Source organism: Ochotona princeps, chromosome 32, assembly GCF_030435755.1.
Source record: "Ochotona princeps isolate mOchPri1 chromosome 32, mOchPri1.hap1, whole genome shotgun sequence".
NCBI lineage: Eukaryota > Metazoa > Chordata > Mammalia > Lagomorpha > Ochotonidae > Ochotona > Ochotona princeps.
In genome coordinates this window covers 5,713,963-5,962,607 of record NC_080863.1, presented here as the reverse complement: position 1 = coordinate 5,962,607, position 248,645 = coordinate 5,713,963, and the positions used below count along the sequence as shown (strand labels likewise).

Genomic DNA, 248,645 nt, shown 5'->3' with positions numbered 1-248,645 from the left:
AAGGCAGATTTTACAGAGAGAGAAGGAAGGACAGAAAGATCTTCTATCTGTTGGTTCATTTTCCTAGAGGCGGAAATGACCAAAGCTAAGCCAATCCAAAGCCAGTTCTGTCCACTGGAATTCTACCACCCAGAACTGTACCAGTCCCCAAGTCTCTCAGGATGATGATTAAAGTAACTTTCTGCATGACTTGCCTGGATTTTGCTTTCTGTCTATCGTTCCTTCCTCCCCCACCCCGGGCTTGTCCAGAGAAGGCTGTTCTTGTGAGAAGTTTGGATACGAAAGCCTAAGTCAGGCCTAGAGATTCCCTCTGTTTCCTAGCTTGCTATAGAATTCTTATTCTATATGCACTCCCCTAATCGCCTTCTTCCAACCTGTCCAGCTAGCTGAACCATGGGGGACTACTATTGGACTGTAGACCTGCAAAGCTGCGAGCCAAAATAAGCCTCCTTGGAGCCAGCACTGTGGCACAGTAAGCTAAATCCACCTGCAATGCCGGTGTCCCCTGTGGGAGCTCTACTTCTGGTCCAAGTCCTTGGACCCCTGTCACCTGAGTGGGAGAACCAGAAGTTCCACTTCTGGCTTTGAACTCTGGCCGCTGCAGTCATTTGGGGAGTGAACCAGCAAATGGAAGATCTTTCTCTCTTTCCTTCTCTCTCTATAAATCTGCCTTTCAAATAAAAATAAATCTTTAAAAAAAATAAGACTCCTCACTTCTTAAGTAGCAGCAAAATCGGATTCATATGATGAAATTTTCCCATTCTGCTGGAACATGATTGTCTACTAGATGGCCAAGGAATTGCCTTTAGAATTGTGTTTTGGGAAAAAAAATGAGGAATAACCACAGGAGGGAGAAGCCAGAGTTTGAGTTAGGAAGAACAAATAACCACAAAAGTGAAAATGCAAACACTTCACAGCGTCACCACAGCCCGTGTTCCCCAGGCAGGACTCTGCGTACAGTAGTTTTCTGTGATTGGATTCTGGGGGTGAGAGAGAAGATAAACAGAATGGGAGGCCTGATCGTACTTGGGAAACCTGCATTCTTTCTCCTCTCAAATCAAACCCAGTTCCCAGAAAAGGATCTGCCCTTGGCCGCTGCCACAGTCCCAGCCAGAGAATGGCCTCCCAGGGGACGTTTGCAAGTCAGCCGCCTTGTTTTGACTGCAAGCCCTCATTCATGGGCGTCTTTTTGTTTGCTCGTGCTCTTTGCTTCCACCATAGCACTTGGCCTCAGGTTGCCTCTCCCAGTCTCTTCATTTGCAGACATCTGTTTTGAACCGCAAAACCTGATTGCTACTGGGCAGAGGAACACTGAGGAACAGCTGTGTCTCCAGCAACTGTCTCCTCTAAGGTGATTTTCCCTCTGCAATCGCTCCTTGTAGTCACTCCTTCACGTGGCCTGTGCGACTAACTGAAGGGACCTGCCTTGCACTCTCCATCCCTCCTCCCCCCCACCCCAGCATGGCTATAGCAGCCCTCTCCCTCCTGGGAAATTGGTTCTGGAGCACTAAGCAAAGCATCTAGCAGGCAGGTGTCTGTATGTTAGAAAATCTAGAGAAAAGCCAGGCGAGAAGTGGGGACTTAAGAAACCTGCCTTTCAAAGAATTTAGAAGTCTTTGACTCTATTGTTTGATGGGGAACACAAGTTCTCTCAGTATCAGTCAGCCCTGCCTCTGTATCCATTCCCAGCCAACGCCCCGCTTCCCTCCAGTTCCTCCTATTGTGTGTCTTCCCCGGGTGTCTCCCAGTACATGCAGTGTTGCTCTGGGGCCAACTCTCCAACACACCTTCAGGGTACCAGAGTGCCTTTCCAAGCTCCCTGCGTGGTCAGCTCAGAAGCACTACTGCCCTGAAATGACCCATCCATCTCCCCATCCTTTTCTGCCTTGTAGTAACCCCAGGCAGCTCTTCCAGCTGAGCTCTGTCCACACCACCAGCCTCTGCTGTGATTGATAAAGAAGATGAGACTATTGAGCAACTGTCCTGGAAGGCCCAGACTGGTCCAGAGGCACTGAACTGGCCTTGCCACTTCAGGCCAAGAGCCTGGAGTGGGTTACTGCTTGTAGCCACATCCCTTTCTGTCCTAATCCTTCCCTTGCTGTGAGCTTGGCTGAGAAGGAACACAGCTGGTGGTCATTATTTTGTCAGCCAGTTCTCTTGATGTGATAGAACACAACTGCTGTAGACAGCCCCTCCTGGAACTGAGAAAGCCCGGGGACCCCACCTTCCAACTCCAGCCATTTCTGGAACTGATATCTCATGTGAGTACCTGACTTCACGTCACTGTCTTTCTTCTGGAACTCACAAACTGGACCAAATTTAAATAAATCTTTCATGCACATTTGAATATTGTTATAAAGAGGGTGTGGTAGACAAGTCTACCCCAGGGCCCCCCAAACCAGAGCACTGTGCATGTATAAGAACGTATACAAAGAGAAGTACTTAGAAACCTTGTTAGACCAACGTGCATATCAATTCCGAATTCTTTAAAATAAGCTGCACTGTCCAATTTCCCTTCCGGAAAGTTCTACTGGTAGATTTTCCTTCTTACCTGCAGCGTGAGGGAATCAGTTCCTAACACTCTCATCAATACTATCTTTGCTAAAGTCACCCCCCCCTTTTTTTTTTTAAATTATCACTTCATTGTAGCGTGTAATCATTTTTATGGAAAAATGTGTTTGTTTATTTTAAAGGCATAATGAAAGAGAGAGAGGTTTCCATCCACTAAGTCACTTGAGTCACTTCTTACATGACTTCAGGGGCTGGGCCAGGCAGACGGTCGGATCTTAGAACTCCAGCTGGTCTCCTGCATAAACGGCACAGGCCCAAGCACTGGGGTCATCTTCCTTTGTTTTCCCAAATGTAAGGAGTTAGATTGGAAGTGGAGCAGCCATGACTTGAACCAGCTGCCGGTACAGGATGCCAGGATTGCTGGCAGTGGCCCTATAAAATTGAATTTTATTGTGTGATCATAACTTAGAGTCATTTTTTTTTATTATTTTAGATTTATTTATTTTATTACAAAGTCAGATATACAGAGAGGAGGACAGATAGAGAGGAAGATCTTCCATCCGATGATTCACTCCCCAAGTGAGCTGCAACAGCCGGTGGGCGCCGATCTGATGCAGGGAACCAGGAACCTCTTCCAGGTCTCCCACGCGGGTGCAGGGTCCCAGTGCTCTGGGCCGTCCTCGACTGCTTTCCCAGGCCACAAGCAGGGAGCTGGATGGGAAGTGGAGCCGCTGGGACTAGATCCGGCGCCCATATGGGATCCCAGGGCGTTCAAGGCGAGGACTTTAGCCGCTAGGCCACGCCGCCAGGCCCTAGAGTCATTTGTTTTTAATGAACAAGATTTTGTCAAAATTTGCTTTTGCTGAAATTACAACATGTAAGACAGACTTCTAGTTAAAGCATGTTTCTTTTTTTAGAAAAAAAAATTACTTATTTATTTGAAAGGCAAAGTTACAGAGAGAGAGAGAGAGAGAGAGAGAGAGAGAGAGAGAGAGAGCTCTTCCTGCTGCTGATTCACTTGCCAAATGGCTGCAACAGCTAGGGTTGGAGCCAGACTAAAGCCAGACTCCAGAAGCTTCTTCTTGGTCTCCTGCATGAGTAACAGGGATCCAAACATCATCTTCTGCTGCTTTCCCAAGCACGTTAGCAGGCAGCTGGACCAGAAGTGGGCAGCTGGGACTTAAGCTGTCACCCTGAAGGGATGACAGAGCTGCAGGCAAGAGTACAATGTGATGCAGCACAGTGCTGGCCCCTAAAACATTTTTCTTGAAAACATAAGAAATCTTCAAGAGATTCACAGAAAACTTGTATTATGACATGGATACATGAATTTCAAAATTTTTTTTCACCAAAGATTTATTTTCTAATTTCGTTTTCTTAAAAATGTTTAGAAGTTCTGTCATATTCAAACTTTTTATAGTACAGAAAAATGTGACAGTTTTAAGGCTTTTATTCAAGAGCAGTGAGCAATCTTGGTGCATTTGAACACAAAGCTTATGAGTCTAGTCTTGTTCGATTTTTTTATGCTCAAATGAAAGTATTTAAAATAACTTATAACTTATAAACTGGTAGTGTATCCGATATTTGCTAATATTTATATTTATCTTGATGGATACATTTAATTTGACTTGTTCATTTGCATTCTGCAACGATCTTTAAGGTCAAAGTTTTGCATGAATTTGGCTTAAGCAGAAATTTAATAGAACAAAGAATTTGCAATGAAAAGTGATAAGTTTCTATGCCACTACTTTGGAACATTTCTGTTTTTGAGAGCTAGCAGTAACTATGTCTCCATGTCTCTATATGATACCTTTCCTTGGCTATTTGTTCATTTATTAGTTTTATACATTCCCAAGTCTGGCACATGGCGTAGTAAGCTAAACCTCCACTTGTAGCACTGGCATCCCATATGGGTGACAGCTGGAGCCCCAAGCACTCCACTTCTGATCCAGCTCTCTGCTAAAGACCCCGGGAAAGTAGCAGAGACCAGTCCAAGTGTCTGGGTACCTACAGCCACATGGGAGACCTGGAAGAAGTTCCTGGCTTTCTGTCGTTGCCATTCTACCTTTCAAATGAAAAATTAAAACAACAACAACAACAACAAACTTTCTTTTCAAATGTGTACATTCCTTATTGCTTTTCTGTGATGACAGTTGGCGCACGCATGTCTTCAGATCCCAGTATGCTCCCAATATTTGGGGACAATTTGTCTCTCTTGGTTACGTATGTTATTCTTACTAAAGTATTTAAGTCTCTTGTATTAGTTGTCTACTGCTGTGTAACTGATTACCCTCAAATAAAATTTAGGCACAACAACAATAAATATTTATTAGCTTATTCAATTTCTTTGAGTCAGGAATTTAGGAGCACATTGCTGGGTGGTCCTGGCTCATTGTCCCTCAAGTGACTGTCCTCAAGCTGTCAGCGGGGGCTGCCATCATCCGAGAGCTTGATGGTAGTTTGAAAATTTTTCCAGGATGACTCACCCACATGGATGGGGGTTCCTGCTCCCTGTTGGCAGGTGGTCTTAGCTCCTGGCTGTGGGGACTTCTCTCTGGGAGAGACAGTAGACTCTGCACACTGAGCCACACTTAGCTAACATTCATCTGGAGTTTTCCTGATGGGCAGTTTGCCTACAGGGATGTAAGTTGGTATGAGGGTAGAGGGCAGAAAACTCCAAATTTCTCCTCATCCTCCCCCACCCTGACACCACTACCATGCACACTCACCAGGCTCCATGAGTGTCCGCACTACCTGGTCCCTTGGCTTGCCTCAGGGTAAGTGACCAAGACAGAACTCTCCAGAAGCTGCGCGCCTGTGAACTGGCTTTGGGACCATACGCCCTTACATCTGCCAAGATCTGGGTGATGTGTCGCCAGCCCTATGTTGTGTGGGAACAGAGTGGAGTGCCAGGGGCCAAGCTTGGCTGCTATGCTTGGGGTTGCTCATCACACCTCTCCGCTTTATCTCACTACATAATGCAAATCGGTAATGCTGAAATGAGCTTCCTTCCTCAATTTGTCGCTCTTCTGTCTGCTGTTACAAACCTTGCCACCACCCGACTGGTACCAGTCATCATTCTATTGCCATTCTATCCTGAAACTATAATCTGTGTCCACACCTTGTCTATATAAGGTAATCCTAGAAAACAGAATCAATAAATAACATATTTTTCAGGGTAAGACATTCTGTAAATGACTATTCCTGCATACCCGAGTAGTGAGTTGTGATATCGCATTGAGTTTTTTTCAGAACAGTGCCCTGAAGTTCTAAGGACTGGGGTTGTTCACATTGCAGTGTGGCTCTGTACTCCTGTTAGATAAGCCTTGGCAGTAGGATACTTCTTGCTGCATGGATGCTCTGTGTCATGCATTTCACACTCTATATGAAAACATCCACCCCATGCTTCCGGAGAAATAGCATGTAAATGGTCATAGTGTTTATACACGAAGTCACGCGTGAAAAATGGGCGAGTTCTGTGTGTCCCCCTTGAATGCTTTGGCCGATTTCTCTGTGTTATGTGAAGTAGTTTCAAATGAAACAGGGAAGAGTGATAATGATAAACCCTGATTTGGTGATAAGGTTGTGTGCTATGGACTCTGTCCCTTTCGCTTGCTGGCAAGTCTCATCCTAGGCTGGAGGAGACGCCCACTCCATCCCTGCTTGCCATTAGGAACCCATGTCTCTTAGGATTTACATCATACCTTCAGTGGTTCTCAGACCGGGCCACCCAGGGTAGTCTCTTAGGACAGTTTTCTTTCTTCATGCGGGTGCTGGGGTCCCCACCCTGTGAGGTGGTGATTTGGTTGATGTGGAGCGTGGCTCCATCCCCTCTTTTTCAAGCCCCCCCCCCCCAGTTAATTGATTCTCATCTTCACTGATGATTATCTTAGGAAGCCCACAGGATGAGGCTGCAGCTCATAGCAGTTACAGATTATGGCAAGGCCTTTGGTCTAGCATGGAGTGCTTTTTGTATGAAAAAAAAAATCCAACAAGGAACTCCTCAGCGCTGAACCCATATGTCACTTCAGGACCAGCTGCACCCTGTAAGTCACATGTAGCCAGGAATTAGGAGAAGGAATTTGTCCCAGAGTAACCTCGCTCCCCTCCATCCCCACCCCACCCGCTGGAATCTTGCCGCCCTAAAGCTGCAGCTAAGTGATCGGAGAACAGAATTTTCTGGATTCAGCCATAGCTGAAGAGTTGAAGTGACAGGAACAGACTTTGCCCACCCCCAACCCGCCCTGGATGGTGCTTTGGGATTTGAATCTAGCTTTTAGGCCTAGGGTCTGCTGCCATTCTGCCTTCCACACGGACACGCAGTAGCTTCCAGAAGCCCTGGGTACTCCTGCGTTTGGGGACAGTTTCAGGCTTTGCTGTGAAGAGAAGAGGAAGGAGGAGGAGGCACTGGGGAGGGGTGTGGGGATGCAGGCCCCGGTGGGCCCCAGGAAGCAGGCTGTGGGGTGCTCAAGTCAGCATTTCAGGGGACCACAAACCAGCTCTCCTGCTCGAGACATCCTTGGCGGGGGGGGATCGTTGCTTTCTATGAACAGTTCTACTCGGTCATTATTGCACACCAATTACCAAACATGTTTTTGCAGTTAAAAAAAAAGAAAAAAGAACCTTTCTGGATATTTCTAAGGACTGGGGAAAGCACACAGATTTCTAGGCTGCCACACCAAATCCTCCCAGGCCTGGGTGCTGCATGCTTTGCCTTAGAAAGTTTCTTCAAGTGGGCATTGGCATTGTGACACAGAGGGTCAAGTTGTTGCTCATAGTACCTGCATCCTTTGGGAGACCTGAAATCGGGCAAGTGGGGCAGAAGGTGCCCTGAGTGTTTGGTCCCTTCCACCAACCTGGGACACCCAGATGGAGCTCCTGGCTCCTTGCCTTGGCCTGACTGGACCCAGCCCCAGTTGTGGTCATTTGGGGAGTGAATCAGCAGATGGAAATTCTTTCCCTCATTCTGCTTTTGAAATAAAATAAATGAAGCTTTAAAAAACCAAAATTTCCTACATTTTGATTTATTTTTATTTGAAAGGTAGTGTTACAGAGAGGCACACACACACAGAGAGAGAGAGAGAGAGAGAGAGAGAGAGAGAGAGAGAGAGAGAAGACTGAACAAGAGAGGGAGACATCTTGTGTCACTACTTCACTCCCCAAGTGGCTGCGATGACCAGCGCTTGGGCTGGCCCAAGTCCAGGAGCCTGGAGCTTCATCTGGGTTTCCCACATGGGTGCAGGGACCAAAGGCCTTGGATCACCCTCCAACTGCTTTCTCAGACCATAATCTGGGATCTGGATTGGAAATAAAGCAATCAGGACATGAACCGGCTCCCAGAAAAAGAAAATTTTTTTCAGCAATAGTCTTAGGAGACACCCATATGCTAACCAGCTACGGAGACTCTGCAATGTGGAAGAAGATGCAAACAACCCAACAGAGTTTCCTGTGCTGTGGGAAAAGCATGAGACCCTGCACCGTCCACAGTCACTGCCTCAGCTGAACTTCCCGTTCCACCAAGTGACCAGAAGCACAGATGTCCACGCACCTGCTCCTGGTGACCCTGCCCCTTAGCTCCCCTCTCCTGGCAATCCCTGCAGCTTCCCAAAGTTGGAAGAGAGGACAATCTTTCCATACCTTTCACAGGGGGCACCTGGTAACACAGGACAGATTAACAAGCAAACAGAAGTTTGTTAACAGGTGGTGTAGACCTCAGGGACACTGAGCATGGCCAAACAATCCCCCTAAACCTTGCAAAAGGAGTTGCTGTAGATCCTAAACTTGGGTCTGCTTGTTCAATAGGCACAAAGTCAGTCGTGGTAGAAGAAAGTAGGTGCTTATTGCATTGAGCTGGATCAGAAGTGGAGCAGCTGCAACTCAAACCGGCATCTATACAGGATGCAAGTGGCACAGGCAGAGCCTTAACCTACTGTGCTACAACGTCAGCCCCTAACTTGGGATCTGGGGGACTCCTACATGAGTTCCAAAAGGTAAATCATATGTGATCTACAGAATGGAGTCCATGCCTTGGGACCCCGCTGCACCAGTGTGGTCTGCTGGGATTGCTCAGGACTCTGACAGCCTCTCCTCTTGGGCCTAGGGGGATGTATCAAGACCCAGAGAGGCGCTGAGTTTGGAGGAAGCGGGCATTCAGAATGCCTGGCTTGTCTATGCTTCAGCTCTCTCCCTGAAGTTTCCGTCCTGGCCTGCCCTTGTATTCACTATTTAAGGAGAGGCCCTTTGCTACCGTTTGCTCTGGGAATCTAACTTCCTGACAGCAGCCCTGGTCCCACAGACCTCAGGGGACAAGGAAGCAGTCTCATATTTTCTTCATATTTTTTTTCCCTGCCCTGAAGACTCCATATTTCCCACGGGCTTCTGCCATCCCATGGCCTCTGGCTGAGAGGCGGGGACTGCCTTGGTCTCCAGTTTTCAGGAGTGACAAGGACCAGTGTGGGGTCCTCCCTCCTCATGGGGGTCAGACACTCTGGACTCTTTCCTTGATTTTTTTTTTTTTTGAAGAAATTGAGTATAAGCGTATTCTGTGGTTCGCCTCAGCCATCTCCAACAGTATATATGGACACAGCATTAAGGGTCTTGCCATAACAGCTGGAGCTGAGCCAATCTGAAGTCAGGAGCCAGGAGCCTCTTCAGGGACTCCCACATGGGTACAGGGTCCCAAGGATTTGGACCATCCTTGACCACTTTCCCAGGCCACAGGCAGTAAGCTGGATGTGAAGTGGAGCAGTTAAGACACGAACCGGTGCCCATATGGGATGATGGCGCTTGAAGGGGGAAGATTAATCCATTAAGCCACTGCACTTGTGGCCAGTTGGGAAGAAATCAAGAGATGGAAGACCCCCCCTCTCATCTCTTCTTCTCTCTCCATAGTTCTGCCTTTCAAATAAAAATTCAAAAACACCTATCTGATAAAATCTATACTTTCTATTGGGCTTTTGCTTTAGTGCATTGATTCGTGCAATCATTGAGCAAATACTTGCCAAGTCCCTGTGCTTCGGTAAATGTGTGTGGCCTTGGGGAGAGGTGGACCATGTGGCTTCTGGTCCAGCAGGAAAGACGATGAGAGGAACAGTGTTGCGAGCAATGAATGGGAGTGCAGCGTGAGCACAAGACAGGCCCTCGTTCAGGGCTCCAGGAGTTGACTTCCTCTGAGAGGACTAAATACTATGCAAAATTGGCATGTGTGAGGAAGAGTAGAGGCTCTGGCATAGCGCTGAAGGCTTGCTGGCATTTGGCCTCCTTTTCCTCAGCTGAATCTTGGCTTCAGTCCTTGAACTCACCTTACACCCCATCTGAGGTCCCTTTACACCCCACCTGAGGTCACCTTACACCTCACATCCCACCTGAAGTCACCTTACACCTTACACTCCATCTGAGGTCCCCTTACACCTTAAACCCCACTGAGGTACCTTACACCCCACTTGAGGTCAGCTCTAGCCTGTTTACCTCCTGCCCAACCCTCAACATCCAGCTCAACCACCTTCAAGCACAGAGTTTCCTGAATGGGGGAAAAATGCTTCTCATTTTCTGTGCTTTCATGGCATTTTGTTTGTACCCTGATTGCCGCACACACGTCTCATTTGATAAGAACATTTTATCACTTTCCTAGACCTTTTTTTCCCCTGGTCTCTTCAATATTGCAGGACTCAGGAAGATCTCAGGGGTATTTTCAAGAGAGCAGGGCAGAGCGGCCTGATACTCCGGATTGGGTCAGAGTGAGAAGCCAAAGGCGGATGCCAGACATGTGGCCAGTGAAGGGACAGATCTTCATCAGGCACTCACAGTTGGTTGAGCCTGGGCAACTGCGTGAAGCAGGGAAGAGAGAGTGATCCTGGCTTGGATGAGGAGTGCAGGGAAGCTGTCTGCCATCATCCAGGCAGCAAGCGGAGAAGCCAGGATATGAGTCCATCGTCAGCTCTGATGACCCCACAGCTTCTCCTCTCTATGCCCTCCTCAAGCCCGGGGGCTCCAGAAGGAGCCAGGGTACTGACAGAAGAAATGCAGCATGCGTGGAAGCCAGCATGGTTCTAGAGCCTCACACCTTCTGTGATGCTTCTAGCGGACAGAAGAGAAACAAATGCTCAAAGTTGAGCCCCAGGTGAGGCAAGACAGGAGCTCTTGGCACGAAAATTAGCGAGGGATCTGTGCTGTGACTCAACAGGCTAATCTTCCACCCTGTGGCACCAGCTGTTCCACTTCTGATCCGGCTCTCTTCTTAGGGCCCGGGAAAGTAGTGGAGGAGGCTCAAGTCCTTGGCTTCAGCTCTGGTTGTTGTGGCCATTTGGGGAGTGAACAAGCATATGCAAGACCTTCTCTCTCTCTGTAAATCTGTCTTTCAAGTAAAAGGACAGGTTCTCGTAGCCTTAAGGCGATCTGGCACCTGGGGAGTGTACTGCATGGTGTGTGCCAGGCCGCCACAGCTAGTACAATGTTAAGTCTGAATAGCACCTGCACATGGAAATGTGCCATGGGGATAAAGGCATTTTAAAAGCTATGATAACTGAGCTCAGGTTTGATTGATTCAGTTAGTTGTTGTATAAGAACATAAGGCTAAATTAAAATTTTGGGGGAAGCAAAGGCAAAAGGCACTTCTGACGTGGGCACATTGGGATCTCTTGGGAGTTCAAGGTGCTTGTCTGCTCCACACAGCCCTGCCAAGGGCATAGCTGCTTTCAGCACACTTGGCTCCTTCTGGTATAAATTGAAGATGCAGAGTTCCTGAGAGCTATCACTGGAAACACCCAGAGTTGCATTTAGAGAGGGGCAGCTCCAAGAGTTTTGCAGAAACCTCTGGAATGGAATCTTCCAGAGTCTGCAGGTTGCAGGGTTTCCCTGATCGCAAGGGAGTATGTGGAAGCGCCTGCGATGGTTGGCTTCATTCCTTCTCTGGCCCGTTGGTTACCACTTAGGAAATCCAGATCACTGCTACTCAAAAAAGAATTTTCCTGGCACTGCTAAGCTCAGCTTGTTTTCCAGTGTTCTATTATTGTAGCAGGTCTTATGTAATTCTGACAATGATGACACCTATTGCTTCTGCAGCAGGTGAGCTCCGGCGCTCTGCCGGATAACGGGTAACATTAACTGTGTTCCTTCTAGTCTGTGGAGCGGTCACGTGGGACAATCGGAGTCCTCTCTTTTGAAATGCCTTCACTCGTACATAACTGGCACCCATACAACGCTCCTCTCTGTATTTTCAGACTCAGCTTGTTGACCTTCTGCCCACCTGCTTATGTATTCACTGCAGCTGTAAACAGCAGCAGAGCTGGGCTGGCGTCATCTGTCTGCACACGTGTCCCATCTTGGGGAGCCAGGGGACACTGTGTATGGCCATCCAGGGGCCAGGGCAGTGGAACTCAGCAGACATCTGTCAAGCTCTAGTGGAACAGCTCTTATGTCTACGCCAGGTCAGGTGTTAAAGATAGCCTGAGAAGTGCTCGCTTTGGCAGTATATACACGAAGATAGCTGGAGAAATGATGGGTCTGGCCCAATGGCTCAATCTTCTCGCAAGCACTGACTCCCACATGAGCACCAGTTCATGTCCAGCTCCTCCACTTCCCATCCAACTTCCTGCTTGAGGCCTGGGAAAGCAGCAGAGGACGACCCGAAGCCTTGGGACCCTGTACGCGCATGGGAGACCTGGAGGAGGCTCCTGACTTCGGATCAGCTCAGCTCTGGCCATTACGGCCATTTGGGGAGTGAACCAACAGATGGAGGATCTTTCTTTCTGTCTCTCCTTCTCTCTGGAAATATTCCTGTTCAATAAAAACATAAATCTTTTAAAAATTAAGAAACACAAAAATGAGCCATTCAGGGGCATTATAGGGCATCTGGATGGAGATAGGGTGTGAGGGGTCTTCAAAAAAATTGTAAAAAATGAGAATATTAGGTAAGTTTACTTTAGTGCAAAAGAATTTGTACACCTATACATCTGAGGGGCTTTCAGAAAAGTTCAAGGATACACTTGTTATGAATAACTTGTACAATGGACATTAAACTATTTTTGCATCAAACAAGCTTATCTGTAATTCCATTTCTGTTAATTTTGAAGTTCTTTTATTAGATTGTGACAAACACTAACAGTGGAATACTTTTGAAATGAGTTACTTAATTTGAAAGGCAGTTGCACAGGGAGAGAGAGGAGAAGAGAGAGGGAGAGAAAGAATGTTCTGTCTGCTGGTTCACTCCCCCAATGGCTGCAGTGGCTACGAGCTAGTGTTATTTTCTCCCAAGGATTCTTAGATCGTCAAGGGAAATACTCCACTTTCTGGGGACCTGCAGCTCTTCCTAAGGCTGTAGCCACGTCTTGGAAAACTCCAAGAGTGAAAAATCTTGGGTCTTAGACATGCAGAAGTCAAAGGCATCTGCCAAATTTGCTTTCTTTTCTTTCCTTTCTTTCTTTCTTTTTTTTTTTTTTTAAGATTTATTTATTCTTATCGGAAAAACAGATTTCCAGAGAGAAGGAGAGATGGAGAAAGATTTTCCATCTGCTGGTTCACTACTCAGATGGCTGCAACAGCCAAAGCTGAGCTGATCTGAAGCCAGGAGCTTCTTCCAGGTCTCCAATGTGGGTGCAGGGTTCCAAGGCGTTAGGCCCTCTGCCACTGCTTTCCCAGGCCACAAGCAGGGAGCTGGATGGGAAGTGTAGCAGCTGGGACATGAACTGGCGCCCATATGGGATCCTGGTGGTTGGAGGATTAACCAGTTGCATTGTTATGCCAAGCCCCGGACTTGTTTGCTACACCTCTTTGCCATTTAGCAGCAACACAGGCATTCTCCCAAGAGTACAATGAACATGCGTATTACGAAGAAATAATGTGTGGATTTCAACATTCATTGGCACCAAAAGAAGTTTCTCCTCATTCTACTTCCCACTTTGTGAAATTCCCTTGTACAGCTTGTCTGTGAACATTCTCGTTGCTCTGCCCCCTTGCCAGTGTTTGATAGGGTGGAGTCTTTTTATAAACTATTTGATGTGGCGAATTACATTGCAGATCCTTTAATGTTTACACATCACTCAATGACATTGTTTCCCTTCGTGTGATGTCCAACTTGAGCTTTTCTAAGTACTTTTCTGCCCAATTCTCTCCTGTCTGCATTAAGCAACCATGAATCCATTTTCCATTTCTGTAGATTTGCCTCTTCTGAGGCTCATATAAACAGAATCACCAACAACAAGGCTCTTTGTGCTTGGCTGTTTTCAATAAACATCCTGGTTTCAAAGTTCACCCCTGTTGTACCACGCAGTAGCACAGGACATATCCCATCATTTCTTACGGCTGAATTATGTCCCCCAAATGGGTGCACCACATTTTGTTTGTTTATATATGGTAAAGAGTTGGGTTGTTTGATCTTTTCTGTATTGTTAACAAACGTCCATGCGCTTTTGTTCGTATGGCTCCATGGTTTCATTTCCGTAAGGTGAAACAGGGTGGCTGACTCTATGACAATGCAGATTCAGTAGTCTGATCTGCTGGCATGCTGTCCCACCACAGCAGCACATGGAAATCCTGAAGCTCTCGATTCTTGTCTCAGCTTGCTATTAACCATATTATCGCGGCCATCCTTGCTCGTGTGGACTGTGATTCTGGTTAGCATGTCCCTGTTCATCAACACCGAGTGTCTTCTCACATGTTAATTGGCCATTTGTGTATGTTTGTTGGAGAAATGTCTGTTCAGAGAATTTGCCTAGTTTAAGACTGAGTGGTCCTGTTATTAGTGAGTGTTAAAAATTCTGTGCATACTCAGGAAGCAAAACCCACTTACATAAATAGCTTTCAGATGTTTTCTCCTGTCTTTGTTGTTGTTGTTGTTTTATTACAGTTTGATAGGCACTGGGGTCTCTCTTCACTTTCGCCTAGTTCCTTCCCCTCCAGTCTTACAATGTATGTCTTTCGTGAATTTTCACAACATCCATATGGTTTGTGGCACTTGAAAGTGAAGGATTAGCCAATTGAGCCAACGGTTGACCCCTGAAGCTCTGTTCTATCAATCTATATGCTTATCCTTTTGTCAACAAGACCATTGCATTGTAGCAAGTTTTGAATTAATTTGTTAATTTATTTCAGGGCTGGAGAGATAGATATAGGCAAACAGATCTCCCACCTGCTGGTTCAGTCACCTCCAAGACCTTCATTGAGCAGGACAGTGCTAGGCTGCAGCTACTTGGGCCATCTCTAATGCCTCCCTCCAGTATGTACATCAGCAGGAAGCTGAAGTCAGATGATGAATTTGGACCTATACCCTGTGACCTGGGATGTAGGCATCCTCATTATTGTGTTAACCACTAGGCCAAATGCTCACTTCTGTAGCAAGGTTTAAAGTTCTCCTACTTTGGTCCTTTTCAAGAGTAGTTTGGTTAATCTAGGTCCCTTGAAACTCCATGTGAGTTTTAGGAGTAGCTTGTCAGTTTCTGCAAAAATGACAGCTGGCATCCTGACAGGCATCACATGAAGTCTGTGCATCCATTTCATCATGTTGCCACTGTAACAACTGTTGGGTTTCCTGTAAAAATAAGATGCTTTTCTATTTGCTGACATCATCTGTATAACTTCTTTCCACAGTGTGTAAGAATTTTCAATATATGCTTTTTAAATTTTTCTAAAAATTTATCTCTAGGCATTTTATTGTTTCAATATGACTAAATGACACTTTTTGCCTGATATCATGTTGATATTGTTCATGTACAAGAGTATGGAAATACACAATTTTTGCAACCTGATGTCACCTTTGCTAAACCCATTTTCTAGCCCTAGTAGTCCTGGGGGTAGGGAGTTTCCTTAGCACTGTCTGAATAGCAGATTGGGATTTCTAGGGCAGAGGTAGCTTCCTTTGCTTCATGCAATCCGGTGCCTTTGGCATCTTTTTCTTGCCTAATTTTGCCCTGGCTAGAATGTCGAGGGCAGCACTGGATGGGAGTGGTGAGAAGTGGATGTTCTTTCTCGTTCCTGATTTCTGGGGCAAAGGACCCCAATCTTTAACCATGAAATATCAAGTTATGTGAGAGGGTTTCTCATCCAGCTCCCTGCTTGTGGCCTGGGGAAGCAGTCAAGGACTGCCCAAGGCCTTGGGACCCTGCACCCACATGGGAGACCTGGTAGGAAGTTCCTGGCTCCTGGCCTTCGGATCGGCACAGTACCGGTCATTGCAGTCACTTGGGGAGTGAATCATTGGATGGAAGATCTTCCTGTCTGCCTCTCCTCCTCTCTGTATATCTGACTTTGTAATAAAAATAAATAAATCTTTAATAAAAATTATTTCACTCTGTGATGTGTCTGTTCGTTTTATTTGAAAGGTAGTGTTACACACAGGTCTCTCTGAAGTAACTGTGTCTCTTTGTGTCTGAGTAGACACTCATCTCTGACATCTTAACTGAATTCCATCAGGCAGCATGGGAGACCTGTGGCCTCTTCCTGGGCTCTCCTCCATCTAGGAGGCACCCAGGAGCCTGATCTTAGCGCTTACTTGGTTATCCAAGGGCTGATCTCACAGCATCACTCAGATCCTCCTGCCAGTCCTTCATTTAACCAGCCAGCTCTCTTGTGACACTCTCTCCCATGAGATTAGCACTTGCTGTGGGAGGAGAAAGTTATTTCTTCTTTGAAAGTCAATGTTAAGCTTTGAAAGTGATGCAGCATCCAAACAAACAAAAAAAAAAGTGGAAATAATAATCTTACCCACTTTCCTGTAGCCCTTGAACCTTTTGTGCCCTGATAAACTGTGTAAAGATGGTCAAAGATAAAGAAAAAAATGGAAAGGAAAAGAAGTGCCTTGCTTCCTTCTTTTCAACTTCTGCTTTCCACTGCTTGCTTGGAATCCAGCCCGACTCACCCGCTCTTTCCTTACAGCTTGCGTTGGGTCATTCTGTTCCTTCTTATTTGCGTTGTGTTTCATTCTTCTTAGAACATTCAGGAAGAATGCTTTGCTGGCTCAGATTATGTCCCTGCTTGCCACCTTCTTGAAAAGTCCAGTTCAATGACTCAAAAAATGTATTTCTAAAACATCCGACAAACCCTGCTTCCAAGGAGCTGCCTGAAGACATCTGTGAAAGAAGAGACCGGGAGAATGGAATGAAAGCCTTCGCTCATTTATACTTCTGCCTGAAATATTACAACCCATTCCTGGCAGCTATTCAGACAGTGCTAAGGAAACTCCCTACCCCCAGGACTACTAGGGCTAGAAAATGGGTTTAGTAAAGATGACATCAGGTTGCAAAAAATTGTGTATTTCCATACACTTGTAATGAGCAATGTCAGCATGGCATTTCTCTGGGGGGTATGTCCTGAAGAAACGTTTCCTTAGATGAGGAAAGCACTGTGTTTCACTTCTGGTTAAGAAGGTACCATCTTACCTTCACAGTTAAGAGATTGGAACCCAGTCAGGGGAATGGGGGGATGTAAAAAAAAAAAAAGTCCTGGGCTCAAGGACTTCCTCTTGCACAGATTATCACTATCTAGGAAGACTAGGATGAGCGGGTGAGGGTCAGAGCTGTGGCTAAGCAAAAAATACCCTTATTGGCAGGTCGTGGTGTGGGCAGAGACCAGATTTGCTGAAAAACCAATCATTGCCAGAAACTGACCCATGAATTCCAGGCAACAGGGTTGCCAACATGATCCGATGGAAAAGGGCAACCTGAAAGAGGGCAACTCGTGTCCCCAGAACTGTAGAACAATAGCCGCCTCACCCACAGCTTGTGCCATTCACAAAAATTGGCTAGAAACAATTGAGCCCATATCATTGAGTAATGATGTGTTTGGGCACACACATGGTCCCACTCATGCATACAAACAATATTTTACCATCGTCTATTATTAGCCAGAATGACAAATCCAGATAGATCAAGTTTTAGTTACGAGAATGGGAAGTGACGGTACCTTCTGGAAAGTTCTCCCCTATCTGATACCTATCCAGCTAACAGTTCATACTCAGCATTTCTACTATCCCTTTTAATTCTCTAAGTCTAATGAAGCTGCCATGTTAAGCTATAGTTGTTAAGATTTTTAGTGAACCTTAACAAGTGATGATTTACATATTTTTAAAAAATTTAAAGGCAGAGAGACAAAGAGAGGGGGAGAGATAGGCAGAGAGACAGAGATAGATTTCCCAATCTCCCAATTACTGCTTTACCCCCCAAATGGCCACAACAGCTAGTGTTGTACCAGACCAAAATCAGGAACCAGGAATTCCACCTGGGTCTTGCATATGGATGGTAAGTGCCCAAGTGCTTGGACTACCATCTGTTGCTTTTCCAAGTGCCTTAGCAGGGAGCTGGATCAGAAGTGGAGCAGGTGTGACAAGCAGAACTGTTCTGAATATACACAGACAAGTAATTTTCTTCCTAAATTGTGTTTGTTGACTGTAGAGTTAAATCTCAGTTCACTTGGAAAAGAGCCCAAAGAAGGAAGAAATGGACCCCATGCCATTAAGGTTTGTGTGCGTGAAACGTTGGTAGGGCAAGTGGGACTGTAACTGACACCGTCTAACTTAAGTGGAGAGCAGGAGATGTAAACAAGGTTCCACTGTTTTATTTCCTTCTTATTCTTTTATGAAGGAAAGCAGCACAGTGTAAGGGAAATTGCTTGGAATATGTGTGCCCGTGCTGTTTCGGTGTTTCTAAATCTAATGTACTGATCAGTTTATGATCAGATTGGGGCTCCTGTTCTGCACGCTCACTTCTTAGATTTGGTCTTTCTAATTTCTGGGGCATCACTAAGAATATCCCCAGGTGACTCCAGACACACCCAGCGAATATTTAGAACCTGCAACTGAAGTCCTCTTTGGTTTTCTTGCTTGCTCAAAGGCAACGATGTGGAACAGACAGAATCTGTTAGCTATGGATCTAGACCCAAGCCGCCACTGAGACATACAGAGGCCCAGTCACTTGGTTGAAGAGACACTTATCCAGTCCAGGCATAAGGCCTTTCCAAAGTCGGCTCTTTCTAGAGAGAGTTTCCATCTGTGTTTATCATGGGGGTGGTTTTCTGCTCAAAGACTCAACAACACTGTCTTTTAAATTTTTTAGAGATTTATTTATTCGAAAGATAAAATTATAGAAATAAGGAGATCTTCTACTTGTTGGTTCACTCTCCAAATGGTCACAACGGCTAGAGCCGGGCCAGTCCAAAGTCAGGAGTCAGGAGTTTTGCGTGGATTTTCCGTGTGGTTGCAGACCTTGGACCCTCCTCTACTGCTTTTGCAGGGACATTAGCAGGGAAACGAATGAAAAAGGAAGCTGTTAGGACTTAAACAGGTACTTGCTTAGGACTTAAACAGGCTTAGCTTGCTACACCAAGGTGCAAACCCTAACACTTCCTCCCATGACAAGATTGAGAACAAATTAGAAGACTTTTTCCATTGAAACTCTGCTTTAGGGATGTACTGCAAGGTTTGACTGGATTCCATTCTCCCAGACCAGAAGTTACTTGTAAAGTGTCAGTGAAAACTACCAAACTTCATTCAGTGGGCACGAGTTGAATACAGGCAAGGTTAGCAGCTTCAGGTATCCCAAAGTGCTGATGAAAACATCATATCAGATTATAATCCAATTCTGAGGATCAAAACATGGTCCAGTGAATAAAACCAAGGCTATGTCTAGAGCATAAGTGATTATCTGACTCTATGTGTATTGAAGAGGACATTACAGATGTCACAAAATCATATATATTATAGTTGAAAAAAGCAAGCAGGAACTCAAAAGTCTACAGCCCCTGACACTTTAACGGGAGTGAAATGTAGGTTGTGAAACCAAACCAACCGATTCTGTGACTCAGATCTTCCTTCCGATGATTCATTCCCCAAGTGACCGCAATGGCTGGAGCTGTGCCGATCCGAAGCCAGGAACCTGGAACCTCTTCCGGGTCTCCCACATGGTTGCAGGGGATCCCAAGGCTTTGGGTTATCCTTTACTGCTTTCCCAGACCACAAACAGGGAACTGGACGGGAAGTGGGGCAGCTGGGATCAGAACCAACGCCCATATGGGATCCCAGTGTGTACAAGGTGAGGATTTTAGCTGCTAGGCCACCGCGCCAGGCCCAGGTAGACATTGTTAAGCTTCTTCAAAGCACAGCTTAAACACTATCGAATTCATCTATTGTATGTGGAAGTGTTCAGCTCAGTCCTAACCACCATCTAATTCCCATCATCATCCAAAGACCTCTCATGTCCATTTGTAGCAGCTGTTCTTCCAACCCTCCGGAGCACGGCCACCCCTCACCCACCTGCCGTCTTTGTGAGTTTGCCTTTCTCGGACATTTCTTACAAATGAAGCCGTATGCCAGGGGGTGTTTGCCTCTGGCTCCTTACCTGTAGCGTTGACTACACACCCGTGTTGTAGCATGCATCGGCGGTCCAGCTTTCTCATCTGCGTATCCTACCCCATCGTATGACGAGGTCATGTTTCATCACCCATTGATGAGCACTTGAGCTGTTTGCTTTGGGGATATGAATATTTGTGTACAAACTCTTGTGGATCTCAGAATCTATGCTTAGAAGTAGACTTCCTGGGTGGGGCCTACAGGTGCTACTCCATGCACATCTTTTCCAAAGACTTTCAAATGGCTTCCCATGTGGCCACCCCATCTTACATTCCCATCAGAAACTTGTGCAGGCTCACCTAGTTGCACATGCCCTACAGATCTTGTCATTACCTGTCTTGTTGATCATATCTAAGGATGGGCAGGAGCAGTAAAAGCTAGCCTGAGGTGTCCTTCCTGTCAAGAGATCCCTGGCTTTAAAGACTCTATACTTAGTGATAAACTTGGGTCATTGGTTCTTGCAACAGTTGCCTCTGGGCTGAATTCTTGGCATGGCATTCAGAAGCAATGCAGGCTTAGCTACACAGAGGGGCTGAATGTTACCCATTCAGTAATTGAAGCTCAGGAAGAGACTTTTTCCCTCCCCTAAACACTCATTTCACAACATAGATGCCACTTGCCCTGAAACACTGGGACCTCAGAAATAGAGACAATTTATGCCAAAATAATGACCACAATATTTTATATTAACCTGATGGTCATTTGTGAGAAAAAAAATACTGTATGCAGGAAGAATTCTGTGTATTTTATTCAGGAAAAACTATTGTTTTCCTCTATGGTCAGCTTGAAGGATAGCCAGGGCTTGGTGCAGTTTTTTACAAACTAAATGCATTTTAAAAGTGCATTGTAATACCTAAAAGCAATATTATCAATGCATGGAGTAGTTACCCAGTCAGTACTTGCTGACTGTCCCTCAGCATAAATTTATTTTTGAAGGGAGGTGGGGAGGCTAAAATCACACAAAATAATGACTTAGTGCTGTAATAAAATGTTGGTAATTTTATTAAAGCAGATTCCATTTCTTCACATCACTGTAAATTTCTTCCTTTTTTCCCCCAAAAAGCCCATTTCACGTCATTTGGAGTATGAGACCGTGGCTGCTAAAAGACATGTACAACGGAAGCACCAAACATCTGTGAATGAAGGTGGCCACGACGACCCTCCCAGTACGTGCACGCTCCCTGCACACATCCACACATATATTTACAGCTAATAAATAAAACACAAAGCCACAGCATCGCAGATATCAATGGCTAAGCCTGGAGGAGCCAGAGTTCCCATGTGCCACAAGGAAAATGCGGTGAATTTTTTGAACTTTATGCATCCATAGTCTAAGAAATTCACCTGGTATCCATAAAGGGGGATGTCAACAACAAACGACATATTATTTTATTTTTAGAGAGAATTCATTCCAAGCCTGATAGAGTCAGCCACAGCATTTGTCCTACACAATCCTATCTCTCCTACTTGGAGCTCAGGTCCCGGCATGGTATGTCCTGTGACTGGTTACCTTCCAAATCATGCTATCAGAGAAGGTTCCCTGTGCGAGCTTGGCTTCAGACCCAAAGAGCATTCCCAGTTGGTTCCCAGCAACAGCCTTTGAGACAGTTGACTTCTTGGCCAGTTTATGTTAACGCAGAGGCCAGCATTATGAAAATACAAGATGTGGCTTAATAAAGAAGGGTCCACTCCCTCTGGACCAGTTGCTCAGTGACCCTGATGGTGCTTCATGGGGCCATCTTGGCGGAGGGCCCTCTGATCTGCACACAGAGGTCTTTAAGCCCTGCTTGTATCTCTGTCCTAGTCACTTGGTCAGCTGTTTACTCAGCAGACACAGTCCCTTGGCTAGAATTTGTAGGCGTTTACAAGCTGCAGCATTTGAACTTGAATTCACGCTTCCTTGCCAAAATCAAAAACAAAGGAGAGACATGCTCAAAGTACAACTAAAGCAGGACTAAGGTTAGTTTAAAATCGCATAGTCACTAGTGGGTTTCAAATCTATGAATGAAAAATAATCTGGGGAATCAGACAATAAAGTTATGGCATCATTTCTCTCTGTACCACTCAAGCAGAGATTAGCCAAGGCTCACAGATGAATTTTCAACACCTACCCAACATTGTGAACATGCCATCTTGAGACAAAGGAAAAAGCAACAGGGGGAGAAAGATCAAGTTATAAGCCACAAAGCCCAGTTTGAATTAATTGATCTAAGTAACTAGTCCCCTTTCCCTTGCAATTTTGTCTCGATGCTGGCTGCCGGCTCAGACAGCCCCCCTCCTCTGACCACAAGCTAATGACAAGGGAACAACCATTCAGCAGTCAGGCACTTTTACTGCTAAGTAAATAGATCTGCCTCACGGCACAGAAAACCATTTCTAAGATTCAGATTTTGCAGAAAGCTTTGAGACAGCTTCAATTCTGAGTCTAGAGCTCCAACTAAGCAGGAGGGTCTCACCGATTCTAGGCTATGACCAATGGTTTTACTATAAAGCCAAACTGGTCTGATCTCTTTTCCAAAACCCCCAGTACGGTGCCTTTGGTTGTCGGAGAATGTACAGTCTGGTCACTCTACGTCTCCTGTGGAATGAGCCACTTTTCTTGGTAGCATTTGAAAAATTATCTCCTAAAACGACTATCAAGGATAGAGCTGGGATTAATATTCAAGAAAAATTCACTTGGATACACCCAGAGTCCTGGGCATCTTTTGTAAAAGTTACTTCATTTACTTCATCCTTCCCCCAGTTCATGCGCTTTTCTTTTGTTTTCTGCAGATTTTCCCAGTTTCTGGAAAAAGAAAAAAAAAAGAAAGACAAGAAGAGTAATTTATGATTTGTTTAATGTTTAACTAACCACTCCTCACCCCTCAACACACAACACACAATATACCATTTTTAAAATGAAAGATTTTTCAAGCAGAAATTTGGGGCAAAGGGTTGTGAGAGACAACCTTAAGGGAGACCCGGGGAATGGCTCAGAGCAAGCAGCTGGCTCCCATGTCTATTGAGCCATGCCCTGGTAAGGAGCATGACTTTCTGAATTTCCGCGGTCTCAGCCTGGGGCTTTCAGAGTTGAGGCGTATCCCTGACTCACAAAATACATGCATTAAGCAAGAAGGCTGCTTCATGGCTTTTTAAGTGACTTGACACTTCTGTAGAGTTAAGAGAGGATGTAAGAAAATCTTTCCAATATTTTTTGAAGATTGATTTTTTTTTGAAAGGCAGAATTGTTGGGAGACAAAGGTGAAGCAACAGATCTTTCATCTGCTGGTTCATCCCGCCCACCCCCACACCGCCACCACCACCAAACGGCCACAACGGTTGGGGCTGGGCCAAGTCCAAACCAGTAGCATCTTCCCTGAGTGATTCGGGGACTCAAGCACCCAGGCCATATTCTGCTGCTTTCCCAGGCACATGAACAGGGAGCTGGATTGAAAGCGGAGCAGCCAGAACTCCATATGGGATTCTGGCATTGTGAGCAGTGAATATGCCCTTTATGCCACAAACATGGGTCCCAAGAATCTTTCATTTGACTGATTGTATTCTTAGAAGAAATAAACTGCAGAAGGTTATCAGTCTGATTCATACTTACCTCCTAGATCAAGTTCAGAGGCACTAATAAAAAAAACAAAGAAAACCCTGCTTGGGGGCCAGATCTGAGGTGCAGCACGTTAAACTACCATCTGCAATGTCTGCATCCGTACAGGAGGAGCAGGATCGGGGTCCTGGCTGCTCCACTTCCAAACCAGTCACCTGCTCACGCACCTGGGGAAGCAGCAGGAGACAGCCCAAGTGCTTGGTCCCTGTCACCCATGCGGGAGACTCAAGGGGTTCCATGTTCCTCTGCTTCAGCCTGGCCCAGCCCTGACCGTTATGCCTTTTGTGGAGTGAATAAAAACATAGAACTCTTTCCCTCTCTCTGTCACTCTGCCTTTCAAATAAATAAACCTTTTCTTAAAAAGCTGCCTCAATTCCTATATCCAGGTGAACAATGCTTTTTTGGGCCTGCTCAGAGAAGTTCTTGGCGCTCAGGGGACTAATAAGATGAGCCATGCATTGTAACCCCTGTAGGCATTCCCTACTTGTGGGAGGGGCCCTGCAAAGTTGGGGTGAAGCTGCAGGTCAGACACACACACGCTCAAGCTACTGGTCTGTGACAGGAGTGCATGAATAAAGCTTCTGTGGGAGTCCCTGTCTGCTCCAACAAAGGAAAACTAGGCAGTAAACCTTCTCCGTTGACAAGTTCCCCTGCAACACGCCATTCCAAGTTCATTCATTGTTAAATGATGTTTCTGGTCTAACGGGTCTCATTTTGTCATTCAAAGTACATTTGTGCCATAATCTGTTTTTTTGCAAAATATTAAAATATCATAGAAATAATACAAAAACAGCATAAATCCAAATGACACCTGGGCTTGCCCCAGGATAATGCAGCCATGCTACTTTCATTTTCTTTTTGTCTATTTTTCCTAATCTATTCACAGCGAACACATATACACTATGTCATCATGTACCCAATACCTCTTGGGTACCTTTGTGCCTAACAGGGACCCACAAAAGCATCTAAGTGATCCCACGGTCAGCCTTGGCTGTGTGTCTTGTGTTGCCGGCTTCCGTAGGAGAGCTCTACTGTTTCTCCACTCTCTATCTGTAGCCCATCAGCACTGGCATCTGGCAGCAGAGCCCCACTGGAGGAGTGAGTGTGCCAGAGCCCAGGCATGCAGCAAGGGACAGGTGACGGGTCACATGCTTGCTCTCCTATTAGCACTGACGTGCTGGAAAGATTCAGTGGACAGCTGCCACAGGGATTAGCCTTGAAGGTCAGGAGGCAAACACCATAGGTTGTTTGGACACAACAAAGAGAGTAGTCCGCTGTGCTCTCTCTCCCTAGGCTTGTCCGTCGCTGCAGGGGTCGGAAATGGCAAGCTTAGCCTGATTCTACAAATCCAGAGGTTGCTGGCCCTGGTGTGTGGCTGCAGCAGGTGCAATGGGGCAGCCTATTCCCCTCGTGCATCCTGGGACTACTGTGTTCTTGGCTCTGCAGGCTGCATTTGTGAAGGTGCAGAAGTGAAGAGCTGAGGCAGGATCAAGAGATGCAAGGAAACCTAAAACTGTACACCCGAGGGGCTGGCGCCTTGGCATAGTACGCTAAGCCTCCACGTGTGGTACCGGCATCCCATGCATGCTGCTTCAAGTCCTGGCTGCTCCATTTCTGATCTAGCTCCCTGCTATGTCCTGGAAAAGAGGCAAAATTTCCAGGTCCTTGGGCTCCTGCACCTGTGTGAGAGACCCAGAGGATGCTCCACACCCCTGGTTTTTAACCAGCCCAGCTTTGGTTGTTGCAGTTATTTGGGGAGTGAACCAGCAGATGGGAGATCTCTCATTCTCTCTCTCTCTCTCTGTAACTCTGCCTTTCCATCACAATAAATCAATCTTTAACTAAAAATGTGCACCTGGGATGCAAGTCAGAGTGCGGAGGAGAAACAAAAGGAAGGAGGATGAATTGCAGGAAGCATCATGGGTCAGTCTAGAAGCATGCATGGGGTGAAGGGTCGCTCAGGAGGCTGCCCCAAATACCTCTCCAAGAGTGGCAGCTGTCTGTTCAACCACCCCTCCTGCAACTCCCGCCCCCACCCAGGCCAGACAGCTCTGCCCATGATGCTCACCAGCCTGACTTTCTGCTCAGAGACTTGTCATGGCATTTCACAAATACCACGGAATCCTTCCCTTTCTGCAGGTGGGGTACCTTCTCCCTGGAGCAGAAAATCACCCTGTGGAAGAGAATGTGTATGTACATGTCACCCGCAGCCACAGAAACAACCCTTCAGGCGGGGCCTTTTACCTCCCGCACTGCCAGCCCGATTAACAGTGTTGAAAGTGCCAACTGCTAGCCCTAGGGCCACTTCAACATCAGAGGGCGACTTGAGGGCCCCAGCTGGTGTTCAGCAAGTGAGCTTAGCTCACTAATCTGCACAGGCATACAGACAGCAGAGTAGCCTGAAATACAAGGCTTTCCCTGAGAGCTGATACAAAGTCAAATTGAATGCCTGTGAACATCTGTAAAAGAAAATTAGGGACTCATCCCTCAGCTGACCTGGCTAAAAGAAGTTCCTGCCTAGCCTTTCCACCTGCAATATATTTTGAAGGGGTGGTAGAGGTTATAAAAGCAAATGACTGAGGGACTAGTGACACAATATAGTAGGCTCAGCTTCTGCTTGCAATGCCAACTGATGGTTGCCACAGGGGCCAGAAGAGGGCGGAGTTTGCTTCCAGCCAACCCGGAACAGATGGCGGACTTATCCACAGGTGCAGCTCTTCTGAGGCTGCTTCCCCTTCCCCTAACCTCCTCCTTTAAACAGGCCCTTCCCCGTCTCTTCCATGCTCTTCCTCCTCTGCAGCCCATTCCTTCATGTCTGTCTGTCTGCTGCATGGGGAAGGGAAGCCCGTGACCGTGGCGCCCTCAGATAAAGGCGTCTAAATTCTTTTTATATATTTGGCTGAGTTATTTTTTCCCTGGTGGCCGGCGAATCTAACACCAACATCCTACATGGGCACTGATTCACGCCTTGCCTGCTTCGTGTGGGAAACCTGAAAGAAGCTGCAGGCTCTCAGATTCAGACAAGCTAAGCTCCAGCCGTTGCAGCCATTTGGGGAACGAACCAGTGGACAGAATGTCCTCTCTCTCTCTCTCTGCAAATCTGCCTTCCAAGTTAAATAAATCTTGAAAAAAATAATAAATAAAAGCAAATAATTGGAGTCAACCTCCCAAATCAGACCACCAGTTTTTGAGTCCCGGAGACTCCGTTTCTAATCTAGCTCCCTGCTAATGTGCATGAAAAACAGTGAAAGATAGCTCAGGTGTTTGGCTCCCTGCTGCTCTCACAGGGGGACTTAGGGGGCTTCTGGCTTCAGCCTGGCTTAGTGTTGGCCACTGTAGCCACTTGGGGATCAAACCAGTTGATTCTCTCTCCTTCTTCTTCTTCTTCTTCTTCTCTCTCTCTTCCTTTCTCTCTGTCATTCTGCCTTTCAAATAAACGAATACTTAAAAAAAAAAAGAGCTCTAGATATGATTATCTAGGTCATGGATGTAATGCTGTGGGCGAGACTTGGCTAAGGTTTTGCCTAAATGTGGAAGGGACCTAAACTGCTCTATCTCCAGGAACTAGCTGAGGCTAATGCGGAAAAACGGTGGCCTTACTTTTTCTGAGTCTCTCCTGCTTTGACTCTGATCTTCCCGACGATGAAGCCAGGGCTGCTCCACCAGTCGGACCAGCTGAAGTAGGAATCACTGTTCCATTTCAGCTTCAGCATCAGCAGCTCGCCGATGTCCACCTCTGTGTAGATGAGGAAGGAGTATGTCTTATTGGTGGACACTTCAGGCCTGGAAAACAAGTTAACAGATTTAGTTAGTTCCTGGAAATCAGCCAGAGATTTTTCCCCCACCCTGTTTTGTCTTCCCAACATCTAAACAGCTTTATTGTTTGGGGGTAATCTTGGCTTGAAAAGGTGAGGAAAAATGGTCAACCTTATGCAAGATGGAGGCCAATGGCAAAGGATATCTTAAAGAACAGCCACACCCCTTTAATCTATCTCTACATTTATCAAAGAACATGAGCTATTTCAAGCAATTTTTAAGAGTGAAAACATCCTTGCACCCGTCCTTCTCAGACATTTTGTTTCATGTACTCTTTTTCAGTTTGTTGGATCTCTAAACATGTTTTGACTTAGTCACAGGGTATATCCAAGTCTGTTTTTTTCTTTCTCTCTCCCTGTGTTAGCGTCTACTCTACCATGCCTTACCTGCCATTCTATTGTAGTTTTGTTGTTTGTTCTTGGCTTGCTAAGCCACAATTCACTTAACCATGATTTCATGCTGGGTTCTTGGTCTTTAACAGACCAATCTCATGAATGTGACATACACAGCTCTTTAAAGTTCTATTGATTGCTTCTTTAGAATGAATACTACAAGAGGTGACGACTTCCCAGGTAATCAACATTCCATGGCTATGGAAATATTGGCCCATGGTATATATTACCTGTGGGTTCTGTCAGTCAGTTACCTGAGCTGTCACCTGCTCGGGCTCAGCATTAACGGAGAGCTGGAGTCAGAAACAAAAGCCAGGCATCAACCCCCAGCACTCCACCAGGGGGGATGTAGACATTCTAACCAGCACTTTAACCACTAGGCCAAATGCCCACGCCAGCCTGGGGATGTTTTGAAGTTTTTCACTGATTAATTATAGAAGGATATCAGGAAGCTGGCTGAATGTCATATGTCACAGCTTTTACTATGTTCATCTTCTCGACGTCTTTACATCTACAGAACAATTTCCTGTTACTATGACTCATTTTCCTTAATTTCAAATCATTCAGGGAGTGATTTAAGTGTTAAGGAAAGGAAGAAAATCTGGCTAGTTAATGAAAATAAAATAACCACCTGCTCGGGAGATTTTCTTTCCCAATGCAAGGTAGAACAAGGACTCAACTTTCAGACCTCTTTAATAAACCACAAGAGCCTGTTGTCTGGGTTTCCAGGCCCGTTCTATTCCTCACATTCACAATGACAGCAGGTGAACCATGGTCAACTGGCCCACAGCAGACAAGCTCCTGGGGGTACTCACAGCATGAAGGGGATGTTCTCACTCTCAGCCACAGTGCCATACAGAGAGATTTCGAAGGCCTGGTTGGTCTGTGTGCCACTTTCCGTCCCGGAAAAATGGATCTTGACTTGGTAATGGAAGACTGTAGGGGAGGAAGGCAGGGCGAGGGCTCATCAGTGTCTGTACGAACCCCATAGCCCTCAGGGAAGCTAACAGCAAAGAGGCCCATGCCACACTCTCTACCTAGCTCAGAGAGAGCTCAACCACATACAGTGCTCAACCGCAACATTCAGACTTTGGTTCTACTCCCTTTCAGAAAAATGTGCTTGGAATATGCCCAGTGGTCCTAGAAAGCTGGGGTCCTAGGGAGATTAAAGGTCAAAGGTCATGAACAACACCTTGCCTTGGCAACAACATCTGGTACCCTAGCATCCAGCTTTGCCCATCCTCTGTTCCTTGACCGCAAGATCCTTCCTGCATTTCCTGCTTATTTGCCCGTCATCCAGCTCAGGGAAGGTGTGCAGTGAGTCCCCTAAAAAGATGATGCCCCTGAGCCTTTGGTAAGGTTAAGCCCACTCTGCAAAACCAGCCCCTGGAATTTCTGCATGAGGCACAGGCTCTGCCTGCTGGAATTTCTGCATCTCCTTTCTGATCTTCCTCCATCTCTACCAACCACCCTGACCAAACGGGACTGGGGAGAGAAGCTAAGAGATAAGGCAAGCAGGAGGACTGAAACACAGACATGGAAGGGAAAAGGGGGCCAAGGCAGACCTCAGGAGGCAGCCGTCGTTAATTGAATTCCTTGCCATCCACATGGAACACTTGGATTGAGGTCCTGTCTGCCAGGCTTTGGCCTGGCTCAGTCCTGCCCATTGAAAACATTTGAGGAGCAAACCAGTGCATGGGAGCTAGTTCCTCTCTCTCAAATAAATAATATTCAAACCTGGCAGGCACAGTGGCACAGCAGGCTAATGCCTGTGGGACTGGCATCCCCCATGGGTATTCATTTGAGTCCCGGATGCTCCACTTCTAATGCAGCTCCTCATTCTATGACCTGGGAAGGCAGTGGAGAATGCCCAAGGACTTGGGTCTCTGAACCGCAATGTGAAACCTGGAACGAGAAGCTCCTGGTTCCCCAGCTTTGAATTGGTCCAGCTCTGGCTATTACAGATGTTTTGGGAAGTGAACCAACAGATGGGCCTTCTCTCTCTGTGTCTCTTCTTCTCTGCAACTCTGACTTTTAGGTAAAAATAAATGAATAATATTCTTTTAAAAAATAGTAATGTTGATATTTTTTGAGAAGTCAGGGAAACTGAGGGTTCCCCTCTTACTTTCTTAAGAGGACCCTTGAAGGTCAGGGGCTTGGCCCTCTTTGCACCAAACGCACCTACACAGATTCCGAGGGACCACATGACTACAGTAGACGTGTTTTTGCTTGCAAAGTTGTTCTTCTTTAGCAGCGTTATGACAAACCAGGAATGCCATTGCTTGTGATACCAGCATCCCCTATCATTCCTTTACTGCCATATTCCCTGAGCTGCACAGAAGCTGGTCTGCCTCAAACTAGCCTTTCTGGACCACATTAAGAAGCCGAAACAGAAGGTACATATTTCAAGCTCAATGAGCTGTGGGGCCTCGCCTCTGAATAACTCATCTCCGCCATGGGTCTGTGACAATAGTCACAAGCCATATAGGAATGAATGTGTATGATCTTGTTCTATTAAGACTGCATTCTCAGGTGGTAGGCTGGTTTTGACCCAAAGACCATGCCATGATGAGCACAGACTGATAGGCTCAAATTAGTTCTGAGTTTTGTGCTAACGGGCTGGCTCTCACTCATGGTCCCACACACAAAGGAAGATCAGTAGCAAGTACAGGGTCTCCCTGGGCTCAAGACATCAGGAAAACGGACAAGGGCAGCCTTCTCCCTATCACAACAATGACACAAGTGAGGGCTCAGGGTTTGCCATCTCCACTCCCATGGCCAGATGACAGCATGCAACAGAGGAGGCATGACGAAAGCAGGGTCACCACTCTTCCTTCTGGGCAGCAGAGGCCAGCCTACCTTTGTAGGGCATCTGGGAGCGCGTTTTCAGGTACATCTTGCTGCTTCTTTTGGCTCTGACCTTGTTAATCTCGTAGCCCATGTTGTTGCAGCGATTCTTTCTGCAGCTCAGGCAGAGCCCCTTGTCAAAGGCCTCCTTGGAATTACACCGGTAAGCTTTGCTGGGGTTCTCCTCATTCAGCAGCGAGTCGATGAAGAGGTGAATGGAACGTTCGTGGGAGCATTTCACCAGCTGGTCTACATCTGGGGAGAGACACATGGAATATTACAGCCCTGTGGATGGGGGAAATCCACCAAGGGTGTCTAAGGCAGAAACTTCCCCTTGTGCGTGGGGGGTCCTAAGATGAAGGTGTGTGGTGTGACAATTAAGTGGCCCTATGACTTTGCTCTATGCCTTTGCTGCAGGAGGCATGCCTACCTCCAAGACTGCCAAAAGTGCAAGCTCACAGGGGCCTTCTGATTCCTCTCCTGCTGTTTCTTCTTGAGTACGTTCATTAAGCCACAGAAGGGATTTCCCAAGTAGAGGCTCATCTCCCCAGTTTATTATCTCCTTCTCTTCTGTGGAAGGTGTTTGGGTTGTGTGTGGGAAGTATCAGTACTTCTAGATGCTTCTAGAAGCCACATCACAGTGGGTATTCACAGAGTTAGGTGAATAGTAGAACTCTTCTCTGTACAGGGGAGAGGAGGAGCTGTGCTATACAAATATTGTTTGTATCCAATGAACCATAGAAGCAAAGAATCATGTCATAAGACAGATCTTCTGACATAAACTTTTATGATCACTGGAAATAGTCACATTATGGGGTAAGTTCTAGAAAGGGTTACAAAAATATTGAGTGGATTAATGATTTCCAAGTCACAATGTCCACAAGGGATGCAAAGGACCCCCCCAAAATAGGGGCTGAATTTAACATTCATTAAGATGACTACTAAAACTTAAGTTACAAATATTATGAATATTCTTTAACATTCATATTAAGCTAGAGGCAACTGATTTTTTTTTTCTTCTAAAACTTCGAAAAATTGGATCACAGGGGAGTCATGATTTGGGTCTGACTTGCCTGTCTCTTATAAAAACTCAGTTCCCCCATCCCCCCAAAATGGACTTGTCTTATCCTTTAATTTTCATGAAATTCAAAATCACCCCATTGGCTTTGCCACTGCATTTGAGCATGGCCCTGGGTGGTCAGATAACATTTGCTGCTGCTATATCAAGGTCAGTGAGATTTTCCATTCTTGGTCTCTCCTTCCTATTTCCTGGAGCCTGCAATTCAGTATTCAACCTATCCCGCCATGGGGTCAACTCAAGATACAAGGCTTGTCTATCTGCTTCCAAGTGCTGAACTGGGCAGTATTCTCCAGAAACACACAGTCTGGGCAATCTAGGATGGAAATGGAACAACCCCAAACAGAAATCCTTTAGGAGCATCAGGTACCGGCCCAGTGAGCTTCAGAACAGACCCCCCCACCATCTGTTATTCACTTCTAAATTCTGTTTACCTCCAAGGCCACGCTCTGCGATCACACGGATGGCCTCCCCAATGTTACAGCCGGGCTGAAAAGTGCCTCCGTTGGGGTAGATGTCAACGTGTCCCACCGGCTTCTGGATCCCAATGCTGCGCCCAGGGGACCCTCTGGTAAACGTGTGTAGGACATCCACAAAATCCGCGTCGTCTGGGGACAGGCGGCTCGGGGCTTCTGCGTATTCGAAGTTAGGTCCTGCAGGATCTAGGCCTTGACAAGGACAAAAGCAATCATAGATTGTTTCTTTCTCACATCCGTACTAATGTTCGTCTCTGCCTGTGTCATGATCATTCTCTGTGGTTCAACCTTGGAACATTCTGGAAGCCTCTTTGGTTTCAATGAGTTCTAGGGGACACTGGACCTTTCTCCTGAGACAGCCAGGAGAGCTGATTTGGCTCATTCTTCATGGCCCTTGAACTGACCAGCTGAAACGGTTTTCCTCAGGATGGCTCAAGTTCCTTCTGAAAGTTCTGAATATGACAAGACGCCCTCACTAAACATGGTTGGGTCATCTCTCTGGCCAATCCATCTATTACAACAGACCTGGATGGCTGTATTTTTTCCCAGTGGGCCCTGGAGTTGGTCCTTGCCCTCTTGGCTTAGTACCATCGAGGAAGCCTTCGTATGCGATCTTGTTCCTGATTTTTCCATGAGCTAAGAAGGAGGTGGGCAGAGTCCCTCACCACGGGCCATGGAGCCAACCTGGCGCTGAATCTTTTTCCGAACCAGGGCCCTCCCGACTCTTGTGAGGAGACAAAGGAAACTGCTGACTTACCAGTAATCCTATTGACCTTCTTATTGGTCAGACTTCCTGCGATGCCAGCAGCATGGGCTCCCAAGCTATAGCCCAAGAGGTGGACATTGTCCACGGGGTAATTTAATTCCTCCTTTGGAAGAGAGGGGAAAAAAGGAGTTTCTTCTAGTTGACAAAGATTAAGACATAAATGAATGAAAGCAGTAGAAGTACTGTTTCCATTATCTAGGCAATGCTGACAAATAATTCCATTTATTTTAGTTCTGTGCGACAAAAGAAATACGTTTCTGGTGTAGAGATGTTCTCTTTTTCAACAATACGTTTAGCTCAGAAAGTGTTTCAAGCCATCAGAAACTATTTATACCTATGTGTGCAGTGTGTGCATAAATGATTATGTATATGTATGTGACACATGTGTGCAACTGTGGGTCTCTGTGGATATCAAGTGTGTACACAGCCCTATGGACTTGTACAAAGAGATTGGAACTCAATCCCCAGTTCACACCTCTAATTACGCTGCCTCCCTTGACACTTTCATGTCAGCAGAGACTGACTTATCACTAGACAACCGGACACTGGAAAGAGAGTGGAATGTTACCAAGAAACCTCCAAAAGCCCAAGGAAAAATAGAAGCAAGTGACCAGTTTATGTTGGTGCAGACAAATGTTTTTTGAAGTCCATGTGTAATTTTTCCATCACACACATCTGTCAGGCCATTTTTATGCCTGGATTTCAAAAACCATGTCACACCAGAGCAAACTTAGTTTTTCATTCCATCTCAGCCAAGCTACTCACTATGAAAACAGGCAGGGCAGGGCAGCACAACATGTTGGACTCGGAATCTTAACAATTCTTAGTAAAAATGCTGTTTGGAACTCAAACCTAAGGCCAAGCTTCTTCTGAAGATAAGAATTACCCAAGGCCCTGTCCACAGCTAAATGCAGAGGAACAAGGCCAGCTGTGTGTCCAGCCCGTGGGGCAAGGCCTCTGATTGGGACACCACAGGCTCTCCTGCCCAGGCTTACCTCCATCCAGTTGATGAACCTGGCCACATCCTTTCCCACCAGCTTGGTGTAGCCTGCGGACACTGGGTAGTGCTGCTGGGCCCGGTTCAGCCAGTCCACCACGATGACATTGGAGTCTGGCTCTCTCTTGTAAAGCGCAGCCACAAGTTTTGGCACCCAGCTCTCATACATCCCTGTTACCTGGGAGGGTCAAGAAAACATTCTTATAATACCCACCTGCAGCTGGCACGATTCACCTACATTAAGTGGAGGCAGGGAAGCAGGGAAATCTGCAAGGAAGCCCATTGCACAAGCAAAAAAAAAAAAAAAAAAAAAAAAAAAAAAAAAAAAAAAAAACCAGCCCTCAGAGAGAGAGACTTGTGCCTGTCCCTAGAAGTGTCAAAGAAGAGGTGTGCATTGAGTTTGAGAATGGCAGGTTTCATTTTGATGTATTTCTTTGAAGAACAGAGATACAGGGAGAGAGAGAGGAGAGACAGATATAACATCCATCCAGAGATTCACTCCCCAATAGCCAAAGCTGAGCTGGTCTGAAGCCACGAATCAGCAGCTTCCCTGAGGTTTCTACTATGTAGCAGTGGCCTAAGCACTTGGGTCATTCTTCACTGCCCTCCCAGGCCATTGGCAGAGAGCTGGAGTGGAAGTGGAGCAGCCAGGACTTGAACTCATGTCCATTTGGGATGCCAGCATCACAGGCAGATGGTTTTTCCCAGTAACCCACAACACTAGCCCGGGGAACGTTTGAGATATTCGAGCATGTTCTTTTATGAGATCACAATGCATCTCATTACCGAGAGGTAGGATTCAGAAGATCCTGAAGGTCCTTTTTACCTCTTACATCTTTACTTGGCATCATTCCAATTCTCAGACTCCTTTCAGAGATAAAATGCCAAGGGACACTTGTTCCCAGCATGGGAACAGTTCTGTGATACAGCAAGTTAAGCCAACCTCTGGGACACCTGCATCCCCTCCTGGGGTGCCAGTGCAAGTCCCAGTTCCTCTGCTTCCACTCTGGATTCCTGCTAACTGCACCCCAGGAGGCAGTAGGCAATGGCTCAAGTACTCAAGCTCTTGCCAACCACTACAGTAGCCATGGATTGAGTTCAGGCTCCTGGCTTCAGCCTGGCCCCAGTCCCAGCTTTTAACTGGAAGAAAGATAAGGTATAAAAGTGATATTGGGAGCCCATCTTGATGGCTCAATTGGCTAATCCTCCCTTTGCAAGCATCAGGATCCCATAGCAGTGTTGGTTCATGTCCTACCTACTCTACTTTCTATCCAGGTCCCTACTTAGAGCCTAGGCGAGCAGCAGAGGGTGGCTCAAATCCTTGGGCACTATACCTATGTGGGAGACTCAAAAAGAGGCTCCTGGTTCCTAGATTTGGATTGGCTCAGCTCCAGCCATTGCAGCCATTTGAGGAGTGAACAAATGCATGGAAGATTCTCTGTCTCTTCTCTCTGTAAATCTGCCTTTCCAATTAAAAATAAATTATATAGATAAATACATGTATATCTATCTATCTATCTATCTATCTATCTATCTATCTATCTATCTACAGATATTTAAAGAAGTGAAGCTGACCTCTTAACAATTTTCTTAAACCTTTTTCAAGCACATCTCAGAGAGGCATCTCCTAGTCTGGGAGCCAAGTTGGTCTTGCAGGGAAACCCTCCCTCACGTAAAGGCTATGAATTGAGCAGAGGGCGGGGGGCCTCCTCCTTGCATCTCCTGCTCCTCACCTTCATGGGTCCCATTTGTAGGGCCCCCGTTGGCAAGCTGTCCTGTCAGAGTTCCCTGGTCAGGCAGGCACAGAGGGTAATTCACCCCGCTGACACCCACTGGGCTGATGCCTGCACTGATTTCATAACAACTCATTGAATCCCTCCACCTCCGATACGGCATCGAGCACAGATATAAGGAACCTCAAACAAAGAAGGTAGAGAATCTACGTGCCACCCTGCTCAGCGCAAAGGTCTTCACATTTACATTCTTTGCCCGAGGTTCTCTTCACCAGCACTAATGTAAACACATCTCTACTTTTCAGACAGGCAGCTGAATCACGGAGCAGACTTCCCATGCTGCAGGCACCCAGAGCCTTGGATCTGGGCTTTCTAGAGTGTTGAAGGCCATGTTCTGTGTGCATCCAAAAGGCAGCCTCTAAGAGCACCAAAGGGGCCGGTGCCATGAGGTGCACAGGCTAATCAACCCCAGCGTCATCGCTGACCCAATGGATGCCTGTTCAGGACCCGGCTGCTCCATTTCCCATCCAACTCCCTGCTGAGGTTCCTGGGAACGCAGTAGAAGAAGGTCCAAGTTCTTGGGCCCTTGTAGTCACTTGGGAGACCCAGAGGAAGCTCCTGGTTCCTGGCTTAGCACTGGCTCAGCTCTGGCCATTGTGACCATCTGGGGAGTGAATCCGCAGATGGAAGATAAGTATACAATTAGGAAATGTTGGAAGTGGAGCCCAGCCTGTTTGTCTTACAGATTAGGAAACTGAGACAGGTCAAGAGACAAGGGATTTGCTACATCACCAAGCTGGAGAATAGCAAAATCTACAGGGGACTCCCACCCAACCTCTTCACTGGGCAGTTGGTGCCCTGGGTCACCCTTTATAGGAAGGGACCTCGAAGGACATGCTTTATGAATCCACTGGGTCCCACCCAGTATCCTGCCTCATTATGGAGCAGAACCTCCTTCTCCACCTCCAAGGGATGATGGTTCAAGGACACCACCCACACTCAGCACTCGGATGAAGGCTGGCCATGTTCACGGGGAGCACTCATGGACCTGAGCAGATAGATGATTCCATGCCCAGCCAGACTGCCCTCAGTCAAGTCCAAAGCAAAGCCATCAGAGAGTAATTGGAAGTACAGGTTGTGGCCCACACATGCGTCCTACAAGCCCCTTGTTCCCTGTATAGCCCCTCTCACCGTCCAACCGTGGATCACCATGAAGGTCTTGCTGCTACGGTTGAAGTGGCAATTAGCCACAGACTCTACCACTCCAGGAACGAGGTGGCAGTTGTCCTCGACTGTGTCTTCGGGAGTCCGCAGGGCAAATTTACTTTCAATGTCTACAAAATCTCGTCCTCCTGTAGGAAAAAGGGGGAAAATGGGACAGGATATTACCTGGGGGGTTATCTACTTTTTTATGCTGGATTGCTATGTGCTTAGGTACACAGGCAGCCGCCACCAAGGCTGGTCCTGCATATTTTGAGAAGAAACAAAGGAGAATTGCAACAGAGCCTACAGTGGTGAGCAGAGATGACCCGAGCGATATGGGCCTCGAGCGTATCTTCCAGTCTCCACGCATCTTTGCCTCCATCATCAGCAGGGACGTCAGTGACTTCAAGGAAGTGAACTGATTATTGAGGGGTTCCTTTCATCACTGCATGGCCCTTGTGTTGTGTGGCTGTACTTGGAAGACGTTCAAGGGCACCTCAAAGTGTGTAGGGGGAGATGGAATTAAAAGGCAAGCTTATTTTGGTGCCAAATATTTTTTGAATCCATGAACAGCTCTTTTCATGCTACGAATTTTTCAGATATACAGATTTCATTGATTTTTTTTTAACATCCTAAAAACTATCTCTCGATTTTATTTGCCACCTTCTTCAAGTCTCTGAGGACAACGGGAGGAGGGCTTTTGCACAACCTCAAAAGGGGCTTGGTTGAGAGAGGTGGTTTTCTTCGGAATTGCTTAATTTTTAAAATGACAACAAGAAGGAGAGCTGGAAGTATGAGGTAGTTTTATGTGGAATTGTTTCTCACCCTCATAGCAAGATTCACCAGTCTGGATTCTTTCTTTCTTTCTTTCTTTCTTTCTTTCTTTCTTTCTTTCTTTCTTTCTTTCTTTCTTTCTTTCTTTCTTTCTTTCTTTCCTTCTTTCTCTCTTTTTCTTTGTGCTTTCCTTCCTTCCTTTCTCTTTCAGATTTATTTATCTATTTCAAAGGCAGAGTTATAGAGAGAAAGGGAGAGACAGAAGTGAGGGTAAAAGAGAGAGAGAGAGCTATCTGTTAGTTCACTCCCCAGATGGCTACAAACCTGGCTGAAGCCAGGAGCCTGTAGCTCCATCACGGTCTCCCACACAAGCACTCCCAGTGCTTAGATTATCCACCACTGCTCTTTCCCTGGCCATTGGCAGGAGGCTGACCCCAACCCCAAATTTATATCCCTTTTAAGTCTTTATAATCTTCCACACAAAGACAAAACTCACCATCCATAGCAAAACTGCTACAGGAAGACGTCATTTCAGTTCTCTAGAGTTAGCTCCAAGTTACAGAAGGGGAGAAGGAAAAACTAGCTTTTGAAATTATGCACAAGAGATTTCAATGTTGTTGAATCTTAATAGGGGCTGTACAGATATCACAGGGAATAGTTAAAATGTCATCTGAAGCCAAATTAGTCTCTTTTCAAAGAGCAAAGCACAACAGAGAGAAGTTATACTAGTCAAACTTATCTAATTCCTTATCAAGTACAAAAAAAGTACAGAAGATTCTACCAACTTACTGAGATGTAATCACTTATAGAGTCTGGGTTGTGCTTTACAGAACTTTTAGGCTATAACATAAACGGAGTAGCTAGGAATGTTTCTTAATCTAGACTTCCTTCCTTTTTCTCCATTCTAACCACGAACACGTCTCATTTTAAATCAGCACAGCAAAGGTTGGGCCAAGAATCTAATAAGAACAACAGAGTAACTGAAAGCACAGGCATTGGCAAGAAGCTTAAAATAACCAGGCAAGGACTGGCTGATATATATTTTTTTCAGAACTATTTTCCAGGATTTTTAATACAATAGTGTGACTATTTAGTATGTGATTTATTATATGTAACGATCTCTCTCTCTCTCTCTCTCTCTCTCTCTCTCTCACACACACACACACACATACATGGACACATTTATCATCTCCACTACCTAAAATGTAGAAGACGATTTCTTCATGGTTATATGAAGGTACCTTAAAAGTTGATACAAAGGGCATTTTATGAAAGAACAATTAAGAGGGGATTTCCAAATGTTTTGCGCCAAAATAAACTTTGAATTTTATTTTCCCTGAAGTTGTTGATGTACTGGGAAGAAGTGAGTTGTATTGCACTAGACCATTTGTCCAATCGGGGTTGGTGCTGAACCCCGAATCTCCGATGCTCTTCTGATTTGCACACAAATCAAACTGCAGTGATTCCATCCACCTGCCAAAAACACGCAGGTTCCCTCTCGTCTTCCTTGGAAACACAGGTTCCCTTCCTCTTTCCTGACTAGAACACCCTCCAGCAGCTTTATCAGTCCTCTGAGGCTGAAAGGAATGGTGCGTGCTTTCTGTGTCATTCTCCTTTCAACTGTCCAACAAGTTCCTCGTTAGTGCTTTACAAACTGTAAAATGAGGTTAGCTTCCCCCTGCCCCAAATAGCAATCCAGCTATTCTCGCACATGCGGCTCGTTGCCATTCTTCTTTCTGAATTGGACAAAGAGAGAGTAACACAGGCAGTGAGAAAGAGTGTGTGCTCCCATCTTTGAGTCCTCTTTCCCAATGCCAGCAGTGGTCAGCGCTGTGCCAGGCAAGGCCAAAAACTAGCAAGGCAATCGGGTCTCCTACACCAAAATGACAAGGACCCAAGCATTGGCGCCATTCCCCATTGCCTCCAGGGTCTTCACTGATGGAAAACTGGAGTTAAGAGAGGAGCCAAGCAACCAACCCAGTCACTCTGAGATACTGCATCTCAACCCCTACAAATCTCATGTATAGCACAATACATTCCCCGCATTCTCCTCCCACTCTCCTCTCATTTCTTTGATCTCCCTAGTTTTCATGATAGCATACTTTCTTCTTTTTTAAAACTATTTTTAATGATACAGTTCCATAGACTCAGGGATTTCTTCTTCCCCATTTCTCCTCTCCCTACTGATTTCCCCCATATTATTACGATATGGTCACAAGTCCACCCATCTGCTAAACAATAGTATACTTCCATTTCTTTTCATGGTCACAGGCTTAACACTCCATATGCTGAACATGGCAACACCTGGCAAGCAGAAAACAATACTGAAATGATTGAGAATGTTCCTTGAGACTACGAAGACTGGTTTTGTACATTTCCTGGAAAAAAAAAAACTTCAACCTGTAAATCTTGGGTCCGGCTTTCTGCCCTCTTGGCTCATTGAGAACTTGCATTTCCTCCAACACACATTTCTGCTGGGTCCATGGTGTTTAAATAATCTCGATGGGAACTTTATACATTTTCAAGCCAATCATTATTTTGAGACTTGAATTGCACTATTGAAGGAAGGGATTCTGAATCTTGAGTGTGTCAGGAAAACAGTCCCCCTGTGTGCCATGCGGTGTTCTCAGAAACTGTCCTGGTCTGGCATTATCTATCTGATAGGTGATGGATCAATGTTTCCTTCTGTTTGTGTTCTGGGAGGAATTTGCACACTGCCTGTGCTTGCCCTACTCCAAGGGTGTGTCAGCATCCCAAAGAACGTGTTTCCCCAACTCGCCATCATCCCTTAGGCACCTGGCTTGGACACGCAGAGACAGGATGAAAAACCAACTCAAGCACGGGTAGGGGAAGATGTTTGGCTGCCCCCCACCCCTGCAGAACAAACAAACTCTGGAATTGCCACTGGGAGGCAGATGAGTTGATCTGTTGTGACTGCTGTGACTAAGGATATTACTGTTTTCTATACATGGAAATGATCATGGCCATATGTATCTGCCCAATGTTGTTTAATATCCACAGTTCCCTTAGAAATTAAACCTGTCTTAGAGTAGGAAAGAAAGGAGGAAGGGAGGGAGGCAAGAAGGAGAGAAGTGGATCTCCCCCATAGGGCCTCCATCCTTTGTGCACCTTCCCAACTGGGCCTCATCAGCTACATCCTTAGGGATTCAGGGAAGATACGGGGGGTACCAGGTAGGTGAAAGTTAATACATTCCATGATTATGTAATCTTTGTTCTTACAGCCCTACATAGAGAGCTAAAAATCTGAGGGAGGCAGCAAAGATTGGGAATTTCTGCTAATATGGTAAATTTGCAGAGATGAAATTGGGTTGAGAAATCTGTGCTCTTATAGAAAAAGGCCTCAAGAAGCCCTGAACTTGTCACCTAACATCCACATCAACTGCCCCCCCCGATATCAACTGTGCCCCCGGTATCAGGCCTGACACCCACACAACTGAAGAGTTTAAAAATAAACAAATTCGGAAATGTGTGTGAAAATGGCCCCATTGAGTCCAGAGTCATATTGTGAGGGACTGGACCACAGCTGGGTGTCTGGTGTTAGCGTGTCAGTTCAAGTTCTGGCTGCCTGCTAGTGTTCCTGGGAGGGGAGCAGAGAATGGCTCAAGTGTGTGCGCCCCTGATGCCTGTTTGGGGGATTAGGATGGAGTTCTTGGCCCCTTGATTTCAGCCTGTCCTGAATCTGTGGGGAGTGGTCCAGTGGACAGGAAATACCTCTCTCACTCCATCTCTCCTTCTTTCCTTCTGTTTAAATTGCCCTGTTGAAGCAGACAGTCAGATGTGAACAATATAAACTATCATGATTCAAAAGGATCCCATGGATTGGTTGGTTGATGAAAACTTTCGATACAATGTCATCATCCCATAAGTATATTTAAACCAAGATTTTGTGAAAGTTGCAGCGCAACATTCTCATCCCATTCATCTGCAACCGCGTTCTCCCAGTTGGTGGGGGTGACAATAGAAGCATGAGGATGAAGGTCGGTGGTACTTTGCTAAAAGTTGTTTCATTTGGGTGACAGCTGGGTGACAACCAGGACTTAGTTCCTGGGTGCTAACTCTCATCACATGTAACCGCAAGCCAACTGTTTCCATAAGTGCATTATAGACCTCAAGGAAGTTCTTTGTTCAATAGAGGTTCTGAGAAGCTCCCAATTCAGATCCACCCACACGTACGCTTCACCATGCCTCCACAGGAGTTTGACTTCTCACACTTAGGTAAGATTTCTATTAAATGGATCTGTGAAGCTCAAAAATCTATGCCAAACAGCACTGCTCTTACTTGTCTCCATGGAAAAAGAAGCATCATCTAAGAAAAACACACTGATAAATACGCACCCAGAAGGTGTGCGGCTCAGCTGAGCTGAGTGTGACCACACCCTAATCTACTGCCTGTGAGCACTCAATGTCCAGGTGGACATTGGAACAAACAGTTACAAGAAGAGCAAGAAGAAGCGGCTGGCACAAATTTAATAAGTTCATGTTCTGTGTCACTTTAAAAACACAAATTTCACTCTTTCCTTCCGAATAGGTATCTTGGTCTCCCATGAACTTTGTTTGCTGAGTGCTCAAAGCACACAGTGCTCACAAGCCAATATCTTAACACGGCACCACACAGCAAAGTGAACTGCCTAGTCAATTTGAATTCTTACTCTCTAAACGGCATTCTATCACACTATGCCAGCAGCCACCCACAGAGCCTTCAACTTTGGCAGAAAGAGAAACAGTAGTTTACTCCCAGGTTAAAAAAAAAATGCCTGTGGTAATAAAAAGTATTTAGTTCATTGTGATGACAAATGTTTTGTGAGTACAACCATCTGGAAATTTTACACTAGTGATGTTTATTGGTACTGTTGCCATGAAAGTTGGAAAATGCATTATGTGCAAATTCAAATAGCAACTCTATCCAGACCAGTAAAAGCAGGGCCACCTGGGTGGAGGTGACAGGGAGACAGGTGGCAATCAGCTAAGGAACAAGTAGAAAAAAATGCTGCACGTTTCAGATTTCTTTCTCAAACAATCTGATACAACAGAAAAAGGAAACCGTGGAGTCCAATTTCTATTCCATTGTAAAGCAAGTACAAAGGGCTGAGCTAAAAATAGACCCCTTAAAAGTGATCATTTCTCCATTGTGCCTCTTGCCTGGGACCCGACTCCCATCTTTCAATACAGCCGTCAATCACTCCTTGGCAGCTCTTCTGGTGATGCCTTCTGGGTTGCTCTCATCACCCATTATGCCTTAGACATTAACCTTGGAAATCATGGTAGCCAGACAGGACTGCAGCCCCCCACCTGAACCCCCGCCAATAGCCCCCTCTCCCAGATCAGTCAGTTTCTTGATTGAGGCCAGAGACAGGTGTTGTGGTGGCTTCAAGAACCAAGGGCCTCTGGGTGGTTCCTCTCGTCCTCTTTCATTCTTAGACATGGAGTAGTGGGCAGAGGCTCAGACAGAGTCCAGGGGGAAGCCTACCGCTCAGGCTCACCCTGAAGTTGTTGGGTTCCTGGCTGATCTTGTCTGGAGGAGAAGGGCCAAAGTTTTCTGGGAGAAGGGTGGATGTGAACAGTGGGTAGAGTCAGTAGGGGGAGGAACTGAGATGGAGTCACCACAAACGGAGATAGAAATGATGCTCTGATACATGTGTTGGATCCAATATATCAACTGATCCTTTAAATGTCCCTTTCAGGGCAGGTGCCTTGACTAAGCTCCTGCCTGCACCACCAGCATCCCATCCGGACATATGTGGGAAACCAAGCTGCTCCACGTCCCATCCAGCTCCCTGCTTATGTTCTGGGAAAGCAGCAGAGGATGGTCCAAGTTCTTGGGCCCTGCACCCACATGAGAGACTTGGAAGAAGCTCTTGGCTCCTGGCTTCAGGTGGGCTCAGCTCTGGCCATTGCAGCCATTTGGGGGAGTGAATTGGTGAGGGAAAAATCTCTTTCTCTCCTTCTCTAAGTCTACCTTTCAAATAAAAAAAGTATAAATCTTTAAAAGAAAATTCAAAAACATGATGACACGTTTATGGAAGTGAAACAATCTGTGTCCCCCACTTCCCACCATGAGAACTTGGAACTGTCCACAGCCATCTCCCCTGGCCTCTGCTGGCAGCGGACACACCACTCCGGATGTATACGCACTTCCTACCTGACTCTCCTGCCGCCACTGCCAACCGACCTGGTGGAGAAGATACAGGAGCTCCACAGAACTGGTCTTTCACAACCAAGGGCCCAGATCAAACTCACAGCCTTCCCTGTACAAGCAAAGCCCGGGGCTGCCTCTTCCTGGAATCGCAGCGGGAAGCACACTCATGTCACCTCATCTACTATGCGCCTCCTTCTTCCGCAACTCCCTTCATAACGTGCCCTGCCGTGGGAGCGCATCAGCCCCAGCTCACGGTTTGAGCGCGGTCTTTCTCCCTGCCACCCTCCCTCTTCTTTCTTTGCAGTCAAGAAAGTCGCACCTGTCCCTGACGCCTTAACTCCATCCGGCTCACCGGTGGTTACCTGGCAGCTCACCGGACGCTGCAGTTCTGCCCGCCACCGTTTCTCAGACAGATGGTGGAGGCTGGGCGTCCGGTCCTGGCAACTCCCCCACCGCACCCATCCCACCCCCAGGCCCTATAGGTCTGGGACCAGTTCTCTGGCGACTCAGCTCCTTCGCTGAGTTCTCTGCGCACCAAAAACCGAGTGAGCACCAGGAGCGTGGGAGCCCAAACGCCGCTTCCGCAAAGAGTACTGGAGGGGTGTGGGTCGCAGCATCCCCCGCCACCCCCACTCCGAGGCGCCGCGGAGGGGTTGTACCCGCACCCACATCCATAGTCGGGATCCCCTATGCAGCCACAGGTCGAGACAGCGCCAACCCTATCCTGGGCCACTTGTGCCCGCGCTTCCAGCCCCATACCAGAGGCGGGGAATGAACCACAACCCCGGGGCCAAGCCCGGGGTCACCTTGGTCCGCGTGCCTGTCATTCCAGCTCTTCCACTCCCCTGCAGCAAGGAAGCTTCTGCAGGTCTCTGGCCGCAGGACCATTCATCGCCGCTGGTCTCTAAAAGTCACCGTCCCGGCAGCGCGCCGGTGCTCAGCCAGAGTGGAAGCGACAGCGCGGGAACCCGGGAGAGGAGGAAAAAGGGGAGAAAAAAAGCGGGAACTGGGAGGTGCCTCAGCCAGCTCGCAGGGAGATTTCCCAGGCCCGTACTTCCAGGACCCTGCTGCGGGGAGCCCCCGGGAGCGCATCCATAGCCCCCTGGCAACTCCAGGCTTTCCCACCTCGGAGCGCGTGGAGGCGGCCACCCGCCGCACCTGCAGGTGGAAGGAAGTTTGCGCGCCCAACTTACGGTCACTGGCGGAGGCGGGAAAAATGAGGAGCCACAAGCCCAGGGCCACCAGGAGCGAAGTTTGGCTCTTCATGTCGCGGGGGAGGGATGGATGGAAGCGCGGAGCCGGAGGCGGGAGAGCAGCGTCGCAGTCGCGGGCAGCGCACCGGCCGTTCTCTCTTTAAAGGGAAGGGGAGGGCGGCTGGCAGGGGCAGGTTTTAGAGGGGGAGGAGGAGGAGGAGAAATAGGGTCTGACGCTGCTTCGGGGATTGGAAATATGCAAATAAGCCTCATCAGCTATTGGCTCTAAAATCACAAGTTGGGCGGGAGCGGGGGAGGGGGGCTCTAAACGCGCTGGCAGAGTTTGAGCAGGCAGGAGCATCAGTCCTGCCAGAGAAAAGAGGGGCAAAGGGCAGAAGGGAAGACACGCCTGTCCCTGCCGAGTCCCGTGGGCCACTCGCAGGGCGCTGCTCTTCTGTACTTCCCTGCTCCGTGGAAGCGCCCGCGGAGGAACGCATCCCTCGCTCCCCCGACATCCCCGCCACCGCAAACGACCAGTTTTCCAAGGAGTGGAGCTATCACTGTTCAGTGCACCCCTGCTGGTGGGTACCACCCTCCTTGGACGCTCTACCCCTAGCTCCTCAAGCCGGTGAGGCAGAGCCCGGCCACAGGGCTCAGTGGCTGCTCTTGGCAGGAGCTATGCTAACTCTGCCCTGGAGATCTTGGATTCACTGCCGTGTGGCTGGGGAGACCACAACACTTCTAAGGAGTTTCTCATTGTGGCCTCGGGAAATTAGACTCTAACCAAGGCACCAAGGAGGGTAAGGATGTCACTTTATCTTCCTAGGCAGGCCAAATACCTCCAGAGGAACTGGAGCCATGATGAGGACAAAACTTTATGTAAAATAAAGTTATAGAGGGACAAAATGAAGGTTAGCAGATGCCTGGGCTGGGCGGGGAGAGGCAAGGCTTGGGAAAGGGGAGTGTGGAAAATAGAATATAATGGAAATTGCATTATGGTGGCTTTGGCACAGCTGCAAATGCACTGAGATCCCTTGAATCTGTGCACTTTACAATGGGTGACCACAGGGCTGTTGAGATACACAGCACGAAGCAAAAAAAAAAAAATCAAACCGTATTGGCTCCCATGCCTTTCTGACAAAATGCTCAGCATAGGTTCAGATACGTTTTAGATGTCGAGGCTGTAGGTGAGGCCAGCAGGGGTGAGAACTCAATGCACTCCACCTGTGGGCAGAGAAGCTGGTGGATAAAATCAAAAACTTCACTCTCAGGATGAGTCTGAGAATCTTTTATAGTCCCTTTTGATTCTTCCCGCTGTCGTCACAGAGAGAGACGTCACACACAGAGATGGAAAACCCATGCATTTAAACTAGGCACACCTTGCAAGTTTCGATAACACCCCAAGAGCTCCAAGTTTGCTGTTCTGTGAGTCCCACGTGATGTTGGTGCACCCCATGCTACAACACAAAATGTTGCCTTGTGCTGAGATCCTTAGTAAGCGCTCCACTGCGCATTTTCACACTCTGCCCTATAAAATATGCAGAGAATGTGTCTGAGTGCCAGGAACCGCCACACCACCCCCTCCCCAATCCCCCATCCCAGAAGCTTGCAAGGGGCAGATCCTCACATGCAGCCGCTGATTAAACTGTGATAGGACAGTCATCTGCAAACTATCCAACCCAATATCGGAAAGCAGCATGCGATGAACACAGGTTGCCCTGGATACGCCCCTGCCTGGTTGCCACACAGTCACAGAAAGGCCTCCTGTCTTACACAGGCCCCTGGCAAGCTCTTTTTTTGCATTCGTGTCATCTGAGAAGACGGGCAAACCAAGGTGCGCGTCTGAGCCTTGCAGAAAGCTGCAAGGAGGTTTAACATCATCGCTGAAGGGAAGATGGGCGCCTACAACAGGAACAGATTAGCAAAGCGCCTCTGAGAGTTGGAGCACCCCTTCCGGTTGTTGTTCGCAGTACTATCACGCTGCATGTCCCTCGGGGCTGCGGAGATTTCCAGGAAGCAGCACAGCCTCATGGAATAGAGAGGCCAGCTCCCTTCTCTTGGGGCCAAGCAGTGGGCAGGGGGTGTGGCAGCCGCACACTCTCCTGATTGGCTGCGAGGCCAGGGTCAGGTGCCCTGGGTTCTCAGGCGGGGACTCACGTGCGGGAGCTCCAGGTCAGGACAGTATGACTGCATTAGGAAAGCAAAGGGCCTGTTCCAAACTCTCGCAAGGTTATTCGGCCACGGAGAACTTGAGGCTCAGCTTTTTCCAAAACAGATACTTGACTTGCAGCGGACTCAACAGGCTCCAGCTTAAAATAAGCTAGACATTGAACAAGCAGAGGACACAGGCTCTGGGTAGGACGCTGCGGTTTTAAAGAAACAAATAAGGGGCTGTTTTTCAGTGCATGTTTAATGAATCAACCAGAAATGGCCACTGCAAAATTACATTATCTACCGGGAACCTCAAAAAGTTTGAGTAAAATGAAATTAAGATAATTAAGAGTATCTCTTGAATTCCATGCCTACTGGTCCTTTGCACATTCATTTGAAATGTGAATTACAGGAAAATCATGCATGGATTTCAAATTTTTTTACACCAGAACAGGCATGTATTTAATTTCATTTTCTACACAACACTTTGGAAATGCCTTCATCTCTGTTTACTCTGTTTTCTGGCTATCTATTTTAATCAAGAGCCTGCTGTTTGCGCCTACTCAGGGTCTTTCACCCTTGACTGCATGCACTTGTTGCAAAAGCAGCTTAAACAGAATAATGTTTCCACTGTACAGATGCAGGAACAGGAAACTTAGAAAAAATGTACTTAATGTAAAAAAAAGGTGAATGTATATCAAATTTACAAAGTCATGAACGGGGATAATGCATACATATATATAATCTGTTGACATTGCAGGGAAAAACCAAGCTGAGACAATTACTAAGAAATGGGCTGTGGGTTATTCCACTGCTGCCCTGTATTCACCAGGGAGCTAGAGGGACACGGGTGTCCTAACTGAGATGGAGAGGCGTTGGGAGGGTGAGGAGGAGGCTGAGGACAGCCCCTTGGCTTTGGGGGCCCAGGCTGGGGCTGTCAACCCAAGCTGGTGCTGAGAAGAGAGGCTGGTCTCAGGGACCCCTTCTTTTACCAATTCCCCAATAACGCTGTGTTGAAGAAACTCCAAATAACATTTATTAGGAAGATTCAACTAAGATTTGAATTTCTTTGGCAAAGTTGGTTACTAGGGAAATTGAAAGTCCTATGAAGGTGCCGGTTTGATGGCTTAACTGGATAATCCTCCACCTCCAAGCACTGGCATCCTATATGGATACCAGTTCGTGTCCCGACTGCTCCACTTGCCACCAGCTCCTTGATTGTAGCTTGGGAAAGCAGCAGAGGAGAGTCCAAAGCTGTGGGACCCTTCACCAGGATTCAAGTAAGGGATCTTCGCTACTTTATTTGCTTGGGAGATGGGGAGGCATGGGGTGTGGGGATAATTGGATCCAATTAGGAAAGCGTGTGTTAAATAATCCTAAACGTTCTAAGAATTTTTCGTTTTCTCGCGTGATGGCTAGCTTTTCCCTTCCAACGCTAAGAGGAAAAACAAGCAAAAGAAATGAGAAAATGAGGCATCCTGTTTTAACAGCGTTGTCAAGAACCAGTTGAAACGATCATTTGGAAAGCAGGTGCGTTTTCAAAAAGCCAGCGCACACTCATGATGCCTGAGGACGGGGCTGTGGTGGAGAGAAGGCTGGAGCCCAGCAGCTGGAGGCTGTCACAGGGCGCCACGAAGCCGTGGGGGCAACTTTCCTAGAAGTCAGCTGGTAAACCCCAAACAGAATACCCCACCACTACACCACTGGGTTAACCACCCATGTTCACTCCTCAGCAGTATTTCCCCTTTCACAAAACACTAAGCAACACTTTAAGATGTTAAGATTTAAGACTTTATGATGAATGACTTGAACATTTAAGACAGTGCAGGCTGTGGGTGGCTGGTTTCACATTTCCAGATCAACTTCAGAGGGCACCTTTTTCAAAAGCCCTGGGCTGGCCACGAGCTTAGCCCGACTCAGCGGAGGATGTGTCGGAGGCGCCCCCTGCTGACTTTATGATGATACTGTCACGCCGGACACACACACACACACACACACACACACACACACACACACACACACACAAAACTATTACGCACAAGTAACACTCTGAACTTTCTTGTTCTATTCATCAGATCACAAAAAGAAGACACCATTGTTCCCATGACTTCTCCCCAGGGCATCTGACACAGCCTTGGTCGACAGATGTGAAGAATAGAATTAAATCAGGACTCGTTATTCAAGACCTTCACTGGATTTGTGAGTTGTCAAACGGCAACCACAAACATCGCCATGCACAAACACACCTGATCCTAACCCAACCTGGAGAGGCCAAATTCAGCTTTAAAAAAAAATGGAGACCCATTGGAATGGAGCTTCTTGCTGGCTTCCATATTTCTTTTCCTTCTAATTAACTGACTAAATAAAGTACTCCATGGTGGTCATAAAATAAAAAGTCACAAACAGTGCCAAAGTGTGTGCGCTCACATACAGGTTTATCTCTGATCCCAGACTTCTCATGGCTGAGTTTGCACAAGCCTCTTGTTCCCTTCCCTTCCAGAAAGCTCGACACACATCCAAGCTTGAAACATGTTGGCAAGCACATGTATGTGTATTCACCCACAGGCGTACCACGAATTGTTTTACAATAAAGTCAGTACTGTTCTGCAACTCACTTTCTTTTTTAAAAAACAGTAGCTTTATATTTTAAAATATTAATTTATTCATTTGAAAAGCAGAGTTACAGTGAGAAAGGGAGAGAGAGGATCTTCCTTCTCCTGGCTCACTCCCCAAAGTGGTCACAACAGATGGAGCTAGATCATTCCAACACCAGGAGCCAGGAGCTTCTTCAGGGTCTCTCACATGGGTACAGGAGCCCAAGAGATTTTTAAAAAGTATCTATTTATTATTGGAAAGCCAGAGGAGGAGAGACAGAGGAAGATCTTCCGTCCAATGACCCACTTCCCAGATGGCCCAAGTGGCCAAAGCTGAGCCAATTCAGAGCAGGGAGCCAGGAGCCTCCTCCGGGTCTCCCACGCGGGTGTAGGGTCCCAAGGCTTTGGGCTGTCCTCGACTGCTTTCCCAGGCCACAAGCAGGGAGCTGGATGGGAAGTGGAGCCGCAGGGACATGAACAGATGCTCATAAGCCATCTTGGCACATGCTAGGTGAGGACTTTTAGCTACTAGGCTGCTGTGCCAGGCCCTGCTTGCTATTTTCTTAAATATGTATGTAGAAGTCTAATTTCTGAGTTGTAAAATAACCCATTTTATGTGTAAGTCTTTGAGGCATTGCTAGACTTTTAGTGCCTTTCTCTGTGACGTTTGTTAGATGTCCGTGGAAGAATGTATTGTCACTTCCTTGCATCTCAAAGTAGCAATTCTTTCTCTTTTCTTATTTTCTGTATTTGGAAGGCAGTTGCAGATAAAGGAGGAGAGACGGGGGAGAGAGCAAGAGAGAGACTCTCCCATCTACTGGTTCACTCTCCAAACGGCTTCAACAACCGGGCCTGGGACTGGGTCTCCACATGGGTGCCGGGACCCAAGAACTCGCACCATCTTTCACCGATAACCCAGGCACATGAGCAGGGAGAGCTGGATTGGGAGCGGCACAGCCAGGACTAGAACCCTCGTCCACATGGGATGCCAGCATCTCAGGCAGAGGCTTAACGTGCTCCACCGCAGTGCTGGCCCAACATTTATTTCTTGATGATAGGATTTACAATTTGATGTTATTTACTGTCTGTCAGCTGCATAAAGTTGTGACATCCTCAAACCTGGAGATTTACTCTCTGTTTCTCCCCAGACATGGAACTGGGTAGCCGGGTAGGTATTCAAACACCTGTGAAGGAACACCTGGATAGGGAGGTGAAAGACAGAAGGTATCCAACGGATCTTCAAATGGATTTTGGTGTTTGTTTATTTGTTTGTTTTTGGCAAAACAGCTAACTCAAAGAGTAGTAGTTCAAACCCTTGGATATGTTAGTGACGTCACATGAGTGAAACTGGAGTCTCATGAAAGTCAGAACCAATCTAGAGGGTCCAGATCTGTGTTTATTGTTTTAAATGTGAGTGGACTGGACCCGGCGCAGTAGCCTACTGCCTAAAGTTCTCGCCTTGCACACACTGGGATTCCATATGGGCACTGGTTCATGTCCCTGCAACTTCGCTTCCCTTCCAGCTCCCTGCTTGTGGCCTGGGAAAGCAGCTGAAGACAGCCCAAAGCCTTGGAACCCTGCACCCACATTGGAGACCCAGATGACGCTCCTGGCTTCTGGTTTTGGATCAGCACAGCTCTGGCCGTTGCAGCCACTTGGGGAGTGAATCCTCAGATGGAAGATCTTCCTCTCTGTATATCTGACTTTCCAATAAAAATAAATCTTAAAAAAAAAAGAACTAACACGATAAAAACTATGAGTGGATATCAAATAACATTTTTCACTCATATTATGTGAATTAGATGTGTTACAGTTGTTTGGAGAATTCTACCAGGGGCTTTTTTTCCCCCCCTTGGATGCTTTCCTGGAAACTTGACATTTTCTTAGGAAATGTTTTTGAAATGTTTGTCATCTTAGATATTGTTTTGCCAAAAAATGAGATTTCCGTGTTGTCTAGAACCAATTCCAATATCTTCCACTCAATATGTGTAAGTAATCGAACAGTAATGCAATATGTCACATGAATGAGCTTTACAGGCATCATGACTGCCCTCTTAGGAGAATTAACACGCAAGGAGAGCTTTGGGGCATGTATTAACCATCACATCTCCATCCAGCACGTGGAGTTTGGAGTGACCCCAAAATGTAACCAGAAGGTCACTGGGTTGACTTATTACTTAATAGTAATGTAAGAGGGACAGAAAGCTGCCAGAACTTTGACCACTGGTGGCCTTGAACCTAGTTTTCTTTTTCCTGCTGGACTGGATAAGAGACGATAGCCTGCCATCAGCTCCATCCTGCCCGCACGAACAAATATGTTCCATCTTACCTGGGAGATCTGGTGCGGCTGCAGTAAAGGAAGCTCCAGGAAAAGCAACTTCACTGACATTGGACGGAGGGAATGGATACTAGTGGACAGGTCTGCAGGGAAGGGCAGGAGACCACAGAAGCTGGAGTTCTTGGTGCACTCCTGGTTGCCCAGGCACTGGTGCCACATACTACTGTGATGTCAATAGTCTCAGAAACCCCGAGACGGAATGTTCTGTTCATTCCATCATTGTAAACCCTTACCTGAAAGCTGACTAGCAAATCTTTGGGGATTTTGCAAGCATACCTTTGTAGCTAGAAATAACTCACTGTGAGGGAGGACTTCAGAAAGTCCATGGAAAATGACTATTATGAAACAACCAGTCATGGATTTCAAAAGTTTTCTGCACTGAAATATAACTTCTCGGGCCCGGTGGCATGGCCTAGCGGCTAAAGTCCTCGCCTTGAACGCCCCGGGATCCCATTTGGGCGCCGGTTCTAATCCCGGCAGCTCCACTTCCCATCCAGCTCCCTGCTTGTGGCCTGGGAAAACAGTCGAGGATTTGGGACACTGCACCCGCGTGGGAGACCTGGAAGAGGTTCCCGGTTCCCAGCTTTGGATCAGCACAGAACTGGCTGTTGCGCTCACTTGGGGAATGAATCATCGGATGAAAGATCTTCCTCTCTGTCTCTCCTCCTCTCTGTATATCTGACTTTGTAATAAAAATAAATACATCTTAAAAAAAAAAACTTTTCTTTGTTCCATTGTTGGCTTTGTTTTTTTTGTTTGTTTGTTTTTGTTTTGTTTTGTTTTCCCATGAGCTTTCTGGAGTACCCTTGTTTTTTTGCACCATGGAAAATCAGCAAACAGTACAGACTGCCTCTGACAGCCCTGTTATGATCTGGCAGGCAGAGTGAGCTGGCGCCTCCACGGTGTTCTCTCTGCCTTGCAGGGTCTACAGGAAATTGGTCTTTCGTGGATGCCTAACTGTGGCTACTCCAGACCATGCTAAGGAAAGACCTAGGATTTGCCTGTGACCATGTGCTTCCTGCTGAAGATGTGAAAGTATCTCTGGCTGACTTATAACACTGATTGCAATGCACATGCTCTGTAAGTAGAAGTTGCTCTGTGTTGCTTCAGAGCGACAACAGAAATGATCTGCGCGCGTTCAGTTCCAAAGCAATTAATCTTTTGACATTTTCAATCTGTGGTTTGGCAGAACCCGCAGACACAGAACCCAAGGGATGGATGGGAAGAGCTAACCTCACGCTCCCTATTCCTCTGCAGAGAGCAAGCAGCCGCATGCTACCCCTGAGGGAACCAGAGCTCCCAGAAGCATAGCCACTTGTGCAAACTCACCCACTGAGGGAGTGTTCATGCTGAGCTGGTGAACAGCTGGCTCTGTTTTGGGTTCTAACTGGCCCTGTGCACTCATAACTTGCAAATCCCAGCCCTCCCCACCTCCAGGTGCACTGTCCTCTCCAGGTGCCTTCTTTGCGGGATCTACTGTGTGAGATGCACCTGCCCAAGGTCACAGCTGTGTTCTCCTGACACTCAGGTCTCCTGGTTGTGCTTGCCCTGTTCCGCTAATTATTATACCACAGCAGGTTGCAAAGGGATTGGCCAGGCACTTGGCCTTGAAACCCAGGAAAGCAGGCGCTCTCCTTCAGAGAGCTAGCTTGGAATAACGCGAAGAGAAGGAAGCCAGCAGTCCAGCCCCTGTGTGGGGTTTCGTTCGTTCACCTGCTCCCACTGTATGACCAGCTCCGCATTCCCGTCCTCCTAGCCCTTCTCCTCTACATTTGCACAAGCCGGACTGTGTGTGGAGTGTTAGGAGATTTGGACATGATAGAGTTGCTGCCACGCACACATGCCCCAACACCAGGCAGTGTTTGGATCCCGTTTTTATCTCAGCCAACTCTACCTCACCCCAACCCCCTACCCTGGAGAGCTGAGGGCTGCGTTGTAGATGCAGAATAACTGGGCTGGCTTCGTTCCTTGGGTCACCGAGTGTCCCAGAGGATTCATGTGACCAAGATTAAAAAAAAAAAAAAAAAAAGCTGCGGTTATATAACAATCTCTCTGACACAACTTTATCATCACACATTTAATTCTGCGTCATTCAACACGTCATAGTCCGAGTAGAGACTCCAGGGGCCATTACGACAGGAAGCAAAGCCAGGGACCCACAGCAAACTCACATCCTTGCTGCTTGGTGTTCACATCTCAACTAGACCTGCCCTGTCCGTTAGGTAAAGAGATGAGGCCTTTTGCTCTCTTCCCTTCCAGACTGCTAGGCCTGGGTAAGGAACGAAGCCTTAACCTCTTTACATCCATGCCTCTTGATGTCTGACCTGGTCACACTGAATCCACGGATGCTGTTCTTGAACCTCGGGCGGGGGGCAGCGTTGAAGCCACCAATAAGTTGACCTAAGTGTGAACCAGCTCGGAAAGTTTGGTGCCTGTTCAGGCCTGGCTTAGCGTTGCAGGCCTTGTGACTAGGGACTCAGTCTTTCCATCCACCTCAGTCTGCTTGCAACCAACCACTCTGGACTCATTGATTCTGTACGGCTTCTTTGCAGGGTCAAGTCTGCAGGTGGATGGGGTGGCCGTCAGCAAGTCTCACCATGCACCTGAGGGTCCTAGGAATCTCCAGGGTCATCTCCTTGACCTAAGGGACCATTCCCATTGGTACTTAGGTGAGGAAGTGGGAACAAGTGTCCAAATGAGATAGACTACTCGAGCTCAGAGTTTTGCAAAGTCTCCAGACAGTGTATGTTAATACTCAGGATTGCAGAATACCATGCAGAAAGGTGTATTGTAAGGTTAATTGACCCTCAGCCTCCCGCTGGCATTATACTCACATGCGGTTAAGTGTGTCCTCTCAAGTCTTGCCAGACAAGGCAAATCATGGACAAATCAACTTCCCATGTGGGCATATTTTACAACATCTCATATTCTCTCCTTTTTCACGCAGGGACTTGTTGATGGTCGGAGCCCATCTCGTGTGACTGTCACTCCGGCGTCTTGAAGCAGAGTTGGATGAGGCAATCTGTTCTTTCTGGTTCACCTTTCTGCCACTAATTGAGCAACGGTAAGAAAGTGTTCTCTACTATTTCTCCGGTTTGGCAGTGACATGCGTTCTATGGAGCAACATCTTTCTATTTTAAAATGGGTCTTTCTCTTACTCAACCTGTGTGAACTGCTGTCCGCCTGCCCAGGCTGTCCAGACAGAAGAGGGCTGGAAGGAGGTTTTCACAACAGCCTCAAGTCTTCCAACTCTATGAGGATCTGGAAGGCAGGGACCTTTCCAGGCTCTTGTCAGATAAACATCTCATGTCCAGCATCTGATCATTAACTCTAGGGATGGTGTCAGGTTTGCCCTCAGATCTGGCCCCAGCCATCACGCCTGTCTCAGGCTGCTGATGGAAAACAAAAGCCAAACTATGCAGTGGCTTAAGGTCATGCATCCGGTGGGACAGGGTTACCAAGCCCCTCCCTGGCCATCCCACAGCCACCACTGCCTGCCTTGCTATCCACCGGAAGGGATTTCCACTCCACCTCCAGGCCAGTGGGTCCCTGTTTAAGAATGAGCCCAATCATTCCCTATTCTGGGAGTTTCGGCCCTCTGCAGTACTGATCATGAACAATCTGTTCTCATAGAAACTCCAGAAGCCATCAGAGACCATTGTGGTAGACCAAGGCGTGAGTTGGGCATTTGAAATATATGCAAGAAAATTGGAAATTACGAGGGACATAGCAGGCTGAGCTTCTGCCTGTTCTGCTGGCAGCCCATGTGCATGCTGGCTTGAGTCCCGGCTGCTCCACTTTGACCCAGCTCCCCGCTTATAGCCTGGGAAAGCAGCAGAGGATGGCTCCAGTCTTCGAGCCCCTGCACCCACATGAGAGACCCAGATGAAACTCCTGGCTCCTGGCTTTGGATCAGCCTAGCAATCATTTGGGGAGTGAACCAGCATGGTGAAGATCTTGCTTTCTCTCTCAACATCTCTCTGTGGAACTCTGATTTTCAAGTCAAATAAATGTGTCTTTCCTTTAAAAATGGGAATTGGAGCCAGCATGTCAACTCAACTAGCTAATCTTCTACCATCAAGTGCAGGCTTGGTGGTGGTTCATGTCCCAGCTGCTCCACTTCCCATCCAGCTCTCTGCTTGTGGCCTGGGAAAGCAGCGGAGGACGGCCCAAAGCCTTGGAACCCTGCACCTGCATGGGCGACGCAGAGAAAGCTCCTGGCTCCTGATCTCTGAGGGGCTCAGTTCCAGCCACTGCAGCCATTCGAGGAGTGAACCAGTGGGTAAAACACCTCTCTCTATTGTTCCTTCTCTCTGTAAAATCTGCCTTTCCAATGAAAATAAATGCATTTTAGTACATAAATAAACAAATAGAATTATACTTTTTGCTCTGGACAGTGTCTCACAACAGGTGGATTTCCTTCATGCCAGTTTAGATCCCTTTGACTCACAAGAACTTTCCACGGCGATCAAGCAAAGGAGCTGTAAAGCATCTTGAGCCATGCAGACATGCTAGCTGTCACATCCTCTCTCATTTCTGCACCTGACTGATCACAAGGACTGAATCCACCAACTGCTTTAACACACAGTTACCCCGGCCTTTCCCTTGGTTGCAATGGACATTGAGCTCATACAATAATGTCCTCAGGTTCAGAAGCTAGCAGGGGATGCACCTTGTCCCCTACACAAATAGTCCAATCTGTTGTTGGGGTGTGTGTGTGTGTGTGTGTGTGTGTGAGAGAGAGAGAGAGAGAGAGAGAGAGAGAGAGAGAATTTGTTACGGCCTGGGAGTTGGATAGCAGAGTTTCTTAAAACAAAGTTCTGAGCAACAGTACACGTGCTCAGAGTGAGGGCTAAAGTGCCAAACCCACCAATCCTTGTGCAAGGTACTTAGCTAATATTCAATTTCTTTTTCCAGTTTAAGGTAACTTAAACTTAACTTCCAGGACTTTTTGCTTATATCACAAAGAGCAAGCCAGAGCTGTGAGTTACTCGGGGTCATGTGTCATGTGCAACCCATTTCTCTATTATTAATAAGAGTCCATCTCTGCCCCCCCCCCCCGCAGCACCCTGGGTTGGCGAAGGCAGATGCGTGTTCAGCAGTAGGTCCACGCCTGCAGGGCATGCAGGGAAAAGAGGAGGCCTTCCCTGGCACGGAGTCAGGAGCCGGGGCAGAGCATGACTCTTCTGCCAGCTAGCTGGGCCACGTTGGCGGTTTCTGATAGCCATCTCACTTGGTGGATATTATTTCTGGGAAAACTGGTGAAGAGGTACATTCAAAGAAGTCAGAAAGCAAGGAAGAAGAGAGCATGCCAGCACTGTCCTCATTCCCACAGAATGGCCAGGGGTGCTTACTGGGGAATTTACTCTCCAAGAGGCAGGAAAGAAGCTCCCAGCCCAGGCTGCCTGGGAGCTCGGGTGTTCCTGGTTTCTAGGAGGTCTAACCAGCAGCTGCTTGTTGCTGGTGGAAGGCATGCGCCTGGATTTTGCACGGGGGTTGTATTGCTGGTGTAGCCTCAGAAGGAAGCTCTGAGGTCATGACCACCGACGGGTAAAAAAGATGCAACCTTAAAAGCCATGGGCCCGCTTGGATCTCAGGGGCTCCTGCTGCCCAGTAGGCCTGCAGGATTCATTTCCTTGGATGCCAGGAACTGCTACTTGGCAGCTCTGAGCCCAGGGCCTGAAATTTTTCTCCAGAGGAAGGCTTCTAACATGTCCACACAGATCACAGGGTGGTTTGCAATGCAGAGTGTCACTTGGTCAGATGCACCTGACACTGCTTTCTTTTTTAAGACTTTATTTTTGAGAGGCAGAGAGAGAGAGAGAGAGAGAGAGGGAGAGAGAGGGAGAGAGAGAGAGAGAGAGAGAGAGAGAGAGAGAGAGAGAGATTGCTTATACTCATCAGATGCCCAGCATGACTTGAACTGGGGAGTCGCCAGTTCCCTCCAGAACAGTAAGCTGGGAATTCAATCCTGGTCCACCACAAGGGTGTCAGGAATGTAGTCACTTGAGCCATGACCAGGCCTTCCAAGACCTGAATGATAAAAGGCTGGAGACGGAGGCTGGGGTCTGATACAGAACCCAGGCACTCTGGGGCTGGTGTATCAACTCAGGAGGTTAAGCTGCTGTCTGTGATGTACTGCTCCAACTCCACTTCATCTCCAGATCCCTGCTCATGCACCTGCTGCCCATGTGGGAACCTGGATGAAGTTCCTTGGCTTCTGGCTTTGGCCTGATGCATCCCTGGCTATTGTGGCCATCTAGGGAACGATCCAGAAAAAGGAAGATCTCCACGTATATGTATCTGTCCACTACATAGCTCTACTTTTCAAACAAATAAATATTTTTAAAATATTGTTTATTGGAAATGTGGATTTTACAGAGAGGAGAAACAAAGAGAAAGATCTTCCATCCACAGGTTCATGCCCCAAATAGCCAGAGCTGAGCAAGAACCAGGAACCTCTTCTAGATCTCCCACGCAGTTGCAGGGTCCCAAGGCTTTGGGTCGTCCTAGACTGCTTTCCCAGGCCACAAGCAGGGAGCTGGATGAGAAACAGTGCAGCTGAGACAGGAACTGGCGCCCAGTACTTGGAGGTAGAGGATTAGCCAAAATGAGCCATTGCACTATAGCCCCTCAAATAGTTAAATCTTAAAAGAAAAGGGGGGGAGGACTCTGGCACTCTGTTGCAGAATAGGAACTCCTTAACTGGGGTCTAAACCCCTAGTCCACACAGCTGTCCTTCCTGCCAAGGGTGTCACCGTCATTCAGCCATGCTCACGGACACGTGCCTCCTCCTTGCCCGTCCTGCTCTCTCTCTCCACGCCTCCTTGACTTTCCCTCCCCCCACTGCCGATTCCTTTTTGCTTTTCCTGCTTGTTTTTACTTCTTCTTTTGATCTATTCTGATGGACTTGAGAGTCTTTCTCCTACCCGGAAGGATTCCTATCTTTGATGACATAAAAAGGCTTATCCAGAAAACAGAATTTACTGAGCAGGATTAATCTTCCAAATGGCTTTCAATCTCCAAATTCAATCTTTTGTTCCTTTTTGGAGAAGTTTTTTTGTTTTGTTTTGTTTCCAAAACCAAATGCCCTGCCAGCAAAGGCTTCCCCCACTAGTATTTGAAGTCAATGAAATTCCAAAGATTCTGTTTCAACACTGGTGGTGTTCGTTCTTTCCAGAGACCTTCCAAATAGGGCACGTCGTGTAAACTGACCTCAGGGAAGAGACATCTCAGGGAAGCCTTGGTTTACAAACCCGAGGATGATAAGCTGCTGCTATTCCCAAGACAATCTATCGCTGTTTAAGGAGCAGTTCTGTTGAAAGCTGGCTCAGAGAACTCTGATGAGGCTGTCTGTGTTTGCTGTTGGCTAAATTTCCCAGCAGGAGAAGATGTGCTGGGGACAACCAGGACTGATCTGGGGTCAACAATCAAACCATCAAACCAGTGTGTTTTAAAATGCCCTTCTTTCTTCCAACCAAACTCCCTACCTCTGGCCAGCAGTGGGGAAACTTTGATCTGCTGTGAGCCGTTGGGATATTTATAACGTCATCACAGACCATACACAGTCATCAACCTAAAGATTAGGCTTCTAAAGGGGGCCAGCATTGTGCCATAGCAGGAAAAGCCATTGCAATACCAGCATCCCATGTGGTTGCTGGCTTGTGTCCCAGCTGTCCCACTTCCAATCCAGCTCCCTGCTAATGACCTGGGAAAGCAGCAGAGGATGGACCTAGGCCTTGCAACGCTCCCGTCCACATGCGAGATCCAGCTAAAGCTCCTGGCTGTTGGTGTTTAGCCTGGGCCATGCCTACATTCTGGGGAGTAAAGCAGCAATTCTCTCTCTCTTTCTGACTTTCAAATAAATAAAGCTTTGAAAATGTTTTTAAACGTTAGCCTGTTATATAGTCCAACCTGCAGTTGCCTTGGCAGGCCAGACCAAATCACTTCAAGGGTCTTACTGCTCTTAATCTTGAAGGTTCCCATCCCTGCACCGAAGCCAAACAAAGCTTCCTCCTGTCAGGTACTTGCTGATTGCTCAGCTGCAGAGGCCGGCAGGGTCAAGTGAAGGGAGTTTGTTTCTGGAACCAGACAGGCCTGGATTTCTCACCAACTTCTGCCATGTCTGCATATTCTTGAGTTTTTTTCTGAAACTGTGTGAGCCCCAGTTTCTGTCTATAAAATGGGGGCAATGAATCTCTCAGGTTCGTGAAGTGAGATAACAACAGATCCTGTAGACTAGAGGAGAGCGTAAAATACCAAGTTGCCTCGTAAAATTAGATCAAAAGGCAAGGAATTGTGAGGTTGTTTTAGGTTCCAGATGGCTTTACTATTCTTAAAGAAGCTTGAACAATTGTTTGATTTAGGAAATGCTACACGAATCACTGTAATCAAGAATTTGCAAAAAGCAAGCAGGTGGCAGGATTGGGGCTACTCTGTCTGAGAAGACAGTGCCACCTGCTGGTAAGCAGGAGATACTATTCTTCGTTTTCTTTCAAAGGAGTGTTTTGGTTAAACACGTTTTTTATCCCACTCTTCTAAACCTTTTTAAAATTTTTTAATTTATTTTTATTGGAAAGTCAGATATACAGAGAGGAGAAGAGACAGAGAAGAAAATCTTCCACCCATTGATTAACTCCCCAAGCGGCCTCATCAGCTGCTGCTGAGCCAATCCGAAGCTGGGAGCCAGGAACCTCTTTCAGATTTCCCACACGAGTGCAGGGTCCCAAGTATGGAGCTGGATGGGAAGCAGGGCTTCCATCCCATACATTGCGCCCACATGGGATCCTAGCATATGCAAAGCAAGGACTTTTAGCTGCTAGGCTACCACACCAGGCCCTCTTTTAAACATTTTAATTAATGCAATTGAAATACAGATGTGGAGAGACTGACATCTTGCAGCCACTGCTTCACTCCTCAGCTGCCCACCGCACAGAGCTGCTGAGCCAAAGACCCTCAAACCAGATCAGCCACGTGGGTGGCAGAAACCTCTCCACTGTCACACAATCATGTCTGTTTCCTGTGGTTTGCATTAGCAGGGAGCTGGAACTGGAAGAGGAGCTGGGTCTCGAACCCAGGAATGCCAAATGTGGTGCTGGCATCTACTTCTCACGGTGCCAAACACCTACCCATAACTGGAAGTTTTCAACACACACAGAGCGACGTGCTTTTAGAATCAAGATCAATTAAGCGGCACGTAGCTCTGCAGCGCTGTCTGCTCCTCCCACCCTTCCGTTCCTGGTTGCCAGGGTTTGCTCTTCTACCTGATTCTCCTTGTAATTACACTGGTCATGGGGTTAGGCTGCTGTTTTCCAGCTGTCGCTGTGCAGCACAGCTGTGGGTTTCATGGGACTGTTTAGTGTCCCTTCTCCCCTGCGCCGCCTACAGCACAACAGAGGCATCTCACTTCTTCATGTCGGCTCCCATCACGTTGGGATTCATCTTATGATTTCTGACATGGCCGGGATTGCTGCTACTCCCTCCCATAGAATTTCTTACTGTCACGATCTTTTTCTCGGCTCTTTTCTCCCTGGGTGGTCCTTCTGCTTTTATTTCCAGAATTTTCTTTTTGAAAAAAAAAAAGATTTATTTATGTTTACTGGAAAGGTAATTTCAAGAGAAGGAGAGACAGAGAGATCTTCCATTCACTGGTTCACTCCCCAAGTGGCTGCAACAGCAGGAGCTGAGCCTAACCAAAGCCAGGAGCCAGGAGCTTTTTCTGGGTCTCCCATGCGGGTGCAAGGTCCCAAGGTTTTAAGACATCCTTCACTGCTTTCTTAGGCTACCAGCAGGGAGCCGGATGGGAAGTGGAGCAGGTAGGACATGAACCGCTGCCCACGTGGGATCCCAGTGCATGCAAAGTGAGAAAGTCTTGGTCTGTGCATTCCTGTTGACAGAATCTGCAACTGTATCCCTTTCTCAGCTCAGCCAGTTCCTCCCAGCTCCTGCGTGCATCAGAGCTAAGGTGTCCAGGAAAACTGTCCCCTGCTCTGCCTTCACCTATGTTCTGGAATTCTCTCTCCCAGTTCTATTTCCATGTGCCTCTATTTTTAGATCTACCCTTTAGAAAAAGGAGAGAGATTCATTTGTGTGAAGGACACAATCAAAGAGAGAGAGAGAGAGTGAATCTTACACCTACTGGTTCACTTCCCAAATGCCAACAGTCAGGCTGAAGCCAGGAGCCAAGAACTCTAACCAGGCCTGCCACAGGGTGCACCCACGTGGGAGACCCAGAAGACACTCTGGGTTCCTGGCTTCGGTTTGGCTCAGCTCTAGCTGTTGTGGCTACTTGGGGAGTTAATCAATGGACGAAAGATCTTCCTCTCTGTATATCTGAGTTTCCAATAAAAATAAAATCTTTAACAAAAAGGAGAGAGAGAGTGGGCTAGTGGAAAGGTCTCTGGGATCACAGGCCTGTGACTTACACCAGTAAATTGGTTTTAAGATACTCATGCAGGGAGCTGATTTAGAAACGGTTTCTCTGACTATAATGCAGAATATCTGAACCCTTCGGTGCCTTCAGCCTGGAATGATACCTAGAGACCATCGTGGCTTGATACCCGCTTGACATCACGAACAGCAAACTTGGCAGTAGATGGACCTGAGTCAGGTGTTCTGGTGTTCAGACTTCCCGAACGTAAACACTCACCCTGTGTCAGACAGGTGACACTTGCCACGGCCTGGCTGATGGGAAACTCAAGCCGGGGATCCTGGGAGGCGCACGGCAAGGTAGGGACTGCTCTCAGGAAAATCCCTCACTCGTTTCAATGGAGTTGGAATTTTTCCTTTGCTGTGTGCTTGGAAAAAGAAAAAAAGAAGCTAAAGAGAGAGAGTGAAGGGAAGGAGGAAGCGAGGAGAGAAAGAAGGAAGGAGAGAAAGCAAGAAACACCCAAGAATCACACATTTGAAAACTTCAAATGTTAATGATGGCAGCTTTATTTACAAAACAGATTCTTTTCACTTTACAAAAAATTACAAGGAAAGAAAAAAAATAATAATAACTCTTAAAAATAGAGAGAGCTTCTCAGACTCCTGGGATCTCCTAGGAAGGCGGCGGGGAGTTGGAACCTGGAGGCCTTGCATTTGTTGGGAGTGGTTTAACTGCTGGTCCCTGGCCGCCCAGCGTCTCTGTCGCTCACTGCCCTGCCCGGCGCGCTGAGCTCGGTGCTGGGCGGCCTGAGCTCGGTGCTGGGTGGCCTGAGCCCGGTGCTGGGCGGCCAGGAGGCCCCTCTCTGGCTCAGGACAGGCTCTGCAGCAGCAAGATCTTCTCGTTGACACAGAACCTGTGCAGCACCACCATGAGGTTCTCCCCACAGCGCGACACCTGGCGCTCCATGGCCAGCCGGAAGTCCTCCTTGACGCCCTTGGTGATGCCGCGGGTGACCGTGTGGTGCCTGTGGTCGGTGACAGGGAAGAGAGATGGAGAGTTGGGGATGCGGACAGTGACTTAGCACGGGCACCCCTGGGCGGCGAAACTGTATACCAGTCATGCCTGTCTCCATCTAAGTAGCGACGAGCAAAACATTGAAAAATATATATATATATATGCACGAAGGAAACGCTTTCCCCTCTTGACCGAGACTTGACTCGCGGCCATCTCCCCGCTTCCCACTCAGGAGGACCTCACGCAAGAGTCATCACTGCCCCACTCCGGGCAAGGGCTCGGCCAACCACCACCTGCTCTGCTTCTGAACTCCCGAGGCTCTGGGGCTGGGTTGGCCTCCTGCTGACCAGTCACTGGGAGGGCAGGGAGTGTCCAGCAGTCCACGCTGCTCCCCACCCGCTCCCCGACACGCTCAGGCCCAGCCTGACCAGCAGGGGGCAGCAGCAAGGTGGACAGAGGGAGCCCGCCTGACCCCGCCTTGCTGCTGTCACCCTACACACTCAGAAGGGCTTGGGTCTCCAGGCTAGGGCCCCTCCCGGGGACTCTGCACCAAAGCACCTTGTGGTGCCCTGCAGGATTCTCACCTTGACTCCCATGAGCAGGTACAGCTGCGGTCCTAACCTGCGTCCTGGCAGGGGGCATGGGACAGGCTCAGTGAGCAGGCGGGATGAGTGAAGGGTTGGGGGGAAAGGGGACTCTGTGCCTTGAGGACCACAAAACCAAGACAAGGAGAGGGCTGGCCTGGCAGAAACCCAGTGGGCTCAGGGAAAAGGCTGGTAGGACGTGGATTTCTGCCATTGACACCCACCTGCCTGTCTTTCGACAAGCTAGCCAGGATTCAGTTGCATTCAACTGCTGAGGAATGGCCACAGAATGCTCTGTAAAGCCCGTGTGGGTGGGCATCTAAGACCCAGCCCGAGGGGAGGACCCCGGAATAGCCAGGCCAGGCCGGCGCAGGGCCCTCCGCCATGCCCATGCGGGCTGCCTGAGGACCCAAGGAACCCTCCGCACAGCTCTCACGATGTCGCTGTCTGGGCAGTGAGGGCAGTGTTGAGCGAGGGGCGAACACTGTGGCGTGGGTCAGGGGTCATCTACGCTCCTGCCTGCAGCCCACCCTCTGACCACCAGGTGAGAAACCTCGCCCCTTTGCACCTACTAACCACTCCCTCAGGTGCATGGAGTCCGGCTGCCCATGCCTGTCCTGCGCAGGTGCAGGCAGACAGTAGCACAGCCCAACTCCATTTCTGCTAGAGGCCCCATCTTCCAAGAAGTGTGGATGGAGGCGACACTGACGGCCCGAGACCACGGTCCCCACAAGACCCAAGCGTGTGGAGGGCGTGCCGCGAGGGTCACTTAGCAGGGCCTTTCTTGGAACCATGTTCTGTCGTTTGGCTGCAGTCAGCTTACAGCTTCCGGACAAGGCAGATGACCAGGTAAAGAACACGCTGGCATCCGAACCCGCCTTGTCCGCTGTGGTCAGTGCACAGAGGTTAGGGCTGAATAATAATAATAATAATGATAATACCAGCACCGCTGGCAGGCAAAAAGTCTGTCCCTGTCTAGGGAAATCCACAAAACAGAAATTGTTTTCTAGAAACGTCACTTAGGATAAATGTAAGCATTCCACAACGTTTGTGACCAAAGGCCTGGTAAATTACAAAACCAGGAGTCATGGCCTTGCCCCAGTCTACCCTGCACTGGCTCTGGGACCAGTCAAGAGCGTTCTCATCTTTTTTTTTTTTTCCTTCTCCTAGATCCATAATGATTTTTAAATTCGACATGAACACACTGGCAACTTATGGAGAAACAATAAAAAATGTTAACGATATTACAACCAGATGGCTTGCCAAGGAATGCAGAACTAAATCAATACATAAAAAAGAAGGAAAGCATGAAAAAGAAAAAAAAAAGAAAAAGGAAAAACGGCACTGAGGAACGGAGCGGAGAGCCATGGGCGGTCACACGGTGGACAGGAGAGCACAGTATGGGCCGGTGTTCCCACGTGGTACCTGTCAGCAGTCTGTATGCTGGGCAGCAGCACAGGGAAGGAGTCCTGCTGCAGTAACCCCACGGGAGGGCTCGCAGGCCTTTAAGAAACAGCAGACAGCAGCATTCAAACATCCGCACCGATGCCCCCGGCACTGCCTCGCGACCCTCAGAGCCAACTCAGCCCCCCAGGCCTCCCGGGGCCAGGCTGGCCGCCAGCGCCACCACACCCCGTGTGGGGCTGCTGGCTCCTGCACTCGGGGCTCAGCCCACCTGCTTCTCGGTCCAAGAATAGAAAGAGCAGCCAGGGGAGGAAGAGGAGGATGAAACGCAGTCGGATGGCAGTGGGGGGGGGGGGGGGGAGAGGAATCAAGGCTCTCAGGCAGGGGGCCGAGTTCAAATCCAGCCTTCTCTACCTGCCACAGAAACGAGGCTGGGACCGGACAGGACCATTTCCCACAGCACTGCAGCCCCAACCTGGACAGCCCCTCCAGGAGGCCTGGGGTGGGAGTCCAGCACTGGTTTTCATTAAGGAGACACTGAGGCCGGGAAGAGACTGGGGAGACAACAGTCTGGAAGGCACGGCCTACAGTCCTGCCTAAAGCGACCAAGACAGCACAAACAGCAGCACTCAACGTTTCTGGAGCAAGCACCCAGCCCCGGACGTGCGCCATGGCCAAACGGCTTGGTCCTCCTCTGGGTTGGGCACCCAGTGCCCCGGATGTGCATGTACTGCATCTGCTAGCATCCGCCATGTCACAACCGGGACGGCCTTAGCACCTTAACCCCGGAGAGGGGAGCCTGCACAGGGCTACAGTGCTCTCAAGATCCCCGCCACCCAGCTGCAGGGACCACACCCACGGGTCTGCAGTGGCTTCGCTGAACCCAAAGGGAACAGAAAAATGGACGGTTTGATTCCAGATTCCAGTGAGAGCTCTCTGTCTCCAAGACACTTTGCTTCTATTGTTGTGGTCTACTGAGGCGTGATGGCAAATATAGGCTTCAAACTTGCACGGCTGGGTAAATCCCTACGGTCCTTGTTCATGCTTCCGACCCATGCTAACAGGAAGTGAGAAGTTGAGGGTGAAGTCAGTCGAGGTGGGAAGGATCCCTCGGGAGCCTCAGAATGGGAGGGGTTTCCTTATGCAAATGATCCCAAGTCCAGTGGGACCAGCACAGGGGTCCAATACTCCCTCACTGCGGGAAGTCACGGGCCCCCTGGCTTGCCTGCATGGGCACAAGTCAGGACTAGGGAATGAAGGCAGGCTCCTGCGTCGGAGGTGGGGGGCAGATGTGGTCCTTGAAGCCACACTCCGCGGCACAGGCATCTGGCACCAGCCTCACTGATGGGAACTCACTCAAGGCCAGTTTCAATCAGCAGAAGGAGGGGTCACCTGGATGCCCAGCCACTGTGCCAAATCTAGTTTTGAGTTGAGCAGCTACTCTGCCCATGGTTTTGAGAGTCACCATAGAGACTAGAAGAGGAGAGGGTTGAGTTGCGGTTGTCTAAGAAACGTGACACATACAAGGTCTCATGGTTTTGCCAAGGGGCATTTTGTTGGCTTGTTTTCAAGTGTGTAGACTGCTAGCATGTCCAAGACAAAGGGGGAGGGCAGAGCAGAGGATCACTTAGACTCCTCGCTCTTCGGCGTGGGTGCCACAGGGCCCTACTTTCACGTTAGGACAGTAGAGGACTAGACTGTTGGGCGCCAAGCGAATCCACGAGGCTGCAGAAACCCAGGGGGAACAGCCCCGACTCCTGCACCCCACGCTCCTGACACCACAACAAGACGGAACAAGAGGCCGAGTCCAGCCCTCGATTCCCGAGGTCGGGAAGGAGGGAACACAGGAAAACGGTTCTGGCCTTGGCCATTTCATTTTTCCACAAGGGGCCCGGTCCCTGGCAGTAGCCCTCACACTGACAGACACATTGAGAATGCAGGAAGCAGAGGGAGGAAGTGTTAGAATAAACCACACTTGGCACTTAACAGCAGGGGGGGGGACGGGGGGGCGTCACCCAAACTACATTGCGGACTCAAGGGGGAGAAGCAAGATCCATGAGCTATTTAAAAATCATCAATGGTCACTAGCGTGGTCTCCTTGGCAACGCCCCATGGGCACGGGGGTGGGAGGGTGGCCTGGGCTGCACAGCCCCCAGTGTTCTCGGGGCAGCTGGCTTGTGCAAATGAGGACTGCCCAGGAGGGCTTCAGGCCTGGCTTCCACACAAGCTCTGCGGCTTCTCCGGCCGAGTCTTCCCAAGCAGGGCTAGCCTTAAGGAGAAGCGCTCTGTGGCAGCATCCCTTCCAGAGAACCATGTCTCTACGTAGGAAACTTGTCAAGTGACAAAGCCTCTGAGGGGCCCCACGAGCCCCACCGTGAGCGGTGCTCTGCAGAAAGGTGGGGTTGTAAAAGCCGAACTGTCCCAGAGATGCCCAGAATCAAGCTGAGGCTCCAAAACACGGGCCAGGCTTGGGCCACTTTCTCTTAAGCTTTCGGAAAACCGCACAGGCATTTCCAAGTAACTCCCCAACCCCCCGCCCTGCCCCGCCCTGCCACCCCCAACTTCTCAACAAAGATCAGGGGCTCACTTGATCAGCATTCCTTGGTTGGGCAGCAATTCCAGATGGATTTTCCCACCTTCCTGAGTCCTTAAGTAGGCAAACTCCTCCAGCATGTCAATATCTGTAGGCAGGGTTCAGGTACAGCACGTGTGAAACCAGGTGACCCCAAAGGGACTCTGGGACCCCGCATTGGCCCGCCCAGCCCCATCCCTGCCCACAAGGCAGAGGCTGCTTTCGAACCCAGCTCTCCAGGATTCCCAGGCCACTGCCTTGCCAGGACAGCTCTGAGCACTGGCTCTCCTGGCTGGAGGCCGTGGGGACGACACGCTTTCATGTGGATGACAATAAAACAAATGGCACGTGGCCATAAGGGCTAAAGGTTTCTAGTGCAGGGGAGGAACGTTTTGTGTTATAGAATATGACACTCAGGGCAGACGCTGTGACATGGCAAGTTAAGCCACAGCACATGATGTGAGCATCATATGGGAACCAGTTCATGTCCCGGCTGTTCCACCTCCAGCCCAGTTCCCTGTTACTGCGCTTGGGAAAGCAGCGGAGGATGGCCCAAGTGCTTGAACCACTACCAACCATGAAGGAGATCCAAATGGAACTTCCAGACCCCAGCTGCTGGCTGCCTGACCCAAATCTATTGTGGACATTTGAGCAGACAAGCAGAGAGAGCTCTCTGTGTAATTCTGCCTTTCAAATATAGGAAATTCCCAGCAGCAAAGTACTGCCTTCTTCAGAGCTGGAGTCTAGACATTTTTAGATGCTTCTAGAAGTTTCTGTGAATACCGCAAGCTTTATGCAATGCTGACTTACACATTTCTCTGCTGAAAAACTTCAATCAGATTCTAGAACAGTATCTGCCATTCCCCGCCCCCCAAAGGTTTCAAGCCCTAGTACACCATGGAACTAGGACATCCTATGGAACTCCACAGTAATGTTTCGGTAAGATAAGCAATGGAAGAAACACACTCCAACGAGTGCCTGACCTGAAGTTCATACAAGGTCCTTCCTTAATGAACAGCAAGAGCGATGACTGCATGGGGCAATGGCTTTGGGGAGTGCTCCCCAGGAGTGTGACAGCAGGGGGCACGGTGCTCCAGCGGCCCAGGGGACAGCCAGTGTCCCCCAAGAGGTAGGCTTGCTGGATGAAGGCTCAACCAGCCACTTAGGACCGGCCAGGGACCCTGCGGGCAGGGACCAACGGCACAGCACAGTGTAGGGTTAAGCCACCTGCGATGCCAGCAGCCCACGCCAGAGCATCAGCTCGTATCCCAACTACTATGTTTGTGATCCAGCCCTCTGTTAACACACCTGGGAAAGCTGCAAAGGATGGCTCAAGGGCCTGGGAGATCTGGATAGAGACCCGGCCCTTGCAGCTCTCTGAGGAGTGAACCAGTGAGGATCCTACCACTTCTTTTTAAAAGATGTATTTGCTCATGTGAAGACAGGATGATGAGGGGAGGGGAGGCGCGATCCTCCCTGGCTCACTCCGCCGACACCTGCAACACCCGGAGCTGGCGGAGGCGGAAGCAGCCAGGCTCTCCAGCAGGGCCTCCCAAGTGGGCAGCAGGGATCTGGATACTTAGGCCAGTCTCTCCCACTGCCTTCCCAGGCACATTAGCAGGAAGTGGGATTAGACGTGGAGGCGGAATCCAAGCCCAGGCACTCCGAAATGGGATGCAGGCATTCGAGGCAGTGGTTTAACCCCACAATGCCTGGTCCACAGCCACAATTTTTAACCACCCCCCAAAACCGTTAAAAACCATTCCAATGAGTGTTTCTATTCAGAAGGGGTCGTGCCTTCGTGTGCATGCGCCAGGGAAAGGATACTGGTGACGTAGTTGAAGAAGTTCTCGTACTGGAAGTTGCCCTGCTGGCAGATCTTGCTGACGGCCTTCAGGAAGAGGCTCTCGCCCCGCGGCCACTCCTGCTGCAGCAGCACCACCACGTGGCCCAGCGCCATGTCGTCCCTGCTGTCCGTGAACGCTCGAAGCTGGGAGACCCGGGGTGGGAGGGCGGGGAATGAGCAGAGGTCAAGCTCCTCCCTGGGGGATGGTGCTCCTCCCTGGGGGATGGTGCTCCTCCCCGGGGGATGGTGCTCCTCCCCGGGGGACGGTGCTCCTCCCCGGGGGATGGTGCTCCTCCCTGAGGGATGGTGCTCCTCCCCGGGGGACGGTGCTCCTCCCCGGGGGATGGTGCTCCTCCTTGGTAGCCAACAAGCTTTGATGACTACGTGAATTTGTAATGCATGGAACACTGCCATGACCAAGTTATTTGCATATGTGTCCCTCTGTGATTTGTAACTAACTTCCTGCTCCTCTTTGCCATGCAATGTTATTAAGTAAATACCTCTCTATTGATTCCCAGCCACTGTGCCTGTCCCATGCGACACTAACCTAGTACTAACCCGCTGGTACCGAGCTCCCGACTCCAAGCAACTTTGGCTCAGCGGCACAAGTACTTTGTAGTTAAACTCTTCTCAGGCTAGTCAACCTGGGCTTACCTTAAAGCAGGCCAGCATCAAGTGCAGGCAGTACGGCATAATGGCCTTGCTGGTACAGGGCACGAGCTTCAGATCCGAACCTAACAAGAGTCCACAGGGCCGCATTAATGCTCATGCGCGTTGCTATCAAGGAAAGCAGCATAGAAAACAAAGGGTTTGGGGCCAGCGCTGTGGCATACAAGCCAAGGCCTGTCACTCCGGTAGCCCGTACGGGTGCTGGTTCGTGTCCTGGGCACTCCACTTCCAATCCAGCTCCCTGCTAATGGCCTCGGAAGAACATCGGAAGGTGGCTCAAGTGCTTGGAACCCTGACACCTGTGTGGGAGACCCAGGAGGAGTTCCAGGCTCTCGGGTTCTACCTGGCCCAGCCTCAGCTATTGTGGCCATCTGGGAAGTACGTCAGTACATGGAAGACCTCCTTTCTTCCTCTCTCTCTCTCCATCTGTAATTCTGCCTTTCAAATAAACACACAACTAGCCAAGTCATCCTCTTTACGGTGGATACTTTAGAGTTCCCAAGTCTTCACTGGAGAAGCCATCGTTGTGGCACAGTGCATTAAGCTCCCATCTGTGATGCTGGCATCCCATAACAGAGGTGCAAGCTACATCTAGGTGAGCCAGGCGGGTGGCAGCCCATGAGCCACCTGCTCCACTGCTGTTCCCTGCCAGCAGGCATTAGCGGAGTGTTGGACTGCACACGGAGCAGCCAGTGCATCAACTGTAACATGGGATGCAGGTGTCCCGACGGGCAGCTTAGCTTGCTGTGCCACAACATCCACTCCTAAGAATTTTTTTTCCCCTAAGTATTGAATTCTGTCTGGATCTAACAAGATCAGCCATGACTTGTCTCTCTGATTCAGCCGACGACATTGGTTTTCAATGGCGAAAGCATCTCTACTTTTCTGCACTACTAACCTCACTTCCTGCTGTATTCGATTTGCAAACACCGCGAGTGCTTGACACCTGTGTTCACGAAGCATGCTGGTCTTTGCTGCTCTGTTTTTGGTAATGCTCTTAGTCAATTCTGCTCTCAGGTTACCGTACTGGCTTTAAGGAGGGCCTGGAATGCCGCCTCTACTTCCTGAGCGTCCGTAGGAATGGCGCTTTCTTGTCTCTGACAACAGCCAGGACAGGGCCAGGCCACAGTCCGGATTCAGGGGCTTCTCCCTGCTCTCCCGGGTGGGCGCAGGGGGAGGGATACTTGGGCCATCCTCTGCTGCCTTCCCAGGAACGTTAGCAGGGAGCTGGACCAGAGTGGAACTGCCGGGATTAGAACTGGTGCCTGTACAGGATGCCAGCGTCACGGGCAGAGGTTCAACCCACTATACCACACAGAAACGTCCGGGAAGGTTTTTGACAAATGTTACTGCTCTGCTAGCTAAAATGACAAGCAGGTTTTCTAGTCAGATTTGATATGTTGTTGTCCTTACTGCCATTGAGTCTTCACAGACGTTCTGCTGCTGTAGCCTGGCTTCAGTGACCTCTGTGGTGACGTGACCTTTCTCATTCCTCGGAGTATGGCAGTTTCATATATATATACATATGTATGTGTGTGCGTGTGTCTTTATTCATTTTTTGCATTTTGTTTTCTGCTTCATTCGATCTGTTCTTACCTGCCTTCTACCTTCCTCCAGGCTTCACTTGCTGGTTCCTGCCTACTTTCACAGCGGGAACTTGGCTCAGTTACCAGTCCCAGGTGGATATGCTGAGTTCTAAGGCACTGTCTGTTGAGCTTCTTCCTTCTAGAACTGACCAAGACTGGGAAGAGTTCTCTGCCACTCTGCTTCAACGACCACACATTCAGGGAGGGCAGCAGGCTGGGGAGGAGGGTGAGCCATCAGAAGCAAGGGCACTGTGGGCAGGGTTCACACTTGTCATGGGAGTTGTGGGCGCCCGGTCCCCGCCCTGGGCCTGCCAGCCGCCACCGTGAGGGACGATGAAGCAGCCACCACGCCTCACCTTTCCTGAACTTGGCCTTGGCCTTGGAGGGCTCTTCCTGTGGCTTGCCTGAGTCCTGGGCGGGCAGCACCATGTGGCACATCAGGTCCAGCACCTTCTCACACGTCAGCTGCAGGAGAGAGCAGGGCAGGGTGCCGCGCTCGAGCTTCCGGAGCTGCGACCCGACCACTGGGACGCTGGAATGCCTGCGCCATGCAGAACCGCTGGGGCCCCGCCTCAGTGACAACCTCTCCACGTCTCGTTCCTGACCCCTCCGCAGTGAACACAGAGGCCCAGGAAGAGGGAATCTACCTGCTACACCTGTGAGGAGATGAGACCTCCTTCTGGGTTATTATGGCAACATGCAGCGATTCATTAATTGCCAAGGTGTCTGGGCACAGCACGGCTGTGAACATGAAGCCACTCCCTGCCACATACAGATCATCTGCTAACTCCTGAGCAGAGAACCGACAAAGGGGATACACGGCAAGCGATGGGGCCTTCCGACGGGAGCGCCACTTCAACCCACGTTGAAACTGGTGACACTCACACTCAGGCTGGGCCAGCGGGGAAGCCGCCTTCACCTGGGTCCTAACAGGGGGAGGGGAGAAGCTGAAACGAGGGGAGAAGGGGATGGCATGGGGCGGGACCATTTTCACTGAAGTAAAGCACTCCCTGTTGTATGGCCCTGGCAGCCCGCTGTGGCAGGTGCACTGGGAGAGGGTCCCCACCCACAGCGGGAGGAGCTCACGCTCTCCAGAGGAAACCGGTCAGTTCTTCACATACACGCTCCTGCAGCACCCTCTCGGGGGTCCTCACCATGCAGTGTTGGAGACGTAGAGAGGCCACCCTAAGTCCCCCTGTCCTGCTTAACTCTGGCCTCTTCCTTCTACACGCAGCAGAGCCGGTTACACATTAAGCGGATCCCACGTAAGAAAAGTGTTAAAAAAAAAATCGTCCTCCCACACAAGGAAAGCCAAAGCAGGAAGGTTGCAGGGCACTGAGGCGCTGACTTCACACAAATGAATGAAGAGAACTGGAACGAAGCACCCACAATTCCACCAGCCGACTGAATGATCAGTCCAGGTGGAAGATGAAACTGAAGCCATCATGGGCTGAATGAAAACCCACCACACTAGAACCCGGGCGATGCCCCCCTTCCCCAGAGGCCCCAGGCGGGCTGCACTTACCCTGCATTCCCCCAGCGCAAAGTGGCAGGTGGCCAGCTGGATGAGGGCTCTCTGGTGCTCCAAGGTGCCCTGGCCCGCCACCTGCGGCTGCGGAAGCGATCCCTGGAGAGCCGCCAAGTGGTGCAGGCTGGCGATGGCCTTTTTATACTGACCCTTGGAAGGAACAACCGGGAGAGAGAAAAGTGGAAAGCCTCTGGGACTAAACAGACCGGGCCAGCCCCCACGGCAAGCAAGACCCCTGTCTCAACAAGTGACGGGGGCAGACGGAGACTCGGGCACCGACTCAAACGGGCTGACTCTATAGGTTTCTCTGCAGACTCTCTGAAGACTCAACAAAATCCCACAGGCCTGCTGTCGAGGCACACTCCCAAGGAAATGTCTTCCTACTAACACAGCTGCCCTTGCTGACGGCTGGAAGCAGCGACCCTCGCCAGCGAGCCGTCTGCGACAGCGATGGGCTCAGGACCCCACCAGAGCAGGCTGCTGGGGAGAGAAGCCTTCACCATCCACAGAGACAGAAGGGCCGCACCGGGCAGAGGGGCGCGCTGCACACTGCACAGGGCAGTCCGAGGTGGACCGGCCCGGTTCGCCACTGCGGCCCCTTCGGAGGGGAGAGCAGGGCAGGTGCGGCAGCCGGCTGGACCCGAGACTCGCGCTGCTCTACCTGGTAGATGATCATGTCCGTCAGGAAGATCCTCAGCCACAGCCAGGTGTCCGTCTTCCAGGCCAAGCAGATTCGTGTAAATTCTGGGGATTCAAAAGCGAATGTATCAAGAGATGTCACACACAGAAACAAAACGGGACGGAGGAACGCAGCAAGGGAGAGCGGAGAGGCAAGGGACCGAGGCATCCTCAAAATCTGATGTCTGCAACTGTGTTCTGCAGCGTCCGCTATGGTCAAGTGAGTGGCACCTGCTGTGATGCGCATCGAGCACACACCACATGCAAGACTTGTTCAACGTGTTTCTGAGTCACTTTGTTTTTTTTGTTAAACCCCTACAAAGGATCCCATTTGGGTTTTGCCCAGTTATAATAACATACACACAACGACCCTAAAAAGTTTCACTTATTTTTAAAAATGTCAATTCATGACCAAAGGAAAAAAAAATTCCCTCCAAGAAAGCCACGTGAGTGTTTACAATTGTCAATGTCGTAAGGAGATACACAAAGATGCTGTCATTAGAAGGGATCACGGGGCACCTGCCCCGGGGCTTGGCCCGGCCTGTGACAGGGACCAGGGCAGCAGTGTTCACGGGCACCCAGACCGCAACACCACACTGGCCAGCAAGGACCTGGCCATTTCTAAGCAAGGCTGCAATGACAGCTCACGTACGACGCAGGTAAAACCCCACCCTGGCTTCGTGCCTACACTCAGAGGAAAACAGGCTCTCTGCAGCTATCGGATTGGGCGTTTTCCAGGCCACGGAGCTGGTGTAGACAAAACAACAGTCCCTTTAATATTCTTGTCTGCAAGTGCTGGGAGACAACAAGTCGTGAAACAAATGAACCAACTTTCCAGCAGATGGGTGATTCTCTTTTTTTCTTCCCTCTCCCTCCGTTACACCATTAAATAAATTAAAATTAAAAAAAAAATCAAACTACACCAATGTGACATGCACATTCCTACCTTTGTCCAGAAATTCCAGGGAATAGAGCAGCTCCCAGCTCTCCCTGGCCAACTTGAAGCTCTCCAGCGCTTCTGCCGAGTTGGCGAGTTCTGCTTTGTTGACCACAATGTGACGATTCCTGCCTTTGGTGGAACATTCTTCGTCATCTGAACTCTGCGGGAACAGTGGACAGGTCATCGTTACCTCCAAGTTGCGAAACAGTCGGACGCCGGGGCATCCGGCTATTTCTGCCGCCCGTTCTGGCCACACAGAGTGCAGAGAGTAGGGGACTACATGACTCATCGGAAGGTTCGCTTTAGCTTAGAAAAGTCATCTAAACCTTTCGTCTTTACAAACTCACTCAATTCTTCCTCTTACAATTATGGTTGGTTGGTTTTCCTGAATCTGAGTTCTCACACTGGCTTCCGGACGGAGTAACAGCAGTGCCAAGGAGCCACACGGGCACCCGCGAGGCTGCAAACGCCTACCATGTGGTTATTCACAAGAAACACCTGCTACCACGCCACCGACCAGGGCCGCTGCCACTTCTACTGCACCTTGGTTCTCCACTAAAGATTCGACTTCAAAACAAAATAAAACAAACAAAAAATAAGATTCCCGTCTATGCAAAGTCTAGGAATCAGTGTTCCCAGACCACCTGCCCGCACAGCAGAGCTGGGAGACGAGCGGACATCTTCTGACCTGCTGCATCGCTGTGCCAACAATCCCCTCTCGACAAAACCCAGTTTCCTGTGCCTACTGAGAAACCTGCCCAGACTGCTCCTGCCCATCTCGCTGGGCTGCCTGGGTCCCAAACACCTCGGGGGCTCTGCATCCTGAAGCCGCCAGCAGCACAGCACAGCACCCGGCTCCAGACGACCAGTGGGGTTCTCATTTGCCTTTCTGCTGAATTGAACAGGGCCATTTATTTGCAAGGTGTAGGAAAACCTTATCCTGGAGTGTCCCAGGCCCATCAGTACCAACCTTTGGTGCTGTCCTGTGTCCTATGGGATGCCCAGTAACAGCCTGGCCTCCCCTGACCAGCCGTCTGCAAGAACTACCAGAAGTCCCGTGCGGGGCAGAGTCCCTGCCTGCCGAGAACTACTTACGTGCACAACCCTCACTGTGCATGATATAAATGCCTGGACTTTGTGAAATGCCACATTCTGCAAAGACACGCGTCTAGCATGCTATGAGCATCTCATCTATCGGTCGCCACACCCGGAAGGCTCACCATGGTTTTTTCTCTTCCCTCAGCCAGCTTCCTCTTCTTGTGCACGTGTTTGGTACGGTCCATTTCCACGTCGCCGTACACGTTGGAGACGTCTTCGAGCAGAACCAGCGGAACCTGGCTGGAGGCGTTGGGACCTACGGACAAGGAGTAAGGGAAGACACAGGGAGCAAGAAGCAAGGCTCAACCCCAACAGAAAGCTGAGCGACTGCCACGTGGAAAAGGGAGGGTGTTAAAATCATGCTGTGTGTGCCCTCGGGGATGTGAGGGGCACACACACGCATCACAGGAGTAACAGAGGTCCTCTGGGGGTGGCCCTCGAGTGGAAGCTCCCTCCTCTGATGTAGCTGCAGAAGTGTTTACAACGACCAGGAATTGGTGTTGTTTCGTTTGTTTTTAGGACTCTGTACTTTTCCTGTTACTATGATTTTCCATCATACAGTTTTGTAGGGACAGGGCTGCCCCCTCTCCCTCCTTTTCTTCCCTCCCCATTTCCCCCAATATTATTACAACAACATAGTTCTTAAGCTGCAGTGACAGTTCCAACGTTCTGTTATCTGCGTGTGACATGGCTATGCAGGTACAGGCAACCGAAGAAACATCTAGACTCCAATTGTCAAGGCACAGTTAACGGTTTCATTGGGGGTCCTTCTTTCATCCAGGAATAGGCATGCAGACTGCTGCAAATGGTATTTGGTATTTGTAAAATGCTACAAAGTCGCACCTATGTCATGATGACAAATTCCAAACAAAAATCTAAGTATATGAAAACTCAAAAGGCAGAACCCCGAAGTGAGGGCTGTGTTACACGGAAGGACTGTGTGGGATTTCACACTCGTTTCTGCAAAGCAGAAAAATGCACATCTTACACAAATCAACATATACGCTTTTTTAAGTAAATGTAAATAGTGAAGCAATCTTGTTCAGTTGTAATGTCTTGGTGAAACCTGTAGGAGGACACTGTGGCCGTGGAAGGTCAGCGGGCACAGGATTCCAACTGATTGGAGAATATTTGTATGAGAACACTGAATGGATGCCTTTTGTGTGACTGATTGGACATCATTTGTGTGAGAACAGTTGAGTGGACAGCAGGTGAATGAGAATGCTTAGTGATGGGTTTTGTTCATAAACTCAATACCTCCTCCCTTATCCCATCCTCAGCGTATAAAGTCTGGTGCCACTCCCGGCTTTTGCCCATCAGTCAGAGCCCAGGCCTGTTATTATCTATTATTGGCTCCGTGCACCATCCAAGTCCATCACCGAGGGACAGCGACAGAAACCTATCTCGATGCTTTGGCTTACCTGCTAATTCTTCGAAAATAAAAGTATCCAATGTTCGTATTTCCCTTTCCAGTACCAAGACATCCTCTAACATAGAAAATTCCAGAAAGCAGCAACTAAACCAAGGCAAGTCACCGACTGAAAACGACCAGCCTGTGGTTATCTGGGTACAACAGCAAAAGTTACAGAAAGTCTTTCCTGCCCTCTTGGCCCTGCCCAGGATAACGCAGCGCCCAGGCCTCCTCTGCAGCTGGTACGCACCTTGGAAGAGAGACGGCTGGATGTTGCTGACATACTGGAATGCGTTCTTAAAGAAGACTAGCATGGTGGAATAGACCACCTGGTTTTTGTACTTGGCGTTTGTTTCGTTATCAAAGTTGGTCACGTATCGGCAGAGATCCTTCATTCTGTGCAAAATGTCACCATAGCTCCTGAAGAGAGAAGCCGGGAACCGTCCCTCAGCCAGGACTCACCCCAAACCACCTCGCAGTGCAACCCAGGGCGGGTGCGTGCATGGGCAGGGTGGGCCTCCCCCTGAGAACTGGAGCAGTGCCCTGCCCAGGAGCTCCTCTCTGCTCTGAACTGCCAAGCAGGGATGCCAACTGGGGAGTTTGGACTTTTGGCCATCAGGAATCTTTTGACAAAGTATAACCAACACCCGCTTTTGCTTACTTAAGAGTGTGGGGAAACTTGCCCATGCGGGAATTGTACGGCTTTTCAAAAGCGTTTGTGTTTTTGAAGCGATCCTGAGCTCATGTAATTCTGTGACTTCACAGGCATCATCCAAACAAGCCCTTACCGTCTTCCCTTGTCCATCTGCCACTCGCATCTCACTCCGACCACGTTCAGGATCTTAAACAGCCTCTCCCAGGGGTCCGTGATCTGCGAGGACTTTTCTGTCAGCCCTTCTATGACGTACTTCTGGGAGCTGCGCTTGCTGGGCGACACTAGGTCGGATGTGTCCTGGGTGCCTGAGGGGGAGACAACGGCGGCAGGAAACGGACATTACTACTTCCTGTCCAGTAGAGGACCCGAAAGAGAAAGGAGAGTGTGGAGTCCCAACACATGATGGGCAGGCGCCAGCGATAGACAGCACAGATGACGGCGATCCCCGAGCACCAAAAAAACCCCGCCAGCCTGTGGCACGGAGCCGAAGCAGCCGCGAGAGATGACAGTGAAGAAGCAAACAGTAGTCCAGCGGAAGCTTCTGCAGACCACAAACACAGAAACACAGCAGGTGCCAAGGCCACATTTGGGAGGAGGGTGACCCCCTAATAAAGGAGAGCCTTGGGCAGCCCCCTCGGGACTCCAGCACAGCCCCTGGAGACACCCCTTGCCCGGTGGACACCCCTCCCCCGGTGGGAGAGGAGCAGTGGAGACCTTGACCCTGCACAGGCGTAGGCTCAGGCCTGTGCGTCTCAGCTTGGACAGCAGAAACACACACACACATACACACGCATTTAATAGAAAAAATAGTTTATAGAATACAGATGTGGAAGTGCAATATTTTGGTTCAACTACATATTTGGATTTCATTTCTAAAGTATTTCTATTTTCGGCTAAGTGTTCAGAAAGAATCCCAACAGTTTTTTAAAATTATAACGTTTACAAGGGAAAAATGTTATAGTCAGCTAAGGTTAATTTATTATTGAAGGAAAACAAACAAACACACAAACAAACATAGAACAAGCCTGTTTTATGTGGCTTCAGCGTGTTTACAGGGTGCCAGGAGGGCACAGGAGTTGGCAGCGATGCCAAGGGTCCCATCATTCCCCACGAGCTCCACGATGTCCTACGGGGGGGGTGGAGGGCACCCACCTTCTGTCTTCTATGCCACATCTGTACTTTTTCTGCGATTAAATACCCTTACGACTGCACTATGGTTGCCTGAAGGATGCGATGACAAGCCAACGCGCTGTGCAGCTGTGTACCCCAGGATCTGTATCTACAGGTCATGCCCTTTAGTCTGGGGGGACAGCAGGACACAATGATGTTTGCACAGCGGAAACCATCCCACCCCGCCTTCGCCATGGAGGGCTGTGTGACTGCGTCTGTGGCACTCAAGGACCACAGGCTTTTGAATGATGACACGTAAGCAGCTCAGTGCCCAGATGCAGAGACTTGGCACATAGGCCGTCTGCATGGAGGAGTGGACGTGGCCCCAGAGCAGCCTCCTAAATGCTTTCTCCTGGAAACACTGTCAGGCAGGTGCACACGGCCAGGAGGAGCATCCGCCGCTCGCCGAGGCCTGTCTAAGTGAGGCTGCAGGAGGCGCCCGCTCACCTGAATGCTGGGTTTCTGTCTGAGGAGACCTGGTGACGTAGTTGATATAAAACTCAGCTGCCTTGTTCAAGTATTTATACAATAAATTAGCCGGCAACCGGACATCATGGTTGTTGATTATCAGAGGAAGGACATCACACACTATGGGAGGGAAAAAACAAACAAACAAGAAAAAGCCAATTAGGTCATCCATCCTAGGGGCCAGAGATTAAATTTATTTCAGAGTTCATTTCACATAGTACCAAAGATACATGGGTATGAGGGACTGGGCAGGGCTTCCAACCTGGCAACTAATCAGGATGCCCGAGTTCAAGGCCCAGCTGACACAGACCCCAGGAGCCAGCAGCGGATGGGTCCGTTAGTGGGGGTCCCTTCTACCCACCTGGGTGACCTGGCTTGAGGTCCTAGGGCCCTGGCTTCTGCTTGACCCAGCCTCCACCACTACAGGTACTGGGAGAAGGAACTAGCAGATGGAAGGACTGGTGTATATATATATATTAAATTACATTGGGGAGATGGAATCTCCTAAAGACATTTTACTTTGAAAACTGCCAGGGGGCGCTGTGGGGTGGGGTCAGCCAGGAGACCCCCAGGCTGGTCCTCCATACAGGGAACGGTCTGGTTGGTGCGCTGGGCAGCAGGCTCAATGGTTTGCTATCCTGCCTTGTGCTGAGCTACGCGACCACGCACATCCTTCCAGAGAGCAAGTGCTCCGCAGGCCATGGCGAGGGGTCGTTTACAGCGCCACTGGACTGCTGGCCACAGGACCCGCAGACCAAGCTCTCTTACCAAACAGCTTTCTAAAGCAGTTCACAGGAGACTCCTGCTCTTCAATGGTTTCCGCCTCGAGCAGCGCCTCCCCCAGGCCGACCTAGCACAGGAAAAAAGAAAAGATGACGTCTTTAGGGTTTCCTGAAAAAACGGCACATGTGTGGAATGCATCACATGTTTCTGGCTGTCTTCCAGCTTCCCTGAGAGAAATCCTCTTATTTCAGTGACCAGAGAAGGAAAGAACAGCCTAGGATCACACAGCCGGCAGAGCTCAGCACAGCTGTCTGCTGTACCTCGGGGACTCCCGGGACACGGTCAAAAATGCTGCCAGAAGGTCTCCAGAAATGTTAAGCAAAGCACCAGAACTGGAGTTATCATGGGGCCCTGCACGACAGCTCAATAACTAAATCCTCACTTTGTATACGCTGGCATCCCTTAGAGGCACAGGTCTGTGTCCCGGCCAGTCTGCTTCCCATCCAGCTCCCTGCTTGTAACCTGAGAGGGCAGTCGAGGACGGCCTAAAGCCTTGGGACCTGCACCCACGTGGGAGACCTGGAAGAGGCTCCTGGTTTCAGATCAATTCACTTGGGGAGTGAACCAGCAGACAGAGTTAGAAAACATTTTGCTAAGAGATGTGGACAATCCTCCACTTGCACATGTGTTAAGCGGACACGTTTGTCTCCTGCTGGTTCTTGGGAGCTGGTCACACGGCCTGGGTGTTTAGGCCACTTCTCCAAAGCAGTGGAAAGTCCCTTAGTATGATCCTCCAAGATGCCCAGAAAAGGGAAAAAGAATCGACGCCATCGGACTGTTATTGGCAGTAAAGCCTTGCGCTACAGGAAGACTTTCTGTAGGATACTCGGAAACTGGGCAGGCACAGCTCGCCTGCACCCACCAGCCCTTCTCCAGAGCTGCGAGGAAGGCTGCCGCCATGACTGCCTCTGTGGGCAGATACAGACACTCCGGTTAGATGCAGGGGGCCAGGATGTAGCAAAACAGGCTCTTCCGGATAAATGTCTGGCTTCCAAGATGATGGAAGACTTCTTGGAGCAAACAGATGCCGTGTGCGGCTGGCTGACACAGTTCCCCATGAGGGCCAGACTGGCACAGAACACCTGCACATGAGAGACACATGTCTCTCCAGGTGGGCGGCTGGTCCTCGCCCCCAGACCCACTTGGAGACGTCAGCTTTACAACCACAAGGGAGCCAACCCAACAGCCCCGAAGGACACAGAAGAACCGCAGCCCCTTTCTGGTGTTGAGCCAAAAGCCCTGTGGATCAGCAGGCTGAGCGCGCCCTCTACAGAACCCGCTGAGTCACAGAGCAGCAACACGGCCGAGTCAGCCTTGAGAAGGGGGCTCCACAATGAGGACCACCGTGGAGGCACAGACCTCCACGGCATCTCACCCCCACCTGGAGCTCAGGTGAGTCTACAAGATGATTCTGCAGCTCTGTCTTGTGGGTGGGGCAACAACCGATGCTCGGTTCCTGATGGAGAACACGTGGGCACCCCATGAGTCCCCCCAGTGCAGGGACCATGTCAGTGACCTGGTCATGGCCTGTGAGCAGGGGCGGAGAGAGGAGGGTGTTGCAGCCCCCAGGGTCCCAGAAGTCCCAGGGGCCTCGTTCCAACCCAGGGGTCACACAATGGACTTTTTTTTTTCTTTTTAGTGACCTCGTTTCTTTTGTTATCATCCATACTGAGTTGTAGGAACAGAGAAAACATCTCATTTTCAATGCTGCCTTCTTAGGCAACTGGCTTTACTGCGATGAAACTGTGATGCTGAAAATTAAAGAGAACATTTCATTTTCATATGAAATGTTTATATGTTAAAGAAGAGGCACAGCAAACAGCTCTCACTTAGCTCTGAATGCATCGCTAAATGCAATAAAAAAGGACCACTGTCCACCATGCTCCCAGGGCTCGGCTCACTGCCTCCTCACCCTGACGACACTTCCTAGGAATGTCTGCTTCATGGTCACGGCCCTTCAGCTTGGCTCAGCCTTCGCCAGGGATCCCTGGCTCCCCCGCGTTAGCGCATCGCACACCGCTGCTCCCAGCTGCACACCTTGCTCCTGCAAAGGCCGGCCCCCGGCTTACCCCGTGCTGCACCACGGTCTCAGGGAAGCGCCGCAGCAGCAGCAGGAGCATTTCAGAGCGCTCCAGGGTGTTGAAGCACTGCTCGGTGACCTTCAGTAACATCTCGCACTGGACCCGGCCCGGCAGGGTTTCAAACAAACCTGTGCACGACATGTTAGATCAGTAAATGTCGCAGGAAGAGCGCCAAGGGTTGGGTTTCACCTGCGCCCAGGAAGTCCCTGGGTCTGGAGTTGCAGAACAAACACACACCACCCGGAAGTCCAGCTGGATCGAGAGAGCCAGAAAGGCACCCAGGAGACACATGGCAATGACCTAAATCATCTACTGTCTAGGTCGCTCAGAACTGGAAATCTTTGATCGGCTGAAGCAACCAACACAGAGAAAAACGTGAAAGAATCTATGGATGCTTACTTGCTGCCTTTACCTGCTAAACATGCATGTACTTGCCGGTTCTCACTGGCAACCGCATATCCCTTAGCAAAGCTTCTAAGCAAAGGCTTTTGGGATCAGCGGACATCACTACAGACTTCTAACCAACCCAACAGGGGTGACTTCTCCCGAGAAATACCAATATGCAATTGGGTAGCCCAGAAGCCGTCATTTCTCATACGTTGTTCTAACTCCGTTCTTACTTCTTAAAAACTGGGTTTGCTTATCCTGCAAGTCGTTCCTCAGTGCGGATGTGATGATGCTGATTTCTCTCCACACCACCGGCTGGTCCGGGAAATTCACAAACCTGTTTTTAAAAGGAACGTGTTAAAATAAAATGTCAGCTTCTATTTGAAATCCAAAACAGAAACTAAAGAATATTAGCCAGTGGGGGGAAAAAAAGCAACAACAATTTTCTTTATTCGAAGTGAATGCTAAAATAATGACACAAAAGTGCATTTGTTTAGGAAAATACATATAATAGTTTCCAAGCTATCCATGGGGTACATGCATTCTAACACCACCACGGATATGGATAGAATAGATAAAACTGAACCTTATATAAACCACGCTTCTTTCTGTGTTTATGTACCTATGACAGTTTAAGAAATCAGGCACAGGAAGAGATTAAAAGTAACTCTAATAAAGTCAGACAATTATAATAACAATACACGAGAATACACTTTGGGGTCTCTCCACAGACACCATTCTTGTGACAACATGAGAAGACACAGGCCGGCCATGCACTGCGCCTCTGTCCAGCGTGTCCACTCGGTATACGCTACCTGCCTGGTATTTAATAGCCGTCTTGGCTGTCCGATCAGCGTGACAGCACTGCAGCTCCTGGGTGTGAGTAACCCTCAGAAAGGCACATCACCCAATGCTTGGGAGGTGTGTAGTTCTGCCTTTACCATTTAATATTTTTGGACCATGGGAACAAGTAACTGAAACTGTGGACAGGGAAACCCAGGATGGGTGACTACTAAACTCACAAAAACCCATAGAGGCTTCTAGAAGGGAAAACTCAAGCTACTACTAAGATACAAAAAATGAACCTACAGGGTCCAGCACAGTGGTTCAGTGGCTAAATCCTCGCCTTGCATGTGCCAAGATCCCATATGGGTGCCAGTTCGTGCCCCGGCTGCTCCACTTCCCATCCAGCTCCCTGCTTGTGGCCTGACACAGCAGTAGAGGATGGTGCGAAGCCTTGGGACCCTGCACCTGTGTGGGAAACCTGGAAGATGCTCCTGGTTTAGGACTGACTCAGCTCTGGCCACTGCGACCACTTGAGGAGTGAACCAGTGGATGGAAGATCAACAGAGAAGCAACAGAGGAGAAAAAGAAAAAAAAAAAAAATAGGTGACTCTCTGGGGCCGTCAGGGACTCATACAGTCAGAGTGTTAGGTCTGACCTAACCAAATAGTCAGGTGTGGGCAGGTCAAAGCCAGGAACCAGGAACTCCATCTGGGTCTCCCACATGGGTGGCAGGGCCTAGTGGGCCATCTTCTGCTGTTTGCCCAGGAGCATTAGCAGGCAGTAGGGTTGGAAGAGGAGCAGCCAGGACCCGAAGCAGCACTCTGATAGGGGATGTCGGCATGGCAAGTGGTCTTCTAACAGCCTCTTGGGGAGTGAACCAGCAGATGGAAGATCTTTCTGTCTCTCCTTCTATGAATCTGCCTTTCCAATAAAGATAAATAAACCTTTTTTTAAAAAGTCTACAAATCAAGAATACACTATGCAAAAGAAAAAAAAAGTCATCCAACAGAAAAATCCAACAATCACATTAGCTGGCAATCACGAGCAGCACTTAAAAACAACGGCCAGACTCCATCTCCCCATCACGCCAGCAACAATTAAAACTGCCAACAACAGTGTGGGAAACCCAGCATTCTCAGGTGGACATATTACAAAGAGTCACTTCACAGTGTATCAAAGACTTCAAATGTACTGGAGGGGGGGCGTTACTACCACAGTACTGCATGCTAAACCTCCACCTGCAGCACCGACATCCCATATGGGCACTAGTTCGAGTCCTACCTCCTCCACTTCCGATTCAGCTCCCTGCTTGTGGCCTGAGAAAGTAGTAGAGGATGTTCCGAGCGCTTGTGAGAGACCTGGAAAGAGTTCCTGGCTCCCAGCTTTAGACTAGGGCAGCTCTGGCTGTTAAAGTCACGTGGGGAGTGAACCAAGAAACGGAAGATTCTCTCGCTTGCTCGTTTGTTCCCTCTCCCTCGTCTCTCCTTCTCTCTCTCTCTGTGCCTCTGCTTTTCAAATGTATAAGAAATAAATATTTTTTTTTTTAAAAAAAGAGCAGTTAGAAAAAAGAATGAAGTAGCTCTCTTTACACCAAAATGAAAAGCTGTCCATTAGAGGGACCTCATCTTGTAACCCTCTCCATAATTAAAAAAACAAACAAGCAAACAAAACATGAAACCAAGGACATGCAGATAACAGGTGGGCAGAGGGACATTTGCACAAACGAGTTTGGGAGCGACTTGGGGTTCTCATCTCGAAGCGCAACAATGTTGGCTCTCCCATGATGAATACTTCCAAAGTATCCTCAAAGCCAGCTACGAGGCAGCACTCATCTCTAAGGTCAACTGCAGGGAGGCCCAAGAAGCAGGTGCACCCGAGGCTGCGCCCCTGACTCCCCCTCTCCTGACCCCCAGCGTCACTCACATGTCATAGAGCAGCCTCCCCGCCGTGGCCGTGCGCTCCGCGTTCCGTTCGATCGTGTACATCTCATACTGCAACGGAGAGGCCGAACTTGGTCACCTCCCTGCTCCGCACTGCCCTGCCTGGTGGTCCCTGGCACCACGCTCCCACCCCGCTCCCGGGTGGGCACGGAGGCAGCCCCAGTGACTCCCCTCACCGCCCCACGGGGAGGGGGGCCTGGCTCCCAGCACCCCACACAGGCACACCCCAGCCAGGACCGAGACCCCCACCCCACTTCACCCCGGCTGGCCTCTGCCACCCCAGCGCAGGGACGAGGTCCCGCCACCAAGGCCAGCAGAGCCGCACCACGCGCCCCATGTCCCGTGCAACCCACCCTGGGGCAGGACCACGCTCCCTCCCGGGACTGCAGGCTCGCAGGGCTCGGGCAGCGGAGGGGCCAGACGTCCCCAACAAGCCAGCAGGCGCCACGCCACCGCCTCCCCTCCTCACCTGGATGTTAAAGTCGGCAGGGTAAAGGCTGCGGGCCGTGATCAGCCATGCCTTGGCCGCCCACAGATCGTGCGGCACCAGCTCCCGGGCTCGCTGCACCAGGAACTCGCAGTCCCCCTGAGCCGACATGACCCAGGAGCCGGCCAGCGGCCCAGCCAGCGGCCCCAAAGCGCGCCCCTTCCGGCTCTGGGGTCGCCGCCGCCGCCGCGAGGCCACTGCGCATGTCCGCAGGCGCACGGGCGCCGAGTTCGTTCCTGAGGAGTGCTCGCTCCGGGTTTTCCGAGCAGCCTCGGCCTCCGCACCGTCCGTCCGACCGAGCCCGCTCCTTTCCGCCGCCGCGTGCCCTGCGCGCCTCACCGGGCAACTGAAAAACATGGAGAAGTGGATTCCAACGCTCGCGGGCTCCGGCACCTGTGAGATCCCAGGCGAGTCTGGGAGCATGCGCGGGCAGCCAGGACGTCGCTAGGCGACCTCGCGCGCCAGCCTCCCTCGCGCGCCAGCCTCCCTGTGCCAACAAGCTGGGCTTCAGTCCTCCTGAGGGGGTAACTCAGGCCGTGGCCTCCCGGGGCCTTGGTGAGCAAGGCCGGGCTGCGGAGGAGTGGAGAGGAGAGCAGAGAGCAACGTGAGAGAAAGTGGGAAGCTCCAAGTTTGTCCTATGTTTGGGTTACAGGTAGGTAGGGTGCTCAGGTGTGGCAAGAAAGCATTGCTTGGCCTACAGTTAGTTCTGCTCGTGTGGTTAAGTCTAGGGCTCTGGACTTTAACTCCTGGGCTCAGCTCCTTTGCACAAGGAGCGTGTTTCATTCTACAGGTGCAATCCTTCCTGGGCTCCCTGGCACTCCATAGGTTCAGGGTGACGGGCTGGTCATCAGAAGCACCGCACTGTGATTAGAAGCTTGGAACTTCCAGTCCCTCCATTCTTCAGTCTGACTTAAGTCTGTTTTAGTATCAGTCATACAAACTTGAAGAAACCTCCGCCAAAATGCCTATGATGAACAGAGTTCAGAGAGCTTCCAGTTACTGAGCTCGTCACGTACAGGTAGGGTGTGCACCCTAGCTCCATGGAGCCAGAAATCCTTACACTCAGAATCTTTCAAAGTTTGTTTAATGTACTTCTTCAAATGACTCCTTCAAATGGCTGTCTTGGCCATTTGGGGAGTGAAACAACAGGTGGAAGATCTTTCTGTCTCTCTTTCTCTCTGTAAATCTGCATTTCAAATAAAAATAAACACATCTTCAAAAAAAAAATTAGGCTGGCAGCTATTTGAGCAGGATGGGGTTAAACCATGGACTAGATGGTTGCCTGCTTCTGTGCCTGCTGCGACAGGGTCAGAAACACAAACTCCTTGCATTCAGAAGGAAAAGCTCTTATTACCTGTTCTGGCTCCTGCAAGCCACTTCGGGAACCCTGGCTGCCTGTTACGGGGCTGGGAGTTTGCAGGGCAGCTGCTATGGAAGGCTGGGATGGATTATAAGTAACCGTAATTTCCTGGCTACACCTCAGGGGCTGCAAGCCTTCAAATAGACAGATCCCAGAATTCCAAAAGACTTCCATCAGTCAGGTGGTGCTGTTTCCACGGAGAGGCAGATTGTGGGGGCTTCTGCATCCTCCATCCATCCCTGACACTCCACACTTAGGTGGCCTTCCATTCCAAATTCCCAGTTTCAAGCTCTCATTCAGCATTGATGAGAACCGACGGCAGCTGGCTGTGCAGAAGTGCGAGGGTTGAGAGGCAGATGAATGTTTCATAGCACTTGAAGGGTTTCTTTGCACTGAATTCCAGATTATCAAGGATAAGAGATGTCTGCTCCGGGTGTATAACTAAGATATGGCCCAGAGCACCCCAGAAGAGAAAAAGGGGTCCCAGAAAATCAGAGTATTGAATTGATACAAATAAGAAGATAGCATGCATTTTTTAAAAGATTATTTGTTTGCTTATTTATTTATGTGTTTGAAAAGCAGAATTACAGAGAAGGACAGGGAGAGAGGAAGAGAGATCTGCCAGGGGCGGAATTTCCAGCTACACATGGGCACCAGGTTGAGTTCCAGCTGCTCCACCATCAATCCAGCTCTCTGCTAATGGTCTGGGAAAGCAGAGGAGGTAGGTGAAGTCCTTGGGCCCCTGTACCCACGTGGGAGACCCAGGAGAAGCTCCTGGCTCCCAGGTTTGGATCAGCTCAGCTCTGTCTGTTACGGCCAATTTGGGAAGTGAACCAGCAGGTGGAAGACTTCTCTTGATCTCTCCTGCTCTCTGTATCTCTGATTTTCAAGTAAAATAAACATGTTAAAACAGAAAGAGAAAGAGGAAGAAAGAAAGAAAACCTGTGCTTTAAGCTTGTCATGGAACTTTGCTTCCAGTGAATTCTGCTTGTCATTTCAATAATTCACTGACTTGCACGTAGGTTGGCACTTTATATTTGGTTCTAAGGCATGAAATAGAATAAATGAGACCATCGCAAATAGGAAAGTGGCATTATTATTCAATTTCAGCCATATAGTACCTTGTGATCATTTCAGAATCACTATCATAAATCATCGAAATATCCCATCCATTAAACAGTTCAGCATTCCAGCTTTATTCCCTAGACAGTACCTTTGGCAAAAAAAAATCTATTGCTTGTATTCATTAGAATTGTGCAACAATTAAGTTTCTGGAAATGACCCTTAATATAGGAAAATCAGACAGTGTGGAAGAACACAGGTAAGAACAAGTAAGTCATTCATAATGTCAACGTTCCAAAATGCACATTGTTAGCATTGCAGAATCTTCAGACTTTTCAAAAAATGCATTTTTCAAGATAACAGGAAAGATGACGAGATATGAGTAACATTTCATAAAACAATACATCTGCAGGGCCCAGCCCAGTGGCATAACGGCTAAAGTCCTCCCTTTGAATGCGCCCAGATCCCATATGGGCGCCAGTTCTAATCCCGGCAGCTCCACTTCCCATCCAGCTCCCTGCCTGTGGCCTGGGAAAGCAGTCGAGGACGGCCCAAAGCCTTGAGACCCTGCACCTGTGTGGGAGACCTGGAAGAAGTTCCTGGCTCCTGGCTTTGGATTGCTTAGCGATGACCATGGTGGCCACTCGGCGAGTAAACCAGCATGGAAGATCTTTCTCTCTGTCTCTCCTCTTTGTGTATATCTGCCTTTCCAATAAAAATAAAAATAAATCTTAAAAAAAAAACAACTCATTTGAGGGCCTGGTGCGGTAGCCTAGCTGCTAAAGTCCTGGCCTGAATGCATCCATCCTCCTTCATCTTGCACCCTCTCTTCCCCTGCCCTTGCAGCCCCCTCCTGCCACCGCAACAGGACACATTCCCCAGCCCTCTCTCCCTCCCTCTGCCTCCTCCTGTCCTTACCCTGCTGGAATAAAAGACCCCCTATAGGGAGCTCGCTGTGTCTGGTATTTTGGCAAACTTATCTTCGCTTCACTTAGGTGCTAACAGACTCCGTTGGCGCTTAAGCCCCTTGTAGCTGTAGGTTTCTTCTAGAGAGCAGACCGCCTTTTTGTTATTATGATCTAACAACTTGTCTGTTCCTTGAAGCTTGTGGCATGGACTTTATCTTATGGAATTTCTGGAGAAGTGGCTCAAAAATTCCCCAAACTGAAAGTTATAGTAGCGTTACTGCTAGACTACTTTAGAAATGATTACATACAGCAACAATAAATGAGCTCACAGCATCAAAGTCCTAGACACAGCCTAGCATACAACAAGACCCCCCAAAAGCAATTATTGGATGTGCGGCTGAAAATGTCAGGGTGACTTAGCTTGGGGGAAAATGCATTTATTGGGCAGGAAATATTCTGGACCCATTTTGAAGTCTGACATGGAAGGCTTGAGTCCATGTGCTGATTCCCACCCCCTTTCTTATCCTTGCATTTCTTAGTGACTTTCTGGGAAGTTTTATTATGGAAAATCTCACAGGTACTCAAAGGCAGAGGGAACAGAGACAGCGAATCCCATGTTCTCATCAACACACGTTGTCGATCTCCCAGCCCAACCTTTTCTTTCTTTCCTGAAGCATTTCAAATAGACAAATATCTGGCCATTAAACCCATAAATACTTCAGTAAGTAGGTAAATCTCTTTAGAACCACGTTGACTAATCCTTTCTCAATCCTACTCCCTCCTTGTTAGATTAGGAGGCCGGGAGGGTTGGTGGTGTGCCCCAGGCCGTGTAATTAAGTGGCAGAATTACAGTGAGAGTGGGTATTAATCCTTTCTGCTGCGAGCTGCCTCGGAGGAGTACCTGTTTACTGTCTGTCTCGGTCCCCTCAGGCTGCTCTAACAAAATGTCATGAACTGGTGGGTTATTAACAGCAAGAATAAATTTCTTCTGGACTCAGAAGCTGAAAAGCACAAGGTTGAGTTTCCAGCACGTTTGGTGTTTGGCCAGAGCTTGCCATCTGGCCAGTTGGTGGCAATTTTTAAGATTCATTTTATGTATATGAAAGGTTGAGGCACACGGAGAAAGACAGGGAGACACACACAGATCATCCTCAACTGGTTCACTCCCTAAATGGTTGCAACGGCTGGATCTGGGTAGGACAAAGGCAGGAGCCAGGAGCTTCATCTAGGTCTCCCGTGTGGCTACAGGGACCCAAGCACTTGAATGTGCCAGTAGCAAACTTTGGTCTGGGCAATGTTGTTGTAGGGTTAGGAGGATGGGGAGGGAAGCAAATTCAATCACACCCACACTTCCTGTGAACAGGAGTGTGTTAAAGGGTCTAGGATGCCACTGGCAGCAGGCAGATGACACTCGGGGCAGTCAGACCCGAGGTGATGAGGAGGGTGTCAGCAGACAAGGGGGCGAGGAGGGTTGTGTGTTGGCTTGGATTTGACCCAGTAATAACCTCAAGCAGGGAGGAGTGCTTTGCTGGTGACCAGAGGGAAGCGTGAGGGCAATGTCCAGGATGAACACCAGGGGGCGCGAGCCAGCCTCTAGGAGAGCTCAGACGCTGGACGTGTAACAGCGCCACCTGACACTGGTCCCTGGTGGGTCCCTTTCCTTGCCTGTGGTGGTCTGGCCCCCCTCGGAGTGCCCTTCCTGCAAGGTGAGCTTTTCAGGAAGAGCCGCTGTGAAGCCAGTTGAAAGGACTCCGCTGTTTCAGATCCTCTGTCCCCTGGTCCTGAGCTCTGAGCTTGCCTACACGCCCCCCTACTCTGGGGTCCTGGCTCTTGGTCAGCGCCCAGAATGCTAACATTCCCCTGGCTTGGGCTCTCAGCACGCCTGTATCCCTGCACATGGTCCCTCTCCTCCAGCCGTCCAGGCTCCTTTGGTGACCACGGAGAAGGAGGCGTGTTCCACCTCAGCCCAGGCCCTTTCACAATCTGATTGTACCTGGTGCTGCAGCATAGGCGAATAAAGCCGCCACCTGCTGGTTCAGCTCCTGGCTTCCCCACTACCAGTCTGCCCCCCTGCTAATGGCCTGGCATACCAGAGGAGGATGACCCAGGGCTGCAGCCCCTGCAACCACTTGGGAGACCCAGAAGAAACTCCTGGCTCTCAATTTGGAACCAGTTCGGCTCCAGCTGTTGCAGCCAGCTGGGGAGGGAACAAGTGGATGGAAGACCTCTCTCTCTCTGTCTTTCCTTCTTTATAATACTGCCTTCCAAATAAACACCAATAAAGCTTTAAAATTGTAAAAAGCCCAACTAAAGAAGAGCTATGGTTCTGACCGACAGGCAGCTCTCTCCTCCTGGCTATCCCACAGCAACCTCCAAGGCCCAGCCACCTGCCCCGCTGATCTCCCTGTTGGCTTTCCCCAAAGGTGATTTCTCTGTCTGACCCACCCTGCTTCAGGGCCCTGCCCAGCACTTCCTGGACATGAGCGTGCCAAGCAACGTCACATCTTACTGGGCACACCGGTGGGCACACTGGGATGCTGCGAAGTGGGGACTTGGGGCACCTTTAAACACTGTGTTAAAGTCTTGGCTGCTCCACTTCCCATCCAGCTCCCTGCTAAAGCGCCTGGGAAAGCCTTGGGCCCTGCAGTGCGTGGGAGACCTGGAAGAAGCTCTGAGGTCCTCGCTTCTGATGGGCTCAGCTTCGGCCACTGTTCTGTGTTTCCCTTCTGTAACCCTGCCATTCAATACAAATAATATGTAAATTTAAAAAAAAAAACTGCTGTGGGACATATCAGTCGGATGCCCGCCATAGGCAAAGGGGACAGTCCCCTGTGCTTGCCTCAGGAGGCGGGCTTGCACCTGCATCCGATGGGTAGGACGCTGTGCCCACTCCTCGCCAACCGCACCATGAGCACCAGGGGGCGGTACCACAAACCACCAGATCTCCGTGGACACTGAGGACCTTAGAGGACATCCAAGTGGGAGAGCAGTGACTGGAACTCAGCCTCCTGTTGGAGCAGGGGTAGATGCAGGGGGTGTTCCTGTGGAAGCGCGCTGTGTCTCCTGCAGGCGCAGGTGGGAAGCCAGTGGCGGCTTCAAGACCATTCCTTTTGCCTCCAATCCTGACATACCCTCCTGCCAACCGTTCCAAATTTTCCAGGATGGGAGGTTGTGGCCATGCGTGATGGGCATCTAGTGGAAGCCCCCCTCGCTCCCGCGCTGGAAATCTCAGGCCTGGGAGCTGCGGTGGCGGGGCCTGAGGCCTCCTCAGCCCTACTTCCACAGATGCGGCTGAGATGCGTCCCGAAGACCTGGGAAGGGAGAGAGAGAGAGAGAGAGAGAGAGAGAGAGAGAGAGAGAGAGAGAGAGAATGAATGGGAATAATCTCGGTCCCCACTTTGCAGCCTTCCCGTCTCCTTCTCGCCAGCGCCGCCAGGGGTCCCCGCAGACACTGCTTGGTGCGCAGGCTGGGGGCTCCGGGAGCTAGCTACACGGGTCTCCGAGCTTCCTGTAAAAGCGCTCCCTCAGCCAACACGGCCGCTGCAGCAACCAGACTCCAAAAACGCAAAGCACAAAGTTTGTGAAAAATCAGCAGGCCCAGCGCCACAGGCTGGGCAGCCCCGCAAAGGGACTCCCAGGAAACCCAGAGCCCTGGAGGGCGCGCGGTGGGCGACTCTCCCGCGCTCCCTGGCTATGCAGCGTCCTCCTTCCCTCAACTTCTCCGCAACGCAGAGCTGCCTCCCTCGCCGTCCACTTCTATCTCCTAGCCCGGGTCCCCGGCCTCGGAGCGCCGGCTTTCCACACAGGACTTGGCCCGCCCGGGCACGGGGATGAGGGACGCAGGACGCGCCGCCCGTCGCGACCCCACCCGGCCGCGGCCAACGCCAACGCCGCCGCGCGCGCTCGCGGCCCCCGCGGTTCCCACCCACGGCGGGCGGCGGGCGCTGGGGCTTGGCCGCGGTTCAGCCCGCCCGCCGCTCCCCGCCCCCGGGGCCCCTGGAGGCTCCGCGGCTGCCGGAGCGGGAGGTGGAGCCGAGCCCGCGGCGCGGCCGCGCAGGAGGGAGAGAAAGTTCGGCGGCGCCGGCGGCAGTGGCAGCGGCAGCGGTGGACGCCGACCGGGCAGCCCGCGCGTGGGGCGCCTCGGGGGTGAGTCGGGTCCCCTTCTTGGCGCGGGTGGGTGTGTGGCGTGGCGTGTCGCGCCGCGCGAGGGCGCCGGGACCGCTGGCTCCTGCGCGCAGCTGTGCGCAGCGTCCGCGGCGGGCTGGCTCTGCTCACCGGGGAGGTCGGTGCCGCGCCCGGCCTCGCTGGCTCGCTGGCTCGCTGGCTCGCCCGTTCGCTGTCGGCACGGGCCGGGGGTGCTGGGCGCCGCCCTCCGGCCCACGAGGGGAAGGCGAGGCGCCTTCAGGTGGACGCACGGCGATGTGGCGGGAGAGGTTGGCCCCGGGGTCAGCTGCGCGCGCTAGGGATGGCGCTGGGCTCCCCCAACCTTGCTCGTGGCCTTTCGCGCCGTCCCGTGACTTTCTGCGAAGCCACAGAAAAGTAGCCTTCGCACGTGTGTCCGCGCGGCGACTTTGCTGTTAGCATGGGTGATTTGCGCGGCGGTGAGAGAAAGGCCAGTGCGCGGGGGCTGGCCTGGGGTGCGGCGAGGGCAGCTGAGGGGCCCCTCGGGATAAAGTGCCGGTGCTTTTGGGATCAGGGGCTGTTCCCCTGGGTACGGTCCTTGGGCTGGAGGTCCGGATGAAGGGCGCACCTGCTCCCCTCTCAACGACCCTAAGTTCTCGCTTCCTGGCGGGAGAGGAAGCGACCTGAGCTCGCCCAGCGAGTCTTGGACCGATGGCTAAGACATGAAAAACCCAGCAAGTCCCGCGCTGCTGGCTGTGGTTTTCCCAAACTCTGCTTGTGTTCTGCCGTGTGTTCAAGCCCTTGGCACAGTTTTTGCTTTGGTGTCTTTGGATAAGGCTAGGTCGTGGAGCACGACCCCCTCGCGGGTTGAAAGTAGAAACATGCGTTTCATCTTCTTGGGGAGTTTCTTGGTGGTGTGCAAGCAAGAGACACAGCTGTGGTGGCCGCAGTGTGGCCTGCTGCCTTCCCCACGAATTAACCCCGCGTCGTCACGGTGTTGTGCTGCTCACCGGGAGCAGAGAAGGCCTGGCCGCTTGGAAACGGGAGCAGAGAACAGAGGTGAACCCGAGCGAGCGAGCGGACCGCGCGCCTTGAGCCTTGGTACGGGATGTGGGAGAGCGTCGTCCTTGGTTCCTGGGGTGCTCCGTGTGCCGTCAGCCTGCTGTGTTGAGGTGTCCCGGGTGTCTGTGCTGTCCCAAGGACCTGGACTGTGACCAGCGTCTCCTGAACATGAAGTGTGTGACCAAGGGCGAGTCACGCAGCCTCCTCCAGCCTCTGTGTCCTCATCTCTTTCTTTAAGAGCATTTATTTGAAAGGCAGAGTGACAGAGAGGGAGGCGTCAGAGACCGAGGACAGAGAGGATCAAACTGATCTGTTTGCCGGTTTATTCCTCAAATGGTTGGTGCTGGGCCAGGCTGAAGCCAGGAGCCTGGTGTTCCTCCCAGGTCTCCCATGTGGAACTTGAGCCATCCTATGTTGCTTTCCCAGGTTATAAGCAGAGAGCTGAATCAGAAGTGGAGCAGCTGGGACGTGAACTGAGCTCTCCATGGAATGCTGGCACCGCAGTCGGCAGCTTTACTCGCTAGGCCACAGTGCAATACCAGTAGTTCTCCCTGCCTTGTAGAACTGTTTGGGCGGATGAAACAACCCCCAGGAACTTCGCCTAGCAAGCAGAGCCGGGATTGTGCTTGCTCAGCGTTTGTCTCTCACCTTTGGTCTTCCTAAATTTTTCAGAAACTCCCTTCTCTAGCTGATTCAATTAGTCACATGCACGCAGCCACTCGTCACTGACGAGAGAACATCTGAGACGCCAGCCGGGGAGAGTGTTGGCCGTGTATTAGGCGACTTCTTGGGGCTGGGTCAGACAGTTCTGGAGCGTTGCCGTGTGGGCCGGAGTCCATCACTGTAGTAAGGGCCATGCGAGGGTGCCTGCTGCTTTCTGACCTGCACCCCTAAGGTGGTGCCGTTGCAAGGGCGGCCGGTCTCGGGCTCTGTCCACATGGTGGATTTGGGGAGGATGGTCTTCAGCTCCTGATGGAAGGACCTTGGGATGGAGCAGGATGGCTCATGTCCCGGAAGGGTGCAGTGCTGGGGCGAGCCGCGTCCTGACCACTAGGGGTCCCCTCTGCACAGTGGATCTGGGCGGCAGGCTCTGCGCTCCAGACCAGGGCAGGGAGGACTGTTAGAATAGGACAGCCTTGCGGTGGGGGTGAGGGGAAGTGAGCCAAAACACTTACAGGGATGGCTTGAACTGCTGCAGTCGGAAAGGGTGATTCTCAGTTGCTTTGGAGTTGTGGGTTTAGAGGATCTTTAAGAATTGGGTTCATTTCTTACTTGAAAGGCAAAGTCACACAGAGAGAAGAGAGGCAGAGAAAGATGGTCCAGCTGCTGGTTCACTCCCCAGGTGGCCGCAATGGCCAGACTTGAGCTGATCCAAAGCCAGGAGCCTGGAGCCTCTTCTGGGTCTTCCATGTGGGTACAGGGGTCCAAGCACTTGGGCTGTCCTCTGCTGCCTTCCCAGGCCATCAGGAGGGACCTAGAAGGGAAGTGGAGCAGCTGGGCCTTGATGCCCATACAGGATGCCAATGTCACAGGCACAACACTGGTCGCTATTACTTTGTATATCTTACTATTCAAGTATATGACTTCTTAAGGCTTTTGAAACGAACATGTGACTTTGATGTAATGTTTATTTATGGGAATTGTTTCTCAAGGAATCCAGTCTCGCTTAATATGGCCACGCTAATCTTCACCTTCATTTGAACATGTTTTTTGTTTATATATTCTATTTGCTTGACTGCGAGAATGCTCCCATTGCTGGTTCACCCAGCAGACGCCCACGGCAGCAGCTAGGACCTTGGCCAGGCCGAAGCTGGGAATTGGGATCTTCAATCTGGGTCTTAAGGGTGGCAGGGACTCAATGATTTGACTCAGGGTCTGCATGAGCTGAATTGACAGCGCAGCAGCCAGGGCTCAGACCAGACGCTCCAGCGTGCTTGTGCGGGGGGACCCGGTGGTGGCGCAGCCTGCCATACCACACTGCCACTGTGCTCCACCTTTCAAGAATACCTCCCACTGCAGGTGCCTCGTGGAAGGACACCTGTCTTCAGAGGTGTGCTTTAAAAAAAAAATCCTCTTTTATCTGAATTCACATTTGGATGAAGGTGATCAGGCTTGGGGATATGGAAGACTGTGCAAGTATTTTTATTTTTCAGGTACGGTTTTCTCTTTGGTAGGAAAAAAAAAATACCAACAGCATACGAAAACAAACATGATGACTCAATGTTGCCACATTGTTCGCAGTTGCATGAGCGTGTTCCAGTTTCAAGCTTTCAGATTTAAAAGCAGTGACAACCAAAACACCTTTGGTCTGTGAAATGAGTATTAGCAATAGGTCAAGGGACGCCAGTGTTCTTGTTGGCCCCGAGTCTTACCACCAGACTTCCAGACTTACCACCGCTTGGCAGAATGTCTCTGAATTCAGAAAAGCTTCAGCTACACAGTCTGCAGGGTTTTTGGTTTTTTTTTTTTAGTATTTATTTACTTTTATTTGAAAGGCAAATTGACAGAGAGAAGGAGAGAGAGAGCAAGAGCGAGCTAGAGATGGGGAGTGAGAGAGATGTTCCGCTCGCTGGTTGACTTCCCAAATGGCTACGGTGACCATAGCTGAAGCAGTCTGAAGTCAGGAGCTTCTTGCGGGTCTCCCACGTGGGTGCAGGGGCTCCAGGATGGCTCATCCTCTCCCTCCTTCTCAGGCCGCAGGCAGAGAGCTGGATGAGAAGTGGAGAATATGGGAACAGTGGCGCCATAGGAGGAGACAAGCTGCTACGCCACTGTGCGGTCACATGGCAGGTGGGGTTTTAAAACTAGGTCACCTGATGTTTGCTGCTTTTGTAGTAGGGTCAAGGGTCAGTATTCTTCAGGGAGTAACTTTTGCATGAGGGTTGTAGATGGCGTTTGTTAATATCTCCCTCGGTGACGTTCTTTGGATTCCTGTAGGGAGTCTGTGCATACCGAAGGTGATATGGATCCGTTTGCGCAATGGAGTCCTTCTGCAAAACCGAAAGTGGTTTTACTGCTCCCAAACGCCAGCCACTGGTGGCCCGAGCCTCCCTTCTCACACTGGACTGGGAGCTGAGTGTCAGCCGGGTCTGTTTTGCTGTGTTGGGGCAGCTCAGGCTACAACGCTGGCTCCTCTGTGGCACTGCCTGGGCTGCCACGTTGGAGAGGGTGGCAGGAGAAGCTGGAAATGAGCAGGAAATCCGTCTGTCCTCAGTGCTGGCGCCAGCATTATTATTGTGTCCCCAGTCCACCCAGCTCTGCTCTAGGAATTGTTTACCGGTGGTGATGGCCTGCTGTGCTGGTCTGCTGTTAGGGGCATGCAAGCAGGAGTGGTCTGGGACTCAGGTCCCGGCTTACGTCAAGGTGAAAGTGTCCGTTGGTAATGCTGTGACCATGCCAGGATGCCAAGTCCCACTCACCTCCAGATGGGCAGACAGCCGCCTGCACAAGTGGTTAGAGCAGGTGCGTGGCACAGGCGAAATGACACACACACACTGCCAGTGGTTATTGTTATTACTTGTATTCTTACGGACTGCATTATTGTCACGGTGAATTATCCTAGCAGAAACGGAAGTCTGGAGTTCAGTAGGGATCGGGTGAGGTAAGTCCTTAAAGGTTTGCCAAGGCAGGGAACTCACAGAATGCTCCTTGCGTCTCCTTGCCATTCTTCCCCCGTTTGTGCAGCACCTAACTACAGTGCCAGGTGCTCCGCAAAGTGCGGTGCCTGTGTTATTCATGGAACCATCTCCGCTCCCTTCCTTAAGTAAGACTGCACGTTTTACAAATGAAGAAGCTAAGGTGTTGGGAGCGTGGTGCCTGCTGAAGGTTGACCAGTAGCTGCTAAAGCTGGGCGTTTCGTCTGTACTTGCCTGCCTCACTCCAGCGCTACGAGTAACTGTCATTTTAGCCAGCGTGAACACTCCCTGGAAGGGGTAACCCAGGACATTTCTCCAGAGTTGGAGATGGTTGTCTTTGCAGTGACTTCTCTGGGCCTGATGGAGTGAGACAACAAATGTGTGTTTCTCGGCTTCAGCATTTTTTCTTTACAAGTTTATGGATGCAGCTTCTCCTGGGAGTTCAGGAGTTGCCACCAAATAGGACCCCGAGCAGCACTTACCTTAGGAGCAAGCCACTTCTGCAGGTGCTGTGTAAGCAGAGTGTGCACGGAGGTGTCAGGGCCGCCAGCAGGCATTCGTGCGTTCTTGCGCTTTCTCGTGTTCTTGCCATATGACAGGATGCCAAAAGGACTGTGAAAGGTACAAGTGAATGGTTCACTTATGCCGGTGCATAAGTCAAGTTTTTGAAATCCACGTATACAGGATGCTCTTTGGTTTGTGGCTGGAATAATTTGTAAGAAAATTATGCATGGATTTCAAGGTTGGTTTTTTTTTTTTTTTTTTTTTGGTGTCAAAATAAACTTTCTTAAAAGACTTATTTTCTTAATCAAGAGGCGGAGTTACAGAGAGAGGGGAAACAGAGACAGAAAGATCTTCTATCTGCTGCTTCACTCCCCAGTGGCTGCAGTGATTGGAACTGGGCCGACCCAAAGTCAGGCGTCTCTTCTGGGTCTTTCACTTGGGGCCCTGCAGGGGACCAAGGACTTGGGGCAGGCTCTGCTGCTTTCCCAGGCCATTAGCAGGAAGCTGGATTGAGTTGAAGCAGCTGGGACTTCCTCATGTGAGAGGCCAGCACCTCAAGTGCCAGCCCCATCAGAATAAACTTGAACTTTTGGTTGTGTTCTCCACATGCCTTTGGGAGCGCCTTGGCATTGTGGGTCTCTGCTTGACGCCGTAAGGAATACAGGAGCGGGGGGATGCCAGTGGGCCTCCGGACTGAGCAGTTCTGGGGTTCAAGCCCAGTTTGGCCACATACTGTACATCATGTAGGCAGCTTTCTGTAATGCGCAGCGGGGGATAGTAGCAGCTTGTGCTCATCCACTAAAGGTTACAAGACGTGCAGACTGCAGGTCGGTAACTCAGGTGCCTTCCTCATGTTGTTCATCAACTGGACGCCTGTGGCCTTGAAGCTCCTGTCTGTCCAACTCTCCAGGTTACTGTGAACTTGGCTCTGCAGCGCGAGGCTGGATGGGCTGTGCCGAGGTCTCGGAGCCCGGCCACAGCCTCCTGCGCCCCCACGTTGCTGCACTGCCTGGTGTGTGAGCTCCCTGGGCTCCCACCGCAGCGTTCCGCCAGAGGCGTACATCCTGTTTGCAAGGAACACAGGCACAACTTGTACTTGGCTGCCAAGTTCCTACTGGGATCTTGGGGGAGTCGGCGTGGGGGTGGGGTTATTGGTGTCGCGGGAGAAGTTGAGGATTTGGTGGAAGACATACAGCTCCCTTTCACTGCGAGGCAGGAGGAGGGAGCCAGGTCCCCAGGGGTCTTCTGGGTGGGGTCCTCCTAGCCAGTCCCAGCTGGGACCTGTGCAGTGTACTCTCTCCAAGGTTTCCCGGGAGATGTTCCTGGTGGTTTTATCATCTATAATGAGCTGTTTTGTTGGGTGTCCGGGGGGCGGGGTGCTGCAGTGTGTGTGTGGTAGGGAGGGAATGAATGTGGGATTTAGCAGATCATTCTGCTTCAGGAACATCTCTTGTGGCCAAGGGAGTTGTTACGGATTAGGCAGTGGCCCGTAGGCGTACAACCAGGCCTTCTTGGGATAAGCAGCCAGAACCTGCCCAGGTACAAGAGAAGCTTCTTTCAGGGGGGTTGTGGGCTTTTAAATTTTTCTTTCTTTTTTTTTTTTTTTTAATGCAGGGAGTGTGAAGGCAGTATTGACTTGGAGCACAGTTTGCTACTGTAATTTTCAAAGGCCCATTTTCTAGAATTAATAGAGTGTATCGAAATGAAATAAGCAAGCACCCTTTCAAGGCACGACAGAGGAGAGCTTTGTGGGCAAGGGAGTAATCCTGAAAGTGAAACACAGGCTGGGTTCCTAGTGCTGGGCAACTTGGTGTGGATGAAGCATGCAGAGCTAAGAGAGAGAGAGAGAGAGAGAGAGAGAATTGAGGAGCCCAGGGGATCGAGTAAGGGAGGCAGTCCCCTCTGGGCACAGGGGTTGTGTCACAGTTGCCCAACATGGGGTCATCAGCCTCATGGAAAGTCCTTGGCTTGCCACTGGTCATGAGTCGTGCTTATCTCATTGGGTCGTTGGTTGATAAGCTGAGATAACGTGTGTAAGCCTGTGTAGCACATGGCAGAGTGAGTGCACGCCTCTGATTACTGTGAGAAGGGACGGGAAGGCAGGGAAAGCAAGTCTGAAGGAGGAGCATGTCAGGGGCCGGCACTGTGGCCTAGTGGGTAAAGCCGCCGCCCGCAGTGCCAGCATCTGATATGGATGCAGGTTTGTGTCCTGGCTGCTCTACTTCCAATTCAGCTCGCTGCTAATGTGCCTGGGACAGAAGCAGAAGATGGCCCAAGTCCTTGGACCACTGCACCCACGTGGGAGACCTTAGAAGAAGCTCCTGGCTCAAAGCCTGACCATTGCTACCATCAGGAGAGTGAACCAGTGGAAGTCCCCCCTCTCTCTCTCTCTGTCTGTTTCTCTCTCTCTCTCATTCTTTCAAGTAAATAAATGTTTTCTTTTTCTTCCTTCCTCCCCCTCTCTCTTCCTTTCTCTCTCCCACCTCTCTTTCTTTTTCTTTAGCTTTCCCAGCCTGGGTCAGGTGCAGTGCCTGGAGGTTCCTGTCACCCTCATGCACACAGAGGGGTCGTGGAGGACACTCCCTTCCCGGGACGCTTTAGGCTTACCTGCTGCTCTGATGGGAAGCAGGCAGGAGGAGACGTGGGTACACTGGTTGCTTTTTGTTTTTTTTGACTCTAGATACTAACCTCATGTACCAACTGTAGAAACTTGATGCTCACTGTGTGTGTCTTAAAGAATGTATTTGTTTTTATTGGGCAGGCAGATTTACCAAAAGGAGAAACAGAGGGAGGGATCTTGCAGCCACTGACCCATTCCCCAAATGGCCGCAATGGCTGGAGCTGAGCTCATCTCCCATGTGGGTGCAGGGTTTCTTGGGCTGTCCTCCACTGCTTTCACAGGCCATAATCAGGGAGCTGAATTGAAAGTGAGCAGTCAGGACTTGAACCAGCACCCAATAGGGGAGGCGAGCAGTATGGATGGAGACTTAGCGTGCTATGCTGCTGCATTGCCCCCTCCCTCACAACTATGTTTCTTTCCCCAACCCCAATCTTCTCTTATATGATGGCTAGGGAATCACCCTTGCCATCAGGAGCTAGAAACTTCTTTAAGATCACGTACACGGGTACGGGACTCAATCATGTAGGCCATCCTGTTCTGATATCCCAGGCCATTAGCAGGGAACTGGATTGGAACTGGAGTAGCTGGGACTTGAACTGGCCCCTTTATGTTTGCTACAGCACCATTCCCAACTCCTGCCTTTGCCTTTGTCCGTTTCTGGGCTGCCCATGAACCACATGCGAGGTCTCCCAGCTCCTTAGTCTGCTTTGTATCCTCTATCTTCTGTCAGTAATTTCTTCAGCAACATCTTCTGTTTCGCGAATTCTCTTTTTAACCATGTCCAGCAGTAACACCCTCTTAGATGTCTCTGACATCAGTGTACAGACTTGCCGTGCCTAAGAACCCAAGCACGGTCACTCGGCCTCCCTGGGCACATCACACACACTGAACAAGTCGGGGACTTTCCAGGCACCTGCTGGAAGCTGTTTCTCCCCAGGTAGCATGATGGACGGTTCTCCCATGGTTGAGCTGCAGGAGGCACTGGGCCAGGAGTTTCTCTTTGATCTTCCTTGGGCGGGCTTTGGCAGGCTCAACGCCCTCTGGTCTGGGAACAGTGCTGGCTGTGGTGTGGGCGGGCAAAAGCTGCATTTTCCATCCAGGTGGTTGCCTCTGGCTGATTAGAGACAGTGAGCCAAGACTGGAAGTGCATGCAAACAGGTACAGGGCTTATTTGGCCTGTAGGAATGAAAGTGTATTCACATGTGGGTATGGGCCGCCCACTCTGAGCAACACCTGATGTGGTGGGCCACAGGGGTGCCCCTAACCAAAAGAGAAAGAGAGATATGAAAATGGCACCGTGTTTGGAAAGGTCTGTGGAGAGGGCAGGCCAGTTGGCAGTCTCTTCCTCGCAGTGTGCTCTGCCCGCAGTGGAAAGAAAATACAGGAGCAGGACCCCCGAATAGGATCTGTGGCAGAAAGGTGGGGTTCTTCCCCATTTTCAGTTCTCTTTTCAGAGCCTTAGAGATGACAGGTGCATCCTGGGAAGATGAGCTTGTCTAATAAAGAGAGAGCATCATTCTACAGAGTTCCAGCTGGTCTCCATCCGAGCCCTGCTGAAGCCTGTTGCACCAGTGAGAGCCTACCGAAGGTGGCGTGGTGACTCTTGGGTGATTTTGGCCCTACAGTGTCTTGGGAGCCAGCAGAGGAGGGGAACTGTGCTGGTGGGTTTGGATGGCTCCCTGCAGCTCTTAGTGGCTCAGCAGCACTGGGGTCTCAGGCCTGGAGGGTACCACTGAAACCCCTTTCCACTGAGACCCTTCCGTCCTGCTCATGGCCTCGTTTCTCTGCTGAAAGCTTCGGCTTTGGCCGCATGCAAGTTGATGGAGATAGAGCCTGTGTTTTTGGGATGCCAGGCAGTGCTTGCTGCTAATGCACCTGTGAGAGCTAGCTTGGGGGTGCCTCCAGGCAGGAGGTCACCCTGCTTGGTGGGCCCAAGGCAGGGTGCAAGGAAGGAGGGGGGTGCCGCCCTGTGTCCTGTTTGTAGTCTGTCATCCACATTGCCTGCACTGTTTGGGGCCCAGGTTGTTCAGCAGCAGCAGAGGGAGAGGGATAAGGTCCTGGGCTGGTCAGGCTGTGCCTGGCAGCACCCCCCATCCTCTGTTCTGTGCTGTCCAGTTAAGCCTCTCCCTGTGGCACCAGCATCCCGTGTGGGAGCTGGTTCGCATCCCAGCCGCTCCACTTTCAGTCTAGTTCCCTGCTTATGGTTTGGGGAGGCAGCTGAGAATGGCACCCACATTGGAGACTTGGAAGAAGCTCTTGGCTCCTGGCTTTGGAGCTGCTCAGCTTTGGCCATTGCAGCTGTTTGAGGAGAGTGAACCAGAAGATGGAAGATCTCCCTCTACCTTTCAAATAAAGAAATACATCAACATTTCCAAGTAAACATGAGAAGGAGCAGAGAGCCTAGGGGACTCTCTTCACTCAAGTGTGTCCGGGAGGATCTGCCTGCCTGATTTGTATTCTTACAGAAACAGCCAGGCTTTTATTAAGAAGAGGTCAGAGGAAATTGGTGTTAATTGCCATGGGGAAATATACCAGCTCAAAGAAATCGAGAGGCAGCAGTAGCGTCTCCCCAGCCCATCAACTTGTTGAGGAGCGTGCTTCTTAGCCATAGCTCCTGAGAAGCTGCTTACTGAAGGCCCGTGTTGTTGTAATTCTCTGCTGTGTCTCCTTCTCGGAAGGGCCAGGCTCGAGCCAGCCGACTGAAATCTTCAGGGGGTTGAGAAAGGGCTTTTTTTTCACTTTTCCCACAGCGGAGGAGTCACGCACACCTACAAACCTTCACAATTTTTTTTTTTGTAGACGTTGTAAGAAAGCACTAAAACTCGAGAAATGAATGAACAAGCTACCTTTTTGTGCAGGGGCTAGGAGCGCCTTCATGGCATGAATAGCACTTTATTCGTGGGCTGAAATGTGGGCTGGAAATCAATGAGGGGTGTGTGTGTGTGTGTGTGCGCGCACTCAGATTAGCATGAGTCTGCCAGCAAGACGCGAAGTCTGCCCCCAGCGCACAGCAGCACCCTCCCCGCCCCACCCCCACGCAAGAACTGAGCAAACAAGATTAGCTCAAACAGATCATTCTTAGGATAGTTTAAGTCACTACCACAGTCACTCTTGTTCACATTCTGGTTTTATTATTATTATTTATTTATTTCGTTTTAAAAATCAATTTTTTTTTTTTTTTTGGAAAGGCAGAGTAACAGAGTGAGAGTTGGGGCAGGACACAGAGAGATCTTCCATCCACGGGTTCATTTCTTAAATGGGTGCAAAAGCCAGGAGCTTGGAACTCTATTGGGTCTCCCATGGCCCAGGAGCTCAAATCTCTGAGCCATCCACTGCTGCTTTCCCAGGTACATTAATAGAGAACTGGATTGGAAATGGAACAGCCAGCTGTGCTACAGTGCTGGCCCCCGATTGTTAAGACTGACCTGTTGGGGCTGTCGTGTGGCATAGCAAGCTAATTCTGTGCCTGCAGCGCTGGCATCCCATACGGGCACTGCTTTGTGTCCTACATGCTCCACTTCCCATCCGTCTCCCTGGTTTTGCCCTGGGAAAGCAACAGAAGATGGCCAAGTCCTTGGGTTCTTGCGCCCAAGGGAGACCTGGAAGAAGCTCGTGGCTCCCAGCTTTGGACCGGCCCAGGTAAGGCTGTTGTGGTCATTTGGGGAGTGAACCGATGGATGGAGGACCTCTCTCTGTCGTGTCCTCTCTCTTTATCTCTGACTTTCAAATACATCAAAATAAATCCCTTTTAAAAGAAGGCACCAGTACTTAATGCTACAAACTGGGCAAGATGGTGATGATGTGGTAACCATGGCAACGGGAAGCTTTCCCAGGCAGCTGTAGGACAGTGGTGGCTTGTCTTGCTGGGAGAGTCCCGTCTCAGGTTGTTGGAAGTTGGCAAAGATCATGAGGGCTCCCTGAAGAAGCTTCTCTCTCCAGGGAACTGAGGCGTTAGCATACCACAGAGCCAGGAGGCCTTTGAACATTACAAATGTGGGGCCCGGCAGCGTGGCCTGGCGGCTAAAGTCCTCGCCTTGAACGTGCCAGGATCCCATATGGGCACCGGTTCTAATCCCGGCAGCTCCACTTCCCATCCAGCTCCCTGCTTGTGGCCTGGGAAAGCAGTGAGGACGGCCCAATGCATTGGGACCCTGCACCTGTGTGGGAGACCCGGAAGAGGTTCCTGGTTCCCAGCATCGGATCGGCGCACACCGGCCATTGCGGCTCACTTGGGGAGTGAATCATTGGATGGAAGATCTTCCTTTCTGTCTCTCCTCTCTGTATATCTGACTTTGTAATAGAATAAATAAATCTTAAAAAAAAAAAAAAAATTACAAATGGGAAATGTGGGGATCTCCCCGAAAAGAAATGGTGCTGTGGCCATGCTTCTGTTCCCAACAGACTCTCGGGGCACACAGGGAGCGCCAGGAGCTGGAGTGGTGGCGTGGCACACCAACCACCCACCTGTTGTGCCAGCATCCCACATGGACAATGCTTTCAGTCCTAGCCGCTCCACTTCCCATCCAGCTCCCTGCTAATGGCCAGGTGTCATGAGGCACCTGGAAGAAGCTCTGGCTCTCAGTTTTGGAATCATCCCTGTCTGGCCGTTGTGAATGGGAAATGAACCAGCATGTGGAAGATTTCTCTCTCTCCCCCTGTATCTCCCTCCCTCTCTTCTATAACTCTTTCAAGTAAAATAAATAAGTTTTTTTTTAAAGCAAAGGGGAGCTCTAAATTAGAGCTCTGATTCAAACCAACTGTTTACCTTTTAACCTTGAACTGTGTTCTGTTTATAGACCTATAAAATAGCCACTTGAATTTTCCAAAGTACTTTTTTTTTTTTTAGATTTTTCTCATGCATAGACCTATTATATGGTGCCAGTGTATCATTAGACTTAATTATAAGCTTCTTGAAAAAGACACTTTGTCCAGAAACAAAGTTGCAGTATGGGATGGGAGTAACTGACCATGACCCGTGGCCTCTGTGCCTTTGAACCAGAAAGCAAACCTACTGGCTCAGCTTCCTCCCTGGCACCTTGCAGTCCTCTGGGTTCGGGACTGGATGGGTTGAGATGTTCCTTTCTCTTTCTCTGCTCTTGCTCACCTGAGATCCAACAAGGTCACTACCCTTGAACTTCCAGATAAACATTTCTTTACCCTTTCTTTCTTTTTCTCCTTCAGAAAAGCACCTTGCAGTTGGTTACCACGAAACTAATCAAAACATAAAGGTCAATGATCCATAACACTTCTTTCATGATTAGCCCCTTTCACTTTTTCTTTTTTTTTTTTTTTGCTTGTTTTAGTAATTGGCTCGCTTTTCATTCGTTATCACATTCAAACACTAAACACACACACAAATACCATGGATGTCAGTCCTGGAGGTTTTAATGACTACATACGTATATAAGGGTTTGAAATGAAAAAAACTAAGGTTAGGCTTTTGACATTTGGGTCAGAACCCGGAGCCTCATGGTGTGTTTTAGGGGAGCTAAAAAGTTCAGAGGTCATGGGCCTGGGGCTGACCTAACTACAGGAGCTCAGCTGTGCTGACAGACAGGGGCTGGCTCCAAAGCCCAGGTGACAGAGAAGGGAAAAAAAAAAATCTTGAGATAGGCATTGGAGTGGCGCAGTTCACCTCAGCCCCCAGAGGTGGAGACTGGCAGCAGCGGATGGTAACCCCAATAAAACCCAGACATCCTAGGGACTCCTGTGCCACTGGGCGAAGGGATCGCATCTTTCTCGGGACATCATTTGCTCCTGGCAAAGAAAAATGGCTGTGCCAGCCAGGACCAGCCTGTGCGTTTGGCTCAGCCAAGGCTCTCGAGGGATGACTTGCTGGGTGTACCTGTTCAGGGGTGAATTGACCAGGCAGGGTTGCCAGCCACAGCGTGTGGTGTGTGTGTGTATGTGCGTGTGTTCCCAGCAGCACCACTACACAGCACCTGTCAACAGGAAACTCCCTGGCCTTAACACCTGCTTGATCTTGTCACTGTCCTCCTCCTTGCTGTGTGTAAATAGGGAACATTTCCCTTTCAGAGTTAGCACGTGAGATTGGGACCTCTTATTTTCACTAAGTAAAGATGTACTGTCAATAGCTAATTGAGGTGTTTAACTCACTCATCTCTGTAAAATATTGATGGGGGCCTTCAAGCGTCAGAGCCTGCGTGGGTGTGAATTGCTGGGGCAGGTGCTCTCGACCCTGTTGGTTCCTTCTCTTCAGTAATGAGGAAAAGAAGCTGCAGGCGACAAAAATATGTCTTTGAAGCTGATTGAAATGTAAACACAATATTCTCATTGAACTGCACTGAAACCAGAGTTACTTCAGCTTTGATGAACGATAGCACCTATTTATTTATTTATTTTTCTGAGCGAAACTTCACCGTTCGCTCCAGTGGGAGACTTACTAGGTATTGGCAGCTGGTGTGTTAAGACATTTTACTACCATAGGGCAGCACGGTGGCTCAGTAGGCTAATCCTCCACCTACAAGAGGCAGCATCTGATTTGGGTGTTGGTTTTGTGTCCCGACTGTTGCATTTCTGATCCTGCTTCCTGATGATGGCCTGGGAAAGCAGTGGAGGGTGGCCCAGGTCCTTGGGGCTCTGCGCCACTGTGGGAAACTCAGAAGAGGCTCTTGGCTCCTGGCTCCTGGGTTTGGAACAGCTCAGTGCTGGTTGTTGTAAGCCATTTGAGGAGTGAACGAGGGATGCAAACACCTTTCTCTTTCTCTCATTCTCTCTGTAAATCTGCCTTTCAAGTAAACATAAATAAAGACTTACGATTGTTTTTGAAGGACTATATTATTGTGATAAATAGCAGAAATTAGTGGGAAGAGGGAAAGAGGGAGGGGAAATCCCAGAGCCTTTGGAACAGTGTCATAAAATTAATAAGAAACAAAACAAAAGACGTTCTATTACTGCAGCTTTTTGGATTGGAATCTTGGTATTTGCTACCCAGGGAGTTTGTGTCTCTTGCTGTCACCTTTCCTTTAGAAAATATTATGCTGTGGGATCTTTTTAACCATTCCTCAGAAGAAAGATTGACTTCATGTATCGGAAGCAGCCGGGGCTCAGGGCTCGTGCCTTTGTGTGTGGATTCAAGTTCATCACACACCTGTGTGCTTCCTGACTGTGGGATGCGGGAGATGCAGCTCCCTGTCCGAGGTGACAGGCACAGACTTCGGCCGACCTGTTGATGTGTGGGCCAGTGACTGTGTTATCACACTGCCCCCGTGGTATGGGGTGTACTTGGGGGGAGTGGGGAAGCAGACATGTTGCAGCTGTTACAGAGGTTAGTGGGCCCTGCTTCCTCTGGGTGTTGTACGCTTGCGTTTTGACTGGCACTGGCCACATGAGGTCGGGTGGCGGGGGTTGATGGTGTAAGGAGGTCCCGTGGCTGCAGCACACTGGCTTCCACCGGTAAGGAGAGAAGGGAGGGTCGGGACGGACTCAGAGGAGCACTTGCAGAAAGCCAGAGAGAGAGGATCAGATCAAAAATCCCAGCAGCAACACGGGAAGCTTTGCTGGGCAGCCCTACCACCGTCATCGCACAGCCCTCTGGAGTGTTTGGCTAGCTCCTGGCGTCCGTGGCCTTGTAGTGGTTTTCTGAAATGATCCTGGATGGGGCTTTCACATTGTGGGGAATGCACCTAGTCTGTTCATGCAGTTGTTTTATTTTTCTCTGAAAAGGAATTTTTATGATGTTTATTTTCATCTGCTTGAAAGGCAGAGCAAGAAAGAAGGGCCCGGCACGGTGGCCTAGCAGCTAAAGTGTTCACCTTGAATGAGCCGGGATTCCATATGGGCACCGGTTCTAATCCCAGCAGCCCCACTTCCCATCCAGTTCCCTGCTTGTGGCCTGTGAAAGCAGTAGAGCTCCTGGCTCCTAGCTTTGAATTGATGCAGCTCCGGCCGTTGCGGTCACTTGGGGAGTGAACCATCGGACGGAAGATCTTTTTCTCTCTCCTCCTCTCTGTATATCCGACTTTGCAAGCAGGTAGGCCTGCGCTGGGCTGAAGCTGGGAGTCAGGAACTCCATCCAGGCCTCCCGTGCGGAGGGTGTGGACCCAGCTACTTGTACCATTGCAGTGGCCTCTCATGGGTGGGAAATGGGGGGCGGTCAAGGAGCTGGAGGTCAGAGTGGGAGCCAGGAGCCTCTGGGTGAAATGTGAGCCCTAATGGTGACTCCGTGTCCACCCCCTCACCAGCTGTACAGAGTGGAACACAGCAGGCCACGGGGGCTTGGGGACCTCTCCCTGTCACTCATCACCCTGGAATAGAAGTGACAACAGTGGCTGTGAGCAGCTCAGCCCACCTTCCATTCTCCAACCCTGCAGTCTCATGGTGTCAGACTATTTTTTTTTTCCTGCCTCCTCTTTGCTGTTCATTCTTTTTATAGCCTAAGATACATGTGGCCATGAAGCTTCTGGAAAATAGAGATGTTTAAATGTGATAGTCATGCTGATGGAGGGCTGTGTCCCCTAAAAGTTTCTGCAGAAGTTTTGGCTTCCTCGGTGACATTCCTGGAAGTAGATGCCAAGCCATGGGGTTGAAATCGTGCCTTCCGGCACTCAGCACATGGGACATAATGCAGCGTCCTGACATAGCACATGGAAGGACATGGCCTTCAGAACTATAATTACACTGAAATCATTAAGTAAGGAAGCAGAAATCTCTATGGATTGTCCAGGCAGTTCTAAAACAGCAGCAGGGATGTGGTGGGGCTGGGGAGCCCAGAGCCGGTTTTGCTTCATGACTTCTGTGGTTATGGAGATGTCTGGTTCCATCCTTTCTCCCAGCCATAATCGTAGGCCATGATTGGCCATGAAGCTCAAGGCAGTGATGTCACTGAATAGGGGAGGAACACGCGCAGCAAGCCGTCTTGAGATGAAATAGTTTCCCAAGGGCTGGCATTGTGGAGCAGCAGGTTGTTTGACACCTGCGTTTCCTAGCTGGGTACTGTTTCAAGTCCTGTCTGCTCTGTTTCCCATCCAACTCTCTCTTTCTGCTTCCCATCCAACTCTATCTCTGCTACGCCTGGAAAAGCAATGGAAGATGGCCCAGGAGCTTGGTGCCCTGTACCTATGTGGGAGAGAGACCTGGATGGAGTTCCTGATCTGGCTTTGGTCTGGACCAGTGCAGTCACTGGAGCAGTGAGCCAGTGGGTGCAAGATTTTTCTCTTCCCTGTCTCTCTGTCTCCTCTGTCCCCCTGCCTTTCAAATAAGTAATGAAGTGAATCTTAAGAAGAAGAAGAAAAAAATCAACTCAGCATCCTCCAGGGCCCTCTGCTATAAATATACCAGGAGCAGAAATGCGAAGGATGAATTCTAGAGCGTTGCCTCTCCAACTGGCACCCAGTGCTGGGAAGCAGTAATTACAGGTTTCTGCCCAATTTAACACATTATGCAAGAAGTGTTCAAGGAAGACTTTTTAGCCTTCAAACGTGGTTCTCACACACCACACACACACACCCCCCACAGAAAAAGAGTAACACCATTAGCACTTTCATCCCTGTGCCTGGGATCCTGGAGATTAACATCCTGTGCCTGTTTGCTTCAGCCAGCCTGTTTCAAATGTAACAAATGCAATAATCCTTTGTTCTCCCCCACCCTCCTCTGCCTGAGTTTGCTGAGTTTCCCAGCCTGGTGCAGGCTGGTTAATCAGAGTGACTTCCTTTCCTGCTGGCAGGTGGCCGTGTGGTTCTGTGTTAAGTGTTATAAAGTTCAAGTGTAACCGCTGGTGGCTTCCTCACGGAGCTGCCTACAGCTGCCAGTGGCTTCCTGCGGTGTGTATGATAAGCCCAGTTCACTCCTTTCTGTAGTCCTGCTGTGCTAATTTTTAATTATGCTTCTTACGGGGCTTGAAATTAGAATTCATTTATTTGGGATTTGGGGGTACTCCCCCCCCAAACACTTGAAATCAGAAGTCATAGAGAACTTCCAGGAATATGCAGTCAGCTGGTTTGCCTGCCATGTTTTCCTGGAAGTCTTCCTGAGGGATGAAACCTCAAGCCTGTTGGGTGTCAGTATTGGACACATGCTGCTTGGCATCCCTCTGACCCGTGCAGAGAAGTGCTTTGTCACTTCCGCTCCCTGTGCACCTGCTCTGACTGGAGCACACATTATGAAGGCAGGCTTTTGCACCTCCCTCCCTCTTTCCCTCCCTGCTTCCCTCCCTCCCTCCCTGCTTCCCTCCCTCCCTCCTTCCCTCCCTCCCTCCCTCCCTTCTTTCCTCTCTCCCTCCCATCTATTTGAAAGGCAGAGCAAGAGAGAAAAAGTTACCTTCCATTCCCTTGGTCCATTCCCCAAATGACCAAAGGCGGAGCCAGGAGCTCCATCCAAGTCTCCCGCTTGGATGGGAGCCTAGATACCTGGGTCAGTCTCTGGTAGCTTCCCAGGTGCGTTCGCAGAGAGCTGGGTGGGAAGCAAAGCAGCAAGGATGGTGGTCTCATGAGTGGGCAGCATTTCACCCTCCACGCCACAAGAGGAAATGTTCAGATAATGAATTGGCTCCTGTGGTTTGCTGCGATGGTGTAGCTCAGGAGCTGGTGGCTTTAAAAGGCACGGTTTGTGATGCTTTGCCAGGCCATCCTTTTGGATGCAGAGTCGTGTGCTCTGTTATCCAGGAATTCCCCGGCTTGAACACCTGGCACTGTTGGCACTGCCAGAGCCTGTTTAGCCTCATGTGGTTTGCCTTTGAAGTCTCTTCTGCAGTTTTGCTCTGCAGATCAGAAGGACAGGAGCCGTCCAGCCTTCCCTGGGTCCCCTGCTTCTCCTTTATCTCAAGTCATTAAGGTTTGCTCATTGCCCTTGTGTGAAGTATTTGTAGCTTGGGAACTGCCCTGGGGAGGACATTTTTTTAAAAAAAAAGATTTATTTATTTTTATTGGAAAGGCAGATTTACAGAGAGAGACTCAGAGAAAGAGCTTCCATTTGCTGGTTCACTTAGATGGTTGCAATGATTGGAGCTGAACTGTTAAGAAGCCGGGAGCCAGGAGCTTCTTCTGGGTCTCCCGTGTAAGTGCATGGTCCCAAGGCTTTGGAGCATCCTCCGCTGCTTTCCCATGCCATAAGCAGGGAGCTGGATTGGAAGTGAAGCAGCTGGGACACAAGCTGGTGCCATATGGGATTCGGTGCTTGAAGAGGGAGAATTAGCCAGTTGAGCCACTGTACTGGGCCCTGGGGAGGATCAGTTAATGTGTGAGGCAGGGCTGGGTGGTCATACCAGCGCCTGGTGCTGAGCTGCACGCCTTCGCCTCCTAGGACCCGTGTTCCATTGCCCACATTTTATAGCTGCTGCTTGCTGTCCCCTCTGCCGCCCCAATAAGCTTTCTCTTCCTGACCTGCAGTTTGAGATCAGGGAGTGTTTTCTTCTGCGAGATCTGTGGACCTAGAGCTGGCAAGAGGTGCTCTGCGAAACTGGAGTCAGCATCTTGTGGCCGTGTACTGTCAACCGCGGAGGGTGGCCTGTGACCAGTGGTCACAGGTGGCCTGCACCAGTAGCTTTCCTTGCAAGAAGCCACACTTCCTTTGAGGATGTGGAGGAAACTCAGCACAGGTTAAGCGGGCTTACCCCAAGCACACTGACTGTGCTCATCACTGGACAAAGCTGAGTTAACACTGAGACAAACTGGGGTTACCTTGTGCCAAGAGGCAGTTTTCCGCCAGGTTGATTGGCACATGCTGTTCGCTGCCTGTGTTAGGGCCATGCATCCTACAGAGCGGGGGTGTAACAATGTATGTGCACTCATGTTCGGTTTGGTTTTAGGATTATTTTTTCTACACATTCTTCCAATAGAGGCCATTGTGTGGAGACTGGTAGATTTAGCCTTCACCACCTAAGGTGTTGGCAACCCAAATGAGCACCAGTTAGAGTCCCAGCTGCTCCACTTCTGATCCAGCTCCCTGCTGATGCACTTGGGAAAGCAGCAGATGATTCAAGCCCCGGGGCTCTTGCACCCACATGGGAGACTCAGAAGAAGCTGCTGGCTCCCAGCTTTGGATTGGCCCAGCTCTGGTCGTTGCTGCCATTAAAGAGTGAGCCAGCAAATGGAAGATCTTTGTCCTTTTCTCTGCGAATCTGACATTCAAATAAAAAATAATAATATATCACTGAATGGATGCATCAGCTGCGTTCTGTGCTAGACATTGGGCAGCCTGCTTCCGATTTTCCCTGACTCACCAGAGTTCTGGCGTGCTTCTTGGTGCAGTTAAGTCATCCTCAAAATGGAGCCCAGGAAGTATCGTTTGTGAGTTAAATATTTACCTTTCTAGTCATCTTCTCTGCAGCTTGGACGAGATGTAATTGATAAAATGCGCATCTGAAGGTGTGAAGTGTGACGCTCTGCTGTTTTTATACATCGGAGCATGACTACCACCATCAAGCTATTTGATAGACCCGTCATTCCACGTTGTGTGGGTTTTTTTTTATTTTTGGAGGCGAGAATCCTTGACATCGATTCTCTTGGAATGATTCCATTGTACAGAATATCGGTGAGCGGAATCACCCCACTGCTAGGCTGCAGAATGCATTCATCCTTACCTGAAAGTTTATACCCTGCACCACTTGCTGCCCCGACTCACCTGAGGTCACCCTTCTGCGCCGTGTCTTTGAATTGGATCCCACGTATCAGTGAGACCTTATGATATAAGGCCATAAGTTCTTGGACAAGTGGAATTAAGGGAAATTAATTTTTGGTGCAAAACACTTTGAAGAATGTGCACTCTTCCCTCTACCCCCGCCACTCCCGCTATCCACATTTCCCCAGAACTTGGTCTGTGGCTGGCTCATTTCATTATGTGTCCTCCGCATCCATCCGGGTGTCACCACGTCTTCGCCTTCTGCTGTGTTTCCATACCCATCGCAGGTGCACTGTTGTTTTCGTTACGGGTTCATTGTCTGTGGGTGCTTGGGTTGACTCTTAGCTATTGCAGAGAATGCTCTGGGGAAACGCAGCACTACAGACCCGTCTGTAAGCTACTGGTCCTGTTCCTTTGGCTGCACAGCCTGCAGGGAGATGACTGGATCATATGGCGGTTCTATTTTAAGTGTTTGAGGAGCTTCCATACTGTTCTCCGTGATGGCTGTTCTAATTTGCACTCCCACAGATAATGTACAAGGATCCCCTTTCCTCCAAGTCCTCAACGACACCTGTTAGCTTTTGATTTTTTTTTCTTGCCATAGCTGTGTGAACAGGTGTGAGATGCTACCTCTTTGCCAGAAATCTATTTTTACATAAAATAAAACCCAAGGTTTTCCCTCGATCTAAGGACGCAGCAGGGACCCCAGTGGGTGGGTATGCGATTCAGCTGATGTGTTATCTTCATGTGTGTCTCTCAGGAGCACAGCCGCTACTGCCTTGTGTTTCTGGGAGTTAAGGGGTTTGGGGGGAGAAGAGAGGGAGGGAAAGACTGTGGGATGGATAAACTCAATTGCGTAATTACCCTTTCGGTGTAGTTGATTCACAGTATTCTTACCCATTCACTCAAATCTTAGGAAATCCATGTGCGGTATGCTGTGTTGGTCTTAGTGGCGGTTGGGAAAAGCAATCAGGTGTTGAGGACACTTCCAGGTGCTGAGAACCACTAGGAAAGCTGGAGTGGGGAGGCAGCCGGATATTCCTGCGCACAGGTGTGAGGCTACCGAAAGGTGTGTGTGAGCTGAGGGAAGAAAAACAAGTAGTTGAGCAGATTCCTAAAGCTCACTGGGAGGTGGGCCCTCCCTGGGGAGAACTGAGTACAATTACCCTGGCTCGCTGTAGGTCTGAATGGTGTGCCGCATGACATGGTTTAGGATATGTTGTTTTGGGGGGACTTGCATGGGCTCACAGCACCTGTGACAACAGTGTTCTGCATGGGCTCTGGTTCGTGTCCTGGCTGTTCCAATTCCAGTCCAGCTCATGGCTGACGCATGTGGAAAAGCAGCAGAAGCTTTCTCAAGTGCTTGAGAGAGACCTGGCTGGAGTTCCTGGCTCCTGGATGTCATGTGGCCCAGCCCTGGATATTACAGTCATTTGGGGGAGGGAAGCAGTAGGTGGGAGATTTCTCATTTTTTTTTTTTTTTTTGTGCTGTGCACCTTGTAGGTGTGTGGCTGTACTTCCCCTGCCTGCTCACAAGTTTGGTCCAGACCTTTCCTGCACCGGTCCTGTTCTACCAGAATTCTCATCGTGGTGATCAATCTCACCATTTGTCCTTCACTAAGGCTAGAGGCCTGACAGCATTCCAGATTGTTACATGTCCCTCTCCTGTGTCGTCACTATTAATTCAGACTTGATGATGGCTCAAGTGGTTGGGTTTCTGGGATCGATGTGGGAGGTGTGCATCGAGTTTTTGGCTCCTGGATTTGGCCCGAGCCCAAGCCTGGCTGTTGCAACCATTTGGGGAAGTAAACTAGTACTTGGAATCTCTCTCTCTCTCTTAAATAAGCAACAAAGGGAAAAAAGAACTGGCTCCCTTGTAGCTTTTTCCGTAATGCTGAGAAGCCCCTGTATGTGCTTCCTGCATGCCACTCACTCCTCCAAATGCATTGTGGGGATTAGATTAGTTGATTGCTTACACCAGCCCTGCAGGTGCAGTCTCTGAGGGTGCTGTTGCTATGGCCCTTGGTTTACAATGAGGATGGATTCGGCTCAGAGTCACTCAGCTGACATGTGCAAGTCAGGGTTGGAGACCACCTGATATCATCAGAGAGGCTGGACCATTTTGGGAGTGAACCAGCAAATGGAGGATCTCTCTGTTTAACTCTGCCTTTCAAAGAAATAATAAACACATCCTAAAAAACAGGTATGCTGACTGCTGTTCCAACATATTCTTGAAGTGACAGCACTCTTGTTACTATAGTCATGAATGGGAACTGGGCAGGGTATTTGAAACATGCTGATGGTTAGCCATACTTGTTTAATTCGGTGAGACACACATTTGGTGATGCCTTGGACAGTTAGTGCTTCCCAGTGCCATATCCCTCTTGCCTGTTCCCGGACCTCAGTTAAGTGGGATGGATAGCCGGCTGCTGAGAAGGCAGGTGACGTGAGGTGCATGGCAGCGTCTCGTTCTAGTGGGCCAACGTGGAGGTTATGTGAGCCATAAAGGGGTTTGCAGATAGAAGCTTTTCCACCATTGGCTTCCTAAGTTCCTGAAGGCTGTGACCTGGGGTGACAGAATCCCTGAATATTTATGATGTCATGGAAGAAGGCAGAGCTGAGCGGTAGCAGTAGCCATAGTGATTCTTCCTACAATACACACACACACAGATATGTATAGGCCCTTGTGTATGTATTCGTAATACCTGTCTATGTGCTACTAATCTTTAGAGTCCTTAAACATTAATATTTAGAGTGTTTTTTTGTTCACCTTCGATTATTGTTAGGCAGGCGTTAGGACTAAAGCTTAACCACGCCATCATTTTTCATTAGGCAGGATGGCTTTCTGATGGAGTGAAGTGGCATGCAGGGGAAACGCTTGTTTTTCTTGTTTAAATGCTGTCAGCTGCATCTTTGACAAATGGGACAAAATCTCCCATGGTGAAGGAGAAAGCTTTTGACTCCCGCCCCCAAAAGAAGTGTGCGTTAATGTCCTGTGAACCCGTAGCAGCTTTTGGAGGCTGCTCTAAATCTCCCATGTTCCTTTGTCTTGACAAGGCTGTTTCCCATCAACTCACAGCCTTCCCAAGCTGTAATGTAACTGCAACGTAACCACGCATCTGGAAGTTGGCATTTGCAGCTCATCATGCAGTAATTTTACCTTGGGCTTCTTGAGCTGTTATCCAGGTTCAGAGCAATGCCACAGACCAGTGAGGACATTGCTACATCCACTCCTCCTTAGAAAAGAGATGCTGAGGCCAGGTGAGAAGAGAGTCTATGAAATCCACTCTGGCCACAGGACAAGCTGATGGCAGGCAGAACCAGGAGCCCAGGTGGTGTTGCCCTTGCAAGAATGTTTGGCATGAGGGCTTGGCACACTGGCTCAGTTGGCTAATCCTCCCACTTCAAGTGTTGGGATCTCATTTGGGTGCTAGTTCATGTCCTGGCTGCTCTGTTTCTGTTCCAGCTCTCTGCTTGTGGCCTGGGAAAGCAGCAGAGGACGGCCCATATCTTGGGACCCAGCACCTGCATGGGAGACCCAGAGGAGGATCCTGGCTTTTGATTGGTTCAGTTCTGGCTGTTGGAGCCACTTGGGTAGTGAACCAATGGAAGATTTTTTGTTTCTGTCTCTCCTTCTTTCTCTGAATCTACCTTTCCAATAAAAATAAATTAATTAATTAAAAACAGAATTTCTGGCATGAAACCATCCAGAAACTTGCAAGGAGGGAAAAAGTCCCAGAAGTCATTGTTTTTATTTTGCTGAGGAAGGTATTATGTTTCAGGATGTTTCCAGTTCTGTAAGAAACCTGAAATTAAATCAGTGGCTTTAGGGACACAGGATCACTGTCCTTTGAAACTGCCCTGAATTGCATGCTGATGTTCAGCTAGAGTGAGCGGTGACTTCACACTCTTGTGATCCACATTAGTTGCTGTGACAAAACTGCCATCTCTCAAAAGTCCAAGCAAATGAGAGCAGAGGGTGGGTGAGTGGTGCAAGGTGGAACCTCAGCCTGATATCTGGAACTCTCTGGATGGAGGCTCTTGGTTGTTGGGCAGGCAAGGGGCCTTGGTGGCCCATTCTTGCTTGCTTCACTGACCTTGGAGATCAGTGGATTGTTTTATAAAATAACTGGCACCTCCCATAGCTGTTCCTTTTCTTTCCTATTGTCAAGGTGCTTCTCCCTGAGGCCAAACGGGGGATAGCCAAGTCAAAGAGGAAGGCCCTAGAAGCCCCTAGGAAGATAGCAGATCACTTGGGCAGTTTGTGTAACATTTCGGGAAACCTGTGCCCTTTCCTATCCTGGGAGAACTCATGGGTACCAACTGAGTAGTTAGCACTGTGCATGCAAAACAGTGCTTATGTGCTTAGGAGAGGCATTGCCCAAGTCCAAGTTAGCAACACCAGAATCTTCGTAATTTTCCTAACTTCCTAGAGACATTAACTATGAGCGTTGAGCTTTCTAAGGTCAGTTGTTATGGATTGTGCAAGGATTTCAGCAGCAGCATTGCTCTCTGTAGAGCAAGCAGTCATGGGGGAACCAGGATCCTACTGTACTCCCTGCCCTTATGCGGGGGATTTGCCAAAAACATCATTTTCTAGGACATAGTGTTCTGACTCCGATTTGTACATCTGTTGTATCCTTGCAGCCAAAAGGAAGTGGGGAGTTGTGAAAATAACAGGTAAGTTTGGGGCCTGACCAAAATTTCCTTTTGCCTTGATTGACTTAGTTGCTTAGTGGCATGGGATTACTGCTGGAAAGGAAAAGAAAAGTGAGCAGAGACCATGGATTGGTGTTGCAGTGACCAGGTACCAGTCAGCCGTTGGCAATCAGTGATCGGAGCTCTATGGACGACCAGGTGCGGAGCAGAGTCCACTAGGAGATCAGGAGGTGAATCAAGGCGAAGAACTGCTGATTGATCTGACCATGAGCAGAGATGGAGTGGCAGATCCTAAGCAGTGGTGCAGGAACAGGTTGGATTTTATGGCCCAAACCCCAGCCAGTGCCACTTTGGGCTCCATTTTGTGTACTGAGTAGCCGGAGAGATAGCAGTGAGCTACACATGTGCTATGCAGGAATACGGTCAGTTCTGGCCCAGTGCATTGCACTAGTTTCACAGGCAAATCAGTACTGACTCGGCATCCTGTGGGTTCCAGCTAAAATAGATCCAGGCGGCCCTCAACCCTAAAGGCCAGCAGGTTCCGGCTGGACCAGTGTCCAGTGATCTGGGACAGCTGGCATCTCCCTAATCCTGGGCATTGCTCGAACTGGGAGTGGGAGAAAGGCTGTGTAAGCAAGGAATTAAAATCGGAACTCAGGAATTGAAATTATGCCTGTTCGCAGAGGACATGACTGTCTACAAAGGAGAACTAAAAGACTCAATCAAGAGACTATTGGGAGAGAATTTGGCAGGGTAGCAGGATACAAAATTAATGAACATAAATTGGTGGCATTGCTATACACAGTTAGCTGCATGACTGAGAAAGAAATGTTAAGTACAGTCTCCTTTCAAATAGCAGACAGGAATCTCACATACCTTGAAATTAGCCTGTCCAAAGATGTAGGAGACCTCTAAAATGAAATTGCAAAATATAAAAAAAATTATAAGAAGATATTAAAACATGGAGAAACCTACCATGTTTCTGGATTGGCAGGGTCAACATCATCAAAATGTCTGTATTCCTGAAGAAATATACAGATTCAGTGTAATCACAATCAAAACCTCAACAACATTCTTATAGAAAAGAAGAGACAGAAGTTTTTCTGGAAACACGAGACCACGAATAGCCACAGACAATATCCGCACACATCTGGATAGTTGATATGGCCGTTGCCGGAGACCTTCATGTGCGTTGAACACTCCTCACTCTGATCCCAGACTGCACTGAGGAAAGCTCTGGGCTTGGAGCCCAGAGGTTAAGCCAGTGCGCAAAGCATACCTGCTCCTTGCCCGCCAGATTGGAATTGCGTTTTAATTATTCATACAGAGCATCTTCAGTGTTCCGACTGCAGTCTGCAGGCTTCCAAGCATGCATTCTTAAACAGCTTTGTTGGGGGTCTAGGTGATGCTTGGAGTGGAAAAAATAAAAAAAATCCTCCTCTCATGAGGTCTTTGTGTTTTCATGTTGTCAAGTGGCTACCAGGCTCTGAACAGGAATGCAAGCCCTTTGGCTGCTGAGGAGCTGTCACAGCACAGTGGCATTTGTCCTGTCCACTCTGCACAAATGAAAAATTAGGACCCCCAGATGGAGAAATCTATGTCACAGAACCTGGATCACATTTACGAATTGATAAATTTACTGTAATATAACTAATTCATCCGGGTATTAAAGCTTTAAAAACAGCTTTACTTGGCCTTCTGGAAGGAAAAGAGGGTAGCATTACGTTTTTTGTTACTTTAGCTCTTCATTGTTGAAGTATTTATCTAGTGATTATTCAATCAATATTAGGAAGCATATCAAAAAATAATGGATTTCGATTCATTTTTCAAAATACACATTTATTCAGATTCTGGTGAATTTGTTAATAAAATGGGGGATTACATTTTGTTAGTTTTGGAACTTTAAAAATATTGGATGTGTTTGTATGGATATTTAGAAAGCTTGAGGTGGGGGACTGCATACAGTTGTTCACTCTTCCAATGCCTATAGTAGCTGCAGGTTGGAGCAGAACTGAAGAGCCAGAAACTCAAACCAGGTTTCCCACGTTGAGCCACCACTGGGGTCTCCTGGGGTCTGCCTTAGCAGGAAGCTAAGGTCAGAGCCAGAGCTGAGTATCAAACATAGGCAGTCTGAAATGGACCGGTAATGGCTTACCACCAAGCTGCATGCCTTCCTCTCCATATGGATTTGATTCAAAGCCCAATTTCCAGGTGTTTGAAGACTGATTTGGCTGTTGCTTGGGTTTCACGAATGGGCAGCTTCTCATTTAAAGAGTTGGACAGAACCTTCCCACAGGCTCTGCAGAACTGTGAAACTTAGAAGTTAGCTTGGATAGGAATAAGGAGACTGAACAAGATGGACGTTGTGTGGACCATAACTTTGCTTGCGAGGGTGTAACAGAGGGTACTTCTTTCTCATGTCAGGGAAACTGGCCCGATAGGAGCGTCGGCTCTCATCTTGCTCTTGCTTTATTGGTAGGTTGAATCATTGGTTTTGTCCGGGTTGGAACTTGAACGTGGGTGGCCCATTTTGGTTGGTCTTTTGAGACTGAGTACAGGAGCTCAGTTTGTATGGGTGACCTGCCTCGACCATTCTCTTAAACGAATTTGGGAACTTTTAGTGAACACATAGTAACTACCTATTTATGGGGCATAGTGTGGTAGTTCCATCCATGCACGGGGTACAGTGGCCAATTCAAGGTAATCAGAAAATCCTCTGAGTGACATGTTCATCATTTATGTTAGGACTAAGCAATCTCCGCTCTACTTATTATGCCAAAATGGACAATTCATTTTTGTCAACTGGAGTTCAATCCTGGTTCAAGAGAAGTGACTCCTCTGCCCAGCTGTACCTCTTAACTCCCTAACCATCCTCTCTCAATCCCCTCTTCCCTTTCCATCCTCCGATGACTACCATTGCAGTCTCTTTTATGAGATCAACTCTTTAAAGCTTGTCTGTAGAAGTTGAGCACATGTGGTATTTGTCTTTCTGTGCCTGACTTACATCACTTAACATAATGTCCCCCAGGCTTGTGCATACTGCCGCAGATGATGGAATTTTATTCCCCATAAATCTTACTTAACAACAATACACAGCCGTCTCTCCGTTAGAATTTGTAAGTAGAAGCCAGAACCTTAGATAAGCTTGTATATCACTAGTTTTTTTATTGCTACACTAGCAAACCTCCCTCCCCCAAACAGTGGCTCAGGGTAACAGCAGTCATTTCTTGAGTTCAGGAATAGGCAGTTTGGGACACAGCTCGATGTGGCAGGTTGCTGTTCTGTGAACTGTTGGCTGCTGCAGGGGCTCAATAGGGGGCATGGAGAATCCATTTCCAAGATTCAGCATGGCTTGCCCAGTTGGTGTAAGCTGTATAGACTGGTGAGGACTGCAGGCATTGTCATATAAGACACTCCAGAAGGCTGTGCTCTTCTATCCACTGCCTCACTCCCCAGATGGCTGTAATGGTCAAGGCTAGTATCCATTCTGCTGTGTTCTCCTGGTCAGCCTGGCTTTGAGAATGAGAGGACAAGATAGGCAATGCATTGAGTATCAGGGATCTTGAAGACATGTTTGAAAATCACCCCAACCCTCCAGGGGCCAATGATGAACGTTGAACTGAGCCAAATTGTGGCTTCTGAATGAAAGGCTTTGATGGCCTGTGGGTAGAGTGAGGCTGTTCTGGTACCCGTAATGACAGGGGCTGATTGTGGTGAGTCTGGGCTTTGCTGAGTGCTTAATAGTATTCAGCAGATTTGTATTGCGATGGGCTTGGGAGAGCTTGCTGAGTGTAAGTTGTATTGGCCTGGTGGGCATGGAAGTCCAGCTTCTGGCCTGCTGGGGACAGCTCTAAGGTGACATGATTGGAGTAGCATCGATGTAGTGGGCCTAGGGCGCTGTGCTGAGACTAGACTGAAAGAGAAGAGACAGTAACATGAAGGAGTAGTGGCCAGGAGCACTTCCACATCCGTTTCTATAATTCACTCTATCCTTTTTCTCTCCTCTATGGGGGTGCTCCAGGAGCCAGGAACTCAACCCAGGTTTCCCCCATGGGTGACAGGAAGCTATTTAGTGGAACCATTGCCACTGTCTGCCTGGGTCTGCATGAACAAGAAGCTGGAGCCGGGAGCCAGAACAGGAGCTGGAGCAGGAGCCAGGCATTGCACCCAGGTGCTGCGACTGGGATGCTGGGGAGTCCCCAGTGGTATCTTACACGCTAGTGCAAAGGCTGGCACATGGCTTTGGTGGGTCAGTGCAGGCACCTGCCTCCCGCTCATGTGTTCGATAGAGAATCGGCATTTCTGGCTCCCAGTGATGGGTTTCTGAATGAGCTTTCATAGCTCTAGTAGCTGTTGATTTGAGGACGTCCGTGACACTCAGGGCAAGTGCCGAGTGTGCCCAGCACTCAGGAAAATCTATGGCTCGAGCCTGCCCGCAGCTGACTAGTCAGACCACTGCCAAGCTCTGTGGTCTTTGTTCAGCTCCTTCCTGCTGAGGGCAAGGAGGCTGAGATGGGATGCTGTGGAGTGCCAGACCCCCTGTCCACCCCTGCCCTGCTTGGTTCCTGTCTAGGGGACAAGGCCAGCCTCTGTGGGGATAGAGATGATGACGGGTATGTCATGGAGTCCTCCTCAGGGCAGGGCACAAGGGTGATGGCTTGTTAAGGTTTAAAGGTCACCCCATGGGTCATGGGATCCTCCATCTGCTGATGCCTTGTTACGAGATTGTTGAATTCTTAGCACTTTTTTTTTTTTTATATCTTTTCAGTGCTGTCGCATTTCCTAACCCATAAGAGTTCCTGGACATAGAATGATAACCTGTGTGTTTTGGAACTTGATGAACTTGGTGTTGTGTTCTATCCATTGTGTAACAAATGGGAGGCTGTTTCCTCCCTGCCAGGGTTACGTGGCGTGGCCGTGGAACGCTGCTAGTGTTGGGTTTGGCCTTCTCCAGTCTGACTAAGCCCTGACTCGCTCTGACCTTTCGATTTTCTTTCTCTTGGCTCTCATTGTATCTCCTCCTTAACAGGGCAGTCTCCCTGCCTGCCACCTCTCCCTGCCCCTCTCTCTTCCTTGCTTTCTTCTTTCAGATTTTTTTTTTCAAATTTAAAAGACAGCATGACACACAGAGAAACATAGAAATGCAGAGAAATGCATGAATCCACTGGTTCACTCCCCAAATGGCCACCAGGGATTGTGCTGGTTCAAACCCAGGAGCCAGGAACTCTGTCTAGATCTCCCAGTGGGTGGCAGGGGCCCAAGGATTTGGGCCACCCTCCTCTACTTTCCTGTGAGTCTCGCATGTGAATGCAGGGACGTTAGCATTTGGGATATCCTCTGCTGTTTTCTCAGGTGCATTCTAAGCCAGAGAGCTGGTTTGGAAGTGTAGCAGTCGGGATTTGAACCAGTGCTCCCCCCGTTTGGGTTGTTAATGTACAAGTGGTGGATCAACCCACTGTGCCACACCAGCAGCATCAGGGGTATCTATTTCTCCGGAAGAACATATTTCCCATTCTAAAATGGGCCAAGAGGTGCAAAATTTCTTCTCTTTGTTAAAGGGAAAAATTTTAGCAGGGTTTGATGCACTGTGTTCCACAATCTTGGGTTTGATTCCTGGTCTTGCCTGGGAATCCGCCCAGCCAGGCCTTTCCTTCTGAAGCCATCCACAATACCATCACCAGTCCTAGTCCTGGGCCTTGTCCTCCAAGCAGGCTGTGGGTGCAGGGACAGTCCCTTGTGGCTCATTTGTTCACTTTTTCTGTCTGGTGCCTGGCGCCTGAGAACACAGTCAGTGACTGCCCCACCTGAAGCCAAAATGAGACTCAGCTTTCAGAGCTTTTGCAATCCTGCTCTTGGTGCCTTCTAGAATCTTCTGTGCACAGCTGCTAAGCTATTTGAAGAATCCCAGGCTGGAGGCATCTCTCTGCGCTTGCCTTTTGCTTGTTGGCCAGTGCTCCCCATGGATGCACACAATCTCATGTCTGTCTTAGGCCTCAAATGTGCAGGGCCTGGCACAATGGCTCAGTGGGCTGATCCTCCGCCTTTAAGTGTCAGGATTCCATGTGGATGCCAGATCATGTACCAACTGTTCCATTTCCCTGGGAAGGAAGAGGAAAGTGGCCCAGAGGCTTGGGACCCTGTACCCACCTGGAAGAGGCTCCTGGCTTCAGATTGACTCAGCTCCAGCTGCTGCAGCTACTTGGAGAGTGAACCAGCAGATGGAGGATTCTTCTCTCTGTTTCTCCTTCTCACTGTAAATTTACCTTTCCAATAGAGATGGATGGATCATCTTTTAAAGCAGATGTGCTGGAGCCCCCTCGACCGGTTTTGTCTGCAGTGCTGTGTGTCTGAGCTGAAGTGATAGCACAGGAAGTGTGTTTCTGATGTGACTTGGTTCCATCGAGCGGGGTAAAATGTTTTTTGGCCACTTTGGAGATCCCTTTGTCCACTATAAAATCTTGGATGAGGGACTCCTGCTGAGTTGTGCCTGTGCCCCCTGGATCCCCTAGACAGATGCTGCCTCACTCTGCCCAGGTACTTCCCCAGTAGCACCTGCCTCTTCCCTAATGTCAGCTCATGACCTTGAATGACAATTGTCTGTTTCCTTCCTGCCTAAATCCCCACCCACCTGTCCAGCAAGGTACGTCTTCTGGCGCCCTTGGGCCCTGGCCCCTCTCAGTGCAAGCTGACCCTTTCCCCCCTCGCACTCTCGTTCTCCCTCTTTGCCGCCTGCAGAAATATCTCTCACCTGAAGACACCCGCTGCACACTCCAATTCTCCTCCTTCTTCTGCAAAACCCATCGGAAGTGTGAGTTCGCTTCTCATGCCTCTCTTTCTGGGGTCCTCTTCATGTTGGCTTTTGTCCCCAACAGGTCTTGTCTGGGGTGTGGTGGCTCTCACAGGGTCGCTGGAGTCACAGCGGACGCGGGAGCCGTGTTTCACATAGCCAGTCATGTCTTTCTTCTTGATTCTCTTCCCTGGATTCCTGTTTCCTTCTCATTCCTCCCTCTGTGTGGGTGGTTTCTCAAATGCATGCCAAGATGAAAACAACATCGAAGATGTTCTCATCGAGTTCTAGAGCTTTGTTTGTTCAAGTGTTTGGATGTGGTCTTAATTTCTTCCCTCCCTTCCCATGTCTTGTCATCCCCCTCCTCCCTCTGCTGGTTACTCCCTGCTTGCTTGCAATGGTTGAGCTGGATAGAAGCCAAGAGCTTGCAGATCTACCCAGATTTTCATCCGTGGGTTGCAGGGACCCAAGAACTAGAGTTATCACTGTTGCTCCTGCCAAGGTTTGCATGATTTTTCAGTCACCTTCCTCCTTGTTCCCCAGACTGGGAGATCAGTCTCCCATATGCTGATTCATTCCCCAAATGGTTGTAATATCCAGGGCTCCCATGTTGAGTGGCTGGGGCCCAAGTATTTGGGCCATCATCGTTGCCTCTCAGGTTAGCATTGGCAAGGTGCTGGATGGGAAGTGGAGCAACCAGGACTTAAACTGGCTCTTTGCTTGGGATGCACATGTCCCAAGCAGTGACATAAACCCCTGTACCACAATAGCTGCCTCCAACATTTAGCAGCAGTTCCTTGTGGTAGTAAAGCTCAAAATCCTTCTTTCTGACTTTTTCTTTTTAATATACATTTGTTTATTTGGAAGACAGAGTTGCAGAGAGAGAGAGAGAGAGAGAGAGAGAGAGAGAGAGAGAGAGAGATGGAGATCCATTGATCTTCAGCCACTGGTTCACTCCTCAAATGGCTGCAGTGTCTGGGGTCAGGCCAGACCAAATCCAGAAATGCCATCAGGGTCTTCCAGGTGAGTGGCAGGGGTTCCAGCACTTGTACAGTCTTGTGCCACCTTACCAGGTGCATTAGAAGGGAGCTGGATGGGAAGTAGAGCCATCAGGTCTTGAACTGGCAACCAGATGAGATACCAGAGTCCCAGGCAGTGGTTTAACCTACTATGCCACAATGCTCGTCCCTCTTTTAACTTTTTAATGAAATGCATTTATGAGTATCACATTGGTTGTAGCCAGCCTAAGAAACATTGTTTATGGGGTTAACAGTTTAAACTAACATGACATATTCATGAGATCATGTAAGATCATATTGCAAAATATTTAATGGCTTCCATTTAAGATGTTTGTCACATAATAAGTGGGAAAAAGCCTGTGAAACGAGACGACCTCTGTCTGTTAGTACTCCCTTTTCGACCCAGTTCAGCTTGCCTGCATTCATGACATTTGCAGCTGCTCCTGTCCCTCTCCCCGGATACTTCCCACCTTCCAGCATCTTGCCGCACATGCTTGTACATTGCATCATGGCCTCTTGTCTCACCCTGCTCGTAGGATGTGAGCTGTGTGGTGTTTCAACTGTTCTGTTCACCGAGGTGTCCCAGGAGCCTGTAACAGTGCCTGGGGTGTAGCAGACCCTAATAAAAGCTGCATGTATTGAGTCAATGAATCAAGGAACGTGTGACTGGGTTGTAATGGGAATGACCATTTGTATATGTATTTTTACTGTTTTGGAATTTCCGTATTTCTTGTAAGAATCATCGATCATTTTGGTAGGGGGAAAAAAGCTTGAAAAATGACATGGTCGGGGCTGGTGTTAGGCATACTGGGTAAAGGTGCTGCCTGTTGGCATCAGTATTCCATATGGACACTGGTTCCGGTCCCAGCGGCTCCACTTCTGATCTAGCTCCCCACAAATGCTCTTGGGAAAGCAGCGAAAATTGGTCCAGATGCCTGGGCCCCTGCACGCATGTGGGAGACATGGCTTCAGTCTGACCTAGCCTTAACTGTTAAGACTGTTTGGAATGTAAACAGCTGATGGAAGATCTCTCTCTCTCTCTCTCTCTCTCTCTAACTCTGCTTTTCAAATAAGTAAAATGAATCTTTTAAAAAATATGAAGATGTGGTTGCATATGAATTCCTGATAAAGACCTAAAGGGTTTGTATATGACAAGTGGCTGAGTGACTGACCATCTTGGGCTGAACCAAAACGTCCCAGTTGTTGATTGAGGGTGCGCCCAGGGCAGATCTGAAAACCATGGTCTGGTCTGGTGTCAGTGTATGGTCCGCTGTTGGATCTGAGCCTGTCCTCCCATCAGTTGCTTGACCCGGGCCTCACTGTCCCACAGTCTCTCAGCTACCTCTCCTGGTCCCCGTGCTAACTGTGCAAACACTCTCCTCCCAGCTCTTGCTCCTGCTCCCTTGTTCCTGCACTGTATTCTTCCTGGTCACCGTGACACAGCATGTGTGTTTTGTTCAAAGATCAGCATGAGCCCTGCTGTCTTTGAATGGTCTTCTGTGTGACTTCGCTGGCCACGTCTCTGCTGGACTTTCCCTGGCCCTGGTGGATAGTGCATGCGTGCTGTGCCGGGCACACAGGTGGGCAGCAGGGAGCCAGGTCTGCCAAGGTTGCCAGCCAAGTGGCCAAAGCTGCTGTCACTGCTGGAGCCGCGTGGGATCTGGCTCGCTCTATTTTAGGATAGAAACCATAGAAATGCGGGAAGCACATATGCTCTGCTCGTCTCCCGTGCTGTCGCCTTCTGCAAGTGAATGACAAGCTGCCTGGAAGGAAAGGTTTCTGTTTTCTGCTTTTCTTGTCTTCAGTTAGTACACAGGCAGTTCTGCTCCTCAAGTCGATAGTGCAGACTTGTTAGTGGAAGAGTCCTTGGTTTCTCAGGTGTACAAATAAATGTCATATCTCTGACCCTTCTTAGATGGCGTAAGAATTGCACCGGGGCCAAGTGATTTAAGTGCCTTGGAAGGCAGGCATTTTATATGTAGGCACATATATATTTCATGGCATGTACTTATTAATATTTCAAGAACTAATAAACCCAAGTGAAATGTGCAGGATATAACTTGGCTGCAGTCGCCTTCTGCTTTTAAAATCATACACTTTTAAAAAAAATTCAAGGCATATAGATTGATTTTTTTTTTTTTTAGGCAGCAGGATTTTTGTGGAACGGATTATTCAATCAATACATGCACACTGAGGTTCTGGTGTGTATCAGGTGATGTGGGAGGTACGAAAGGGGGTCATGGAGGTCAGCTGGAAGTAGTTCATGAGCTCCCAGCAGTGGGGCTTGCAAGTGTGCGAGACAGAGACCCAACCAAGCAGCAGACACATGAGAGGGGAGCTGGATTGTACGTGGAGCATCTGGGAATTGAACCAGCACCTCTATGGGATGTTGGGACCACAGACTGAGGCTTACCCTATTGCACCAAAGCAACGATACCAATAAGCTTATATCTTAATTCCATTTCTCCATGTGCTTTTTTTTAGATCTTTAAGAATTGTAAGGAGAGGGAAGTTGCATGTGGTTTGGGGACAGGTGAACTTCCAGGAACGCAGTTACAAACATGGATAAGCAGGTGGCAGAAGGAAGGTTTCCCAGGGGGAGAGGAGACCCTTAGAGACCAGGTATGGTTTGTGGGCAGGACCGCAGGGAATGCGCAGGAGAGGACGAGGGAGGTAGCTGGGGGAGCAAATGGCAGCCTCTGTCGCACCAGCAAGCTCTGTCTACAGCCTCATCATGGGCCTGTGGATTCGAAGGAAGTGAGTTATGGTCTCTGTACAGTTTGACCAGTGAGGAGGAACCACAGGCCTGGATGTTGTGATGCCCTTGGCACTGCTCCTTATGCTGACCACCAAAGGGGATGCCAAGGGGACCCCGTCTGTTCCTAGACCAATGGTTGCCACCGACTCCTCCCCTTCTGTGCAGGGTTGGACAGGGCCCTGCCTTTGTTTATTTACTCAGATGGAGGAAATGGTTAGGCACATGGGGATGGACTTGCACTGGTTACATTGTTTTCTCAAGTCCTATTCCAAAGTATCAAGCTCCCCGGGCTAGACTGCATGTGTCTGTCAGGCTGTGTGAGTGTGGGTGTGCGATTGTGGGTGTGTGGATGTGCATCTGTGATGGGGCTCAGTGTGTGCACGCGGCTGTGTTTGTGTGTGAGTTGGGACTTTGTGAGTGTGTGTGTTTGCAAGTATGATTATATATGTGGTTTACTTGTGTTAGTGAGTGTGTATTTCTGTGATTATATGTATTTGTGTGTGTGTGCGGGCATTATTTGAGTGTGTAGGTGTTTATGTGGGTGTATCTGTGTATGCATGCATTGTGGGGGTGTGTTTATGTGGTTGTAGCTGAGTGTGTGGATGTATTTGTGTTTGTGTGGGGGTGTATTTGCATGTCGGTGTTATTTGTGTGTGTATGGGTGTGTGTATGTGTTGTGGAGGTATATCTGTGTGAGTGTGTGTATTTGTATGTGTGTGGGGTATATTTCTGTGAGCGTCTCTGTGTATTTGTGTGTGTATATGTGTGTACAGGTGTATCTGTGAGTGTGCATTTGTGTGTGTGGCGTATCTGAGCATATGTGCGTGTGTGTGTCTAAGGGCTGTGTCTATGGAGAAACAAGCTGAAGGACTGCCCCAGCTGTGCCCTCTGGCAACTGCAGGGCACCATGGGATGAAAGAGCCGAGGAAGGGCATGGGAAACGGCTTGTTTCTTTGCATAGTTTATAAAGGAGGCAGTGAGACTCACATTCCCTGTCTTGCTTGTTTTGGAATTTTAAAAAGAATGGAAACCTACACTTGTCAAGACCATTTTTTTTTCCTGTGCAGGTTGCTTTTTAACATTTTTAAAGGAATTTATTTACTTGAGAGAGGAGAGAGAGATTTTCTGTCTGCTGGTTAGTAGCAAAGGGCTGCAATGGCCACAGCTGGACTAGGCTGAAGCCAAGAGCTGCACGCAGGCCTCCCGTGTGAGTGCAGGAGCCCAGGCCTGGGTCCTCCCTCAGCAGGGAGCTGGATCAGGGCTGGAGCAGCTGTGACTGGAACTGGCGCCCAGATGGAATGCCAGTGTCCCAGCTGTCAACGCAGCTCCAGGATGCTGACCCCTCGGTTTACTTTGAAAAGCCGGTCTTGCTTTTCTTCTCTCTCTCTGTAGAAGTGAAGGTGGCGAGATCTGCTGGCCTGGCTGCAGATCCTTCTGTATCACCTCCCAAATTTCCCTTCCGTCTCATTTCTTCCTCTTGTCACTGCAGGTATGCTTGAGGGTGCAAACAGATACGCGTGTCTGCCTTTGGGATTTGCCACATTTTCTTCTGAGAGTGGTCATTAGAGGCGCAGGGGACTGGAGGTGTGGCAGATGGCTAATGCCAAGGCAGCCAGCAGTGGTCACTCACTATAGATGGCAGCGAATGGGAATATTTCCAGAGCTGGCTGCTCCCGCCAAAGGCTGGAAACAAAGGCATCCCTTCAGGCTACACACACCTGAGCATGCATGCTGCAAACACAGCAGTTTGCTTCCGGGATCCAGAGGTTCCCAACCAGGAAAGACAACATCGGAGAATAAGAGGAAGCTTCCCTTTTATGTGGAATACCATGATTTGTAGTGGTTAACTGTTTAGGCTGCTGTCAATGATTGGATGATGTGGATCTTGTCAGCCGCAGCACTGCTGGTGTGTTTTTATGAGTAGTAGGGGAAAGGAGAGGGGTGGTAAGGAATACAGAATGTGAGACATATTCCAGCTGGTTCTAGAACATGGAGTGTCATCTGAGGTTGCAGGGACCCCGACACTTGGGCCATCGTTTGCTGCTTTTCCAAGGCCATTAGCAGGGAGCTGGATAGGAAGTGGAGCAGCCGGGAGATGAACCTGTGTCATAGGGGGAAATGCCAGAATTGCAGGCAGTCCCCACAACAACTCCCATTCTCACATTTTTAATTTGCCTTTAATTTTGGGTTTCTCATCAGTAGGAGCGTTGGAGACAGACATCACATGCCATAGTTGTGGTTACTGAATTTGTGAAAACAGCCGGGGCTGGAGAATATGTGGAGTGAGAACTTCAAACAGGAGTGGGAAGGAGTTGCCACCGAGGGATGCAATCTAGTCATCTAGCCTGCCATCTCAGAATGGTGGGATGGGCTTGTTTGCCAAGTTCAGGTTGTGTAAGAAGAGACAGAGATCGCACACAGAGACTGCTGCTGGGGAAGCTTGCCTAGAAAGGCAGAGGGCACTGAGACTTCCTGTGTGAGCAGCAGCTCCTTCAGGCACCTGTCTTTTTGAGGTTCCTGGGAAGAGAATAATCTGTGTGTCTGTCCCTGTTGTCATCCCAGAGAGCATTACACAGGCGATCATGAAGGTCCCTATGTCTCCTTCAGTGCTGGCCACCTGTTTGCCTGTGTCACTTAAAAACTAGGCAGTCAACTCTGCCCAACAGTGTGACTGTAATTGCAGACTGACCCTGGCAGACTTATTTCGGCACCTAGATCCTAGGTTTGTTTGTTTTTATTTTGACTTTTACTTTCCTTGTAAGAATAGCTTTTCTCCATGCAGCATGGTGAGTCCAGAGAAGGACTTTGCAGTCCTCTGCTGAGGACCTGGGCCTGGCGACTCAGACTCACATGTTCCAAGTAGGACCAAAGCAGGGCTGAGGGACTAACACCCTGTGCAGGTGGTAGCTCCAGGATGGTGGAACTAAGCAATTCTCTCTTTCTCTCTCTCTCTCTCTCTCTCTCTCTCTCTGTATGTGTGTAGGATGAGAGCATTTCAGGGGGCCCAGGAGCTGCCCACCCTGGCTGTAGAAGCAAAGGAGTGTAAGGACTTGCATGCTGCAGCCAGCTGGTCTTACCTGGGGGCTGGTAATTCTTACCTGCTGTGTCTTGAGCCATGATGGTGGGGATGGCATGGAGGCAGGCAAGCCAGAGGAGGGCCTGCCCAGCCCTGGAGGCATGTCCTGATGGCAGCCCAGCCCTTGGCTCAGAACTTGAGGCGTTTCAGATGCAAGTGGGAGCAGGAGGCTCTGCTTGGGGAGCTGGGGTTCTGGTTGCCCTCAGAGCAGCTGGCAACAAGAAAGCACTGGCAGCTCCAGGATTCTGAAAGACTGTAATCTTGCACAGGATGTGGCACTATAGGGCGATGGGAAAATGATGGGGTTGGGGCCTGCCTCTGCCCTTCATCAGCAATCCTGCAAGGCGTAATTACCCCAATTTATGGATGAAGAAATTGAGGCTCGGGGAGATGAAGGAACGTGCCTGGGGTTGCATGGTTGAAAGAGCCAGGACTGTGCCACGAGCCTGTCTGGTGCCCAAAAGCACTCTTAAATCTGATCTGCTCTCTGCCCTCTTCTCTTTTTTTTGTAGAACGTTTTCTTTTTCTCTCTGATCTCTTGCTGGGATTATGGGAGGGTATGGTGAGCCCTTTAGAGGTGTGTATGGAACTGTGGAGAAGAACTAAACTTCAGGGCCTGTGAAAAGAGACCGAGTGTAAGTCATGAACTCTGTGACCATTTCCCTATCAAGACAGGGACAGTAGTAAGTAGAACAGCAAACGATGACTTGGAGGAAAAGAGCTAGGACAGTGTCTAGCCTGTGATAAATCTCGAACCAAGGTGGGCCACTGTTAGCTTTGGCATGATTTTCTGCCAACTCTCTAGGTCTTGTGGTCAGTAGGAGACACAATCCTGTCCCTTTGTGGGGGGAGTGCATTTCTGGAACATTTGGGGCTGTGACAGTTATAACCGGGGTGGACAGTGTTCAGGGCAGTGTGTGTATTAGGCGGGTGCCCTTGTGCTACCAACAGCAGGAGCTGGTGAGCTGCTGGACTGCAGCCAATAGTCTTGGTAGAAGCTTATAGGATGTGCATCTCTTCCCTGTTACTGAAAGCAGAAAATGAGAGTTTAAGCTAATATCCAAGCTTGTTGAGCAACACTTTTGCAGGTGGATTTGTAAGATCTGGGTACATTCAGTTCAGATAGTTTCAGACTCAAATGCCAAGATACAAGCTCCGGGGAATTCCCACGATTAATTGTTCATCCCTAGGCCAATACTAAATTTGTTGGAAATACACACATCCCCAGACACACAGTTTGTTGCACGTGGCTTTGTAGAGGAGTTTGAATTGACAGAATGAACATTTCAGGTTGGTATGGAGGGTAGAGCCTACGTGAGAGGCAGGTATAGTTGGGAACAAGCAAGTATCACTTGAAGTTCAGAGCCAGGGTCAGACAGTAGTGGGAGACACAGCAAAGCAGAAAGGCCTGCCCTGTGGTGTGCAAGGAAATAGCCCGTGTGTTCTTTTTCTTGGTCAGTTAGCCCCACCTACACAACATTTCCCTTCGTGTACATTAAACAGCACCCTGCAAAAAGTGTGTGTGACGGCAGCAGAAAAGCAGACCAACACTTTGTTTTTTTCTGGTGACAACTGAAGAAGAGATTCCATTACTCAGAAGAACAGCAAACAGTTCTTCTGAACACATTTACCAACCCAGTGACTCACAACTCTAACACATGTAACTAACTAAGCCATCAGAAACTGTCTTTTGCAGAGGGTTGGTGTTACGGCACAGAAAGTCAAGCTACTGTCTGGAGGCACTGGCATCCTGTACGAGTGCCCGTTTGAGTCTCAGCTGTTCTGGTTCTGGTGCAGCTCCCTGTTAATGCCCCCAGGGAGATCAGCAGAAGATGGTCCAAAGTGTTTAGGCCCCTGCCACCCACATGGGAGACCTGGATAGAGCTCCAGGCTCTTGGCTTTAACTCAGATGTGTGGCCATTTGGAGAGTGAAGCAGCTGATGGAATCTCTCTCTCTCTCTCTCTCTTTCTCTTGGTTTCTCTTTCTCTCTTGGTAACTCTTTCAAATCAATAAATCTTAGTAATAGAAAAAATGCTTGAGGGACATCATGTCCCAAGGACCCATCCAACTAAAAGTTTTACATGTGCCTGTTTGAAGGTGAACATGGTGTGTTAGGTTTTAGCCTAGAACTTGCCTTGACAGAATTGACGCTTGCCGCATACCACGGTTAGTGAAACTCTCTGGCATGGTGTATTGTGTTTCTCACCTTGTTGTTTCTTGGTAACGACTAGCCTGAAAAACCTAGCTCTCAGATTATAGTTGGTGGAATAACATTGTTGGGGTCAGCTCCGACGGCTAAAAGAAAATGGACTGGATGCTTTCAGCAACAGAAGTTTATTTGCTTGCTGTTAGCCAGCTGGGAAGCCCAAGCTTAAGGTGCTGATCCAGCAGTTGTTGGTGAGAACCTCCAGCTGGCTGCCCTCTGACTGTGTGTGTGTTCCCAGGCCTGTCCTGGGTGTGTAAGTCTCTGCGGTGCTTCCACTTAAAAGGGAGTCAGTGGTATTATAGGGGTCTGTCTTCATCTAACCCTAGTCTCCTCCCAGAGACCCCATCTCCAGAATCCATCCATGGGGACTAGGGTTCACCATGGGGATTTTGTTGTTGCTGCGGGACCCAGCTACTCAGTTAAGAACAATTACCCAAGCTGCTTCTGCGCCTGTTCTTCCTGCGTTAAGAGGTTTCAGGTGGAAGAGCCTTAAGGATCAGCTGAGCCGACGAGGCGTCCAAGTGTTCTGTGTCACAGATTGTCTGCCTGATCCTGGGATATCCCCATCAACGCGGGTTGGCTACAGTGGTCTGTGGGATCCACCACCTGCTTTCCCAGTGGAGGTGTTACAATCCTGAAAATCTCCCGTAGTGATCCCTTTGCAGGCATCCCTTGCTGCCTGCAAGGGGCATTGGTTCCAGGACTCCTGTAGAGGCCAGAACCCTAAGATGCCCAAGCCCCTCGTCTGCAATGGTGCAGTGTCTGCTCAGAACCTAGGCACAGTTTCCTGTTGACATCACCTCTAGATTATGCAGAATTCCAAGGATAATGTGTATGTAGTGTACATGGTGGCTGTGATGTGCTATTGAGGAGGCAACAGCAAAGATAGATAGATAGATAGATGGATGGATAGGTAGATAGATAGATGGATAGATAGATAGATAGAGTGAGCGGGCAAGCCTGTGCTTGCTCAGTTCAGTCATTTTCATCTGCTGGTTGGTGGGACCCACAAAAGGGTTAATGCAACCCCTAACCTCATCCCGTAGCCCTTTTCTGTAGTCACCCTAACCCAGCATCTAGAACATTCTTTCTTGTGCTAGATTTATTTTTCCTTTGCTTTTTTTAAAAAATATTTCTTTCTTTAAGGGGAGAGTTAGGGAAAGAAAGAAGAGAGAGAGAGAGAGAGAGAAAGAGAGAGAGAGAGATCTTCCATTTGTTGGTTCCTCTGTGACCCTCGCTAGCCCAGCAGTTCAGATTCTAGAGCAGTTCTAGAAGGCAGAAAGTCATGATTCAAGTCCTGGGCTCTCTACCGCTCGTGTGAGAGCCAAATAGAGTTCTGAACTCCCAGCTTTGGCCTGTCCACCCCTAATTGTTACGGGTATTTGGTTAGTGGACGAGTAGATGGGAGATCTCTTTTTGCCTCACAAATAAGATGAAAATAAAATTTGAAAAATATGTTGTTGTTAGTAATGTTTGTTCCATATTCACTTTATAAATTGCCTTTTTTTTTCAATCTGGTTGTCCCATGTTGGGTACAGGGTACGTGAGTGACATGCGGTCTGATGTTAAATGTTGAACTCCCAGTGTGTCTCGGCTGTTCCCCGTCCTGTTGCCAATGCGAAGCTTCTGACTCTTATCTACAGGGAGTCAGCTCCTAGGAGAGGGAGTGAACGTTTCTGGTTTCTTTTTTTAATTTGTGCTTGGAGAGGCAGCTGGAAAGCAAGGGTCTGTGACTCATTCTGACGCAGTGACTCACGTGCCTGTCGTGATGTGGAGGGTCTCAAGTCCTCGGAAGCAGCCAGGGTGTGTGATCTAGGCACTGGGCACAGCTGGGTTGGTGGGGCTTGACTGGCATCCCTGTGGGTGAAGCTTCAAGAATGGCTTTGTCACAAGGAGGGAGCATTCTGTTGCAGATGAGGGAGGGGCTTAAGGTATGCCAGTTAGCACTGCCAGCCTTTCTGGTTACTCCCAGATCACTAAGTGGAGATTGAGCAGGCGGTTGGACCATTGGGTGTTTATGTCTGATGCCCAGAGGAAATGCACGGTTCTCAAGGCTTTTGGGTTTGGATGAGGGCCAAGGGCAGGACCCTGGAACTCACGGCAGGCTGTGAAGGAGGAAGCTGCTGGGGAGTTTGGCAGCACGTGTGCAGAGGGGCAGGATCATGGGCCCCTGACACCCAGAGGGTGTAGGGTGGCTGCCTGTGTGTGACTGTCAGCCTGTACTGCTGTGAGCACAGGCCTGAGTAGTGTTGAGAGCTACAAGAGATGAGAACTGCAAGAAGGCTCAAATGGTTGGGACATGACCACCTGCTATGGGGGTGACTGGGATGTGGGTGTGGGCTGGTAGAGCAGATGTGAGAGGGGCTAGGGTTTTGGATTTCCCCATTCATAGTTCACTATCATGGCTTTGATGACAGCTGTGCGATTACGACCTTCCATGGTGTCTTATGTATACATGGTATACAGACTCAAACAGCAGCCTGCTAAGGGAAATGTGTGAGGCTGGAGGGAAGACAGGAGTAGCATGTATAGAAAGCTGAGAAGTACAAGAGGCAACAGACCTTGGAATCTTGGATCATCTGGCAAACCACGTGGGGAGTGTGTTAGAAATAAAGTCAGCACTTTCTGTCGTTCAAGATGGAGCCAAGGGAGTTAACAGGCGAGAAGCATCGATTGATTCTGGCAGACAGTTGCAGGAGAGTGGTGGGGTCACAATGCAATTAACACGGAGTATTTTGAGTAGAAGAGCAAGGAGGAACAGTAAAGCTAGGGCGGACTGCTACTTTGTTCAGTTCATTGCTGAAAGAGGGGGACTGTTGGAAGGATGTAGTCAAGGAATGATGGGCTATTATTTTTGTGCTGTGTATATACTGATGGAGGCAAGACACAGAGAGAAAGAGAAGCTAAAGGCACTGGAGAGGAGAAAATACACAGGCTCTGTAGGAGGAGGGGATGGGCAGGCAAGGGAGAGTCTATCCAGGATATTAATACAGAGGAAGGTGGTCACAGGCAGACATGCACCTGTTTCTGGGTGTGGATAGATGGCCCTGGTCAGTGGATAGTCAAGTTGATAAGTAGAGTCACACATGAATCTAGTAAGTTCCTTGCATTGCTTTTGATGCTAGAGTACCTAACATTGAGATAGAAGTGGTCTCCTCCATTCTGTAATTCAGAGCCATCAGTCATGTTCAGAATTTTGGACAGAGAATTTTATCAGGGTCATGAACTTGTGACTCAGGGACAATGCCTAGATACCATCTGACCCTTTTCAGGAAAACCATGCTAGCTCTTGGGGCTAACTTGGTGGCATATCACGCTACGCCTCTGCTTGGGGTGCCAGCATCCCATGTGGATACTGGTTCAAGTCCTAGCTGCTTCACTTCTAATCTAGTTCCCAGTGTATGACCTGGGAAAGTAGCAGAGGATAACCCAAGTCCTTGGGCCCCTGTACCCATGTGGGAGACCCAGAAGAAGCTCCTGGCTCCTGGCATCAATGGTCTCAGCCCTAGCCATTGCAGCCATTTTTGGGAATGAAACACTGGATAAAAGATCTCTGTTCTGAAAATTTACCTTTCCAATCCCAGATCATGTCCAGGTGATATGATCAAGGGCCAGAGGGAACATTAACCTCAGAGGGCATAGCCTCACTCTCCATCTGGATCTGAAGCTACTCCTCACACACACCCCCATCCCTGCTGGCATTCTCCAGGCACTGCCAACTATTAGAATTCTGTGGTGATTCCTCTCCGGGTGATCTTCATTGGCTTCAGTTGTAAATGGGATGGAGTTCAACCCATCCAGCCTCCAGCTGTGGCCTGCACCTTGATCCTATGACTTGCTGGAAACTGTGTGCTAGGGGCTGGGAGCATCCTGCTCTCTCTCTCTCTCTGCTCTTGATGTATGTACCTAGCCCGTCTGTCTTACGTTGCTTTCCTGTTACTTCATGCATGAAGCCAAAGGTAATGTCCTTGCTGAAACCACCAGCAAAGCCCTGGTTGCACTGCTTCCTCCTCAGCCCAGAGGGTTTGCGTCTTCGTTTTGCATTTCTGCACACCCCAGTCCCTTGAAGGCTCCTGCTTGTGCATTGTTTTCTGGGAGAGCCCCCCCCACCCATGGTGACAGCGCTCAAACATGTCACATGGAAGATACAGCCTTTGGAGGGGTGGGGGTGCCACACTGACCCTTTCACCAGCATCTGGCTGGTGTTCCCCGGTTGCTGCGTGGGTTATTGGCACTCACTGGATGAATTCTGATGCAGCCTCGTAAGACTCAGGTGCTTCAGGATTGCTCATTCGGGTGTTCAATAGCAGGCTCATTTCCATCTCTTCTTCACCAACCACCCCTTCTGAATCTTTTGAAGGCCGTCAGGAATTATTGACCCAACTGAAAAGCAAAGCCTCAACAGGTATGCTTTCTCACTTAGTCTCACACTGCTGGCAACTTTAAAGGGAAAGCACAAATCTATTCAACCCTGTCTCCTGGCCTCGCTTTCAAAGGCTTCCGAGTGGGCTGAGTGTGATGGTTACCGTTATTCCTACAACTGGGTTGATTGGATTAGAGTTGTTTTTAGTTTCACTTGTTGTCTGATGCGTTGCTACTCAATACATCCTCTGCCCATCCACGAGCTTGGGAGCGTGAGGGAAAGGCAGAGTTTTGGATCCTATCCCAGATGCCCTGAATGGGGATCTACATTTTTTAATAAGACCTGGCGGCTATTGAGTTTGTGTTTTGAAAAACACACACAAAATATAAGATTCTACCTCACAGGCCTTTCATTCTGTTTTAGAGGCTATGATGATACAGTTTTATGTTTTATGATGGAAAATTTTCTGTTATGGTTGGGAGGTAGATCATGAGAGTAAAAACAAGTGTGCTCTTACTTGCTTTGCTGCCTGGGGTGCATCACATTTCTCCTTTGTGTAGACTCAAAATCCAAAACTTCTAGGAGTTTGCTGAGAGATTTAGATAGTAGGTAATAAGTGAGCAACCTCAACTCTCACTAATGAGTGATCTGAATGCTGAGTGTGTGTGTTTGTACTACCTCCCATAGTTCAGAAATTGCTTATCCTTGTAGACATGTGTTCTGTGTGGGACGCAGTTACATTTCTCACTTTATAAGCCCTTGAAAAAATTAACTAGGCCAACCAATGTAGAAGAAAGTTGTATTTCTTTAAAAGGGAACAGCTTATACATTTCACTCTTTGTATTATACTTCTGGCCAAGTAACCCAAACAGGCAGAGCGAAGAACTACTGGTTGTGCTCATTACTTCAGGTTATGCTTGCATCCAGAAATCTAAAGATTGAAGGAAGGGTGTCTCCTTTTTTCCCCTTTCCAACCCTGATGGTCCTTTTTCTGGTGGAGGTGGTCCCTCTTTTGATCAGCTTCTAATGGGCCCTACCACAGGCAGGTGCACTGAGAGATTCTGTGTCATCTCAGCTGAGAAAGTAGACTCTAGTCAGATGATTTGAGCTCTGACCACTAGCTTTGTGACCTTGGGCAAGTTGTTAAATGCCATTGTACCTCACTTTTCTCCTCTGCAATATGGGACTACCATGAGTTGCTGATGAACGTGTCAGATAATCCGTGCTTTAAACTGAGCTAAAGTTCTTGGTATACAGAATACAGTCAACAAGTGTTCACTGTTCCTGTTGTATCTGTACACGTCTTGATGCCTTTGTCTTTTCTATGCAGAAGTAGTAGCACTCTATATGTTGAAATATCTTGCTTTATCAAGTTAACAGTATGTGGCTTGCGTTTAGCAATGTGGAAATTGCTTCATTTCATTTATTTGATTTCATTTTTAAAAAAGATTTATTAATTTTACTTGAAAGGAAGAGTTGCCAAAAAGAGGAATAAGACACACACACACACACGCGCGCGCACACAGATCTTCCATGAGCTGGTTCATTTCCCAAACAGCTGCAATGATCAAAGCTGGGCCGACTTCAAGTCACAAGAGCTTCTTCTGGGTCTCTCTTTTGGGTGCAGGGCTCAAGGACTTGGCCTGTCTTCTGCTTTCCCGGGCCATAATCAGGGAGTTGGATTGGAGGTAGAACAACTGGGACATGAACCAGTGCCCATGTGGGATGCCAGCCTCACGGGCAGAGGATTAGCTTGCCATGCCACTGTCCCAGCTGCTGCATTCTTTTGAGTTTTGTTTTGTGGATAACACTTTTTTTTTTCAGTATCCTTTTGATGAGCCTGTACATCATTTCCATTCTTGCAACATGGCACAAAGCCTTGGTGCAGGGGTCCGTGTGCCTCAGGCAGCTTATCTGCTGGGTACAATTCTCCAATTGAAATCTAGACGTGGTCAGGTGTGCCCGCGGAATGACCCATTCCTCCTGCCAACAGTTGGAGTGCCTGTTCTCGAGTCCAGTTTGAACAAAATGACATTTCTGTTCAGGCCTAATGAAACCATGCTCAGGAATAAGAAAAGCAGCCAGACATATTTGGAAATTGGACTGAGGTTTCTGGATCTCCTGGGATGGGCCAGTGGGTAGGGGTGGGGAGGCAGCACTGTTCCTAGGGGTTGGAAAGAACCACCAAGTGGCATTGTGAGTGGCTGCGGGACATGCAACGAGTTGGCATTGTGTTCGTTTACGCCTGACTCTTCAGCTATCGAGACAGAAAGAACAGGTTGTGTCAAGCGGGAGTGGGCGTATTTGGTTTTAGTCTGCACCAGGGCTCCACCCCTCAGATGCTCCTGAGGGTGTCTGGGCTTGGCAGAGTTCTCTGCTGCGTCAGTTTCTGGAATCTCCACCGGCACAGAGAGCCTCTTTTCTTCAATTCAAACGACTCCTTGTACGGATTCTTGCAACCAGCAGAGCCAACCATGGCGCTTCTGTTCAGGTTGTGGGTGACACAGTGTACTCTAAATACTTCCAAATATTCATGTAATCCCCCAACTCAATAAGACCCAAGGCTTGTACTAGCACCCTAGTGCCCCATCATCTTTGTTTAGCAAAGTTTGGGCAACTAATTTGTAAATAGTCTAACCACTGATTTTTACAGAGTTCAAAACACTGCTCAAGAGACCCAACTGTAGTCTGTGGTGAGAATTATGAGGGGAACCAAAATGCCCAGTCTTATTTTTAAAAAATCCATTTATCTTTGAGCAAGCACACATTCCCACGTACTGGCTCACTTCCCAAATACTCCTAACTGGCCACAGGGGTCTGACTCAAAGCTGGGAGCTGAGAACACAGTCCAAGATTCAAGGAAGCCAGTTGCTTGAGCCATGACTGCCACCTGCCTGCTGCCTGCCTCCTGGGGTCTGCAAGAACCTGGCATTCCAACCACTAGGCTAGCCAGCTGCTGGAGGTGCAGGTCTTTGTTGCTTTTTGGCATATGGCTACTGAGCCATTTCTTTTTAAAACATTATTTGAAAGACAGAGTTCCAGAGAGAGAGAGAGAGAGAGTCTTCCATCTGCTGGTTCACTTCCCAAATGGCCAGCATGGCTGGTTCTGGAACAGATTGAAGACATGAACCAGGACCTTCCTCAAGGTCTCTCATGTTGGAACAGGGGTTCAAGGGCTTGGGCCATTTTCTGCAGCTTTCCCAAGCTGTAAGCAGAGAGCTGGATCATAAGTGGAGCAGTGGGACTTGAACCAGTGCCTGTATGGGATGTTGACACTGCATATAGCAGTTTCACTTGCTCTGCCACAGCACAGGTCCCTGAAAGCTCTTTTTAAATATGCAGATAAGCTGGGGAGAAATAAGTAGCCAGAAGGCAGCTAAGCACATAGGATCTTTGAGTAACCAGCATCAACTAGGAGATACTTGTTGGCTCGCGGGTGTGTTGAGCAGGGCCATTGTCAAGGTGAAGAACAGGGGTGTGCAGATGAGTAAGGAAGTGGCTGAGATCTCCTGCCACCCCCATCCACTCTGTTCTCTGTGACTCAGCCATTTCTTCTCAATGAGGACACGTTACTACTCCTGGTCCAGTTTCCCTCAATGTGAGCATGGCCAATGTCAGTGTCGCTAGTACTTTTCAGCATCTCTTTAAATGTTCGCATTCTCTCACTGAGAGTTGGGCAGTGTCTCCTAGGGATCCTTCAGTGGCTTGGAGTGACAGCTGGGGCTCTCCCTGACCCACTTTGTGGGTAGGATCCCTGGTGATCACCAGGCAGCATTCTTCTGCACTCTACTCTTACCTTTCTACTGAGTGAAATTGATTTCTGTCTTCATTAATTCTTCCCATCCCTCCCAGTTTCCTGCATGCTTTGGGGTCCAACATCTCGTTTTCAACTGCTGCTCAGTAGGCTTGTCCTAGCCTCACTGATGGCTCACTCTTAATTTAGTTCTAGTTATTTCTGCCTTCACTTACAAGATCGATCGCATTTCCTGTGTGACTTGCTCCATCTCCACCCCTAGCCCCCCTCCCCCGTCTCCCCTGCCAATCCTTTTGTGTGGTTGTGGTTTTTCCTTTTCTGCTAGGATTCCTTCTCCGGAGTGCCCTTCCTTTCCACCCCAGGTGTGTGAAGCCTGGATTAGGACCTAGTTGATGGAGTCCGGTATTGCCCCGGGCTAGGGGGAGGTCAGCTTGTGCCTGTGTCATTCCTGCTCTGCCTGTGCCATGACCCTGGCAACATCCAGCCAGCACTCCAGCCCCCATGGGTGTGGGAGTCAGCCAGAGAAGTTTCAGTAGCTCCCAGGGTATCTGGGAGGCATGGTAGACACTGGTGGTCCAGCCTATCGAAAGAGGGTTGTGGGCACCATCCTCCTTGGCAGCCTATGTTTGCTTGTCTCATACCTTACACCCCCTGGGAAGTGCTGGGCCAAGGAGTTTGCACCTGCCAGCAGCTGACGCTGAGCCAGTCCTGCCTGTGGGACTCCAGACTCTTGCCTCCTCCCCACTCTAGCACCTCCATCTCTGCCAAGAGGAAGTTGGGACTCAGCATTTTGAAGGGGAGACAACCTTGGAGGTCTTGAGTTGGGCGAAAGCCTCTGGGTCCTTACGTGCCGCAGTGCCTGCTGTGTGCTCAGCCTCGTGTCACACTCCTGGGCTCCTTCATTTTTGCCCATGCATGTCTCCTTTGTTCACAGCGTTAGGCTAGGCACTGGATATCTTGTCTCCCAGCCTCCTGCCACAGGGAGGCTTGGTCCTGCTGGACCATGGTGCTTGAGGCTGTCTGTGCTGTCATTTCCAGGTCAGGGCTGTAGAGGATTCCCCCTTGGCTACCTAGAGATCCTTTTGACAACATGTAAACCAGGTCTTGCCTGTACGCAGCGCCCTGCTGATGTTGGTCAGGGATCTCAGGAATATGAGTTTCCTGCATGCTGGGATAAGAGCTGGGTAAGTTTAGGATGAATCTCCGTTCTCAAAGATGTGCAGAACCATTTCTGATTTGCGATACATAGTCGTACGATGCCTGAGGTCTTTTCCAGTTCTGTCATTTGGGCTAAGAATCAGTTTCAGTATCTGCCTTAACTCTCCCACTGCTTTGCTTGAGTCAGAGGCTGTCTTTCAGGGTTTACTTTGTCCTAATTAACAAACATGTTTTAAGGACCATTGTTGTGACATGGTAGGTAAAGCTACCATCTGCTATGCTGGTATCCCATTCAGGCACCGGTTGGAGACCTTGCTGCTCTGCTTCTGATGCAGCTTCCTGCTAATGTGCCTGGGAAAAGTGTGAAAGAATGGGCCCTTGCACGTACCTGGGAGACCAGAAAGGAGCTTCAGGCTCCAGCCTTCCATCTGGCCCAACCCTGGTCATTATGGCATTTTGGGAAGTCAACCAGTGGATAGAAGTTCTCTCTCTCTCTCTCTCTCTCTCTCTCTCTCTCTCTCTCTCTCTCTCTCTCTCTGTCTTTGTCTCAGTCAAATAAATAAATCCTGAAAGAACATTGAGAAAATATTTATTTGAAAGGCAGAGTGGCAGGGAAGAAGAAATAGGTCTTTCGGAATCGTTCACACCCTCAATTCACATATACTAATTGTAGAGAATACGCAAACTTCAGAAATATACACAGAATAAAATAACAGCCATGTAGTACCTTACCTTCTAGAATGGTTGTAGTGAAAAATATTAGTAACTTTTTTTTGCCACAGGAGGAATCATAAGAAAGTTTATGGAAAATGCATTTTCCCAAAACATTGCATAATTGCAAAAGTTTTTTTGACACCATACTTAATTTAGTCTTAAATCCATTATTCTGCTCACATTTTGAGCTATTGTAATCTTTTCTTTCGGTCCTGGGGTGGACATGTGGGTTCATTTTTTTGATACCTGAGATCCTCACACAATCAACACACATTATGACTATTGTAAGTATGATTAACTCCCCATTGGGAATGGCTCTTCATAGATATGAAGAGCTGGCACCACAGCAGTTACTATACCACGGTGCCAGCCACTGAGGTCTGCTATGTTTCTTGCAGTTTGTATGGGCTCTTTAGATATTAAGGACATTGATACTTTTATCTATTATGCTTCTTGAAAATATTTCCTAGTTAGTTGTTATTGGCATTGTTTTTTATTTTGATATTTAATTCACCAATCTTTCCTATGTTAACTTACTTTGCACCATACTTGATAGTGTATACTACATTACTGAATATAAAAAAAATTGGGGATTCTGATTTGTAGGTTATGAAGTGTTTTTTATGTCTGAGATTCTTACTGTACAGTCTTTTCCCACACAAGAAAAACGATAAATAAATAACTGTATTTTCTTCTAGCTCCTCTACTGGGATTTTTAAAACATTGACTCCATGATTTCATGGAATTTGCTTTGGAGAACTCTGACTTGATTTTCCTCCCCTGCGGAATTGGTTGACCCAGCAGTTTGCTGAAGGAGGCTTTTGTGTAGCACAGGGTTTTGCCATTGAGTCGTAGTGAACCGGCGTCTTCCGGATCTCAGGCTGTGTTTCTGTGACGTTCTGTCATGCAGAGATGCTTCTCGTTGGCCCTGGAGTGACGCTGCTCATGACTGGACTTCTACAACCTTTTAGTTGTTTGAGTTTGTGTTTCTTCTCCTTCTAGTTATTTTCCATAGCTTAGTGGTTTTAGCTTTTTCACTTTTTATGAATCCAAACCTTTCCCCCTAATTTGTTATTCTTTATTTCTTCTCTCCTCTCCTCTTCCTGTCCTGTATATCCGGGGGCAGGGATGGGAAGGGAGCTGGTGTGGTGGTGTTACCGGGTAAAGTTGCCACCTGTGACACTGGCATCCCAGACGGGTGCCCATATGACTGCTCCACTTTCAACCCAACTCTGTGCTACTGTGCCTGGGAAAAGCAGAGGAAGATGGCCCAAGTGTCTGGGTATGTACCACTCACATGGGGTCTCCTTGCTCCTGGCTTCCGCTTGTTCTTGTGCTGGCTGTTATGGCCATCTGGGAAATTAACTGGTGAACAGGAGGTTTCTTTACTTATTTTCTCTGTGTCTGCAACTTTGACCTTGAAAATGAACAAATCAGTGTTCAAAAAATACAGTAAATTGTGTAAAACAAGGAAGCTGATGGAGGCAGAAGTGAATTCTCAGTGCCGGCCTGCCAAGGCACTGCTTTTGTGAACAGCACCCTGTTTGTTTTCTGCCTTTTGCCCAGTTACTAACCACGTCTGATCATAAGTGGCCCTGTACGCTGCTTCTGCTGCCCTGAGGTACTGTGATGAAGACCTGGGCAGTTGGCCACCTGTGGCCCAGTGCTGCTGCCAGCCTGTGCACTCCAGCTAGGAGTGGCATGACACTTTGAAAAGTTATAACGTGAACCAAAATCAATTCATGACATAACTCATATGCTTAATCCTTAAAGCTCCAAATGTTGAAGTTCTTGGCCCTTTCAAGAAAACATTTGCCGAGAGCCGGGCAGCCGTTCTCGGGCATTCAACACAAGGCTTTGCAGTGCAAACGTCTGACTTGAGCCACTGCTGTCCTTACTTTCCACTTCTGTAGCACATCTTCTGGGAAGGGGTGTGTGTGTGTAAGCGATGATGTGTGTGAGGTCGTCTTAGTTGAGGATATGCGCCAATGCCTGTAGGTTTTGCCTCTGTCTACCTTCGGTTTCTCCATCAGATCTAAAAGTATGCTCTCATCCATTTTTTAAAGATTTATTTTAAAAAATTTATTTGAAAGGCCGAGTTGCGCAGAAAGAAGTAGAGACACACAGAGAGAATCTTTGTCTACTGGCTTACACTCCAGGTGACCACAGGGTCATCTGTGTGTCTGGGACAGGCCAAAACCAGGAGCCTGGAGCTTCTTCTGGATCTCTCACATAGGTGCAGGGACCCAAGTATTTGGACCATCCTCCACTGCTTTCCCGGGCACACTAGCAGGGAGCTAGGTTGGAAGTGGAACAGCCGGGTCTTGAACCCAGATGGGATTCTGGCACTACAGATGCAAGCTTGGCTCGCTATGCCACAGTGCCTGTCCTGCTTTTTTTCCTAATGGGTCTGGGGTGGGCATTGTGAAGGTCTTTGCCAACTGCACTTCTGTCGGAAGGATCCTGTCTACTCTTGTCCACCCTTGAGGACACTCTGCGCTTAACATTATGACTGTCCACCTGTGGTCATTTTTAAGTGTCCCAAAGTGGCCACTTCACTGTCCCAGCAGCAAATGTCTGCCTGTCGACATCTGCATCAGAGGCAGATGCTCTATGGAGTGGACTGCCTGGAACCTGGTCCTGCTACCCCTTACCTTCCATGCACACATCCATCCATCTGTCCATCTATTGCCGCTGGACACAGGCCAGATCCCAGGAATGGGAGCCGCATATGTGTCTTGGAACTGGGGGAAGACAGCTCCTGCATGTCCACCTGAAGACATGGACAGCATCCCGCTGGGAGGCACAGGGAGGGTCAGAGAAAAGACCAAAAGGTGCTACTGGTATATGACCAGCTTCAGGATTCATCCAGAACATTCTTTCTCTAGTAATTTTCTCAGGACATTTTGCAGTTTTCCTTGCAAACAAATATGTCATGAAAGGTCTAGTGTGTAGCTTGAGATCACTGATGTCCTTACAAGAATTTCCTGAGACTGAACTGATATTATGTATGACTATGGATTGGTTAACCTTTACCTTCTATATGTATGTTTTACTTTTTTTTTTTTAAAGAACAAAGCTCCATTCTTAAGAAATGAGTGTCCATAAGAGTACATCCAGGTAATGCAAGTAGCTATATATGACTATAAATCGAAGAAAGGCTTTGTTTAGGGTGTCGAAGAATCAATCAAAGCCTTTATGCACCACCTACACCCTAGTCAAGGAAAACATCCTCTCTTTCTTGTCATTGCCTACCAGCTATGTTAGATGAGGGAGTGGGTGTTTAGCCTTGAGAGGCTTGTGCCCCTCCCTGGAGTGCCTGGGTTCGATTCCTGACCCCGGCTGCTGACCCCAGCTTCCTCCAGATCTTGCAGAGCCCAAGAGTCCATGGTAATGGCTCAGGTAACTTAAATTCCTGCCTCCCTGTGTGGGAGGCATGGATGGAGCTCTTGGCTTCCCCACATCAGCCCCAGCTCTGGGCACTGGGGAGGGAGTCTGTGGATGGGAGCTAGCTCTTTCTGTCAGATACATAGGTCAGATTTTAGAATCACAGCTTCCTGTCTTCTCAGTGTTCTGTGACGCTGTGGCCCTTGCTGTTTGTCTTCTATTTTATGTCTCTTCCAAACTCCCTATCTCTCCAGCTGGGAAGCGTGCCCAAGCGTGGGTACCCTGGTCACATGTCGCTCCTGCCTCCTGCCACACTACTTCAGATGTGATGTAATGTACTCATAACCCGTTGCCCTCTTCCCGCTAGTGCTTGATGGTGCGGCGAGGAACATGGTTAGAAAAGGAAAAAAGGCTTTTGGTGAAATTCCCATTGATTAAAAAAATAGCCGGCGTATTTCCTCCGACCTTATTTTATAGCCAGTACTTCTCCTTCTTTGTTTAAGTCTAACCCTTCTGTAGCAAGGGCAAGGTTGCTATGGCCCTGGTTTTCCCTCCCTGTGGGACATAAAGCTTGTTATTGTCGATTGTTCAGTGGTAGGGTCACTTTAAGTCAAGTATTGTCTTTCTAGGACAGTAGGCCTCTTTATTTTTAATTTTATTTATATAAATGGCAATTTTTCATGTATTTCATATACTCAGTTTTAAGAACATAGTAATACTTTCATCCCAACTTTCGCTCCCACCCTCTCTTCCATGCCTTCTTTCTTGTTTTACTTTTCACAGTGACATATTTTAAATTATTCTTATAATCACCAGTTTATACAAACAAAACAAAATGCTGTTGTTCAAGAGTATAGACAAGGTCTGTAAGCAGTAATCAAATCCCAAAATGTGTTTCTCTTATACACATTACAATTTGTACTCTGCGTATTAGTTGTCACAGATCAGAGAAAACGTGTCATGTTTAGTCTTTCTGAGTCTGGCTCCTTTCACTAAACACAATGACCTGTAATTGCATCCATTTTGCTGCAAAAGTCAGGATTTCATTATCTGTGTAAGCTGAGCATATTGCATCATGCATACACCACATTTTCTGCATCCGGTCCTTAGTTGATGGGCATCTGGGTTGATTCCATATCTGAGCTATTATGAGTTGTGGAGCAGCCAGGAAAAACCAGGGCTCTTATGGGATCCCAGCACTTGCAAGGTGAGGAGTTAACCATTGAGCCATCACACTAGTTCAAATTGGCTCAAATAAAATATAAATTAATTTTTTTAAAGTAAGGCAGAGTCACACAGAGAAAAAGAGAGACAGAGATTGGATATTCCATTTGGTGGTTCACTCCTAAAATGGTTGTAACGATGAGAACTGAGCTGATCTGAAGCCAGGAGCTAGGAGCCACGAGCCTCATCCGGATCCCCCACATGAGTGCATAGTCCCAAGAATTTGAGTCATCCTCTGCTGCTTTCCCAGGCCACAATCAGGAAGCCAGATGGGATGTGGAGCAGCTGGGACGTGGAGCAGCTGGGACAGAAACCAGTTCCTATATGGGATAGTGGTGCGAGAAGAGGGGAGAATTTTCCTCTTGAGCCACAATGCCAGCCCTACTGTATCATTAAAAAGCACTGTTAAGAAAGAGATGGGCATATAAAATGATCCTTTCCAGTAATGTTTTGAGGCAAATGTGTTGTGTAACTGGATTGCCAAGTTTAACAATGATGAAGTCATAACTTGGGAAAGTTCACGTTTGGCAAACAGGAAATCGAATCCCTTTTCTTGTCATTGTATTCATTTGTGCTTCGTCACTGGAGTAAATGAGCATCAAAGATATTACAGCAACGTGCAGGCGTGGAGCCCAGCTCGGGAGTAAGGAGAGCTCCAAGATGCCTTGAGTGTTTGGAGATGTTAGCCGTGGCAGTTGTAGTGTTCGACAGCAAGACTTCTTCCCGTGACTGTGCCACTCCAGTTTCCACAGAGCGTGAACATCTGGACAAGGGCAGAAGGAGCAGAAACCCAGTTCTGCCCCACTCCACACCTTTTCATGTCTTAAAAATAGTGCAGAGAACGAGGGGACAGGCTGACGTTTGTTCCAGTTCGGGGAGAGCTTGCTAAAATGGAGTCAAACCCGGCAATGTCAAGGCAAATGCCTGTGCGTGACAAAGGCAGCTTTTTGGTTGTTGTTTAATCTCTGGACTTCAGGTGTGACATCCCTTTCAAAGTTTGTCTTTCTATCTCAATGCTGAAGAGGCATATTTTTATTTGATTTTTCTTTTTCCCAGGCTGCACGTATTTCAGGCACTAAGTCATTCCCGTCCTGCCTTTGACAGTAGCAATGAATGGTTTAAGAGAATTTGGTCCTCCCAAGGGAGCCCTTCTGTTTCAGGGGGCAGTCTCTGAGAAGCGTGGTCAATTCCACTGGTTTACTCTCCAAATGACTGCAACAGCCAGGAGCCAGGAGCCTCTTCTGGGTCTCCCACATGGGTGCAGGGGCCCAAAGACTTGGGTCATCCAGTGCTGCTTTCCCAGGCCATAAGCAGAGAGCCGGGTCAGAAGTGGAGCGGCCAGGACATGAGTCAGCTCCCATGTGGGATGTCTGGGATGCAAGTCAGGGGATTTGCTTGTTACACCACACCATTCTCTAGTTGTCAAAACCAAGGGCACCCTAAGGTAAACTACTGACTGGAGTTCATCACAGTGTGTCATCTGTTGGTTCATCAGTTGCGGCAGACGAGCAACATGCCAGTGCTACAGCCAACCGAGGAGGGCCCAGGGCACATACGGGAACTGCCTCTGCTTTCCGACCCTGCGGCCCTGCCAGGCTGGCTGGAAACAGTTCCTCCTGCTGAGGCATGCGCTTTGTCATGCCTTCCATTGGACTGCAGGAGGTGGACCCGCCGGCTCCCCAGAAGCTCTCTGCATTCTTGGTCAGTTTTTATCCTTGGTCTGGCTTCTTGAGGGGCTCAGAGTTTCTCGTTTATAGAGCCAGAGGCATGTAAATCTTCTCTTTCTGTCTCTCTCGCTGTGGCTTCTCAAATCCACTTTGTCCTCCCCCTTGGTTGTGCTGTAAGCAGATGACATATCTGAAGCCTAGGCTAACTCATGGGATAAACAGAGTTCCCCAAAAAGGATTCAGTAGAGATGCATGGAGTTGGCCCTGACACCAACATAACTTGCAGCTGGTTGGGACCCTAACTGATGAGCTGGTCCAGTTTTATGCCAGTTAGGATGGCCACAAAGCCTTCAGGTCTACAAGTTTGTGTGTGTGTGTGTGTGTGTGTGTGTGTGTGTGTGTGTCTTAGAGAGAGAGAGAGAGATGCAGCAGGAAGTTCTGGGCTGTGAAGTCAGAGTACACTGGGTTTGAATCTCCTCATTCCCTCCCCTGTGCGGCTGTGCAGTGGCCTTGGATGATGGCAGGGCCTCTGTCATTCCTTATCTGTGACCTGGGAAGGGCCACTGCTCCTCTATGTGCAGCCCAAGGTAAAATGGAGAATGTGTGCTGTGTCTGATGGGTCTCAGGTTGCACCTGCTGTACACATGCAGTCTTGGGTCGAACGAATGGCCAGGTTCACTCTCCCTTCCTTGAGTCACAGAAGAGGCAGTCAACTCTTGCCTGGCTCATTCCCCCCACCCCCTCAGATGGTCAGGAAGTCATCTGTGTGTCCGACTCTCTGTCGCTTTCTCCTTGGTCCTGCATCCTCTGGTTGTGCTCTCAGAAGCCCTCCTGGGAGGTGCTTGTCTACACCACCTTCTCACTGTCTCCAGATTCAGTAACTGTTTAATGTTCCTTGGGATGAATTTATTCGTCACCTCTCCCTAACCTCCCCTCCATTAATAGGAATGTGAGGATCAAGATGCCACTTGGGGGCGTTTGGCCTAGTGGTTACGATGCCCACATGCCATCCTGGAGTGCCTGTCTTTCATTGCCCCGCACTGGCTCTCAATTCTAGTTTCCTGTTTATGTACACTCTCAGAGACAGCGGATGAAGGCTCCAGTCGGTGGGTCCCTTCCATCCATGTTGGAGACTTGGAGCTCCTGGCTGCTGGCTTCTGCCTGGCCCAGCCCAATGGCAGGCATCTGGGGAGTGAATCAGCAGATGGGAGTGAGTTCTCTCTCTCTCTCTCTCTCTGTCTCTGCTGTGAGGTGCTTCCAGTGGGGTCGACTAGAATGTACTACAAGGATTGCTTCCCACGCTCTCACAGCTCTGTTCAATTCTCTGTATCTTTTCTGTTTTTTTTTTCTTTCCCTCTATGCTATTGGCTTTTATTCTGACATTTTGTCATCTTGATTTTTCTTTCTTTCTCCTCAAAATATCGATTCTTGAATAAGACCGAGGGCTCTGGAGCTGGACTCCCTGGATTTGTCTGCCACCTGTGTGACTCAGCCACTGTGTTCTTCCAAATTAATGAGTTCTTTGGGTCCCTGTTTCCACTTCTGTGAAATGAGACGCACACAGGATCTATTGCCAAGATCTGGGTTTTATTGTGTGGTAAATGTTGTGTGTTCAGAGAGTCCTCAGCAAACATCAGATAATTAATTTTTTTTTTACTGAAGTAATTTTCAACTCATAAGAAATTGGAAGCGAACTACAGGAAGTTTGCAGGTGTCTTGATTGCAATGGTAACATCTTCCATAATTAAAATACTTTATCAAATCTAGGACTCCAACATGGTTCAGTGTTAGGAACCGAAATACAGTCCTCACACCTGTTTGGGATCTCACCAGTTCTTTCTTTGAAAAAAAAAAAAAAAGATTTATTTGTTTTGCTTGAAAAGTCAGATATACAAAGAGGAGGAGAGACAGAGAGGGAGATCTTTCATCTGATGATTCATTCCCCAAGCAGCCACAACTGCTGGAGCTAAGCCAATCCAAAGCCAAGAACCAGGAGCCTCTTCCGAGTCTCCCACATGGGTGCAGGGTCCCAAGCTTTGGGCCTTCCTCCACTGCTTTCCCAGGTCCATAAGCAAGGGGCTGTATTGGAAGTGGAGCAGCCAGGACATTAACTGATGCCCATATGGGATCCTGGTGCTAGTGGGGGGCAGGGACAAGGGAAGATTAGCTTGTAAAACCACTGCTCAGGCCTTGAACTTGTAGCTTTTCAAAAGGTTTATTTGAAAGGTAAAGGGAGAGAGGGTGCAAGGGAGGGAGGGAGGGAGGGAGGGAGAGAGAGAGAGAGAGAGAGAGAGAGAGAGAGAGAGAGAGAGAATGAATCTTCTCTCTGTTGGTTCCATCTCCAGATGCCACAACAGAAGAGGTTGGACCAGAAAGAAGCCAGGAACTCAGAGTGTGCAGGTGTCTCATGTGGTGGCAGAGGTCTTAAGTACTTGTGACAGCGTGTGCTGCATTGTAGGTGCCTTGACAGGGAGCTGGATCAAAAGTGGGGGAGCTGAGAATTGAACCAGTGCTCCGATGTGGAGTGCAGGAGTTCCAGGGATGGGTTAACATGCTGCATCCCAACACTTGACCCTTTGAGTAATGTTTTAAGTCTCGTGTTTCTCTTGTCTGTTCAGAATGCAAAATAGAGGGTTCCTTTCCTGTTGCATATTCCTGTAGCAACCCTTAGTAAGCCTCTCTGTCCCAGAGTTGTTTGGGTCAGTTTGGGGTTGTCTGCATGTCCCACGTCCCACTTGAGGGGCTCTGGAGCAAGTTGCAATGACAGAGAAGGTAGCTTGCCCCAGGGTTCGAGTGGTCAGACCAGAACTAGAGTTCGTGCTTACCTGCTGCCATGGTCACTGGGTCACTGCTCGGTTCTGCCTTGGCTCTCACGTGACCTCACCTGCCTCTGCTTCCCTTGCTATTGTGTGTGCTCATTTGGCCTCCCCTGGTCTTTAGAATCTTGGGATAAGTGCATTTTGTTGCTAGGATGGGTGGTTTTCTTTATAAAAGGAAGAGGATGGGCATTTGGCCTGGCCCTGAAGCTGTCAGTGAAGACAGCTACATCCGATAGCAGAGTGCCTAGGTTCGAGTCCCAGTTGTGGCTGCCAGTTCCAGCTTTGTGGTGATGCATACCCTGGGAGATGGAAGGTGGATTCTGACCCAGCCCTAGTCACTGTGGGATTAGGGCAGTTGAATCAGCAGATGGGATCTGCCCCTCAACCCCAGCCCCGCTTTCTCTCTCTCTTTACCTCTCAAATAAGGAGAATTTAAAAATGATAAATAGGAAGAAAGTTAGGGGCCAGCACTACGGGTGAATAGGTTAAGCTTCTTCATGAGGCGTCAGCATTCTATATGAACGTTGGTTGGAGTCCTGGCTGCTCCACTTCCCATCCAAGCTCCCTGTTAATACGCATGGGAAAGCAGCAAAGGCTGGCTCGTCTTTGGACCCCTGTACCCATGTGGGAGACTCAGAAGAAGCTCCTGGTTCCTGGCTTCAGTCTGGCCCAGCTCTGGCTGTTGCAGCCGTTTGGAGCGTCAAGTAGCAGATGGGCAGTCCTCTCTCGCGTGCGCTCTCACTCTGTCTCAGTAACTCTGCCTTTCAAATAAAAGTAAATCTTTCTGTTAAAAAAAAAAAAAAAGACAGTTAAACTCTGGCAGGCCTCCTCTGGATCCTTCTTCCTCACCCTAGGTGAGAACATTCACCAGACTCCAAGTCCATGCCCAGCACGTCTGGCACCAACAGTGCTCCTCCGTTACACCCACCTCCTTCTCAGCTGGCGCTTTCTAGTTGGCTCCACACCTTCAACCCAGCCTGCTTGTGGACCCAGAATGAGCTTTGAGAAATATGTCACCAATGTGATCATTTCTATTTCTGCCCTGATTTCCTGTAATGGCTCCTTTGCCTCTCAGACAAGATCACTCTGGTTGGCAGAGGTTTGCAATCTGCTTTCCCTGTGGATGCTAGGCTGGGTGCTTCTCTGTGGAGCCTCTGCGGTGCTCTCTCGGGGCTGCTGGTTTCTGCGCTCCTCCAGTGCTCTTTCCCAGGGTCCCCCTTATCATTCATCTGCACTCCCACTGCATGTCATGGAAGGTGTGAGTCTGGCCAAAAGCTTCCCTGGCAGCCTGTGTGTGCAGAGCCCATGACCTTGCATGATATGAACCTGGGAGAGGAGTTGGTGAGCTACCTGCCTCTGCCCTGACTATAGCTTCAGCATCCAGCCCGTCGCCTGTGAAGCTCTGGGGATGTTTCTGTTGGATGACTGAAGGAAGCTGAACTTGCTGCCCAGTCAGCTGCCCTTCACTTTAGTGCAAATTTCACTTTCCCATAACAGGCAGAGGAAAGAAAATGAATGGTGATGATAATTACAAAATCAAGAGAGAGGGAGAGAGATTTAGAAGGTAACTATAGATGCAGCTTTACCAGCAGAAAGTGTTAGCCATGAATTTGGGAGAATCATTTCGGATCTGTGGATGGTAGCTTCTAGACAAATGGTCAGTTGGAAACCCTGATTGCGAAGGGTCTTGGAAGTTTATGCTGTGGTTTTGAATGTTAGACTGTTTCCCAAAGGCCCAAAGCTTGGTTTGCAGGTTGATGCTCCTGGGAGCTGCTGGGACTGATGGGAAGGAGGTAGAGCCTGGTGGGGGAGCCTCCTTGGGTCATGGAAGTTGTGCCCTCAGAATGTAGTGCTCCGGGGTCTCTTGCGTCCTTGTGGAGGCTGATATAAAAGCCCACGAGGAGGCCCAGCCCCTCTTTCCTGGCTTGCCTGGAGGTCGAAAGACATCCATCTGCTGTGGGACTTCCACTGAAACCTGTGTCATGCTCTGTGGACCTTCAGCTTCCAAAATTGTGAGCTAAATACATCTTTTTCTCTTTGTAAGCTAGGCACTTCAGGTGTTTCATTATAGTAATGCACATCTTACAATCACAGTTCACCATGTTCTGTGTGATAGCTTTACAGTATGTCTTATAAAGATGTACAACTTCTTGGAAGATCTGGTTATTTCCCTATAATAACCAAATCAGAGGCCAATGCTGTAGGGCAGGTTAAGTTACCTCCAGCATGCCTAGCATCCCATGTGAGCACTGGTTCAAGTCCTGGCTACTCCAGTTTCTTTTTTCTGGCCGTCCCACTTCTGCTCTAACTCCCTGCCAATGCGCCTGGGAAGGCATCAGGGAATGGTTCAGTTGCCTGGACCCCTGCTACCCATGTGGGAAACCAGGATGGAGTTCAAGGCACCTGGCTTTAGCCTGATCCAGTCCTGGCCATTGTGGCCATTTGGAGAATGGACCAGTAAGTAGATGGAAGAGTTCTACCTTTCTCTTTCTTTCCCTTTGTCTCTGTAACTTTGCCTTGCAAATAAATAGGCAATTAAAAAAGAAAGCTATTTGGGGGTTCAGCTTGTGGAATTTTGAGTTAAGCTGCCACCTGCAATGCCAGCATGTCATCTGAGAACCAGCTTGAATCCTGGCTGCTACATTTCTGAAACTCCCAGCTAATGCATCTGGGAAAGCTCAGAGGATGACCCAAGTGCTTGGGCCCCTGCACCCCTCAGGGAGATCTAGAAGAAGCTCCTGACTTCTGACTTCAGCTTGGCCCAGCCCAGGCTTTTTCAACCATTTAGAGAATGAACCAGCGATGAAAGATCCATTTGTCTCTCTCTGTATCTCCGTCTTTCAAATAAATAAAAAAATCTTTGGAAAAAGTAAGTTCAAATCTCATTTTCCACATTAAGGGATATGATGGTTTTTGAGATTCTCTTTTAAAAGCTTTTCAATATTCTTCCTTCAAGATATTAAATAAATGGCATGCTAACATAAATAAGTAGTTTATTTTTAGCTACCCCAACATGTCAGATCATGCAAATCAGAAGGAAGGCAAATGATTCGATTGTAAATCTTTGGGAAGTTATTTTGGTATTGCTTTGGCTTAAAATATTTTTGGAACTGCTTGCTCAGAATTACCCTAGAGAATTTAGCACATTCATTTTTTTTTTCTAATTTGGGCAAATCTGTGTCTCTGTAGGAGACAGATTTTTGAATAGTATAGCCAAGTTGCATTAATATTTTGTTTTTTTGTTTACTTTATTTGAGAGAGTTATAGAGAGGAGAAACACACACATAGGGAAAGTGTGAGAGAGAAGGAGAGAGGGAGAGCGAGAGAGAGATCATGTGCTGATTTGCTTTCCAGATTACCACAATGGTGGGCCTGAGCCAGGCTGAGGCCAGGAGTTTCTGCCCATGCCTCCCACGTGGGTGCAGGGCTGCTTTCCTAGCGCATTGGTGGGGAGCTGAATTGAAAGTGGAGCAGCCCAGATACGAACTGACACCCATATGGGATGCTGGCGCTGCAGCCATGCCATAGTGCCGGTCTTCTGCTTATGAAGTGATGTATATTTATCTGGAGAATATAGACTAAGGAATAAATATAACAATCTTTATTCCAGGGTGAAGTCAGGGCTGGTAGCTCCATGCAGGTATTTCCTATAGGTGGTCTGAAGCTTTCATCTGCTCCCTCTTGGGGCTTGGCTAAATATATAGATATATAGCTCTAGATATATAGAGAGATAGAGAGAGGTAGAGACACACACAGAGAGGTAGAGATCTTCCATCTGCTGGAGCACTTCTTAAATAGTTGTGATGGTCAGAGGTGAGTCAGTTAGAGGCTGGGAGCCAGGAGCCGCTTCCAGGTCTCCCGTGTGCTTTACCAGGCCATGAACAGGGAGCTGGATTAGAAGTGGAGCAATCAGGACTCAAACTGGTGCCCATATGGTTTGCTGACACCACAGGTGGGCAATTAGCCTGCTACCACTCTGTGTGGGGCCCCTAATTAACATTTTCTTAATGTGTTAGGTGGATGGATGTGCTAAGTTGGTTTGACCATGATAGACTAAATACGTGTGTAAAATTATATCACAATGGAGCCCCAAATCTGTATAATTAAAAATAAAGAACATGAATTAGTTTAAGCTCCTTATCTTACCAAAGGGACCACGTGGCTTGACTCATTCACCAGAATGACATGGTCAAAAGCAATTCTGTACCACCCCCTCATTTTTTTTTCTGTAGCTTTTCATCCAATAGCTGTCTTAATTACCCACAAGCTTAACCACTCCTTGTCTTCACATCTTCTTACCGCACTTTTATCTCTTTATTCAGTGCCATGCCTTTATTATGGCTGAATTTACAGTTAACTCACAAACTTAAGTCCTCCAGTTGCACTAGACTTGACGTAAGAAGCCACCACTCAAATCAAGGAATTGAGCGTACGAATTATCAGAATGCCTGCCACGTGGCCTGAGTAATCAGCCCTTCCACTTCCAGATCCTCGTGATCCCTCCCCATATCCCAACCCCCTATCCCCAGCCAACGCTAGGATGTTACAGAAATGGAGTCTCACAGGCATGCGTGCAACTGGTTTGAATACCCTAGTTTCATCATACCATACAATTAGCATCCATGTTGATATATGTACCAAGACTTCATTGCTTGATACCTCCATAATATTTTTTCTTTATTCTTTAACCCTACCTTGCTTGGCTGGCCATAGTATAGAATGAAAATATACTTTGATGATTTAAAAATATTTACCGATTGAACATGTTAGTTTTTCATTTGTTTTTGATCTGATATACATGGAGCCCCCGAGGGTAGCATCTATTTATATTCTGTACACACAGGTTGTTATAAATGGTATCTAAAAGCATTATTACTATTCATCTATTTGAACTTGGGGATTCAAATTTCTTCTATCTCCCTGTTTCTCCTTATACAAAAAGAAAAATGCCCCCTTCCCATTGGCCTATCCCAATAGATGGAGAAAATTCAATTATGTAAATATTTATACAGTCTTCAATTTTGTGATGAAATATTTATTCTGTTAATGTTACAGTCTTCTTTTGAAAATGTGGACAATATGTTCTCAATTCCCTTGCACTTGGAGCATAACATGAAATCAACTGAAAAATGGATGCAGCAAAAGCAATACATTTGCAAGGCAATAAGAACCATTTAGGAGGCGAGTCCATTTTTGAAATGATTTTTGCCATCATCATAGTATCTCTCCAATATTGATATTCCTGCATATGTGAGGGGAAAAAGAAAAAAAAAAAAAAAAACAAACTACCATTCCAAATGCCTGCCTGAGTTTTGTGAAAGATTTAATTTCTTCATTTATCACCAGCGCCATAAATATTATCAATCAGATCTCCGTGGCAGCAGTAGGGAGGCTTGGCAGTGAAGAGGCGGATGTAGCCAGTGGGAATGGTAACAGAAAGCAGAGAAAACACACTGCCCCCGACCTGCAGCTCAACCCTGTGTGCCGGGCAGCCGTCCTGAGTGTTCCCTTGGCCCGAGGAGCTGGGAAAGGCAGTAATTTAAAAGCCAAGCCGTAATGAAGATGTATACGCTGACCTTAAAGATCCTACAGGGATTCCAGTAGCACATAGATTTTTATGTAGAACATTGAAAAGTAAGCAGGCTTTTTCTTCTGGAAGGTAACTTGCAGAGGATGTATTTCAGACTTTCATTTTGCAGGTGACTTGCCCAAGGTCACACAATGGCTTAATGACAGAACTAGAACCAGACTTGGCAATGCTCTTAAAATATATTTTTTATTTCTGTATTTTATTTAAGGAGAGAGAAAGATTGATCTTCCATCTGCCAGCTCACCTCCTCCTCCCCCTCCACTCTAAATGCTCACAACAGCTGGGAAGCCAGGAGCCAAGAATTCAATTTGGGTCTCCCAAGTGGATGGCAGAGACCCAAATACTTGAGGCATTCCCTGCATTTCCTATAGACCTGGTGTTGCTGACCATGAGCCGGCGCCCTTTCCACGTTGTGGTGGTCAGGTGATGGAGTGTGTAATTTGTCCTCTTTGCGTTATGGTGCAGAGGGACCCCTGCTGTCTGGGGTATTGCATTGTGTGGTAGCTATTCTTGATCATTGTGGCTTTCTGTGGAGGAGCGAGTTGACTTGCTGAACGAACAACTGCACATGTGTAGCTCTGCCAGCCAGCGGTGACAGAAAGACCATGATGAGAAGTGGCATTTGGTTAAAGCACAGAGCCACGGTTCTTTAGCAGTGAGTTTGGCAAAGACCTCTGTACACAGGCAAGCCATAACCTGGAGTGTTACAACAGCTTACTTCCTTTTTAAGCACCTCTTTCACCTGCTCTTCAATCGAAATACTCTCCCGACCCTTCATCATCTGTCTGTAGCTTTTTGCACCTGTTACCTATCTTCTTACACATGGAAGAGTGGGAACCTGACAGATGGACCATTCTGCCTCACTGAGAACCGATTCACTCCAATGTCCTTATTGTATAGCTCTGGAAACAGACACAGAAGTGGAGAACTTGTCTGGAGTCTCCTTCTAACCCATTTCAGATGAAAAACCTCATCTCTTGCTCCGGACAGGATTGGGCATAGCAAATCTCCTTGTAGCACTGTCCATCTCTGGCAGTATCCAGCACCACTGGACAGCTGCAGCATGTCAGAGGAGCAGGGTCAGCCCACCAGGACTTATTGGAAGAGTGTGGCTGGTGGAGGGCACACTTGCCATGCACACTCCGATGGAAGCACAGCCACTGGATCTGCTTTAGGAGAGTGTGTGTTGTTGGTCTCACACCTAATGGCAGCAGAGGAATTTTATCTCTTTTCAAAGGACAGGTTACCCTTCTCCAGTCAGTCTGCCCTTTCCGTTCTGCAGTGCAGGATTGTATCTCTCCTGAGTGTGTGATTGGGGTCACGTTTGTATTGTGTGAGCTAACAGTTCGTCTGTCAGCACCACAAAGATAATTCAACTAGTGAAGTTGAGGAACTCCATGGTCCAGCTTGGGAGACAGCAGAGCATAAGGGAAATAGTGAATATCTTCAAGGCCATGATAGACTTTCTTTCTGGAAAAAGAGACTGCAGGTAGTTTAGTAAGATAAGGTTACTATCTGATATTGTCTCTGTTTATCAAAAAGAGAGTCAGAGGTTGAGGTGGAAGAAAATAAGGATGACTTGTTTCAGTGGGTGGATTAATAATAAGCAACAGATTCTTCTTGTTTAGTTTGTGTCTGAAATTTTGAGAGTGACCATTTTCAGAGTAACCATTTGGGGGGAGGAGAACTCATGACTCTTAAAAAATTTACTTATTTACTTATTTGAAAGGTAGAGTTACAGAGAGAGAGAGAAGAGAATGAGAAAGATTTTTGTTGTTGTTGTTCATTGATTTATTCCGGGACTGGGTCAGGCCAGAGCCAGGAGCCAGGAGCTTCTTCTGGGTCTTTCACCTGGGCAAAGAGGCCTAAGCACTTGGACCATCCTCCACTGTTTACCCAGGAGCATTAGCAGGGAGCTGGACCAGAAGCAGGACAATCAGGACTTTAACCAATGTCCATGAAGTGCTGGTACTGTTACGCCACAGCACCAGTACTTGTTATGACTCTTGGAGTCAGTTGTCCCCTAAAATATACTATTTGCTGCGAAATGATTGAACATGGAAGGAATGTGTTAAGAATGTGTTTGACATGGGATTTGTCATGGATGGCACCCAAGGGCATTGGCTTTTCTAAAACATATCCTTGAGAAAGATAACTTTAGATGTTGTCTGCAGTGTTCCTTACCCTAACCCTGTTCTGTGTTCCAAAGACTCTCCCCTGATTCACACAAATACAAAGCTTCAAATCTCTCTACATGCACATGAAAGAACTCTCCAGGCATGAGGGAGTTGGCAGTCTCTGGATATGGCACACGCACGACCAAGAGGTTTTCTCATCTTCTTTTTCACGTGTTGGACACCGATACATCTGACAGATCCATGGTGTAGATGGAGTAATGATTTTAAGGTTTTACATGGAGGAGAGTGAGAAAGTGTCGGAACTGGTGGAAGCTGAAAGGGCGGATTCACGCCATTGGACTGACTGCGTTCTTGATGCGTTTTGACATTTAGCTGCTAAAATCTTTGGTTTTTCAATTGAACATGGAGCAGCACAGGTTGCTAGATGAAGATGTGAGGAAACTGACCACAGCATGTTTGATTGCTGTTTTCTGGAAGACTGCCTAGGATCATGTATGGCAAACTTGAGCAGTGTGTAGGTGAGTTGGGCCAGACTACGGACCTTTAGCATCTCAACCAGGACACACCCAAGACCCCATAAATGGGTGACCCCATATCTTTTTTCTCTTATTAGACTGATCTTAATCAAGAGTGACAGAGGAGAGAGAGAGAGATCCTCCATTTGCTGGTTCACTTCCCAAATGGCCACATGGACTAGGGCCGAAACTAGGAACCTGGAACTCCACTCTGGTTTCCTATACGGGTGGCAGGGGCACAAGGACTTGGACCATCCTCTGTTATTTTTCTGTGTTACAAGGGAACTGAACTGGAAGCTGAGCAGCTGGGGTTCAAACCAGTGCCTAGATGGAATGCTGGCATTACAGGCAGTGGTTTTACCCCACTATATGACAATCCTGACCCCTGCATAGGGCTCTTTGCAACTTTTTCTTACGTATGATGTTCCCACTTACTGATGCTTGCGTCTAAGGCACCATGGGCACTGAATGAGTTCACGTGTAAAAAGCTGGCACCGTTGGGCCATGGTGGATGTGCCGTGACATGCCTGGCCTTTGTTCTCACAGGGCCTGTGTCCTGTTGAGCACACCTGCTTCTCCATGGGGTACTGCGGGTCACCTGTCATTTCCCATGGTGCTGCTCCCCTTCTACCTCAATCTCAAGATCTTGCTAGCCGTTCTGCCTTGGGGAGGAAGTCAGGGCTTGGAACTGTAAGAGGAACAGGCTCTCTGGCAATGTGATTGGGCCTTGCTGGTGCCAGTCACTCCAAGGCTGGGGGAGGCATGTCTCTCTGTATAGGAAAACCCTGTGAAGGGCAAGTTTGCTGGTGTGGGAAGTGCAGATTACGTGATTCCCAGTCACGTGGCCATGTGAGCTGCCAATCTATTTGTTTTCATTATTGGAACAAGTGCGCTTTTGGATTATGTAGATTTTTTTCTCTTTGTACGTAGCTGGCAGGGAAGGATATCAGTGAAGAGCAGGCCAGTAACTCAGCCTCCGACGCCGTCCTCTGCATGCTAAGAGGAGAAAAATGTGAGTGGTTGTGAAGGAGAATGTGAGAGTGATTGGAAGGCAAATTATAAACTCATTTCAGCTCTGGCCTGCAGGCACCTAGCTAACATTTTGTTGTCGGAGATGGAAAACAACCCCGATTCAGGTTCGAGTGATTATTACACTTTGACATTGCTGCCCCTCTGCCAAGGACAATTCCATTTAGACACAGACTAATTAAACCAGAAGAGGCAGAAGTGGGCTGTGAGAGCAAGGGAAGTGGAGACGGCCCTGAGCTGGGGCCCAGGTGCTTGGCAGCCCACTGCAGCACTGAAGCTGTGGGAGCTGGATGAGAGCATGCGGGGATGAAAGCCACCGTGCATCTCAACACACTGCAGTAATGGAAACTTACATACTGTGGTGACGTTCGCCGTACGTACTGCATGAGTATGTACTTCTGCATCCTGGAGTGCTTTTCCTCACCACTCGACGCACTGCAGTAACATTCTTACACAGTGCAAGAATACGCAGTTTTTTACACTGCTGTATATATCCGTCACACTTCCACACACTACAGTAGTATACGCTTCAACATACGGCGATAGTATGCACTCACACAAAATGCAGTGGCAAACCACTTCGGTACACTGCAGTAATATGTAGTTATTTTTATTTAAAGACTTTATTTAAAGGTTTATTTTATTTTTATTGCAAAGTCAGATATATACAGAGAGGAGGAGAGACAGAGAGAAAGATCTTCTGTCTGATGATTCACTCCCCAACTGACCGCAATGGCCAGAGCTGCACGAATTCGAAGCCAGGAACCAGGAGCTCTTCTGGGTCTCCCACGCGGGTGCAGGGTCCCAAGGCTTTGGGCCGTTCTGGACTGCTTTCCCAGGCCACAAGCAGGGAGCTGGATGGAAAGCGGGGCTGGCGGGATTAGAACCGGCGCCCATATGGGATTCTGGCGCATGCAAGGCAAAGACTTCAGCCACTAGGCTACCACACCAGGCCCAAGTAATATGTACTTCTACACATGTGTACATCTAGACATGATAGTATCATGTGTCTGCACTAGTGATATGCCTTGTGCCTCTATGCACTGCGGTAATACACAGTTCACACTGTCATAAAACACCTTACGCTATTATATCCCACAGTAATATTCACTTTTACACACCTTTGTAATGTGTGCAAGTGATATGGAAACATTCTTATTACTGTAAAGTGAGTGAGAACGACAGCTTTAGGGAGAGATGTGGCTACCCTTGGTGAAAGCCTGTCTCCTTGTCTGCTCACTGGAGGTGGCATTCCTAACCCATTTTGCAGGAAGGGCTCTGTGCCCTACCCAAGCTTTCCCACTGGCCCTTCCTTCTGGAACATTTTCATCTCTTCATCAAGGCCTCTCAGCTATCAGTCCACAGTGGAGTTTGTATTCACCTCTTTGCCCTTCTGCGTTTTGTGGACACACCTGTTTCTTCCTGTGATGGTCCTAACATGCAGGGATTGGCATGGGCCCCCCTCGGGGGTGGTGCATACCCCTCCCCTTGTTTCCACTCCCCACCGTGCCGCCCTTGCAACCAAATGCACGCGGGCAGGAAGTGTTTGTGTGTGTCGCAGAGGTGCGCGTCCCCGCTGGGCACTCACAGCGCCTAGCCTGGGCTGCCTCCAAGCCTTCTGAAGCTTTGGACCTCTGCTTTCCCTCGAGAACTTACAGGAGAATTTTCCATTTTCAACATCTCATTCCCAGGAACTTTTTTTTTCCCCAGCGGTGGAGCTGCCCTGGTGCTCGCCGAGGGGGCCGGACCCAGCGTGCCGACTGGCCGGGGGCGCCCTGAGTGACTGGCCCAGAGGGCACTGACTGGTCAGGGCGCTCTCACTGGAGCTGTGGGCTCTGCCAAGGCCAAGCCAGGCGCCGTGTGCCGGCTGCCTCGCCTGCTCCCGCGGCGCCCCTGGCTCACCAGGTGGGCGCCTAAGGGACTGTTAGTTACAAGTGAAAGTGTTGCCCTTTGCTCCTGCACACCCCCTCTGGGACTATCTGTATTTTACATCTTAATTCTCTTTCTTTGTAGCAGATTCTTTGTATTGTATCCTTTAAGATAGGGAGGGGGAAATTTCTCTCTCAACTTGAAATTCTGTTTCGTATCCTAAAGGGTTGGCAGTATTTTGCCAACTTACATGGACTTAAGGCGTGGAAATTCCCAGGGCTGAAGTGGGGGAGGCTACCTCCTATTTTTCCTTCTTCACCGATTTGTTTATTTTTGTGTTTCAGATTTCCTGTTTTCCCGTCAGGTGCCCAGGAGGTTTCCACTCAGCAGAATGGAGTAACTCCACTCTCACCGCGTTCTTCTTCTGCTTCCAGGTAAGCGAAACTCTGAATGCAGAATTACTCAAGTGTGACTTGTGTTCCGTACCCTGAGTCTGTCTGAAATGTGCCCAAAATTTCATTTTCCCATCGACAGTTTAGTAAGACGCAATTATTTCAAGATTTCAGTGCCTCCCTGGTTGCTTTGAAAGTTCACATAACTTTCCTGACTCTAGAGTTTCTCTCTGCTCTGTGTGAATAATGCCATCAGCCAATACTGTCACTAGAGGAGCGACTGAATACTTTTCTCAGAATTTTCACCTACATAGGAACGTTTGTTCTCCCTCTGGAAGCCAGGCCAGAATATGAAGCTTCCTAAAATATGTGTCCCGTGATCCTATGGATGTCATAATTTTGAGCATGCTGCAAAGTTGTTATTTGAATAGAACTGTTGAGGGAATTGAAGAATGTTCTTTTCCTGAGGGCGCAGGACATTCATGGGCATGATTCCTGAAATGCTGAGAGGAGTACCCCCAATTGATTACATGGTTGGTTTTAGTCTCGGGATGCATGCAAATCTCTGGAACGTTCTTTTTAGTTCTGCCCTGGTAACCCGTAATTTCGAGTGTATTTGCAGTCAGATATTTCATTATATCTGGCAAGGCTATATGTTTTTGGTCAAAGCACCCCCAACTGAAATGTTGAAATGCAGCTGGTATGCCATGTGAAGTGGGACATGTGTCTCCTTCTGTCATCAAAACAGTCCTGTCTTACTTTTCCCTAGAAACGATTTAGTAGATGTAAAAATGAAAAATGGCATACACGAAGGGGCTGCAGAAAGTTCAGGGAAGGTGGAGTGGAACCTGAGTTTTTGTGGGTACAAGAAGTTTGAAATCCATCAGTGTTTTTTTCATGTCCTACAGTAGCCATGAGCTTGTAGACCACTCCTCATGCATCATTTCAAAGGCGTCCTTTGCCTTCCCGGCCACATAACCAATGGACACAGACTTGGGTATGATTTGCCATTTTCTCATGTTTTACTTCAAGTTGCACTGTTGACAGTGAAAGGGTCAGAGCATTGGATTGGACATAGTTTTGCCTTTATGGACAGCACTGTAGTAGTAAGAGGACAACATGTAGATTTTTTTTAAGATTTATTTACTTTTATTGAGAAGTCAGATATGCAGAGAGGACAGGAGGCAGAGAAGAAGATCTTCCAACAACTAGTTCACTCCCCAAGTGACCACAATGGCTGATACTGAGCCTATCCGAAGCCAGGAGCCTGAAGCTTCTTCTGGGTCTCCCATGTGGGTGCAGGGTCCCAAGGCTTTTGGGCCATCCTTGATTGTTTTCCCAGGCCACCAGCAGGGAACTGGATGGAAAGAGGAGCCTCTGGGACACAAACCGGCACTCATATGGGATCCCAGCGCATTCAAGGCGAGGACTTCAGCCACTAGGCTACCATGCCAGGTTCACCAACATGTAGATTTTAAAAAGGGACTGTGTCGTAGTTGCTTGCAATAGAAAGAAGTTAAAAACAACCTTGGCAAAAAGTTTATGACAAACAAAAAGAGCATTTTTTTTCTCCCAGCAGAAAGTCAAGTGGTTTTGAAAAGACCTCTGAGATCAGACCCCACTGAGGGGGTAGCAGGGGTGTTCCCAGGTGGGTTTTCTGACGTTTCCTGTTCTTGAGCCTATCATGTCATTAGAACACCTTACGGACCATAGTTCCTAAGACCCTGCAACCATGGCAAAAAAAAACAGTAAATGGCTCAAGAGAGAGGCAATCTAAAGCCAGTGAAGGACGGTACAGGATGTGTGTGCTCTGAGCTAAGCTGTCGGGGTTAGCAAGTCAGGGGAATGGCAGGTGGCAAAGGGCAGAGCTGCTGGGCACCGGCTGGGTTCCAGTGCTGGCCCACATGTCAGTACAACTCAGGGCAGAGGCAGGGGACTGCCCAGGAGCAGGGAGGATCCCCTCCCCGCCTCTACAAAGGAAGGACATTCTGACCGGTGTGTCGCTGCTTGGACGCATCTTGAGGACGTTATGCTAAGTCAAAGGAGCTGGTCACAAAAAAGACAGCTTACTGAATGACCCCAACTAGTGGGCTCCCTAGAGTGGTCAGATGTGCAGCAGGGAGCTGCCCGAGGTCAGGGGGTGCCAGGGGCGGTGGCAGGAGGGGAGGAGGGCAGGGACTTGCATTAGTTGGTGCAGAGTTTCCCCTTTATAGAATGAGAACATTGCTGCGATTCATTGCGCCACAATGGGTGTGCTAAGCGATATTGAACCTGACAATGACTCAGATGGTAAATTTTATGTTGTCATTATGTAACTAAGTAAAAAAAAAAACCTTAACAGTGCTTGCTTTTGTAAATATAATTATATTTTAAAAAGTAAAAAGGGACAATGATTTTTTTTTTTTATTTTGAGACTTTTCCTGCCTTGACAGTTTAAAATGTATCGTGTAATAAAAAAGAAAACTGTATTGACACCAGCAAGATCTTTAGAATTTAAGTCTAGATCTTGTAACACACCTCCCCCGCGCCCACGGACACAGACACCTTGATTTTTTCCTGTTTGGTTGTTACATGTGTTTGCAATTGGTATCAGATTCAACATTACTCATTTCCTCACTTTTTTTTTTTGAGCAAAAACAATAGGCTTTTATTGCTCACCCAGAAATATTAGTGGAATGCTGAAAAAAGCAAAAAGAATTTAATGATTAAGAGCAGAAACATTCGTCCCACCACAAGCAGAGGGCATGAGCGCTCCCTGCTGTGACTGGGAGCTTCCTGGAAGCCAGCTGCTGTGGTCTGTTTGCTCCCATGGCCTACCCAGACACACTCAGGAGCCTGTCTCATGGGGCATCATGACCCTGGGGCTCCACCGAGCACTCTGGTGTTTGAAGGAGCACCGTTTGACAGCTTTCAGCAAACACTTGGGCAGTGGTGGCCTTTCCACCCGAAGGCTCCGACCCCACGTGTAATATCTTCCCCAAAGAACTTGAAGGGAGTGAAGTCACAGGGGCTGAGGACCGTGATGCTCAGAGGGGGAGGTGAGGAACAGATGCAGTTGGGTCGAAAGGTCTGGGAGTGCAAATAAGAGAGTGGGCATGGGCGAAAGGGAATTAGAACCTTCTAGAATTGTATAGCCCAATTACGAACATGGTCAAAGACTCAACACCCCCAGGAAAAATAAAATTCACCTCTTCTCCTGGATTAACTTCTAATCCAAGTGGTACTTCAGGTGCTTTACTAAAGCTTTTAAAATATGTATGATCTTTGGACATGTTGCTTAAAGGCTACCGTAAATATCCTAATGAAGAGTTATGTGCTTGCAACTCAGCAGGCGTACTGAGACACACTGCGTGCAAAGCTGCTGATGCGTTGTGTATTAATTCCTGGATAGCAACCAAGGCTCCAGAAGGGTCTCTGTCAAAAAAAAAAAAAAAAAATAAGGGGTTGGTTTCCAACAGCCTACATTGACTTTTCCCCCACAGATTTATTTTGTTATATGAAAGAGTTAAAGAGAGGAGAGACAGAGAGATTTTCATCTGCTAGTTTACTCCCTAAATAGTCAACAAAGGCTAGAGCTAGACCAGACTGAAGTCAGGAGCTTCTTCCAGGTCTCCCACGTGGGTGCAGAGATCCAAGCTCTTGGCCCATCTTCTGCTGCCTTCCCATGTGTCTTAGCAGGGCGCTGGATCAGAAGTGGAGCAGCCAGAACTTGAACCAACACCCACATGGCATTGTGGAGCCACAGCTGGCAGCTTTGCTCACTATGCCACAGTGCCAGCCCACAAATACTCTGTAAAAAGTAGATTATTGTATGTACTTGAGAAGCTGTTATAGAGGAAGAGGAGAGCCACAGATATAAAGATCTTGCATCTGCTGGTTCACTCCCCGAATGGCCACGATGGCCAAGGCTGGGTCAGACTGAAACGGAAGCTTGAAACTCCCTCGCAGTCTTCTGCCTGGGGTGTAGGGGCCTGAACACTCGGACTGTCTAACGTGCCTTTCCAGGTGCACCCGTGGGGTGCTGGGTTTGAAGTGCAGTGGGGACACCGACTGGCATTCACATGGGATCCCAGATTTGCAGGTGGTGGCGAAACCAGATGCACTACAATGCTGGCTCCTCAAATATTCACTTTAAAGGGGTAATATTTACTTTGAGGTTTTAGGTTTTGTTTTTTCTTACTTAATAGCTATTAAAATTAAAAATACCTTTTAAGGGTGGCTAATGAATTAAAGTCACTGATGGTTAATGTTTAAAACCTCACCTAGTGGCAAATTAAAATACTAATTTTTTGTTTCAAAACGCAGAAATCAAATAATCTATTTTAAGCTGGTGGGGGAGGTCTTGGAAGAATGTTCTGGATGAGTGGGGAGACTGAAGCCCGGGGTATCTCAGCTGGAAGTTTGTAGCCAGGGCTCCTCGTGTCTGCAGATGTGTTTTTTTCACTTCATCCCATCCTCCCTGCCAAGAAGTAGAGGCTCCGATGGAGGGATTAAAAAAAAAAAAAAGGTTGAAGATTACATTAAATCTCATCACATGATTTAGAGCATCTGACTTTCACAATAATTTATTTTGCAGCAAAATGGAATTACAACTCTTAGTCCAGCCTTGGAAAATTCTATCCTAACTCACGTCTGGCCCTAACTCACCATGGCTCTGCTCCTGGGCAGGAACCAGCTCCTAAGTGTGGACTCTCTGTTTACTCACTGCGAGCTTACCCATCTTTGCTTCCTGTGGCGTCCTCTGTGATTGTTTCAGACCCGCTGTGATTGTTCATCGTGGTGTTCTTGGAGATGTGGCTTCTTAGTGCTTATTTTCAGTACTCAGTGGTCAGTAGTAGTTTATACACGTCAGGTATCCCAGCTTGTCTATACTTGGCTGTCCCTTGGTATGTGCGGATCATGTGGCAGTGTGCAGTTCTGGTCTGGCTGTCCCTGCATATCCTGAACACAGTGATGTTCCCAGCATCCCACAGCTCTGTTCCTCTCACTGCTCTGCTGCACCCACTGCTGCGCTGAGCTGCACACCCACCTGAGCCATCTCTACTGTGTGTTCCAACGGCACCCTTAACTCACTCTGGCTCCAGCTTGAGCTGTGATAACACTGTCACCAGTCAGTTCCTGTTTCCACCCAGTGACCCAAGCCGAAACCCAGAAGTCTACCCTGGTTCCCCAGCCCTCCCTCAGCACGCTTACCTGGGATCCCATTCCCCTCTTGTCTGATCAGCTCCAGCCTTGTTATTCAGCACCTCCAAGGTCGTTCAGGCCTGCCTTTACCACTTTTCCCTTGGACTTGATGCTTTCTTTCAAGTTCAGCCTCCAGCAGGTGCAGGGGGTCTTTGTGATGCCTTTTGGCTGTCAGGGCCAGCTGCATAGCATCCCAGGACACCCAGGGCAACATTTCTGGCCTCTACTCCGCTGTGTGCCATGCTCTGCTCTGCCAGCCACACCCAGTCTCTCGTAGGTCCCTGCCTGGCTCTGTTTTCTCTGAGCATTGGCTCTGCTTTGCCTCTCCCAGGCCTGTCTTTTCCAGCTCATTCTCCGATGGCTGTAGACAGCCTCCTTCCCCCCTACTGCTTTTTATAGTGTTTATTAGCAAGTAATGCTATTGCCATTTGATTTTTTTTTGCCTTTCTTTTCTGTTAGCCTATGTTTTTGGAAATGACTATTTAATTCATCTGAAGTACAGAGAGACAGATATCTTCCATCCACTAGTTCATTGCTCAAATGCCTACCAGCAGTGGGGATTGGTTCAGGCCACAGTGAAGATCTGGGAACTCAGTTGGACCTCTCATGTGGGTTGCAGGGACACAAGTACTTGAGCTGTGACCTGCTGCTTTCCAGGTCTTCACATTAGAGAGAGATGCCATTGGGAGTGGAAGATGTGACTCCAACCAGGCATTCCAAGATAATCCCAATAGTGTCTTAAGCATTATACCAAATGCCAGTCCATAGCCTGAGGCGTGTAGAAGGTGAGGACTTTAGCTACTAGGCTACCACGCTGGGCTCAGATTATACATTTTTGGGGACTTTCCCCCCTCCTGCTTTTGGAATAGGCAATTAATGCTGTTCATTAGCAGTGTGTCTTATATCTAGAATTTAGTGGCATTAGCCGCGCTTTTATAATGGCATAAATAACTCCCTGGAGGAAGTAGAGTAACACCGTGTGATATAAAGCTAACATTAGCAAAATAAATATTAAGCCAAAGTTAAACATTAACCCAAGCTCTCTCTTCATTCAAATTCCAAGCTAAGCCTTACTCTGGCAGTGGTAACAACTCCAGTGGCTAACTTCCTGCTGCTCACATGAGAGCAGGGGAGACCAAGATTGTGCCCCTGGCTCCCAGTTCAAGCGTAGCCCAGTCCTGGCCATTAAGGGCATCTGGGAAGTGAATTATCAGATGGGATCTCTTAATATTTCTTCCCCCCTCCCCCACCTGCACACACGCGCACGTTTGCAAGTGTTTGTGTGCCTCTCAAATTAAGGAAAAATTACAAAGCTTGTGAAAGGTGGGATTAAAAGAAAAAAAATTTCAGTTGCAAAATGTTGAGATCTATGCAGTTTCCTCATAATATGCATTTTCAAGATCCTCCCAAAGGTGCTAGACATGGATTTCAAAAAAATTTTTGTGCGCCAAAATTATCTTTTCATTCTACCTTCTGGGAACATTTGACATATCCTAATGTGAGCTCTTTGTAAATTGGGTTTATTTCAGGAAAAGAAAACAAGCAAAACATTGTCTAGGTTAAAAGCATCTAATGGATATCATTTATGATCTTCCACTTTTTATGAATTCATGCTTGGGTGTACTAGGAGCTGATGACATTGTAGAGAGATAGCTGGGCTTCCCCATGCCCTTGGGATCTTATCAACTGGCAGTAGGCTACTCCTGATCTCTGTTGAAATGCGTATCTGTATATGCACAGTATTACATTTTAAAAAAGAATTTATTTTTATTCAAAAGTTGGATAAACAGAGAGGACAGGAGGCAGACAGGAAGATCTTCCCTCAGCTGATTCACTCCCCAAGTGGCCGCAATGGCTGGAGCTGAGCCAAAGCCACGAGCCTGGAGCTTCCTCCGGGTCTCCCATGCAGGCACAGGGTCCCAAGGCCTTGGGCCATCCTCGACTGCTTTCCCAGGCCACAAACAAGGAGCTGGATGGGAAGCGGGGCCATTAGGATTAGAACCAGTGGCGATATGGGATCCCAGCACGTTCAAGGAGAGGACTTTGAGCCGCTAAGCTATTGCACCGGGTCCAGATTATATATTATGTTAAGGGCTTCAAAGGAAAAGTCATAAGAATTATGAAAGAGTGTAAAAGAGGCACTTATATTTAGGCTGGGAGCAAAGGCTTTTGGAAGCACTAGCCAGGTTCTGCCTGTATACTGAAAATGAATTTTCCAGGCAAGGAGGAAAAAAACTTTGTAGAAGCACATACACAGACCCAGAGCACCAAGAATGCAGTCAGCATGATCCAACTGACAGAATGCCAGTGTGATTTTTCAGGAGTAGAAAGGCTGCTTGGGGAGTGGGGTCGGGGAGAGGGGAGGCTGTGAGAGGTGAGCCTAGAGCTGGGGCAGAACATGCTGGCCTCGGAGCTGTACCGAGGAGTTTTTGCATTTTGCAGCATGGAGGTGTTGCATGGTTTGGGTTTAGGCTAGGCTCATGGTCTGAGATGTTCACAGTGCCTGCAGTATGGATGGAACATTCGAGGGAACCAGAGATGGAAGAGCACGAGGCGGGAGGGAGGACTGTTCTGAGGGTGTCACCAGGAAGGTGACAGAGTCCGGAGTCAGAGTCGACAGAGCCGGAGAGAGAGCGGGTTTCCAGGGTGATGCCCTGTTGTGTGATGGCAGCAGGCAGCATATCCTTTGATGGGGATCAGGCAGGGGAGGGGATTGGGTGGCAAATCAGAAGTTCAGCTTTGGGTTTGTTAAACATTGAATACTGTGGGAGTTCTGTGTGTACTATATCAGTGTGCCTGGGACTCAGGCAGAGATGTTTAAGCAGGTTGGGGTTAGCATAGAGGGAGTTTCCTGAAAGATGAAGTGAGAGGAGCCAGGAGGCTTTGGGAAGCCTCCCTACAGCTACTGTCTATAAAGGAGACTGAAAAAGAACAGCCTGGGGGCCTTGGGGTGGGGGTGGGGATCTCCAGTGCAGAGTGGGGCCATGGGAGCCAAAGGAAAGTACTGTGGGAAGTTCCCGCGGGTCAAGGGCTTGTAAAGTTCCTTGGGGCACAGTAGGGTGGGGCCTGGGATCAGATATGAACTACAACACACAGGGATGTCACGTGCCCGTGGGGAGGCAGAGCTGGCAGAACCTACAGAGCTGCTGTGAAGGGAGGAGGTGTGGGCCAGGTTCCCCCAAAGCTTTAGTAAAACTTAGTCGCCCCGCCACACACACACACACACACACACACACACACGACCACTGGAAGTCCTGGGAGGGTTCACTGCCGATGCCAGGAGGTTGGGCTCACAGGGTCATCTGCACAAGGTCCCTGAATGCAGCAACGAGGGCTTGACAGGTGCCCACTCCTGCAGGCTGTCCTCCAGTCCTTCTCGCAGAGCCACCTGCTGGTCTGGTGCACAGGAGAGGGCTGAGCTCTGGAGAGAGGCAAGCACTCAAGACGAATTCCTACTCGAAATGGGAGTGGCTTGAGGCAGGCTGGCGGGATGGAAGGTCGAGGTGACATCTGCAGGCCATGTGCTGCTCTGTGCCCCGGGCCACTGTACCTGTCCCCAGAGACGATGGCTGGCCCTGCCCATGAACTGGATGAAAGCAGGCTTCACACACATGGTGGCGTCACTTTTTCCACTACTCCATTTGCTGCAGCCACACCTCAGTGTGTCTGCCACATGATATTCTTTTTACCCCTCAGCATTGAGCCACGGCAGAGGCTGGACTCGGGTTCCTGGTAAGCTGGTGTCAGGGGCCTCATCCCATGCCCTGCTGAGTGCTCCAGGTGTTCTGGAAGTGGTCACAGCCACCTCTGTGGTTTTACAGTTAAAAGCACCAAATATTGGGCCCAGCCGCGTGGCCTAGCGGCTAAAGTCCTCTCCTTGAACGCCCCGGGATCCCATATGGGCGCCAGTTCTAATCCCGGCAGCTCCACTTCCCATCCAGCTCCCTGCTTGTGGTCTGGGAAAGCAGTTGAGGACAGCCCAAAGATTTGGGACCCTGCACCCGCATGGGAGACCCAGAAGACATGCCAGGTTCCCGGCTTCGGATTGGCGCAGCACCGGCCGTTGCGCTCACTTGGGGAGTGAATTATCGGACGGAAGATCTTCCTCTCTGTCTCTCCTCTCTGTATATCTGTCTTTGTAATAAAACTAAATAAATCTTAAAAAAGAAAAAAGAAAAAAGAAAAAAAAGTAAAATGTCTTACCAGATTGCTTCCTGTCGTGCCATTTAACTTATTTCCCTGTCTCTGTAAGTTGGTAGGCAGAGGTGCAACTCAAGTGGATTCAGACTCAGTTGCCTCCTCGTCCCCCTTTTTAAAAAAGGACTTTTCTATTTATTTGAAAGAATATAGAGACCAGTGGTTAACTCCCCAGATGGCTGAGACAGCTAGCGCTGGGTCAGGCTAAAGGCAGGAATCAGGAACTCCATCTGGGTCTCCCAGAGCACTTGGGCTACTCTCCTTTGATTTCCCAGGCACATTGGCAGGGAGTTGGATGGGAAGCGGAGCCCACCCAACCCATGAACCGGTGCCCAAGTGGGATGTTGGCACAACAGGTAACTTACCCACTAAGCTACAACATCAGTCTCCAGGTTCATTTATTAAATGAAAAATAATTCGCAAGTGTTGTTGAAAATAATATCTTTTTTTTTTTTACAAAGTTTCATTTATCTGGAAGACAAAGCAATGGAGAAGGAGAGACAGAAATAAAGATAAATGACTCTCTGGTGGGGCCTTCTGGAACTGATAGAGTGTTGGGTCACTCCCCCAGATAGCCAGGTGTGGGCAGGTCAAAGCCAGGAACCAGGAACTCCATCTGGGTCTCCCACATGGGTGGCAGGGCCTAGTGGGCCATCTTCTGCTGTTTTCCCAGGAGAATTAGCAGGCAGTAGGGTTGGAAGAGGAGCAGCCAGGACCCGAAGCAGCACTCTGATAGGGGATGTCGGCATAGCAAGTGGTCTTCTAACAGCCTCTTGGGGAGTGAACCAGCAGATGGAAGATCTTTCTGTCTCTCCTTCTCTCTGTAAATCTGCCTTTCCAATAAAAATAAACAATAAATTTTAAAAAAGAATATATCCTACCTGCTGCTCCATAACACCAGTGCCATACTGTACCGGTTTAATAGCCAGAAAAGATTAAAATAGTTTGGAACAGATGAGGCTTGAGGCTGCCACCCCTTGCAGGGGCCAAGAGGACACGCCAAGAGCAGCTCAGACGAACCCTTGTTGGAAGAGTGAAACACTATTTTATGGCTCTGTGAGCAGAGCCTTCTCACCCGTTTCTGGTTGCAGAAAAGGGCTGTAGTGGGATTTTCCATTTGCATGTCCACTACGGGCCTGTTGCCAATGGAAGTGTTGGCTGGCAGACAGCTGTTTTGAAAACCAGTTCATGGCTCTGAATCCACCAGACTATGGGCAGCAGAGATGTGAAAGAAGAAATTGTGAACCTTGAACCAGGATGGCCGCTGGCCCTCTCAGAGCACAATTCCATGTTCCCTGGGCACAGGCTTGACTCCTTAAGCTTCAGGCCAAAAAAGACAGGCTTCCTGCGGCATTGGTGTGGCGTCAGGTCGTAGAAGTGGCGCATATTGCGCCTTGGCAGAGTCTGTGGAGATTCCTGCCCGTGACAGAACAAGCAGCCTGTCTTCTCAGGTCTGTCTGCTGAGGTTGGAATACCTAAGGGAGGCAGAGAGGCTGGGAACGAATCTCAGGTTCCCAGGAGCTGTGGGAGTTGTGGCCAGGGAACACAGGTACTGTGATGCGTTCATGCACCTGCTGTAGGGGCTTCCGGAATGCAGGGTATCCTGGGTGTCAGGAGAGCAGCTCGCCCAGGAAGAGCCAGAGGAGACGGATGGCTGGTTCATGATGGGGGTGGTCTGGGAAAGACCCTTGTGACTCCCCCTTCCCCTTCTTTGCATAGCAGCACCTGCGGGCACTGGCTGACTGCAGCCACAGGTGGGGTGTCAAACACTGAAGGCCGTGGAGTGTCTGATGAGTTCGGTGATTCTCCCTGGCCAGAGCATGAACACAGAGGCCCTGGCACCTGCCGGAGTTTCCATACCCAGAGCAGGCAGAGGCCACACCCCACTGATGGGTTTTTCAGGAGGCAGAAGGGAGAGGAAGAGGATTTTGTCTGATCCTGTTCCAGGAGCTGTGTTTGCTCAACACGTTGGTTACTCAGACAGTAGGTGGATGTTTTGAATGAAGAAATGGATGAGGAGGAACCATGTCTGCTTGTGTGTGTGTGTCTGTCTGTCTTGAAATCAAAGAAAAAACCCCAGAATACTACACCCAGAAGATGAATGATCCGCTAGTGGGAGGTAGAGAAGTCATTTTTGGTTCGTGGCATCCTTTGTCCTTTGTGAGTTTGTCATTTTTGTGTAATTTCCACCGGCACTGGGAAGGAAAATTCCAATTCCGGATTCTTTGTATGATCATCTTGCGTTTCTTCTGAAATGTAATTTTTTTTAGGACCAAGGCAGTTGTCTGGAGGTAAGTTTACTTCCGTGCAAAATCCTTGAAAGCCGTGTGTACAAAGGGTCTTTAAAAGTTTATGGAAATGCGCGTTATGAAAAAAAACATTCAGAGGCTTAAATGTTGGTTTCCACCAAAATAAACTTGCCTTTTGAATTTCGCTTTTCTTCAAGCTTTCCAAAGCATCCTCTGATCTCATTAGGGGGTATTTATTTTTTCTCCGTGACAGAATGAAAAATAGTGTCCTTTGTGTCTTCTGCACTTCCAGGGAAGATGTTAGTGTGAATTATCATAACGCGTTGCATCATAAAGCAGGAAGTGTGCAAGCCTTTGTTAGTCCCGAGTGAAATGCCACCTTGAACGTTTGCCACCCCATTTTCTTCTTTTTGCTTAGGGAAGGATGATTGTGGCATGATCTAGCCTAAAGGGTGATGTACCAGTTTTGTTCAGAGTTGAGTAGATAGAATTAGATTGGAGTACTGGAATAATCTTGGTGTGCGACTAAAACTTGTCATCCAGTTGGAGCACAGTCTAAGTAGTATGTACACAGAAAAGGATTCTCCCACTATCCCAACGAGATTTTGTTTACGGATAATTTGTGTCTTGGTCATGATCACATTAGTTTTCCAGGAGGTATTCTGTCTTTTTTTTTTTTTTAATGTTTTTGTTTATTTGAAAGACAGAGTTGCAGAGGAGGGAAGGGAGAGAGAGGGAGAGAGAGAGAGAGAGAGAGAGAGAGAGAGAGACGGGAATCTTCCATCCACTGTTTCACTGGCCAGGTGGCGGCAGTGCCTAGCACCGGGCCAGGCTGAAGCCAGAAGTTAGGAGCTTCATGTGGGTCTCCCATGTGGGTCTCCCATGTGGGTAGCAGGGGCCCAAACACTTTTTTCATCTTCTGCTCTCTCTCTCTCTCTTTTTTTTTTTTTTTTTTATACCATGAGCAGGGAGCTATATAGAAAGTGGAACAGTTGGGACCCAAGCCACCACCCATACGGAATGCTAGAATCAGAGGTGACCGCTTAACCTGCCCCCTAGGAGAGGCTCATGAATCCTATTGCTTTTCACTTCTTTCCTTAAGCTATTCTGAAAATTACTGTGGTTTTCCTCTTGGAATTAGTGATGAGTCTAAAACAGGGTTCTTCTCTCTTAACATCATCCCATGGCGATGTCATTTGGGAAGACGACTTTTATAGCAGATCTTTTAAGGGAAGTGCCTCTGTGGTGACATTGGGGGGGGGGGTGCGGTGGGATGTGGAATGCTAAAATTTGGAAAATATTATTTCTAATTTATTTTCACTTTTTATTTGCAAGTAGACACAGAGAGGCATCTTCTACCTACTGCTTCACACCCTAAAATGCCGGAAGCAGCGAGGCCCAGGCCAGGCTAAAATTAGGAATCAGGAACTCAATCCAGGTTTCCTACCCCAGCACTTGAGCTATCGTCTGATGCTGCTGCCCAGGGTGTGTGTTAGCAGGGGCTGAACTGGAAGCCGGGGAGCTGGGGCTAGAACCAGGCACTCTGATTTGGATCAGGATGTCCCAGCTCCTAGCTGTTCCAAATCCACCAAGAAAACTTAAAGGAGCATATTTTAAAACTTTTGCTTTTGTCAGTGTTTTGCCAATTGACTGGCAGAGGTCACTGTTTCCAGTATGAGAAGACCACCCTATGATGGGTGAGGTGCAGCTGAGCCCACTTCCTTGTGCCTATGGCCATGTGGAATTCCTGCCGGGTGAAGGGCTCCCACGTGCTGTTGTGTGTTCTTCTTACTGGCATTGTTTGCCACTTTCTTGTGCATCCTGGGTCCTGTGTGAACACATCTCCCACTGTGACTTGCTTGTATTAACTACTTCCTGTGATGCTTCCTCATAAGCAGGGAACATGTTAACTTTGATGGAGTCACGTGTGGGTCTGCCTTTTGATTCATGGTTGGTGCTTTTTGTGCCTTGTTTAAGAAATCCTTGACTATCTTAATATTAGAAAGATATTTCCTGTATTAAATTCCATTTATTCAGTGTTTAGCCTTTAATACCTAGGTGCAGAGGCCATCCAAAATTAATGTTTGTGTGCTATGATGGAAAGCGCTGAATTCAGGAAAAAATATATTAATGTGGAAACAATGGTAGTACCCGCTTTCTTGCAGCTCTTGACCCTTCATGCCCTAATCAACTATGTAAAGATTACCAAAATAAAAGAATTTGAAAAAATAGCTGAATTAATTGCCTTGCATTTGGCCGTGATCCTACCTATTGAAGACTGTCCTTCCAGACTCTGTGTCTCATTCTGTGTTCCTAAGGTGTAGCTCTGCTCCTGTGTATTCTGATACATTCTGTACTGGTTGAGTTACTATATATTCATCAATCTTAGTATCTCATTTTCTTGTTCATCAGTTGATATTTGACTTAGATAAATCCCAATCCCCTTAAAGTTTTGGAATTTTGATTGGGATTGCATTTATTACATTGCATTGATTACACCGATTGCTCACTACTCCGACCCAAGCCTCCAGGCTCAGGTTGAATGGGTCTGCTGTTGGTGGGCACCCCTCTCTTGGTTCTGATATCCAAGGGAAATTTCTCGGTGTTTAACCATTTATGGTGCTTGCTGTAGTATTTTTCTTCTGCTGGGTGGTCGGACGGAGACACAGTGACCTTCTTTCCTAGGGATTTCAACTCCTGAGTGCTCTCCTTCCTCAGATGTGTTTTCTGCATTTGTCCCCGTGGCCGTCTGAGTTTTCTGTTTTAGACTGTTATACGAGAAATCCCTCCTTTCTATACGTTTTGGACCTACTAAATGTTTGAAACAATCACTTGGATCAGTATGATGACTACTGGATCCTGGTTGCTAGACTTTTTGGTAGGGTTTTTGTGTCTTTTTGTGTCTATGTTCATGAGAAATGAGTTTCTAATTTTCCTCTCTCATGTCATCTTTGTTGTTAAAAATTGGACCTTTAAATATTTCATTTCATTCTGAAACTCTCCGAGGAGTTAAAAATATTAAGTTAGCATTGAGCGTTGAAATAGAATTATTTATTCATGTGTGTAGTCCAGGGAATGTTAAATATTTGGAAATTATCTTCCTTTAGAAAAATTCAAATCATGTTCAGAATGCGTTCAGTTTTGCTGACAGTGATGATTCCTTTATATAAATGGTCTGATGGGAAAAGTTTCCTTTTCTTTTCTCCAAACTATCTTTCTAAAACTGTTGGTGAAACATGCTTTTTAAGATAACTGGATTGAAAACTGATTCGATATTCCACTCCAATCTCTAAATTAAATGTCAGTGTGGAAAGAATTTTTCTTATTTTGGATAACCCGTGGCATTAATAGTTGAAGTGGTGAGTCATTCATATTAAGCAGTCTGTTTCCTAAAAATAGTTTTCACTCTATAGCGTGCAAGTGTTTTAAGTTAAAGTAGAACTCTAAGTAAAATATGATGTAAATGGTGTACAATATGAGGCCCTTTCAAAGAGTTGATGAAAAAGTGGAATTAAAAGATAAGCCTGTTTTGTTGCATAAACATTTTGACCTATTTCCCATGAAAGCCTTTTGTGTATCTTAAAGTCAAAAGCAGTAAGATTTGCAGGAAAATCAAGTGTAAGTTTTGAGGGAAATTTCAGGCACCCCAACAGTTAACTCCAGTTTCCTTTCTCTTCACTGCCCCCATATGGAACTACATTTCCAGGATTTCCTTTTGCTTTTCCTCTCTGAGGGGTGTTCCAGTGTAGGTTAAAAGACTAGGCAGATGGACTCGTCTGTCTGTGCAGGTGTGGTCTGTTTACAGCACACCTGCCTGCAGGTGTCACTAACCGTCTGGAGCTGGTTCAATTTTCATTTGCAGCTGGAAACTTCAGAATGTTTCCCTTTCATCTCTGCATTGACCTGAAAATCTTTAAAGCTTTTTGACTTGAGATTTTGCTTCAAGATAGATGACACATTAATACGACTGTGATAGCTCTGGTGTTGGCACTCAAGAAATTATCCAGGGAGAGAGCAAAAGAGAATATTGGTTTGTGTCTGCTTGCAGCAGAGGAAAGCTTGCATACAGAACAGTCCCCATAATGCTGAGTTCTGACTGTGACAACTCATTAAATCCACCCCAGCACAACGCTGTTGGTCAGGATTTGCTGTTGCTGGGTGCGATGACAAAGCGTGTTGACTCTACGTTGATGTCAAAGACAAGATTTCCTGAGTCCTGATTGTCATTCATTCTCTCCCTCTGTAGAATAAAAGGGTTGCACCTTACCAAAAGGATTTTATTCAGTGAGAAGCCCTGGGTTCATGCAAGTGTATTGAACGCTTGCAGTGTTGTGGCACAAAGTGATCTTTGAGAGAACAACTCACAGGGAATTATGCATTCGAGGTGGCTGTTTGTAGACTGGGACCTTGAAGGCAAAAGGAAGACTTTTTTTTTTCCACTTCTTCCGCCCTGTGACTTTCCCCACGACTGTTACCAAGGGAACAAATGCATGCAGTCAAGTTTCCACCGAGTTGCATTTTTAGTAGCGTATTCAACAGGTTGAGTCCTTCCTACTAAACACACATCCCGTGTTCTTAGGCAGTGCCTGTGAGGAAGAAGGAAGATTGCGTTTTGTCAGCAGACATGAGGGGAGGCAGAGCTACTTCTTAGTTCTGCTGCAGCCTGGCTCTAGGAGCCTGCTCAGTCCAGTAGGACATTGTTGTTCCAGGAGACTTCAACAACTTCATGCAATTAAAAGGAGCCCAAAGCGGTCTTGGTGGCACTGAGATAAAGTTGAATAGTCACAGGTGTTTCCAGATGGGCCGGTGTTGAGGTCTTGTCCTCCAATTGTGAGCTTTGTCGGGGATTGTGCTTTAGTGTGTTGGATGGATTCCAAACACTTGGGTCAGAGAGTCCTCTGGGCGGCTTGGAGTTGGGAAACACCGGGGCCTCCGTGCTTCAGAGAGCCTCCCTGCTGCATTTGGGGGGGTGTGGCTTTCCTTCTTCAACTTGCAGCCCGGAACTTCCCTAACAGTCTTTGACACTGGCGTTTTTTAGGGTCTCATCCGGGTCTCCCTCCTTTTCATCCCACTGTATTTCTTCCTGGGTAGTCCCTTTCTGTCCTCGTTCTCAGCGCCCAGTTGTCATCTCCAGCCCAGGACCACCGCCCCCGACCTTAGGCTTTGGAGGTGTACATCTGTGTCACTCATGGAGTCATCTCTCCTCAGCTCTGCACACCCGGATCTTGCCCTGTGTGCATGGTCTGTGACCTCACCACCCACCCATCTGATCACTCAGCACAGCAACAAGTCAACCACCAGTCCCACCCATTTTCCTCCTTCTGAACAGGTTGTTAGCTTGTTTCTACTGTTCTGTGAAAGTACCTCATGCCCAAGGTTAGCGAAGTCAGAAGGTGCAGGATGACAAGCGGTGTTTCCCCGTCTCTCGTGCCGCCCTACCCCCATTCCTTCCTGCCGAAGGGAACCACGCTGAATTCCTGTAACTGCTTTTTCTTAGTCACCATCCTGTCTCAGAGGCCTGTGTTTGTGCTCTGATTTCCTGGTTTATCAGTTCTGAGCACCGTCTGCTGGTTTCCTGCTGTACTCTGCCATCTCGCCTTCCTCGTTTGCCCAACATACTGGTGCAATTTTTAGTTCCTCCATTTCAGCCACTTAAGTCACGCAGTTGTATTTTACAGCTCGTACCATTCATTGCCCAGAGGTGGCATCACTCCGTTCTGGTTTCCAGAGTGAGCATTTTGGCCCTTGTTGAACTTCCCTCACACAGCTTCTGTGGCGTGTGCTGCCCAGTGCCGGTTACCAACCTTGATAAACCCATCTGTGTGCTTTTGCCTTGGAACCTGGAAGACACTGCCTCCAGCGTTGTTGATGGTAAGTGTGCAGTCTGTCTCTGCGTGCCTGGCCAGGCAAGCAGGTGGTCGCCGCTTTCTCTTTGGAAACCTGCAGGATCCTTTCACTCCGTGGGCGTTTCTCTGTGTGGCGTTCACTCGTATTCTTTTTATTGCCCATTCATTCTCTACCGTTCTATCAATTGTTTTAAGCCACTGTCTCTTTTCACTTTTTGGGGGGGGGGGGTGTTCTGTTAGCTACTGGGCAATGGCTAAACTGTAGTATCGTTTGCATGACTGTATTTTCTTGTTCAAGATCTCTTCAGTTTTACTTTTTAGGCTTTACTATTTTGATATTCTTTAGTGTGTATTCAAGTCTGTGTGTTTTCCCTTAGTCTTTCCTGTCTGATTTTCCCCCTCCCCTCAGTAACTCCTTGTTTTTATTTTAATGAACAATAATTACCTGTAAAGCTTCTTTTATAGTTTTCCCTGAGTTTTCTATTACTGTGTAGGTCTCATTGACTTTTTTTTTTTTTGCTCTGTTGTGTTGGAATTTAAAAATCTCTCACTGGTTCCTGCCATCAATAGATGTGTGCCCGTTCGCACAGGGGAAGCAGTGGGAAGACTGTGGGTCCATGCCTTGTTGAGTCTTGCTTTCGGTGGAGTAGAACCTAGCAGGGCAGGCGAGCAGGAAACACTCAGATGCAGAGATTCTATATGCCGAAGCTGAGAGAGCGTTTCCCTGGGAGATGTATCGAGGGGCATTTAACTCAGTCACATGGGAAGGCAGTGTGGCTTTTGTTCTACCGGGCTTTCATTTCCATTAGGACATCCTTTCAAAACACGTGTCTTACACTCGAACACGATCCAACTGAACAGTCCTCGTGGCTGGTACTTCTGCTGTCTTGTGTAAGGAATCTCCTCCTAACCTGAGGTCAAAAAAGATGGTCCCTCCAGCTGTGTGTCTCCCCCTAAATGTTCTTTTCCCACTCACACTCAGCCTTTAGTGTACCTGGAATGGGTTCTTGTGTGTGTCATATGAGAGCAGTCTCGAATTTCTGTACTTCAAACAAACAGGCATCAATCTGTGTGTGTCTTAAGCGCACACTCACACCCACAGTGGGCTCTGTTGCTCAGACATTCACTGAGTCCTCACTGTGGTTCTTCCCAAGTGTGCGCTCCCCAGCTTGTCCCTCTTGGAGGCCCTGCATAGACAACGTTGCCCTTGATCATGCATGCTCCAGGGAAGCTGTAGCTGCTTGCTAGTTGCTTGGAAAGGCAGAAGAAAGAGGAGCTTTGCTTTCGTTTCTTCTGTACATTTTTGAGCTATAGTATGACTTTATTTTCATGAGTCATTTTGCAAGTTTTTTTGGAAAAAAAATGTGGCTTGTAGCAAAGAAACACGTAAAACATTGGGGATGTTGTTTGGTCCCAGCATGGGTGTGCCATCAGCATTTTGAATGCAGTCCAGGGCTTTCTGCAGGTAGAGAAGCCAACCTATCCTTCCTTTGGAAAGTTCTTTGGATTTGCAAGTGTTTGAACTGAACTGAAGTGAATTCTTACTCACGGAAGAATGCTTCTATTTGCAAAGAAGCACAGCAACTTGGAATACGAGTGGTGGTCTCTGCAGGCAGGGCAGTGTGAAGGCAGCACGGGCAGCCAGAAGAGGGGTCAGGTGCAGTGGCTTGGGATGCTCCTCGAAGTAGCAGCCCGTGTTCTCACTTTCATTGCAATTCCAGAGGAAGGACCCTCCCCCTCTGTTGCTAACGTTTAATGTTGTCCCCTGCCAGTGAGTTTTCCTTACGCTGTACGTAAGTCTGTTTTCTTATTCTGTTTGAAGTGGAAACCCGGGAACTTTGTCAACCATCCTGCATCTGTGACTCCCTTCCCTGATCCATGGCCACTGTTCAATCCTCCGTCTGTATTTTCCCTTGATGTAGAGGCTAATTCTTGTTCTGAGTTTTGCTGGGCTGTTTGGACTCGGAACACTGTCACACGCCATCGGTCTTCCTGTTGTCTGTATTCATGATCTGTTTTGTTTCTTGTATGTCTTGTTTTGCTGGTTTTTTTGTTTGTTTGTTTGTTTGTTTCGGCCGGGGACTCAGGCCAAAGCCACAGCCGTGAGGCGGTGGGCGAGTCCTTGGCCCCTCCAAACCCAGGAGCAACTAGGCCCTCAGGTGAGCAGCCATGAGGGAAACTTCGGAGCTGGACTGAGTTTGTTTTGCTGTTTTAAAGAAGGCCAGGTTTCCTAGTCTTTCTTCACCTGCTCCTCTTGAAACCCAGGGAAAGAAAAGCAGATTGCGGGTCAGCTTCATCATGTGACTCATTTCCTTCCAAGAATTTTTTTTTAGTTGTTGTTTGGTTGCCTATTTTTCTGAATAAGATTTTTAATTTTTTTTTTTTTTACTGTTTTAGGTTTTTATTTTTAATCAACAAGTAATACCTGGGCATCTTCGTAAATGGTTCACATGTCAGTGTTTACAGTGGGGAATGGTCAGATCGGGCTAGTTAACATTTCCATGCCTTCACATCCCTGCCTGTGTTGGTGGTATTGATGCTAGATTCTGGACTTACAGCAACTTGTTTGTGACGGTCATTCTAGGGTGGCCTGGATGAACCTAGACAGATGCTGATGCTGAAATATTCTCTATGTTTAATTTCCTCAATTCATTCATCTGGGACTTCTCAATTCATTGCATCCAGAACCTTCTCTGAGTGTCTGTTAGGCTTGAACATTGTGTAGGCATTGAGCAGAGATAAAGAACAAGGAGGCGACCTGTTGTCAGGACACTCACCCTCCAGGACCTGGCACATCAGCAGCCGCCTGGACACTTCCTCAGCACCGGTTATTATCAAGGGAAAATGTCCCAGGCCAGCAGGGGCTGTTTTCTCAGGATGAGGCTGGGAGGAAATTCTCTGGGTTTCCTTTTCCGTTTTTAATCAACAAGGCTTGTCTGTGACTTTAAATCTTCAGTTGAGGGCAGGCGCTGGGACATAGCTGTCACTGCTGCTTGGGATGCCTGTGCCATGTGAGAAGGGTGCCTATGTTCCTGCTATGCTGTCACCTCTGATCCAGCTTCCTAATGATTAACACTTTGGGAAGAAGCAGCTGATAGCCCAAGACCGTGGCTTCCTGCCACCTGTGTGGAACAAGCAGGTGGAGTTCCAGGCTCCAGGCTTCAGCGTGGCCCAGCCCCAGCTATTGCGAACATCGGGGGGAGTAACCAGGGCATGGAAGACCTGGAGATATCCCGCTCTTGCTCCCTCTCTCTCCTATACATCTCAATCAATCATTCAATCAGTCGGTCTTCATGGTAGGGGAGGGGCTGCACAGTGGTTCAATTGGCTAATCCTCTGTTTGCAAGCGCCAGAATCCCATGTGGGTGCCGGTTCATGTCCTGGCTGCTCCACTTCTCATCCAGCTCCCGGCTTGTGCCTGTCCCTGGGAAAGCAGTCGAGGATGGCCCAAAGTCTTGGGACCTTGAACTCACATAGAAGACTGGAAAGGAACTCCTGGTTCCTGGCTTTGGATCGGCTCAGCTCTGGACATTTTGGCCACTTGGAGAGTGAACCAACAAATGTAAGATCTTTCATTCTGTCTTTCCTTATCTCTGTAAATCTCCCAGTAAAAATAATTAAATCTTTTTTTAAAGGAAATATTCATTAAATAGGAATCAGTCTATAGGATTGGTCAAATTATTCTTTAGAAATAGTGCATGAATTATTCCATAGAATACAGCTTCAATTAAATATTATTCAGTGGAATTATTCTCATAGCATGGGTCAAATGATTCTGTAGAAATAGTATGAATTATCCAATAGAATAAACCTTTTTCTGGGAAATTCCATTCATCTCACCTCCTCCATCCCAGCAGAACAGACACTGACCACTGCAGCCACCTGCATGCTTGTCTACAGGCCCCCAGTGGGGACACTTGGTCAAGTCCAGAAACATGAAGTTAGCATTCTCCTTGGAGACAAGCCTGCGTCCAGTCTCCAAGGAGACATGGGTGTGGCTTCTGTGTGCTGCTGAACTGCTCTAGGAGCCCATTGTGATGTGGGTCATGATGCCCACCCCGGAGCTGATGCGGGTCACACCCACCCTGGAGCTGGCAATGGGAAATGTCTGAAGGGTGGACTGCTGCTCCCAGGCTTCCCTCTGTGTCCTTGGAAGCTCTTTGGCAACTCCTGTCTCTCTGTGGTCTCCTTGCTGCTGGGCTTGCTGTGTTCCTGGCAGGTGCCGTCCTCAGGTGGAGGGTGAGCCACGTCCTTTGTGATCATAGAAGCATCCCAGAGATGTGGATCAGCTCTCGGGTGTACAGAGCATCAAAGGGGTTAAACCGGCAAGGAGGTCATTCAGACAGGTACACATCTGTATGGACTTGGCTTTGGTGTAGTTTTGTGTGTTTTTTTTTTTTTTTTTTTTTTTTTTTTTTTATCTGAAGGATTATTCTTTTTTTTTTTTTTATTTTTTTTTTATTTTTATTTTTTTTTATTTTAAATTCATTAATTACATTGTATTATGTGACACAGTTTCATAGGTACTGGGATTCTCCCCACCCCTCCCCAAACCCTCCCACCATGGTGGATTCCTCCACCTTGTTGCATAACCACAGTTCAAGTTCAGTTGAGATTCCCCCATTGCAAGCATATACCAAACATAGAGTCCAGCATCTTATTGTCCAGATAAGTTCAACGGCTTCTTAGGTATACACTCTCTGGTCTGAAGACAGAGCCAGCAGATTTTGTGTGTTTTTTTAAAAAAAAATTATTTGTTTTTATTGGAAAGGTAGATTGACAGAGAGAAGGAGAGACAGAAAGATCTTCCATCTGTTGTTTCACTGCCCAAATGATTGTGATGGCCAGTGCTGAACTGAGCTGAAGCCAGGATCTTCTTCCGTGTCTCCCATGCAGGTTCAGGGTTCCAAGGCTTTGGGCCGTCCGCCACTGCTGTCCCAAGCCATAAGCAGGGTGCTGGATGGGAAGTGGAGAGCAATTGAGCCTTTATGCAGGGCCCCAAGTTTTGTGTATTTTTATGCTAATAAAAGAGAAAAGCAATAGCATTTTGCTCTTCCAGAGTACTGGGAAGCTGTCTATGCATTCTCCTTACCATAGGAGAGAACATGCTTACGTCACATGTCCATCTGAGTTTTCATACTTTAATATGTTATTTCACTGATAAAAGTTCCTCAGTTCGTTCCCAGTATCTTTTAGAGGAGATGAGTTTCATTAAATCCTATTTCTCCAGAGATTGGGTGAGAAAAATACAATTCTTGTCTCTGCAGCATTGGCACTTCCCAGCGGCCTGCTCTGCTTTGTTGAGTGGCCTCTGGCGAGCAGCAGATTTTTCATTTGATTACTGTCTAAATTGAAAGTTTGACAGCTGTGTCCTTGTGGCCACCCAACGATTCTTTCTCCTTGCGCTAAGTAGCCAGAGAACAAGCTGTACAAAAAAAAAAAAGTTAATAGATGTGTGTCTCAGTGACAGGAACCTGCTCCAGAGTGGTAATGAATTTGGCGAGAGGAAGATGAGCATCTTCAGGGCTCTCACCTAAAGCTCCACCTTGAGGTGGCCGGGCTTCATGTTGGGACTCTGTTTTCCCCCCTTAGGGAAATTACTAAATACAAACTATTTATCCCATCTATGGGATGTATCCCGTTTTGTTTTAGGTCTTGTTTGATTGGGGGAAGGGACAGGTGGAATCTCCCTCGTCCCGCTGCCCCCGACCAGGCACAGGTTCAAGGATGCACTGGAAGGACATTGATGAGTACATGGGCATCTTGGCAGCAGCGCTCAGGGCAGCGAGTCTAACAGGTGCAGGTGGAGTTACCAGGAGCCCCCGTGCAACTTCCTGTGCTGAGGAGATAACGTCTCGTCCCACTGCAAAAGTGTGTTCCTTCTCTCCAGGGAAACCCACCTGAGACAGAGCAACTGGGCTTTTTATTAGGGAGAGAGTACCCTGTGTGCCATCAGCTCCTGCAAATGCCAGGCTGGCAGGAAGGAGGTGGGTGTTCCCCATGAATCGCGTTGTGGATGCAGACTGCCGATGCACAGCAAACAACCCCATCAGTAATATGGAACTCTCGGGTAAAGGCTTCCAGGCGCCAGGCCAGGGCCCACCTGGCAGGAAGGCAGTGCTGGCATTTCCTGCTCAGGCCTGCTTTTCACTTTCACAAACAGTTTGCAAAATATGCTGAGGCTGGAGTTGGTGCTGGTGGGACGTGACGGTGTGATGGCTTTTTGGCTTTTCTGGCCCCTTGTCAACCTCACTCTGTGTTTGTGTCCTAAGGGTGTCAGGAGCCAGAGATGGGAGCATTGGAGAACTCTGTGGAAGCGGTGCTGGAGATAGTTCATGCAAAATGGAAATAGAGGGTGTTTATTTTGGTGCCCCTGCCCCCCAATTTTGAAACGTATGCTGAGTTGTTCTGTAAGACACATTTTTCCAACTTTTTCAAGACCCCAGATCCATGGATCAGAAATGTTTTATACCCAAATCACCGTTGAACTCCATTTCCATGAGCTTTTTGCAGTGTCCTCATTTAATGAAGATGCTGTACCCTTATTTCTTTAAAGACTTCAAGAGTCAAATACTTTTGAATTACAATTCAGCTATCCTCTGGTTACATCCGAGACACGCAGGCAGCTGCTTCCAGCATTCTCAGCCTCAAGTGCTTCGCAGGTTAGCTTGGGTCTGTCCAGAGATGTACTGTGTGTGAGGATGACAGTAAATACTCCTGTGTCCTGAATGCGTGTGAACACTGGATTTGGGGTATTTTCAGCAACACACACGCACACACACCCATCGGTCACAATGTGCTTGACTGCAGTAACACGGAGGCATATGGTTGCACACAATAAATGCATCCCGTGCATACAGTGAAGAGAAGGTGGACCCAGAGAGTTGGTGACTAGGCCAATGCCCAGCTTCTGATCAACACGGGGTTTGTCAGAAAGTGTATCCAGCTGTCACCCAGCTAATAGAGAAGGATGACGGGGGCAGAGGGCAGGGGGCATACTCTCCAGGCAGGGAGAGCACACACACACACCAGTCTGTAGGCAAGAGTGAGCTTTAGAAGCCCAGAGAAGGCGTCGAAACCACGTGGGGACAGCCAGCAAGGCAGCCGGGCAGATGAGCTGCTCTGGGCCTGGGCCAGGTGCACAGGGAGCGATGCACACTCTGCCGCGTTGCCCATCTTGTCCCAGTCATCGTTGGCTGGCCCTGCTTGTGAATTCCCCGCTTTAGTTTCTCTAACCTTTTTCACCTGCTGCTTCTCACGTCTCCATCCCAGTCCTGCCTCCCCCCAAGAGAGACCAGGTCCACTCATTTCTCTCCGTGAGCCGATGTGGCACTGTCCTTCTCCACGTGGCATTGCCTTCAGCCAGAAGCACTTGCCTTGGTCTCTGGACTGCTTTTTCCGCACAGTGAAACGTCTGCTGTCTAGTTGGATTGTTTGTTTTACTGTTGAGCATTAAGGCTTCCTTATATATTCCAGATGTGAGGCTGTTGTGGAAATATTTCCCCCAGTCCACAGCTTATCATATGGGATGCTGGCACTTAGAGGATTAGCCTATTGAGCCACGGTGCCTGCCTCTGTCTTAGAATTCCTTAGACTAATGCCTCTCACTTCATTCTGTTTCAAACTGCTCTCAGTTTCTTTACCTTATCCATACATATAAGACAATCTTGATGACATTTTCGTAGATGCCACATTAAATCTGTGTCATTGATTTGGGGGGGGGAATTATATATTCCTTGGCTGAAGCTACTTAATCCACAAATCCATTTTCCAATGCACAAACCCACTTATTTAGATCTTTTAATTATTTCATCAGGGCTTTGTGGTTTTTAGCCATAAGTTATATAAATATTTTGTTAGATGTATATGTAAGTGTTTCAATATTTGGAGGAGTTACAGATGCTATCATATTTTAATTTCACCACCCATGGGTTCCATTGATAGTAAGTGGGAATGCAGTTGGTTTTAAAGAGATTTCTAGCCTGACAGCACATCTAGGATATGGCAGAGATTTCCCCTGTATTCTCTCTCCCGCACATATACAACCTCCCCTCCCCCAAGATCAGTGTCCCCTTGCCAGAGTGATGCATTGGTTACAGTGGAGGAACCTACCCCGACGCGTTGACATCACGTAGTTTACATAACACAATTGATTTTTGTATACTGACTTTCTACCCTTCAACCTTGCTGAGCTCATTTACTTCTGGGGGTGTTTGGTGGATTTCCAGGGATGGCTACCCAGATAATCCCGCCATCGCTACGTAAGGACACTTTCACTTCTTCATCTCTAGTCGTGTGCCTCTCGCGGTATTTTTTTTTCCTTAACTATTGCCCTGGCTGAAATTGCCAGTATGGCATCTCATGGAAATTGTGGAAATGGACACCCATGCTTTGTTCCCAGTCTTACAAGGACAGTCTTGTTTTGTTTTGTTTGTCATTAAGTGTAATGTTAGTCGTAAGCTTTTTGTTTTTTGTTTCTTGTTTTAGCTCCTGGGTATCAGCCTGAGCACACTCTATTTGTGGCTTTCTGAGATTTTTTTTTTCCCCATGAATTTTGTCCAGTGCTCTTTTGCATTAGTGACTAACATCACTGGGTTTTGGTGTTGCAGCCTAACATGGCGCATTACGTTAGAATGAGTACAAGGGTATGATTGACCAAGTGGGAGTTGGAGTGATGTTTACTTTGTAAATTTCCAGACAAGTATTTGCAGTATTATATTTGGCTCAGCTGCTAAGTGAAAAAGTAAAAAAAAAAAAAAAGTCTTCAGTTGATTAACCTATTAATCCTTGCTTAAATGACTTTTAATGTTGGAAATTTCAGTGCTGTTATTAATGAACATTTAATTGCACTTGTGAGTTTGAAAATGAGTATAAAAATGTGCATTTTTTTTCTCAATCTTCTAATCAAGAGAGCTCAGTTGATGAATCACCCATGACAGAGAGCTCTAGTTCAAAGAGTAATCCATCTTTAGCCCATTTTTTTTCACTGCTGCCCTTGCAACAGAAGTTGTAAATTACAAAGTTATCTCGGGCCATTAGTTTTGGAATTAGTCTAAGGGGCGTCTCGGATGATGAATCCTTCTTTGAGGTAGAACACCTTTAAATATTTTTTTTTTTTGCATGCTTCCAGAGAGCTGAAAATCCTCAGTAATTCGTCTGTAAAATTAAATCTGAGTGACACCGTTTCTCTCCTAATTCTTAGATTCTGGTGCGCCCTCGAGTAGCACAGCGCTGATCAGTTGGAAATAGGTTGGACGTGTTGAAGTCTGAGAGAATCCGTTCTCCTGACTCATCTCTCCCCCACCCAGATGGTGTGGAACTGTGGCCGTGCACACCCCTGGTCCCCACTGCCAGCTCCGAGCTCTTGTTCCCTTGAACTTGGCCATGTCAGCCTCCGTGTGCGTATTGTCATCCTCCAGGAGTTTGAAACTGGTTTGGGGAGGAAATATTGTGAAGTGCAAGGCATAAATACAAAATACTTCCTGCTAATCACCAGTGCCTTTTGGATTACGATTCCCCACTTGAAGAGAAAACATATCGCCAGATGCGAGATTAGTCCCAATAAACTGCTGTGGCTGTAACTGGGTGTCTTCCAGCATTTTTAATTCCTTTTTAAACAGTCATTCCCCTGTGCAGTTTGAGGTGCGTATGAAAAGGTTTAGGTCACCCGGGGGCTTTTTCACTTCTGATTCGATTTTCTGTTTCTTTGAGTCCTGCCAAACGTTGTTCATTTCAGCTCTGGCCCTCGGTGTAACGGTGTAACGGCTTCTAAGGGTCTTAAGTGAGGCGTCCTCTCCTGAGCAAACCCAGGAGGCACATTGGGTTTCCCAGGAATTTGTTACTTTATTATGTGAATGTTACCTCTGAGATCTCAAAGCAGTTGTTGGTGTGTGTGTTGGGCGGGGTGTGGTCAGTGATAGAGCCGTGGACATTTCAAGAGGCCCCCTTTTGGCAAAACAGTGATGATTCACTTTTTCTTGTCGTAACAGTTGCTAGCACGTCTACATTTTGGCCCCTTTAAGAACCTCTGGGCTTTATCCTGTCTCTTATTTCTTCTCCCCAATTAGGTGGCATATTCCTTGAAGAGAGGCATGCTTCAGCCTCTCTTCTGTGCTCCCACAGTGAGAATTACTGAAACCCAGTGTTAAAGAAATGACCTCTTGATGCCGTTGATGTACGTCACGGGCTGGTTCTGTTCCCTGCTCTCCAATAGCGCGTAGCCTGCTCGGAGGGGAGAAAATGTATGGAAATGCATGATGGAAAACATATGGTCAGAGCCATGGGGAAAGACATAGCCGAGTGTGTGCCAGAAGACCAAGAAGATAGAAGGATAGAGAGGCAGATGGGGAGATTTGCCATCCACTGCTTCCCAAATGGCTGCAACTTCTGGGGCCAAAGCCGGGAGCCTCCAAGTTCATCCAGGTTCCTTCTCCGTCTCCCCCCCCCCCCCATGAGTTCAGGAGCCCGGGGACCAGCGTCACCTTCTTCTGCTTTCCCAGGTACATTAACAGAGAGAGCTGGATTGGAAGCAGAGTAACCAGGACTGGGGGCATTGTGACATGGGATGTTGGTACCCCGAGCTGCAGTGTGAGCGGTGCTTCCAGAGGCAGTGCGGTGTTTGTGCTGGTCCCCTCAGTGTGTCTTGATTCTCACGTTGACACGACCTTGCTGGAGCCCCCTCTTCACTGCTGGGGAGGTGAGACCCCCCACCTCCTGCCTCAGAGCCCGTGAAGTATTACCCTGAGAGAGTCAAGGTCAGTGACTTGGCAGGCGCTGGTGGGAACAGGACGTCGAGGCGCCGATGAATTGTGAATTTTGATTGTGCTTGTCCAAGTCAGGGAGCCTGAGTGTAGACAGCGATTTCCTTGGCATTGTCAGCTCCTGGGGGATGCCCTGGGCACTCTGCCCTCTTGGCCGAGAGCTTCCTCACCGAGCCAGGATATATCTGACCCACATGATAAAATTCACGTTCGTTCCACCTGAGCTACATCTGCTTTCATGTGGGTGAAAAGCTCTGGCAAACTATTACCAGAACCTAAAAAAGCTGGTGTTTGGGGAATTTATGTTCTCCCATTTGCAAAGATGATGGCTATCCATCTCCCTTAGTGGACTGTGATGAAGATTTTGTTTTGAAGGTCATTTGGCTTCCCTACTTGGATGTCAGGGTCCCAAGTACTTGAGCCATCACCTGCAGCCAATCATGGTGTGCCTTAGCAGGAAGCTGCAGTCCACAGCAAAGATGGCACTTGAACTTGGGCGCTCCTGGGTGGGATACGAGCATCTTAACCAGCACTGGAGCACCTGCCCGTGAGGATTTAGAAAGTCCTCTTTGTGAAGAGTTAGGAGCTCCCTGCAAACAGTCTAAAAGTGTGCGCGTTCATGTCGCTGGCATGTTCCCACTGCCTTGCAACTGGCAGCTTCAGTCAGGAGCCAATGGCCGGGGAGCTGAGATGCTTGGGCTGGGTGAGGCGCGGTCTCAGGTGTGTGAGGTGAGCTGCCGTGGAGGGCGGAAACCCCTGGGAGCTGGGCCCAGGATGGTGGCACCCCCGCTTCCAGAAGCAGTGCAGTGTTTGTGCCCAGGACGTGCTTCCGAGGGAGACCCTTTGCCCAGGACTGTCTGTGGGATGAGCTGTAATGTCTCTGCTTCTTTATGGATGGTTGCCTTTGTTTCCCCATTATGCTATTGTTTCCTTGATTTGGGGGAAACAAGGGTTTAGGAACTGAATTACAGTAAATTTTCATAGCTTTTTTTTTTTTTAACTTACAAGCGGTGGAAACTTAGCCATGAGTGCAAAGTCTGTTATCTTTGTGAATGATGGGAGCGGTTACAGTTACTCCCACATACCTCACCCAGTTTAAAAATTAGGATCAGGATCTGGTGTCACAGTATAGCAGAACAAGCCACTACCTGAGGTGCCAGCATCCTCTATGGGTGCCAGTTCTAGTCCCAGATACTGCACTTCTGATTCTGTCCCCTGCTTATGGACTGGGAAAGCATCCAAGCATGGCCCAAAACCTTGGTCCCTTGCCCTTGTGTGAGAGACCTGGAAGATGCTCCAGGCTCCTGGCTTCAGATCAGCTCAGTTCCAGCTGCTGTGGCCATTTGGTGAGTGGACCATCAAATGGAAGATCTGTGTCTGTCTGTCTGTGCTTTTCAAATAAAAATACATCTTAAGAAAGAAGTGTAAACCATGACATTTTTAAAAATGAGTGAGGCTCAGGTTCTTACATTGTGTGGCGGCACAGTGTGGTAAGTTTCTGCCTGCGATACCCACATGCCATGAGTTCTGGCTTCAGTCCTAGTTACATTGCTTCCCGTCCACCTCTCTGCTAGTGTGCCTGGGAAAGCAGGAGATGACGACGGTGCAAGGACTGGGAGAGCTGCAGGGGGTTCTGAGCTTCTGGCATCCGCCTCATCGAGCCCTGGCGTGATTCAGCAGATGGAAGAGCTCGCTCTCTGTCTCTCTGTCATGCTGCCTCGCAAATAAATAAACAAAATCCACCATGAAGGTCCCTCTGGACCTTCCCAAGTGTCTGTCATCCTCCCCTGCCAAGTACCAACTATGGTCCTCCGCCCCTGAGGTCTAGGAGTTTGGGCAGCCTGAGTTCTGTCCTGTGTCTCATTTCTGCCCATCTCCTCCCAAAGCCCATTGGGGGCACCCTGCGGCTGAGCCTGCTGCGTTTCTGGCTTGTGGCCAGGGACTCTCGGCGTATCCCAGGAGTCACACAGGGTCGAGGAGCTGCATATAGGTTTGTCTTTCAGCTGGGTGACTTGGGCCAGGGTCTGAGGGTGAAGTTTTACTGTGTGTTGGGATGCCATCAAAAGGCAAATAATTCTGTTTCTCTTCCTCAATAAACCTTTTTCTATACGAGGGAAGCTAAAATCAGTTGCAATTATTCAAGGAATAGTTGCAGGTCGCTGTGACCTAGATATGTTTGGTATTTTGTGGGTGACCTACTGACGTGTGTGTGTGTGTGTGTGTGTGTGTGTTTACACAGTTGTAAAGCAGGCTTATTTCATCTCTGTGTATTGTGATGTCAGAGTGACCTTGTATGGTTAAGATGGTGTCAGTCTGCCAGCAGAGTAACAGGACGTCGCCACGAGTGTCAGCTGGCTCTTTGAAATTGCAGACACTTGCATTTGCATCTCTTGAGTTTTGAGCAAGTGTGGGGACTTGATTCAGGCAGATGGAGACACCAGTGAGTGCTCATTTGCAGAACAGGACTGGGGGCTGTGTCCAAAACGGGCTTCCTGACATGGGAGCCAGAATTAGGCCAGCTTCCCCGACTGAGTCACACACAACACTGCAGATTCTGAGGTCTGACCTCCCAAGTCCACGGTCGTGTAATGACTCAGTGGAGGTCCCCCAACATTGCCTCTTGCTTTATGAGTTTCTTCTCTTTCTGTTGGCTGAGGCTGGGACTCTGCTGTGATCTGTACATAGCTCTAGCAAGCCCCCCCCAAGGTTGGCAGCGCGATCATGACCTTGTTTAGGTTAGGATGCTTGTCCCGCCTCTGACTTGGACTATTTTTGTTCCTCATTGGTAATTACTTACCACGTCACAGTCCTGTCTCTTCCCTGTATCTTACACTCCGGGGCTTCAGGAACTCGTGCAGATCTTCAGATCTGGAGCCACATGGATATACAAGGAGGCATCAGGAAGTTCATGGAGGGATGGGCCTGGAGTGCAGCAGGCAGGACAATGCTTGGGACACCTATATCCCCATATCAGAGTGCCTGGTTCGAGTCCTAGCTCCTCCATATCAGACCTAGCCTTTTGCTAATGCCACAGCCTGGGAGGAAGCAGGCTCAATTGCTTGGAACTCTGCCATCTGCACGGGAGACCTGAGTGGGGTTCCTGGCTCCCGGTTCAGCCTGGCCCAGCCCTTCCTGGTTTGTACATCTGGGGAGTGAACCCACAGATGCAAGATCTCTCTGCTAGTCTGTCTGCCTTTCAAGTAAAGTGAAAAGAAATAAATAGAAACTGTTTAGAAAGTTAATGGAAAATGTATAGCACAATTTTATTCCAATTTGTTTCATCCACTTGTTGAACCTCTGAATAAAGATATAGATACCAATATGCAGGCATATAGGGAGAGAGTGAGTCACCTGGGTTTACAGGAAATTACAAAGACCCTGTGTATTCCTCCCCTAGTTTCCTCATAGAACTATAAACAATTGGTTTATAATTTATGAAACTATAAGAAGCCAGTGCAAGGCTAGTTCTTGTGTTTTGAAGATGTATTTGGAAGGCAGTATTGCAAAGAGGAGGGGAGGAAGAGAGAGAGAGAGAGAGAGAGAAGCTCTTTTATTTGCTGTTTCACTTTCCAAAAGGCTACAATAGCCAGGGCTGGGCCATGCTGAAGCCAGGAGCCTGGAACTCCATCTGAGTCTCCCACGCAAGTCCCAGGGGCCCCGTTCCTTGATCCATCTTCTACTGCTTCCCCAGGTGCATTAGCAGGGAGCCGGATGGGAAGCGGAGTGATTGACACTCCAATCAGCTGCTGGTGCTGGAGGTGGCAGGCTAAGCCACTGCACCGTCACACAGCCTTCTGTCGGTTCTGACGTTAATGTGGTGTGGTGTTAGCTGATGCTTGGTGCGGTCAGCAGGGAGGTCTCGGGGTCCAGGGCTCAGGCACAGGAGGTCCTCAGGATACATATGGGAATAGGTGGCAAGAGACGGTGTTGGGAAGGAAAAGCAGGCTCCTTTTGGCCTGAGAACAGACCAGGGTGTGGACTGCAGTTCTTACGTAAATCAGAAATTCTTTTCCTCCTGATTATCACCTCCTGATGTGTTTTGCTCAGAGCGGATCACTTTGAAGTTTCTGCAGGTTGCCAGTGTCCGTCACAGGGCAGATAAAAGCGATAATGGTGCCTCCCGGAGTGGATGTTTAAGTCTGAACCCTGTCTGCAAAAGCAGGAACAGCTTACTTTAAAAAAGGAAAAATTGATGTAGCAATTTTGCCAACTCTGCAATTAGGACTGTGTGCTCCAAAGGAGGCGTGGGTCTGGCAGGGTCCTCAGTCGGCGCTGAAGGCCACGTGCTTGCTGCAGTGAGAGGCTGCGGTGTGGCGAGGCCGGCCCGTGGGACGGGTGGAGCATCGCCCTGTTTCTGCATGTCCTTGGTTGCTTCGCAGCTCGCGTGCCTTTCTGGGCGTGTCTGCCGTGCAGGTGCTGGTCGCTTTGCCTGTTCTTCGTCTTTTGTCTGAGTTTCCGATTGAGGCTCTGGGGTGTTTGCCAAAGCTGTGCTTTGCTGTGTTTTCACTCCTCGGTGAGCCAAGTTGCAAATAAACATCTGGGCAACACTGGTATAGCACCAGCATTCGCCCTCCCCAGCTGAGGAAGCTCCTTCAAACCTTATCTCATCATGCTGGTTAGAACACCCACTCCCTGACTCTATCGAGTATCTAGGTGCCACAAACAGCTGGAGGCCAGAACTGGGTTCCCAGCGCCCGACTACGGCCTGATTCAGTCCGGGGGTTTTCAAATAAAGCTTAAAAAATATAAGCAGGAATACTCGCTTTCTGCCACGAAGCTGCTGGGTCATTTAAGCAAGTAATTAACTTTGTCTTAGTGTCTTTATCTGCAAAATCAGTCTGGTCTGAACAGAGGCTGCCTTAGAAGAAACATCATAGAAGCAGGAGGCAGACAAAAGGGAGGTCATAGCAGGGGAGGCCGTGGTTTACAGACAGGACATGCCGTGTTGTAGGAGTGATGCAGAGAACGCTGCAACGAGCCTTCAGAAATTCACGGAAAATGAACATGACTGGGAACAGGCAAAGTGGTGTAGTAGGTAAAGACTCCAACTGCATCGCCGGCATCCCACGTGGACGCCAGTTCAAGATCCAGCTCCACTTCCCATCCAGCTCCCTGCTAACATGCCTAGGAAAGCAGTGGAAGATGGCCCAAAGCCTTGGGCCCCTGCACCCCTGTGGGAAACCCAGAAGAAGCTCCTGGCTCCTGGCTTCAGACTGGCCCAGCTTTGACCATGGTGCCACTTGCGGAGGGAACCAACAAATGGAAGATCTCTCTCTCTCTCTCTGTTTCTCTTTTTTTAATCTCTGGAAATCAATCTTTCAAATGAAAATAAATATATATTTTAAATGTATGATTGAAAAAAATGCATGGATTGGAAGATTTTCCATACCAAAGTAAACCTGCCTCTTGGTTTCTGGTTCCATTTACTTTTATTTATTTATTTGCAAGGCAGAGTTAGAGAGAGAGAAGAAAAGCAAGGTGACCTCTTTGCTGGCTTATTCCTCAGTGGCCACAACGGCCAGGGCTGGACCCACATCGAAGCCTGCAGCTTCATCCGAGTCTCCCACAGGGGTGCAGGGGGCCCAAGCACTTGGGCCATCTTTTACTGCTTTCCCAGGCCATTACCAGGGAGCTAGCTGGCACTGCAGACAGAAGCTTATCTCATGATACCACAGGGTTAACCTCTCCATTTACATTTTGAAGTACCTTTATGAATGGAATGCCAAGTCATACTGAACTGTAGAACAAAGTTGGATTAAATAAGCATTATTTGGGGGCCTGGCGGCGTGGCCTAGCGGCTAAAGTCCTCGCCTTGAACGCCCTGGGATCCCATATGGGCGCCGGTTCTAATCCTGGCAGCTCCACTTCCCATCCAGCTCCCTGCTTGTGGCCTGGGAAAGCAGTTGAGGATGGCCCAATGCTTTGGGACACTGCACCCGCGTGGGAGACCCGAAAGAGGTTCCTGGTTCCCGGCATCGGATCGGCACGCACCGGCCCATTGCGCTCACTTGGGAAGTGAATCATTGGATAGAAGATCTTCCTCTCTGTCTCTCCTCCTCTCTGTATATCTGACTTTGTAATAAAAATAAATCTTTAAAAAAAAATAAGCATTATTTGGGGGTTTATTGTTGTTGTTGTTAGCCATGTGTAGCAATAGGAGAAGCTCTGTTGCCAAGGTATACCATTGTGGAATATTTTTGGCCTACACCTTAGTAACCTGTACCCCAGGCAACAGAGGCACTTGTCAATGTCGTGGGCTGGCGCCGGCGCCTTAGAAACACTCAGTGTGGTATCAGCCATCTTCTAGTTTGGTTTTTAATCAAAAAAGAACAGCGCATCTTGCATGCATTTGTTATTTCTGGTTTTCTAATTCGGGACTTGGCCCAAAGAGAGAGGCTGTGTTGATCTCACTCCATTGTGAGTATCTAAGATAACTGGGCACAAACACGGGCTTTCTCCTGTCCTGTTATATAATCACCACTCGCCAAGAGCAAACCTCTCATTTGGGTGCTGGAGTCTTCCCTGCAGGTGGGCCGGCAGAGGACGGTCCACTGAGAGGAGTCAGCCTGTTTATTTCATTGTGACTAAAAGTAGCAGTCTCCTTCCTAACCCCTCTCACCTCAGAGCCAGAAAACTCAGCCAAGCAGTACACACCAGCGTGGGTGGTAGTGACCTTCATTTAGCATGATCCTGGGGGAGGTCCCCCTTTTCTGTGATCACTTCCTGAGACTGGGGTGGAGAGGTTAGGGGGTGCCCTGAGAAGGGAACCCGGGCCAGCTATCAGAGGACAAAGAGTGAGTGAGAAGACAAGTTTCCCTTGTCACCCTAGCTGGCGTGGCGACACACCTCTGGCCTTCAGGTCAGCACGTTTCCGCCTGGCATTGTCCTTGCCAGCTCTGTTTCTCTCTGGAGGCCCCAGCATTCCCTGCTGCGCGGGTCCTCCACCTACCTGCTCTTCCTCTTCTTTCCTGTCCGGCACCATCACTTCTCCGTTTCACTGGTTTGGTCTCATTCCGTCTATGCCACATAACTCTGTCTGCTTCTGTAATGTGTAGCTGATTGAAGCAGATCGCCATGGCGGTGGCTTAAGGTAGCCATGTCACCTGGCTTTCTTGGACCCCAGTCTGGGGTTGTCCTCCTAGTCTCAATAATGCCACGAGGCTGGGGTGGGTGTTTGGCCTGGAGACAGAGATGCTCACACCCTGCACCGCAGTGCCTGGTTTGGAGTCCTGCCCCTGACTCCCAACTCCACCTTCCCACTCATGTACACTTGTGGGGGCAGCAGGTATGGCTCCAGTCATGGGTTCCCTGTCACTCACTTGGGACACCTGGACGAAGTCTCCCAGTTTCGTGCTGGCCCAGGGCCAGCAAGCATTCAGGAAATGAGCTGGTGGGTGGGAGCTCTCCGCTTTTCTCTGTGTCTCTAATAAATCTGTAAATATTATAGTTACCACGAGGTTGAAGTGAAAGGGCCGTGGGCTTGTGTTTGTCTCAGATGAGTGCTGTTAGCAGCTGCTAATGAGCCATTCTTCTCTTACTGCTTTGTTCTGAGAGACCTGTGCCTTATACACATTTTTTTTTTAAAAAGATTGATTTGCAAGGCAAGAGTTACACAGAGAGAAAAGACAGAGAGCTTTTATCCACTGGTTCACTCTCCAGATAGAAATAGCAGGCTGCACTGGGCCAGGCCTAAGCCAGGAGCCAGGAACATCATCTGGGCGTCCCGTGTGGACAGTAAGACTCCAGAAACTCGGGCCACCTTCTGCTGATTTCCCAGGCATGCTATCAGGAAGATAGGTGGGAAGTGGAGCAGGCAGGACTTGAACCAGTGCCTATGTGAGATGCTGGAACTGCAAGCCGTGGCTTTACCCACTGTGCCACAATGCCGAGCTCTCAGAACAAATCTTAAGGCCAGTGGCTTGGGTGTGGTACAGACATTTGGTAAATGCTGTTTCCCATCCTCCGTTATCATTTCCTATCTGCTGATAAGGCCCAAGTCTCTCTCTCTCTCTCTCTCTCTCTCTCTCTCTCTCTCTCTCTCTCTCTCTCTCCTCTCTCTCTCTCTCTCTCTCGCCACATACAGAGTGGAGCTGGATTCACGAGGAGCTGCCCTAGCTATCCCAGCTCGGTGCTCACAGCTGACGGCCCTGTCACTCACAGCTCTGCCTGCAGCCTGCTCAGGGCCCCCATGCTTGTGGCTTACCTGAAGGCCCTGGGCTGCAGAACCTGGCCCACTTGTAACGAGGACACTCCTTGCTGACACATAGGTGTGCTTTTCCCTGGAAGCAGTGCTGTGTGATGGGCAGGACATGGTTCCTCGGGGGGAACCAGCCATCATGTTTGTTGATTAATTGTGCATTTTTAAATTTGAAAGTGACAGAGACAGGGACAGGGGAATTGAGAGAGAGAGAGAAAATCTTTGAGCCCCTGGTCCATTCCCTAAATGGCTGCAATGGCCAGGGCTGGGCCAGACCAAAGCCAGGAGCCTGGGACTCCATCTGGGTCTCCCATATGGGTTGCACGTTCCCAAACCCTTTGGGCCATCTTAGCCTGCTTTCTCGGGCACATTAGCAGGGAGCTGGAATGGGCAAGGTAGAGTGTTGACAAAGGCAGGCCTGGCTTTGCACTGGAGCAATGGGTAATGGTGCCACTCACTGCTTACTGGGTGTGGTCAGACAGACGCAGGCCTGGTGTCACCAAGTCCTCATCCATGGCCCACGTGTTAGGGACATTGGCTCCTAAATAGCATTCTATGGTCGATTCCAGTCTCATCGAGGCTTCTCCTAACATGCAGACAACTTCGGCGTCGATTTTACTGGCTTCCTGAAGTCTCTGGCTGCAACAGGAAGAAAGCAAAAGCCGCTAGAGAAATGACCATTGCTCAAGAGTGGAGCCTGTGACATTGAATTTCAAAAGCTAACTTTAGAAAGAGCTCCATGCAACAAAACAACAATAGCAACAAACTCTCTGATCATTTTTAAAAAGGATTTATATGAATCTATATAAATATAGCTATAGCATGAGGGGGGGGAGCCCTCCCATCACTGGGTCCCTGCTTCAATGGCCACAACAGCCAGGAATGAGCCGGCCAAAGCCAGAAGCCGAGAGCTTCATCCGGGTTGCAGAGGCTCAGACACTTGAACCGTCTTCTACTGCTTTCTCAGCCCGGTAGCAGGGAGCCAGATCAGAAGTGGAGCATCTGGGACATGAACCAGCACCCATGCTGGCATCACAGGCAGTGGCTTTACCCGCAGTGCCACAATGCTGGCCACTGTAGTAATTTCTCTAACTAGAATCTTAATAAATTGCTTCAGTTAGCCAATAATTTCAATATGTTATGCACCGTGAATAAATCAAGTTGAATGTTCCATACTGGTTTTTTTATTTGCTTATTTTGCCTTTAATGAAAACCTATTTAAACCAACGTCTTTTAAGTGGCAGAATAATATGGTAACATGTCTTCACTAATTTAATACTTAGATAAAAGGAGTGCATATGAGAGATTTCATTAAAAACAGCAAGGTGCCTGAACAACAAAGCTGAGATGTTTTTAATCACAGAATTATAATAATTATACAAATCTCAAGATTTTCATCAGACAAAAAAAAAGGCTTCTAGGGCTAAGACACGCAATTTCAACTGAGCACTAATAATCATGTATTGTTCTAAATTATTGGAGGAAGAATCCTTGGGCTAAGGGAGATACTCAAGAGGAGAGGTTAAGTGTTGAAGTTGTGTGGGAAACTGAGCAACGAACCGTGTTGCTAGCAGTTCTGCAAGGTGCATTTCTGCTGGGTCACAGAACAGCATCCCCCATGTGTGGGCACCAGCATAGCAGGTGAATTTTCAGATAACTGTGAGGTGCCTATTACCACTTCTCGTGTCTTCCACTTAGAATGGCCAGGGAGCCCTTTTCTCTTTCCTCCCAGGGGCTGAGTTGCCCAGAAGCCTGGCCCTTCTTCCTGTTAGTAAACAGGACAGCCAAGCTACAGCTGAGATGACTGTTGGCCCAGAATGAGGGTATCTGGGTTGGGTGATAAGTATACTAAGAAGAATTGAGTTATCATGGCAATGACTGAGCATGTCAGCAGTGAAGTCTAAAAGGCCCTGTGATGGACGTGAGAGTTTCCAAGATTTATTTACCCATCTGCTGGTGTATTTCCCAAATGCCTGCCAATGGCCAGGGCTCGGCCAGGCTGAATCCAGGAGCCAGGAGCTATACACCCAGATCTCCCACGTGGCTGCGGGGGCACAAGCACATAGGCCATCTTCCATTGCTTTGCTAGGCATTTTCTAGGGAGTTGTATTAGAAGCAGAGCAGTCAGGAGTAAAAACTGGTGCTCATACGGGATGCTGGCATTGGAAGAGGTGGTTTAACCAGCTCTGCCACGACACCTAAGGACTTCTGAGGAGCAGACAGGACAGTGAGACTGGAGAGGTAATATGGCAGGGGTGGGAGCCTGGCATGATAGAGTTTCTGGTCCCTGGGCTTCCCCCAGTTTCACACATACACACACGATGGCGTCATCTGTGTTTGCACACACACCTGGAGGGTGAGCTGGAACATCTACCCCCAGCCCTTCTTACTGTATCCCCTCACACCTTGAGTTCACAGATGCGGACCTCCAGCCCCTCATTAGAAATCCTGGGGAACCCCAGTGCTCTTTTCGGGGTGCACACAGGTGAATGCAATGCAGGTTCACAGACCTGCTGCACTCCTACTGGGCACTCCCTGGCTGACAGGTCCCCTCAACACCCCGACTGTAATTACAAGGTCACTGAAGTTTTGCTGTCTCCCTTTGAACTGTCCCATACTTGGCTGTGTTGCAGAATGTGCACGATTCACGTAACACGCGTGAAGCCAAGCAGTCTACCTGGGACCGGCTGTTCACACCTTGCCGGGTCTGCCTCCTTTGTGCATCGCCCCGGCTGTGCACACCACGTTCTGTGTTCTGATTTACACCGAGCAGTATCGGGTTGTCTTCCTGGAGCACTTTCCAGAGGAGGAGTGCTTTCCGGGGAGAGGCGTGTTGACCCGCGGTCATGGCGTCAGCCTCTTCATCCACCCCCTTTCTGTCTGTTACGCAGGTGCGCCCCTGTCTGCGGCTCCACGAGCGAACTGGGCCAGCCAGGAATGCAGGTGCACGGGCGGAGGCTCTGCTTCCTGCAAAACTGCTACCTGGAGAAAAAGAGTGCTTCCCAAGGAGGAGAGCTGTGCAGCGGTGTGCTTCACTCCAGGGCCCAGAGCCCATTCTAGAAGGAGGACATGGGTGGCAGCCGCGCATGGCTACCCCGGCATCCACTCTCCTGCGAGGCCTAGCGCGGACCCCCGGGGATGCCTCCTGAGTGACGATGGTCCGCCGCTGGGTGCTGGCGTGGGTGTCCCGGCTGGTACTGCTGCTGGTGCTGCTGTGCTGTGCCCTTTCTGTGCTCTACATGCTGGCCTGCACCCCCAAGGGTGATGATGAAAGGCTGGGGCTTCCCAGGGCCAATGGCCCCACGGGCAAGGAAGGCTACCAGGCGGCGCTGCAGGAGTGGGAGGAACAGCACCGGGACCTCGTGAGCAGCCTCAAGCGGCAGATTGCCCAGCTCAAGGAGGAGCTGCAGGGCCGCGTGGAGCAGCCGCCCCCGCCACAGCAGCGCCCGGATCTGCTGGCCTTCCTGCGCGCGCAAGTGGACAAGGCCGAGGTGCACACGGGCGTCAAACTGGCCACTGAGTACGCCGCCGTGCCTTTCGACAGCTTCACTCTGCAGAAGGTGTACCAGCTGGAGACCGGCCTGACGCGTCACCCTGAGGAGAAGCCGGTGCGCAAGGACAAGCGCGATGAGCTGGTGGAAGCGGTGGAATCGGCAGTGGAGGCCCTCAACAACCCAGCGGAGAGCGGCCCCAACCGGAGGCCCTACACGGCCCAGGACTTCATAGAAGGTGCGAACGTGTGGGCAAGGGCGGGAGCAGCTAGGAGGTGCCCTGGGTCCCCACTCCGAGTCCCTGCTCACAACCAGGTTCTCTTGGGCTGTGGCGTGGCTGGTGCCCAGTAATAGGAAGCAGATTTTTTTTTATTTTTCAGAGACACTTGTTTCCAGTGTATCTTGCTTGAAAAACAGAACAAGTTCACTCCTCTAAAACTGCCATACGCCAAGCAAGGACAGGGCAAGGAGCTTGGTCCAGGTTTCCCATGTGGGGTGCTGGGGACCCAGCTACGGGAGCCATCATGGTTACCTCCCAGGGTGTGCGTTGGCAGGAAGCTAGAGCTGAGAACAGAGCCAAGAACTAGTATAGGAACTCATATAGGAGATGGAACTCGTATAGGAGATGTAGTCTATGCTGGGTGTAGGGGTCCAGGACTTGGACCATCCTTTGCTGCTTTCCCAGGTGCATAAGCAGGTACCTGGATCAGAAGTAGAGCAGCTGGAACTTGAACCCAGCGCTCTCTCGTGTGCAGTGCTGCCGTCACAAGCGGCACCTGCTGGGTCAGAATGCTGGCCCCACACCTCTGGTTCATTTCTCTGTTTCTCCTTGGAGTCCACGTATCTCACCTGCTCATTCAGGTGTGCCCAACTAACCCCATTCCTCTGTGGGTCATGAGACCACCGTCTCTCAAGGCAAGGCAGTCACATCAGAAGCCCCCTGTCTGCCCACAATTAGGCCTTGATTCTAAATACTTTTCTGTCTTAAGGTATTTAGTTTTTTTACTTAAGCTGTGTATTTTTGGTGTGTTGTGATCTTTCAGATTCTTAGAGCCAGTTCAAGAAATCTTGGCCCCTGCCACCGATGTGGGAAACCCAGCTAGGGTTGCAGGCTCCTGGATTCAGCCTGGCCCAGCCCTGTTCACCCGGGGAGTGAACCAGCAGACAGTCCTCTGTGTGTCTCTCCCCCACTCTTTCACTCTGCCTTTTGAATAAATACATACATCTTTAAAAGTCTTTAACACGATTAAGCTTTGAGTGTGCAGGTTTGAACCCATTTATAGTGAGATACTGCAAAGGTGTGGTATACCCTGCCTCCACCTGTAGAGACACATGGTGAGCTCTGAATAGGGTTGAAAAGATGATGATGGTGGGACAGAACATGAAATCATGCTTATGGTTTCCGAAGCGTCTCCACGTATATTGCCTTGCTAGCTGATCCTTGGGGAAGATCATCACGTTCCCCCTGTGCCCTGGCACGTGCAATATGGAACCACCAGCTTGCACAGCGCCACCTGCTCCTGAGGGTCTCTCTCTGCCTGCACATTCAACGTCTGCCTGCTCTTCTGTGTCCGTATCAGGATCCACAAGCCCTTTCTTTCACACGGCGTAGGTGTCAGTCTCTTGTCCCTGTGTCCCTTCTCTGTGATGTGAGCCTCCTGTGACAGCTGCCCATGCTGCTAGAGGTGTGGGCACACTGCAGACGGCTCAAGGCAGATAACCCAGTCGTGTCCTCCAGGGTTGGTAGGAGCCCACACCGCTGTGTTTTATGAACTAAACACAAAAACCCTTTACGCCTTTTTAGATGGATGTAGCTGTCCTAAGCATTATGGCCTGTGTCATTTCTTTGATTCGTGTCAGTGACACATGATCATGAAGATAGTCTTGATTCCTACAAGCGAGGCATTGTAGGAGATGCTACCAGCAAGGGCGAGCTGTAGGAGTCCCTCTGACAAGTGACACTTGAACACAGAGTGGGATTCTATCATCAACTGGATGAACAGTGGCCTGCAGTTATAGCTCCTGTTTCAGTCTTCAGGGAAGTGGTTGGACTAAATTGCTTTCAAGGACCTTTTCAATCCTGGCTCACAGTTCTTTATCTGTCCCTCGTTAAGGAGAAAGAAGGGGTGGTAAAAGTCTGGTTTGAGATCTGCCTTCTGTAATGGGTTGACACTTGATGGAGACCTTTTGACTGTAAAGTGTATCTCTCAAATAACTAATTGGTGTCTGTGAACATGACCCCAGAGAAACCGATTTTGTGTCTAGCTTCCGCCGGCCAAGAGCTGGAGCAATATTACAGCATCCCATGAAAAGGCTTCAGGTTAGAAAGCAGGACACCAGTGGGAACCCTGACTATTATGATAAGGACAGCAAACACCCAGATGGTAGTACTGAGATAAGGAAGTGTGCGATTCTGCACGGTGGGTGACCACACTTGTTTGGGGGAAATGGCAGGATCAGACTTACCGGTAGGTGGGCCAGCCCAAGGATGTCAGGCCTCATAGTGCTCAGCCCCAGGGCCTGCACTGTGGTGCATCTGGTTAAGATACTGCTTTTCATGTTGGCATTCCACATTGAAGCCAACTTCCACCAGCTCCGCTTCTAGTCCAGCTCCCTGCTATTAATACACCTGGGAAAGCAGTGGAGGGAATAAAACATCAGGCAGAAGACTCCACTTTCTTTCTCTCTCTCTCTCTCCCCCATCTGTCTGGGCAACTCTGCCTTGTAAATAAGAAAGATCTTTATAAACTAATTCTCACCTTGTATCTCCAAGGGAAGTGGTGTGTAAGGGGGGGCAGCATCCCTGAACAAGGTCTTCTGGAACGACCACCACCGTGCTGTCCATGTGCATGTAGAGCTAGGAGTATACACCTGCTGAGTTTGAGACTTCGCTTTGTAGAGCAAATTCTTGCAGAGTGTGACAGAAAGTCACACAGTGCCCTGGGAATCCAGGCCCCCACCCTTCTCCATCAGGAGTCTGAGACTGGAAGTATCCCAAGCTGGACTCAAGAACCAGTGTCACAGGAGACCTTGAGTGAAGAGGCTTCTCATTTTCATTTTCCTTGGTCCCCGCTGACTGTCTAGCCAGGTATAGAGGAAGGGGGTGGGATGGAACGCTGGACCGTGCAGTCCAGGCCCGCCTCTGCTGAGGGTGAGCCCCACAGGCCTTTGGTGGGCTGTGGTCTGCTGATGGGATCTGCACCAGGAGCGTTTTTGTCCCGGGACCGTCAAAGCCAGGAATGCCTTTGTTGTTGGCAGTTTCTCCAACCTTTAGTTTCCCAGGGATCTGTTTTTGTAATTCCTGTTGTGCCTGGCTTAGGCTTTCTTGTGTGGAGGTGTTGTCATAGATAGCATTCGGGATGCTATGTGGTACCCAGGATGGAGGAAACTGGCTTTTGCTGGAGTCTTCTGGAAGGCTCTGTGGGGCCTCGCACACCCTGCAGGGACTGTGCCCAAGCAGGGGTCCCTGTCACAGGAGTGGCACAGCCTGTTGGGGTGGCAGGTGCTGCTGCTCAGACTCCAGCCTGCTCGGCATGCTGGGATGCAGTGTTTGTTGGGAAGGAGCTGTCGTTTGACCCAAACCGCAGGTATTTCCTCAGCATGAGTGTGGATGCAGTCGTTGAGCAGCCTGCACCTGTGAGAACTGACTGTGTGTACAGCGAGTGCCAGGTGTTGGAGGGGGGCTAGAAATAGAGGGGAAAGCCCGGGTAGGCCTGTTGCACCTGCTGCCTGCCTGCCTGGAGAGATGGGACTCTGAATGATTGAGGGTTCAAGGACGGGTGTCAGAATTGGGGCAGCTCTCCCAAGCTGGCATGTGTCACCAGTTCTCCAAGAGTGAAAGTATTCTCTATCCCAGATACGTACAGTCAGGCTTTGGGTGCACGGGAGGGAGACCGGGGAGAAAGATGTAATGGGGGCTAAATGCTTGGCCCTGCCCCCAGATCTTCAGGTTCTTTCTGATGTGGCTCCCATGGAAAGAGCCTGCAACAGGACCCAGGCCTGTCCATGTTCTGGAGCTCCATACAGCTGCACCACTGGCTAGCTGCACTGTCTAATTGCCAGGGTCAGGTGCCTGCTGAGTGAGGCTTGGCTGTGCTTCCATTTGGGGCCAGCTGTTCGCTTTGCGGTGGGAGCTCTGCCCTAAGAGGCAGTCAGTCTGGCTTTTTAAAAAATTATTATTATTGTCAGAGATGTCACATCCAATCATGTTAGGCTGGAGCAGAACACAGATGTCTAAAAACCGCCTTTGACAATAATAATTGCAAACCTATTGATTACCATGTCTGTTTATATTGCGGTACAACTCAGTCACTTCTTTATAACCTCAGAACCTGGAGCCGGCCCCCTATGCACTGTCCTGCAGCTTAAAAGAAGCAAGCTGCATTGAATCAGGTTGTATGTGGGAGTGTGGTAGCAGCTCCTGCCCCCATCAGGAAGTTTGTCGTTAGAACAGATACTCTGAATGAAAACCCGAAATCCAGGTTCTGTGTCCCATGGCCATGAATCAAGCATATGGCATTGTTACTGTGAAACCCTCAACTGGCACCATGTTCCTACTCTTTGAGTTTTGACATTGTAAATATTGAACGCATGGATTTCTTCTCTCTAATACAATCTTCTTGTAAAGGTAGATCTTCTTACTGTGGTGGGGTATCATCGCGTGTAGACGTGTTGCCTCTGACTGGTGGTGTTGAGTTGGCCTTGTCTGCTCACCGGCACAATTTGCTCATGAGCATCAGAAGGTGGAAGCCAGCCACACGTCCGTGCCTGGGTGACTGACTAAACGAGCTACATTCACAGGAAAAGAAACTTGTTCAGCCACTGAGGGAAATGAAGTACTGATTTATGCCACGCAGCAGTGGCCTTTAAGAACATTCTACCGAACCAAAGCAACCAGACATGAAAGGTAACTACCATGTAACTCCACTGGTAAGACGTGCCCAGAGGGGGTGATCCTGTGGAGCCAAAGAACAGGTTAGCAGTTGGCTCAGGCTCTGGGCCGGGTCAGGACATGACTTCCGGGGGCAGAGGGTTGGAGCTTCTTCAGGGGAGATGACATGCTCTAATATTAATTGTGCATCAATTACACAACCCTACAAAGCATCCTAAACATTATTGACTTGTGCATTTTAAATAAGTCATATGTTATACAAAGTCTGTCTCAACAACTAAGTGCATGAATTGAGTAAGATGATCTCTGTGTTAAACAAGAGCAGGTGGGAGTAGAAGTTGACTCAGGGAAAGGATTTAAGAATAGTTGTGTGAGGGCCCGGCGTGTTGGCTCAACAGGCTGATACTCCACCTTACTGTGCATATGGGCGTCAGCTCGAGTCCTGGCTGCTTCATTTCCCGTCCAGTTCTCTGCTTGTGACCTGGGAAAGCAGTAGCAGATGGGCCAAGTTCTTGGGACCCGGTACCCACATGGGAGACCCTCAGGGAACTCCTGGCACCCAGCTTTGGATGAGCTCATAACAAGGCAGGCGAGAAGGAGTCTCGGCGTGGCCAGGTTTCGCTTTGCCTTCGTCCCAGGCTCCTACGGCCATTAATGCAGAGGTTTGTTTATGTTACTGATAGGATGGCTTTCTCAAGAGACTTTTCCCACTACTTCCATGCTGAATCATAAGCTTCTGATGTGGACACCCACACTGAGCAGGGAGGTGTAACTGCTGAAAGAAAGAAGACCCGAGTCTTCCTTTCACTAGAAAGTTTTCAACAGACAAAAATTATAGAAATTATCTGTTTATGTTGTTTGCCGTCATCATCAACTGATGACCAGAACTATGAATTTTTAACTTGGAAGCCACTTTCCAAATATGCTACCACCAGTTTGAGACTTAGCATTTCAGCATATGGGCGCTGGTCAGCTGGTGGCACAGGCACAGGGAGGGGACAGCCTCAAGTTGGGACACTACTGGGGTTCCAGCTGGCATTGGAGTGGAATATGCCAATCAGGAAAGCCTTAAGGGCAAGACCAAGTCAGATGGGGGGCTTCAGGAAGGACCCAAGAGAAGCTTGCCATCAGTCAGCAAGCGGGTCCCAGCAGGGTCCCTGACCTGCTTGGCTCAAATGGATTGGCTCCAGATGGAGGTTGGGGCTTCGTATTAGATCCCAGAAAACACATAGCAGGTGCGTTCTGAGTATGGAGACCAGAATGTACAGATAGCTGAAGAGGCAGAAAGTTGGACCCTCTGGGATATTGATTCACTCAGGAAACACTGAATTGCTATACTTGCGGCTGTGGTTGATCTCAGCGTGGAGCTGGTGTTCTCATGCAACATGCGTGCGTCTCCAGACAATGTGCCCTGCCCCCGATGCAGTTTGCATTTTGTTCCTGAAATCCTGTAAACTTCTAGATATTCTCTAAAGAAGTCTCACTAGTTACCAATATTCCTATAAAATTACAGTGTAAACACATTATTCATTTTCAAGTTCATGACCAAGCTTCCTTGAATTATGAATATGTTTATGGTCAGTAAGTAAAGTTTATTAATAGTGCAGCGTGTGCTTTGGCCTTCCTTAATGAAAGCATTAATCTCTGTAACCTCTGCCCACAATGAAATTGCACTGGAATTCATGAAAAATGGCAGACTCATTGGCTGCATAGAGAGCTGATGGCATCTAAGAGTGTTTATTGGCATGAAATGCCAAGAGGGAAGCCTGAAAGGACCTTGCTCTGGTGACTGACAGATGTCTCATCACGCACCATGCTCTCTGCTGCTGAAAGCCTCCAGCGGTGCTGTAGCCTGGTGGTTGTGAATGCCAGTGAATCTCAGGGGAGCTCAGGGGTTTCTGCTGTGATGGGCTCATGGCATTTCCTTTGGCTTTCATTTTAGGGTTCTGGGGAATCCCCATCCTGGTCTCCGTAATGCCTGTACCGAATTTGCGTTCTCACTGGCCACATGTCAGGATTCCCTTTCTTCCACATCCTCACCAGCATTTACTGTTTTTGTTTGTTTTTTGCGTTCTTGATTTTGACCGTTTTGACCAGGATGAGAAGATGCCTCCCAAGGGCTTTGATCTGCGTTGGACCAACTGGAGGACATTGTATTCAGTGAAATAACCCAGCTGTGGGAAGGTCCATTGTCATCCCACATGGGGAGCCTTGGATAGTAGAGCAGATAGATAATAGGATAGTTTTAGGGTGCTACATACAGTGGGGAACTGTCATTTACAACAACCTAGTTTATATTTATCTATCTTTATATAGAGATTTAATATTTCTTTCAGTCGTTAATAAATGCAGTACAGTTCATAGATACAATTCCAATGTGATAGGTCTTTCCTTTTCTCTCTCACCTACCCCATACTTCTTCCTTTTTTTTTTTTAGGACTTATTTCTTTATCTGAAAGGCAGAGTTACAGAGAAAAGGAGAGAGAAAGAAAGGAAGAAACAAAAGAAATAATAAATTGCAGGTCACGACTGAGGCTTAACCAGTGTCTCCCTTAAGTAACCAGGCTGGGGGAAAGCACCTGCATAGTTGTGCCTGTTCTAGGAAGAAAGTCTTTTGAACGCCTTTTCAGCAGAACTCCTTGGAGCCTGCGCCCCATGTGTGCTGTTGTCAGGATGGTTTGTCTAGTCCCTGTGGTGGAGGCTGTCCGAGCAGGTGCAGCCTTCCAGGGGTCTCTGCAGAAGACGCCAGGGCTCTGTGTCCTTGTGGCCCCCTGGCCTGGCAGAACCAGCAGTCACCCAGTATTCCCTGCCATATTCCCTTCCTGTGGCATCTCCTAATCTTTGGATCCCTCCCAGGTGTCCTTCAGTGAGCTACCAATTAGCATGGCAAGAGGAAAGAGGGCAGAATGCCTCTTCCTTTCTCCTCTAAAAAAGAACTACATCTCATAATAGCCTTTTGTATCACTAGTCTGTCTCTCCCCTCTCCCTTCCTTTCCCTAAAATACACCCGGCAGTCAGTGTGTGAAACCAGGGTGAGCTGCCACAGCCTCCAGCATCCATGGCCTTCCATTTACAGCTCAGTCCGCACTCTGGGCTGTATATTTAGAATGCTAAAATTAGCAGTGTTCTGCACGCGACCCAAAGAGGAGCTTGGAAATGAGCTGAGAGAGCAGGGCTGCAGATGAGGAATGCCTTCTCACTGGCACTGGCTGGCATCCCCAAATCGCAGACGTTGGCGGGGGGGGCGGTTCTGGCAAGGGGATATCAGGAGGTGACAGATGGTCACTGCCATGAAGGTAGCAGGCCCATGCAGGGATCCGTCCACAGAGGCAGTCGGTGCTTTGATGAACCTGTTGATACCATTGCCGGCATGGGAAGAGGCGTTGGTAGGGACACACTGGTCCAGGTGTGTGACTGTGTCATCATAGTGGTCCAGTTTGGCAACCTTGCCTAGGCCACAGTTTCCGTTGGAGTGTAGCCTTCCAAAGCCTGAGGATATTTCTTCCCTGGCATTTTACTCATCATTCCTATTGATTTGGCATTCATCACACTGATGGCTATTAGGTTTGAGTTTCTGTGCTCAGAGCTCATCATCAGTTTCACCCCTGGCATTTGCTCAGGCTCCACATCAGGGGTTTGGTACCTAGAGTGCTGTGTACTGGGCAGACCCTTGCTCCACCCTCAACTGTATCCCTGGGACCTCCCAGTACTGGACATAAGGTGGCCACCAGCACTCATTGACTCAGGATCTGGCTTGACTAAGCAAGAACAGCAGGAATGAGAACTCATCACTTCAGACCATTGGCTTGCGAGATGATTTCATTGGGATGTTGGCTGAAGTGAGATTATTTGTCTTTCTACAGCAGCGCTGTATTTTAGGATATTAACATGATGAATGGGCCTCAGGGGCAGAACATGAGTCAATGTTAAGGCAGAAGCTTTCAGAAATAAAATTTAAGCTTTTTAGGCTTGTCAGTTTGGAAAAAAAATGGAGTTAATTCTTTCAGAAGGCAAGTGTTATCTAAAAACTGGAGTTGGCATCTGAGTGGAGGCTGACCCTCTTTCCCAAAATAATGATTAAAGGATTTCTGTGCCTGGGCTTCCTCGGAGGAATACTGTGAGTCCCTGCATTGGCTCACACAGGTGCTGAGGGGGAGGCAGCCTGGGGTTTCTGCTGATCCCACAATATCACCAGCACCCCTTGTGTGCCAGACACTGGAAATACACAAGTGAAAACCAAGGCCTAGAGCCTGGCTTACAGAGCTTCTGTTCTAGTTGGCAGAGAGGATAGCCATCAGCCAAACTGAAAAGTCACAGAGTTCAAACACAGGGGATTCCCTTGACCGACCCAGGAGTAAAAGCGGCATTTGCAAAAGGTGCGAGTGCTTGGAAGGGTGATCAAGCCTTAGAAGATACAGACTAGGCCCACCACAGAGTGATTCAGCTGTTCTTGTGTCCTCTGGAACAGCTGGAACCTGCCTGCCTCCAGAGGCCAGGAGCTGCGGCACGTGCAGTCAAGGAAGTGGAGGAGGGGTACACCACATGGACCTGATAGACATGGGCCCCCTTGACCATCACTCTCAGTGAGGAAGGTCAGCAGAAGGGTTCCATGACCTGACTTGTTGGTCACAAGATTACTTTGGATGGGTACTGTGTGGAGAGTAGACCCAGGGCAGGCTGGGGAGGAGCGGGGAGTGTTATTAGGCTGTTGTGGCACTCAGCAGGCGGCCAGCGAGACTGACCAGTGGTAGCGGTGGCGGAAGAGTCAGAAGCAGTTGGATTCTGGGCACGTTTTGTGGGTGAAACCAGCATGGAGGCAGAGGGATCAAGGATAACACCAAGGATTGTAGCCTGGGCAACCTCAAGTGTGCATTGCTGTTGAATGCATTGGGAATGTGAAGTGGGTGTATGTATTACAAAAATATGCTCACACACGCACACGCCCAGATGACTTCTGGTAAGGCAGATCTGTGTAACTGGTAGTGGTCCCCATCGGTTTGATTAGCTTGCTCCAGCTCCTGTAATGTCCCCCAGGCTGCGTGTCATAAGCACCATGAATGTCTTTTCTTATTCTTGTGGCAGCTGCAAGTCCAAATGTCTGTCTTGCAGGTGACTCGATTCTCACTGGGCCCTCACATGGTCTTCCCTGTGGATGCACAGCCCTGGGGTCTGAGTGCATCCCAGTTGCCTCTGATTTTCAGACCATTGTTCAGATGGGAAAAGGACCACCCTATCAGAAACTCACCTCTTTAAAGACCTGGTCACCCATGACAGGTCACATGCTGGGATGCTGGGTGGTTGGGATTTTCACATGTCAATTTCAGGGAGACACAGTACCTGCCCAACATCCATCTTCTTTGGGGTCTGGGAATCTGAAAGTATCATGTGATTAGATTCTGTTGCAGCCAGGCAGGTGGACTTTAACATGAGACAGTTAGTAACATACCATATATTAGAAAAAAAAAGCCTATATAAGAATAACACTGTCTTATAACCTGATGCTGTTTACAGAGATCTTAAAGAAATTCATTGTTTTGTGCTGTTCACTCCCAGTTAATTGACTGAAGACTCATGGTGGGTTAGCTGAAACATGGAGGAGTAGACATGACCCCCTTGTCTCAGATGAGCAGGTGAGGTGATGGTCAGCCAGGGCTCTGGTAGTGCTGTTAGGAAAGATGGCCTAGCCCTTAGGAATATGGGTTTGCATCTGGAGCAGGAACTTTTTAGGGCTTTGCTGAAAGCTTCAACCGGAAGATGGATGAAAGTCTGTGTGGAAAGAACTGTAGTGTGAAGAGACCTCAGGCTGTGTCTATGTAGATAATCCTGTTTCAGGGATGGGTACAGGGACATAGTTCTGAAGGAGAGCCCGTATGGCAGGAGCCAGGGAGGGAGGGAGGCAGAATGCCAGAGGCAACCAGGCACCTCAAAAGCCAAGGCGAGAAAGCAAGTGGGCATGACCTTGCTGGGGCAAGATTGAGCGAGGTGAGAAGTTAGCGCTGTTATCTCTAGGAAGTTACTAGAAGTTATCTCTCAGAAGTCACTAAGGAGTTATGGATTAGAATGTTTTTAGTGGAGTATTGGGGGCAGAAGGAAGATTATGGCAGGGGACAAGAGAAAGAAGTAGAGAAAATGGCATCCCACAGCACAGACATGACCCACAGCTGCGCTGCCTGGCGCAGAGAGCCAATCGTACCACATTGGGGTGTTTGGGGTGCAAAACAGTTAACCTCAAGATAAAATTAAAAATGCAGGTTCTCAATTGCACAGGCCCAGGAGCCATTTAGGACCATAGATTGAGAGTACCTCCATCTAGATGCATAGCTGGAGAAGGGGAGAAATAAGAGCAGCACCCCAATAGTTCTAGACAGCCCAGCTGTGTGTATGGGTGTTTGGGGGTGGGGTAGGGTGTGAGTGGGTACACTGTATCACGTGCATATATTCATGGTAGGTAAATGTGTATATATATGTAGGTATATATATGTGTGTGTATATATATATATATAATGATGAACATATGTTCAGGGGAAGGTATGAATGCATTTTGTGCACGTTTGTGGGTCAATTTGTCGTATATCCGGGGGTTGAAGTCTTGGCTATAATTATGAATTTGTCCATGTCTTCTCTTTGGGCTCTCAGATTTTGCTTTTATGTATTTTGGTGCCCAGTTGTTTGGTATAGAACACATTTTAGGGTCGTGTCTTTTCATAATGCCCCTCTTTGTCTCTCAGCATTTTCTTTGTTCTAAAATCTGATACTATAACCACTCCTTTTTAGATTTGTTGAAAATGTATTGTTATTATTATTTTATTTTGATGATCTTTACATAGTTGATTAGGGCACAAAAGGCCAAGGGCTACAGGAAAGTGGGTAAGACCATTGTTTCCACTTCTCTTTATTCCTTCCTGTACCTGGGGGAAGGAGAGACAAAGGAAGAAGCCACACCCAGCCTCCCAACCATCCCAGGGACCCTGATAACCACTTGTTTTTAAAGTGAGTGATTACATGGTATATCTTCCTCCTCCTCTTTTAGCTTGGCTGTGTTGTTGGTTTTGAGCTGAGTTTCTTGTAAACAGTATTTTTTTTTTTGTTTAAATCCACTTCTCTTCTTTATTTGGTGCATATGGATCACTTAGGCTTAAGATAATTACTGGTGTGTTAGAGTTTATGTCTACAATGGCAAGTAATTATATAACAGAAGTACATTTTTATTATAGGGTTTACCAAGAGATTAAATTAAAAATAACTATGAATGAGTACTTGACCAAGAGGTCTTCATAAATTTTCTTGATTTAATGGCTAAAATAGGAATTCAGTATCATGCACTTAAAAAGTTTCCTTGGCAAGATTCATCGTAGCTATGTTAATGCTGTGGGAACTTGGGGAGGGCTCTCATCCATAGATGTGTGTGTGTGTGTGTGTGTAGTGGACTTGGATCTTTCTTCTGAGGAAGATCTGAGTCCTATCCCAGAAATGGTCATCACTCTGTCCCAGGCAGAAGCTGGGTGGCTTTGTGTTACGGTGCGTGTATTTGATGCTACAAGCACCACGGCACATTATGCTATGTCTGCTTGTGGTGAGCACCTTGGTGTGCCAGGTAACATACTGTCCGAACCTCTGCCCACCAGGGATTCCACACACCCATCTTGCAGCTGTTAAGACAGCCTTGTAAATTTCCCAGAATGTGGTGGCTTGGTACTAGCACTTTCCAGTGCTGACAGATTCCAAGGGCCAAGACATGGCTGGGAGGGTGATCCAGCTCCTAGGTGTCTGGCCCCTTGTTTAGGAAGGCTGGGAGGCCAAGGGCAGAATAATCTGAAGTCTGGCTCACCCACAGATCTGGCATTTGCATTATCTCACAGCCTAGCACCTTATGCCATCATTGAACTTCCAGGTTCCTGGGAGAAGCAATGTCTCAAGAATCAAACGGGGAGTTGGGCTTGCCTCACTGTCTGCTCCATCTTCAGGTGTGCCTCTGGCGTCGATTTCTGGTCAGTGTGGACATCAGTCGCTCTGCCTTTTTGTCAACACCGTGGGGCTAACAAAGAGAACAGATCCAACCTTTGTTGTAGCACCTGTTTATGGGCGTTTGGGCATAGCTTAGTCTCCATTGGAAATTCCTGTTTTTGTTATTTATTTTTAAGAAATAATTTATTGAATATAATAATTTGATAACTGCATTAGTGGCTGCTTGACTATTTTTAATTATTATCCAGCACAAGTACTGGAGTTTAATCGTTGCTAACACTTGCTGAAGACTTGGGTATGCATCTGTTTAGGTAAATCAGCGGTTTCATTCTCAAACCCTGATTTAATAGGTCTGTTTCAGGCACAGTATTGTTTTTCTTTTAAGATTCAGTTAATTGACTTGAGGGAGAGCAAGAGGGAGGGACAGAGCAAGAGGGAGGGACAGAGAGGAGAAATCTTCCATTTGCCAGTTTATTCCCCGGATGTACACAACAGCCGGGGCTGTGCCAGGCCAAAACCGGAAGCCAGGAACTCTGTCCAGGTCTCCAATGTGGAGCACCTGGCCCACCTTCTGCTGCTTTCCAAAGTGCTACATTAGCAGACACCTGGGGTGGAAGTGGAACAGGCATGACTTCCACTGGCAGTTCAAGATGGGATTCCGTTATCACAAGTGGCAGTGACTGGGGCAACACAACACCTAGCCCAGGTTCTGTTATCTGTTTCCATTGGCACAGAGGAGTTCAGGGCAAGTAATATTTTGTGTGGTAGCATGCTGGGATCCATTTGTGGGTTTAAGATTATGGTTGTCATCTTCAGCTTGCTCTGGTTTTGCTGTATTTTAGAATTTCCTCAGGAATACGCACAAGGTCTCCCCGAAAGAGCCAGTCAATTCAGTCTTAGAACCTATTTGTAAAGTTGAAACCACTGACTATTGAGATGAGTCCATTGAATAAAATCAATGCTTCTAAGAGATGCAATTAATGGCTTTCTTTGAAACACAAAACAGTTAATATTGATGCTTTAAAAATATGCTGTAACCCAGTTTTTATGACCACAGCATAGGGACCCTAAGCCATTAGCTGTCTTACTGAATATGCTACAAAGTCAGTGTGAACCAGGATTAAACTAGAAATCTCTGGCATTGGGTGTTGGCCATCACTGTCCGGAAAGTCCTCTTTTAGTTATGTTGTGGGTATGACATGATGCAGACTCTAACTAACCTGGATGGGCAGTTAAAGGGGGTAACAGTCAAGTGGAAGGTCATGGTCTATAAGAGGAGAATGGGCACTTTCAGTTGCTAGTGGAAATGGATTTCCCAAGCAACAGCTGGTAAACAAACCGAATTATGACATTGCTAAAGCACCAGCCTGACTCTGGTATTATGTATGTTAATTTGTGATATCAGATGTTTGGGCTAACAGTGGCAACTTTAAGAAATGAGTCATGGGATTCTGTTTTTAAGCGTGGTTAATTAATGCCAGTACAGCAAGGGAAATGCTCCCTGTTTAGTTCTGACATGTCTGACTAAGAGCAGTAATACATTAAATAATTAATGGAGCAAAACGTAATGACATCATCATCATAATGGCAGTAAGTGCTTATTATTCCTCGCATCATAAAGGACTTCCTGTATACCAGGCATGTTTGTTTTGCATGGATCGATGGAGTTCATTATTCACAATAGCCCCACGTGGAGGTAGATATTAATGTTCATCCTGTATCCTAAAGCAATTGATGTCATTGAATCAAATCAGTAAATTATCCTGTTCTCAAAGCTAAGTTCTGACACTGTCTTCTGTTACACCTTAGAAAGTTGATTAATTTTTGAAACATCTTTATTTCCTTTTTTAAAGATTTATTTGTTTGAAAGGTAAAGTTAGAGGCGGGGGAGAGACTGAAAGAGATCTTTCATGTACAGTTCACTCTACAGATGGCTGCCAAAGCGGGGCCAGTCTAAAACCTGGAGCCAGAAGCTTCTTTCAGGTCTCCTTCATAGGAACCAGAGCCCAAATACTTGGGCTATCCTCTACTGCTTTCCCAGGCTCATTAGTAGGGAGCTGGATCAGAAATGGAGCCTCTGGGACTTGAACTAGTGTCTACGTGTCCCTTTACCCACCATACCACAGGGACAGTCCCTTGATCTCCTCTTTTCAAAAGTCAGTCTAGGCAGATGAACACACTACCTGTGATGCCAGAATCCTGTAGTGTTGCTGGTTCAAGACTAGCTGCTTTACTTGCTACCTGCCTGCTCACTCTCCTGGGAAATCAGAGAAGGTGATCCAAGCACTTAGGCCCTTGCTGTCCACTTGGGAGAGACCTGGATGGAGTTGCAGGTTCCTCAGTCAGACCAGTGCAGCCATTTAGGGAATGAACCAGCAGATGGAGAATGTCTTTGTCTCCTCCTGCCTCTATATAACTGCTTTTGCAACAAACAAATGATTTCTTTAAAAAAAACAAGTCAAGAGAATATAGTTATAGACTTCTTCCTGATGGCAAGGTTCACTAATCTGCAGGAAGCTTTACCAGGGTGTTGCTCTGGAAGTAACAGCTCTGTGTCTCCATCAGCCTGCAAGCATATCATGTGAACAAGTAACTTGGACAAGTTACTTATTTAACTTACACCAAAACATCAACTCACCCATCTATAAAAGGAAATTAGCAAAGAGCTTAACTGGTACTTTCTTATCTAGATAACATTTGTGAATGTGGTTTGCAAAACACACCCCATCGGCTGCAATGCAAATTTCAACTTAGCTATGCAAAGCGCCTTCAAAATGTTCATAGAAAAAAGATTAAATTAATAGATAGTTTTTCATATACATTTTCTATGAGCTTTTTTGAAGGCTCTATATCCTTTCTCTGTTTTGGTGGAAAGTTACTTAAAGAATTGTGCATGGGCAAGATTAATGGTTGGCCTAAAACAATCGCTGGGACTTTGACTTTCTGACACCTGCTCCTTACCACAGCCTATGGGATACACTGCCTGCTTTTCCAAACATCCTGTTGGACGCTTCCCCTGGGTCCTGAGAGGAAGTCCTGCAACTCTTGAGAAAAGCAGCCTGGTAGTTCGCTGACTTCCCGGATGTCTGTTCTGAAATTCTTGCCATTATTGCCTCTGCCCTCACCACCTGCCCCCTCAGACTCCATTGTGTCCAGGGAGGCATCTCACTGGTGTCCTTTCTAACCTTCATTTTCTTAAGAGTATGGAAATAGTTTGCTGTTTCTTTGAACACACACACACACACACACACACACACACACACCAGTACCACAGCCCTTGAAGACGCAAGAGGGAATTTGTGCACTTGGGGTTGTGAACAGTTGGTAGTCTGGGTCTGCCCGACTCAAGACAGTCCCAAGGGAGAAACGTGCGCAGAGGCCTGGCTTCCAGGCTAAACAGTATTTCGTTGTGTCTGTGCAGAATGTTTCTTTATCCATTCATTGGATGCTGGGAAGCCAGATTGCTGCCACACACCTTGGCCTCTGTTTGCAAGTGCACCAGTACATGTGAGAGTGTGGAAAACTTTTAAATGTCCTGGCTCCCTCTTCTGATCCTACAACCCCTTCCTACGCACCTCGTCTGACGTCTTCACTTACGTGGTAAGGCAGCCTGGACACAGGTGTCTGCGTCTGAATGTCAGGCTGACTCACACATCTCGGATCACATCAGAGCTTAACCCATCATCCCTTGCTCCCCAGTCACAGAATCAGTAAGCCCCTTACCCATACACCATGCCACCCATACACCATGCCAGGCTCTGAATTCTTCCCGCCTCCCCTCATCTCCACTGCCACTTCAGGGTTCAAGCCCTTTTCCTTTCTTGCTAAACCATGTGGCTTTCTTCTTGTTGTTTTCATCTTCTCCATGGCACTGTAGGGGGGTGGGCCTAAAGAATCCCATCTTGCCAGTATTATTATATAAATTGAGACGCAGCGTGAGACGAACAAATGGGTGTGCAGATGGACAGAGCTTCCAACACGGCCTCACTGCCTAAATTGTTGCAAGAGGGCCCAGCACAGTAGCTCAGTGGCTAAAGTCCTCGCCTTGCATGTGCTGGGATCCCATATGGGCACCGGTTCTAATCCCGGTGGCCCAGCTTCCCATCCAGCTCCCTGCTTGTGGCCTGGGAAAGCAGTTGAGGATGGCCCAAAGCCTTGGGACCCTGCCCTCACATAGGAGACCCAGAAGAGGCTCCAGGCTCCTGGCTTCGGATCGGCACAGCTCTGACTGTTGTGGCTGCTTGGGGAGTGAATCATTAGACGGAAGATCTTCCTCTCACTCTCTCCTCCTCTCTGTATATCTGACTTTCCAATAAAAATAAACAAATCTTTTTAAAAAAACAGAATTGTTGCAAGCACCAGTAGCTCTGGTTCCTCAATCCAGCTTTTCCACATAGTGGGCATAATTCCATTAGTGCTTCCTGTCCTGGTCTGCAAGAAGCTGTAGTCAGAATAGGGCCAGAGCTGGAGCCCAGGATGGGCGCCCTAACTTGTCCAATGCATGCATGCCATCCCGTTTAATGATCTGTCCCCAGCTCCTCTGTGCTGTGCTGAGTGTGCACCTGCAACCAGGAACTTCTGGGCTCACACAGGGTGGCCCTGCCTGACCCTGCAGCTCTATCGCTCACCTCTCACCCACACCTGCCTCGGGCACTTCCAGGTTTTCTGCACTGCTTCAGATTTGCCCAACATAATACGCTGTGTTTTGCTCATTTTGTCTGGTCAGTGTCTTTGCTTGTGTTCCTGATCTTTTAGTTTCAGCAGATAGCCTCTCTGTCAACCCCAGCGTCTGCTAGGGGCTTCCTTTCCAGACTGCCGGCCGTTCATCATGTTGGATACACCCGCTTTGCTCCTCTTCCTGCCCACCCCTCTGGGTTTCAAAGCACTGTTGCCCTACCAGCTTTTATCTATAACAACCCATGGGCCGATAGCCCTAAAACAACTCAGCAAGGAGGGAAGATTCAGTGGGACGTGACTTGTGTGCACTCACTGTCAACTGGCGATGACCTGGGTCCTATGGTGTTTCAGCGGAGGGAGATCTTCCATTTACTTAGAGATTTTCCAACCACTGGTTTACTCTCCAAAGAGCCAGAAGACCCAGAGATGAACCAGGGCAAACTCTGGAAAGTCCATCCTGATCCCCCACACGACGGCAGGAACTCGGGCATCTTCCCAGGCACACCAACAGGGAGCTGGCTTGGAAGCAAGCTGCCGGGACCTGAAGCAGCACTCCGACGGGGAAACCAGAGATGCTAGTGGCAACTTCACCAAAATGCTGGCCCCTGTATGCTGTATTTTGTCTGTGTATCTGCAGACGAAGGTTGCTGCTACGCCTGTCTTTGTACTGCTGCAAATAATCCTGTGAGCAAGAGAGTACAAGCATCTGTTTATGCCCCTGTGTTCCATTCTGTTGGGCATCTGCCCAGGAGTATAAAGTATAATTGCTGGGTCATCTGGTAATCTGATGTTTAACGTTTTGAGGAATTGCCAGTTGTTTTCTGTGGTGGCTATGCCACCGTACATTCCCAGCAACCGCACACAAGGGCCCTGGTTTCTGTAGAGAAGTTATTATATGTGCTCTTCTGTCTGCCAGCATCACACAGGGGCAGCACAACATGCTGTGAACACAGGACTTGTGTCTTGGGTGAAGAGCAGCTTGTCGGGGGCTTCCGAGCTGGGGAGAGAATTCTGAGAGGTGCACTTCCGGCAGGTTTATGGGGCCTGGAGGCAGGGGCTGGGTGGGAGAGGGTTGTGTGGGAAGGTGGGAGAGTCGGAACTTCTGATGTGGAGAGCTGAGGATGCCACAGCATGAGCGGACCTCCTGAGATTAAAGAGAAAACACTTCGCAGGCAGGAGGTCGGGGTTTGGCCATGCACCGCTCACCACTGCCTGTGTGCCTGCATGTGTTGAGTAAGGCTCGTGAGAATTGTGATTTCCCAGGGTCTGAAGCTGAAGCAGAGGCACCTCCCCTTGAGTGAGGCTGTTGCTACTGAAGGAAGATCCTCTGGGGCTGACTACAGGGATGTTTTGTGGGTAGCAGCAGGTGCGTTACCCCGGTGGAAGTTCTAGAGTGTGGCCCCTGGGAGACAGAGTGGGGGTGCTTGTACAGAGAGATAGGAAACCAACAGCCTTTAGCACGTGTGAGACAGGAAGGGGGAAAGAGGGGCCAGCCAGGCATCTGAGCAGCTCCAAGCTATCTCCAAAGTACTTATCTTGACGTTTAATTTGCATAGTATATGAAATGCCACCATTTCATCAAATATTCCCAGGAAGGCACCCACGAGGCTGAAGTGCCCTGAACTTGCCCGTCACAGGGTCATCATGTCCACTGCTGTCCCAAGATGCTTCTGCCTCCCCACCCCCACTCCACCTTTCCTAGACCCCGTCACCCGTGGAGCTTAACCAAGAGGCAAAAGGATTCCTTAAGTGCTGTCCTTTGTATCGGAAAAAGACTTGACTGTGGGTGTGCCTCTATGTATGTGTGTATGTGTGAGAGAGAGACAGAGACAGAGAGGGTGGGTGGATGCAGTTGCAAGAGAGGTTTAAGTAAGTTGTATTTAAAAGAGGTGAAATCAAGGGCTCTAAAATCAGATCTACAAGACATCATTAACATAATGAGAGGGTGGGGGAGCTGTGCTGAGGAGTTGAGGTCATGACGGTTGAAGCCTAGCGTGGTATGTGGGAAGCCGTGAGCAAGCCGCTTCAGCCCCGCGTAAAGCTGCACGGGGAACCACCAGCGCCCACGCCTTCTTGGTGGTGCATGTCCCTGTCACATTGGGTGGATGCTGCGGGCATCACAAAGGTTACAGCCGTCCCCATGGTTAGAGGGATCACTAGGAAGAATGCCCTCGTTTCCTGGGATGTTTGCCAACAGAAGTCCCTCTCGTGGGACAGATCTGAGTGTCTCACTGTCTGTATTTTCAACTGTGTGGGTTTGTATCTTTGAAAGTTTGTGATCCTTATCACAGTGCTGGGAAAGAGGATGGCTCCTTTGAAAACAAGCCACCCACCCACGCACGTTTTCATCTACAGGTTCACCTGCCAGCAGCCGTTTGTAACTTCATTGCCACGTGCAGAAGGGTTAGGCTGCTGCCATCAGGGGTCAGGGGCTGGGCAGCCTGGTTCAGTTACACAGGTGCACCCCTGGGGCTGGCCCTCGCTGGGGGTTCATGGTTTACCCAGTTGCTCTGGGTGAAGAGAGCCCAGCATTGTGATACAGGAAACTAAGCCACCACCTGTAATGCTGGCATCCCCGTAATCACTGAGTGCCACCTGCTCCATTTTGGATGCAGCTCCCTGCTATTGAGCTAGGGAAAGCAGCAGAAGGTGGCCCAGGTACCTGGATCTGTGCCACTCGTATGGGAGACCTGGATGAAGCGCCTGGCTCCTGGCTTCAGCCTGGCCCAGCTCTAGCCATTGAAGCCATTTAAGAAATGAGTCGGGCACGAATGCTATCTTTGTCTCTCCCTTTCTGTGTCGCTCAGCGTTTCAAACAATAAATAAAATAAAACTATAAAAAAATTAGAAAGTAAAAGAGCCTATTCTCCGAGAGGGGACTGGTTGAACAAATTAGTAACGTTTGAGGAGAACTGATTTCACCTGTTCAGCCAGTTTCCTAGAGGGACTGGCATTTGCCCTGTTGGTTAAGATGCCGTCATAATGGAGTGCCTGGGTTTGAGTTCCAACCCAGGTTTCTGAGTCCAGCTTCCTGCTGTCACTCACTGAGGGCATGCGCGATGTGCTTCAGGAGCTGGCAAGTGAAGCTGCACTCAACGCTGCCAGAATCTCATGTCAGAGTGGAGGTTAGAGTCCCAGCTGCTCCAGCGCTACCCCGATCCCTGCTAAGGTGCCTGGGAAAACGGCAGAAGATGGCCGAAGCGTTAGGACCCCAGGTAGAGGCCCTGGCTGCTGGTGTCGGCCTGATCCACCCTGACTACTGCAGCCATTCGGGGGAGTGAAGCAAGTGCAGCTCTCTCGTTCTCTCCTTAGCCCTCTTCCCATCCCTCTTTTTCTCTCTTTGTCTTTCAAGTGAATACATAATTTTAAAAAAGGAAGAAGAAGAAAAGAAAAGAAATAAAGGGGCTGGCGTCGCATAGTAAGCTGTCACCCGCAATGTCAGCACCCTCTGTGGGCTCTGGTTCGAGTTCTGGCTGCTCTACTTCCTATCCAGATCCTTACTCATGGCCTGAAAGAGCAGAGGAGGATGACCCAGACCTTGGGCTCCTATATCTTCCATCCACTGGTTCACCCCCAGATGGGCACTAAGACCAAGGCAATGCCAGTTTAAAATCAAGACCCAGGAACTCCACCTGGGTCTCCCACGCAGGTGGCAGCCACCCAAGGAACTGGGCCACCATTTCTACCCTGATGTACTAACAGGGCAGTCAGGGCTGGAGCCATTGCCTCTGTCCCGCATGGTGATTCAACCCGCTGTGCTCAACCTCACTTTTGCTAGTCTCAAGGAGTGCTGTTTTGGGCCTTCTGATAATTATTAGATGTAGAGATTTCATCTCACCTTTAATAATAAAAAAAATCTCTTTTTTTTTAAAGTATTGGGTGCTAACAAAGCGCTCGGCATCCATGAGGAATGTTTACAAGCCATCATTCTTCTGCCTGCAGGGATCTACCGCACGGAAAGGGACAAAGGCACGCTCTATGAACTCACCTTCAGAGGGGACCACAAGCATGAGTTCCGACGGCTCGTCCTCTTCCGTCCCTTCGGCCCCATCCTGAAGGTGAAGAAGGAGAAGCTGGACATGGCGCACACGCTCATCAATGTCATCGTGCCACTGGCCAGGAGGGCCGACAAGTTCCGGCAGTTCATGCAGAACTTCAGGTGGGGGCCAGCTGCATGTCTGCCAGGGTCTGACCCTCCCCTGGCCCCAGTGTTTACAGCCTCGCCGTCTGCATTCTCTCTGTCCCCTCTGGGACCACAGCGCGCCACCCTTTGAGAACTGCTGGAGCTGTGGCCGCCCCAGGCAACTGTCACAGTGGGAGACTTGGGCTGCGGACAGGCTGGGCCTACGTGTGTGATGGAGAAAGTGCCTGTGTCTGAGAAACTGCCAAGAGCTGGCCAGCTGGAGGCGCAGTGTTTTGCTGCACCACACAGGCCTGTCCCTGGCCAGCCTGGGCTTGGTGCTGACTCCGGTATAGGGGCCACATCACTGCGGGAGGGACCCAGGGGCCTGAATGAACAGGTAGGTGCTGCTGAGTATACACAGATCTTCAAAAAGCTCATGGAAAATGTGTTTTAGGAAAAAAACTATGGATGGATTTGAAAAGTTTGGGCACAGACTTTTATTTATTTATTTATTTATTTATTTATTTATTTTTTAAAGATTGGAAAGCCGGATATACAGAGAGGAGGAGAGACAGAGAGGAAAATCTTCCATCCGATGTTTCACTCCCCAAGTGAGCCACAACGGACCGGTGCACGCCGATCCGATGCCGGGAACCAGGAACCTCTTCCGGGTCTCCCACGTGGGTGCAGGGTCCCAAAGGTTTGGGCCGTCCTTGACTGCTTTCCCAGGCCACAAGCAGGGAGCTGGATGGGAAGTGGAGCAGCGGGGATTAGAACCGGCGCCCATATGGGATCCCGGGGCTTTCAAGGCGAGGACTTTAGCCGCTAGGCCACGCCACCGGGCCCGGGCACAGACTTTTAAATGCATTTTCCACATACATTTTGAAGTCCCTTGTATTGGTGCATCTGTTTCCATAGTATCATGAAGAATATAAGTAGTTGGGCTCGGCGGCGTGGCCTAGTGGCTAAGGTCCTCGCCTTGATCCCATATGGCCGATGGTTCTAATCCCGGCAGCTCCACTTCCTCTCTCTCTCTCCTCCTCTCAGTATATCTGACTTTGTAATAATAAAAAAAAAGAATATAAGTAGTTGTTTAAGATGGGTGGTCATGAACAAGTATGAACTATTGTTTAAAAAAAAAAAGCTAGTAGGGAGATATTGTTGAGGAGATCAGAGTAGTGGCTTATAAGCCGTTCAGGTAAAGACAGGGAAATGAAATGTGTTTCTCTCTCTCTCTGAAAGTACAGCACTTCCAGGGCGTTTGTCCTCCACTGTTAATATTCATCTATGTGTTGCTGTGTGGCAGTAAAAAGGGCTGGGTGGGACATCTGGAGGGATGATTTGTGGTTCAGACATTGCACCCAAGTTGAGGACCACAGCACTGGGGTGGGCGCTTGTCCCATAGCTTAGCTGTGCAATCTCGGAGTGTCTCTGCGCCCAACTCCAGCTTCCTGCCATGGTGCACTCTGTGGTCTCTGTCACCCACATGAAACCCAGATGGTATTCCAGGCTCCTGGCTTCAGCCTGGCCCAGCACCAACTGTGGTAGGCATTTGGGGAGTGAGCCAGTGATGGAAAATCTCTCTCCTCTTCCCTCCTTCCCTCTCCCTCTGAAGCAAGAGAGAGAGAGAGAGAGAGAGAGAGAGAGAAGGGAAAGGGAAAGGGAAAGAGAAGGGAAAGAAAGAAAAGAGAGAAGAAGGAAGGAAGGAAGGAAGGAAGGAAGGAAGGAAGGAAGGAAGGAAGGAAGGAAGGAAGGAAGGAAGGGAGGGAGGGAGGGAGGGAGGGAGGGACACAGCCCCCACCTCTGCGGAAGGTGCAGGCCGTTAACACAGAACCCGGAGCTGGGCTGAGACACAGACAGGCGAGAGGGCCCATGAGAGCCTCCTGCTCGGTAGGCACAGTGTTCGTGGGTGGAGAGAGGGCACGGAGGGTGTTAACCGAGCAGATGACAGGAAAAGAAAACAGAGTCTTTGTTCACACCTAAAACCCCAGGTATCGTCAGTCCATTAACTATTTAAGCACAATTAATACCACTGTAAAATTACTGGGAAGAAACGAGGAGGCTGTTTTATTCGATGTTATCTTCATGAAGTCTTTTTCCTCACAAGATTTGCATGAAGGTGAAGCCATGGATGCTGAGGGTGACATCATGTGTGACTTTTATATCCGTCTTTATCTCTGCTCTCCAAACTTTTTCAGACCTACTGTACATTTTATAGTTTAGCAACTCAGTGAAAGATTAATTTTGCCTTTTACAATTAAGCAAAGCTTTTTAGTTGGGGAGGTGACACTATGCTGTGTAACCAAGGTAGAACAGCATGAATAAATGATTTGAAACCCAATCTGAGTCCCACCTATTGGAAGCAGCTATCATTAACTTTAGGTGACACCATTCTAGGCTCCTTGTAAACTAAAGTACTCCTTTGCCTAGCTAGGAATAATTCAATGCAAAATGAGATGTACTCTGCATTCTGTTTCTAATTAAAGAATATTATGAAGACAGTGAGGTTTCCCTGTCCCTCATAGCACTGGCTGGCCTTGCGTCTCAACTCCAACCCCTGCCTACTGCTTCCTGCCAGCACGCACCCTGAAGGGCAGCAGCAATGGCTTAAGTGGAAATGTGGGTGGAGTTGCGAGTTCCCTCTGTGGACATCTGGGAGGTAACCAACAGATACGGGCCAGCCATGATCCTGCGTTGGGGGCAGAATTGCTGAGTTCCTCCCAGGCCGTTCTCACCAGCTCAGCCACTTCTGTACCTCCAACACAATCTCCGGGCATCAGTCAGCTGTGTATGACTACAACGAAATGCCCAATGCAAGCTACTTAGGAAAGAGGGAGGTGTTTGTTTAGTGCACAGTTTGGGAGTCATAAGTCCAGAGAACATCCCAGGTGATGGCCAGAGGTATTTAAACCACATGGGGAGCCAAAAAGCAGAGAGGGGGAGTGGGGGTCTGTCTCACAAGAGCTCTAGAGATTGCACAAGATGAGCTTTCCAGAAAACCACCCCCAGTGACTTAAGGAGGTCCCAAGTAGGCCCCACCTCCAAAGGGGTCTACCTTCTCCCAGTTGCACAGACTGGGAACCATGCCTTGAACACATGGGCCTTTTCCTACAGACCAGCGTCCAGGCTGGTATCATCAGACTGTGGCATTCACTTCCAGACGCCGTCGCTGGAGCCGTGACCCACCTGAGGCTAAGCAAGAGTCTGAGTGTGTTTTCTGCTTGATTTCCTTTTTGTGAAGTTTATTTAAGTGGCTGATTAGGCCCCTTTATTAGAAACAAGAATTTTGCCATTTTCTACCACCTGGGAACATGACTTACAATCATGACTTTTTGAGATTAACTTGGCGAGAACATTAGCCATGCAGTGTTGCTCCTCTGAAATGTCACACCACGTATTCCGGTACCCAAGAGCGCATGTGGCTTCACATGGGTCATTGGCAGCACCTTCTGGAAGGTGGAAGTATTGGTATAGACATGTGGCTTTGTGCTGATTGTCAGAGGGAATGACAGGTTCTTTTTCTCCAGCATCATTACTCACATAGAAAAGGCTCACACGGCTACGCCTTAGGACAGATACATCTTTGTGGGTTAGACATTGGACATGGCAGTCCCTGGAGAAAGCAGACCAGGGCAGGAGACACAGAGGCCCCCTGGGGAACGTGGGATCTGCTGAGAACAGCTCAGCAGACTGGATGGCCAGGTCTGAGTTCGTGAAAGTGAACAGTATGTTTCTCTGAATGTATAACTTTTCAAAATGCATTCATTTTTCCCATAACCAGCATTTTCCACGGACTGGTTTTAGACTCCTGCCAGGGATAGATTTTGATTTTGCTTTTTCACACCAAAATAAACTTTGCTTCCTCTCTGTCTCTCCTCCTCTCTGTATATCTGCCTTTCCAATAAAAATAAATAAATCTTAAAAAAAAAAAAAAAAAAAAAAAAACAGCTTTGCCTCCCATTCCCCACCAAGCTTCCCCAGTGTTCTTGTGTTGGCCGAGCCCCACCTGCTCAGGCTCTTCTGAGTGCTGCTTTCACATCACCTCATTTTGCCTTGGAAACCATCCTCACATTCGGTTTTTTTGGCTGCTTATTTTCTCGTGGCTTCCAAGTTCCTGCTCTCAGGCGCATCTGTTCTTTGATTGTGTGCTATTGGCGAGGGATGGACAAGCCTCCATTACAAAGCTATCAATCTTTGGGTCTTTATCTCTCAGTCTCTTCCAGGGTGGGGCAGGGGAAAGGGAAGGGGAGGATTTTTATGGAAAATGTTCTTCGTGGCTTTAAAAAACTCTTCCTCAGTTCATTGCAAGTTAGCGCAACTCCTGTTTTTGACAGCTTCCCTCTGGACGGGGAACCAGCCCTTTCCCATGTGCCTGGTTGTTTGCTAGAATGTTCTCTGCTGTTTCTTCTTTGACTCTTCTCTTCACCTGCCCAAGCTTTCACGAGATTTTCACGCAGTAGCTGAGAAGTCTCAGACTTGTGTTTTGTTGAGTGATTCTCTTCCTATTCCTGTTTGTCTTAGAACCCTGAGGATGATTCTGGATACTCTGCAGAATATTTTTGAAGCAGTGACTGAAGGATCTCGGGAACTGAAATGATCCTGGAGTGGGGCAGGGAGGCTGGGGTCGGTTGGTGACAGAAGTCTAGATTAGATAGAAAGAGGTTCTTGGTCACCTGAGCGCCCCAAAGAGAGAGCAACCTGTGGTGCGTAGCACAGTCCCTCTTCCATTGCCCCCAAACCCTTCTACCCCAACCTGGGCCGCTTCTCCGTTCCCACACCAGTGATGCGACAAGGGGATTGTAGGACTGATACATGTGAGAGATGTCCACCCTTGACATTCACCCCTCGTGGAGGAAAGCTCCCTGTTGGGGTTGCACAGAAGAAGCTGATGTCCCCTTCATTGGACTCACAGGCCGTGTGGAAACAACTCCCTTAGAGTAGAGCGAGCTCCCTGGGACATGATCTTGAATTGACCAGATTTGGAAGGCAGATCTCAGTGGCTTTATTCAAACTTCTGTCTTCTTTTTTTTTCCTTAGTGAGAGAGATAGAAGGAGAGAAGGAATCTTCCACTGGCTCACTCCCTAAATGCCAGGAACAACTGGGATAGGGGCAGCCCAACGTCATGAGTCAGGAATTCAATCCAGGTTTTTACACATGTGTGGCGGGATGCCCAGGCCATTGTCTGATGCCCCTCTGGGGAGCACACAATAGCAGGAAGTCACATAGGAGGCTGAGGTGGCCCCAAACCCCCAGGCTCTTGGATACAGCATACAGACATTCTAAAGAGTGGCGTAAGCACGACGCCAAATGTCTGCCTCTCGATGTGGATCATATTACTCAAAGAGTAGAACAATCACATACCAGTTGTGTGTCTTCTGTACCCCGGGAGCTTCTTACGGGCGTGAGAATTCACTGCTCTTTCCTTGGCCTGGGGCAGGCTAGGCCTGTGATTCTTTGCATCTGAGTTTTGATTGCCCGGAACTGCACATCTGCATGACCTTGGTTACCTGATGCACTGTGGTGAAGAAACAGCAGCCCCATCCTGGGTCTCCATCATGGTGTCTGTCAACACCCCTTTGGTACACGGTAACAAAGGTACGTGTGAAAACAGGAAACTGATGGCCGTGTGGCTTCTCTTGCAGGGAGATGTGCATCCAGCAGGATGGGCGGATTCATCTCACCGTTGTTTACTTTGGGAAAGAAGAAATGAATGAAGTTAAAGGAATACTTGAAAACACTTCCAGGTGAGTCCAACGTGGGAGCTGGCACAAGCAATGTGTCACGGTCATGGCGCTCGGGAAAAGATGTACCCAGGGCAGAGACGTCTGCATGGCTTGGCTTTCCTTAATGCTATGGGAAGATGGGTGGGCCTGACTGGTTGCTGGCTGTGTATTGTCGGGGACATCCCACACACTCCAGATGTTAATGTCGGGGTGAGCCATCCTGGGCAGCAAGGGGTGGGGGCATGCACGCACTGCTGGGAGCCTCTGTGCCCTTGCAGGTGCTCACCCTTGGCACCCCAGCTGCACGGGTTATGTGGCAGAGCGGGGATCGGGGGGACCACCTCTGAGTTGGGTAGGGAGCTCGATGTTGACAACAGCTTAAACAGCCAAGAGAGATATCCGGGACTCACATCTCTGTCACTTCCTAATGGGCTTGGTCTTTTCGTTGTCATTCCTTTATGCATTTAGAGACCCAGATGAACAATGGTCAGGAGACGTGACTGGCAAATGTGCCATGTAAGAAATCCTAACAGGAGACCCGGGTGCCTCTTGGTGGCGTAGCATACTAATCCTTCCCCTGTGGCACTGACATTGCTTTTGGATGCTGGTTAGTGTCCAAGCCGTTCTGCTTGTGACACAGCTGCTTGCTAGTGGTCTGAGGGGGAAGCAAAGGATGGCCCAGGAGCTTAGGCCCCTGCACCTATGTGGGGGACCTGGAGGAGGCTCCTGGCACCTGACTAGATGGATGCAGCTCTGGCTATTTTGGCCATTTGGGGAGTGAGCCAGCGGATGGGAGATTTCTCTCTCTCTCTCTCTTTCTCTTTCTCTCTCTCTCTCTCTCTCTCTCTCTCTGTTCTTGCCCCCTTCCCTCTCTGTTGCTCCCTGTGTATAACTCTAAAGTAAAAAAAATAAATCTTTTAAAACAAGAATCTTTGAAGCTGAGATGGGAGAATAATAGAGCATTTCGAATCCATGCAGAGGCATAAAGAATGCCAGGAGAAGTAACTGCAGTTGGAGAGTTTTTGGTAAAGATTTACTTTGTTTATTTCAAAGGCAAAGATACAGAGAGGGAGAGAGACAGAGAGACAGAGACTGTCAGACATCTTTCATCTTCTGGTTCCCTCCCCAGATGATGCAACAGCTGAAGCCAGGAGCCTGGAGCCCTAGCCAGGTTACCCATGTGGGTGCCATGGCCCCATGTCTTTGGGCCCTCCTTCACTGCTCTCCCAGATGTTGTAGCAGGAAGCTGAATCAGAAATGGAGCATCCAGCACTTGAATCAGCATCCCCAAATGGGATACCTAAATCGCAGGCAATAACTTTGAGCGCCGCACCACCAGACTGACCTCAATAATGTGCTTTTTGTCTGTATTTTTTATTCCTGTTCATTTAAAAATTCCGAACAATTTATTACACAAAACAATAGCTATGCATTTGTGTTGATGAAAGTTTTTTTTTTAAGATTTATTTGTTTTTATTGGAAAGTCAGATATACAGAGAGGAGGAGAGACAGAGAGGAAGATCTTCCATCCACTGATTCACTCCCCAAGTGACCGCTACAGCTGGACCTGTGCTGATCCGAAGCCGGGAGCCAGGAACTTCTTCCAGGTCTCCCACGCGGGTGCAGGATCCCGAGGCTTTGGGCCATCCTCAGCTGCTTTCCCAGGCCACAAGCAGGGAGCTGGATGGGAAGCAGGCTGCCGGGACACGAACCAACGCCGATATGGGACCCCAGTACATTCCAGGAGAGGACTTTAACGGTAGGCCGCCATGCCATGCCCAAAGATGGAATTTTTAGTATGATAGCAACACAGAGGAAACGGAAAGAGAAAGAGCAATTCAGTGGAACTAAGTGGGTTTTTTTTTTTTTTGAGGAAAAAAAAAAACCTAACTCTGCTTCAACCAAGGAAATTGATTTAATTAAAAAAGAAAAGCTTCCTGCAAAGAAAATCCAGACCTAAATTTCTGCTAATTTCTTCCTGGTTGTATATATATATAATCAGGAATAAGACAAGCTATCTGGTCTCACTCATATGAAACAGAATGCGTAGGGCAGTTGGAGGAGAACACATGCAAGATGTCCGAGTGGGAAGGTGGGAGTCAACGAATCTGTGCTCATAGCCGACATGTTCTTCTGTGTGCGGAATTATAAGGATTGGCAGGAAAAACACTCCGAGCTAACCAACAGTTCAGCAGGGTTGTGGGGTACAAGATTAATACACAAACCATTGTGTGCATAGACAATCTGAAAACGATACTAAGACATGTGTTCTAGTGGAAATAGCATCAAAAAAGAACAAAACACAGAGGAATAAATGTAAAGCATTCGGTAACAGAGTGCTTGGGTTTCAGTCCCTGCTCTGCTTTCAAGTTCAAGTTCTTGTTCATGTGCACCGTGGTAGGCAGCCGTGAGGGTGCAGGTACTCAGCTCACTGTCACCTGTGTGGGAAACCTGGATTGAGCTCCAGGCTCCTGGCTTCACCCCCCCGCTGCTGCACTCATTCAGGAGTGAGGCTGTAGAAAAAGATTTCTGTCTGTATGCTTTCAAATAAAGATAAATAAATAAACTATGCAAGCCAGGGAAATTTTTTTTTTTTTGTAGAACCGGTCAAGATGATAACTAAAATGTACATGGGAATTCAAAGGAGCCAACTTAGCCAAACCAATCTTGAGAAGAGAAACAAAGTTAGAGATGAGCTAGTCCCCAATTTCAAAACTCAGTGGCAAATTGCAATGTTCAAGACTGGCGCTGGCCTAAGAGTAAACACAGAAATCAGTGGAATAGAATTGAGAGTCCAACAATAAACTCATACATTTATTGATTTTTTTTTCTAACAAGAATGACAGTTGCAGGGGGGAAAGAACTGTCTGTTCAAGATTGACGTTCTAGGTCAACTGGATGTCTGTGCCAAAACAAAAGCAAGGGTCCGAGAATGACTCTACCTGCCTGCTGTTCCCTCCCAGAGCCGCCAACTTCAGGAACTTCACCTTCATCCAGCTGAACGGAGAGTTCTCCCGGGGCAAGGGCCTGGACGTGGGCGCCCGCTTCTGGAAGGGCAGCAACGTCCTCCTCTTCTTCTGCGACGTCGACATCTACTTCACGTCCGAGTTCCTCAACACGTGCAGGCTGAACACGCAGCCAGGTGACCGTCTGTCCCCAGTGCATCCCGGTAACTCCCCCCTTGCCAGCAGCCCGAGTTTCTACCTTCCATTTCTGTTCCGATGCCACTCCGCCACCTCATCAACCTCCCACCACCTCCCCCTTACCTCCAGGGCCGTCTGCAAGTTCATGTTCCTGGCTCGTTGTCCATTTTCAGCTGGGAGGTCACCTTGGGTGAATGTTCACAAGAGAAAGCTTTGTGGCAGGACCTGGACCTGGGACAGCTGCCCCCAAGTCCTTCTAGAGCAGAGGACCAGGATGTACTTATGGATGGAAAGAACTGGTAGCTTGAATTAGTTGCACAGCCTGACCCCGGGGCAGGGCTGGGTTATACTTGGCATGGCCATGGTAGTTCCTGAAACACAGAAGTTCTGTGCAAACTGGTGGACAGCAATGACCCTGGCCACTCCTAGGGGACTAGTGCTGCCCAAGACAACGCGGCTAGCCTGAAAACATCTAAACTGTGTGAGCCGGCACCTGAAGAGTTAATGTCATCAAGGCCAAGGGCTACCGAGTGATGCCCAGGACCAGAGCCTCTGGTGGGTCTGTGTCCAGTGGTCCTGCACCAGGAGGTTGGGAGTAGTTAGGACTGACTGTGGCCTCTGCCGTTTAGTCTGCAGTGAAGAAGGGCTGTACTGAGCAGCCTATGCTCACCGCAAGCCTGAGGCTGGAGCAGGTGCCCTAACTGTGGATGTCTTGTTCCCCAATTTGCAGGCAAGAAGGTCTTTTACCCTGTGCTGTTCAGTCAGTACAACCCGGGCATCATCTACGGCCATCACGACGCAGTCCCTCCGTTGGAGCAGCAGCTGGTGAGTGGTCGCGCAGAGCTGTCTGGGTGTGTCCGTGGCACGCCTTTCCTTCAGGGGCGCCTGACCATCAGGACAAGCAGAGTGCGGGAAGCCAGCGGTCAGTCGAAGCCCTTCTTGGTCCTGAGGTTTAGCTGACAACCTGGCCTCAGCTTCCTGCACCGTGTTCATTGAAAGTGCGAGATAAATCTACAGGGAAGGTATTGTACAGGAAGGTCATTTCACACCTTTGTGGTTTTCTTCTCTGTTTTTTGGGGGGGAGGGCAACTGGTCTTAATGCATTTATGAACAAAGAACATTTTGTCTATTATTAGTAAATCTTGCCAAGAGGGAAGGTTTGAGAACACTGCAGAAAATTCGTGCAAGGGGGTGGTGGTGTGGTACAACAGGTTAAGCTGCTGCCTGTGACACTGGCCTCCCGTAGGGACACTGGCCTGTGTCCTGACTGCTCCAGCCTCTGACCAGCTCTCACTAATGAGCAGAAAATGGCTCAGGCTCTTGGGCCCCTGTACACAGGCGGGAGAGAGAAACAAGCCCTTAGCTGTTGCAGTCATTTGCAAAGTAAGCCAGGGTATAAAAGCTCTCTCTCAACTTTGCCTTTGAACCAAATAAATAATTTTTAAGAAGTTTCTGGAAAAAATGGAATAAAAGATGTGCTTAAGGTACAGCAAAACTATGTGAAATTCATGTTTATGAGGTTTTTTTTAATTTGTGAAAAATGTGCACTGTGAAAACATATTGCTTGAATTTCCCAAAGTTTTTGTCCCATCAAATAACCTTGATTTGTACATTTTAATAAAGCTTTTTAATTTCATTTTTATTGAAAAGGCAGAGTTAGAAAGAGAAGAGGGAAGGGAAAGAGGAAAAAAGGAGAGCTTCCAGCTGTTGGTTCTTTCCTTAGATGGCTGCAACAGCTGGGGCTGGATCCGACTGAAGCCTGGAGCCTGGGACTCCATTTGGATCTCCCACGTGGGTGCAGAGGCCCAAGCCCTTGGGCTGTGCTCTCCTGCTTTCCCAAGCACATTAGCAGGGATCTGGATTAGAAAGGGGGCGGCCAAGACTCAAACCAGGGATCCCATGAGATGCCACGTCACAGGTCATAGGCTTGACCCGCGTCACTGCAATGCTAGTGCCTAAAAATTCTGAATTCCGTTTTTCTCACAAGCCATTGAAGGTGCCCTCGCCTGTGCCCATTATCAGATGGAAAACACCACCACAGCTGAGCAAAGAACTTGGCACGCACGCTTGCACTTAATTTCTTACTGATTCGTCAAGTACAGCTGTGCCAAGCAGCAAAGCTAATCCCAGTAGAGAGCGCTGGTGAGGCTTTCCTCCAGGCCTGCCTGGACTCCTGTGACCCTGGCCCCCCAGATGAGGAAGTGGAGGGCTCAGAGACCCTAAGTCAGAGATTCCTGCAGGCAGCAGGGGCAGGAACTCAGGGCCCTACGTGTGGGTGACAGCCCAAGCTGTGAAGGCAGGGACAGGTGTGCCATGCCTCCAGATCATCTGATTTGGGATTATACATTCTCTTTCAAGAAGAGAGAGTTTGGAAGGTTCTCGATCCAGCCTGATACTCCAGCAGACCCAACACTTTTTTTTACCCAGATCCCAATCAAGTCATCTGTAGGAAAGTCTGAGTGGAGACAGATTGGGGAGGTTAAAACACCCGGCACCTTCCCAGAGAGCTCTGGCCCAGCCTCGGTTGTTGTCCAGGAATGAAACAGTCACAGCTCTGCTTTGATTGAGCTGGGTGGCCTTGGGCGGGTCATCCTCCTTCAGTGGCAAGAAGCCAGGGTCAGCCTCCCGCCACGATAAAGGGACGGGGGGTTTGAGCACAGGTCAGGGGCACCCAGGAGTCCCAGTGTCAGGAGCTGCTGTGGAATCAGCACCACCCAGGGCGAGACGAAGATACAAGCCCTCACTCAGGACACATCAGTTTCAAGGTGGGAGGCACACCCGATCAGCCAGCCCGATACTCAGGCATCCCAGGCGGAGGCAAGGCCCACATCCGCCTGCCCCATGCGCAGGCATCCCCGTAGATCACAGCCTGCAGTCTTGGGAGACATCCATTGGATTGGGAGGAAACGCCCTGCTGGAATATGTGCTATTTATTTTATTGCAGAGTCCAGATTGTTTCACGGGCAGCCGGCCAAGTCGGCACCATTAAGGCAGACGAGCGTGCTGCCGCCTCCCCACATCCCTGGGGGGATTTCAGTCCTAATGATCCATCCAGCCCCACCCCGTCGGTTGTGTGGCTCACAGAGCAGGAGCCAGGCCTCCGGGAACCTCCTAGCCTGATGGTGCTCGTGTGGTGGTGGGAGACAGCGGGGAAGTGCAGGCTGCGGGATGAGGCTGAATCACTCTTCAAGCACAGGTTTGGTGCCTCCTTCCTCCTCCTCTAGTGTAGCAGCCCTGGACCTTCAGGGTGTGCCAGGCCCCAGCAAAGTCCTTTGTCTACATGATTCCGGTTGTCCATTTCTAACCCCCTGCTCCCAGACATCCCAGGCCTGTGCTGTGTCCCTGTGGGCCAGGGTCTCCCACTGAAGCAGGCCTTTTTACTCTGGCTTGAAATCTTCTCTGCTTCCCCGACTCATGCAGCTAAGAAGCCCTCATTCTGTAGGTAGTGGATCCAGAAGAAACCACAGCCACGAGCTGACGATGGTGGTGGGTGCAGGCTGCCAGCCAAGACAGCAGCAGGGGCACCAGCAAGGCTGGCTCAGAGATCAGGAGTGTCACCCGGGAAGGAAACCAGTGCAGCCATGTCAAGGGCCACATGGTGGTGGTGGTGATGGGGGGGGTGGATGACAGGTGCACCGATCCTGGTGAACAGACGAGGATGGGCCAGGCAGGACAGAGTGCGAGAGTGCAGCTTAGGGACCTGGGGCACTTGGGGAACGGAAAGCAGGACTGCCTGCAGACCGCAGGGAGAATGAGAGGAGATGGGGCGGTGGGGAGCGTGTCGGTGGGAATGCGGCTTGTCGACACTCCTTCTGCCAGCTGCTCACGTTCTGTGAGCAGAACCCTTGGAGCTCTGGGCGCGGCTGTGGGGACAGAGCCTTGCAATAGCAAGCTGCCCCCTTGCCCCGAGGTGCTGTGCCGTGTGAGCCAATCAGATTCTGTAAAGAGCTGAAACCTGGCATGTCTCGTCAGCTTTAGGGTCAACTTCTTGTGTTTTTTTTTTTTTTTTTTTCCAATCGGAAAGTCAGTTTTACAGACAAACGGAGAGACAGAGAAAGAAAGCTGTTCCATTTGCTGGTTCACTCCTCAAACAGTCGCAATGCCCAGAGCTGAGGTGATCCAAAGCCAGGAGCCTCTTCCAGATCTCCCACGCAGGTGCCGGGTCCCAAAACTTTAGGCCGTCCTCCACTGCTTTCCCAGGCCATAGGCTGAGAGCTGGAGGAGAAGTGAAGGAGCCAGGACATGAACCAGGGCCCATATGGGACCCAGCGCTTGTAAGGAGAGGATTAGCCAAGTGAACCATCGAGCCAGGCCCTACAATCAACTTCTTAGGGGCGTTTAGTTCATCTGTTCAGATGCCGGCGTCCTCTTGGAGCGCCTGGGTTCCTGCCTCACCTCAGGTTCGGCTCCCGAGTCCAGCATTTGTTTTTGTTTTATTTTTATTTGAAAGATTTGCCAAGAGAGAGATCTTCCATCTGCTGGCTCCCTCTTCCCAATGGCTACAATAGCCTGAACTTGGCTGATTCGAAACTAGGATCCAGGAGCTTCTTCTGGGTCTCCCATGTGGGTGCAGGGTCCCAAGGACTTGGACCATCTTTGTCTGCCTTCCCAGGACACTAAGCGGGAGCTGGATGGGAAGTGGAGCAGCCAGGACATGAATCGGAGCCCTTATAGTGAAGCAGCCAGGACACGAACCTGGCTTAGCCTGGTATGTCGTAGTGCCAACCCCCAGGTCCAGCTTCTAACACCCTGTCACCCACACACGAGAGTCTACATTGAGTTCTTGGCTTCAGGCTCTGGCCTGTCTCCCCCCTCCCGCCTTAACTGTTGGGGACAACTGGAGAGACCAACCACGGGATGGCCACTATTTGTCTAAATCAAAAAGGAAACAGGACTTGCATAAGCATTTCTGTTGCCCATTGCCCAGCTCAGAATACCATCCCGGGGAGGCTGCCAGGGCAGTCCTACTTCCTGGAGCACCCTCCTCTTGTTAGTCATCTCGCCTTTCTTCCCACGCCCCGATGAGGTCTTTTTTTTTTTTTCCCATTGGGAACTCTGTTTGAAATTCCACGTGCGCCTCAAGTTTTGGATCCTGGCACGCCTCTTAGACCCTGTTCCCGTTTAAAGGTTTAGAGGCCATGTGAGTGTCCCTGGGCAGCGGGAGGCCAGGGCCTGGGGGGGCGGGGATGGAGGGAGGGTGTGCTGTGTCTGAGCAGAGATGGCGTGCCTTACCAGGCAGGGAAAGCTGTGAAGAAAACCTGACCCTGGCAGGGTTTGGAGCCATTTCCACCTGCAGAGTCTCCGGTTAATACCAACAGAACGGCCCTGTCATTTTTGGAGACGTGGTTTCTTGGCCCTGCACTGGGAAGCAGAAGCAGGGGGACAGATGCCACGACCTCCCGCAGGTTGGCACCCCTTCCAGCAATCTGGATGCTGAAGGTGACACCCTCATGGAGTTTGGGGTGCAAGCAAGATAAGATGACTTCCTAGGCAACAATAGAAGAGAATTTAAGATTCATCAGTCCTTTTGCAAGTCTTACAGAATTCCATTTCACATAGCCACTTTGTAAAATGGAATAAAAGAAGTTTAGGTAGGTGACAGAACAAATTTTGAAACCATGCATACGAAGGTTCTACCAAAAGTTTGTAAAAGGATGTGTATTTTGAAAAGCCTTGGCACAGATCTCATTAAGGTTTTTGTTTCAACCTGAAGGGTGACAGGGTGTGTGTTCTAATTCCATTTGGGGCAGGGGGGAACGAACCACTTTACAAGTCTCCTGCTGTGTCAGATCTAATGTGGGCTGTGGCTTTGGGAAGATGCAGTAACAGTGATGAGGTAAACATGTGGTGTTAGGGCTCAGCCCCTGATTTTATGGGACAGAAAGTAGAGATGCCAGATGCCAGATGCCCCAGGCAGGAATGTGGCCATCCAAACACACAGGACCCACTGCACCTTCCACCTCCTACGCGCACACACACACACACACACACACACACACACACACGTCCCCCCTCCTTTGGGCATGGGCCTTCCCTTTGTCTCATCACCCATGTGAAACATAAGAACGAATCATGGGAAATAGTTCTTAAGATCACAAAAACAAGCTCAGCATTGTGGCACTGCATGCTAAGATGTCACTTAGTGACAGTAGCATCTCATTCCGGTCCTAGCTACTCCACTTTCAATCCGGTTCCTTGCTACTGGTCTGAGAAAAACAGCAGCAGACGGGGCAAGTGCTTAGGCCCCTGCAACCACACAGGAGACCCTGGCTCCTGCCTTCAGCCTGGCCCAGCCCCAGCCGTTGTAGCTACTTAGGTAGTAAGCCAGTAAATGGAGGATTCTCTCTTTCTGTCTTTGCTTCTCATGACCATTCTGTCTTTCAAATAAATGAATTTTTTTCTAATCTCAAAACCATTTCTAGAAAGACCTTAGTCCAAACCAAAAAAAAAAAGGAAAGGAAGGAAAGAAATAAAATTCTGGAAAATTCTTGCTGTGCGTGCCCAGGTAGTGGATGCTGTCCCGCACAGACAGGGCCTGCGAGGCGCTGTACAGGCAGGGTGGCTGGGATGACCCCGGGCATGGGATGACCCTACATGCTGGCCACGCCTCCTAGAGCAGCCTGGTTTTAATACAGTGCAGGGGGTGAATGCCTAGGGTGCCTTTCCCGGTTCTGCCATGTCCTCCCCTGTGGCCACCCCTGCAAGGCAGCGGACCCGGAGCTGCTTAGCTGGGATCCTACAGCCTCCCAGATGGGTATTTCTGAGTCCCCAAGTCACCAGGGCTGCTGCATGCTGAGTCGTCCTGTTCTGCTCAGCTCCCTGAGCCGTTTGGTTTCTCACCCAGCCGCATGTAGAGGGACCCAGGCCTCGACTTCTTGCTGGCTCGGGGACATGGCCATTTAGGTGGCTTTTCCATACCTTTACTTGGAAGCTTGTTCTCGGCTCTGTATGTGTGTGTGTGTGTGTGTGTGTGTGTGTGTGTGTGTTCAAGCTTATCCTAGCAACATTCCAGCCAAAGCGTGCAAATGTGCCACTTCCCCCACCCCCACCCCGGACAAGGGCTGGCTCAGCTTCCTAGGCTCTGGCCTGGACGAGGACTCTAGTCTTGCCTCCCAGGGGCCTGGTTGCCAGAAACCCTGCTCCCATGACATGCGCCAGGCGCTGCGTGTGCCTGGCCCGTCTGCCCTCCTCCGATGACCATGCTTCCTTTTGCAGGTCATAAAGAAGGAGACTGGGTTTTGGCGAGACTTTGGCTTTGGGATGACCTGTCAGTACCGGTCGGACTTCATCAACATAGGTAAGCCAGAGTTGCAGCTCTGCTGCCCCTGTTCCATGAGCGGGCCAGGGGCTCTCTGGTGGAGGTGCTGACCCCCTCCCGCTAATGCCCTTCCTGTGTCACGGGCCAGAGCTGGACCAAGTGGGGCGTGGTGGGGACAGCATGTTGGCCCTCCAGCAGCATTTCTGCCCACCCAAACCCTCATGTGGTTCAGGCCCACAACGCTGCCTTCTGGTGAGTCCTCTTCCAGCCGGGCTGAGTGCAGAGCCCCCTTCTGCACGGGTAGCCGTAAGGGAACCTGGCTCCAAATAAGGCCCAGGCTCGTCTGCGCTGCACTTCTGAGACTACGCATTCAAGCCCAGATTGTGCGATGGCTTTCAACACACTGCACTTAGAAACATATGTATGCACACATGGCCATACATGCTCCTACATGCATGACACAGGCACATGTACATAAGGTATCTAGACATACATACATGTATGTGCACATGCAGTCTGTATATACAGGCACATGTACACATACGCTGAACACCAGTGTGCACATGAAAGCCATGCATGAATAGCCATGCATACATGCATCTCATTGTGTTGCATGTGTGCAGAGTCGAGCACATGCAGCATCATGTGTTCATATACACACACATACACAGAGGCAGTACACGCAGTGTGCACAATGCAAGTCATAGCTGCATGGCACGGTCACGCATACACATGTATGTACTCGAGTGTGCATTCAACATACACACATGCACATGCATGCCTGTGGGTTTCCAGAGCATGAGAAGCAGGACCTTCTGGTTTCAGGGGGGTGCCCAAGGTGAGGGCCCTGGCACAGCGGTGGGGATGGGAACAGAGGGTTGTTGTCCTCCTTTGGTCTTCCCTCATGTACCTCTGAAGAGAATGACCGTGAAGGAACAGGCCAGGGACTTTGCCCTCAGCGTTTTGGGGTGTATCCAGAGCCAGGATGGAGGATCCCGGTATAGTCCTGCTGTCTCCAGTCACTCTCCGTGGAGGCCAAGGCTCCTTGTTCCACAACCTGCAACAGCTGCAGGCTTGCTTTTGTCCAGAGTTTGGGCAGCCTACAGACACAACAGGAGCTCAGAGCAGTCACTGGGTCAAAGCAGAACGAAGTCCGACAGGTCCGAGTCAGGTCCCGCAAGACTCGGCAGAGAGGCAGGTGCCAGCCTCGGAGGGCTGGTGCTTCACCAACACCCAGCCGTCCCCCTAGAGAGACAGGTCCGGAGAAATAGGTATAAAGGAAACTGCCGAGCTGAAATGGCAAAAATGCCCACTGAAAAACTGTTCCTTGGCTCTTAGTGCAGGGAAGGATTTTTTAAAAATATAACTAGAGTTACAGATGAGAGTAGAGAGGGGGAAGGCAAGTTTCAAACTCTGGCTCGCTCCCCAGATGGCTGCACTGGCTGGGGCTGGGCCGCATGAAGCCAGGAGCTTCCTCCAGATCTCCCACATGCCTGCGGTGACTTGGGCCATCCTCTGCTGCTTTCTCAGGCACGTTAACAGGGGAGCTGGATCAGAAGTGGAGCAGCTGGGCCAGGCACAGTAGCCTAACGGCTAAAGTCCTCGTCTTGCATGTGCTGGTGATCCCATATGGGTGCTGGTTCTAATCCCAATGGCCCCGCTTCCCATCCAGCTCCCTGCTTGTGGCCTGGGAAAGCAGTCGAGGATAGCACAAAGCCTTGGGACTCTGCACCTGCGTGGGAGACCCGGAAGAAGTTCCTGGCTTCTGACTTTGGATCAGTTCAGCTCTGGCCGTTGCGGTTGCTTAGAGAATAAATCAATGGACAGAAGATTTTCCTCTCTGTCTCTCTCCTTCTTTCTTATATCTGCCTTTCCAATAAAAAATTGATTAACTAAAAGAAGCGGAGCAGCCAGGACTCAAACCAGTGTTCATATAGGATGCCAGCATTGCCGGCGGTGGCAGGCTTGGCACGGCATCATGCCAGCCCCCAAAAAGATTTTTACAGATTTATTTATTTGACGGGAGGACAGAGATCTCCCCTACACTGACTCAGTCCCCCGTGGTTTACCATGTCCAGAAATGAGTGGGGCCAAGTCCAGGTCTCCCCTGTGGGTGACAGGACCCCTCTTTGCTTGAGCTGTCAGTGCTGCCTCTCAGGGTACCAAGAACAGGAAGCTGCAGTCAGGAGCCAGAGCTGGCTTTTGAGTCCAGGCACTCCAGCTTAGGACACTGGCATTTTCAAACACACCGTAAGCTCTAGGCTCACCGTGCACCCCCAGGGATAGACTGTTTTCTGATGATGTGCATGTTTGTCAGATTTCGGGTTTCTGGATGTATGTTCCTAACCATGGATGCAGCGACAGTAAGATGAGAGCTCCCAGCAGACTGGACAGGCCACTGTTTTACCTCCTTTAGAGCTCTGGGCTTCCATTTAGGACCCAGACTTTGATCTGCTCCGGATATGCCAGTACTGTGTGCCTTGTGCATAAAATAAATAAATGGGGCCAGGCATGATGGCTCAATGCTAAATCTTTGCCTTGCAAGCACCGGGATCACACATAGACACCAGTTTGCGTCCTGGCTGCTTCACTTCCCATCCCGCTCTCTGTTTGTAGACTGAGGAAGCAATAGAGGACGGCCCAAAGCTTTGGGACTCTGCACCCACATGGGAGCTTCAGATGGAGTTCCAGGCTCCCAGCTCCTGGCTTCAGCTTGGCCCAGTTTCAGCTCTTGTGGACATGTGGGGAGTGTGTGTGTCCCTCTCTGTAACTTCACTTTTCAAATAAATAAACAAGAAAGAAGCAGGTAGCTATTTCATTACAGAAACCCTAGAATTTGATTTGGAAGTTTCTAGATAGAGGCACTGATGCTCAAGTCGGGCTATTTCTCAGTTTTCACGAGTTCCTGGCAGGTGCATGGGGGATCCATTGCAAGTGCTCTGCTCTCAAACATTGGGGCTGCCTGCCATCCTTCCCATCCCACCCTGATCTCCTGCCCCCACCACCCCACCAAGGGCCTCTTTCCAGAAAGCTCTCCACCCACACAGGCAGGCCATGTGGCTCAGCAGCACCTTCCCTCCCCGCAGGTGGCTTCGACCTGGACATCAAGGGCTGGGGCGGCGAGGACGTGCACCTGTACCGGAAGTACCTGCACAGCAACCTCATCGTGGTGCGCACACCCGTGCGTGGGCTCTTCCACCTGTGGCATGAGAAGCGCTGTGTGGACGAGCTGACCCCCGAGCAGTACAACATGTGCATGCAGTCCAAGGCCATGAACGAAGCGTCCCACGGGCAGCTGGGCATGCTGGTCTTCAGGCACGAGATCGAGGCCCACCTGCGCAAGCAGAAACAGAAGGCGAGCGGCAGGAAGACATGACATCGCGGTCAGCCCTCCCTGGGGGACAGCAATGGTCAGGGCCAAGGGTCAGGGCCAAGCATGTCCTCTCTCCTTTCCTTTTGGTGATTTCTACCAGAGCGGCTGCAGCCGGGGAAAGACTTTCACAGCGGGTAAGGAGGAGACCCCTCCCATATTCCGTTTGCCTCTTAGGCATGCTGGGACAGGAATTCAGTCTCCACTTTGCCTGCACTGGTAGGCACCCCTGCGAAGCGTCTGACAAAGGCAGAGTGACTGTGGGAGCAACCCGGAAGTCTGAGTGTGCGGGGCCTGTTGTGTTCTGGGCTCCTGGAAATATTCATGAATGAAGACTCGTTTGGCCTGAGGGTCTTTAGGAAGAAACGTAAGTACATGGCTCCCCCACGTGAGGGGGACTCTACCCGCGTGGCTCTAGTTGCCAGGAATACTAACACATCAGGAGGCAATGGAAAACAGTGTAGATCGCATGGGAGGACCAGGAAGGAGGGCATGGTCCTGGCGCCCTTTCCCCGTCGTTCCCCGTCGGAATCAAGCAAAAGCCATCCCCTCCCATCTCGTTGTCATTTTAAACCATCTCTGTTTATTTAAAAACTCACTCCACCTCCCCCCCCCCCCCCCGGCTTGGAAGTTGTAGCTGCTTATTTAATTTGCTGGTTTGCAAACCTTGAGGAGAGAGCACAGGTTGGCACACAGCTGGCATTTACTGCAGAAGAGACTCTTGGGATGCATGTACGACACTTTCCATATGCATCATCAGATGGATGTCATGGTCAGTGGGCAGGCCAGGGGCTAGTCCCCCAAGCTGCCATCAGCCCAGCTGTGGCAGAGCCCTGGACGCATAGAAGGCCGGTTTGGGGCTACAGCGAGGAGAGCAAGTGGGAGATGCCAATCCTGAGGAGGTGGCGCCCCACCTTAACAGGAGAGGAGACTCACGCAGACTGGCAGACTGGCGAGACCTCAACGCAGGTCACAGAGAAGATGCTTCCTCCCCCGGAGAGCTGGGGACCAATTTCTTTACCTGTTTAAATAAACCAAAGTGTACTGCGTGGACCAAACCATGTCTTTTCAAAGCAGGGTGCTCTTCTTGGCTTCTGGCTTCCATGAGAAGAAATGCAGAAAAATCTATATTTTGTGAAAAATGCAGCCACCTGCAAGAATCCAGCAGGGCAGACCGTTTTTGCTACCTGTCCGGCCACCCCGAACTCGGGGAACAGTGACTGAACTTATTTTTAAAATGAAAGCAGTTCGACTCAGTCCCCGCGATGCTTCGGGGAACTGCATTTTATTACGGTCAGAAACTATTTTTAAAACAAAAACTACAGTTCACATGGAACGGTTTCTACACTCATGTGAAATTTATTTATTAGCTAGCACCAGATGCATGAGCTCATTATCTCTCGAGTCCTTGCTTTCTGTTTGCCCACAGTCAACTCATTGTTGAAAAGCTTTCAGAACACTCAAGCTGTTGATGTGGGGGGTAAAGAAAGAAAAGGCATTGTATTGATTTGTGCTGGAAGATCATCAAATTTAATTAAAACACAGGACATGGATGCAAGGTGGTATGGCAGAGCTAATAAAGTATGATTTGTGGATCTGATGTCTTCTGGCGGTGATAATGTTATGTTCTCCATCTCTGTGCCTAGCTTAGGGTTCTTCCACTGGGGGCACTGCTGGCATCTAGGGGTATGCAACCCTTGGCTTGGCAGAAAGGGGTTCATCCTGTGTCCCGTAGACCAGTTCAGCCACTTGCCTACAAGGTGTCGGGAGCATCCCCCTTCAATCAGCCTTGACCCCAAAGTGCCACCTGTCACCACCAGATGTCCCTGGGGAAGAATCAACCCTGGTTGAGAACCCCTGGGCTACAAGGATAAAAAATAAAACACCCAAACCATTGATAGAGTTTTCAAATTTTTGTGTTAGAATAAAGTTGAAAAACCATGTCCCAGAGCACTTTGAACTCTGCGCGTGGTGTGCTCACACCGTGGTCACCCTGGTCACCCAGGGCACAGTTCCACATGTTCTGACATGACCACAGTGACTGCCTTGCCCGTGCCCACTCCTTGCTGTCCCAGCCTCGGGAGCTGCCTTCCTGCCACGGCTTCCAGAGGCCACCAAGTGTTTTGACCCTGGAATTAGGGCCTGTGCCTTTGTAACTCTGGAAGCTAGTCAGCTGTCCATGGCAAG

At 48.9% G+C, this 248,645-nt stretch overlaps 3 protein-coding genes and 1 long non-coding RNA gene across 9 annotated transcripts; 2 read left to right on the top strand and 2 right to left on the bottom strand.

The window, feature by feature from the left end:
• Positions 1–20,822: 20,822 nt before the first annotated feature.
• LPL (lipoprotein lipase) lies at positions 20,823–45,062 on the bottom strand. Its single transcript, XM_058657521.1, has 10 exons — positions 44,871–45,062; positions 36,735–36,895; positions 33,809–33,988; positions 32,805–32,916; positions 32,006–32,239; positions 30,506–30,748; positions 28,462–28,582; positions 27,039–27,221; positions 25,507–25,611; positions 20,823–22,628 (listed from the first exon to the last, which is right to left on the bottom strand). Coding segments are annotated over exons 1-10 (1,413 nt in total). The 5' UTR covers positions 44,944–45,062; the 3' UTR covers positions 20,823–22,627.
• Positions 45,063–52,945: 7,883 nt separating this feature from the next.
• LOC131478394 (uncharacterized) lies at positions 52,946–65,220 on the top strand. The gene is made up of 2 exons (XR_009244453.1): positions 52,946–53,033; positions 65,091–65,220. It is a non-coding gene; the product is annotated as an uncharacterized LOC131478394 (long non-coding RNA).
• Positions 63,182–86,612, bottom strand: INTS10 (integrator complex subunit 10). 2 transcript variants are annotated; one of them, XM_012928768.2, is made up of 18 exons: positions 86,392–86,612; positions 85,906–85,973; positions 83,430–83,533; positions 82,798–82,937; positions 80,714–80,795; positions 79,925–80,065; positions 78,441–78,612; positions 77,903–78,072; positions 76,364–76,497; positions 75,150–75,303; positions 74,187–74,269; positions 73,523–73,675; positions 72,354–72,462; positions 70,397–70,476; positions 69,724–69,886; positions 67,912–68,005; positions 65,346–65,423; positions 63,182–63,346 (listed from the first exon to the last, which is right to left on the bottom strand). In XM_012928768.2, exons 1-18 carry the CDS (start codon positions 86,518–86,520, stop codon positions 63,190–63,192), a joined length of 2,211 nt encoding a protein of 736 aa, XP_012784222.2. In that variant the 5' UTR covers positions 86,521–86,612; the 3' UTR covers positions 63,182–63,189. The 2 variants fall into 2 exon arrangements, with proteins under 2 accessions (XP_012784222.2, XP_004591447.2); XM_004591390.2 differs by lacking the exon at positions 65,346–65,423 and having other exon boundaries at positions 86,392–86,611.
• A 7,135-nt stretch (positions 86,613–93,747) lies between these two features.
• On the top strand, positions 93,748–247,042 carry CSGALNACT1 (chondroitin sulfate N-acetylgalactosaminyltransferase 1). 5 transcript variants are annotated; one of them, XM_058657456.1, is made up of 9 exons: positions 93,748–93,885; positions 165,336–165,425; positions 204,708–205,545; positions 226,783–226,999; positions 232,607–232,708; positions 235,651–235,829; positions 236,561–236,655; positions 243,046–243,127; positions 246,175–247,042. In XM_058657456.1, the coding sequence occupies exons 3-9, from the start codon at positions 204,972–204,974 to the stop codon at positions 246,462–246,464; spliced, it is 1,539 nt and encodes a 512-aa protein (XP_058513439.1). In that variant the 5' UTR covers positions 93,748–93,885; positions 165,336–165,425; positions 204,708–204,971; the 3' UTR covers positions 246,465–247,042. The 5 variants fall into 5 exon arrangements, with proteins under 5 accessions (XP_058513439.1, XP_004591448.2, XP_058513441.1 ...); XM_004591391.2 differs by lacking the exons at positions 93,748–93,885; positions 165,336–165,425 and adding an exon at positions 176,887–177,055; XM_058657458.1 differs by lacking the exons at positions 93,748–93,885; positions 165,336–165,425 and adding an exon at positions 182,528–182,742.
• Positions 247,043–248,645: the final 1,603 nt, after the last annotated feature.

Bases quoted from the DNA above. Each gene is read 5' to 3' on its own strand.
- LPL (XM_058657521.1), bottom strand. From the start codon at position 44,943: ATGAAGAGCCAAACTTCGCTCCTGGTGGCCCTGGGCTTGTGGCTCCTC. The intron at 36,896-44,870 runs GTAAGTTGGGCG...TTTTTCCTACAG, and splicing joins TCCCGCCTCCGCCAGTGACC to GAGGACGAGATTTTGTAGAC. The intron at 32,240-32,804 runs GTAAGTCAGCAG...GTCCTTGTCAAG, and splicing joins GAAGGTCAATAGGATTACTG to GCCTAGATCCTGCAGGACCT.
- INTS10 (XM_012928768.2), bottom strand. From the start codon at position 86,520: ATGTCGGCTCAGGGGGACTGCGAGTTCCTGGTGCAGCGAGCCCGGGAG. The intron at 80,066-80,713 runs GTAAGAGAGCTT...TCCCTCCCATAG, and splicing joins CTGCTTTAGAAAGCTGTTTG to TGTGTGATGTCCTTCCTCTG. The intron at 74,270-75,149 runs GTAGGAATGTGC...TTGAATCCCCAG, and splicing joins CCTGGAATTTCTGGACAAAG to AATTTACACGAATCTGCTTG.
- CSGALNACT1 (XM_058657456.1), top strand. From the start codon at position 204,972: ATGGTCCGCCGCTGGGTGCTGGCGTGGGTGTCCCGGCTGGTACTGCTG. The intron at 227,000-232,606 runs GTGGGGGCCAGC...CTTCTCTTGCAG, and splicing joins CAGTTCATGCAGAACTTCAG to GGAGATGTGCATCCAGCAGG. The intron at 235,830-236,560 runs GTGACCGTCTGT...CCCAATTTGCAG, and splicing joins CAGGCTGAACACGCAGCCAG to GCAAGAAGGTCTTTTACCCT.